The sequence below is a fragment of the Callospermophilus lateralis genome, unplaced genomic scaffold (genome assembly GCF_048772815.1).
Source record: "Callospermophilus lateralis isolate mCalLat2 unplaced genomic scaffold, mCalLat2.hap1 Scaffold_120, whole genome shotgun sequence".
NCBI classification, from domain to species: Eukaryota; Metazoa; Chordata; class Mammalia; order Rodentia; family Sciuridae; genus Callospermophilus; species Callospermophilus lateralis.
This window is the reverse complement of record NW_027512320.1, coordinates 772,635-1,060,992: the sequence shown is the minus strand read 5'-3', so window position 1 is coordinate 1,060,992 and position 288,358 is coordinate 772,635.

The window sequence follows — 288,358 nt, the reverse complement described above, 5'->3', positions numbered from 1 at the left end:
CAGGCCTCCTTTGCCAGGTCCCTGTCCCTGGATTTTCATCTGGGCCAGGGTGCCTTATGGGAAACTGAGTCCTGCTCCTCGCCTGGGCCCCTTTCTCTCTCTGAGCCTTTGGTCCTGCACCCAGAACCCTTACAACTGGCAGTAGCCCTGGACAAGGAGCTTGCCTGCCCTCTGTCGGGTCCCTTGCCATCCCTCCAAAGTCTTGTCCATTGTCCTGAGACCCCTGCCGAAGTCCTGGCCCTTGGCTCTCCATTCCCTGGCCTGCCTCCTCGCTTGAGCATCTGGGGGGCCCTTCTTGCTCCGTGCTTCCCTGGGGGAAGTGGGCCTCATTGGGGGCTGTACCCTGCTCCCCTTGGCTTCCCTGAACCTCAGAACCCTACTGCTGCCCACCTGCCCAACCCCACCCTTCCCTGCCCTCCCCTGGCCTGGGCCCTCCTGTAGGTCCCAAGCCTGGGCTCCTTTCTGGAGTCCTGGCTCCCACCCTATCAACACCCTTCCTCTGACCTTTCACGCTGTACCCTCCTTCATCCTTCCTGTTGTCCCTGTCCCTGCTGGGCGCCTTTTCAAGATCCCTTTCCCACGATGCTCAGAGGGCCAGGGAACTGGAACTGGGTGTTTGGCCTTTTGGGCTTCCTTTGGGAAAACATAGCTGTGGCCCTTGCCTGGGACTTTGGACTCTTTCAGCCTGGACCCTGTTCCTCAATCCTGACACCCAGCAGTAAACCTGAGCCTTGAGCCCTCCTCTCCCTGTGCCACCCACTACCCTTGCTCCCCTTTCTCCCCTCCCCAGCACTGTCTGTTTTCATAGGACTCAGGACCGGATCCTGGCATTTGGTTCCCCATTCTTGGGCCTGGCCCCTTGCTGGAGTCCCCGGTCACTCTTCTCGAGGAACCTGTCCTTGTTCCTTGATTTCATGCACCTTGCTTGGCCCCCCTCCTGTTCCTCCCTTCTGTTCCCCTTGTAATTGGTATTGGTATTGCCCTAACTCTCCAATTCCTCTGCTTTTTTCTAGCCTGGGCTCCTCCAATGGGTGCTGACTCCCCACAGACACTCCCCCAATCCTGGACCAAAGGTATCCCTCACATTGCCCTCCTTTGGTCCTGGTCTCTCTCTGAGAATCTACTCATCTGGGGCAGAGGAGTGGAATTGGCTGGCCTCTGGGCCCTAAAGGATCCCAATGGGAAACACAGCCCTGCCACTGGCCTGGGCCCTCTTTGATGCACAAATTTGACAACTGGAAGTGGACTTGGGCCTAGTGATGACCTTGTCCTGGCCAATCCCCTCCCTTCCCTCTCCTGCCCTCTAGCCTTGCAAGTTACCCCTAAGCCAACCCAGCCCTTCCTCACCCTGACCCTTTGCCCTATACTCCCATGGCCTGGCTGCTGGCCTGAGCTCCTTACTGCATTACTAGGGTTGTTTTGCTTTCTGTGGTGTTTCTTCCTGTCAAGTCTGACCTGGGCGCCCCTTGATTTGGCCCCCTAGCTCGCTCCCTGCTGTGCCTTTTGCACAGCCCTCTGTTTCCTCATCCTAGTGCTGATCCTGCCTCGTCTTCCCCTAGCACTTTTTCCTGGAGCAGGACCTCCTGCTCATTGGGTCCTTAATACATTTTGTTGGGATTGGCCCTCTACATGGGCTCCTTGATTGGGTCCTGGCTTTTGCCCCTGTCTGAACCCATCGCAACCCACAACTGTGCCCTCACATCACACTCCTCCTGACCCCTGTCCTTTCCCAGGTCCTTTGGCCTGGTCCCTGGCCCTTGATACTCATCTGGGCCAGGGCGCATTATGGGAAACAGAACCCTGACTCTCGCCTGGGCTACTTGCTCTCTCTAGGCCCTTGGGCAGCACCTGGAACCTTGACACCTGGCAGTGGCGCTGGGCCTCGAGCATGCCTCCCCCCTGCTGGATCCCCTGCCTTCCCTCCCCAGCCCTGTCAACAGTCCTGTGCCCCCTGCTCCAGCGCTGGCCCTTGGCTCTCCATCGCACATCCAGTCCCCTCCACCCTGGCTAACTTGGTATATAAGCTCCCTGCAACACCCATGTGGGAGGGGTCTCCTTCCTGGAGGGGTGAGTCCTCTCTACCCTGGCTGCAGTGGTATATGAGCACCCCCTGATACCCAGGTGAAAGCCGTCTCTGGTCTAGAGGGGCGAATCCCCTCTAGCCTGGCTGTGGGTGTATATGAGCTCCCCTGCACACTCTGGAGGGAGGGGTCTCCTGACTAGAGGGGCGAGTCTGCTCTACCCTGGCTTGGGCAGTATACTAGCTCCCCCGGCAATATCCAGATGAGAGGGGTCTCCCGCCTGAAGGGGCGAGTCCCCTCTATTCTGGCTGCAGTGGTATGCTAGCATTCCCTGACACCCAGGTGGAGGGGTCTCCACCTGGAAGGGCGAGTCCCCTCTACCCTGGCTAGGGCAGTATAGGAGCCCCCCGACAGGACACTTAGGTGGGAGGGGTTTTCCACCTGGAGGGGCTATTCCCCTCTACACTGGCTGCTGTGGTATAAGAGCTCCTCCTGGCACCCTGGTTGGGGGGATCTCCTGCCTGGAGGGGCGAGTCTTCTCTACTCTGGCTATGGTGGTATACTAGCCCCCTCCATCACCCAGGTGGGAGGCATCTCCAGCCTGGAGGGGCAAGTTTCCTGTACCCTGGCTGCAGCTGTATAAGAGCTCCCTTTAACACACAGGTAGGATGGATCTCCCACTTGGAGTGGCATACACCCTGTACCCTGGCTTCAACGGTATAGGAGTTCCCCCCGACACCCAGGTGTGAGGGGTCTGCCGCCTGGAGGGGCGAGTCCTCTCTACCCTGGCTAAAGTGGTATACAAGCTCCCCCTGCGACACCCAGGTGGGAGGGGAGGGGCGAGTCCTCACTACCTGGCTATAATTGTATAAGAGCTCCCCCACACACACACACAGGTGGGAGGGGTCTCCAGCCTGGAGGAGTGAGTCCCCTCTACCGTGGTGTGGCGGTATAAGAGCTCCCGCAACACCCAGGTTTGAGGGGCCTCCAGCCTGCTTGACCTGTTCCCCTCTCCCCTGGCTGCTGTGTTATACAAGCTCCCCTGGACAGCCAGGTGGGAGGGGTCTCCGGCCTGGAGTGGCAAGTCCCCTCTACCCTGGCTGCTGAGGTATAGGAGCTCCCCCTGACACCCTGGTGGGAGGTCTCTCCCGCTAGGTGGGGGAAGTACCCTGTACCCTGGCTGCTGTGGTATATGAGCTCCTCCCTATACCCAGGTGGGAGGGGTCTCCCACATGGAGATGCGAGTCCTCTCTACCCTGGCTGCTGAGGTATACAAACTCCCCTGGACACCAGGGAGTGAGGGGTGTCCCACCTGGAGGGGCGAGTCCTCTCTACACTAGCTAATGTGGTATACACTCTCCCTGAGATACCCGGGTGGGAGGGGTTTCCCTCCTGGATGGGCCAGTCCCCTCTACCCTGGCTACAGCGATATAAGTACTCCCCCTGACACCCAGGTGGGATGTGTCTCCTTCCTGGAGGGGCGAGTCCGCTCTACCCTGGCTGCAGCAATATAGGAGCTCCCCGCTGACACCCAGGTGGGAGGGGTCTCTGGCCTGGAGTAGCGAGTTCCCTCTTCCCTGCCTCTGGCGGTATATGAGCTCTTCTGATAACTAGGGTTTAGGGGTTTCCCGCCTAGTGGGATGAGTCCCTTCTCTACTGGCTGCAGTGATGTACAAGATCCCCCCGACCATCCTAGCAAGATGGGAGGAGTCTCCCGCCTGGAGGTGCAAGTCAACTTTGCTCTGGCTAAGGTGTTATACAAGCTCTTTGTGACACCCAGGTGGAACGAGTCTCCCGACTGAAGAGGTGAGTCCCCTTTTTCCTGGATGAAGTAGTTTTCCAACTTTCCCTGACACCCAGGTTGGAGGGGTCTCCTGCCTGGAGGCATGAGTTCCCTCTACACTGACTGTGGCAGTAAAGGAACTCCCCCCACACACACCAGGTGGGAGGGTCTCTGGCCTGGAGGGGCGAGTCCCCTCTACCCTGGCTGCAGTGGTGTAAGAGCTCCCCCTGAAAACCTGGTGGAATGTGTCTCCTGCCTGGAGAAAGAAGTCCCCTATACCCTGTCTGCAGTGGTATAAGAGCTCCCTCATACACCAAGGTGCGAGCTCTCTGGTGTTAAGGTCTGTAAACAAGTCAGGATGGCACCTGGTATTTTGCCAGAGAAATGTTAGAGTCTGTAAACAAGTCTGCATGGTGCCTGGCAAAATGGCAGAGGGAGTGGTTTGTGAAGTAACAAAAGTGAGCCATTAAGTGTGGAGATTCCTTATTGGTTGACTGATGTATCTATTTTATGCTAATTAGATAAGCTGTGTAAAATGTATAAATACCACTCCTGTCCTACAATAAATGGCTTCCACTCCTGCTGTATCAAGGTACACAAGTTGTTCGTCACCCCCCCCCCCCCGGTTATTTTGCTGCAGCCGGACTGTGGCACTCTGGCCTGGAGAGGCCAGTCCCATCTACAATGGCTGTAGCAGGATAGGAGCTCCCCAGACACCCAGGTGAAAGTGGTCTTCCGCCTTGGGGGACGAGTCCCTGTTACCCTGCCTGCAGCTGCAGAGGAGCTTCCACTTCTGCCCCAGGACACCCAGGTGGGAGGGGTCTCCCGCCTGAAGGGGTGAGTCCCTGGTACCCTGGCTGCTGCAGTATAGGAGCTTTCTCTGACACCCAGGTGGGAGGAGTTTCCCGCCTGGAGGGGCGAGTCCACTCTACTCTGGCTTCAGCTGTTGGAGTCTGTAAATAAGTCGGGATGGCGCCTGGTATTTTGCCAGGGGGAGTGGATTGTGTGGTGGCGCCAGGGAGCCATTGAGTGTGGAGATTCTTTATTGGTTGACTGCTCTATCTATTTTATGTTAATTAAGATAAGCTGTGTGGAATGTATAAATACCTCTGTTGTCCTACAATAAAGGGCTCCCACTCCTGCTGTTTGGGTCTACACAAGTTGTTCGTCACCACCCCCCCCCCCCGTTATTTTGCTGCAGCTGGGGGTAAGTGACGAAAAAAAAAAAAAAAAGCTGCCCTTCCCTAGATAGGACGGGAGCAAATCTGCTCGTCCCTAGACAGATAGGGTGAGAGGAAAAATGGCCATTTCGAGAAAATGGAGAAGATTGATACAGTATGTTTGTGACTTGTTTTGTCTGGAAATGTTGTATTGTCTTTGTGATGAGACTATGGAAGGGGTGAGAAGTAAATTACTAAGGGAAGGAGGCACCCCAGTGGAACCAAGAGGAGTTAGGGCATGTGTTGATAAAAGCCCAGGAACTCTTGTCAGAAAGAAAAAGAAAGTTCAGAAGAAGGATTATCAGGAAAAAAGTTGCAGCAAAAGGCTATTACTGAATATTTTTTGTTACCGGAGGGTGTGTGAATGGGTGCAGGAGCCGGTCATGGTGCAGCAAGGACTTTTCAAGTGTCGGTAGCTGGCTCTTCCCCGCCCCCTGCCGGGAAGTGGGACGCCACTGCAAGAGCCCAAATCTAGACCTGACCTGGAGGCACAGTCTCGCAGGCTCTTGCTTCCTGTGCCCAGTAGCAGTTTGAGTCCAGGACACTCTCTGGGGCCATCTGGGGCTGCCAGGGACACTACAGCCTGCAGAAGACGCTACCGGTGTCCCTGATGTTTGGTCATTTTCAATGCCAATAACTAAACTACAATGGTTTTCCCACACCTGGAAGCTAATGAGTAATGAGCACTATTAAGGCTTATTTCAAATGTAAAAAACCTTGAGATAATGTACTAAATTGTTCAGAAGGTTGTTTTCTTAGTGCTTGCAGGAATACTACAGGATTGTCTTTAGCCATCCGGAGTTCCTGCCTTCGTCCCAGTGCCAGTGAGGATGAGGGTGGAAGAATATCCAGTGTTGCTGAAAACCGGAGGAAACTTCAGATCAAGCTAGCTGCCTGCAGAACTTACCTGGACTGTGATTTACCTGGACTGTGAGTTAACCTATTGAGACATTGCTTTACCTGGACTAAGACAACAAACTGTAATCTACAACAAATTGTAACTCAGTATCTTTGCTAACGGTGTCATTGCTGGTATAATTTTTCCAAGGGCTTCTTGCATGGAGCCATCAATTGGCTTGGTATTGTGACATTTTGTATCCTCCCCTTCTGCTTGTAGCAGGTTATTTATGATGTTTGTGTGAAAACCACTATGGTCATTATTTAAATTAAACAAAAGGGGGAAATGTTGGAATCTGTAAACAATCAGGATGGCGCCTGGTATTTTGCCAGGGGGAGTGGTTTGTGAGGTGACGCCAGCAAGCCATTGAGTGTGGAGATTCCTTATTGGTTGACTGCTGCATCTATTTTATGTTAATTAAGATAAGCTGTGTAGAATGTATAAATACCTCTGTTGTCCTACAATAAATGGCTCCCACTCCTGCTGTATCAATCTACACAAGTTGTTCGTCACCCCCCTGGTTATTTTGCTGCAGCCGGACTGAGAGTTCACTCTACTCTGGCTTCAGCAGTGTAAAAGTTCTCCCCAGACACCGAGGTAGGAGGGGTCCCTCTGGCTGTTGTGGTATACTGGATTTCCCTGACACCCAGATGGGAGGGGTCTCCTTTCTGGAGGGGCGAGTCCCTGCTCTCCTGGCTGGGGCGGTATATGAGCTTTCCCTGACACCCAGGTGGTAGGGGTCTCCAGCTTGGAGCGGCAAATTCCCTCTACCCTGCCTGCAGCGGTATATGAACTCCCCTGACAACCAGGGTTGAGAGGTCTCCTGGCTAGATAGTCCCCTCTACCCACGCTGCAAGGATATAGGAGCTCCCCCACCATAGCCAGATGGGAGGGGTCTCCCGTCTGGAGGAGTGAGTACCCTCCACCCTGGCTAAGGCAGTATACAAGCTCCCCCCAGACACCTAGGTGGGAGGGATCCCCCACATGGATGGGTGAATCTTTTCTCTCCTGACTGGGGCAGTACATGAGGTCCCCCCCCCCAATCAGGTGGGAGGGGACTCTTGCCTGGAGGGGCGAGTCCCCTCTACCCTGGCTATAGCGGTATAGGAGCTCCCCCTGACACCCAGGTGGTAGGGGTTTTCCGCCTGGAGAGGCAAGTCCACTCTACCCTGGCTGTAGCTGTATAGGAGCTCCTGCCCAGCACCCAGGTGGGAGGGGCATCCTGCATAGAGGGGCGAGTCCCCTTTACCCTGGCTGCTGCCTTATATGAGTTCCCCCCATACCAAGATGAGAGGGGTCTTCTGCCTGAAGGGGTGAGTCACCTCTACCCTGGGTGCTGTGGTATACTAGCTTTCCCAGACACCCAGGTGGGAGGGCTCTCCTGCCTGCAGGGCGAGGCTCCTCTCTCCTGGCTGGGGTGGTATATGAGCACCCCCTGATACCCAGGAGGGAGGGATCTTCCTCTTGGAGTGATGAGTCTCCTTTACCCTGCCTGTGGTGGTACATGAGCTCCCCTGACAACAAGGTGTGAGGGGTCTCCCACCTACTGGGGTGAGTCCCCTCTATCCTGGTTGCAGCTGTATACGAGCTCCCCCCGCCATAGCCAAATTGGAGGGGTCTCCTGCCTGGAGGAGCAAGTACCCTCCACCCTGGCTAAGGCAGTATACAAGCTCCCCCACACAAACAGGAGGGAGGGGTCTCCCGCCTGGAGGTGCGAGTCCCATCTACCCTGACTAAGGAGGAATACAAGCTTGCCCTTACACCAATGTGGGAGGGGTCTCTCAACTGGAGGAGCAAGTCCTCTCTATCCTGGCTGCTGCGGTATATGAGCTCTCCCTGACACCCTGGTTGGAGGGGTCTCCGCCTGGTGGGGCAAGTACCCTCTACCCTGGTTTTAGTGATTAGAGCTCCCCACAACCAGGTGGGAGGCATCTCCCGCCTGGAGGGGTGATTCCCCTCTACCCTGGCTGTTTCATTATTGGAGTTTCCCCTGACACCCAGGTGGGAGGGATCTCCTGCCTGGAAGGGCAAGTCCCTTCTACTTTGGCTGGTGCCCTATAAGGGCTCCCTGGACAGCCAGGTGGGAGGGTTCTTCCTCCTGCAGGGGCGAACCCCTCTACCCTGGCTGTGGCAGTATAGGAGCTCCTCCAGATAGGAATGAGTTTCCTCTACCCTGGCTGTGGTGGTATTCGAGATCCCCCTGTCAACCAGGTGAGAGGGGTCTCCCGACTGGAGGGGCGAGTCCCCTGTACCCTGGCTGTGGAGGTACAGGAGCTCCCCTGACACCCAGGTGGGACAGGACTCTCCCCTGGAGGGGCGAGTCCCTGCTACCCTGGCTGCAGCAGTATATGAGCCCCCCCCCCGCCCACAAACCCAGGTTGGAGGGGTCTTCTGCCTAGAGAAAAGAATTGCTTCTACCATGGCTGCTGGGGTATATGAGCTCTCATGACACCCAGGTTGGAGGGGTCCCCCTACTGGAGGGGCGAGTCCACTCTATCTTAGCTGTGTTGGTATACATGCACCACCCAACACCCACGTAGGAGGGGTCTTCCGCCTGAGGGATGAGTCCACTCTACTCTAGCTGCAGCAGTATACAAGCTCCTCCAGACACCCAGGTGGGAGGGGTCTCTCGCCTGGAGGGTTGTACCCTCTACTTTGGTTAGTGCCCTATAAGAGCTTCAAGGACACCAAGGTGGGAGGGACCATTCGCCTGCAGGGGTGAAGCCCTCTTCCCTGGTTGTGGCAGTATAAGAGCTCCCCTGACACCCTGGTGGGAGGGGTCTCATTCCTGTAGGGGCGAGTCCCCTCTACCCTGGCTATTGCAGTATACAAGCTCCCCAGGATACCCAAGTGGGAGGGGTCTCCCAACTAGAGTTTGGAGTTTCCTCTACCCTGGCTGCTGCTGTATAGGAGCTCCCCTGACACCCAATTGGGAGGAGTCTCCTGCCAGGAGGCTAGAGTCCTCTCTACCCTGCTGCAGCAGTATAGGAGCACCCCAAGACACCCAGGTGGAAGGGGTCTCCCGTCCGTAGAGTTCCTTCTACTCCGCCTGCAGCGGTATAGGAGGTCCCCTGACACCCAGGTGGGAGGGGTCTCCTGCCTGGAGGGGCGAGTCTGCTCTATCCTGGCTTCAGCGGTGTACAAGCTCACCCCCACACCCAGATGGAAGCGGTCTGCCTCCTGGAAGGGCGAGAGTCCACTCTACTTTGGCTGGTGCCATATTAGAGGTCTCCCACCTGCAGGAGCCAGTCCCCTCTACCCTGGCTAAGGCGGAATACAAGTTCCCCCCAACACCCAGGTGTGAGAGGTATTCCTCTTGGAGGGGCGAATCCACTCTACCCTAACTGCCAAGGTATAAGAGCTCCCACCCCCATACCCAGGTGGGAGGGGTCTCCCACAGAGAGGGGCCAGTCCCCTCTACCCTGGCTGCTGCAGTATAAGAGCTCCCCCTGACACCCTGATGGGAGGGTCTCCTGCCTGAAGGGGAAAGTACCCTCTACCCTGGCTGCGGTGGTATATGAGCTCCCCTGAGTACTCAGGTGAAGGGAGTCTCCCGCCTGAAGGCGTGAGGCCCCTCTACACTGGCTAAGGTGGTATACAAGCTCCCCATGAAACCCAGGTGGGAGGAGTCTCCTGCCTTGAGGGTCAAGTCCTCAGTAACCTGATTGCAGCAGTATAGGAGCTCCACCTCCCACACCCAGATGGGAGGGATCTCACACCTGGAGTAGGAGTCCCCTCTACCCTGGCTGCAAGTGTAGAAGAGCTGCCTCTGACACTCAGCTGGGAGAGGTCTCTTGCCAGGAGGGGCTAATCCCCTCTATCCTGGCTGACAATACTAGCTCCCCCTGACACTCATATGGGAGGGGTCTCCCATCTGGAGGGGTGAGTCCCCTCTACCCTTGCTGTTGCAGTATAGGAGTTCTCATGACAACCAGGTTTGAGGAGTCTCCTGCCTGGTGGGTAGAGTCCCCTTTACACCGCCCCCTGACACCCAGGTGGGAGGGGTCACACACCTGGAGGGGCGATTCCCCTCTGCACTGGCCGCAGCAGTGTAAGAGCTTCCCCTGAAACACAGGTGGGAGGCGTCTCCCGCCTGGAGGGCCGAGTCCCCTCTACCCTGGCTGTAGCGGTATAGCATCTCCCACACTCACACCCAGGTGGGAGGGGGTCTCCTGCCTGGAGGGGCAAGTCCCCTCTATCCTGGTTGTGGCGGTAGACCAGATCCCCCTGACACACAGGTGAGAAGAGTCTCCCGACTGGAGCAGGGAGTCCCCTCTACCCTGGCTTCTGAGGTATACAAGCTCCCCACAGACACCCAGGTGGGAGGTACTCCTGCCTGGAGGGACGAGTCCCACTACCCTGGCTGCAGCGGTATAGGAGCTCCCCACCAACACATCCAGGTGTGAGTGTCTCCCGCCTGAAGAGGCCCGTCCCCTCAACCCTGGCTTCCAGGGAGTAGAACCCCCTCCTACCCCCAGGAGGGAGGGGTCTCTCGCCTGGAGGGGCGAGTCGGGGCTAGCCCAGCTGCAGTTGTATATGACAGCCCCTCGCTAGACACCCATGTAAAATGGTTCTTCCACCTGGAGGGGAGAATCCCCTCTACCCTGGCTAAGGTGGTATAGGAGTTACCCCCATTCTCAGGTGGGAGGTGTCTCTCGCCTGGAGGGGCAAGAACCCTCTACCTTGGCTGCTATGGTAAATGAGCTCCCCTGACACCCAGGAGGGAGGAGTCTCCGCCTGGAGGGGCGAATCCCCTCTACCCTGGCTGAGGAAGGTGTTATACAAGCTCCTCTGGAAACCCAGGTGGAAGGGGTTTCCTCCCAGGAAGGGCGAGACCCCACTATCCTGGATACAGAGGTATATGAGCTCCCTCAGCCCGGCTCAGGTGGGCGGGGTCTCCCTCCTGGAGGGGGGAGTCTCCTCTACCTAGGCTATGGCTGAATACAAGCTCGCCTCCACACCAAGGTGGGAGGGGTCTCTCACCTGGAATAATAAGTCCCCTCTACCCTGGCTGCAGTGGTATACAAGCTCTCCCTGACACCCTGGTGGGAGGGGTCTCCCGCATGGAGGGGCGTGTCCCCTCTACCCTGGCTGTGGTGGTATATGAGCTTCCCCCACCAACAGCCAGGTGGGAGGGGCCTGGAGGGCAAGTCCCCTCTCCCCTGGCTAAGGTAGTATACAAGCTCCCGAGGAATCCCAGGTGGGAGGGGTCTCCTGCCTGGAGGGGAAAGTCCCCACTACCCTGGCTGCAGGTGTCTAAAAGCCCCCTCCAACACCCAGGAGGGAGGGGTCTCCCGCCTGAAGGGGCGAGTCCCTGCTACTCTGCCTTAGCCTAGATAGGAGCTCTCCCTGACTCACAGGTGAAAGGGGTATCCCGCCTGGATGGGCGAGTCCCTGCCACCCTGGCTGCAGCTGTACAGGAGCCCCCCCACACACACACACACACACTGGACACCCAGTGGGAGGGATCTCATCCTGGAGGGGCGAGTCCCCTCTACACGGGCTGAGGCAGAATACAACCTAGCCTGGACACCAAGGTGGGAGGGGGTCTCTTGCCTAGAGGAGCCAGTCCACTCTACCCAGGTTGCAGAGGTATAAGAACTCCTCTCCCTGCTCCACCCGCTCCCCTTACTGCCCTCTCTCCTCATATACTGCCTCAGCCAGAGGACAGGGGACTCGCCCTTCCAGACAGGAGACCCATCCCACCTGGGTGTTGGGGGAGCTCCTGTACCCCAGCAGCCAGGATAGAGGGGACTCCTCCCACCACGTGGGAGACCGCTCCCACCTTAGTGTCCTAGGAAGCTCCTATACTGGTGCAGCCAGGATAGAGGTGACTCACCCCTCCAGGCGGGAGAACCCTCCACCTGGGTTTCAGGGGAAGCTTATATAATACCACAGCCAGGGTAGAGGGGACTCAAACCTGAAGTCCCCTCTACCCGGGGTAACTTGGTATACAAACTTTCTACAACACCCAGGTGGGAAAAGTCTCCTTCCTGGAGGGGCAAGTCCCCTCTAAGCTGGCTGTGGTGGTATAGGAGATCCCGCCTACACCCAGGGGAGTGGGATCTCCTGCTTTCCACCAGGCGACCAGCACGCTGGTTTCATTAAAGAGGTTTGTGGCATAGAAATTAACTAGTGAGATCAAAATAAACACACAGAGACTCAATTCCTTTTTCTATGACCAGGTCCCAGACGGCTCTCCCCTCTGGCTCTCACCTCGAACCACTCGGTGGGGCAGCAAAGCTTACTCAGGACTAGCAGGAGAGGGAGAGGGAGCACGCCAGGGAGTGGCCTTTTATTGGGGAACAAGAAATTCAGGGGAAAATTCCATCCATTGAATGGTCGAGGGGGGCAGCATTCCAAGGTCAGGGTCAGTGATTGGTCTCAGGGTCAGTGGTCAGTCACACCCCCACACGGACAGGCTCTGGCACCTGGAGAGGTTGGGGATAGCTCCGACACAGTTTGGCCAGAACACCTCACACCCAATCCGGGAGGTGCTCAATCACAGGCGAGAATGGCTTCCCACACCGCTTGGAGGGGCTAGTCCTCTCTACCCTTGCTGCAGTGGTATATGAGCACCCCCTGACACCCAGGTGAAAGGCGTCTCTGGCCTAGAGGGCGAGTCCCCTCTAGCCTGGCTGTGGCTGTATACGAGCTCCCTGGACACCCAGGAAGAAGGGGTCTCTCGACTAGAGGGGCGAGCCTGCTCTACCCTGGTTTGGGCAGTATAAATAGCTCCCCCTGACACTCAGGTGGGAGGAGTCTCCCGCCTCCAGGGGCGAGTCGCTCTACCAGGCTTCTGTGGAATAGGAGATCTCCCTCCCGTAACCTGATGAGAGGGGCCTACTGCCTAAAGGGACGACTCTCCTCTACCCTGGCTGCAGTGGTATACTAGCATTCCCTGACACCAAGGTGGAGGGGTCTCCCGCCTGGATGGTGGAGTCCCCGCTACACTGGCTGGGGCGGTACAGGAGCTCCTCTGGACCCCCAGGTGGGAGGGGTCTCCCGCCTGGAAGGGCAAATCCCCTCTACCCTGGCTAGTGCGGTATACAAGCCCCCCCTCCCCCACTACAGGACAGCTAGGAGGGAGGGGTCTTCCGCCTGGAGGGGTGAGTCCCCTCTACCCTGGCTAAGGTGGCATATAAGCCCCCACCCACCCAGGTGGGAGGAGTTTTCTTTCTGGAGGGGCGAGTCCCCACTACCCTGGCTGCAGCAGTATAAGAGCTCCCCCCACCGTCCCCATACCCAGGTGGGAGGCTTCTCCAGCCTGGAGTGGTGATTCCCCTCTACCCTGCCATGGTTGGTATATAAGCTCTCCTGACAACCAGGAGAAAGGGGCCTCCCACCTGGAGAGGCGAATCCCCTCTACCCTGGCTGCAGCGGTGTAGAAACCTCCCCCATACCCAAGTCGGAGGGCACTCACACATGGAGGGACTATTCTCCTCTAACCTGGCTGCTGCAGTATATGTATTCCACCTGACAACATGATGGAAGGGATCTCCCGGCTGAAGTGAAAAGTACCCTCTAAGCTGGTTGCCCAGGTAGGCGAGCTTTCCCTGACACCCAGGTGTGAGGGGTCTTCTGCCTGGAGAGGAGATTCCCTCTACCCTGGAAGCAGCAGTAAAGGAGCTTCCCCTTTGACACCCAGGTGGGAGTAGTCTCCTGCCTGGAGGGGCGAGTTTCCTGTACCCTGTCTGCTGCAGTGTAGGAGCTCCCCTGAAACCCAAGTGGGAGGAGTCTTCCACCAGGAGGCTAGAGTCCCCTCTACCCCACCTGCTGCAGCATAGGAGGTCCCCAGACACACAGGTGTGAGTGATCTCCCCCATAGAGGGGCAAGTCCCTTCTACCCTGGCTGCAGCAGTATATGAGCTCCCTCCGACACCAAGTTGGGAGGGGTCTCCTACCTGGAATGGGGAGTCCCCTCTACCCTGGCTAGGGTGTTATAGGTCCACCCCACTCGACAGCCAGGTGGGAGGGGTCTCCCGCCTGGAGGTGTGAGTCCCCTCTACCGTGACTGCTGAGGTATATGAGCTTCAGCTGACACCCAGGTGAAAGGGGTCTCCCGCCTGGAGGGGCGATTCCCCTCTACTGTGGCTGCTGTTTTATAAGAGTTCCCCCTGACACCCTGATGGGAAGGATCTCCCGCCTGAAGTGAAAAGTAGCCCTGAAGCTGGTTGTAGTGGAAGGAGAGCTCCCACTCTCAGGTGTGAGGGGTCTTTTTGTACTGCTGCAAGTCCCTTCTACCCTGGATGCAGCGGTACAAAAGCTCCCTCTGATACCCAGGTGGGAGGGGTCTCCCGCCTGGAGGCATGAGTCCCCTCTTCCTTGGCTTCCAGATTATAAGAGCTCTCCAGGAAACCCAGGTGAGAGGACTCTCCTGCCTGAAGGGGCGAGTCCCCTCTACCCTGGCTGCAGCTTTATAGGAGCTCCCCTGACACACAGGTGGTAGGAGTCTCCCACCAGGAGGCTGGAGTCCCCTGTGCCCTGCCTGCAGCAGTGTAGGAGTTCCCCAGGTCACACAGGTGGAAGGGGGTCACTATCTGGAGGGTAGAGTTCCCTCTACCCCGCCTACAGCGGTATATGGGGTTCCTTGACACCCAGGTGGGAGGAGTCCCCCGCATAGAGGGGCAAGTCCCTCTACCCCAGCTGCATCATGACACCCAGTTGGGAGGGGTCTCCCGTCAGGAATGGTGAGCCTCCTCTACTATGGCTAGGGCAGTATAGGATCCACCTCACAGTATAACCAGATGGGAGGGTTCTCCTGCCTGGAGGGGCAAGTATGCTCCACCCTGGCTGCAGAGGTATACCAGCTCCCTTCCCATACCCAGGTGGAAGGGGTCTCACACATTGAAGGAGCGAATCCCCTCTATCCTGGCTGCTGTGGTATGTGAGTTCTCCCTGACACCCTGATGGGAGGGATATCCTGCCTGAAGTGAAAAGTACCCTCTAAGCTGGTTGCAGTGGTAAGAGAGCTCTCCCAGACAGCCAGATGTGAGGGGCCTCCTGCCAGGAGGGGCGAGTCCCCTCTACCCTGGATGCAGCGGTATAGAAACTCCCCCACCACACCCAGGTGGGAGGAGTCTCCTGCCTGGAGGGGCGAGTCCCCTCTACCCTGGCTGCGGGGATATAAGAGCCCCCTCTGTCGCCCAGGAGAGAGGGTTCTTTCGCCTGGAGGGGCAAGTTCCCTCTACCCTGTTTGCAGCAGTACAGGCGCTCCCCTAACACCCAGGTGGGAGGAGTCTGCCGCTTGGAGGGTAATGTCCCCTCTACCCTGCCTGCGGTGGTATAGGAGCTTCCCTGGACACCCAGGTGGGAGGGGTCTCTCACCAGGAGGGGCATCTGTGGCTGTTTCAAGCTCCCACCAACACCCAGGTAGGAGAGGTCTCCATTCATGAGGGGGAAGTCCCCTCTCCCCTGGCTGTGGTTGTATAGGAGCTCCGCCCTACAACCAGGTGGAAGAGTTCTTTCGCCTGCAGGGGCGATTCCCCTCTACCCTGGCTGCAGAGGTATTCAAGCTCCCCAAGAAATCCAGGTGGGAGGGGTCTTCCACCCTGGAGGGGTGAGTCCCCTCCACCCCGGCTGTGGAGGTATAGGAGCCCCCCCCACCCCAAACACCCAGGTTAGACGGATCTCCCGATTGGAGGGTTGAGTCCCCTCTACACTGGCTGAACCCCTACACGCAGGTGGGAGGGGTCTCCCACATGGAATGGGAGTCTTCTCTGTTTGGTGGCAGATATGAGCACCCAGCACACCAGGTGCAAGGGGTATCCCCCTTGCAGGGTCGAGTCCCCTCTACCCTGGCTGTGGCAGCATGGGAGTTCCCCCTGACACCCAGGTGGGAGAGGTTCTCTGCCTGTAGGGGTGAGTCCCCTATACCGTGGTTGCAGAGGTAATGGAGCTCCCCTAGACACCAAGTGGGAGGGGTCTCCCGACTGAAGGGGCGAGTCCCTGCTACCCTGGCTGCGGTGGTATATGAGCTTCATCCCCCATAACCAGGAGGGAGGGGTCTCCTACCTGGAGGGACCAGTCCCCTCTAACCTGGCTGCTGCAGTATAGGAGCACCCTTGACAACCAAGTGTGAGGAGTTGGCCACCTGAAAGGTAGAGTCACCTCTACCCTGTCTGCAGCGTTATAAGAGCTCACCTGACACCCAGGTGGGAAGATTCTCTCGCCTGGAGCAAGGAGTCCCCGCTACCCTTGCTGCGGAGGTATACAAGCTCCCGCAGAAGCCCAGGTGGGAGGCTTCTCCAGCCTGGAGGAGCTAGTCTACTATACTGTAACTGTTTCCATATAAGAAATCCCAGGACACCCTGGTGGGTGGGGTCTCCTGCCTGCAGGGGCAAGTCCATGCTACCCTGGCTGTGGCAGTATATGAGTTCCCCTGAAACCCAGGTGGGAGGGGTCTGTCGCCTGTAGGGGCGGGTCCCCTCTACCCTGGCTGCGGTGGTATATGAGCCCCCCCACAACACTCAGGTGGGTGGAGTCTCCTGCCTGGAAGGGCGAGTCCCCTCTACCATGGCTGCAGGGGTATATGAGCTCCCCCAGACACCCAGGTGGGAGGGGTCTTCAGCCTGGAGAGGTGAGACTCCTCTAGCTTGTTGTAGCAGTATAGGAGCTCCTCCCCACACACACACCCCCAGTGGGAGGGGTCCCCACCACAGGGGCGAGTCCCGGCTACCCTGGTGGTGGGTTATAAGAGCCCCCTCTGACACGTAGGAGATAGGGGTCTCCCGCCTGGAGGATAGAGTCTCCTCTACCATGCATGCAGCCTTATAGGAGCTCCCCCTGAAACCCAGGTGGGAGGGGTCTCTTGCCTGGAGGGGCGACTCCCCACTACCTTGGCTGGGATGGTATAGAAGCTCCCCCGACACCCAGGTGGAAGGGCTCTTCTGCCTGAAGGGGCGAGTCCCCTCTGCTTTGGCTGGTGCCCCATAAGAGCTCGCTGGACAACCAGGTGGGAGGAGTTACCTCCTGAAGGGGCAAGTTCCCTCTACCCTGGTGCAGCAGTATAGGAGCTCCCCTGACACCCAGGTGGGAGGAATCTCCAGACTGGAGGGGAGAGTTCCCTCTACCCTGGTGTTAGGGTCTGTAAACAAGTCAAGATGACATCTGGCATTTTGCCAGAGGGAGTGGTTTGTGAAGTAATGCCAGTGAGCCATTAAGTGTGGAGATTCCTTATTGGTTGACTGCTGTATCTAGTTTATGTTAATTAAGATAAGCTGTGTGGAATGTATATATATACCCCTCCTGTCCTACAATAAACGCTCCCACTCCTGCTGTATCAATGTACACAAGTTGATTGTCACCCCCCCCCCCCGGTTATTTTGCTGCAGCCAGACTGTGGCAGATGGTGGCTCATTTGGGGAGCCCCAGGACACTCAGGGGTAAGTGACGAAAAAAAAAGCTGTCTGTCCATAGATAGGAGGGGAGCAAATCTGCTCCTCCCTAGACAGATAGGGCGAGAGGAAAAATGGCCATTTTGAGAAAATGGAGAAGACTGATACAGTATGTTTCTGTCTTTTTTTGTCTCAGTGTATTGTATTGTCTTTGTGAGGAAAATATGGAAGGGGTGAGAAGTAAATTACTAAGGGAAGAAGACACCCCAGTGGAACCTAGAATAGTTAGGGCATGTGTTGATGGAAGCCCAGGAACTCTAGTCAGAAAGAAGAAAGTTCAGAGGAGGAAGGATTATCAGGAAAAAAGTTGCAGCAAAAGGCTATTACTGAATGCTTTTCATTACCGGAGGGTGCGGGAATTGGCGCAGCGGCTGCCACGTGTGCCAGCTGGTCATGGCGCAGCAAGGACTTTCCAAGCGTTGGCAGCCAGCTCTTCCCTGCCCCCTGCCTGGGAGCTGGACACCACTGGGAGAGCCCACATCCAGACCTGACCCAGAGACACAATCTCGCAGGCTCTTGCTCCCTGTGCCCAGTGGCTGTTTGAGTCCGGAACACTCCCCGGACTCGTCCTGGGGCTGCCCAGGACGCTGGAGGTAGAAGACTGCCCGTGTCCCTGAAGTTTGATCATTTCAAGGCCAGTAACTACTATGGTTCTCCCACACCTGGAAACTAATGAGTAATGAGCACCATTAAGGCTTATTTTAAATGTAAAACAAATTGAGATAATGAACTAAATTGTTCAGAAGGTTGTTTTCTTAGTGGAATGCAATAGGATTTTCTTTAGCCAGCATTACCAGAGTTCCTGCCTTTGTCCCAGTGCCAGTGAAAACAAGGGTGAAAGAATTTCCAGTGTTGCTGAGAAGCAGACAAGACTTCAGAGCTGTTGCTGTTTCTGCTGCTACAGCTTAAGCTAGCTGCCTACAGAACTTACCTGGACTGTGAACTTACCTGGACTGTGATTTACCTGGACTTGAGTTAATCTATTGAGACACTGCTTTACCTGGACTGAGACAACAAACTCTAATCTACAACAAATTGTAACTCAGTATCTTTGCTAACGGTGTCATTGCTGGTATAATTTTTCCAAGGGCTTCTTGCATGGAGCCATCAATTTTCTTGGTATTGTGGCATTTTGTATCCTCCCCTTCTGCTTGTAGCAGATTATTTATGGTGTTTGTGTAAAAACCACTATGGTTGTTCTTTAAATTAAACAAAAGGGGGGAAATGTTAGGGTCTGTAACAAGTCAAGATGGTGTCTGGCATTTTGCCCGGGGGAGTGGTTTGTGAGGTGGCGCCAGTGAGCCATTAAGTGTGGAGATTCCTTATTGGTTGACTACTGTATCTAGTTTATGTTAATTAAGATAGGCTGTGTGGAATGTATATATACCCCTCCTGTCCTAGAGTAAATGGCTCCCACTCCTGCTGTATCAATGTACACAAGTTGCTCCTCACCCTCTGTTTATTTTGCTGAAGCCAGACAGCGGGACCCTGGCTATGGTGGTGTATGAGCTCCCTCAGACACCCACGAGGCAGGGGCCCCTTTCCTGGATGGGCGAGTTCCATCTGCTTCAGTCTGGCTGGGCACAAAATCAGGAGCCACTCAAGCAGGAACAAACTTTATTTCCAAAACTCCCGCCAATGCCACAAACACGGCCTTTTCCCAGGGACACCACCCCAACAGGAAATCCCTCCTCTGGAAATTCCTCCTACGTCACTTCCCCAACCAATGGGAAATCTCCAGGAGTCCCTTGAGAGCTCCAAAGTAGCAGGCTGAGGCGGACAGCTGGGGTCTAATCTCCAGTTGAATGCACATCTTAACATAATCATTATCATCTTAATGGCTTGCTGGCATCACCTTTCAACCAAAAATGCCATGCTTCATTCCTACATGGCTATGGCTCTCAGCATCTCCCCCCTTCTGTTTAATTAAACAACAAGCAATGTGGCTTAGGGACTGTGCCTCTTAGGTTATCCAATGCAACATATGGTCCTTACCCGTCATCAGATGACCTGACTTCTAGGCATCAGCCTCCTGTCTTAGGTTGGTACCACTGAAATTGGATCATACCCATCACTGACTACTGGTCCAGCATACAGCCATACTTGTGAATAGGCCTTTGCACCAGTGTGTGTGGGGGTGAGGTTCTTTACCTCACCTCTGTTGGCCCCCAAATTTGGCCTTGGTGCCAATGGGGGGGGTGAGGTTCTTTGCCTAACCTCTGTTGGCCCCCAAATTTTAGACCATCACTAGCAGAAGGGAGGAGGATACAGAAATGCCACGACACCAAGATAATTGACGGCTCCTTTGGAAAAATTGTATCACCAGTGACACCATCAGCAAAGATACACCAGCACTACCACAATTCACTGTACCAACAGATAGTTCACAATGTATACAAGTGATACATAGTCCAGGCAAGTTCTGAAAGCAGTTCAAAGCAGAGGAATCTATCAATATGTCAATTTCCTCCCAAAGTAAATTGACTCCTTGATTGAGCATTACTTGTTGAGTTATTATTCATTGATGTATCAGTTTATACAGTTTGTTGTGATAACTATCAAAGAAGCTGCAGTTTGGTTTTATCTTTGTCTTCACCAGCACTGGGATGAAGATAAGAATTCTGGCAATGATGCTAAAAAAATTATTTAACATTCCAAGAGGTACTAAGAAAACAATTTTCTGAACAATTTACATTATCCTGAACAGAATTATTAAATATAATGAAAAGGAAAGGTGAAAGTAAAAAAACAGATCTGTTAACCTCCTTATATGTTCACATATTAAAACAATCCTCAACAGCTGTTTACCCAATTTAAATTAAACCATTAAAATCATGTGAATAAAAAAAATTTGGATCCATTTTTTCCTCCTAATAAACTTTGAAAGTCGTTTAGTGATTTGAGTTGATCTACTCATATTTAAACTTTTGGTGGATGGATCATGGTTGAGGATAATACAACTCCTAAAAAATTAATTGGAAAATTTAATTGTACTTTATCTATTGCTATCTCTAGAGTATAATTTTTAATAAATTTTTAAGTGTGGCATATTATTCTAGCAATGTATTTTTATCTTTATGTGCTAATAACACATCATCCATATAGTGAAATATTTGTAGTTCAGGATGGCTTAACATCAATTTTACACATATTTCAGCTCTTAGCCATCCCTTGAGGGAGTAGTCTCCATTCATATCTCTGATCAGGACCGTCATGATTCAGTGCAAGGATAGTAAATGCAAAATGTGGACTATCCTCAGGATGAATTGGAATCGAAAAAAAAAACAACAACAATCTTTAATATCTACAACTAAATCGTACCAGGATTTTGGCAAAGCAGACAATTGAGGAATCCCTGATTGAACAGGTCCCATAATAACCAAATTGATTGCTTTAAATTTTATTTATTTTTATTTTTTAGTTGTAGTTGGACACAATACACTTATTTTATTTATTTATTTTTATGTGGTGCTGAGGATCGAACCCAGGGCCTCACATGTGCTAGGCAAGTGCTCCACCACTGAGAAAAAACTCCAGCCTTGCTTTAAAATTACACAAAAATAAGTAGTGCAAGTACTTTAGTGCTTTTTTGTCTGTGTTGTCTGTAGGATACATTGATGAGACAATTGAATTTCCTGTCCATGCCACAATGTTAAATGTATTATGTATGTGGGAAAGATAACAAGTTTCTAAATATGACTTCCTTTTCCAGAAAATGTCTGAGTTTAGACAGAGCTGAAGAAGCTGAGTGTGGCGTGCTCTGATCAGGAGGAGAGGTCCAGTCTTCAGGGAGATGGTCTAATTGGGCTTGTGTGGTGATTAAGGGGCAGACAGCTCTGGCTTTGGAGGACAGAATTTCCCTGGCCCTCGCCACAGCCCCTTCTATCTCCTTCAGCAATTGTGAATATTTGGTCCCTAACACAACCACACCTGTAGAATAACCATGTTGGAATGTTAGAACTGGCATCGGTGGGGCCAAGCCTCTCCTTTTTCCAGACAACAATGCTCTGGCTAAAGGGAGTCTCACCTTCCACATCACCACCTCTGACACCAACCAACCAAGTGCAAAAGCTGTGCCTAGAAGGACTGCTCCCATTCGGGTTGTATGGCACAGGAGTGCACATGCATACCTATGAGACTGAGCAATTTCTGGAGGCTGTGCCGTGCCCTTCCAAGTACCCAAACCTGGCAGCTTGGAACTCTGAGTGTAACACAGCTGGGCTGGTCATATTTGCCAAGTTTCCTTCAGAATTAAAACTCAGCACTTCAGTGATCATCTCTTGAGAAGGGGTTCCTAAAAGTTCTGAAAGTTTTAGACAATGACTTGGCATCTCTCCTTCCAGAAGACCAGTTCTGAAAATCAAGGCATCTCCTAGGTGCCATTTCTGCATAGCAGCAAGCTGACCCTGGCTGACTGCAACCTGTTGCCAAAACTGTTGAGATTAGGAGGACTCTTTAAGATGGACTGAGTGTATTCTTCACAATGAGATGGACATAACCTTTTTTATGGCGTAGCATGTGGTGGTTTGGAGATGAGGTGCGCCTGAAAAACTCATTGGAGTTAATGGAGGAATGTTCAGAGGTGAATGATGTGATTATGAGCATGGTGACCTAATCAATCAATAAATCCTTTGGGTGGATTAATAATTAGAAAGGACCACTGTACTGGGTTATAACTGTGGTTAGGTGGGGCATGGCTGGAAGATGGAGGCCACTAGTAGCATGCCCTTGGAGATAACATTTTGCCATTTGCTCCTTCTTACTCTCTGCTTTGTGGTTGCCATGAGGTAAGCAGCTGTCCTTCAAAATGTCCTTGTGCCCCAATTTTCTGCTCCACTCCTGGCCCAAGGCAATGGAGTTGGCTGCCCATGGACTGACACCTCTGAGACATGAAATGTGATGCAGAACATTAGCCCCAAAGCAATGCAGTCAGTCAAACATGGACTGAGATCTCTGGAAAATGCAATGGTAGGCAACAGGAAGAACACTGCACACCTTCAATGTGGTGGAGAGAAAAGGATGTGTTTATGCTTTGTTCAGGATAAGAGGGAACTGCTCCCAAACAAAATATACATATTTTACCTGAAGTAATATAGGAGTCAGGCACCATTACTGGCTCAAGGATCCTGTGGGACAGTTCCAGGGACAACTGTAATGGTTTTCCAAATTGATAGTATGGTGGGAACTATAGCTGTACTTTTCTGAAGGCAACTGATGGTGGTTTGACTCTGGATGGCTACAGTCATGTCCAGTAGAACCGTGGAGATATGTTTGGAGCCAAGTAGAATGACTGCCTAAGTAACCCCAAAGAAAGCAGCCTCCGAATGACCCTCTGGGGGGTGAGAATAACTGTGTGTGGTGGGTGTGGGAGTGAAGCAGCACAGAGTCAGGAGGAGCCTGAGCTCAGACCAAGTGGGGGTGGGGGTCTCTTCACCCTGGAGCCTTCCTTTGACCAACCATCTTGGCTCAATTCCTTTGTGCGTCATGCGTTGCAGCCACACATCACAAAGGCTAAACGCCAGTTCAGCCTTTGGTCGAAGGAGGAGCTGGCTTCTCAGCCAAGCTGCTCTGTGCTGATTAACGTTGGACTAGTGTGGGACTTCTGCCTAGTGACGAGCCCCAGGTGCCCTCCATGGGCAGTCTTCTGACCAAGTGCGGTCGCAGGCCGCTCCGCAGGCCCTTCTTGGACCGTCAGACTCCTCTCCGCCTCGCCCGGGAGACTCCCTCTCCTCACAGGGACCACCCCCCTGCACCTGCCTCTCCCCTCAGCCCTGCCAGCAGGCGTTTCCTCCAGGATCCCAGACCTCTGGGCCTCCTGTTTCAGGCAGGGACAGAGGCCTGCTCCCCTGTCGGGGGATCCTGCTGCAGGTGGCCTGGGGGCCGTTCCCCAAAAAGCCAGTGATATCGCAGTAGAACTCGCGCATGCTGGGACCCTTGACAGCAGTAAGGGTCCCTTCTCCTGGGCGCAGGCCACTCCTCCTGCCTTCAGTTCCTCAGCTCATCCACCAAGCTGTGGGGCCCATGACACCTGCTCGCTGCCCTGTTGGTGCGTCTAAGGAAGCTGAGCTCAGGGCCCAGGAACAGCAAGAAAAAAGAAAGATCCACCAGGAGGAGGAGCAGGAGAAGGAGAAGGAGGAGGAGGAGGAGGAGGAGGAGGAGGAGGAGGAGGAGGAGGAGGAGAAGGAGGAAGAGGACACTCGGGGAGACCTCAGTGCCCTGGAGGGAAAGAGTGTTCCAGAGAGGGCCCAGGTGTCTCTCAGGAAGCTGTCATATGGGAGCCCCGCCACCTGAAGCTCCCAGGGACCTGCTCAGGGAGTGCTCCTCCTGCTTCAAGCCCAGGGCCACTCAGTGCTCCACAAGTGGGGCCAGGAGCATGTAGGTGAACTGGATCTGCCTGTCTCTCCAGCCTCCCAAGTTGACATCCAGGGAGAGCAGGGCCCAAAGCCGACCTGTGTTCTATCCCAGAGTTGGCCCTCACTAACTGCTGCCTCCAGGAGGCCAAATAAAAGAAAAAGGCTCATGCCAGTGGCCCTGCCATCACTGATTTCCTGGCATCAGGATGGGCTGCCCCCACGTGCAAAGCGGCCACTTTTATGTACAAAAGGCACCCTGAGGATGGTTCAGAGTGCCAAAAGTAACAACCTGGAGCCTGAGGCAGAGGTCGCCCAGGGCAGAAGAGAGACTCTGGAGGACTGCACCACCACTGTCCATTCATCCTCCCCACCTGCAGGCCCTCCCTGGAATGCAGGCCGCCTCCCCCCACCCACTGACCCCTCCCCCATCCCAACCAACCTTGCCAGCAGACAGATGGAATTCCAGCCTGCTGGGCCCCTGAACCTATCCATACCTCCACCTCCCCCCTCATCTAATATTCCTCTGCCTCTTCCCAGGAAACCTCCTTCTCCCTTCAGCCCCAGTCCCCATGTTGGAGTTACCCCTAATGTGTTTCACCTTCCCACAACTCTTACCCAGGTCTCTTTCCCCTCCAATCCTACCTCCTCCAGAACGGAATCCCCAACCAGCATGTGTATTGATCCTCCTCCTCCTTTTGATCTTCCTCCTCCTCGAATTCCTCCTCCTCCACATCCCCCTCCTCCCACAACCACCTCCTCCCCTTTCTTCTTCTTTTCTTCCTCCTCTTCCTTCTCCTCTTCCTTCACTTTTTCCTTCTCCTCCTCCACCTCCTCCACCTCCTCCACCACAACCACCTCCTCCCCTTCCTTCTTCTTTTCCTCCTCCTCCTCATCTACCTCCTGCTTTTCCTCTACCTCCTTTTTCTCCTAATCCTCCTCCATTTCCTCTTCCTCCTCCATCTCCTCTTTTTCCTCTTCCTCTTCCTCCTCCTCCTCGTCATCCTCCTCCTCATCATCTTCATCCTCCTCCTCCTTCTCTTCCTCCTTCTCCTTTTTTTCCTCCTCCTTCTTTTCCTCTTCCTTCTCCTCCTCTTTTTCCTTCTTTTCCTCCTCCTTCTTCTCCATTTCCTCTTCCTCCTCCTCCCATTCCTCCTCCTCCTACTCCTTTTCCTGCTCCTCCTCCTCATGTTCCCTCTCCTTTGGCTGCTCCTCCTGCTGCTCCTCTTCCTCCTCCTCCTCATTCTTTCCCAAGACCCACTCCTGTCCCTTCCACCCGCAACCCCAATAAACAGGGCCACCACTCCGTCCCTCCAACCCTCACAGCCATGTCATCGGCTCACCTTTCCCAGCATCCTGCTGTGCTGCCTGAGGACATGGCCATGGACACTACCCCCCCGCTTCCATGGCAGTCATTTTGCCATCTTCTTCGTCCAGTGACAGCTCTGGCCCACACCGCAGTGTCCATGGCCGTAGGCAGCACAGGCAGCCAGCAAAGGGACCAGTCTTCCCCGGCCTCCCAACCCTTCAGTTCTCCCAACCCAACCCCAATCTGTCCCATTCCATTGTCCCACCACCCACCCCTCAGCCTGCATCAGGGAACCCTGCTGGACAGCAAAGAGCCTCTCTTCCCAATGCCCCCATGGTTACCATGCTGCCAGTGAAGGTCCACTCACCGGCCTCCACCCTGGCACAGAAGGCCTCTGAACCACCAACCTCCCAGGCTGCCAGTGAAGAGCCCATGGATACGACCCCTCCTTCGAAGGCTGTCATGTTCTAGTTACCTCCTGCCTGCCAAGTTCTTAGACTGACTCAATTTGGTAAGCATGGCAGACACCTCCACAGCTATTTCTATATTGTAGGCCTGGTGCCACATATTTGGGGTTTGATTTCTGCTTGCTATTTCTTCCCAATGTTACTTTGGAGGTAAAATGTGCTTTGCAAATGTTGGCTTTTGACATAATAGCTGAAGACTCAATCATCAATGAAGCAGCATATGTGTGTATATGCACACACACACACACCAGAAATGCCACAGTCTTTGTCTCTAAATTTTAGAAGTAGGCAAATTTGAAAATTTTTTGGAACTATAAAGGAGACTAAAGAGATGTGATAGGTGTATGAACTGTGGGAGCCTGGACTTAAATCCAGCATGGAGGATGACAACAGGACAACTAACAAATTGGACTGTAGACTGGAGGAATGTATTGTGTCATTTTTACTTTCCTGAATGTAGGAATTTTTCAGGGTTATGGGAGAGAATGTGCTATCCTGGACAATTCACAGCAGAGTAAAGGCATTAAGTGTCCAGGGGTGTGAGACACAAATACTCCTCTCAAACTGTTCAGAAAGGTTGAATTAGGGAAACAGGCAAGATAAAGTACATGTGGCAAAATGTGAAAAGTCTGTGACTCCTCCTAGACATTCCAAATAACTCTCATGGAGATGCAGGAAGTAAAGTTTGTCCAGGCAATTTCAGTCGTCTTCCCTCCCCGACTAGGAAGAAAAGTTTTGCATTCATTTGCAAATACACTGACTTCAATATTTCACATGTGTATATGAATATTTCAACTATTATAATATAGATCTCTCTCCCTCATTGATGGCATTTAAAATCTTTAAAAGCTGTTTGCTCAACAAGGTTGGTCAACAAGATTTGTTAGATCATTTAGAAAGGCCCTATCGGAATTCACTTAACAGTCTAATGACATTTCTAAAGTTTAAAAATCCTGCAGAATAAAATCATCTAAAATTAGTATAAAGAGTAAGTAACTGTGGATTCGAACTAATGTAAGAATGAATGAAAGTAGAATTGGGCTTTACAGGAGGAAATGTGACCGGTCCAGAAACAGGGCAGCAATGAAGTTATGTAAGTTGTCAAGAGTTTGATAGGACCATGACTTTGACCATGAAACTGTTCCATAATGCGTGCCCTAATGAGAAGCCTGAGGTGCCCGTTTCCATGACTCTGTACACTATGCTTTGCTTTGCTTCACGTTCTCTATATTGAAGATCCTGGAGCAGAGCAGCTTTCTATTTCTCAAAAACATTCCATTTAATTTCAACTGGAGGAAGACCTTTCTAACATTTGGGACATGAGTAGTCACATTGGGTTGGCCTTCTGATCCTCAGGTGGGGTGTTTGTTGTCAAATATAGCAGTTGTCCTTGGAGAGGATCAGTATTCAGCGTCAGGACCAAGCAGCAGAGAACTCAGCCCATCACAGGTTGAAAGTAGAGCACTGCAGCACCAAGGGAATAAGGACGCTGCTCTTTTACATCCACTCTCCAACAGTTTTCATTTTCAATCAGAGTACTTAAGTAGGATTGATTGTTCCCCCAATGGTAATGTCCAGTTCTTTGTTCTCTCAAGAGCAATGTGTACCAATTGTAGCATAAAATATTTTGCTTTGAAATATTTTTTCTATAACATTGAGCCTTTATAATGTCATACACTCTGTGCAAAAGATCACATCATTTCATGTCAATTTCACAATTCTCTGAACTAGATATTATGAGTTCCATTTAAAGGTTCATAAAATGAGCTTTACTGAGGGAAGCTTCGTTACTTTTCTTCCAAAGACACTCAGTGGTAAGAAAGAGCAGAGGTGATTTCAAATCTGATTCCAAATCCATAATGATTAACCTGTATACTCGACAAACTTAACAACATGGACTTGCTGAAAAGAGGTTTATAAACTGCTTTATGAAGAGTTTGTAATTAGGCATTCAAAATATGCTACCAACATTGGGTAACCATGTGTGCCAACTATCTTGTAGGACCGTGACAATGAAATAACTTGTTGAAATTAATCATGGAATAAATATAGAGCAAAAAATGCAAAGAAGAGATATTTTCAATGACTATTTAAAATTAGTATGAAAAGTACATTTTAAAAGGAACTAACAAATTGTAATAATATTCAAAATGCAGTAATCGAGTCCTATTTGAGCTTAGCAAAAAACTATATCAACACTTTGTTTCCAAATCCAATGACTTCTCTGAGGATACATTTAAATTTATTATTGTGAATGTTATTCAAACCATAGCTCCATTAGGCGTCAGATATTTCAAAACATCTGATTTCCTCTTAAACACTAACCCTGTGCCTTCCATTTCTGATTTCATCTTCAGCACTCACCCTGTCCCTTCATTTAAAGGAAGTTCAGTGAAGTTCAATTCCCCTCAAATTACTGAAAAATATCAAATTCAATTTTTTTAAAGGTCTGAAAGAAACAAGAGTTTAATAAGATGCCGACCTTGGTTTCTGTTCCTCTCATCATTTCCTTGAAGGATCTTAACTCAGCTAACCATTTTTAATTAGGGAAAGGTTTCTTGAATTTTGTTGATACTTGCCCTCAACTAGCTTTGAACAATGAATAAATATACCTGAGCAGCTAGCTATGTCAGAGGGCAAGATGGAAGCACCCAACAGAGAATAATATGAACCAATGTTCTTTTTCCTGGAAGAGTCTTACTCTGATTTTTCTACTCCTTCTCATTTGCAGGCCCCACCTCCTTTGCCATAGGAATGAACTCACCACCTGGACTGGCCCATCAGGGAACTCAAACTTCCCCAAAGTAACAAAGGATTCAAGGTGGAGACTTGTTCCATATGGAGACCACCCAAGCCCTGCAGTGGCTGACTGCTATGAAAGAGAAATGTCTCTCCATCTGACATCAAGAACTAAACAAGCCAGATATATATGCCAAATGTCTTCTTTGATAAAAGGAGGTCATCAAAGAACACAACAGGAAGGAAGGGCATAAGAATAAAATCACCATTAAATAGGGATGAGAGGCGGGAGGGAAAGGGAGAGAGAAGGGAAATTGCATGGAAATGGAAGGAGACCCTCATTGTTATACAAAATTACAATACAGGAGGAAGTGAGGGGAAAGGGAAAAAAACAAGAGAAATGAATTACATTAGATGGGTTAGAGAAGATGGGAGGGGAGGGAAGGGGGGATAGTAGAGGATAGGAAAGGCAACCCATATAATCCCTCAGTGCATGGATGGAAAGTGCTCATAAATGGAGTGAACATGGTTCAGGATGATGATACCTTCAGTACAGGCTGTCATCCTGCTTCATGAGCACCAAGTGAAAATGCCATTGCCTAGTCTCTGCACATTTGGGGAGGAAAGGGAATTTTGTATTGTCATTCTCTAAATGAATACATTACCTTGCCAAATTGTCTGACCACCTTGTTTACTTTTGATCAAGGATCTCAGGAAACTAATGATATAGAAAAGAATTGTTTGGTAGCTGCTACTATCCCTATATTCCTTGTGATGATACACCTCCTATGCTAGTATGTGGCTTTCACCTGCAGTGTCTTAGGCATATCTGTTCTTGGACAATATATCTGGTGCTGCAGAAAGGGAAACAAGGAGACTGTTAATGCCCTGGGGTGCAACTCAGTGGTAGCACCTGCCTGCCTTGCACAAGGCCCAGGTTTCAGTTCCCAGCCCTATAAAATAGAATGTAATGCTTATACTAGACTAAGAAATTAAAAATAGATTTTCAAAGAGTAGATTGAAGTATGATCAGGGTCAATCATTCACCCCTGCCCACCCCAACTTCATTCTTCAACTGTGCCCATTCTTCAACTGCGAAACGTGTAATATGTATATGCTTTTTTTTTTTTTCAGGGCAGGGGATAGAACCCAAGTCCTTGTGCAAGCTAGGCAAGCACTCTGTCACTGAGCTACATCCCCTGCCCTGTACGTACTTTTATTATCAAGCATTCTCCACATCTGTGCTACCTAATTTGAGGAAATATTTTTCATTTCTTTGCTTCACATGATCTCAGAGAGTCTATCAAGAGTAACCAAAACTTAAGTTTCAGTAGGTGAGGGCTTGGTAGACTTGGGCATATAATTCTTGAAGTCTCCATGGAAACATCAGTTCCCAACTCTTTGCAGACATGGGATCTTTCTGCAGTCCCACTTCTTGCCTGGGGAGACCATAAACAAGAACATGGTTCCTAAGGTATAGAACTCAATGTGGTTCTGTTACAAAACACAGAGACTTGAATGGCCTTTGTCTTGGCACAGTAGCTCCAAGCTTGAAAGAAATACACCACAAGGAGACATTAGATCTTGCAGCATTATTTCATCTCATTTGTACGTTTTCTCTGTGATTTTGCAATCTTAGAGCATCTGAATAAGAGGTGGTAACAGTCAGGGTTATAGATTTCCTGCTGGCATTGTTACAAATTATGAAAATGGAAAAACAATAGAGGCTAATACAATATAGCCTAGAATTGTAACATTTTAAAAAATACCATACTTTAAACATTTCGGTCAGGCCCCCCCAAAAAATTGTTTAACATGGTTTGGTTTCAATTTGAGATGTCACATTGACGGACTGATATGGGTGGGAGGTTTGGGACTGAGGATTATTCTGTTATTTCCTAATAAATGAGATTACTTCATCACAAAAAATAATATCAAAGCATTTCTCCTTAATATTTGGCTTAGAAAAAAATTGGTGCTCCCTAACAGATGACCGAGTCCAATTTCTCATGCTTTTGTAAAGATTGTTTTTATTTTTTTCAATTGTTTTCAGACAGAAAGGAGACTGTTCTGAGCTGCTCCCCACATAGAATCTGAGTTGCTTTTTGTCCCCATATGGAGTATTGTTTTCCTCTCGGTGACATATGCAATGATCAAGTGAATTGGCTACCGAGACATGAAGCGATTCATGAGGTCTCCTGAACCATTTGCTCTGAGGACACATCATGTTCTCCTTAAGATCCAGAAAGTGCACAGAATTCCACAAAAATGTGTTGAAACCAGGCACCTTCATTTAAACGGCGCTACCTATTCACCAAGCTGTGTCACCTCTTGCCATTTAAAATGAACAGATGGTATTTTTGCTCTGAACTGGAATGCAAAACATCTATTTTTTTTAGCTCTTCTTTGCCAGTTAAAATCACATGAACAACAATACCTGAGCTACTTTCCTGAGTGCCAGAAATATTTGTTTTCCAAATCAAGCATGCAAAGATCTCAGAAGGTGAAGGATTTAGTCTGGCAGCATTGAAAGAATGGACTGAATGGAGGGCCAGAGTTTCCAGGTGTTGGTCATTAAGAACCACCCTGTTGTGGCCACTCTGCTTTCTCAGGGTGGTCCTGCAGTTAGAGAAGACAGCTGTAAAAAGGTAATGGAGGTATCGTAGTTTTTCAGTGACAGATCAGTATATATATATATATATATATATATATATATATATATATACACATATATATATTTTTTAACCATGTAACTCCCTGCTCCTGAATTCTGCAATGCAACCAGACCTGACAGTGAGCCGAACATACAGTGGTTCCATCTGGCTACAGGACCCGCTGGACAAGGAACTCATGACACAGTTCTCCCTCTTCAACCATTTGTCGGACATCAAAGTCAAAGAGCAGAGCTCATTCATGGTTTGTCTGGTAGTGTCTGAGAGAGCCGAGTGCCACGGCAAGAATCATTCTTTGACATTTTTCCATGGAAACATTCGCAGCTTTACTACAATGCATCCCGTAAATAACACACCATACATCCAAAATCTGCATCATTCTCCACAAAGACAGAACTGAGGACAACTGGTGTCTTTGGCCATTTAGGAGGGCACTTAGTAATGCCAAATACAGGTGGGTGGTAAGTGTGTGCCTATATACTTTCCAGAGTTTGTTTAAATACTTCATATAATTATATCCTGTCAAAGTCATTTTATGATGTTTATCATCCCTTTCTCAGAAAGAAATGCCACCACTCTACGGGTCTATTTGATTTACACAGCACACCAGGACCAAGGCTAAGATTAGGCTTTGTGGTTGTTATCTCAGAAAGTTTTAAATGCCTGTTAGAGTTGGTAGCCATATTACCTGAAAGTGTCTAGGTAGTCCCCTGGGTTTAAGCCCTTTTGAAATATGTTACCTAGGGCATGATCTGGTAGCCCCCAAATCATTCTTTGGCATGACCACAACAAGTACCATGTTTATAGCTTTGAATGGCTTATATGCTCTTAGATAATTTAATGCAATGACAGTCTCATTTCATCAGTAAATGACCTAATAAACACACTCAGTGTTCATAGACCTTGCTAAGCATGTTACTTCATGATGAGCAATGATGAATAGTCATTGCAAAGCTGCTCCTTTGAATTACCACTTCAGTTACTGGGCTGTGTTTTATGCACAATTAAGTTCCAAGTATTTTATTTCTTTCTTTGGGTTGGAAAAAAAAGGAGATTTTCTTGATGTTTCACAGGACACATAAGGTGCCCAGCTTGGCTCACTTCTAAAATGACGTCCTAAATGATTAGAGCACTGACATGACCCAACTTCAAGATTTACCGTGAGGCTATATTAAAGAAGATATGGCATAGGAATGAAAAACAATAATAGAGTAGAATAGAAACTCCAGAAACAGTGAGGGGGGGGGAGGGAGAATCTAGACATAGACCTTAAACACTTTTAAATAACTCAAAGTGGATCATAAACCCAAATACAAAATAAAAAAAAAATTTTTAATCTCCTAGGTGATGACATAGGGAAAAAATCTCAGTGATCTTGAATTTGGAGATGATTATTTTATACATCACAGCACTTTACAGGGAAGACAAAATTAACGTTAGACTTTATTAAAATTAAAGTCTAAAAATTTATTAAAATTAAATATTTCTCTGAAAAATACAGCTCTTAAGAGGATTCAAAGACAAGCCATAGACTGAAAGATGATTTTACGAAATACCTATCTAAAAAGTACTCATTTCAAAATATATAAAAAAAAACTTAAAACTCAACAATAACAATAAACTAAAAATAGACAAAATATGGAAACAGACACCTCACTAAAGAAGGTATACAGATGGCACATGAACATATGAAAGTACACTGAACATTGCATATCACTAGGGAATTGCAAATTAAAACAGCAATGATATTATTAGGAAGGCTAAAATCCAGAACTTGGACAACACGAGACAGGGTGTGGAGCAAAGGGAACTCTGATTCATGACTGGTGAAATACAAAATGGTGCAGCCACATTTAAAGATACTGGCAGCTTCTTGCAAAGTTAAAGTCTTACCATATGTCCCAGCAATCACACCCGTTGGTATTTACTCAAATGAGTTGAAAACTCACAGTTACACAAAAAACTTGCTTCTGATGTTTAAAGCAGCTGTATTCAAAATTGCCCAAACTTGGAAGCCACCAAACACCTTTCAAAAAGCGAATAGATAAAAAAATCGTGGCACACACGGGACATAATATTTTCAGGAAAGAAAAGAAATAAACCATGCACACCATGAAATGACATGACATGGAGGAAATTCAAAAGCATACAGTCCTGGTAAAGAGTCCAGTATGAAAAGGCTACATACCACATGATTTCAACTGTATGACATTCTGCAAAAGGCAAAATTAGACAGTAAAAAGGTCAGTGGTTGCCAGGGGGTTTCACAGAGGGAAGAATAAATAGGTGGAGCACAGAGTATTTTGGGGGGCTGCGAAACTATTCTGGTTATTACTGTAATGATAGACATAGGTTGTATACTTTTTCAAATGTGTATAGCCAAATAAAACTAGACACAATCTCTAAAATTAACTATAAATTTTGGCTAATAATAGAGTATTGATATTGATTTGTCAGTTACTAATGAATGTACCACACAATTACATGATGTTAATTATCAAAAAAATTCTGTGTGGGTAAGAGTAAAATGTGTGCAAACTCTTTGTACTTTCTCTTCCATTGCTCAGTAATCCTAAGACTGCTCTAAAAATAAAGTCTCTGAATCTGAAGTAGAAACAAAAATGAAATAAAATAAAATGACGTCCTAACTGTGGATTCCTTTTTGGAGTTGCAGCCTGGGACTTAAGTGGGTGGCAGAATTTCACTTTGTCCCCTGAGTCCTAAGCAATGAGAATTGGTTAGTGTGCTGAGTCACAGGGTGTCTGGCTGAGAGGGATGGGGCCATTGGACCTGCAAGCATCGTCAGATTAGCACAGATTCAAGGCTGTGGCAGGTTTCTCTCTAAAGTAAAGCTAACCAAAATTTTATTTCATCAAATGAAATCTGTGATAGGACTAGTCCAATATTATTGTTCTAGCTAATTGAACCCTCTAACAGTTTACTCACTTGAAACTCAAATTTTCCTTAATTTGATGAATGTTGACTTGTTCATTCTCTCCCAAATTAATTACTTTCTTTAAACGTCATTTCAAAATCTGTTTTACTTCCTTTAAATAACCCTTTAATGCCACCCTAATGATTATATTTGGATAAAATTCCAATCCTCCGTACCTTTCTTGGTTTGCGTTTTAGGACATGAAAGGATCTTGGATGAAATATGTGTGAGCATCCGTGTATAAATGTTTGCATATGATGTCACTCTTCTTTTGATGACTCAATGTAGAGTGAATCAGTCAACCATATTTACAGTTTTCTTGTCAAACTGTGTAGGCCTCTGAGTACCACCTCATCTTGCTTTCTGATGCACAACTCATAAGAGGTTCACACAAATCTTAGCTCACCCATCATTCCAGATACATTTCTAGAAGTGAGTGGATACAAACAAGATAAATACATTTTAAAACTTGAGAGCAGATAATCTTATGTATCAATATTCTCAGATATGTTTTATATAATATATATAATTCCCAAATGTGTGTGTTTGTGTGGGTGTGTGTGTGTGTTTGTATGAATACAAGTGACAATAAATGTTGGCGAGGAAATGGGGGAAAGGGTACACTCATACATTGCTGATGGGACTGCAAATTGATGCAACTACACTGGACCAATTGAAGATTTCTTTAAAAACTAGGAATGGAAACACCATTTGACCCAGTTATCCCACTCCTTGGTATATATCCACAGGATAAAATCAATCTACTACAGTGACATAGCCACATCAATGTTCACAGAAGCCCAATTCACAATAGCTAATCTATGGAACCAACCTAGGTACCCGTCAACAGATGAATGGATAAAGAAAATGTGTTATATATACACAATGGAATATTACTCAGCACAAAGAAGAATGACTTTATAACATTTGCTGGTAAATGAATGGATATGGAGACTATCATATTAACTGAAATAAGCCAATCCCAAAAAACCAGAGATTGAATATTCTAACATGTGGATGCTAACATGCAATGGGTAGGTGGGGGTGGGCCATGAAAGTTCAGTGGATTAGACAAAGGAAAATAAAAGACAGGGAGAGGGGATAGGAATAGGAAAGACAGTGAAATAAATCTGACATAACTTTCCTTGTACATGTGTGAATATTCCACAGTGAATCTCAGCATCATGTACATCCACAAGACTGGGATTAAAATTCAATATAGTCTGTGTTTGTACAAATACATCAAATAGGTTCTACTGCCATGTATAGCTAAAAAAACAAATGATTTTTTTTAAGAAGAGAGAAAGAAAAAAGGAAAATGAAATTCCTTTTCCTAGCATGTTAATGGAGTTGTGGTTGGATGTGAAGATTTTCTCAGTCTGCCATATTTCACTTTTGGTTCGGCTCCAGGGACTATACCTTTATCAGAGATTTCCCCAACAGACTTTCCCTTGCATCTCAACCCTCAGAACTAAGTCATGCTCCCAATCTCAAACTGACTCAAACAAGGAGAACAGCACTGTCATGTTGACTTGGGGGTGGTGTGAATGTTTGAGACCCACCACAGCAGTCCCTTCTGAGGTTTGGATGTGGTTGTCCTCCTAGGTCCATATGTTGGGATCCTCAGGGGGGCAGTATTGAGAAGGGGTGGATCCTAGAAAAGGTGAGGCCAAGAGGGAGGCCTAAGGTTATTGAGAGAGTGACCACAGAAGGACACTCTGAGCACAGAAAAACCCTGGTTTTTGTCTGGCTTTCTGTCTGATGATGAGATTTCTTCTTCACTATGTCACATCAAGTCACAGGATGTTTAGGTGATAAGGGAAGAATGAGCTCTTCTCTTGGCAAAGGTCAACTTTCCATGTAAGGCTAGAAAATGTGGTTACAAACACAGCACACTCCAAGTCATGGCATCAGATCTCTTGACACAAGGCCATTAAGATATGAAAAATATAAAGATCCTTCCACTCAGAATCCATCCCCAGGTTCAAAAGCAGCAGTGTCCTCCAGCTGTTATACAGACCTTCTTCTATAGTGTCCTACCTTCAGTGTGACTGTCTAGAGGGTCATCCAATTCACTGCTGAAAACAAAGATGCTCTTTGGGATCCAACCATACAAAACAGAGACATAAACACAGGGTGGCTACAGAGTGGCTCTGACATTGCTCCTACCTCTGAGTCCATGCTGTGTGGACAGCATCTTCTTGCTCTGACTTGTGTTGCCAGGCTCTGACTGGGTTCTGTGCAATCGGAGGCCTTCCCACAAGACAGTGCAATCAGAACAAAGCCTCTTCCACTTGGAGTTTCAGGAATGTATGCCTCTAATTTGGAAGCTCTTCAGCGGAATCCACAGGATGTTCTAAAAGAACATAGAGTAAGTGTCAGTACATGGGTCTGGTTGAAGATTTTCTCAGGCAGCAGTGTATGGACACAGGGCTGGAGTGGTTGGAATTGGCTGAAAAACAGCCAGAGATAGAGTTGCTGCTAGGACATGATCTATGGTGGAAAAAGAAAGGTAAAGGCATAGATCAGTAGTGCACGAGAAGGAGAGCCTTGGCTTCTCTAGCTAAAGCCCTGCAACATGGGATGGTGAATTTACCAATGGGTTAAAACTTAATAAATGCACTGTACAATTTGATGGTAGCATGTTACCACTCCTCCTGTGGGGGCTGGGGTTTTGGCTCATTAGTAGAGCACTTGCCTAGCAGTGTGAGGCCCTGGGTTCTATCCTCAGCACCCAAAAATAAATAAAAAGAAAAATATTGTATCCAACTCTAAAGTAAATATTTAAAAAAAAGCCAACATATAAATGACTTAACATTTCATCTCAAAGCCCTAGAAAAAGATGAAGAAATCTACATCCAAAGCAGTAGGAGATAAGAAATAATTAAAATCAGAGCTGAAATCAATGAAATTGAAAGAAAAGGAACAATTGAAAAAATTGACAGAACAAAAAGTTGATTCTTTGAAAAAATAAATAAAATTGACAGATCCTTAGCCATGCTAACAAAGAGAAAGAGAGAATAAACTTAAATTACCAACAAACAGCATGAAAAAGAAATATTACAACAGATACTACAAAAATACAAAAAAAATCAGAAATTATTTTGAAAACTTGTACTCCAATAAAATAGAAAATATCAAAGGCATCGACAAATTTTTAAGTCATATGATTTGACCAAATTGAATCAGGATGATATACACAGTTTAAACAGATCAATTTCAAGTGACGAGATAGAAGCGGACATCAGAAGTCTACAATCCAAGAAAAAGCCCAGATTGGATGGATACCCTGCCGAATTCTACAAGACATTTAAAGAAGAACTATCACCAATATTCTTCAATTTATTTCAGAAAATAGAAGAAGAGGCAGCACTTCCAAACTCATTGTATGAGGCCAATATCACTCTGATTCCAAAACCTGGCAAACACACTTCAAAAAAAAAAAAAAGAAGAAGAAGAAAAAGAAAAGAAAACTACAGACCAATATCTCTAATGAACATAGATGCAAAAATTCTCAATAAAATTCTGGCAAATCGATTACAAAAACATAACAAAATGTCATGCACCACAATCTCATGGGGATTCATCCTAGGGATGCTAGGTTGGTTCACCATACAGAAATCAATAGATGTAATTCATCACATCAATAGACTTAAAGATTAGAATCATGTGATCACCTTGATAGGTGCAGAAAAAGCATTTGACAAAATGCAACACCCCTTCATGTTCAAAACACTAGAAAAATTAGGGATAACAGAAATATCTCAACATCATAAAGGCTATTTATGTTAAGCCCCAGGCCAACATCATTCTAAATGGAGAAAAATGGAAGGCATTCTCTCTAAAACCTGGAAAAAGACAGGGATGCCCTCTTTTACCACTTCCACTTAACATAGTTCTTGAAACACTGGCCAAAGCAATTAGATGGAAGAAATTAAAGGGATAAACATAGGAAAAGAAGAACTAAAATTAGCATTATTTGCTTATGATATGGTTCTATACCTAGAAGACCCAAAAAATTCCACTAGAAAATTCTAGAATCAGTAAATGAATTCAGCAATATAGCAGGATATAAAATCAACACCCATAAATCAAATGCTTTTCTGTATATCAGTGACAAATCCTCAGAAAGGGAAATGGGGAAAACTATCTCATTTACAATAGCCTTAAAAAATATTTCATCTCTTAACAAAAGAGATGAAAGATCTATATAAAGAATACTACAGAACCCTCAAGAAAGAAATCAAAGAAGACCTTAGAAGATGGAAAGCTCTACCTTGCTTTTGGACAGGCAGATTTAATATTATCAAAATGACCATACTACCAAAAGCACTATACAGGTTTAATACAATTCCAATCAAAATTCCAATGACGTTCTGCATAGAAATAGAAAAAGCAGTCATGAAATTCATCTGGAAATATAAAAGACTCAGAATAGCTAAAGCAATCCTTAGCAGGAAGAGTGAAGAAGGTGGCATCACTATACTAGACCTTAAAGTATATCACAGAGCAATAGTAACAAAAGCAGCATGGTATTGGCACCACAACAGACTGGTAGAACAATGGTACAGGAATAAAAGAACACAGAGACTATCCCATGAAATTCCAATTATCTTATATTAGACAAAGTTGCCAAAAACATACATTGGAGAAAAGATAGCCTCTTCAACAAATGGTGCTGGGAAAACAGGGAATCCATATGCAACTAAATGAAATTAAACTTCTATCTCTCACCATGCACAAAAGTCAACTTGAAATGGATTAAGGACCTAGGAAAAAAACCAGAGACACTGCATCTCATAGAAGAAAAAGTAAGCCTTAATCTCCATCATGTGACATGAGGCCCCAACTTCCTTAATTAGACTCCTATAATGTAAGAATTAAAATCAAGAATCAATAAATGGGATGAATTCAAACTAAAAAGTTTCTTCTCAGCAAAAGGAACAATTTGTGAGTTGAACAGAGAGCCTACATCCTGGGAGCAAATTTTTACCCCTCACACATCAGAGCACTAATCTCTAGGGTATGTGAAGAACTCAAAAAGCTACACTCCAGGGCTGAGGATGTACCTCAAGTTGTGGCATGCTCACCTAGCATTCGTGAGGCACTGGGTTCGATTCTCAGCACCACATAAAAAACAAAATAAAGATATTGTTTCCACTTAAAAAAAGCTGAAAAAATATTTTTAAAAAACCTAAACTCCAAAAAAACCCAAATAAGCCCATTAATAATGGGCCAAAGAACTGAACAGACACTTCTCAAAAGAGAATATATAATCAACAAATATATGAAAAAAATATTCATCATCTCTAGCAACTGGAGAAATGCAAATCAAAACTACTCTAAGATTACATCTCACTCCAGTCCGAATGTCAGCTATTATGAATACACAACAACAAGTGTGAGTGAGGATGTGGGGCAAAAGGGACACTCATACAGTACTGGTGAGACTGCAAATTGGTGCAGCCAAAATGGAAAGCGGTATGGAGATTCCTTGGAAAATTGGGAATGGAACTGTCATTTGACCCAGCTATCTCTCTCCTCGGTCTATACCCAAAGGACTTAAAAACAGCACACTACAGGGACACAAGAGCCCAATTCACAATAGCTAAATGGTGAAAACAACGTAGATGCCCTTCAGTAGATGAATGGATAAAAAACTGTGGCATATATACATAATGGAATATTACTCAGCAATAAAAGAGAATAAAATCATGGTATTTGCAGGTAAATGGATGGAGTTGGAGAATATAATGCTAAGTGAAGTCAGCCAATCCCCCAAAACAAATGCTGAATGTTTTCTCTGATATAAGGAGGAAAAAATCATAGGGTAGGGAAGGGGAGCATGGGAGGAATAGATGAACTCTAGATAGGGCAGAGGGATTGGAGGGGAAAGGTGGGGGCTTGGGTTTAGAAATGTTTGTGGCATGTGATGGATATCATTATCCAAAGTACGTGTATCAAGACATGAATTAGTGTGAATAAACTTTGTATACAACCAGAGATATGAAAAATTCGTGCTCGATATGTATAATATGAATTATAATGCATGCTGCTTTCATATATAAATAAAAAAGTTAATAGAAAGGGAAGATTACAGTAAGGAAGTAGCACTATGAAGTATATTACATTAATATTTCAAATCAATCCTACCACTTTCCTCATTGAGTTCACTATTATTTTAATCTATTCTGGTGTTAGCAATAAAACTATGACTAAATACTCATCTTTGTACTTTGAGGACTAGATCAAGAAGAATAATCTATTAAGTAGACAGACATGTGTAGTGATTATTCATTTGTTGTCATCTGTCTGTTAACGTGATAATTTTTCAGTGGCACTATTTCACTAGCAACCTATTTCTGGCAAGGGTAATTTATGTGCCTTTCACATAAGATCCTCCACTAAAAAGCCAATAATTTCACCTCCCTTTACTCTATTTCTCACATATGCAAAGTCAACTGTGGATATGGGAAAATCTACAGAAAACTATCTTTAAATATGGTGACCCATTGGTTTACTTTCAAACCAGCTTCTACATTCTTAATTGCTTGTTAACAAAGTCCCAGAAGCAGCACTAGAGAGTAACAATCCAACAATTAAATTCTATCACAGGGAAATTATTGTCCCAGTCAGTCAAATATCCATCGGTAAACTGAGTCTGTGATCAGCTAACTTCATAATAGAAATTATGCTCTTCTTATTTCCAGAAATTGGGGGTGAATCATGATATATATGTAGCAATGTCTACATAGGAAGTATATGGAATTCTTTCCTTTACAAGAATTTACATACTGTATTAGAATTAAATTAGGAATGGATGCTTAATCTAAAAATACGAAACAGAAAAAAAAGAAAGAAAAAAATTTCAAGAAGTGATAGACTATTTCTATAAGGATATAGAGATCCTGAAGAAAAACGAGTCAGAAATCTTCATAATGAAGGAATCAATCCAACAAGTTAAAAACTCAATGGAAAGCATCACCAATATACTAGACCACTTGACAGATGGAGATTCAGGCAATGAAGACCTTGTCCCTCTCTTGAAATGTATTCACTTCTGAGTCTCAGGACTTGGTTTCATGGTAATTGGGTCTCCCTATGTCTCCAGAGGCTTGGAGGGTAATGCTTCACCCTGGCTAGTTGCAACACTTTACTCTTCACCCAGCCCACCTGTCTTTCTGTGACCCTCCTCCTGCTTCTCAACCACCATGATTCCTCTGGATGCACCTGGACCCTCTCCTCTATTTTCTTTAGTCCAGGGAAAAGGAGGTAACTGGGTATCATACATTCGACAACTTGGAATACATGTTCGGGACTGGACCTCCATAAATGGGATCCTTGTGAATCTGGTATTTTTGAAGAAGCAGACTGGATGAGCCAATTTAGGTGCCAGTGCCAAGAGACAGATGGGTCATAACTGCAAAGGTAAAAAAGTGGGAGAAGAGGTTGAAAATTTACCCTCTCCCTACCAGCATGTGCATATGTCCATTAGAGATGACACTCTGCTTGGTAAAACTGAAGAGGATGTATAGGAAGAAAGCTAAGAAAATTACAATAGAATGGCTATTTTGGATTTGGGACACTGGTGCTGAAGATATACTCAGAGTAAAATGAGGAAGAGCACATTAGTCACAACCTACTCTACATTACAACAATGTACATATGTAGCTGAAAATGAGGAAAATGAGGACACGGTCATCTCTTTATTGTCCTGGCTGATAGCTTCCTGAAATTATGATTGGCACAATATGTTGACGTCACCCATGGCGCCCTGTGATGGAAGTCCATGGAAGAACTCCAAGACACTCTAAGGAAGTTAGGGTGTAGCAGGCCCTTGATGCAGCAATCTGCACTGGTCCTGATAATGAAGCATTCACAGAAGAACTGAAGGACCATTCTCCTTGCATCTATGAGGCAGTGTCATGGAAGTGTGTGGTAATTCCTGATCTGTTGATTGGCATTGGATGTTTCTCAAGCCACACAGGTTGTGGCTCTATGGGATAAACTCAAAAGATGAGAAAGTGAGGTTACAGAGAATATATCTTAGAAGCGAGGAGAACTAAAGGGAGAATGAAAATACCAGAGGTCCAATGAGGAAAAGCAAGAGTGATATGCCTTCGTGATGGAGGGCAATGAAGGTCTTTGTTCTTTCAAAGGATATTTGCGTAGTCTACTCTAGGTTATGGGATGATGTTGCCACTTCTGTGCTGGACATAACCTGAATAAGTACCAACGTTTTATTATTATATTGATGATGTGGCTTTAATATCTGTATCTTTACTATGCCTAGAGACTGCAGCTCACAGAGTTTTGGCACACCTCCAAGACAGATGACGGGGTCTAAATTCCTCCAAGTTGCAAAGACCTGGGTTTTCTCTCATGGGTTCAGGGGTTATTTGGTTGTATCCTGCTGTTGCAAATAAAAAGCAAATTTTCCCAATTCCCAGACACAGACCTTTCTGGATGTTGAGATGTTTTCATCTCTGTACTCCATATTTATGATTAATGTTAAAGACTTCGTATGTTTCAGTAAAAGCTTGGCCTGGTGGGACTGGGAAATGGAAAATCTCAAGTACTTTTATAAACAAAAAATCATTGTAGAGGAATTACAAGCCTTGGGTATATTAGCCCAAACACACCCCTATCAATATATTTTCCTGCCCTGATTGTTTGAATGGGTCATTAAAAAATATCAAGGCAATAAATGAGTTCAACTTTGGCCTTGGTGACATCCTTGGAAGAGGCAAAGATAATGAAAGACATTTGGGATCAACCACTACACACTGTGCTTTCCTGTGGGAAGAGCAACAATACACTTTGTATTCCACATGGCATTTACATAGCTTGATAACAGATAATCTACCACGCGGCCAGCGCAATGGTTTCATTAATGAGGTTCTTGGCATAAAAGTTAGCTAGTGAGATCGAAATAAACACACAGACTCAGTTACCTTTTTCTATGACCAGGTCCGAGATGGCTCCCCTCTTTGGGCTTCCCTCCTCTAACCGCCCGGCAGGGCAGCAAGGATTACTCTGGGCTAGCAGGAGAGAGAGAGCCAGCACGCCAGGGAGTAGCCTTTTATTGGGGAGCAAGAAATTCAGGGGAGAATTCCATCCAATGAAGGTTGAAGGGGGGGCCGCACTCCAAGGTCAGGGTCAGTGATTGGGCCTCCGGGGTCAGTGGTCAGTTACACCCCCACACGGACAGGTTCTCTCATCAGGAGAGGGCCGGGAAAGCTCCAACACAGCCAGAGCGCCTCAGACCCTAACCGGGAGTCACTCAGTCACATGTGAGAATGGCTCCCGACATATTCCCCCTTTCTTTTCGCAAAAATGAGGCGGCGGTTCACTCTCCGGAGTTTCTGCATTCTTGTTCTGAAGACTCGCCATCCTACAATTACAGCGCAATAGAGAATTAGCAGCAAAGAGAATAATCCAATAATGTACCAGGCTGAGTGTTTAAGAATATTTCCAGGGTTGAATCCATTTAGCTCCTTCAATATTTGGTTAGCCAAAGAAGAAGGATCTGAAAAATCAGCTCTATTATTTTGAATGTCTTGGATATGGTGGTGAAGTTCCAGAATATCCAAGCTATTATTACTATTTTGCCAAATACCTAACAAATGGTTTTTAACCTTCTCCCAATCCCAGAGAGAAGCATTGTACTTGGCAGCTGTAACACACACATACTTATAATTAGCATGGCATTTAAGCCTTTCTTTAAATTTTAAGGCTGAAAGTTCATTACCTATGTCAATAACAGTTGCCTCTAAGGCGTTTAATTTAGTTTCAATCTTTTCATCAATATTTACTTGATTACGCAGAGCCTTGGAAGTATTTTGAGCTAAATTATTAAGAAATTTCGCATGCTGAATATTTTGAGACAATGTCAGAGACGCAGAGACAGTTGATGCAATAAAAGAGACTAGCGCCAAAACACCAACAATTATAACTCCAATAGCACGTTTAGGTCTTGCCAGCTGGGCATGAATTTGCTGTAAGACTTGTAAACCAGCATCAGCATACCATGGCTCTGAAATATTAGCAGGTAATAAAACGAAAGAGGGCTGATAAAGTATCAGCACTCCTTTTCCTCCATTATACCTAGTAATACAATTGGTTAGGTTACATTTTTTACAAGTAACAATATATCTGTTATCTATCCATTTAACTTTTACATTTCCAATAATTAAAACATAAGGAGATTGGACACAAGCTCGTAAGCCATAGCAAGATCCCTCTTTACAGTTCTTGCCAATAAATCTTGGTAAGGGTTTGTCTGTAAAATGTAAGAATTCTGAGGCAGCAATTAAACGCCAAATATCCTTTTGAACACCACCTTTACTATAAGTCAAAATATTACTAACAAATCCTGCAGGTGTCATAGCAGAATTTCTTCGTAATTGTCTCTTATCAATTTTTGGAGACCAGTCTAAAATATACCCACTATCTTTAGACACCTTATGTTGTACAGGAAAGGGATTTATACAATCCATCCATTTAGGAAAGGTGCCAATCTCAATTATAGAACTATTTGGACAGTGGTATATCTGTGGAGGTTTTGCAGAAATGACTGGCTTATTATGGGAAAGTCCCATCTTAATTACTGATCTAGTATTAGGTTTTAAATCTCCATAAATAGAATTATTTGTCAGTCTAGGTCTACCAATCGCTGTCTTTTCTTCGAATGATACTTTTAGACAGCCAGCATGTTTATCGTGGGACCAACACAAGGGTAATTGGGCACTATAGCCAGAATAATTAAATCTAGTCACATGATTGGGAGTAATATGAGTATCTGTAAATCCTCCCATCATGAATGAGTCATTAGTAAATACTGGAATAGATTCTCCAGTCCACACAGCTGGGTGTACCAGGGGTGGATCTGGGAAATATGTCCAGTAAGTGTCTACTTGATCCCCCTTTACCTGACAGCCCAGTAGGGCAATTACTGTTGCTACCATCATCATTGGGGTCCTGTTTTCTCCTAGGTCTCGAAGTATTCAGGAAGCCTGGGTTGTTAGCTTCTTCACGTCTTCCCATGAAATCAGCTTTTTGGCTGGGTCAATCTGGTCTTTCTTCATCCTTTTCCGATATCTCCTCCTTCTGGATGGGGGCTCCTCTGGGTCGATCCTCAGTCGCTTGAATCTGGGTTCTATTTCTTCCATGTCTGATAGCACATTCAGGCACCCAAATAGGACGAGAAGAATTTTCTGGGAAAATACAAGCATGCCCTCTGCCCCATATAAGCACCGGGTCTGGGCCCTTCCACTGGCCGGTCTGTAAATCTTTCCACAAAACTCTGCCTAAAGGGCCTGTTACTGAGGGAGACATTTGTCTCTCAGCAGCAGTGTGACCTTCTGCGTCACAGTTTAAAAAATTTAAAACAAACAAGGCATGATTAAGGCTATTTTGGGGAGTCATAAGCCTATTCCCCCTTTTTAATTTTTGTAATTGAAGTTTAATAGATAAATGAGCTCATTCTACAATGGCTTGACCTTGGGGGTTATAAGGAATTTCTGTTTTATGATTAATTTTAAACTCTTGACAAAATTGTTGAAAAGAAGAGCTCACATAAGCTGGAGCATTATCTGTTTTAATCTGCATAGGGCATCCTAAAACAGAAAAAGCTGCTAGGCAATGCGAAATTACATTTTGAGAATTTTTCTTAGTACGTGCTGTGGCAAAAATAAATCTAGAATAAGTGTCCACTATGACATGCACATAACACTGCTTACCAAATTGAGGAATATGAGTTACATCCATTTGCCAGATTTGATTTGGTTTTAATCCACAGGGATTTACCCCTGATGGCAGAGATGGAGTGTGCATAACACACTTAGGGCATTGGCTTACAATCTGACGAGCTTGTTCTCTAGTAATATTAAATTTTTTACGTAAGCTAGAAGCATTTTGATGATGCAAGGAATGGGAAGCTAGTGCACAGTCATATGAAGACATCTGTTGACAAAAAGCTACGAGTCTGTCAATTTTGTTATTACTTGAAGCTAAAGGTCCTGGAAGATTAGTATGAGCTCGTATATGTCCTATGAAACATGGATATTTCCGCATTAGCACTGCCTTTTGTAAATTATGAAATAATTTAAATAACTCTTGTGATGAAGTATACCCAATAACTGAAGTTTCAATATTTTTAGTAACTCCGACTGCATATAAGCTGTCAGAATAAATATTAATAGGCTCATTTGCAAAGTAAGTTAAGGCACAAATCAGAGCTTGAAGCTCTGCTCTTTGGGCAGAAGTATAAGAAGTTTGTATTACCTCTGTGTGAACACGACTATAAAAACCTGCTTTACCTGAACTTGATCCATCAGTGAACACTGATAAGGCTTCATCTATAGGATGGGCACGAACAATCTTTGGAAAAATAAGTGACGTTAATGATGCAAATTGTATAATCTTATCACGAGGATAGTGACTATCTATCTGGCCAGGAAAATCAGCAAAAGTTATTTGCCATGAGCTACAAGTTTGAAAAAGCCAATTAATCTGTTGAACAGAAAATGGAATAATTATGATATTAGGTTCAGATCCAATTAATTGTAAAATCCTAGTTCTACCCTTAATTACTAATTGAGCTATAGAATCATGAAAAGGAATTAATGTTTTTTGAGGGGAGTGGGATAAATAAATCCACTCAATAACTCCTAATTTTTGCCATATGGCTCCTGTTGGTGTATGTTCAGTTGGAAATATTAATAAATACACCATTTCCTTAGGATCAACTCTAGTAAGCTGTGCATTTTTAATTGCATTTTCAACTTTCCTTAAAGCTGTTTTAGCCTCTAAAGTTAGCTGACGTGGAGAGGTTGGAGAGGGATTTTCTTGTAATATCTGAAATAAAGGACTTAACTCAGAAGTAGTTAGTTTTAAGGATGGCCTCAGCCAATTAATATCTCCTAATAGCTTTTGAAAATCATTAAGGGTATGTAACTCCTTAATTCTTATCTGAAGATTTTGAGGATAAATTGTAAGTCCTTGAATTATCTGACCTAGATATTGAAAAGGAGACACTTTTTGAATTTTTTGAGGAGCTATGCGTAAACCCATTGCTGTAAGCGAAGTCTCTGAGTAAAAATTTCTGAAAGCACCTCAGGATTAGCATGAGCCAATCCATAAAATGAATAATATATGTATCAGGAAAGCTACTTCTTATGGGATCTATCGCCTGGTCTACGTATTTTTGGCACAGAGTAGGACTATTACGCATTCCCTGTGGGAGTACTTTCCAGCAATATCTTTTAACAGGTTCCTTAAAATTAATTGTTGGGACAGTGAAAGCAAATCTCTCACAATCTCCAGGATGTAACCTTATAGAGAAAAAACAGTCTTTTAAATCTATTACCATCAAGCTATAATCTAAAGGAATGGCTGTGGGAGAGGGAAGTCCTGGCTGTAAGGATCCCATAGGCTGAATTGCATGACTTATTGCCCTTAAATCCTGCAGCAATCTCCAATTTCCTGACTTTTTCTTAATAACAAAAATAGGTGTGTTCCAAGGACTAAGCGTTGGCTCTATATGACCAGCCTGAAGTTGTTCCTCAACTAGCCTGTGAATTATTTTAAGCTTTTCCCCTGAGATGGGCCACTGAGAAATCCATATAGGCTCCTCTGTGAGCCACGTGATTTTTTCAGCTGTCTTAGGGATCGGGGAAGTACTCAGGGCCCCTAATAAAAATTTTGGCTTTGAGCATTTACTAATCTTTGTCGTGGAGACTGGTTTGTAAACAGATACTCTTCCTGAAGGGTCTCCTTAAAATCTCCAGGAAAATACCTCTGACTAACCTCCTCAACTGATCTCATAGAGTTAGGAGTAACTAATAACAATCTCATTTTGGTTAAAATATCTCTCCCCCATAGATTAGCTGGTAAAGGTTCTGTGCTGTCGCCATTTTGAAATTGGGCTTTTAAGTCACGTGGCTGAGAAGAACTCTGAGCCCCTCTAGGAATCTCTTCTACATTTTTGTCTCCAGGAAGATCATTTACCTCCTCTGGAAGACTCTCTAGGACCTCGGAGGTATCTTTATTTTGATATTGCTCTCCATAATCTCCCTGGGGAGTAGCCTGATTTTATAAGTTTAAACTTACATTTTTAACTTCGGGCTTGGCCCCTAGCCCCTTTGTTTTTATGGGGCTTAAAGGAAAAGGAATTAACTTAGCCTCAGGCGGATTTTCCATTTGAATAGACTTGATAGCCCGTTGAATGCCTTTTAGCAGGTCCTCAGGGGGCCACGAATTCTGGCCCATATATTCAAAAAGACAAACTTCCAAAGCTGTCCAGGTTCTCTGAATATTATCTATGCCTCCAGGTAATTCATTTGAAAGACAGACCTTTTGTAACTTTCTTCCTAATTTCTCCCAAGTAAGTAAATTTGGAGATTCTTGTTCACAAAACCAAGGACAATATTTACCTACAATCTCTAAGAATTGTAATGACTGAGCTTTCTTTATCTGTTTTCCTTTCTGATTAATTACACTATCTAAAATAGTTACATTTCCTTATAGGTAGAAGTTGAATTTTGCATTTTAATTAATTTAACATCTTTTTCCTTCAATATCTTAAGATACTTTTGTGACCCAAATTGTCACCACTTCCTTTTGTGACCCAAATTGTCACCACTTCCTTTATCTTTTACTTTTTTCTTTATCTTTATAGCGCACGCTCCCACTCAATCTAGCTAATCTAGAATGCCCCACTCGTGGGTGCCAATTCTACCACGCGGCCAGCGCAATGGTTTCATTAATGAGGTTCTTGGCATAAAAGTTAGCTAGCGAGATCGAAATAAACACACAGACTCAGTTACCTTTTTCTATGACCAGGTCCGAGACGGCTCCCCTCTCTGGGCTTCCCTCATCTAACCGCCTGGCAGGGCAGCAAGGATTACTCTGGGCTAGCAGGAGAGAGAGAGCCAGCACGCCAGGGAGTAGCCTTTTATTGGGGAGCAAGAAATTCAGGGGAGAATTCCATCCAATGAAGGTTGAAGGGGGGCCGCACTCCAAGGTCAGGGTCAGTGATTGGGCCTCCGGGGTCAGTGGTCAGTTACACCCCCACACGGACAGGTTCTCTCATCAGGAGAGGGCCGGGAAAGCTCCAACACAGCCAGAGCGCCTCAGACCCTAACCGGGAGTCACCCAGTCACGTGTGAGAATGGCTCCCGTCAACATTATAGGTTATGGGATGGTTGTGGCAGCTGTGATCTTGTGGACAAAAACACAGGAGCTTCCAGAGGGGACCAATTGAGTCTATTGGCCATGGGAATGGCAAAAAGGCCTCAATGATGTGGGTTGCTACTCCATGGGCAAAGGGACAAGACCAAGACATACAAATAGGGGGAAAAAAACCTACCAGTAAAGAATTTTTCATCTCTGCGTTAGTTTCTCATTTCATTATAGTCTGTAACAACTTCATTGTTGACATACTTTTCTTTGCACAAGGACAACTTGAACAAGAAATATGGTATTGTAAATGTGGTGATGGGACACAGGCTGGTACTATTCTCACATAGATTCATCAGGTTGCTTATGTGTTGCTGAATTATCCAATTTGTATGTATTCACTCCTGTGGCAGTTTACCCTTAGAGCTAAGGTATTTATGCAACAGACAAATATCATAATAGATGTGCAGAATAAAATGATTCCTGGCTGTACGTTGAGGTGCCACTGTCCTCCTCTTCTCCTCTCCCATGGCATCTTCAGTCAGCCACCTTGGTGTAGAGGGAGCAAATGTGAAAACTAGAGCCCCAGCTGCAGCTCATGGACACAGATGGACAACTGCCCTATGGAAGTGAACATAAATGTATCTTTCTTTAAGGAAACCAAATAGCATGACTTCCATTATATGTGGAAATAACTAACTATGACAAAGCTTTTTCTGGGGTCCACTATGTTTGACAGCTTGTGGTGGCTGGGTACAACACGGGTGGAAATGACAAGGAAATTTCCTCCCTGTATAGAAAGACACAATGACAATAATACCTCCCACACCTGGGAAGTTTGGGCTGGCTCCCTATCCATCAATATAATTTAACTACTGTCCCCACAGACCCTGACTGGTTGGTGACTGACAGTTGAGCATGTGGACCCCTGTAGCTGACATATGAACAGTTGGGAGTATATTGTGACAGAGATCAACAGACCCCTTTCACTTACTTCTGCATATTTCCAGACATACTGGGGCTTATTCCTGAATTGCCTGCACTGTGTCCCCAACTCTCATCCTTAGCCTGCTCCTTCCCTTTTAATATGTCAATGCAGTGCAGGGGCCAGCAGAGATCATAGCGGGGTGGTGGTGGCAGTGATGCAACAGGCAACAGTGGCACCAGACCAGCATGCACCGTGTGGCCAGTAGGAGGTCATGTTCCACAGTGGAAGTAGCCATTTTGAGAGTCAGGATCCGAATTGCTTCTTTTCCATTTTATCTTAGTTGGCAACACATGGAGACTAGACTCTGGGTTTGGACATGGAGTGACCAGGGAATACAGGAAGAAGGAAACACAAAACCGACAGTCACAAAATCAAACACAGTTTATGCAAACACTTTCCATTACTCTGAGCACTTATAGTTCCACTCCAGAGACCATTCTCATTGCTCTGTGCTGGGTTCCATGGAGTCTTTGCATCACAGGACATATCATATTTGAACAGGACCACTATAAGGTGTTACAGTTTTCAATATGAGGTGGCCACAGAATCTCATGCATGAGACAATGCAAGAAAGTTTTAAGAAGAAATGATGGGGTCATGACACCCTAAATAAAGCAGTTTTTTAATGCATTAGGATGATTAAATGGGAGATAAGTGTAGGCAGGTGGGTGTTGGCTTGAAGTGAGTCCATGGGAGCATGCCTTTGGGGTTTCTATTTTGTTCCTGGTGAGTTACTGTCTCTGTGCTTTTTAGGGGCCATGCCTGAGCTGCTTTCTTCCAAAACACTACACTGACATGATGTTTTGCCTCATCTTGGGCCCAGAGTTATGATCACAGCTGACTATGGATTACCTCTGAAGCCATGGGAAATATTTTTTTCCTCCTCTAATCATTCTTATCATCTCTTTGGTCATTAAGGAGACAGAAAAAAAAATTAAAGAACAGAAATAGGTACCAACAAGTGAGTTGCTTGCAGTGACTTGCTGACTATGGGGCTCAGGAACTTGTGGAGACTGGTATTTGGAATAGAAATTTTGAATAGTTTCGAGATGTAAGCTGAAAAGCTTTGAACATTGTAAGCGTAGTATATCGTGTGATTCTCGTGGAAGTTCTGAAGATCAAAATGCTGATAGGGAGAGCCACCCCCGCGCCTGCAATGTAGGCGCACCTGCCACCCACCAGCAGGTCAGGCCCAGCAACTCTTAGAGGGACACAGCTACTCCACACGCGTGAAAGGTAGGCAGAACCGTGACCACCAACAAAACAAGCCCAGTGGCCCGCCAGACAAATCGCCCCTGTTGGGGGAAGGGCAGAGCCGCCGGGTGCCTGCAAGGTAGGCGGACCCGCGACTCACCAGCAGAACAGGCACAGCAATCTGCAGAGCGGCAGAGCCACCCTTCCGGAGCCTGCAAGTTAGGCAGACTTGTGACCCACCGGCAGGTCAGGCCCAGCAACCTGCGGAGGGGCACAGCTGCCCCACGCACCTGCTAGGTAGGCGGAACCTTGACTACCGACGGAACAGGCCCAGTGGCCCACCAGACACATCGCCCCGGTTGGGGGAGGGGCAGAGCGGCCACCAGTGTCTGCTAGGTAGACAGACCTGCAACCGACAGACAGAACAGGCCTAGCGGCCAGCAGAGGGACAAAGCCGCTGCTCACGCCTGCAAGGTAGGCGGACCTGTGACCACCGAAAGAACAGGCCCACCGAAAGTACAGGCCCAGCGGCCTGCCGGCGTGGTAGGCACATTGCCCCAATTGGAGGAGGGGCAGAACCACTGCCAAAGCCTGCGAGGGAGACTTTGGAACCATACAAGAGCAATATAAATATATAGTGAAAAAAATCAATAACACAACGGTTTCACCAAGCAGAAAGAAACACGATCAGTGTGAAAAGACAAGGAAAGAAAGGACCACAAGCAATGCAGGTCAACTCAACTTTAGAAGAGGTAATATCTGCAGCAGATGGAATGTCAGATAAAGAATTCAGGATATACATGCTTCAGATGATCTGGAGTCTCAAGGAAGACATTAGACAGCAAAATCAGACAATGAAAGACCACTTCGACCACTTCGACAATGAATTACATAAACAAATCCAAGAAGCAAAAGATCAATTATACAGGGAGATAGAGGTTATAAAAAACAAACAAACAGAAATCCTGGAAATGCAGGAAGCAATAAACCAACTTAAAATCTCAATTGAGAATACTACCAGCAGAGTAGAACACTTAGAAGATAGAACAACAGACAATGAAGACAAAGTATTTCAACTGGAGAAGAACATAGACAGCTCAGCAAAGCTGTTAAGAAACCATGAGCAGAACATTCAAGAAATATGGGATAACATAAAGAGACCAAACTTAAGAGTCATTGGGATACAGGAAGGTATAGAGGACCAAACCAAAGGAATGAGCCATCTATTCAATGAAATAATACGAGAAAACTTCCCAGACTTGAAGAATGAGACAGAATCCCAAATCCTAGAAGCCTACAGGACACCGAATGTGCAAAATCATAAGAGATCCACACCTAGACACATTATAATGAAGATGCCCAACATACAGAATAAGGAGAGAATTTTAAAAGCTACAAGAGAAAGGAAGAAGATTACATTTAGTGGTAAACCAATCGGGATAACAGCTGATCTTTCAACACAGACTCTGAAAGCTAGAAGATCCTGGAATAACATATTTCAAACACTGAAAGAAAATGGTTTCCAACCAAGAATTGTGTATCCAGCGAAATTAAGCTTCAGGATGGAAGATGAAATTAAAACCTTCCATGATAAACAAAAGTCAAAAGAATTTGCAGCTAGAAAACCATCTCTTCAAAACATCCTCGGCAAAATATTACAGGAAGAGGAAATGGAAAATATCAATGAAAACCAACAGCGGGAGGTAGTACAGTAAAGGTTGGGGGGATAATCAAAGAGGAAAACAAACCATGTTTAGTAACATAAATAAACAAATATCGCTGGAAGAACAATCCATATCTCAATAATAACCCTAAAGGTTATTGGCTTAAACTCACCAATTAAGAGACAGAGGCTAGTAGAATGGATCACAAAACAAGACCCAACAATATGCTGCCTTCAGGAGACGCATTTGATAGGAAAAGACATACATAAACTGAAGGTGAAAGGTTGGGAAACATCATATCACTCATATGGACTTCGGAAACAAGCAGGAGTGTCCATACTCATTTCAAATAAAATAGATTTCAAGCCAAAGTTAATCAAAAGGGATAAAGAGGGACACTACATACTGCGCAAGGGAACCATACACCAACAAGACATAACAATCATAAATATATATGCCCCAAACAATGGTGCAGCTATATTCATCAAACAAACTCTTCTCAAGTTCAAGAGTCTAATAGACCACCATACAATAATCATGGGAGACTTCAACACACCTCTCTCGCCACTGGACAGATCTTCCAAACAAAAGTTGAATAAGGAAACTATAGAACTCAAAAACATAATTAATAACCTAGACTTAATTGACATATATCGAATATACCACCCAAGATCAAGCAGTTACACTTTTTTCTCAGCAGCACATGGATCCTTCTCAAAGATAGATCATATATTATGTCACAGGGCAACTCTTAGACAATATAAAGGAGTAGAGATAATACCATGAATCTTATCTGATCATAATGGAATGAAATTGAAAATCAACGATAAAAGAAGTAAGGAAAAATCATGCATCACTTGGAGAATGAACAATAGGTTACTGAATGATCAATGGGTTATAGAAGACATCAAGGAGGAAATTAAAAAATTCTTAGAGATAAATGAAAACACAGACACAACATATCGGAAGCTATGGGACACATTGAAAGCAGTTCTAAGAGGAAAATTTATTGCTTGGAGTTCATTCCTTAAAAAAAGAAAAAAACCAACAAATAAATGATCTAATACTTCAACTCCAAATCCTAGAAAAAGAAGAGCAAAACAACAGCAAAAGAAGTAGAAGACAAGAAATAATTAAAATCAGAGCTGAAATTAATGAAATTGAAACAAAATAAAAAATTGAAAAAATTGATAAAACTAAAAGTTGGTTCTTTGAAAAAATAAATAAAATCGACAGACCGTTAGCCACGCTAACGAAGAGAAGAAGACAGAGAACTCAAATTACTTGCATACGGGATGAAAAAGGCAATATCACAACAGACACTTCAGAAATACAGAAGATTATCAGAAATTATTTTGAATCCTTATACTCCAATAAAATAGAAGATAGTGAAGGCATCGATAAATTTCTTAAGTCATATGATCTGCCCAGATTGTGTCAGGAGGATATTGACAACCTAAACAGACAAATATCAATTGAGGAAATAGAAGAAACCATCAAAAGACTACCAACTAAGAAAAGCCCAGGACCGGATGGGTATACAGCAGAGTTTTACAAAACCTTTAAAGAGGAACTAATACCAATACTTTTCAAGCTATTTCAGGAAATAGAAAAAGAGGGAGAACTTCCAAATTCATTCTATGAGGCCAACATCACCCTGATTCCTAAACCAGACAAAGACACTTCAAAGAAAGAAAACTACAGACCAATATCTCTAATGAACCTAGATACAAAAATCCTCAATAAACTTCTGGCGAACTGGATACAAAAACATATCAAAAAAAATTGTGCACCATGATCAGGTAGGATTTATCCCTTAGATGCAAGGTTGGTTCAATATACAGAAATCAATAAATGTTATTCACCACATCAATAGTCTTAAAAATAAGAACCATATGGTCATCTCGATAGATGCGGAAAAAGCATTCGACAAAGTACAGCATCTCTTTATGTTCAAAACTCTAGAAAAACTAGGGATAACAGGAACATACCTCAATATTGTAAAAGCAATCTATGCTAAGCCTCAGGCTAGCATCATTCTGAATGGAGAAAAACTGAAGCCATTTCCTCTAAAATCTGGAAGAAGACAGGGATGCCCTCTCTCACCACTTCTGTTCAACATAGTTCTCAAATCACTGGCCAGAGCAATTAGACAGACGAAAGAAATTAAAGGCATAAAAATAGGAAATGAAGAACTCAAATTATCACTATTTGCAGATGACATGATTCTATACCTAGCAGACCCAAAAGGATCTACAAAGAAACTATTAGAGCTAATAAATGAATTCAGCAAAGTGGCAGAATATAAAATCAACACGCATAAATCAAAGGCATTCCTGTATATCAGCGACAAATCCTCTGAAATGAAAATGAGGACAACCACCCCATTCACATTTTCCTCAAAAAAAATAAATAAATAAAATAAAATACTTGGGAATCAAGCTAACAAAAGAGGTGAAAGACTTATACAATGAAAACTACAGAACCCTAAAGAGAGAAATAGAAGATCTTAGAAGATGGAAAAATATACCCTGTTCATGGATAGGTAGAACTAACATCATCAAAATGGCGATATTACCAAAAGTTCTCTATAGGTTTAATGCAATGCCAATCAAATCCCAACGGCATTTCTTGTAGAAATAGAGAAAGCAATCATGAAATTCATATGGAAAAATAAAAGACCCAGAATGAAAAAAACAATGCTAAGCCGGAACTGTGAATCAGGCGGTATAGCTATACCAGACTTCAAACTATACTACAGAGCAATAGTAACAAAAACAGCATGGTACTGGTACCAAAACAGGCGGGTGGACCAATGGTACAGAATAGAGGACACAGAAACCAATCCACAAAATTACAACTATCTTATATTTGATAAAGGAGATAAAAGCATGCAATGGAGGAAGGATGGCATCTTCAAAAACGGTGTTGGGAAAACTGGAAATCCATATGCAACAAAATGAAACTGAATCCCTTTCTCTCGCCATGCACAAAAGTTAACTCAAAGTGGATGCAGGAACTTGATATCAAATCAGAGACATGGCGTCTGATAGAAGAAAAAGTTGACTATGATCTACATACTGTGGGGTCGGGCTCCAAATTCCTCAATAGGACACCCATAGCACAAGTGTTAATAACTAGAATCAACAAATGGGACTTACTCAAACTAAAAAGTTTTTTCTCATCAAAAGAAACAATAAGAGAGGTAAATAGGGAGCCTACGTCCTGGGAACAAATCTTCACTCCTCACACTTCAGACAGAGCCCTAATATCCAGAATATACAAAGAGCTAAAAAAAAAATAGACAATAAGATAACAAATAACCCAATCAACAAATGGGCCAAGGACCTGAACAGACATTTCTCAGAGGAGGACATACAATCAATCAACAAGTACATGAAAAAATGCTCACCATCTCTAGCAGTCAGAGAAATGCAAATTAAAAACCACCCTAAGATACCATCTCACTCCAGTAAGATTGGCAGCCATTAGGAAGTCAAACAACAACAAGTGCTGGCGAGGATGTGGGGAAAAGGGTACTCTTGTACATTGCTGGTGAGACTGCAAATTGGTGCGGCCAATTTGGAAAGCAGTATGGAGATTTATTGGAAAGCTCGGAATGGAACCACCATTGGATCCAGCTATTCCCCTACTCGGTCTATTCCCTAAAGACCTAAAAAGAGCACACTATAGGGACAAGACTGTGGAACCAACCTAGATGCCCTTCAATAGAAGAATGGATAAAAAAATGTGGCATTTATACACAATGGAGTAATACTCTGCATTAAAAAAATGACAAAATCATAGAATTTGGAGGGAAATGGATGGCATTAGAGCAGATTATGCTAAGTGAAGCTAGCCAATCCCTTAAAAACAAATGCCAAATGTCTTCTTTGATATTAGGAGAGTAACTAAGAACAGAGTAGGGACGAAGAGCATGAGAAGAAGATTAACATTAAACAGGGATGAGAGGTGGGAGGGAAAGGGAGAGAGAAGGGAAATTGTATGTAAATGGAAGGAGACCCTCAGGGGTATACAAAATTACATACAAGAGGAAGTGAGGGGAAAGGGGGAAAAATATAAGGGGGAGAAATGATTTACAGTAGAGGCGGTAGAGAGAGAAGAGGGGAGGGGAGGGGGGAGGGGGGAATAGTAGAGGATAGGAAAGGCAGTAGAATACAACAGACACCAGAATGGCAATATGTAAATCAATGGTTGTGCAACTGATGTGATTCTGCAATCTGTATATGGGGTAAAAATGGGAGTTAATATCCCACTTGAATCAAAGTGTGAAATATGATATATCAAGAACTATGTAGTGTTTTGAACAACCAACAATAAAAATTAATTTAAAGTTTCCCACATTTGAAAAAAAAAAAACAGCTCATAGGACTGTTGATAGGAAAGACTGTGTTCTTGAAGTTGCAAAAAAGGAATATTCTATTGGAAGAGGACTAGAAGACAGTTATGTTACATTTAGGCATAGATATTGCCTACATTGTGCACATTGTGTCACTCTTTTAGGGGCTGAATTTAGACATGATGAACTACTTACTCTGGTGGAGGAAATTACAAGGCATAAAGCATTCAGGCAGTAGTATGATATTTCTAGCAGGTTTATCCAGGTTTACTGTGATAATGTGGAGCTGAAGGAAGGGTGCAAACTTGAATTTTAGTAGAAATGTTGAAGTAAAACTGGATTTCCAGAAGTTGTGTTTGTTAATGCATTACTGTGATGCTAAACAAATTACACAGTGGCAATAGGGGAAAATGCTTAAGGGAATTTCAGGAATTGGCAAGATTCTATGTCCAATTCATATTCATATGATATAAAATTAAAATTCCCTGAGAAGAGGAACCACCATGCTCAGTCAATCAGACCCTCAAAGGCTGCCACAGCCATGGTTTCAAAAGACTTAGCTACTGCTTCAGATGGAGATATACCCTGGCTTCAACCACTTGGTGCTGGCTCTGCAGGAATGCAGGATGCTGTCCTGAGGTGGTCATGAAGGCTTCCAACAAGATTTCAAAGGAAGGCCTAGCAGGTCAAAGTATAATGAAGCTAGAATCCCTGTAGGCAGTCCCTGAGAAGGTAATTCGTGCAGCTGTGAGAAGAAAGCTGAAGCTTCAGAAGAGAATCCTTGGATTAAAAGATGCTGGTCATGTGAAATATATGTCAGGCAATGTTACTAGCTGAGCACAGAACTAGCCTATGTGAGAGGCCAAGGGTCAAGGCTGCCCAAGTCCTTTGGAGCCCACTGTGACAACATGTGCCCCAGATGCTGAGCATGGGGATAGAGGACTTGTTGGCCCAGCTGGGTTTTTGTCTTGACTTCTATCCTTTTCTTCTTTCTATGTGCCCATTTCTCCCTTTTGTAATTGAAATATTTATTCTGTGCTACTATACATGGATATACATAAGATGATTTTGAATCCTACACAAGACACAACCAAGAGTTTGACTTGAGTCCCAAAGGAGACTTTGGACTTGCGCTTCAAGTTTTGGGCAAGGCCAAAACAGTTGAGAATTGGGAATCTCCTGGAGAGTCACTGAATGTATTTTCCATGATAAAATGTTTGCAGTGTTTTGGAGACCAGGGGTCCTGTTACTTATTGAGATTAGGTGTATTTCAAAAGCTCAAGTGAGGCCTTCAAAATGCTAAGAGGTAAAATTGTTAGATGATGACATAGCTACCATAATGTATAAGTAAATCCACTGGGTGATTAAATAATTTAAAACAGCTACTGTAGTTGGTCGTAAATGGGGAAGATGGGGCATGGCTGGAAGAAGTAGGTCACTTGGGGCATGTCCTTGGAGATTATATTTTGTTACTTGGTCCTCTATTCTTTCTACTTCATAGTTGTCATTAATTGAGAAACTTCCTGCAAAATGCCCTTCTTCCAGGATGTTCTGCCTTACCACAGACCCAGAGAAATGGTTGCTCATGGCATGGGACCTTTGAAATGTGAGGAGTTCTGCATCACTTTGGACCCAGAGCAATGCACTCAGCCAAATATGAACACAGTACTTTGAGAAATGTGGTGCTAGGCAACAGAAAGAATATTGGATCCTGGGCTGGGGATACAGCTTAGTTGGTAGAGTGCTTGCGTTACATGCACAAGGCCCTGGGTCCAATACCCAGCACCACAAAAAAAAAAAAAAAAAAAAAAAACAATATTGATATGGTTCAGAAAGAAAACTATGTACATACACTGGTTACAATAAAAGAGAATTCACCCTAATAAAAAAGTACATATTTTGCCTGAAGTTAGAATCAAAGAGTCAGGCACCATTACTGACCCCATAATCCTGCTGGACAGTTCCAGGAATTAAATTTCTAGTATGCTGGAAAATCGTGGAAGAAAAACTATCAGAGCTATTCTGGGGCAATTTAGGGCCATTTGGAGTAGGTAATTGATGACTCTACATGAGTACTTCAAGCACAATCCATACAGATATATGGAGTCATGTAGTATAAATGTTTAAATAACCAATAGAAAAACAGCCCCAGAATAACCCAGAAGAGGTAAACATAATTTTGTGGTACATGTGGGGAAAAAAAGCACAGCAGTGTCCCACAGAACTCTAAGCTCAGACCAGCAGTGGACATTTGGCCTGGTTCCTTACCCTGGGGACCTTTTCTTTTTTTTTTTTTTTTGACAAAACTGGCGTAGCCCCAAACCCTTTCTTCATCATGCATTCCAGTCACACATCATCAGAGATGAACTCAACAGTGGGCCTTTGTCCTCCTCAGGAGCTGGTGACCCATCTCAACTCCTTTGGTCATTTTGGTGGTATCCTGTCAGACTGCAGCAGGTGATCTGAATAGGCGGTTTTCTCGGCATGGTCAACGGTTATGCTGCCTGGCCCTTCTGGCCAAAGGCACCCATTCATCTGACCTGCAGTGCTCCCGCTCCTTGGCAGGATCACCCTGCTGCTCCAGCAATACCATCAGCCCTGCCTGCAGGGACGCCCAACAAGATACCTATCCTCGAGTGCCAGGCTCTGCAGACTGCCACAGAGGCCGTCTCCTACAGGTGATGCCCTGCCATCTGGGGATCCTGCCACCAGGATCTTGGAGGTCCCCCCTCTGAAAAAGCTGGTGCTTTCATCCACCAAAACACATGGGATTGTACCATCCCAATTGTAAGTCCTTCCTCCTCTTTAGAGATTAGTCTTCCCGCCTTTAAACCTTGAAGTCCATTGAGTAATGAAGCCCATGATACCCGGTAAACTCCCTGTTGCTCAGAGGAAGAAGAGCTGATAGTCCAAGAGCAGCTTGAAAAATCAGTTGTCCTTCAGGAGGCAGAGGAGGGTCCCCAAAGGAGGATACGGAAATGGCTGCCTTGACAAAAGGGTTAGAAACACCAGCAGAGTCTCCCCCTGGAGACTACTCAGGGAGACCTCAGTGTCCTGGGGCCCAGTCTTGAGCTCTGGGAAGGAAACACCTTTCAAAGAGGACACAAGTGCCTCTCAAGAATTTCTCTGTGGTACCTACCATCTGCAGCTCCCACAGACTTGCAGCAGGAGTGCTGACCATGGCTCAGGCTGTTGCAGAAGCTGCACTGCTCCAGGAGAAGACCTGGGCAGCTTCTCACATTGAGAGAGTAGACCAATGAAAGACTGGACAAACACCATCTCCCTATTTCTCCAGTCTCCCAGGGCTCAACCAAGGAGTTGCAGGGCCAAAAACATTCCTGTGGTCCATCAGAAAGCTGTCCTCTACCCAGAGCTCATGCCTGGAGACTCAAGAAGAGAAAGAAGCCCTTGCCAATGGCCCTGCTGTTGTTCCTACCCTGGCATGGAGTTTGGCTGCCCTCAGCTGCCTAGAAGACTCTTCTGTGTCTAGAGTAAGATGTAGGCATACTGCTGAGGGAGCTTCCAGAAAGAATAGTGATCACATACGATCACAGATGAAGAAGAAATATTGCACAAAGGAAAAAGAACATAAAGATGGACTGATGAAAACAAACATTATTTCTCTTGATTCCTGAGGGTTTTTTAGTGCTTTCTTAAATTTTGTGCCCAAGGCATGTTCACTTTACCATAACTTGAGGAAGTATCTCACCATTCAATGTGAATAATTGCACATTACCCTATATTCAATAGGGTCCCCCCACCTCCTATCTCCATCCTTAGCTATCCAGAGTTTGGCTCAATATTTTGAGATAATTAACTTCTAAACTTTTTCTTGGTGGAAGACAGAAGATCTGAGACTAGCAATTGTTGTTATGCAGACACCCAGAAAATTTCCTGCTTTTATCCTTACATGGGATGCTTTTTATAATTACTCAAGTATTTTCAATTCCTGCATTTTTCAATCCCCAGTACCTAAAAAATAAACAAACAAAATAGGATAAAATAAAGACATTTTAATGACAAAACAACTCAGGAGTTAACTAAGAGACCCTCACTATGATAATTAAAAACAAAAAAAACTTCAGAAGAATAGTGATCACATAAGGAAGTTCACAGATAAATAAAGAAATATTGTGCAAAGGAAAAAATTATTGTACAATGTCAATTGACTTCATTTAGGACTTTCTCTACTGCTTCTTAGGTTTCAGTTTTGTGAGGGTTCATGAAGTCAGTTATCAACTATCTCTCCTGGCATCCAAAATTCTGTTCTTCTCTTCTATCATCAAAGCCCTCATGAATTTCTAATTCTTCAAATTTCTTTTCCTAATGCAAATAAAAACTGCACTGAGGTTTCACCTCACTCCAGTCAGAATGGCAATTATCAAGAATATAGGGGCTGGGGTTGGGGCTCAGTGTTAGAGTGTTTGCCTAGCATGTCCGATGCCCTGGCTTCAGTCCTCAGCACCACATAAAACAATAAATAAATAAAATAAAGGTTTTTTTCAAAGACTATGAAAAGACAAATTGCATTAAAAAAAGAATAAAGTGACAATAATTGTTGGTAAGGAAATGGGAAAAAGGGTACACTCATACATTGCTTATGGGACTGCAAATTGGTGCAACTACACTGGACCAATTGAAGATTCCTTAAAAAACTAGGAATGGAAACACCTTTTGACCCAGTTATCCCACTCCTTACTATATATCCACAAGATAAAATCAGTATACTACAGTGACACAGCCACATCACAATAGAAGACACAGAAGCTCAATTCACAATAGCTAAGCTATGGAACCAACCTAGGTACCCATTAACAGATGAATGGATAAAGAAAATGTGGTATCTATACACAATGGAATATTACTCAGCCACAAAGAAGAATGACTTTATGACATAGGCAGGTAAATGAGTGGATCTGGAGACTATCATTCTAAGTGAAATAAGCCAATCCCCAAAAAACACAGGTTGAAGGTTCTCCCTAATGTGTGGATGCTAACACAATGGGTAGGTGGAGCTGGTTGGTAAAAGTTCAATGGATTAGACAAATGAGAATGAAAGGCAGGGAGAGGGGATAGGAATTGGAAAGACAGTGGAATGAATCTGACATAACTTTCCTTTGTACATGTGTGAATACATCTCAGTGAGACTCAACATCATGTACATCCACAAGAATGGGATTAAAATACGATATATTCCATATTTATATAAATATATCAAAATTCTACTGCCATGTATGGCTAAAAAGAACAAATTAAAAAAATTTTAAACAGAGAAAGAAAAAAATTTCTTTTCCTAGCATGTTAAAGGTGTTTTGGTTGCATGTGGAGATTTTCCCAGTCTGCCATATTTCACTTTTAGTCCATCTCCTGTGACTGTATCTTTACCAGAGATTTCCCCAGCAGACTTTCCCTTTCATCTCAACCCTCCGAACTAAGTCACACTCCCAATCTCAAACTGACTCAAACAAGGAGAACACACTGTCGTGCTGCTTTGAGGTGGTGTGAATGTTTGAGACCCAACACAGCAGTCCCTTCTGAGGTTTGGATGTGGTTGTCCTCCTAGGTCCATGTGTTGGGATCCTCAAGGGGGGAGGATTGAGAAGGGGTGGATCCTGTAAGAGGTGAGGCCAAGTGGGAGGCCTAAGGTCATTTGGAGAGTGACCTCAGAAGGACACTCTGAGCACAGAAAAACCCTGGTTTCTGTCTGATGATGTGATTTTTTCTTCACCATCTCACATCAAATCACAGGATGTGGCAGAGCCAAGAGGGCCCTGACAAAAGCCATGCCTTTGAACTTCCAAAACTATGAACTAAATAAAACTCTTTTTTTAAAAGAACTTAGACTGCCTCGGGTATTCCATTATAGCCATGCAAAAGTGACTATGTAGTCACCTTCAAAAACCTTAATCAGGGCTTAGAGAGTCAAACTCCAAACCACTACTCAAATGAGGAAGTCACCTCTTAAAGACAATGGTCATGTCTCTTAAAGGTTTCTATCTTTAGCAATGGCTGTGGTTGTTTGACTGAGGGATAATCTATTTCACAAATACAAGATATGGAGAACATACTTATGCATAAATGGTGAAGTGATAAAGGCAAAATGAAACTGAGATTAGAACAGGAGTAGGGGGGAAAGGAAAGTTAAAGTCTGTGTTTATACTGTCTGATTTGCAATGGGCTAACCAGGAAGAGTGACCCTTTCCTTTTGTGTGAAGAGGCATATTAAATGTCAAGAAGCTAAAAGACAGCATGAAGGTAGCTCTCAAGCTAAAGACTAAATCAAATTACTTCAAGGCCTGTTCTCTTAAGGTCATGTTGATATAACAATGGCCAAATTGCTCTAGGATAAAAGTTTGGCCTGTTTGGTTTACTGTGCTCTTGTATTTACACCTGAGACACTCATTTGGAAATCCTAGTTTTATTCTGCAAGACGGTAAAACAGCTTCTGAAAACTTTAATCAAGTGATGTTTGAGTCTGAAATTAAAATTGGACACGGTCATAATTTGGCTTAATCTGTGATATTAAAGAGAATATCAATTCACTAAATAGAATAAAGGTCATGAACACTGTGTTTGAGGAGGAAAGAATTAGAGACAATGAGCCCCCTGCCATGCCAACCAACCCCCTTGTAGTACTGGGTGTTAAATCCAGGGGCTTTTGCATGCTAGGCAAGCACTCTACTACTGAGCTGCATCCCCAGCTAGAAAACTCATTTTTTCAACTTTGCTTTACAGGGTTTGTTGAGAGTACTGAAAGTACTTTTACAATTTTATCCCTTTATTTTCTTTTTTTGTGGAAACATTTAAAAGTCGACACAGAAAATTTCTACATATTATTACATATACTGAGATGTTTGAATATATGTATCAGTTTATCAACTTTTGAGTTGTGAACATTCATTAAATGTACTCTTTAAAAAATACTTATGTTTTAGTTGTAGTTGGACACAATACTATTATTTCATTTATTTTTATGTGGTGCTGAGGATCAAACCCAAGACCTTGCACTTGCTAGGTGCGTGCTCTAAGGCTAAGCCACAACCCCAGCCACATTAAATGTACTCTTTTTTTTAAAGGGAGAGTGACAGAGGGAGAGAGATAGAGAGAGAGAATTTTTTTTTAATATTTAATTATTCGTTATTGGCGGACACAACTTGTTTGTTTGTAAGTGGTGCGGAGAATCAAATCCAGGCCGCAGGCATGCCAGGTGAGCGTGCTACCACTTGAGCCACATCACAGCCCCTAAATGTACTCTTAAATGAATATGTTGGCATAGATTTGGAGTGTAAGTATCTGAATTTATCTAAAACTATTATTTGAATTTGGCATTCATGCAGAATGCCAGAAAGTCACTAGCCACTTGAAACATCCAAAGATACTGAGCCACAAACTTTTGAAAAATTAAGATATATAAAGTCATGGACTACTTTCATAGAAAATTGAACAATTGATTGCTTTAAATTTTATGTGTTTATTTTTTAGTTGTAGTTGGACACAATACCTTTATTTTATTCATTTATTTTTCTGTGATGCTGAGGATCGAACCCAGGGCCTCACAGGTGCTAGGCAAGTGCTCCACTACTGAGCCAAAACTCCAGGCTTACCTTGAAAGTACACAAAAATAAATAGTGCACGTACTTTAGTGCTTTTTGTCTGTGTTGTCCTGTCCGATACATTGATGAGACAATTGACTTTCCTGTCCATGCCACAATTTTAAATGTATTACCTATGTGGGAAGATAACAAGTATCTAAATATGACTTCCTTTTCCAGAAAATGTCTTGAGTTTAGACAGAGCTGAAGAAGCTGAGTGTGGCGTGCTCTGATCAGGAGGAGAGGTCCAGTCTTCAGGGAGATGGTCTAATTGGGCTTGTGTGGTGATTAAGGGGCATACAGCTCTGGCTTTGGAGGACAGAATTTCCCTGGCCCTCGCCACAGCCCCTTCTATCTCCTTCAGCAATTGTCAATATTTGGTCCCTAACACAACCACACCTAAAATAACCATGTTGGAATGTTAAAACTGGCATCAGTGGGGCCAAGCCTCTCCTTTTTCCAGACAACAATGCTCTGGCTAAAGGGAGTCTCACCTTCCACATCACCACCTCTGACACCAACCAACCAAGTGCAAAAGCTGTGCCTAGAAGGACTGCTCCCATTCGGGTTGTATGGCACAGGAGTGCACATGCATACCTATGAGACTGAGCAATTTCTGGAGGCTGTGCCGTGCCCTTCCAAGTACCCAAAACTGGCAGCTTGGAACTCTGAGTGTAACACAGCTGGGCTGGTCATATTTGCCAACTTTTCCTTCAGAATTAAAACTCAGCACTTCAGTGATCATCTCTTGAGAAGGGGTTCCTAAAAGTTCTGAAAGTTTTAGACAATGACTTCGCATCTCTCCTTCCAGAAGACCAGTTCTGAAGATCAAGGCATCTCCTAGGTGCCATTTCTGCATAGCAGCAAGCTGACCCTGGCTGACTGCAACCTGTTGCCAAAACTGTTGAGATTAGGAGGACTCTTTAAGATGCACTGAGTGTATTCCTCACAATGAGATGGACCATAACCTTTTTTATGGCGTAGCATGTGGTGGTTTGGAGATGAGGTGCGCCTGAAAAACTCATTGGAGTTAATGGAGGAATGTTCAGAGGTGAATGATGTGATTATGAGCATGGTGACCTAATCAATCAATAAATCCTTTCGGTGGATTAATAATTAGAAAGGACCACTGTACTGGGTTATAACTGTGGTTAGGTGGGGCATGGCTGGAGGATGGAGGCCACTAGTAGCATGCCCTTGGAGATAAGATTTTGCCATTTGCTCCTCCTTACTCTCTGCTTTATGGTTGCCAATGGGTAAGCAGCTGTCCTTCAAAATGTCATTGTGCCCCAATGTTCTGCTCCACCTCTGGCCCAAGGCAATGGAGCTGGCTGCCCATGGACTGACACCTCTGAGACATGAAACGTTCTGCGTCACCTTAGCCCCAAAGCAATGCAGTTAGCCAAACATGGACTGAGATCTCTGGAAAATGCAATGGTAGGCAACAGGAAGAACACTGCACACCCTCAATGTGGTGGAGAGAAAAGGATGTGTTTATGCTTTGGTCAGGATGACGGGAACTGCTCCCAAACAAAATATACATATTTTACCTGAAGTAATATAGGAGTCAGGCACCATTACTGGTTCAAGGATCCTGTGGGACAGTTCCAGGGACAACTGTAATGGTTTTCCAAATTGATATTATGGTGGGAACTATAGCTGTAGTTTTCTGAAGGCAACTGATGGTGTTTTGACTCTGGATGGCTACAGCCATGTCCAGTAGAACCGTGGAGATATTTTTGGAGCCAAGTAGAATGACTGCCTAAGTAACCCAAAGGAAAGCAGCCTCCGAATGACCCTCTGGAGGGTGAGAATAACTGTGTGGTGGGTGTGGGAGAAGAAGCAGCGCAGAGTCAGGAGGAGCCTGAGCTCAGACCAAGTGGGGGTGGGGGTCTCTTCACCCTGGAGCCTTCCTTTGACCAACCATCTTGGCTCAAGTCCTTTGTGCATCATGCATTCCAGCCACACATCACAAAGGCTAAACTCCAGTTCAGCCTTGGGTCGAAGGAGGAGCTGGCTTCTCAGCCAAGCTGCTCTGTGCTGACTAGCGTTGGACTAGTGTGGGACTTCTGCCTAGTGACGAGCCCCAGGTGCCCTCCATGGGCAGTCTTCTGACCAAGTGCGGTCGCAGGCCGCTCCGCAGGGCCCTCTTGGACCGTCAGACTCCTCTCCGCCTCGCCTGGGAGACTCCCTCTCCTCACAGGGACCACCCCGCTGCACCTGCCTCTTTCCTCAGCCCTGCCAGCAGGCATTTCCTCCAGGATCCCAGACCTCGCGGGCCTCCTGCTGCTGGCAGGGACAGAGGCCCGCTCCTCTGTCGGGGGATCCTGCTGCCGGTGTCCTGGGGGCCGTTCCCCAAAAAGCCAGTGCTATGGAGGAAGAACTTGCGCATGTGGGACCCTTGACAGCAGTAAGTGTCCCCCCTCCTGGCCGCAGGCCACTCCTCCTGCCTTCAGTTCCTCAGCTCATCCACCAAGCTGAGGGGCCCATGACACCTGCTCGCTGCCCTCTTGGTGTGTCTAAGGGAGCTGAGCTCAGGGCCCAGGAACAGGAGAAAAAAGAAAGATCCACCAGGAGGAGGAGCAGGAGAAGGAGAAGGAGGAGGAGGAGGAGAAGGAGGAGGAGGAGGAGGAGGGGGAGTTGGAGAAGCTGAAGGAGAAGAAGGACGAGAAGGAGGATGAGAAAAAGGAGGAGGAGCAGGAGGAGGAGGAGGAGAAGGAGAAGGAGGAGAACGAGGAGGAGGAGAAGAAGGAGGAGGAGAAGAAGGAGGAGGAGGACACTCGGGGAGACCTCAGTGCCCTGGAGGGAGAGAGTGTTCCAGAGAGGGCCCAGATGTCTCTCAGGAAGCTGTCATATGGGAGCCCCGCCACCTGTAGCTCCCAGGACCCTGCTCAGGGAGTGCTCCTCCTGCTTCAAGCCCAGGGCCACTCAATGCTCCACACGTGGGCCCAGGAGCATGTAGGTGAACTGGATCTGCCTGTCTCTCCAGCCTCCCAAGATGCCATCCAGGGAGAGCAGGGCCTAAAGCCGACCTGTGTTCTATCCCAGAGTTGGCCCTCACTAACTGCTGCCTCCAGGAGGCCAAGTAAAAGAAAACGGCTCATGCCAGTGGCCCTGCCATCACTGATTTCCTGACATCAGGATGGGCTGCCCCCACGTGCAAAGCGGCCACTTTTATGTACAAAAGGCACCCTGAGGAGGGTTCAGAGTGCCAGAAGTAACAACGTGGAGCCTGAGGCAGAGGTCGCCCAGGGCGGAAGAGAGGCTCTGGAGGACTGGACCACCACTGTCCATTCATCCTGCCCACCTGCAGGCCCTCCCTGGAATGCAGGCCCCCTCCCCCCACCCATGACCCCTCCCCCATCCCTACCAACCTTGCCAGCAGGCAGATGGAATTCCAGCCTGCTGGGCCCCTGAACCAATCCATCCCTCCACCTCCTCCCTCATCTAATATTCCTCTGCCTCTTCCGAGGAAACCTCCTTCTCCCTTCAGCCCCAGTTCCCATGTTGGAGTTACCCCTAATGTGTTTCACCTTCCCACACCTCTTACCCAGGTCCCTTTCCCATCCAATCCTACCTCTTCCAGAACGGAATCCCCAACCCCCATGTGTATTGATCCTCCTCCTCCTTTTGATCCTCCTCTTCCTCCAATTCCTCCTCCTCCACCTACCCCTCCTCCACCACAACCACCTCCTCCCCTTCCTTCTTCTTTTCCTCCTCCTCACCCTCCTCCTCCTCATCATCTACCTCCTGCTTTTCCTCTGCCTCCTTTTTCTCCTAATCCTTCTCCATTTCCTCTTCCTCCTCCATCTCCTCTTCCTCCTCTTCCTCTTCCTTCTCCTCCTCATCTTCCTCCTCCTCCTTGTCTTCCGCCTCCTCCTTCTGTTCCTCCTTCTCCTCCTTTTCTTCCTCCTCCTCCTATTCGTCTTCCTTCTCCTCTCTTCCTCCTAATTTTCCTCCTCCTCCTTCTCCATTTCCTCTTCCTCCTCCTCCCATTTCTCCTCCTCCTACTCCTTTTCCTGCTCCTCCTCCTCTTCCTCCTCCTAATGTTCCCTCTCCTTTGACGGCTCCTCCTGCTGCTCCTCTTCCTCCTCCTCCTCATTCTTTCCCAAGACCCACTCCTGTCCCTTCCACCCACAACCCCAATACCCAGGTTCAGCACTCCGTCCCTCCAACCCTCACAGCCATGTTATCGGCTCACCTTTCCCAGCATCCTGCTGTGCTGCCTGAGGACATGGCCATGGACACTACCCCCCCTTCCATGGCGGTCATTTTCCCATCTTCTTCGTCCAGTGACAGCTCTGGCCCACACCGCAGTGTCCATGGCCGTAGGCAGAATAGGCAGCCAGCAAAGGGACCAGTCTTCCCCGGCCTCCCAACCCTTCAGTTCTCCCATCCCAACCCCAATCTGTCCCATTCCATTGTCCCACCACCCACCCCTCAGCCTGCATCAGGGAACCCTGCTGTACAGCAAAGAGCCTCTCTTCCCAATGCCCCCATGGTTACCATGCTGCCAGTGAAGGTCCACTCACCGGCCTCCACCCTGGCACAGAAGGCCTCTGCACCACCAACCTCCCAGGCTGCCAGTGAAGAGCCCATGGATACGACCCCTCCTTCGAAGGCTGTCATGTTCTAGTCACCTCCTGCCTGCCAAGTTCTTAGTCTGACTCAATTTGGTAAGCATGGCACACACCTCCACAGCTATTTCTATATTGTAGGCCTGGTGCCACATATTTGGGGTTTGATTTCTGCTTGCTATTTCTTCCCAATATTACTTTGGAGGTAAAATGTGCTTTGCAAATGTTGGCTTTTGACATAATAGCTGAAGACTCAATCACCAATGAAGCAGTATATGTGTGTATATGCACACACACACACACACACACACACACACACACACACACCAGAAATGCCACAGTCTTTGTCTCTAAATTTTAGAAGTAGGCAAATTTGAAAATTTTCTAGAAATATAAAGGAGACTAAAGAGATGTGATAAGTGTATGAACTGTGGGAGCCTGGACTTAAATCCAGCATGGAGGATGACAACAGGACAACTAACAAATTGGGCTGTAGACTGGAGGAATGTATTGTGTCAATGTTAGTTTCCTGAATGTAGGAATTTTTCAGGGTTATGGGAGAGAATGTGCTATCCTGGACAATTCACAGCAGAGTAAAGGCATTAAGTGTCCAGGGGTGTGAGACACAAATACTCCTCTCAAACTGTTCAGAAAGGTTGAATTAGGGAAAGAGGCAAGATAAAGGACATGTGGCAAAATGTGAAAAGTCTGTGACTCCTCCTAGACATTCCAAATAACTCTCATGGAGAGGCAGGAAATAAAGTTTGTCCAGGCAATTTCAGTCGTCTTGTCTCCCCCACCAGGAAGAAAAGTTTTGCATTCATTTGCAAATACACTGACTTCAATATTTCACATGTGTACATGAATATTTCAACTATTATAATATAGATCTCTCTCCCTCATTGATGGCATGTTAAAATCTTTAAAAGCTGTTTGCTCAACAAGATTGGTCAACAAGATTTGTTAGATCATTTAGAAAGGCCGTATCGGGATTCTCTTAACAGTCTTATGACATTTCTAAAGTTTAAAAATCCTGCAGAATAAAAAACATCTAAAATTAGAATAAAGAGTAAGTAACTGTGGATTCGAACTAATGTAAGAATGAATGAAAGTAGAATTGGGCTTTACAGGAGGAAATGTGACCGGTCCAGAAACAGGGCAGCAATGAAGTTATGTAAGGTGTCAAGAGTTTGATAGCACCATGACTTTGACCATGAGACTATTCCATGATGCGTGCCCTAATGAGAAGCCTGAGGTGCCCGTTTCCATGACTCTGTACACTATGCTTTGCTTTGCTTCACATTCTCTATATTGAAGAACCTGGAGTAGAGCAGCTTTCTATTTCTCAAAAACATTCCATTTAATTTCAACTGGAGGAAGACCTTTCTAACATGTGGGACATGAGTAGTCACATTGGGTTGGCCTTCTGATCCTCAGGTGGGGTGTTTGTTGTCAAATATAGCAGTTGTCCTTGGAGAGGATCAGTATTCAGGGTCAGGACCAAGCAGCAGAGAACTCAGCCCATCACAGATTGAAAGTAGAGCACTGCAGCACCAAGGGAATAAGGACGCTGCTCTTTTACATCCACTCTCCAACAGTTTTCATTTTCAATCAGAATACTTAAGTAGGATTGATTGTTCTTGCAATGGTAATGTCCATTTCTTTGTTCTCTCAAGAGCCATGGGTACCAATTGTAGCATAAAATATTTTGCTTAGAAATACTATTCTATTACATTGAGCCTTTATAGTGTCATACACTCTGTGCAAAACATCACAATTTCACAATTCTCTGAACTAGATATTATGAGTTGCAGTTTACAGGTTCATAAAATGAGCTTTAAGGAGGGAAGCTTCATTACTTTTCTTTCAAAGACACTCAGTGGTAAGAAAGAGCAGAGGTGATTTCAAATCTGATTCCAAATCCATAATGATTAACCTGTATACTCGACAAACTTGACAACATGGACTTGCTGAAAACAGGTTTATAAACTGCTTTATGAAGAGTTTGTAATTAGGCATTCAATATATGCTACCAATATTTGGTAACCATGTGTGCCAACTATCCTGTAGGACCGTGACAATGTAATAACTTGTTGAAATTAATCATGGAATAAATATCGAGCAAACAATGCAAAGAAGAGATATTTTCACCGACTATTTAAGATTAGTATGAAAAGTACATTTTAAAAGGAACTAACAAATTGTAATAATATTCAAAATGCAATAATCCAGTCCTATTTGAGCTTTGCAAAAAACTATATCAACACTTTGTTTCCAATCCTATGACTTCTCTGAGGATACATTTAAATTTATTATTGTGAATGTTTTTCAAACCATAGCTCCATTAGGCGTCAGATATTTCACAATATCTGATTTCCTCTTAAACACTAACCCTGTGCCTTCCATTTCTGATTTCATCTTCAGCACTCACCCTGACCCTTCATTTAAAGGAAGTTCAGTGAAGTTCAATTCCCCCCAAATTACTAAAAAATATTAAATTCAATTTTTTTAAAGGTCTGAAAGAAACAAGAGTTTAATAAGATGCCGACCTTGGTTTCTGTTCCTCTCATCATTTCCGTGAAGGATCTTAACTCAGCTAACAATTTTTAATTAGGCAAAGGTTTCTAGAATTTTGTTGATACTTGCCCTCAATTAGCTTTGAACTATGAATAAATATACCTGAGCAGCTAGCTATGACAGAGGGCAAGATGGAAGCACCCAACAGAGAATAATATGAACCAATGTTCTTTTTCCTGGAAGTGTCTTACTCTGATTTTTCTACTCCTTCTCATTTGCAGGCCCCACCTCCTTTGCCATAGGAATGAACTCACCACCTGGACTGGCCCATCAGGGAACTCAAACTTCCCCAAATTAACAAAGGATTCAAGGTGGAGACTTGTTCCATATGGAGACCACCCAAGCCCTGCAGTGGCTGACTGCTATGAAAGAGAAATGTCTCTCCATCTGACATCAAGAACTAAACAAGCCAGATATATATGCCAAATGTCTTCTTTGATAAAAGGAGGTCATCAAAGAACACAACAGGAAGGAAGGGCATAAGAATAAAATCACCATTAAATAGGGATGAGAGGCGGGAGGGAAAGGGAGAGAGAAGGGAAATTGCATGGAAATGGAAGGAGACCCTCATTGTTATACAAAACTACAGTATAGGAGGAAGTGAGGGGAAAGGGGAAAAAACAAGAGAAATGAATTACATTAGATGGGTTAGAGAAGATGGGAGGGGAGGGAAGGGGGGATAGTAGAGGATAGGAAAGGCAACCCATATAATCCCTCGGTGCATGGATGGCAAGTGCTCATAAATGGAGTGAACATGGTTCAGGAAGATGATACCTTCAGTACAGGCTGTCATCCTGCTTCATGAGCACCAAGTGAAAATGCCATTGGCTAGTCTCTGCACATTTGGGGAGGAAAGGGAACTTTGTATTGTCATTCTCTAAATGAATACATTACCTTGCCAAATTGTCTGACCACCTTGTTTACTTTTGATCAAGGATCTCAGGAAACTAATGATATAGAAAAGAATTGTTTAATAGCTGCTACTATCCCTATATTCCTTGTGATGATACACCTCCTATGCTAGTATGTGGCTTTCACCTGCAGTGTCTTAGGCATATCTGTTCTTGAACAATATATCTGGTGCTGCAGAAAGGGAAACAAGGAGACTCTTAATGCCCTGGGGTGCAACTCAGTGGTAGCACCTGCCTGCCTTGCACAAGGCCCAGGTTTCAGTTCCCGGCCCTATAAAATAGAATGTTATGCTTATAGTAGACTAAGAACTTGAAAATAGATTTTCAAAGAGTAGATTGAAGTTTGATCAGAGTCAATCACTCACCCCTGCCCACCCCAACTTCATTCTTCAACTGTGCCCATTCTTCAACTGCGAAATGTGTAATATGTATATGCTTTTTTTTTTCAGGGCTGGGCATAGAACCCAAGTCCTCTTGCAAGCTAGGCAAGCACTCTGTCACTGAGCTACATCCCCTGCCCTGTACGTACTTTTATTATCAAGCATTCTCCACATCTGTGCTACCTAATTCTAGGAAATATTTTCCATTTCTTTGCTTCACATGATCTCAGAGAGTCTATCAAGAGTAACCAAAACTTAAGTTTCAGTAGATGAGGGCTTGGTAGACTTGGCCATATAATTCTTGAAGTCTCCATGGAAACCTCAGTTCCCAACTCTTTGCAGACATGGGATCATTCTGCAGTCCCACTTCTTGCCTGGGGAGACCATAAACAAGAACATGGTTCCTAAGCTATAGAACTCAATGTGGTTCTGTTACAAACACAGAGACTTGATTGGCCTTTGTCTTGGCACAGTAGCTCCAAGCTTGAAAGAAATACACCACAAGGAGACATTAGATCTTGCAGCATTATTTCATCTCATTTTTATGATTTCTCTGTGATTTTGCAATCTTAGAGCATCTGAAGAAGAGGTGGTAACAGTCAGGGTTATAGATTTCCTGCTGGCATTGTTACCAATTATGAAAATGGAAAAAAAATAGAGGCTAATACAATATAGCCTAGAATTGTAACATTTTTAAAAATACCATACTGTAAACATTTCGGTCAGGCCCCAAAGGAAAATTGTTTAATATGGTTTGGGTTTCAATTTGAGATGTCACATTGATGGACTGATGGGTGGGAGGTTTGGGACTGAGGGTTATTTTGTTATTTACTAATAAATGAGATTACTTCATCACAAAAAAAATATTACAGCATTTCTTTTTAATATTTGGCTTAGAAAAAAATTGGTGCTCCCCAACAGATAACCAAGTCCAGTTTCTCATGCTTTTGTAAAGATTGTTTTTATTTTTTCATTTGTTTTCAGACAGAAAGGAGACTGTTCTGAGCTGCTGCCCACATAGAATCTGAGTGCTTTTTGTCCCCATATGGAGTATGGTTTTCCTCTCGGTGACATATGCAATGATCATTGAATTGGCTACTAATACATGAAGCGATTCATGATGTCTCCTGAACCATTTGCCCTGAGGACACATCATGTTTTCTTGCAGATTCAGAAGGTGCCCAGAATTCCACAAAAAAAATGTGTTGAAACCAGGCACCTTCATTTAAGCAGCACTACCTTGTCACCAAGCTGTGTCACCTCTTGCCATTTAAAATGAACAGATGTTATTTTTGCTCCGAACTTGATTGCAAAACATCTATTTTTTTAGCTCTTCGTTGCCAATTAAAATCACATGAACAGCAATACCTGAGCTACGTTCCTGAGTGCCAGAAATATTTTCTTTCCAATTCAAGCATGTAAAGATCTCAGAAGGTGAAGGATTTAGTCTGGCAGCATTGAAAGAATGTACTGAAAGGAGGGCCAGAATTTCTAGGTGTTGGTCACTAAGAGCCACCTTGTTGGGGCCACTCTGCTTTCTCAGGGTGGTCCTGCAGTTAGAGAAGGCAGCTGTAAAAGGGTAATGGAAGTATCGTAGTTTCTGAGTGACAGATCAGTATATATAAAAATTTTAACCAGGTAACTCCCTGCTCCTGAATTCTGCCATGCAACCAGACCTGACAGTGAGCCGAACATACAGTGGTTCCATCTGGCTACAGGACCCGCTGGACAAGGAACTCATGACAGAGTCCTCCCTCTTCAACCCTTTGTCGGACATCAAAGTCAAAGTGCAGAGCTCATTCATGGTTTCTCTGGGAGTGTCTGAGAGAGTCGAGTGCCATGGCAAGAATCACTCTGGGACATTTCCCCATGGAAACAATCGCAGCTTTAGTACAATGCATCCCCTAAATAACACAACATACATCCAAAATCTGGCATCATTCCCCACAAGGACAGAACTGAGGACAACTGGTGTCTTTGGCCTTTTAGGAGGACACTTAGTAATGCCAAATACAGGTGGGTGGTAAGTGTGTGTCTATATACTTTCCGGAGTTTGTTTAAATACTTCATATAATTATATCCTGTCAAAGTCATTTTATGATGTTTATCATCCCTTTGTGAGAAAGAAATGCCACCACTCTACGGGTGTATTTGATTTACACAGCACACCAGGACCAAGGCTAAGATTAGGCTTTGTGGTTGTTATCTCAGAAAGTTTTAAATGCCTGTTAGAGTTGGTAGCCATATTACCTGAAAGTGTCTAGGTAGTCCCCTGGGTTTAAGCCCTTTTGAAATATGTTACCTAGGGCATGATCTGGTAGCCCCCAAAATCATTCTTTGGCATGACCACAACAAGTACCATGTTTATAGCTTTGAATGGCTTATATGCTCTTAGATAATTTAATACAATGACAGTCTCATTTCATCTGTAAATGACCTAATAAACACACTCAGTGTTCATAGACCTTGCTAAGCATGTTACTTCATGATGAGCAATGATGAATAGTCATTGCAAAGCTGCTCCTTTGAATTACCACTTCACTTACTGGGCTGTGTTGTATGCACAATTAAGTTCCAAGTATTTTCTTTCTTTCTTTGGGTTGGAAGAGAGGAAATTTTCTTGATGTTTCACAGGACACATAAGGTGCCCAGCTTGGTTCACTTCTAAAATGACGTCCTAAATGATTAGAGCACCGACATGACCCAACTTCAAGATTTACCGTGAGGCTATATTAAAGAAAATATGGCAATAGGAATGAAAAACAATAATAGAATAGAATAGAATGTCCAGAAACAGTGAGGGGGGAGGGAGAATCTAGACATAGACCTTAAACATTTTTAAATAACTCAAAGTGGATCATAAACCTAAATACAAAACAAAAAAAATTTTTCTAATCTCCTAGATGATGACATAGGGAAAAAATCTCAGTGATCTTGAATTTGGAGATGATTTTTTTATACATCACAGCACTTACAGGGAAGACAAAATTTACGTTAGACTTTATTAACATTAAAGTCCAAAAATTTATTAAAACTAAATTTTTCTCTGAAAAACACAACTCTTAAGAGGATGCAAAGACAAGCCATAGACTGAAAGATGATTTTACGAAATACCTATCTAAAAGGTATTCATTTCAAAATCTACAAAAAAATTTAAAACTCAACAATAACAAAAAACTAAAAATAGACAAAATATGGAAATAGACACCTCACCAAAGAAGGTATACAGATGACACATGAACATATGAAAGTACACTGAACATTGCATATCACTAGGGAATTGCAAATTAAAACAGCAATGATACTATTAGGAAGGCTAAAATCCAGAACTTGGACAACACCAGACAGGGTGTGGAGCAAAGGGAACTCTGATTCATGACTGGTGAAATACAACATGGTGCAGCCACATTTAAAGATACTGGCAGCTTCTTGCAAAGTTAAAGTCTTACCATATGTCCCAGCAATCACACCCCTTGGTATTTACACAATGAGTTGAAAACTCACAGTTACACAAAAAAACTTGCTTCTGATGTTTAAAGCACCTATATTCAAAATTGCCCAAACTTGGAAGCCACCAAACACCCTTCAAAAAGTGAATGGTTAAACAAATCGTGGCACACACGGGACATAATATATTCAGGAAAGAAAAGAAATAAACATGCACACCATGAAATGACATGACATGGAGGAACATCAAATGCGTACTGCTGTGTTAAAGAGTTCAGTATAAAAAGGCTACATACCACATGATTTCAAATGTATGATATTCTGCAAAAGGCAAAATCAGACAGTAAAAAGGTCCGTGGTTGCCAGGGGCTTTCACAGAGGGAAGCATAAATAGGTGGAGCACAGAGGATTTTGTGGGCTGTGAAACTATTCTGTTTATTACTGTAATGATAGACATAGGTTGTATACTTTTTCAAATGTGTATAGCCATATAAAACTAGACACAAACTCTAAAATTAACTATACATTTTAGTTAATAATAGAGTATTGATATTGATTTGTCAGTTACTAATGAATGTACCACACAATTACATGATGTTAATTATCAGAAAAATTCTGTGTGGGTAAGAGTAAAATGTGTGCAAACTCTTTGTACTTTCTCTTCCATTGCTCAGTAATCCTAAGACTGCTCTAAAAATAAAGTCTCTGCATCTGAAGTAGGAAAAAAAATGAAATAAAATAAAATGACGTCCTAACTGTGGATTCGTTTTTGGAGTTGCACCCTGGGATTTAAGTGGGTGGCAGAATTTCACTTTGTTCCCTGAGTCCTAGGCAATGAGAATTGCGTAGTGTGCTGAGTCACAGGGTGTCTGGCTGGGAGGGATGGGGCCATTGGATCTGCAAGCATCGTCAGATTAGCACAGATTCAAGGCTGTGGCAGGTTTCTCTCTAAAGTAAAGCTAACCAAAATTTTATCTCATCAAATGAAATCTGTGATAGGACTAGTCCAATATTATTGTTCTAGCTAACTGAACTCTCTAACAGTTTACTCAAGTGAAACTCAACTTTTCCTTAATTTGATGAATGTTGACTTGTTCATTCTCTCCCAAATTAATTACTTTCTTTAAACGTCATTTCAAAATCTGTTTTACTTCCTTTAAATAACCCTCTAATGCCACCCTAATGATTATATTTGGATAAAATTCTAATCATCTGTACCTTTCTTGGTTAGCGATTTAGGACATGAAAGGATCTTGGTTGAAATATGTGTGAGCATCAGTGTATAAATGTTTGCATAAGATGTCACTCTTCTTTTGATGACTCAATGTAGAGTGAATCAGTCAACCATATTTACAGTTTTCTTGGCACACTGTGTAGGCCTCTGAGTACCACCTCATCTTGCTTTCTGATGCACAATTCATAACAGGTTTACACAAATCTTAGGTCCCCATCATCCCAGGTACATTTCTAGAAGTGAGTGGATACAAACAAGATAAATACATTTTAAAATTTGGGAGCAGATAAACTTATGTATCAATATTCTCAGAAATGTTTTAATATATATATAATTCCCAGATGTGTGTGTGTGTGTGTGTGTGTGTGTGTGTGTTTGTATGAATACAAGTGACAATAAATGTTGGCGAGGAAATGGGGGAAAGGGTACACTCATACATTGCTGATGGGACTGCAAATTGATGCAACTACACTGGACCAATTGAAGATTTCTTTAAAAACTAGGAATGGAAACACCATTTGACCCAGTTATCCCATTCCTTGGTATATATCCACAGGATAAAGTCAGTCTGCTACAGTGACATAGCCACATCAATGTTCACAGAAGCCCAATTCACAATAGCTAAGCTATGGAACCAACCTAGGTACCCGTCACCAGATGAATGGATACAAAAATGTGTTACATATACACAATGGAATATTACTCAGCACAAAGAAGAATGACTTTATAACATTTGCTGGTAAAGGAATGGATCTGGAGACTGTCATACTAACTGAAATAAGCCAATCCCAAAAAACCAGAGGTTGAATATTCTAACATGTGGATGCTAACACACAATGGGTAGGTGGGGGTGGGCCATGAAAGTTCAGTGGATTAGACAAAGGAAAATAAAAGCAGGGAGAGGGGATAGGAATAGAAAAGACAGTGAAATGAATCTGACATAGCTTTCCTTGTACATGTGTGAATATACCACAGTGAATCTCGGCATCATGTACATCCACAAGACTGGGATTAAAATGCAATATAGTCTGTGTTTGTACAAATACATCAAATAGGTTCTACTGGCATGTATAGCTAAAAAAAGAAATGATTTTTTTTAAGAGAGTGAAAGAAAAATGGAAAAAGAAATTCCTTTTCCTACCATGTTAATGGAGTTGTGGTTGGATGTGAAGATTTTCTCAATCTGCCAGACTTCACTTTTGGTTCAGCTCCAGTGACTATACCTTTATCAGAGATTTCCCCAACAGACCTTCCCTTTCATCTCAACCCTCAGAACTAAGTCACACTCCCAATCTCAAACTGAATCAAACAAGGAGAACAGTACTGTCATGATGATTTGGGGGTGGTGTGAATGTTTGAGACCCACCACAGCAGTCCCTTCTGAGGTTTGGATGTGGTTGTCCTCCTAGGTCGATATGTTGGGATCCTCAGGGGGGCAGTATTGAGAAGAGGTGGATCCTAGAAAAGGTGAGGCCAAGAGGGAGGCCTAAGGTCATTGGGAGAGTGACCTCAGAAGGACACTCTGAGCACAGAAAAACCCTGGTTTTTGTCTGGCTTTCTGTCTGATGATGAGATTTCTTCTTCACTATGACACATCAAGTCACAGGATGTTTAGGTGATAAGGGAAGAATGAGCACTTCTCCTGGCAAAGGTCAACTTTCCATGTAAGGCTAGAAAATGTGGTTACAAACACAGCACACTCCAAGTCATGACATCAGATCTCTTGACACACGGTCATTAAGATATGAAAAATATAAAGATCCTTCCACTCAGACTCCATCCCCAGGTTTAAAAGCAGCAGTGTCCCCCAGCTGTTATACAGACCTGCTTCTATACTGTCCTACCTTCAGTGTGACTGTCTAGTGGGTCATCCAATTCACTGCTGAAAACAAAGATGCTCTATGGGATCCAACCATACAAAACAGAGACATAAACACAGGGTGGCTAAAGAGTGGCTCTGACATTGCTCCTACCTCTGAGTCCATGCTGTGTGGACAGCATCTTCTTGCTCTGACTTGTGTTGCCAGGCTCTGACTGGGTTCTGTGCAATCGGAGGCCTTCCCACAAGACAGTGCAATCAGAACAAAGCCTCTTCCACTTGGAGTTTCAGGAATGTATGCCTCTAATTTGGAAGCTCTTCAGCAGAATCCACAGGATGTTCTAAAAGAACATAGAGTAAATGTCAGTACATGGGTCTGGTTGAAGGTTTTCTCAGGCAGCAGTGTATGGACACAGGGCTGGAGTGGTTGGAGGTGGCTGAAAAACAGCCACAGATAGAGTTGCTGCTAGGACATGATCTATGGTGGACAAAGAAAGGTAAAGGCATGGATCAGTAGTGCACGAGAAGGAGAGCCTTGTCTTCTCTAGCTAAAGCCCTGCCACGTGGGATGGTGAATTTACCAATGGGTTAAAACTCAATAAATGCACTTTACAATTTGATGGCAGCATGTTACCACTCCTCCTGTGGGGGCTGGGGTTTTGGCTCAGTAGTCGAGCACTTGCCTAGCAGTGTGAGGCCCTGGGTTCTATCCTCAGCACCCAAAAATAAAAAAAAGAAAAATATTGTATTCAACTCAAAAGAAAATATTAAAAAAAAGAAAAAGCCAACATATGAATGACTTAACATTACATCTCAAAGCCCTAGAAAAAGAAGAAGAAATCTACACCCAAAGCAGTAGAAGATAGGAAATAATTAAAATCAGAGCTGATATCAATGAAATTGAAAGAAAAGGAACAATTGAAAAAATTGACAGAACAAAAAGTCGATTCTTTGAAAAAATAAATAAAATTGACAGATCCTTAGCCATGCTAACAAAGAGAAGGAGAGAATAAACTTAAATTACCAACAAACAGCATGAAAAAGAAATATTACAACAGACACTACAGAAATACAAAAGAAAATTAGAAATTATTTTGAAAACTTGTACTCCAAGAAAATAGAAAATATCAAAGGCATCGACAAATTTTTGAGTCGTATGATTTGCCCAATTTGAATCAGGATGATATATACAATTTAAACAGATCAATTTCAAGTGACGAGATAGAAGCGAACATCAGAAGTCTACAATCAAAGAAAAACCCCGGACTGGATGGATACACTGCCGAATTCTACAAGACATTTAAAGAAGAACTATCACCAATATTCTTCAATTTATTTCAGAAAATAGAAGAAGAGGCAGCACTTCCAAACTCATTCTATGAGGCCAATATCACTCTGATTCCAAAACCTGGCAAAGACACATCAAAAAAAAAAAAAAGAAGAAGAAGAAGAAGAAGAAAAAAAAAAAAGAAAAGAAAACTTCAGACCAGTATCTCTAATGAACATAGATGCAAAAATTCTCAATAAAATTCTGGAAAATCGATTACAAAAACATAACAAAATGTCATGCACCACAATCTCATGGGGATTCATCCTAGGGATGCTAGGTTGGTTCACCATACAGAAATCAATAGATGTAATTCATCACATCAATAGACTTAAAGATAAGAATCATGTGATCACCTTGATAGATGCAGAAAAAGCATTTGACAAAATGCAACACCCCTTCATGTTCAAAACACTAGAAAAATTAGGGATAACAGAAATATCTCAACATCATAAAGGCTATTTATGTTAAGCCCCAGGCCAACATCATTCTAAATGGAGAAAAATTGAAGGCATTCTCTCTAAAACCTGGAAAAAGACAGGGATGCCCTCTTTCACCACTTCCACTTAACATAGTTCTTGAAACACTGGCCAAAGCAATTAGATGAAAGAAATTAAAGGGATAAACATAGGAATAGAAGAACTAAAATTAGCATTATTTGCTTATGATATGGTTCTATACCTAGAAGACCCAAAAAATTCCACTAGAAAATTCTAGAATCAGTAAATGAATTCAGCAATATAGCAGGATATAAAATCAACACCCATAAATCAAATGCTTTTCTGTATATCAGTGACAAATCCTCAGAAAGGGAAATGGGGAAAACTATCTCATTTACAATAGCCTTAAAAAATATTCCATCTCTTAACAAAAGAGATGAAAGATCTATATAATGAAAACTACAGAACCCTCAAGAAAGAAATCAAAGAAGACCTTAGAAGATGGAAAGCTCTACCTTGCTTTTGGACAGGCAGAATTAATATTATCAAAATGACCATACTACCAAAAGCACTATACAGATTTAATACAATTCCAATCAAAATCCCAATGACATTCTGCATAGAAATAGAAAAAGCAGTCATGAAATTCATCTGGAAATATAAAAGACTCAGAATAGCTAAAGCAATCCTTAGCAGGAAGAGTGAAGAAGGTGGCATCACTATACTAGACCTTAAAGTATATCACAGAGCAATAGTAACAAAAACAGCATGGTATTGCCACCACAACAGACTGGTAAAACAATGGTACAGGAATAAAAGAACACAGAGACTATCCCATGAAATTCCAATTATCTTATATTAGACAAAGTTGCCAAAAACATACATTGGAGAAAAGACAGCCTCTTCAACAAATGGTGCTGGGAAAACAGGGAATCCATATGCAACTAAATGAAATTAAACTTCTATCTCTCACCATGCACAAAAGTCAACTTGAAATGGATTAAGGACCTAGGAAAAAACCAGAGACACTGCATCTCATAGAAGAAAAAGTCAGCCTTAATCTCCATCATGTGAGATGAGGCCCCAACTTGCTTAATAAGACTCCTATAATGTAAGAATTAAAATCAAGAATCAATAAATGGGATGAATTCAAACTAAAAAGTTTCTTCTCAGCAAAAGAACAATTTGTGAGTTGAACAGAGAGCCTACATCCTGGGAGCAAATTTTTACCCCTCACACATCAGAGTACTAATCTCTAGGGTATGGGAAGAACTCAAAAATCTACACTCCAGGGCTGAGGATGTACCTCAAGTTGTGGCATGCTCACCTAGCATTCGTGAGGCACTGGGTTCGATTCTCAGCACCACATAAAAAACAAAATAAAGATATTGTTCCCACTTAAATAAAAGCTGAAAAAATATTTTTAAAAAAACTAAACTCCAAAAAATCCCAAATAAGCCAATCAAAAAATGGGCCAAAGACCTGAACAGACACTTCTCAGAAGAGGATATATAATCAATCAACAAATATATGAAAAAAATATTCATCATCTCTAGCAACTGGAGAAATGCAAATCAAAACTACTCTAAGATTACATCTCACTCCAGTCAGAATGTCAGCTACTATGAATACAAACAACAACAAGTGTGAGTGAGGATGTGGGGGAAAAGGTACACTCATACAGTACTGGTGAGACTGCAAATTGGTGCAGCCAATATGGAAAGCGGTATGGAGATTCCTTGGAAAATTGGGAATGGAACTATCATTTGACCCAGCTATCTCTCTCCTCGGTCTATACCCAAAGGACTTAAAAACAGCACACTACAGGGACACAAGAGCCCAATTCACAATAGCTAAATGGTGAAAACAACGTAGATGCCCTTCAGTAGATGAATGGATAAAAAACTGTGGCATATATACACAATGGAATATTACTCAGCAATAAAAGAGAATAAAATCATGGTATTTGCAGGTAAATGATGGAATTGGAGAATATAATGCTAAGTGAAGTCAGCCAATCCCAAAAAACAAATGCTGAATGTTTTCTCTGATATAAGGAGGAAAAATCATAGGGTAGGGAAGGGGAGCATGGGAGGAATAGATGAACTCTAGATAGGGCAGAGGGATTGGAGGGGAAAGGTGGGGGCTTGGGTTTAGAAATGCTTGTGGCATGTGATGGATATCATTATCCAAAGTACGTGTATCAAGACATGAATTGGTGTGAATAAACTTTGTATACAACCAGAGATATGAAAAATTTGTGCTCTATATGTATAATATGAATTATGATGCATGCTGCTTTCATATATAAATAAAAAGTTAATAAAAAGGGAAGATTACAGTAAGGAAGTAGCACTATGAAGTATATTACATTAATATTTCAAATCAATCCTACCACTTTCCTCATTGAGTTCACTATTATTTTAATCTATTCTGGTGTTAGCAGTAAAACTATGTCTAAATACTCATCTTTGTACTTTGAGGACTAGATCAAGAAGAATAATCTATTAAGTAGACAGACATGTGTAGTGATTATTCATTTGTTGTCATCTGTCTGTTAACGTGATAATTTTTCAGTGGCACTATTTCACTAGCAACTTATTTCTGGCAAGGGTAATTTATGTGCCTTTCACATAGGATCCTCCACTTATAAACCAATAATTTCACCTCCCTTTACTCTCTTTCTCACATATGCAAAGTCAACTGTGGATACGGGAAAATCTACAGAAAACTATCTTTAAATATGTTGACCCATTGGTTTACTTTCAAACCAGCTTCTACATTCTTAATTGCTTGTTAACAAAGTCCAAGAAGCAGCACTAGAGAGTAACAATCCAAATTAAATTCTATCACAGGGAAATTATTGTCCCAGTCAGTCAAATATCCATCAGTAAACTGAGTCAGTGATCAGCTAACTTCAATAATAGAAATTATGCTCTTCTTATTTCCAGAAATAGGGCGTGAATCATGATATATATGTAGCAATGTCTACATAGGAAGGATATGGAATTCTTTCCTTTACAAGAATTTACATACTGTATTAGAATTGAATTAGGAATGGATGCTTAATCTAAAAATATGAAACAGAAAAAAAAGAAAGAAAAAAATTTCAAGAAGTGATAGACTCTTTCCATAAGGAGATAGAGATCCTGAAGAAAAACGAGTCAGAAATCTTCATAATGAAGGAATCAATCCAACAACTTAAAAACTCAATGGAAAGCATCACCAACATACTAGACCACTTGACAGATGGAGATTCAGGCTATGAAGACCTTGTCCCTCTCTTGAAATGTATTCACTTCTGAGTCTCAGGACTTGGTTTCATGGTAATTGGGTCTCCCTGTGTCTCCAGAGGCTTGGAGGGTAATGCTTCACCCTGGCTAGGGGCAACGCTTTACTCTTCACCCAGGCCACCTGTCTCTCTGTGACCCTCGTCCTGCTCCTCACCCACCATGATTCCTCTGGATGCACCTGGACCCTCTCCTCTCTTGTCTTTAGTCCAGGGAAAGGGAGGTAACTGGGTATCATACATTCGACAGCTTGGAATACCTGTTCGGGACTGGACCTCCATAAATGGGATCCTTGTGAATCTGGTATTTTTGAAGAAACAGAGTGGATGAGCCAATTTAGGTGCCAGTGCCAAGAGACAGGTGGGTCAAAACTCAAAAGGTAAAAAAGTGGGAGAAGAGGTTGAAAATTTACCCTCTCCCTACCAGCATGTGCATATGTCCATGAGAGATGACACTCTGCTTGGTAAAACTGGAGAGTATGTATAGGAAGAAAGCTAAGGAAATTACAATAGAATGGCTATTTTGGATTTGGGACACTGGTGCTGAAGATATACTCATATTAGAGTTAAATGAGGAAGAGCACATTAGTCACAACCTACTCTACATTACAACAATGTACATATGTAGCTGTAAATGAGGAAAATGAGGACACTGCCATCTATTTATTGTCCTGGCTGATACCTTCCTGAAATTATGATTGGCACAACATGTTGAGGTCACCCACGGCACCCTGTGATGGAAGTCCATGGAAGAACTCCAAGACACTCTGAGGAAGTTAGGGTGTAGCAGGCCCTTGATGCAGCAATCTGCACTGGTCCTGATAATGAAGCATTCACAGAAGAACTGAAGGACCATTCTCCTAGCATCTATGAGGCAGTGTCATGGAAGCCTGGGGTCATTCCTGATCTGTTGATTGGCATTTGATTTTTCTCAAGCCACACAGGTTCTGGCTGCATGGGATAAACTCAAAAGATGAGGAAGTGAGGTTACAGAGAATATATCTTAGAAGCGAGGAGATCTAAAGGGTGAATGAAAATACCAGAGGTCCAATGAGGAAAAGCAAGAATGATATGCCTTCGTGTTGGAGGGCAATGAAGGTCTTTGTTCTTTCAAAGGATATTTGCGTAGTCTACTCTAGGTTATGGGATGATGTTGCCACCTCTGTGCTGGACATAACCTGAATAAGTACCAACGTTTTATTATTATATTGATGATGTGGCTTTAATATCTGTATCCTTACTCCACCTAGAGACTGCAGCTCACAGAGTTTGGCACACCTCCAAGACAGATGATGGGGTGTAAATTCCTCCAAGTTGCAAAGACCTGGGGATTCTCTCATGTGTTCAGGGGTTATTTGGTTGTATCCTGCTGTTGCAAATAAAAAGCAAATTTTCCCAATTCCCAGACACAGACCTTTCTGGATGTTGAGATGTTTTCATCTCTGTACTCCATAATTTAGGATTAATGTTAAAGACTTTGTATGTTTCAGTAAAAGCTTGGCCTGGTGGGACTGGGAAATGGAACATCTCAAGTACTTTTCTAAACAAAAAATCATTGTAGAGGAATTACAAGCCTTGGGTATATTAGCCCAAGTACACCCTTATCAATATATTTCCTGCCCTGATTGTTTGAATGGGTCATTAGGAAATATCAAGGCAATAAATGAGTTCAACTTTGGCCTTGGTGACATCCTTGGAAGAGGCAAAGATAATGAAAGACATTGGGGATCAAACACTACACACTGTGCTTTCCTGTGGGAAGAGCAACAATAGACTTTGTATTCCACATGGCATTTACATAGCTTGATAATAGGTTATGGGATGGTTGTGGCAGCTCTGATCTTGTGGACAAAAACACAGGAGCTGCCAGAGGGGACCAATTGAGTCTATTGGCCATGGGAATGGCAAAAGGGCCTCAATGATGTGGGTTGCTAGTCCATGGATAAAGGGACTAGACCAAGACATACAAATAGGGGGAAAAAAACCTACCAGTAGAGAATTTTTCATCTCTGCGTTAGTTTCTTATTTCATTATGGTCTGTAACAACTTCATTGTTGACATACTTTTCTTTGCACAAGGACAACTTGAACAAGAAATATGGTATTGTAAATGTGGTGATGGGACACAGGCTGGTACTATTCTCACATAGATTCATCAGGTTGCTTATGTGTTGCTGAATAATCCAATTTGTATATATTCACTCCTGTGGCAGTTTCCCCTTAGAGTTAAGGTATTTATGTAACAGACAAATATCATAATAGATGTGCAGAATAAAATGATTCCTGGCTGTACATTGAGGTGCCACTGTCCTCCTCTTCTCCTCTCCCGTGGCATCTTCAGGCAGCCACCTTGGTGTAGAGGGAGCAAATGTGAAAACGAGAGCCACAGCTGCAGCTCATGGACACAGCTGGACAACTGCCCTATGGAACTGAACATAAATGTATCTTTCTTTAAGGAAACCAAATTGCATGACTTCCATTATATGTGGAAATAACGAACTATGACAAAGCTTATTCTGGGGTCCACTGTGTTTGACAGCTTGTGGTGGCTGGGTACAACACGGGTGGAAATGACAAGGAAATTTCCTCCCTGTATAGAAAGACACAATGAAAATAATACATCCCTCACCTGGGAAGTTTGGGCTGGCTCCCTTTCCATCAATGTAATTTAACTACTGTCCCCACAGACCATGACTGGTTGGTGACTGACAGTTGAGCATGTGGACCCCTGTAGCTGACATATGAACAGTTGGCAGTATATTGTGACAGAGATCAACAGACCCCTTTCACTTACTTCTGCATATTTCCAGACATACTGGGGCTTATTCCTGTATTGCCAGCACTGTGTCCCCAACTCTCATCCTTAGCCTGCTCCCTCCCTTTTAATATGTCAATGCAATGCAGGGGCCAGCAGAGATCATAGCGGGGTGGTGTTGGCAGTGATGCAACAGGCAACAGTGGCACCAGACCAGCATACACCGTGTGGCCAGTAGGAGGTCATGTTCCACAGCGGAAGTAGCCATTTTGAGAGTCAGGATCTGAATTGCTTCTTTTCCAGTTTATCTTAGTTGGCAACACATGGAGACTGGGCTCTGGGTTTGGACATGGAGTGACCAGGGAATACAGCAAGAAGCAAACACAAAACCAACTGTTATAAAATCAAACACAGTTTATGCAAACACTTTCCATTACTCTGAGCACTTATAGTTTCACTCCAGAGACCATTCTCGTTGCTTTCTGCTGGGTTCCATGGAGTCTTTGCATCACAGGACAAATCATATTTGAACAGGACCACTAAAGGTGTTACAGTTTTCAATATGAGGTGGCCACATAATCTCATGCATGAGACAATGCAAGAAAGTTTTAAGAAGAAATGATGGGGTCATGACACCCTAAATAAAGCAGATTTTTAATGCATTAGGATGATTAAATGGGAGATAAGTGTAGGCAGGTGGGTGTTGGCTAGAAGTGAGTCCATGGGAGCATGCCTTTGGGGTTTCTATATTGTTCCTGGTGAGTTGCTGTCTCTGTGCTGTTTAGGGGCCATGCCTGAGCTGCTTTCTTCCAAAACACTACACTGACATGATGTTTTGCCTCATCTTGGGCCCAGAGTTATGAACACAGCTGACTATGGATTACCTCTGAAGCCATGGGAAATATTATTTTCCTCCTCTAATCATTCTTATCATCTCTTTGGTCATTATCGAGACAAAAAAAAAAAAAAGATTAAAGAACAGAAATAGGTACCAACAAGTGAGTTGCTTGCAGTGACATGCTGACTATGGGGCTCAGGAACTTGTGGAGACTGGTATTTGGAATAGAAATTTTGAATAGTTTCGAGATGTAAGCTGAAAAGCTTTGAACATTGTAAGCGTAGTATATCATGTGATTCTCGTGGAAGTTCTGAACATCAAAATGCTGATAGGACTGTTGATAGGAAAGACTGTGTTCCTGAGGTTGCAAAAAAGGAATATTCTATTGGAAGAGGAACTAGATGGCAGTTACGTTACATTTAGGCAAAGATATTGCCTACGTTGTGCACATTGTGTCACTCTTTTAGGGGCTGAATTTAGAGATGATGAACTACTTACTCTGGTGGAGGAAATTACAAGGCATAAGGCATTCAGAGAGTGGTATGATATTTCTAGCAGGTTGATCCAGGTTTACTGTGATAATGTGGAGCTGAAAGAAGGGTGCAAACTTGAATTTTAGTGGAAATGTTGAAGTAAAACTGGATTTCCAGAAGTTGTGTTTGTTAATGCATTACTGTGATGCTAAACAAATTACACAGTGGCAATAGGGGAAAATGCTTAAGGGAATTTCAGGAATTGGCAAGATTCTATGTCCAATTCATATTCATATGATATAAAATTAAAATTCCCTTGAGAAGAGGAACCACTAGGAATGGGTTTCACCATGCTCAGTCAATCAGACCCTCAAAGGCTGCCACAGCCATGGTTTCAAAAGACTTAGCTACTGCTTCAGATGGAGATATACCCTGGCTTCAACCACTTGGTGCTGGCTCTGCAGGAGTGCAGGATGCTGTCCTGAGGTGGTCATGAAGGCTTCCAACAAGATTTCAAAGGAAGGCCTAGCAGGTCAAAGTATAATGGAGCTAGAATCCCTGTAGATAGTCCCTGAGAAGGTAATTCGTGCAGCTGTGAGAAGAAAGCTGAAGCTTCAGAAGAGAATCCTTGGATTAAAAGATGCTGGTCATGTGCAATATATGTCAGGTAATGTTACTAGCTGAGCACAGAGCTAGCCTATGTGAGAGGCCAAGGGTCAAGGCTGCCCAAGTCCTTTGGAGCCCACTGTGACAACATGTGCTCCAGATGCTGAGCATGGGGATAGAGGACTTGTTGGCCCAGCTGGGTTTTTGTCTTGACTTCTATCCTTTTCTTCTTTCTATGTGCCCATCTCTCCCTTTTGTAATTGCAATATTTATTCTGTTCTACTATACATGGATATACATAAGTTGATTTTGACTCCTACACAACACACAACTAAGAGTTTGACTTCAGTCCCAAAGGAGACTTTGGACTTGGGCTTCAAGTTTTGGGCAAGGCCAAAACAGTTGAGAATTGGGAATCTCCTGAGAGTCACTGAATGTATTTTCCATGATAAAATGTTTGTAGTGTTTTGGAGACCAGGGGTCCTGTTAGTTATTGAGATTAAGTGTATTTCAAAAGCTCAAGTGAGGCCTTCAAAATGCTAAGAGGTAAAATTGTTATATGATGACATTGCTGCCATAATGTATAAGTAAATCCACTGGGTGAATTAATAATTTAAAACAACTACTGTAGTTGGTCGTAAATGAGGAAGATGGGGCATGGCTGGAAGAAGTAGGTCATTTGGGGCATGTCCTTGGAGATTATATTTTGTTACTTGTTCCTCTATTCTTTCTACTTCATAGTTGTCATAAATTGAGAAACTTCCTGCAAAATGCCCTTCTTTTAGGATGTTCTGCCTTACCACAGACCCAGAGAAATGGTTGCTCATGGCATGAGACCTCTGAAATGTGAGGAGTTCTGCATCACTTTGGGCCCAGAGCAATGCACTCAGCCAAATATGAACACAGTACTTTGAGAAATGTGGTGCTAGGCAACAGCAAGAATATTGGATCCTGAGCTGGGGATACAGCTTAGTAGGTCGAGGGCTTGCGTTACATGCACAAGGCCCTGGGTTCAATACCCAGAACCACACACACAAAAAAATATATTGATATGGTTCAGAAAGAAAACTATGTACATACACTGGTTAGAATAAAAGGGAATTCATTCTAATAAAAAAGTACATATTTTGCCTGAAGTTAGTATCAAAGAGTCAGGCACCATTACTGACTCCATAATCCTGCTGGACAGTTCCAGGAACTAAATTTCTAGTATGCTGGGAAATCATGGAAGAAAAACTACCAGAGCTATTCTGGGGCAATTTATGGCCATTTGGAGTAGGTAATTGATGACCCTACATGACTACTTCAAGCACAATCCATACAGATATATAAAGTCATGTAGTATGAGTGTTTAAATAACCAATAGAAAAACAGCCCCAGAATAACCCGGAAGAGGTAAACATAATTTTGTGGTACATGTGGCGAAAAAAAGCACAGCAGTGTCCCACAGAACTCTAAGCTCAGACCAGCAGTGGACATTTGGCTTTGTTCCTTACCCTGGGGACCTTTTCTTTTCTTTTTTTTTTTTTTTTTTTTGTTGACAAAACTGGCGTAGCCCCAAACTCTTTCTTCATCATGCATTCCAGTCACACATCATCAGAGATGAACTCAACAGTGGGTCTTTGTCCTCCTCAGGAGCTGGTGACCCATCTCAACTCCTTTGGTCATTTTGGTGGTATCCTGTCAGACTGCACCTGGTGATCTGAATGGGCGGTTTTCTCGGCATGGTCACCGGTCATGATGCCTGGCCCTTTTGGCCATCAGGCACCCATCCATCTGACCTGCAGTGCTCCCGCTCCTTGGCAGGATCACCCTGCTGCTCCAGCAATACCATCAGCCCTGCCTGCAGGGACGCCCAACAAGATACCTATCCTCGAGTGCCAGGCTCTGCAGACTGCCACAGAGGCCCTCTCCTACAGGTGATGCCTTCCCCTCTGGGGATCCTGCCACCAGGATCATGGAGGTCCCCACTCTGAAAAAGCTGGTGCTTTCATCCACCAACTCACATGGGATTGTACCATCCCAATTGTAAGTCCTTCCTCCTCTTTAGAGATTAGTCTTCCCACCTTTAAACCTTGAAGTCCATTGAGTAATGAAGCCCATGATACCCGATCAACTGCCTGTTCCTCAGAGGAAGAAGAGCTGATAGTCCAAGTGCAGCATGAAAAATCAGTTGTCCTCCAGGAGGCAGAGGAGGGTCCCCAAAGGAGGATACGGAAATGGCTGCCTTGACAAAAGGGTTAGAAACACCAGCAGAGTCTCCCCCTGGAGACTACTCAGGGAGACCTCAGTGTCCTGGGGCCCAGTCTTGAGCTCTGGAAGGGAAACACCTTTCAAAGAGGACACAATACCTCTCAAGAATTTCTCTGTGGTAACTACCATCTGCAGCTCCCACAGACTTGCAGCAGGAGTGCTGACCATGGCTCAGGCTGTTGCAGAAGCTGCACTGCTCCAGGAGAAGACCTGGGCAGCTTCTCACATTGAGAGAATAGGCCAATGAAAGGCTGGACAAACACCATCTGCCTGTTTCTCCAGTCTCCCAGGGCTCAACCAAGGAGTTGCAGGGCCAAAAACATTCCTGTGGTCCATCAGAAAGCTGTCCTCTACCCAGAGCTCATGCCTGGAGACTCAAGAAGAGAAAGTAGCCAATGCCAATGGCCCTGCTGTTGTTCCTACCCTGGCATGGAGTTTGGCTTCCCTCAGCTGCCTAGAAGACTGTTCTGTGTCTAGAGTAAGACGTAGGCACACGGCTGAGGGAGGTTCCAGAAAGAATAGTGATCACATACGATCACAGATGAAGAAGAAATATTGTACAAAGGAAAAAGGACATAAAGATGGACTGATGAAAACAAACATTATTTCTCTTGATTCCTGAGGGTTTTTTAGTGCTTTCTTAAATTTTGTGCCCAAGGCATGTTCACTTTACCATAACTTGAGGAAGTGTCTCACCATTCAATGTGAATAATTGCACATTACCCTATATTCAATAGGGTCCCCCACCTCCTATCTCCATCCTTAGCTATCCAGAGTTTGGCTCAATATTTTGAGATAATTAACTTCTAAACTTTCTCTTGGTGGAAGACAGGAGATCTGAGACTAGCAATTGTTGTTATGCAGACACCCAGAAAATTTCCTGCTTTTATCCTTACATGGGATGCTTTTTATTAATACTCAAGTATTTTCAATTCCTGCATTTTTCAATCCCCAGTTCCAAAAAAATAAACAAACCAAATAGGATAAAATAAAGACATTTTAATGACAAAACAACTCAGGAGTTAACTAAGAGACCCTCACTATGATAATTAAAAAACAAAAAAACTTCAGAAGAATAGTGATCACATAAGGAAGTTCACAGATAAATAAAGAAATATTTTGCAAAGGAAAAAAATATTGTACAATGTCAATTGACTTCATTTAGGACTTTCTCTACTGCTTCTTAGGTTTCAGTTTTGTGAGGGTTCATGAAGTCAGTTATCAACTATCTCTCCTGGCATCCAAAATTGTGTTCTTCTCTTCTATCATCAAAGCCCTCATGAATTTCTAATTCTTCAAATTTCTTTTCCTAATGCAAATTAAAACTGCACTGAGATTTCACCTCACTCCAGTTAGAATGGCAATTATCAAGAATATAGGGGCTGGGGTTGGGGCTCAGTGTTAGAGTGTTTGCCTAGCATGTCCGATGCCCTGGCTTCAGTCCTCAGCACCACATAAAACAATAAATAAATAAAATAAAGGTTTTTTTCAAAGACTATGAAAAGACAAATTGCATTAAAAAAAGAATAAAGTGACAGTAATTGTTGGTAAGGAAATGGGAAAAAGGGTACACTCATACATTGCTTATGGGACTGCAAATTATTGCAACTACACTGGACCAATTGAAGATTCCTTAAAAAACTAGGAATGGAAACACCTTTTGACCCAGTTATCCCACTCCTTACTATATATCCACAAGATAAAATCAGTATACTACAGTGACACAGCCACATCACAATAGAAGACACAGAAGCTCAATTCACAATAGCTGAGCTATGGAACCAACCTAGGTACCCATTAACAGATGAATGGATAAAGAAAATGTGGTATCTATACACAATGGAATATTACTCAGCCACAAATAAGAATGACTTTATGACATATGCAGGTAAATGAGTGGATCTGGAGACTATCATTCTAAGTGAAATAAGCCAATCCCCAAAAAACACAGGTTGAAGGTTCTCCCTAATATGTGGATGCTAACACAATGGGTAGGTTGAGCTGGTTGGTAAAAGTTCAATGGATTAGACAAATGAGAATGAAAGGCAGGGAGAGGGGATAGGAATTGGAAAGACAGTGGAATGAATCTGACATAACTTTCTTTTGTACATGTGTGAATACATCACAGTGAGACTCAACATCATGTACATCCACAAGAATGGGATTAAAATACGATATATTCCGTGTTTATATAAATATATCAAAATTCTACTGCCATGTATGGCTAAAAAGAACAAATTAAAAAAAAAATTAAACAGAGAAAGAAAAAAATTTCTTTTCCTAGCATGTTAAATGAGTTTTGGTTGCATGTGGAGATTTTCCCAGTCTGCCATATTTCACTTTTAGTCCATCTCCTGTGACTGTATCTTTACCAGAGATTTCCCCAGCAGACTTTCCCTTTCATCTCAACCCTCAGAACTAAGTCACACTCCCAATCTCAAACTGACTCAAACAAGGAGAACACACTGTCGTGCTGCTTTGGGGTGGTGTGAATGTTTGAGACCCAACATAGCAGTCCCTTCTGAGGTTTGGATGTGGTTGTTCGCCTAGGTCCATGTGTTGGGATCCTCAAGGGGGGAGGATAGAGAAGGGGTGGATCCTGTAAGAGGTGAGGCCAAGTGGGAGGCCTAAGGTCATTGGGAGAGTGACCTCAGGAGGACACTCTGAGCACAGAAAAACCCTGGTTTCTGTCTGCTGATGTGATTTTTTTCTTCACCATCTCACATCAAATCACAGGATGTGGCAGAGCCAAGAGGGCCCTGACTAAAGCCATGCCTTTGAACGTCCAAAACTATGAACTAAATAAAACTCTTTTTTTAAAAGAACTTAGACTGCCTCGGGTATTCCATTATAGCCATGCAAAAGTGACTATGTAGTCACCTTCAAAAACCTTAATCAGGGCTTAGAGAGTCAAACTCCAAACCACTACTCAAATGAGGAAGTCACCTCTTATAGACAATGGTCATGTCTCTTAAAGGTTTCTATCTTTAGCAATGGCTGTGGTTGTTTGACTGAGGGATAATCTATTTCACAAATACAAGATATGGAGAACATACTTATGCATAAATGGTGAAGTGATAAAGGCAAAATGAAACTGAGATTAGAACAGGAGTAGGGGGGAAAGGAAAGTTAAAGTCTTTGTTTTTACTGTCTGATTTGCAATGGGCTAACCAGGAAGAGTGACCCTTTCCTTTTGTGTGAAGAGGCATATTAAATGTCAAGAAGCTAAAAGACAGCATGAAGGTAGCTCTCAAGCTAAAGACTAAATCAAATTACTTCAAGGCCTGTTCTCTTAAGGTCATGTTGATATAACAATGGCCAAATTGCTCTAGGATAAAAGTTTGGCCTGTTTGGTTTACTGTGCTCTTGTATTTACACCTGAGACACTCATTTGGAAATCCTAGTTCTATTCTGCAAGACGGTAAAACAGCTTCTGAAAACTTTAATCAAGTGATGTTTGAGTCTGAAATTAAAATTGGACACGGTCATAATTTGACTTAATCTGTGATATTAAAGAGAATATCAATTGACTAAATAGAATAAAGGTCATGAACACTGTGTTTGAGGAGGAAAGAATTAGAGACAATGAGCCCCCTGCCATGCCAACCAACCCCCTTGTAGTACTGGGTGTTAAATCCAGGGGCTTTTGCATGCTAGGCAAGCACTCTACTACTGAGCTGCATCCCCAGCTAGAAAACTCATTTTTTCCACTTTGCTTTACAGGGTTTGTTGAGAGTACTGAAAGTACTTTTACAATTTTATCCCTTTATTTTCTTTTTTTGGGGGAAACATTTAAAAGTCGACACAGAAAAATTCTACATATTATTACATATACTGAGATGTTTGAATATATGTACTCAGTTTATCAATTTTTGAGTTCTGAACATTCATTAAATGTACTCTTTAAAAAATACTTATCTTTTAGTTGTAGTTGGACACAATACTATTATTTCATTTATTTTTATGTGGTGCTGACGATCAAACCCAAGACCTTGCACTTGCTAGGTGCGTGCTCTAAGGCTAAGCCACAACCCCAGCCACATTAAATGTACTCTTTTTTTTAAAGGGAGAGTGACAGAGGGAGAGAGAGAGAGAGAGAGAATTTTTTTTAATATTTAATTATTCGTTATTGGCGAACACAACTTGTTTGTTTGTAAGTGGTGCTGAGAATCGAATCCAGGCCGCAGGCATGCCAGACGAGCGCGCTACCACTTGAGCCACATCACAGCCCCTAAATGTACTCTTAAATGAATATGTTGGCATAGATTTGGAGTGTAAGTATCTGAATTTATCTAAAACTATTATTTGAATTTGGCATTCATGCAGAATGCCAGAAAGTCACTAGCCACTTGGAACATCCAAAGATACTGAGCCACAAACTTTTGAAAAATTAAGATATATAAAGTCATGGACTACTTTTATAGAAAATTGAACAATTGATTGCTTTAAATTTTATGTGTTTATTTTTTAGTTGTAGATGGACACAATACCTTTATTTTATTCATTTATTTTTCTGTGGTGCTGAGGATCGAACCCAGGGCCTCACAGGTGCTAGGCAAGTGCTCCACTACTGAGCCAAAACTCCAGCCTTACCTTGAAAGTACACAAAAATAAATAGTGCAAGTACTTTAGTGCTTTTTGTCTGTGTTCTCCTGTCCGATACATTGATGAGACAATTGACTTTCCTGTCCATGCCACAATTTTAAATGTATTACGTATGTGGGAAAGATAACAAGTATCTAAATACGACTTCTTTTTCCAGAAAATGTCTTGAGTTTAGACAGAGCTGAAGAAGCTGAGTGTGGCGTGCTCTGATCAGGAGGAGAGGTCCAGTCTTCAGGGAGATGGTCTAATTGGGCTTGTGTGGTGATTAAGGGGCAGACAGCTCTGGCTTTGGAGGACAGAATTTCCCTGGCCCTTGCCACAGCCCCATCTATCTCCTTCAGCAATTGTCAATATTTGGTCCCTAACACAACCACACCTAGAATAACCATGTTGGAATGTTAAAACTGGCATCGGTGGGGCCAAGCCTCTCCTTTTTCCAGACAACAATGCTCTGGCTAAAAGGAGTCTCACCTTCCACATCACCACCTCTGACACCAACCAACCAAGTGCAAAAGCTGTGCCTAGAAGGACTGCTCCCATTAGGGTTGTATGGCACAGGAGTGCACATGCATACCTATGAGACTGAGCAATTTCTGGAGGCTGTGCCGTGCCCTTCCAAGTACCCAAAACTGGCAGCTTGGAACTCTGAGTGTAACACAGCTGGGCTGGTCATATTTGCCAAGTTTTCCTTCAGAATTAAAACTCAGCACTTCAGTGATCATCTCTTGAGAAGGGGTTCTTAAAAGTTCTGAAAGTTTTAGACAATGACTTGGCATCTCTCCTTCCAGAGGACCAGTTCTGAAGATCAAGGCATCTCCTAGGTGCCATTTCTGCATAACAGCAAGCTGACCCTGGCTGACTGCAACCTGTTGCCAAAACTGTTGAGATTAGGAGGACTCTTTAAGATGCACTGAGTGTATTCCTCACAATGAGATGGACCATAACCTTTTTTATGGCGTAGCATGTGGTGGTTTGGAGATGAGGTGTGCCTGAAAAACTCAATGGAGTTAATGGAGGAATGTTCAGAGGTGAATGATGTGATTATGAGCATGGTGACCTAATCAATCAATAAATCCTTTGGGTGGATTAATAATTAGAAAGGACCGCTGTACTGGGTTATAACTGTGGTTAGGTGGGGCATGGCTGGAAGATGGAGGCCACTAGTAGCATGCCCTTGGAGATAACATTTTGCCATTTGCTCCTTCTTACTCTCTGCTTTATGGTTGCCAATGGGTAAGCAGCTGTCCTTCAAAATGTCCTTGTGCCCCAATGTTCTGCTTCACCTCTGGCCCAAGGCAATGGAGCTGGCTGCCGATGGACTGACACCTCTGAGACATGAAATGTTCTGCGTCACCTTAGCCCCAAAGCAATGCAGTCAGCCAAACACGGACTGAGATCTCTGGAAAATGCAATGGTAGGCAACAGGAAGAACACTGCACACCCTCAATGTGGTGGATAGAAAAGGATGTGTTTATGCTTTGGTCAGGATGAGAGGGAACTGCTCCCAAACAAAATATACATATTTTACCTGAAGTAATATAGGAGTCAGGCACCATTACTGGCTCAAGGATCCTGTGGGACAGTTCCAGGGACAACTGTAATGGTTTTCCAAATTGATAGTATGGTGGGAACTATAGCTGTAGTTTTCTGAAGGCAACTGATGGTGGTTTGACTCTGGATGGCTACAGTCATGTCCAGTAGAACCGTGGAGATATTTTTGGAGCCAAGTAGAATGACTGCCTAAGTAACCCAAAGGAAAACAGCCTCCGAATGACCCTCTGGAGGGTGAGAATAACTGTGTGGTGGGTGTGGGAGAAGAAGCAGTGCAGAGTCAGGAGGAGCCTGAGCTCAGACCAAGTGGGGGTGGGGGTCTCTTCACCCTGGAACCTTCCTTTGACCAACCATCTTGGCTCAAGTCCTTTGTGTGTCATGCATTCCAGCCACACGTCACAAAGGCTAAACTCCGCTTCAGCCTTTGGTCATAGGAGGAGCTGGCTTCTCAGCCAAGCTGCTCTGTGCTGACTAGCGTTGGACTAGTGTGTGACTTCTGCCTAGTGAGGAGCCCCAGGTGCCCTCCATGGGCAGTCTTCTGACCAAGTGCGGTCGCAGGCCGCTCCGCAGGGCCCTCTTGGACCGTCAGACTCCTCTCCGCCTCGCCCGGGAGACTCCCTCTCCTCACAGGGACCACCCCGCTGTACCTGCCTCTCCCCTCAGCCCTGCCAGCACGCGTTTCCTTCAGGATGCCAGACCTCGGGGGCCTCCTGCTGCTGGCAGGGACACAGGCCAGCTCCTCTGTTGGGGGATCCTGCTGCCGGTGGCCTGGGGGCCGTTCCCCAAAAAAACAGTGCTATCGTGGAAGAACTCGCGCATGTTGGGACCCTTGACAACAGTAAGGGTTCCCCCTCCTGGCCGCAGCCCACTTCTCCTGCCTTCAGTTCCCCAGTTCATCCACCAAGCAGAGGGGCCCATGACACCTGCTTGCTGCTCTCTTGGTGCGTCTAAGGGAGCTGAGCTCAGGGCCCAGGAACAGCGAGAAAAAAGAGAGATCCACCAGGAGGAGGAGCAGAAGAAGGAGAAGGAGGAGGAGGAGAAGAAGGAGGAGGAGGGGGAGGAGGTGGAGTTGGAGAAGCTGAAGAAGAAGGACGAGAAGGAGGATGAGAAGGAGGAGGAAGAGGAGGAGGAGGAGGAGGAGAAGGAGAAGGAGAAGAAGGAGGAGGAGGAGAAGAAGGAGGAGGAGAAGAAGGAGGAGGAGGAGGACACTCGGGGAGACTTCAGTGCCCTGGAGGGAGAGAGTGTTCCAGAGAGGGCCCAGGTGTCTCTCAGGAAGCTGTCATATGGGAGCCCCGCCACCTGTAGCTCCCAGGACCCTGCTCAGGGAGTGCTCCTCCTGCTTCAAGCCCAGGGCCACTCAATGCTCCACACGTGGGCCCAGGAGCATGTGGGTAAACTGTATCTGCCTGTCTCTCCAGCCTCCCAAGATGCCATCCAGGGAGAGCAGGGCCTAAAGCCGACCTGTGTTCTATCCCAGAGTTGGCCCTCACTAACTGCTGCCTCCAGGAGGCCAAGTAAAAGAAGACGGCTCATGCCAGTGGCCCTGCCATCACTGATTTCCTGGCATCAGGATGGGCTGCCCCCACCTGCAAAGCGGCCACTTTTATGTACAAAAGGCACCCTGAGGAGGGTTCAGAGTGCCAGAAGTAACAATGTGGAGCCTGAGGCAGAGGTCACCCAGGGCGGAAGAGAGGCTCTGGAGGACTGCACCACCACTGTCCATTCATCCTCCCCACCTGCAGGCCCTCCCTGGAATGCAGGCCCCCACCCCCCACCCACTGACCCCTCCCCCATTCCAACCAACCTTGCCAGCAGGCAGATGGAATTCCAGCCTGCTGGGCCCCTGAACCTATCCATCCCTCCACCTCCTCCCTCATCAAATATTCCTCTGCCTCTTCCCAGGAAACCTCCTTCTCCCTTCAGCCCCAGTCGCCATGTTGCAGGTACCCCTAATGTGTTTCACTTTCCCACACCTCTTACCCTGGTCCCTTTCCCATCCAATCCTACCTCTTCCAGAACGGAATCCCCAACCCCCATGTGTATTGATCCTCCTCCTCCTTTTGATCCTCCTCCTCCTCCAATTCCTCCTCCTCCATGCCTGTGGATTCGAACTAATGTAAGAATGAATGAAAGTAGAATTGGGCTTTACAGGAGGAAATGTGACCGGTCCAGAAACAGGGCAGCAATGAAGTTATGTAAGTTGTCAAGAGTTTGATAGCACCATGACTTTGACCATGAGACTGTTCCATGATGCGTGCCCTAATGAGAAGCCTGAGGTGCCCGATTCCATGACTCTGTACACTATGCTTTGCTTTGCTTCACATTCTCTATATTGAAGAACCTGGAGTAGAGCAGCTTTCTATTTCTCAAAAACATTCCGTTTAATTTCAACTGGAGGAAGACCTTTCTAACATGTGGGACATGAGTAGTCACATTTGGTTGGCCTTCTGATCCTCAGGTGGGGTGTTTTTTGTCAAATACAGCAGTTGTCCTTGGAGAGGATCAGTATTCAGGGTCAGAACCAAGCAGCAGAGAACTCAGCCCATCACAGATTGAAAGTAGAGCACTGCAGCACCAAGGGAATAAGGACGCTGCTCTTTTACATCCACTCTCCAACAGTTTTCATTTTCAATCAGAGTACTTAAGTAGGATTGATTGTTCTTCCAATGGTAATGTCCAGTTCTTTGTTCTCTCAAGAGCCATGCGTACCAATTGTAGCATAAAATATTTTGCTTAGAAATATTTTTCTATTACATTGAGCCTTTATAGTGTCATACACTCTGTGCAAAACATCACATCATTTCATGTCAATTTCACAATTCTCTGAACTAGATATTATGAGTTCCAGTTTACAGGTTCATAAAATGAGCTTTACGGAGGGAAGCTTCGTTACTTTTCTTCCAAAGACACTCAGTGGTAAGAAAGAGCAGAGGTGATTTCAAATCTGATTCCAAATCCATAATGATTAACCTGTATACTCGACAAACTTTACAACATGGACTTGCTGAAAAGAGGTTTATAAACTGCTTTATGAAGAGTTTGTAATTAGGCATTCAAAATATGCTACCAATATTGGGTAACCATGTGTGCCAACTAGCTTGTAGGACCGTGACAATGAAATAACTTGTTGAAATTAATCATGGAATAAATATAGAGCAAAAAATGCAAAGAAGAGATATTTTCCCCGACTATTTAAAATTAGTATAAAAAGTACATTTTAAAAGGAACTAACAAATTGTAATAATATTCAAAATGAAATAATCCAGTCCTATTTGAGCTTAGCAAAAAACTATATCAACACTTTGTTTCCAAATCCTATGACTTCTCTGAGGATACATTTAAATTTATTATTGTGAATGTTTTTCAAACCATAGCTCCATTAGGCGTCAGATATTTCACAATATCTGATTTCCTCTTAAACACTAACCCTGTGCCTTCCATTTCTGATTTCATCTTCAGCACTCACCCTGTCCCTTCATTTAAAGGAAGTTCAGTGAAGTTCAATTCCCCCCAAATTACTAAAAAATATCAAATTCAATTTTTTTAAAAGTCTGAAAGAAACAAGAGTTTAATAAGATGCCGACCTTGGTTTCTATTCCTCTCATCATTTCCTTGAAGTATCTTAACTCAGCTAACCATTTTTAATTAGGCAAAGGTTTCTAGAATTTTGTTGATACTTGCCCTCAATTAGCTTTGAACTATGAATAAATATACCTGAGCAGCTAGCTATGACAGAGGGCAAGATGGAAGCACCCAACAGAGAATAATATGAACCAATGTTCTTTTTCCTGGAAGTGTCTTACTCTGATTTTTCTACTCCTTCTCATTTGCAGGCCCCACCTCCTTTGCCATAGGAACGAACTCACCACCTGGACTGGCCCATCAGGGAACTCAAACTTCCCCAAAGTAACAAAGGATTCAAGGTGGAGACTTGTTCTATATGGAGACCACCCAAGCCCTGCAGTGGCTGACTGCTATGAAAGAGAAATGTCTCTCCATCTGACATCAAGAACTAAACAAGCCAGATATATATGCCAAATGTCTTCTTTGATAAAAGGAGGTCATCAAAGAACACAAAAGGAAGGAAGGGCATAAGAATAAAATCACCATTAAATAGGGATGAGAGGCGGGAGGGAAAGGGAGAGAGAAGGGAAATTGCATGGAAATGAAAGGAGACCCTCATTGTTATACAAAATTACAATATAGGACGAAGTAAGGGGAAAGGGAAAAAAACAAGAGAAATGAATTACATTAGATGGGTTAGAGAAGATGGGAGGGGAGGGAAGGGGGGATAGTAGAGGATAGGAGAGGCAACCCATATAATCCCTCGGTGCATGGATGGCAAGTGCTCATAAATGGAGTGAACATGTTTCAGGAAGTTGATACATTCAGTACAGGCTGGCATCCTGCTTGATGAGCACAAAGTGAAAATGCCATTGCCTAGTCTCTGCATATTTGGGGAGGAAAGGGAATTTTGTATTGTCATTCTCTAAATGAATACATTACCTTGCCAAATTGTCTGACCACCTTGTTTACTTTTGATCAAGGATCGCAGAAAACTAATGATATAGAAAAGAATTGTTTGGTAGCTGCTACTATCCCTATATTCCTTGTGATGATACACCTCCTATGCTAGAATGTGGCTTTCACCTGCAGTGTCTTAGGCATATCTGTTCTTGAACAATATATCTGGTGCTGCAGAAAGGGAAACAAGGAGACTCTTAATGCCCTGGGGTGTAACTCAGTGGTAGCACCTGCCTGCCTTGCACAAAGCCCAGGTTTCAGTTCCCAGCCCTATAAAATAAAATGCTTTGCTTATGGTAGACTAAGAACTTGAAAATAGATTTTCAAAGAGTAGATTGAAGTATGATCAGGGTCAATCACTCATCCCTGCCCACCCCAACTTCATTCTTCAACTGTGCCCATTCTTCAACTGCGAAATGTGTAATATGTATATGCTTTTTTTTTTTTCGGGGCTGGGGATAGAACCCAAGTCCTCCTGCAAGCTAGACAAGCACTCTGTCTCTGAGCTACATCCCCTGCCCTGTACGTACTTTTATTATCAAGCATTCTCCACATCTGTGCTACCTAATTCTAGGAAATATTTTCCATTTCTTTGCTTCACATGATCTCAGAGAGTCTATCAAGAGTAACCAAAACTTAAGTTTCAGTAGGTGAGGGCTTGGTAGACTTGGCCATATAATTCTTGAAGTCTCCATGGAAACATCAGTTCCCAACTCTTTGCAGACATGGAATCATTCTGCAGTCCCACTTCTTGCCTGGGGAGACCATAAACAAGAACATGGTTCCTAAGCTATAGAACTCAATGTGGTTCTGTTACAAACACAGAGACTTGATTGGCCTTTGTCTTGGCACAGTAGCTCCAAGCTTGAAAGAAATACACCACAAGGAGACATTAGATGTTGCAGCATTATTTTATCTCATTTTTATTTCTCTGTGATTTTGCAATCTTAGAGCATCTGAATAAGAGTTGGTAACAGTCAGGGTTATAGATTTCCTGCTGGCATTGTTACCAATTATGAAAATGGAAAAAAAATAGAGGCTAATACAATATAGCCTAGAATTGTAACATTTTTAAAAATACCATACTGTAAACATTTCGGTCAGGCCCCCCAAAAAAAGTGTTTAATATGGTTTGGGTTTCAATTTGAGATGTCACATTGATGGACTGATGGGTGGGAGGTTTGGGACTGAGGGTTATTTTGTTATTTACTAATAAATGAGATTACTTCATCACAAAAAAAATATTACAGCATTTCTTTTTAATATTTGGCTTAGAAAAAAATTGGTGCTCCCCAACAGATAACCAAGTCCAATTTCTCATGCTTTTGTAAAGATTGTTTTTATTTTTTCATTTGTTTTCAGACAGAAAGGAGACTGTTCTGAGCTGCTGCCCACATAGAATCTGAGTGCTTTCTGTCCCCATATGGAGTATTGTTTTCCTCTCGGTGACATATGCAATGATCAATTGAATTGGCTACTAATACATGAAGCGATTCATGATGTCTCCTGAACCATTTGCTCTGAGGACACATCATGTTTTCTTGAAGATTCAGAAAGTGCCCAGAATTCCACAAAAAATGTGTTGAAACCAGGCACCTTCATTTAAGCGGCACTACCTAGTCACCAAGCTGTGTCACCTCTTGCCATTTAAAATGAACAGATGTTATTTTTGCTCCGAACTTGATTGCAAAACATCTATTTTTTTTAGCTCTTCTTTGCCAGTTAAAATCACGTGAACAACAATACCTGAGCTACGTTCCTGAGTTCCAGAAATATTTGTTTTCCAATTCAAGCATGTAAAGATCTCAGAAGGTGAAGGATTTAGTCTGGCAGCATTGAAAGAATGTACTGAAAGGAGGGCCAGAGTTTCTAGGTGTTGGTCACTAAGAGCCACCTTGTTGGGGCCACTCTGCTTTCTCAGGGTGGTCCTGCAGTTAGAGAAGGCAGCTGTAAAAGGGTAATGGAAGTATCGTAGTTTCTGAGTGACAGATCAGTATATATAAAAATTTTAACCAGGTAACTCCCTGCTCCTGAATTCTGCCATGCAACCAGACCTGACAGTGAGCCGAACATACAGTGGTTCCATCTGGCTACAGGACCCGCTGGACAAGGAACTCATGACAGAGTCCTCCCTCTTCAACCCTTTGTCGGACATCAAAGTCAAAGTGCAGAGCTCATTCATGGTTTCTCTGGGAGTGTCTGAGAGAGCCGAGTGCCATGGAAAGAATCACTCTGGGACATTTCCCCATGGAAACAATCGCAGCTTTAGTACAATGCATCCAGTAAAAACACACCATACATCCAAAATCTGGCATCATTCCCCACAAGGACAGAACTGAGGACAACTGGTGTCTTTGGCCATTTAGGAGGGCACTTAGTAATGCTAAATACAGGTGGGTGGTAAGTGTGTGTCTATATACTTTCCGGAGTTTGTTTAAATACTTCATATAATTATATCCTGTCAAAGTCATTTTATGATGTTTATCATCCCTTTGTGAGAAAGAAATGTCACCACTCTACGAGTCTATTTGATTTACACAGCACACCAGGACCAAGGCTAAGATTAGGCTTTGTGGTTGTTATCTCAGAAAGTTTTAAATGCCTGTTAGAGTTGGTAGCCATATTACCTGAAAGTGTCTAGGTAGTCCCCTGGGTTTAAGCCCTTTTGAAATATGTTACCTAGGGCATGATCTGGTAGCCTCCAAATCATTCTTTGGCATGACCACAACAAGTACCATGTTTATAGCTTTGAATGGCTTATATGCTAGTAGATAATTTAATACAATGACAGTCTCAATTCATCTGTAAATGACCTAATAAACACACTCAGTGTTCCCAGACCTTGCTAGGCATGTTACTTCATGATGAGCCATGATGAATAGTCATTGCAAAGCTGCTCCTTTGAATTACCACTTCAGTTACTGGGCTGTGTTGTATGCACAATTAAATTCCAAGTATTTTCTTTCTTTCTTTGGGTTGGAAGAGAGGAAATTTTCTTGATGTTTCACAGGACACATAAGGTGCCCTGCTTGGTTCACTTCTAAAATGATGTCCTAAATGATTAGAGCACCGACATGACCCAACTTCAAGATTTACTGTGAGGCTATATTAAAGAAGATATGGGGCAGGAAGAGAGGAAGATGGCCGCAAAGGGAGTGCAGTAACTCCGAGTACTGCGTCACTGTGAGGGAAAATGATGAGTTAGAACGGCTAAAAGCTATCTGGTTAGGAATTTCCAGCAAAATTGGGGTGCTCCAAAACCTAGTGGAAGGATTTTCATCGCACGAGGATCAGCTTCAGGGGCTCAAAAGCGAGCGATTTGTCCGTACGGAGCGCTTATTGTTCGGCAGATCGCCCTGCGGCTGGAGTCTGCGGAGCGCACTGGGAAACGACGGGCTGGTGGAGCAGAGATACAGCAATGCTGATTCTGCGGGCTCCTGCCAGCTTGGCATTTGCTGAGCTCGGAGCTGAATTCTGGGTTGGAGACGGGGAAGGAAACGGTCCAGTTAGGTTCTCCACACCGGTCAGACCACGGAGGAAGACAGCGGCCACCATCTTGGAGAGCTGACGTCACCATCCTTGTTTTTGACTGATTGCAGCTCTTTCAGCTATAGAACAGGTAATTTCAGGCTGACAATTGTCTGCGTCTCGCAGACAAATTGCTCAGACTTAGTGCTAAATAACACGCGGAAACTGCTTCTTGGAGCCTGCTCCTATCAGAACACGCACTGAGCCCAGAGCGGCGGAGCTCCGGCTACCGGAGCTGCTCTGGCCCAGGGCTATAGAACCCGCGGAAACTGCTTCTTGGAGCCTGCTCCTGTCGGAGCATGCACCAAATCCGGAGAGGCCGAATTCTGGCTCCCGGAACTGCTCTGGCACAGGGATAAAGAACCCGCGGAAACTGTCTCTCGGTCCGGGTCCTGCTGAATACTGTGAAGGCCAGAGGGGCGGAGCAGAGCCGCCGCCAGAGCCCGGAACAGGCCCAGCGACCTGCCGGCGTGGTGTCGCGTCGCCCCGGCTAGAGCAGGGGCCGAACAGAGCCGCCGCCAGAGCCCGGAACAGGCACAGCGACCCGCCGGCGTGGTGTCGCGTCGCTCCGGCTAGAGCAGGGGCCGAACAGAGCCGCCGCCAGAGCCCGGAACAGGCACAGTGACCCGCCGGCGTGGTGTCGCGTCGCTCTGGCTAGAGCAGGGGCCGAACAGAGCCGCCGCCGGGGCCCGGAGCAGGCCCAGCGACCCGCCGGCGTGGTGTCACGTCCCTCCGGCTGGAGCGGGGGCCGATCAGAGCTGCCGCCTGCGCCCGGAACAGGTCCAGGGACCCGCCGGCGTGGTGTTGCGTCGCTCCGGCTAGAGCGGGGGCCGAACAGAGCCGCCGCCTGCGCCCGGAGCAGGTCCAGAGACCCGCCGGCGTGGTGTTGCGTCGCTCCGGCTCGAGCAGGGGCCGAACAGAGCCGCTGCCAGAGCCCGGAATAGGCCCAGCGACCCGCCGGCGTGGTTGTCAAGAATCCCCAATTGGAGTAGGGGGAAAGCAGATCCTCCACCCGCGTCCGCAAGGTAGGCAGGCCTGTGACAGTCTGGCAGAACAGCCCCAGCGGCCTGCCGGCGTGGTAGACACGTCACACCACTTGGGGGAGGGGCAGAGCAGAGCCGCTCCCCGAGCCTGGATCAGGTCCAGCGGCCCGCCAGCGTGGCAGTCACATCACTCCATTTGGAGTAGGGGCAGAGCAGAGCCGCAGCCCGCGCCCAGAACAGGCACAGCGACCTGCCGGGGTGGTAGTCACGACAACCCAATTGGAGAAGGGGCAGAGCAGAGCCGCCGCCCACGCCTGCAAGGTAGTCAGATCCGCGACTAACTGGTGGAACAGGCCCAGGGGTTCACGGACGTGGTGACGTGGTAGACACGTCACACCAATAGGAGGAAGGGCAGAGCAGAGCCGCTGCCCGCGCCTCCAAGGTAGGCAGACCTGCGACCGACCGGCAGAACAGTCCCAGTGGCCCACCAGCGTGGTAGACAGATCACCCCAATTGGGGGAGGAGCAGAGCTGCCGCCCGCCCCTGCAAGGGAGACTTTTCAACTATACAAGAGCAATATAAATATATAGGGGGGAAAATTTCAAAAACACAATAGTTTCACTAAGCAGAAAGAAACACGAGCAATATGAAAAGACAAGGAAAGAAAGGACCACAAGCAATGCAGGTCAACTCAACTTTAGAAGAGGTTATAGCTGCAGCAGATGGAATGTCAGATAAAGAATTCAGGATATACATGCTGCAAATGATCTGGAGTCTCAAGGAAGACATTAGACAGCAAAATCAGACAATGAAAGATCATTTCGACCACTTCGACAATGTATTACATAAACAAATCCAAGAAGCAAAAGATCAACTATACAGGGAGATAGAGGTAATAAAAAACAAACAATCAGAAATCCTAGAAATGCAGGAAGCAATAAACCAACTTAAAAACTCAATTGAGAATACTACCAGCAGAGTAGAACACTTAGAAGATAGAACATCAGACAATGAAGACAAAGTATTTCAACTTGAAAAGAACATAGATAGCTCAGCAAAACTGTTAAGAAACCATGAGCAGAACATCCAAGAAATATGGGATAATATAAAGAGACCAAACTTAAGAGTCATTGGGATACAGGAAGGTATAGAGGTCCAAACCAAAGGAATGAACCACCTATTCAATGAAATAATACGAGAAAACTTCCCAGACTTGAAGAATGAGACAGAATCCCAAATCCTAGAAGCATACAGGACGCCGAATGTGCAAAATCATAAGAGATCCACACGAAGACACATTATAATGAAGATGCCCAACATACAGAATAAGGAGAGAATTTTAAAAGCTACAAGAGAAAGGAAGCAGATTACATTTAGGGGTAAACCAATCAGGATAACAGCTGATCTTTCAACACAGACTCTGAAAGCTAGAAGATCCTGGAATCACATATTTCAAAAACTGAAAGAAAATGGGTTCCAACCAAGAATCATGTATCCAGCGAAATTAAGCTTCAGGATGGAAGATGAAATTAAAACCTCCCACGATAAACAAAAGTTAAAAGAATTTGCACCTAGAAAACCATGTCTTCAAAACATCCTCGGCAAAACATTACAGGAAGAGGAAATGGAAAATAACAATGAATACCAACAGTGGGAGGTAGGACAGTAAAGGGGGGGAAAATAATCAAAAAAGGAAAACAAACCATGTTTAGTAACATAAATAAACAATTAAGGCTGGAAGAACAACCCATATCTCAATAATAACCCTAAATGTTAATGGCTTAAACTCACCAATCAAGAGACACAGACTAGTAGAATGGATCACAAAACAAGACCCAACAATATGCTGCCTACAGGAGACGCATTTGATAGGAAAAGACATACATAGACTGAAGGTGAAAGGTTGGGAAAAATCATATCACTCATATGGACTTAGGAAACAAGCAGGAGTGTCCATACTCATATCAAATAAAATAGATTTCAAGCCAAAGTTAATCAAAAGGGATAAAGAGGGACACTACATACTGCTCAAGGGAACCATACACCAACAAGACATAACTATCATAAATATATATGCCCCAAACAATGGTGCAGCTATGTTCATCAAACAAACTCTTCTTAAGTTTAAGAGTCTAACAGACCAACATACAATAATCATGGGAGACTTCAACACACCTCTCTCACCACTAGACAGATCTTCCAAACAAAAGTTGAATAAGGAAACTATAGAACACAATAACACAATTAATAACCTAGACTTAATTGATATATATAGAATATACCACCCAACATCAAGCAGTTACACTTTTTTCTCAGCAGCACATGGATCCTTCTCAAAAATAGATCATATATTATGTCACAGGGCAACTCTTAGACAATATAAAGGAGTGGAGATAATACCATGCATCTTATCTGATCATAATGGAATGAAACTGAAAATCAACGATAAAAGAAGGAAGGAAAAAACATGCATCACTTGGAGAATGAACAATTGGTTACTAAATGATCAATGGGTTATAGAAGACATCAAGGAGGAAATTAAAAAATTCTTAGAGATAAATGAAAGCACAGACACAACATATCGGAATCTATGGGACACATTAAAAGCAGTTCTAAGAGGAAAATTCATTGCTTGGAGTTCATTCCTTAAAAAAAGAAAAAACCAACAAATAAATGATCTCATACTCCATCTCAAAATCCTAGAAAAAGAAGAGCAAAACAACAGCAAAAGAAGTAGAAGGCAAGAAATTATTAAAATCAGAGCTGAAATTAATGAAATCGAAACAAAAGAAACAATTGAAAAGATTGACAAAACTAAAAGTTGGTTCTTTGAAAAAATAAATAAAATCGACAGACCCTTAGCCATGCTAACGAAGAGAAGAAGAGAGAGAAATCAAATTACTAGCATATGGGATGAAAAAGGCAATATCACAACAGACACTTCAGAAATACAGAAGATAATCAGAAACTATTTTGAATCCTTATACTCCAATAAAATAGAAGATAGTGAAGGCATCGATAAATTTCTTAAGTCATATGATCTGCCCAGATTAAGGCAGGAGGATATAGACAACCTAAACAGACCAATATCAATTGAGGAAATAGAAGAAACCATCAAAAGACTACCAACTAAGAAAAGCCCAGGACCGGATGGGTATACAGCAGAGTTTTACAAAACCTTTAAAGAGGAACTAACACCAATACTTTTCAAGCTATTTCAGGAAATAGAAAAAGAGGGAGAACTTCCAAATTCTTTCTACGAGGCCAACATCACCCTGATTCCTAAACCAGACAAAGACACTTCAAAGAAAGAAAACTACAGACCAATATCTCTAATGAACCTAGATGCAAAAATCCTCAATAAAATTTTGGCAAATCGGATTCAAAAACATATCAAAAAAATTGTGCACCATGATCAAGTAGGATTCATCCCTGGGATGCAAGGCTGGTTCAATATACGGAAATCAATTAATGTTATTCACCACATCAATAGACTTAAAAATAAGAACCATATGATCATCTCGATAGATGCAGAAAAAGCATTCGACAAAGTACAGCATCCCTTTATGTTCAAAACGCTAGAAAAACTAGGGATAACAGGAACTTACCTCAACATTGTAAAAGCAATCTATGCTAAACCTCAGGCTAGCATCATTCTGAATGGAGAAAAATTGAAGGCATTCCCTCTAAAATCTGGAACAAGACAGGGATGCCCTCTCTCACCACTTCTGTTCAACATAGTTCTCGAATCACTGGCCAGAGCAATTAGACAGATGAAAGAAATTAAAGGCATAAAAATAGGAAAAGAAGAACTTAAATTATCACTATTTGCAGATGACATGATTCTATACCTAGCAGACCCAAAAGGGTCTACAAAGAAACTATTAGAGCTAATAAATGAATTCAGTAAAGTGGCAGGATATAAAATCAACACGTATAAATCAAAGGCATTCCTGTATATCAGCGACAAATCCTCTGAAATGGAAATGAGGACAACCACTCCATTCACAATATCCCCCCAAAAAATAAAATACTTAGGAATCAACCTAACAAAAGAGGTGAAAGACTTATACAATGAAAACTACAGAACCCTAAAGAGAGAAATAGAAGAGGATCTTAGAAGATGGAAAAATATACCCTGTTCATGGATAGGCAGAACTAACATCATCAAAATGACAATATTACCAAAAGTTCTCTATAGGTTTAATGCAATACCAATCAAAATCCCAATGGCATTTCTTATAGAAATAGAGAAAGTAATCATGAAATTCATATGGAAAAATAAAAGACCCAGAATAGCAAAAACAATGCTAAGCAGGAAGGGTGAATCAGGCGGTATAGCGATACCAGACTTCAAACTATACTACAGAGCAATAGTAACAAAAACAGCATGGTACTGGTACCAAAACAGGCAGGTGGACCAATGGTACAGAATAGAGGACACAGAAACCAACCCACAAAACTACAACTATCTTATATTTGATAAAGGGGCTAAAAGCATGCAATGGAGGAAGGATAGCATCTTCAACAAATGGTGCTGGGAAAACTGGAAATCCATATGCAACAAAATGAAACTGAATCCCTTTCTCTCGCCATGCACTAAAGTTAACTCAAAATGGATCAAGGAGCTTGATATCAAATCAGAGACACGGCGTCTGATAGAAGAAAAAGTCGGCTACGATCTACATACTGTGGGGTCGGGCTCCAAATTCCTCAATAGGACACCCATAGCACAACAGTTAATAACTAGAATCAACAAATGGGACTTACTCAAACTAAAAAGTTTTTTCTCAGCAAAATAAACAACAAGAGAGGTAAATAGGGAGCCTACATCCTGGGAACAAATCTTTACTCCTCACACTTCAGATAGAGCCCTAATATCCAGAGTATACAAAGAACTCAAAAAATTAGACAACAAGATAACAAATAACCCAATCAACAAATGGGCCAAAGACATGAACAGACACTTCTCAGAGGAGGACATACAATCAATCAACAAGTACATGAAAAAATGCTCACCATCCCTAGCAGTCAGAGAAATGCAAATCAAAACCACACTAAGATACCATCTCACTCCAGTAAGATTGGCAGCCATTAGGAAGTCAAACAACAACAAGTGCTGGCGAGGATGTGGGGAAAAGGGTACACTTGTTCATTGTTGGTGGGACTGCAAATTGGTGCAGCCAATCTGGAAAGCAGTATGGAGATTTCTTGGAAAGTTGGGAATGGAACCACCATTTGACCCAGCTATTCCCCTTCTCGGTCTATTCCCTAAAGACCTAAATAGAGCATGCTACAGGGACACTGCTACATCGATGTTCATAGCAGCACAATTCACAATAGCAAGACTGTGGAACCAACCTAGATGCCCTTCAATAGACGAATGGATAAAAAAATGTGGCATTTATACACAATGGAATATTACTCTGCATTAAGAAATGACAAAATCATAGAATTTGGAGGGAAATGGATGGCATTAGAGCAGATTATGCTAAGTGAAGCCAGCCAATCCCTAAAAAACAAATGCCAAATGTCTTCTTTGATATAAGGAGAGTAACTAACAACAGAGTAGGGACGAAGAGCATGAGAAGAAGATTAACATTAAACAGGGATGAGAGGTGGGAGGGAAAGGGAGGGAGAAGGGAAATTGCATGGAAATGGAAGGAGACCCTCAGGGTTATACAAAATTACATACAAGAGGTAACGAGGGGAAAGGGAAAAATAATACAAGGGGGAGATATGAACTGCAGTAGAGTGGGTAGAGAGAGAAGAGGGGAGGGGAGGGGAGGGGAGGGGGGTAGTAACAGATAGGAAAGGCAGCAGAATACAACAGACCCTAGTATGGCAATATATAAATCAATGGAAGTGTAACTGATGTGATTCTGCAATTTGTAAACGGAGTAAAAATGGGAGTTCATAACCCACTTGAATCAAAGTGTGAAATATGATATATCAAGAACTATGTAATGTTTTGAACAACCAACAATAAAAAAAAATATATAAAAAAAAGGGAAAAAAAAAGAAGATATGGCAATAAGAATGAAAAACAATAATAGAATAGAATAGAAAGTCCAGAAACAATGAGGGGGGGGAGGGAGAATCTAGACATAGACCTTAAACATTTTTAAATAACTCAAAGTGGATCATAAACCTAAATACAAAACAAAAAAAATTTTTCTAATCTCCTAGATGATGACATAGGGAAAAAATCTCAGTGATCTTGAATTTGGAGATGATTTTTTTATACATCACAGCACTTACAGGGAAGACAAAATTTACGTTAGACTTTATTAACATTAAAGTCCAAAAATTTATTAAAACTAAATTTTTCTCTGAAAAACACAACTCTTAAAGGATGCAAAGAGAAGCCATAGACTGAAAGATGATTTTACAAAATACCTATCTAAAAGGTACTCATTTCAAAATATACAAAAAAATTTAAAACTCAACAATAACAAAAAACTAAAAATAGACAAAATATGGAAACAGACACCTCACCAAAGAAGGTATACAGATGACACATGAACATATGAAAGTACACTGAATATTGCATATCACTAGGGAATTGCAAATTAAAACAGCAATGATACTGTTAGGAAGGCTAAAATCCAGAACTTGGACAACACCAGACAGGTTGTGGAGCAAAGGGAACTCTGATTCATGACTGGTGAAATACAAAATGGTGCAGCCACATTTAAAGATACTGGCAGCTTCTTGCAAAGTTAAAGTCTTACCATATGTCCCAGCAATCACACCCCTTGGTATTTACACAAATGAGTTGAAAACTCACAGTTACAAAAAAAAATTGCTTCTGATGTTTAAAGCACCTATATTCAAAATTGCCCAAACTTTGAAGCCACCAAACACCCTCAAAAAGTGAATGGTTAAACAAATCGTGGCACACACGGGACATAATATATTCAGGAAAGAAAAGAAATAAACATGCACACCATGAAATGACATGACATGGAGGAACATCGAATGCGTACTGCTGTGTTAAAGAGTTCAGTATGAAAAGGCTACATACCACATGATTTCAACTGTATGATATTCTGCAAAAGGCAAAATTAGACAGTAAAAAGGTCCGCGGTTGCCAGGGGCTTTCACAGAGGGAAGAATAAATAGGTGTAGCACGGAGGATTTTGGGGGCTGTGAAACTATTCTGTTTATTACTGTAATGATAGACATAGGTTGTATACTTTTTCAAATGTGTATAGCCATATAAAACTAGACACAAACTCTAAAATTAACTATACATTTTAGTTAATAATAGAGTATTGATATTGATTTGTCAGTTACTAATGAATGTACCACACAATTACATGATGTTATTTATCAGAAAAATTCTGTGTGGGTAAGAGTAAAATGTGTGCAAACTCTTTGTACTTTCTCTTCCATTGCTCAGTAATCCTAAGACTGCTCTAAAAATAAAGTCTCTGAATCTGAAGTAGAAAAAAAAAATGAAATAAAATAAAATGACGTCCTAACTGTGGATTCGTTTTTGGAGTTGCACCCTGGGACTTAAGTGGGTGGCAGAATTTCACTTTGTTCCCTGAGTCCTAAGCAATGAGAATTGGGTAGTGTGCTGAGTCACAGGGTGTCTGGCAGGGAGGGATGGGGCCATTGGATCTGCAAGCATCGTCAGATTAGCACAGATTCAAGGCTGTGGCAGGTTTCTCTCTAAAGTAAAGCTAACCAAAATTTTATCTCATCAAATGAAATCTGTGATAGGACAAGTCCAATATTATTGTTCTAGCTAACTGAACTCTCTAACAGTTTACTCACTTGAAAATCAACTTTTCCTTATTTTGATGAATGTTGACTTGTTCATTCTCTCCCAAATTAATTACTTTCTTTAAACGACATTTCAAAATCTGTTTTACTTCCTTTAAATAACCCTGTAATGCCACCCTAATGATTATATTTGGATAAAATTCTAATCATCTGTACCTTTCTTGGTTAGCGATTTAGGACATGAAAGGATCTTGGTTGAAATATGTGTGAGCATCAGTGTATAAATGTTTGCATATGATGTCACTCTTCTTTTGATGACTCAATGTAGAGTGAATCAGTCAACCATATTTACCGTTTTCTTGGCACACTGTGTAGGCCTCTGAGTACCACCTCATCTTGCTTTCTGATGCACAATTCATAACAGGTTTACACAAATCTTAGGTCCCCATCATCCCAGGTACATTTCTAGAAGTGAGTGGATACAAACAAGATAAATACATTTTAAAATTTGGGAGCAGATAAACTTATGTATCAATATTCTCAGATATGTTTTATAATATATATATAATTCCCAGATGTGTGTGTGTGTGTGTGTGTGTGTGTGTGTGTTTGTATGAATACAAGTGACAATAAATGTTAGCGAGGAAATGGGGGAAAGGGTACACTCATAAATTCCTGATGGGACTGCAAATTGATGCAACTACACTGGACCAATTGAAGATTTCTTTAAAAACTAGGAATGGAAACACCATTTGACCCAGTTATCCCATTCCTTGGTATTTATCCACAGTATAAAATCAGTCTACTACAGTGACATAGCCACATCAATGTTCACAGAAGCCCAATTCACAATAGCTAAGCTATGGAACCAACCTAGGTACCCGGCAACAGATGAATGGATACAAAAAATGTGTTACATATACACAATGGAATATTACTCAGCACAAAGAAGAATGACTTTATAACATTTGCTGGTAAATGAATGGATCTGGAGACTGTCATACTAACTGAAATAAGCCAATCCCAAAAAACCAGAGGTTGAATATTCTAACATGTGGATGCTAACACACAATGGGTAGGTGGGGGTGGGCCATGAAAGTTCAGTGGATTAGACAAAGGAAAATAAAAGGCAGGGAGAGGGGACAGGAGTAGGAAAGACAGTGAAATGAATCTGACATAGCTTTCCTTGTACATGTGTGAATATACCACAGTGAATCTCGGCATCATGTACAACCACAAGACTGGGATTAAAATGCAATATAGTCTGTGTTTGTACAAATACATCAAATAGGTTCTTCTGCCATGTATAGCTAAAAAAAGAAATGATTTTTTTAAGAAGAGAGAAAGAAAAAAGGAAAAAGAAATTCCTTTTCCTACCATGTTAATGGAGTTGTGGTTGGATGTGAAGATTTTCTCAATCTGCCATACTTCACTTTTGGTTCAGCTCCAGTGACTATACCTTTATCAGAGATTTCCCCAACAGACCTTCCCTTTCATCTCAACCCTCAGAACTCAGTCACACTCCCAATCTCAACAGACTCAAACAAGGAGAACAGCACTGTCATGATGATTTGGGGGTGGTGTGAATGTTTGAGACCCACCACAGCAGTCCCTTCTGAGGTTTGGATGTGGTTGTCCTCCTAGGTCGATATGTTGGGATCCTCAGGGGGGCAGTATTGAGAAGAGGTGGATCCTAGAAAAGGTGAGGCCAAGAGGGAGGCCTAAGGTCATTGGGAGAGTGACCTCAGAAGGACACTCTGAGCACAGAAAAACCCTGGTTTTTGTCTGGCTTTCTGTCTGATGATGAGATTTCTTTTTCACTATGTCTCATCAAGTCACAGGATGTTTAGGTGATAAGGGAAGAATGAGCTCTTCTCCTGGCAAAGGTCAACTTTCCATGTAAGGCTAGAAAATGTGGTTACAACACAGTACAGTCCAAGTCATGGCATCAGATCTCTTGACACAAGGTCATTAAGATATGAAAAAAATAAAGATCCTTCCACTCAGACTCCATCCCCAGGTTGAAAAGCAGCAGTGTCCCCCAGCTGTTATACAGACCTGCTTCTATACTGTTCTACCTTCAGTGTGACTGTCTAGTGGGTCATCCAATTCACTGCTGAAAACAAAGATGCTCTATGGGATCCAACCATACAAAACAAAGACATAAACACAGGGTGGCTACAGAGTAGCTCTGACATTGCTCCTACCTCTGAGTCCATGCTGTGTGGACAGCATCTTCTTGCTCTGACTTGTGATGCCAGGCTCTGACTGGGTTCTGTGCAATCGGAGGCCTTCCCACAAGACAGTGCAATCAGAACAAAGCCTCTTCCACTTGGAGTTTCAGGAATGTATGCCTCTAATTTGGAAGCTCTTCAGCGGAATCCACAGGATGTTGTAAAAGAACAGAGTAAATGTCAGTACATGGGTCTGGTTGAAGGTTTTCTCAGGCAGCAGTGTATGAACACAGGGCTGGAGTGGTTGGAGGTGGCTGAAAAACAGCCAGAGATAGAGTTGCTGCTAGGACATGATCTATGGTGGACAAAGAAAGGTAAAGGCATGGATCAGTAGTGCACGAGAAAGAGAGCCTTGGCTTCTCTAGCTAAAGCCCTGCCACGTGGGATGGTGAATTTACCAATGGGTTAAAACTCAATAAATGCACTGTACAATTTGATGGCAGCATGTTACCACTCCTCCTGTGGGGGCTGGGGTTTTGACTCAGTAGTCGAGCACTTGCCTAGCAGTGTGAGGCCCTGGGTTCTATCCTCAGCACCCAAAAATAAATAAAAAGAAAAATATTGTATCCAACTCAAAAGTAAATATTAAAAAAAAAGAAAAAGCCAACATATAAATCACTTAACATTACATCTCAAAGCCCTAGAAAAAGAAGAAGAAATCTACACCCAAAGCAGTAGAAGATAGGAAATAATAAAAATCAGAGCTGAAATCAATGAAATTGAAAGAAAAGGAACAATTGAAAAAATTGACAGAACAAAAAGTTGATTCTTTGAAAAAATAAATAAAATTGACAGATCCTTAACCATGCTAACAAAGAGAAGGAGAGAATAAACTTAAATTACCAACAAACAGCATGAAAAAGAAATATTACACCAGACACTACAGAAATACAAAAGAAAATTAGAAATTATTTTGAAAATTTGTACTCCAAGAAAATAGAAAATATCAAAGGCATCGACAAATTTTTGAGTCGTATGATTTGCCCAAATTGAATCAGGATGATATATACAATTTAAACAGATCAATTTCAAGTGACAAGATAGAAGCGAACATCAGAAGTCTACAATCCAAGAAAAACCCCAGACTGGATGGATACACTGCCGAATTCTACAAGACATTTAAAGAAGAACTATCACCAATATTCTTCAATTTATTTCAGAAAATAGAAGAAGAGGCAGCACTTCCAAACTCATTCTATGAGGCCAATATCACTCTGATTCCAAAACCTGGCAAAGACACATCAAGAAGAAGAAGAAGAAGAAGAAGAAGAAGAAGAAGAAGAAGAAGAAGAAGAAGAAGAAGAAGAAGAAGAAGAAGAAGAAGAGAAAAAGAAAAGAAAACTTCAGACCAGTATCTCTAATGAACATAGATGCAAAAATTCTCAATAAAATTCTGGCAAATCGATTACAAAAATAAACAAAAGTCATGCACCACAATCTCATGGGGATTCATCCTAGGGTTGCTAGGTTGGTTCACCATACAGAAATCAATACATGTAATTCATCACATCAATAGACTTAAAGATAAGAATCATGTGATCACCTTGATAGATGCAGAAAAAGCATTTGGCAAAATGCATCACTCCTTCATCTTCAAAACACTAGAAAAATTAGGGATAACAGAAATATCTCAACATCATAAAGGCTATTTATGTTAAGCCCCAGGCCAACATCATTCTAAATGGAGAAAAATTGAAGGCATTCTCTCTAAAACCTGGAAAGACAGGGATGCCCTCTTTCACCACTTCCACTTAACATAGTTCTTGAAACACTGGCCAAAGCAATTAGATGAAAGAAATTAAAGGGATAAACATAGGAAAAGAAGAACTAAAATTAGCATTATTTGCTTATGATATGGTTCTATACCTAGAAGACCCAAAAAATTCCACTAGAAAATTCCAGAATCAGTAAATGAATTCAGCAATATAGCAGGATATAAAATCAACACCCATAAATCAAATGCTTTTCTGTATATCAGTGACAAATCCTCAGAAAGGGAAATGGAGAAAACTATCTCATTTACAATAGCCTTAAAAAATATTCCATCTCTTAAAAAAAGAGATGAAAGATCTATGTAATGAAAACTACAGAACCCTCAAGAAAGAAATCAAAGAAGATCTTAGAAGATGGAAAGCTCTACCTTGCTTTTGGACAGGCAGAATTAATATTATCAAAATGACCATACTACCAAAAGCACTATACAGATTTAATACAATTCCAATCAAAATGCCAATGACATTCTGCATAGAAATAGAAAAAGCAGTCATGAAATTCATCTGGAAATATAAAAGACTCAGAATAGCTAAAGCAATCCTTAGCAGGAAGAGTGAAGAAGGTGGCATCACTATACTAGACCTTAAAGTATATCACAGAGCAATAGTAACAAAAACAGCATGGTATTGGCACCACAACAGACTGGTAGAACAATGGTACAGTAATAAAAGAACACAGAGACTTTCCCATGAAATTCCAATTATCTTATATTAGACAAAATTGCCAAAAACATACATTGGAGAAAAGATAGCCTCTTCAACAAATGGTGCTGGGAAAACAGGGAATCCATATGCAACTAAATGAAATTAAACTTCTATCTCTCACCATGCACAAAAGTCAACTTGAAGTGGATTAAGGACCTAGGAAAAAAACCAGAGACACTGCATCTCATAGAAGAAAAAGTAAGCCTTAATCTCCATCATGTGAGATGAGGCCCCAACTTGCTTAATTAGACTCCTATAATGTAAGAATTAAAATCAAGAATCAATAAATGGGATGAATTCAAACTAAAAAGTTTCTTCTCATCAAAAGAACAATTTGTGAGTTGAACAGAGAGCCTACATCCTGGGAGCAAATTTTTACCCCTCACACATCAGAGTACTAATCTCTAGGGTATGGGAAGAACTCAAAAATCTACACTCCAGGGCTGAGGATGTACCTCAAGTTGTGGCATGCTCACCTAGCATTCGTGAGGCACTGGGTTCGATTCTCAGCACCACATAAAAACAAAATAAAGATATTGTTTCCACTTAAAAAAAAGCTGAAAAAATATTTTTAAAAAAGCTAAACTCCAAAAAATCCCAAATAAGCCAATCAAAAAATGGGCCAAAGACCTGAACAGACACTTCTCAGAAGAGGATATATAATCAATCAACAAATATATGAAAAAAATATTCATCATCTCTAGCAACTGGAGAAATGCAAATCAAAACTACTCTAAGATTACATCTCACTCCAGTCAGAATGTCAGCTACTATAAATACAAACAACAACAAGTGTGAGTGAGGATGTGGGGGACAAGGTACACTCATACAGTACTGGTGAGACTGCAAATTGGTGCAGCCAATATGGAAAGCGGTATGGAGATTCCTTGGAAAATTGGGAATGGAACTATCATTTGACCCAGCTATCTCTCTCCTCGGTCTATACCCAAAGGACTTAAAAACAGCACACTACAGGGACACAAGAGCCCAATTCACAATAGCTAAATGGTGAAAACAACGTAGATGCCCTTCAGTAGATGAATGGATAAAAAACTGTGGCATATATACACAATGGAATATTACTCAGCAATAAAAGAGAATAAAATCATGGTATTTGCAGGTAAATGGATGGAGTTGGAGAATATAATGCTAAGTGAAGTCAGCCAATCCCAAAAAACAAATGCTGAATGTTTTCTCTGATATAAGGAGGAAAAATCATAGGGTAGGGAAGGGGAGCATGAGAGGAATAGATGAAGTCTAGATAGGGCAGAGGGATTGGAGGGGAAAGGTGGGGGCTTGGGTTTAGAAATGCTTGTGGCATGTGATGGATATCATTATCCAAAGTACGTGTATCAAGACATGAATTGGTGTGAATAAACTTTGTATACAACGAGAGATATGAAAAATTTGTGCTCTATATGTATAATATGAATTATGATGCATGCTGCTTTCATATATAAATAAAACGTTAATAAAAAGGGAAGATTACAGTAAGGAAGTAGCACTATGAAGTATATTACATTAATATTTCAAATCAATCCTACCACTTTCCTCATTGAGTTCACTATTATTTTAATCGATTCTGGTGTTAGCAGTAAAACTCTGACTAAATACTCATCTTTGTACTTTGAGGACTAGATCAAGAAGAATAATCTATTAAGTAGACAGACATGTGTAGTGATTATTCATTTGTTGTCATCTGTCTGTTAACGTGATAATTTTTCAGTGGCACTATTTCACTAGCAACTTATTTCTGGCAAGGGTAATTTATGTGCCTTTCACATAGGATCCTCCACTTGTAAACCAATAATTTCACCTCCCTTTACTCTCTTTCTCACATATGCAAAGTCAACTGTGGATACAGGAAAATCTACAGAAAACTATCTTTAAATATGGTGACCCATTGGTTTACTTTCAAACCAGCTTCTACATTCTTAATTGCTTGTTAACAAAGTCCAAGAAGCAGCACTAGAGAGTAACAATCCAAAATTAAATTGTATCACAGGGAAATTATTGTCCCAGTCAGTCAAATATCCATCAGTAAACTGAGTCAGTGATCAGCTAACTTCAAAAATAGAAATTATGCTCTTCTTATTTCCAGAAATAGGGCGTGAATCATGATATACATGTAGCAATGTCTACATAGGAAGTATATGGAATTCTTTCCTTTACAAGAATTTACATACTGTATTAGAATTGAATTAGGAATGGATGCTTAATCTAAAAATATGAAACAGAAAAAAAAGAAAGAAAAAAATTTCAAGAAGTGATAGACTCTTTCCATAAGGAGATAGAGATCCTAAAGAAAAATGAGTCAGAAATCTTCATAATGAAGGAATCAATCCAACAACTTAAAAACTCAATGGAAAGCATGACCAACATACTAGACCACTTGACAGATGGAGATTCAGGCAATGAAGACCTTGTCCCTCTCTTGAAATGTATTCACTTCTGAGTCTCAGGACTTGGTTTCATGGTAATTGGGTCTCCCTGTGTCTCCAGAGGCTTGGAGGGTAATGCTTCACCCTGGCTAGGGGCAACACTTTACTCTTCACCTAGCCCACCTGTCTCTCTGTGACCCTCCTCCTACTCCTCACCCACCATGATTCCTCTGGATGCACCTGGACCCTCTCCTCTCTTGTCTTTAGTCCAGGGAAAGGGAGGTAACTGGGTATCATACATTCGACAGCTTGGAATACCTGTTCGGGACTGGACCTCCATAAATGGGATCCTTGTGAATCTCGTATTTTTGAAGAAGCAGACTGGATGAGCCAATTTAGGTGCCAGTGCCAAGAGACAGATGGTTCAAAACTCAAAAGGTAAAAAAGTGGGAGAAGAGGTTGAAAATTTACCCTCTCCCTACCAGCATGTGCATATGTCCATGAGGGATGACACTCTGCTTGGTAAAACTGGAGAGTATGTATAGGAAGAAAGCTAAGGAAATTACAATAGAATGGCTATTTTGGATTTGGGACACTGGTGCTGAAGATATACTCATATTAGAGTTAAATGAGGAAGAGCACATTAGTCACAAACTACTCTACATTACAACAATGTACATATGTAGCAGTAAATGAGGAAAATGAGGACACTGCCATCTCTTTATTGTCCTGGCTGATAGCTTCCTGAAATTATGATTGGCACAACATGTTGAGGTCACCCACGGCACCCTGTGATGGAAGTCCATGGAAGAACTCCAAGACACTCTGAGGAAGTTAGGGTGTAGCAGGCCCTTGATGCAGCAATCTGCACTGGTCCTGATAATGAAGCATTCACAGAAGAACTGAAGGACCATTCTCCTAGCATCTATGAGGCAGTGTCATGGAAGCGTGGGGTCATTCCTGATCTGTTGATTGGCATTTGATTTTTCTCAAGCCACACAGGTTCTGGCTGCATGGGATAAACTCAAAAGATGAGGAAGTGAGGTTACAGAGAATATATCTTAGAAGCGAGGAGATCTAAAGGGCGAATGAAAATACCAGAGGTCCAATGAGGAAAAGCAAGAATGATATGCCTTCGTGTTGGAGGGCAATGAAGGTCTTTGTTCTTTCAAAGGATATTTGCGTAGTCTACTCTAGGTTATGGGATGATGTTGCCACCTCTGTGCTGGACATAACCTGAATAAGTACCAACGTTTTATTATTATATTGATGATGTGGCTTTAATATCTGTATCTTTACTCCACCTAGAGACTGCAGCTCACAGAGTTTTGGCACACCTCCCAGACAGATGATGCGGTGTAAATTCCTCCAAGTTGCAAAGACCTGGGGATTCTCTCATGTGTTCAGGGGTTATTTGGTTGTATCCTGCTGTTGCAAATAAAAAGCAAATTTTCCCAATTCCCAGACACAGACCTTTCTGGATGTTGAGATGTTTTCATCTCTGTACTCCATAATTTAGGATTAATGTTAAAGACTTTGTATGTTTCAGTAAAAGCATGGCCTGGTGGGACTGGGAAATGGAACATCTCAAGTACTTTTCTAAACAAAAAATCATTGTAGAGGAATTACAAGCCTTGGGTATATTAGCCCAAGCACACCCCTATCAATATATTTCCTGCCCTGATTGTTTGAATGGGTCATTAGGAAATATCAAGGCAATAAATGAGTTCAACTTTGGCCTTGGTGACATCCTTGGAAGAGGCAAAGATAATGAAAGACATTGGGGATCAACCACTACACACTGTGCTTTCCTGTGGGAAGAGCAACAATAGACATTGTATTCCACATAACATTTACATAGCCTGATAAAAGGTTATGGGATGGTTGTGGCAGCTCTGATCTTTTGGACAAAAACACAGGAGCTGCCAGAGGGGACCAATTGAGTCTATTGGCCATGGGAATGGCAAAAGGGCCTCAATGATGTGGGTTGCTAGTCCATGGGTAAAGGGACTAGACCAAGACATACAAATAGGGGGGAAAAACCTACCAGTAGAGAAATTTTCATCTCTGCGTTAGTTTCTCATTTCATTATGGTCTGTAACAACTTCATTGTTGACATACTTTTCTTTGCACAAGGACAACTTGAACAAGAAATATGGTATTGTAAATGTGGTGATGGGACACAGGCTGGTACTATTCTCACATAGATTCATCAGGTTTCTTATGTGTTGCTGAATAATCCAATTTGTATGTATTCACTCCTGTGGCAGTTTCCCCTTAGAGCTAAGGTATTTTTGTAACAGACAAATATCATAATAGATGTGCAGAATAAAATGATTCCTGGCTGTACATTGAGGTGCCAATGTCCTCCTCTTCTCCTCTCCCGCGGCATCTTCAGGCAGCCACCTTGGTGTAGAGGGAGCAAATGTGAAAACTAGAGCCACAGCTGCAGCTCATGGACACAGCTGGACAACTGCCCTATGGAGCTGAACATAAATGTATCTTTCTTTAAGGAAACCAAATAGCATGACTTCCATTATATGTGGAAATAACTAACTATGACAAAGCTTTTTCTGGGGTCCACTATGTTTGACAGCTTTTGGTGGCTGGGTACATCACGGGTGGAAATGACAAGGAAATTTTCTCCCTGTCTAGAAAGACACAATGACAATAATACCTCCCTCACCTGGGAAGTTTGGGCTGGCTCCCTTTCCATCAATGTAATTTAACTACTGTCTCCACAGACCCTGACTGGTTGGTGACTGACAGTTGAGCATGTGGACCCCTGTAGCTGACATATGAACAGTTTTCAGTATATTGTGACAGAGATCAACAGACCCCTTTCACTTACTTCTGCATATTTCCAGACATACTGGGGCTTATTCCTGTATTGCCAGCACTGTGTCCCCAACTCTCATCCTTAGCCTGCTCCCTCCCTTTTAATATGTCAATGCAGTGCAGGGGCCAGCAGAGATCATAGCGGGGTGGTGTTGGCAGTGATTCAACAGGCAACAGTGGCACCAGACCAGCATACACCGTGTGGCCAGTAGGAGGTCATGTTCCACAGCGGAAGTAGCCATTTTGAGAGTCAGGATCCGAATTGCTTCTTTTCCAGTTTATCTTAGTTGGCAACACATGGAGACTGGGCTCTGGGTTTGGACATGGAGTGACCAGGGAATACAGCAAGAAGCAAACACAAAACCAACAGTCACAAAATCAAACACAGTTTATGCAAACACTTTCCATTACTCTGAGCACTTATAGTTTCACTCCAGAGACCATTCTCATTGCTCTCTGCTGGGTTCTATGGAGTCTTTGCATCACAGGACAAATCATATTTGAACAGGACCACTAAAGGTGTTACAGTTTTCAATATGAGGTGGCCACAGAATCTCATGCATGAGACAATGCAAGAAAGTTTTAAGAAGAAATGATGGGGTCATGACACCCTAAATAAAGCATATTTTTAATGCATTAGGATGATGAAATGGGAGATAAGTGTAGGCAGGTCGGTGTTGGCTAGAAGTGAGTCCATGGGAGCATGCCTTTGGGGTTTCTATTTTGTTCCTGGTGAGTTGCTGTCTCTGTGCGGTTTAGGGGCCATGCCTGAGCTGCTTTCTTCCAAAACACTACACTGACATGATGTTTTCCTCATCTTGGGCCCAGAGTTATGAACACAGCTGACTATGGATTACCTCTGAAGCCATGGGAAATATTATTTTCCTCCTCTAATCATTCTTATCATCTCTTTGGTCATTATCGAGACAAAAAAAAAAAGATTAAAGAACAGAAATAGGTACCAACAAGTGAGTTGCTTGCAGTGACATGCTGACTATGGGGCTCAGGAACTTGTGGAGACTGGTATTTGGAATAGAAATTTTAAATAGTTTCGAGATGTAAGCTGAAAAGCTTTGAACAATGTAAGCGTAGTATATCATGTGATTCTCGTAGAAGTTCTGAAGATCAAAATGCTGATAGGACTGTTGATAGGAAAGACTGTGTTCCTGAGGTTGCAAAAAAGGAATATTCTATTGGAAGAGGAACTAGATGGCAGTTATGTTACATTTAGGCAAAGATATTGCCTACGTTGTGCACATTGTGTCACTCTTTTAGGGGCTGAATTTAGAGATGATGAACTACTTACTCTGGTGGAGGAAATTACAAGGCATAAGGCATTCAGACAGTGGTATGATATTTCTAGCAGGTTGATCCAGGTTTACTGTGATAATGTGGAGCTGAAAGAAGGGTGCAAACTTGAATTTTAGTGGAAATGTTGAAGTAAAACTGGATTTCCAGAAGTTGTGTTTGTTAATGCATTACTGTGATGCTAAACAAATTACACAGTGGCAATAGGGGAAAATGCTTAAGGGAATTTCAGGAATTGGCAAGATTCTATGTCCAATTCATATTCATATGATATAAAATTAAAATTCCCTTGAGAAGAGGAACCACTAGGAATGGGTTTCACCATGCTCAGTCAATCAGACCCTCAAAGGCTGCCACAGCCATCGTTTCAAAAGACTTAGCTACTGCTTCAGATGGAGATATACCCTGGCTTCAACCACTTGGTGCTGGCTCTGCAGGAATGCAGGATGCTGTCCTGAGGTGGTCATGAAGGCTTCCAACAAGATTTCAAAGGAAGGCCTAGCAGGTCAAAGTATAATGGAGCTAGAATCCCTGTAGATAGTCCCTGAGGAAGTAATTCGTGCAGCTGTGAGAAGAAAGCTGAAGCTTCAGAAGAGAATCCTTGGATTAAAAGATGCTGGTCATGTGCAATATATGTCAGGTAATGTTACTAGCTGAGCACAGAGCTAGCCTATGTGAGAGGCCAAGGGTCAAGGCTGCCCAAGTCCTTTGGAGCCCACTGTGACAACATGTGCTCCTATGCTGAGCATTGGGATAGAGGACTTGTTGGCCCAGCTGGGTTTTTGTCTTGACTTCTATCCTTTTCTTCATTCTATGTGCCCATCTCTCCCTTTTGTAATTGAAATATTTATTCTGTTCTACTATACATGGATATACATAACTTGATTTTGACTCCTACATAAGACACAACTAAGAGTTTGACTTCACTTCCAAAGGAGACTTTGGACTTGGGCTTCAAGTTTTGGGCAAAGCCAAAACAGTTGAGAAATGGGAATCTCCTGGAGAGTCACTGAATGTGATTTCCATGATAAAATGTTTGTAGTGTTTTGGAGACCTGGGGTCCTGTTAGTTATTGAGATTAGGTGTATTTCAAAAGCTCAAGTGAGGCCTTCAAAATGCTAAGAGGTAAAATTGTTAGATGATGACATTGCTGCCATAATGTATAAGTAAATCCACAGGGTGAATTAATAATTTAAAACAACTACTGTATTTGGTCGTAAATGAGGAAGATGGGGCATGGCTGGAAGAAGTAGGTCACATGGGGCATGTCCTTGGAGATTATATTTTGTTACTTGTTCCTCTATTCTTTCTACTTCATAGTTGTCATAAATTGAGAAACTTCCTGCAAAATGCCCTTCTTCTAGGATGTTCTGCCTTACCACAGACCCAGAGAAATGGTTGCTCATGGCATGAGACCTCTGAAATGTGAGGAGTTCTGCATCACTTTGGGCCCAGAGCAATGCACTCAGCCAAATATGAACACAGTACTTTGAGAAATGTGGTGCTAGGCAACAGCAAGAATATTGGATCCTGAGCTGGGGATACAGCTTAGTTGGTAGAGGGCTTGCGTTACATGCACAAGGCCCTGGGTTCAATACCCAGAACCACAAAAAAAAAAAAATATATTGATATGGTTCAGAAAGAAAACTATGTACATACACTGGTTAGAATAAAAGGGAATTCACCCTAATAAAAAAGTACATATTTTGCCTGAAGTTAGTATCAAAGAGTCAGGCACCATTACTGACTCCATAGTCCTGCTGGACAGTTCCAGGAACTAAATTTCTAGTATGCTGGGAAATCATGGAAGAAAAACTACCAGAGCTATTCTGGGGCAATTTATGGCCATTTGGAGTAGGTAATTGATGACCCTACATGACTACTTCAAGCACAATCCATACAGATATATAAAGTCATGTAGTATGAATGTTTAAATAACCAATAGAAAAACAGCCCCAGAATAACCCGGAAGAGGTACCCATAATTTTGTGGTACATGTGGCGAAAAAAGCACAGCAGTGTCCCACAGAACTCTAAGCTCAGACCAGCAGTGGACATTTGGCCTTGTTCCTTACCCTGGGGACTTTTTTTTTTTTTTTTTTTTTTTTTTTTGTTGACAAAACAGGCGTAGCCCCAAACTCTTTCTTCATCATGCATTCCAGTCACACATCATGAGAGATGATCTCAAAAGTGGGCCTTTGTCCTCCTCAGGAGCTGGTGACCCATCTCAACTCCTTTGGTCATTTTGGTGGTATCCTGTCAGACTGCACCTGGTGATCTGAATGGGCGGTTTTCTCGGCATGGTCACCGGTCATGATGCCTGGCCCTTTTGGCCATCAGGCACCCATCCATCTGACCTGCAGTGCTCCCGCTCCTTGGCAGGATCACCCTGCTGCTCCAGCAATACCATCAGCCCTGCCTGCAGGGACGCCCAACAAGATACCTATCCTCGAGTGCCAGGCTCTGCAGACTGCCACAGAGGCCCTCTCCTACAGGTGATGCCTTCCCCTCTGGGGATCCTGCCACCAGGATCATGGAGGTTCCCACTCTGAAAAAGCTGGTGCTTTCATCCACCAACTCACATGGGATTGTACCATCCCAATTGTAAGTCCTTCCTCCTCTTTAGAGATTAGTCTTCCCACCTTTAAACCTTGAAGTCCATTGAGTAATGAAGCCCATGATACCCAATCAGCTGCCTGTTCCTCAGAGGAAGAAGAGCTGATAGTCCAAGTGCAGCATGAAAAATCAGTTGTCCTCCAGGAGGCAGAGGAGGGTCCCCAAAGGAGGATACGGAAATGGCTGGCTTGACAAAAGGGTTAGAAACACCAGCAGAGTCTCCCCCTGGAGACTACTCAGGGAGACCTCAGTGTCCTGGGGCCCAGTCTTGAGCTCTGGGAGGGAAGCACCTTTCAAAGAGGACACAAGTACCTCTCAAGAATTTCTCTGTGGTACCTACCATCTGCAGCTCCCACAGACTTGCAGCAGGAGTGCTGACCATGGCTCAGGCTGTTGCAGAAGCTGCACTGCTCCAGGAGAAGACCTGGGCAGCTTCTCACATTGAGAGAATAGGTCAATGAAAGGATGGACAAACACCATCTGCCTGTTTCTCCAGTCTCCCAGGGCTCAACCAAGGAGTTGCAGGGCCAAAAACATTCCTGTGGTCCATCAGAAAGCTGTCCTCTACCCAGAGCTCATGCCTGAAGACTCATGAAGAGAAAGAAGCCCATGCCAAAAGCCCTGCTGTTGGTCCTACCCTGGCATGGAGTTTGGCTGCCCTCAGCTGCCTAGAGGACTCTTCTGTGTCTAGAGTAAGACTTAGGCACACTGCTGAGGGAGGTTCCAGAAAGAATAGTGATCACATACGATCACAGATGAAGAAGAAATATTGTACAAAGGAAAAAGGACATAAAGATGGACTGATGAACACAAACATTATTTCTCTTGATTCCTGAGGGTTTTTTAGTGCTTTCTTAAATTTTGTGCCCAAGGCATGTTCACTTTACCATAACTTGAGGAAGTGTCTCACCATTCAGTGTGAATAACTGCACATTAACCTATATTCAATAGGGTCCCCCCACCTCCTATCTCCATCCTTAGCTATCCAGAGTTTGGCTCAATATTTTGAGATAATTAACTTCTAAACTTTTTCTTGGAGGAAGACAGGATATCTGAGACTAGCAATTGTTGTTATGCAGACACCCAGAAAATTTCCTGCTTTTATCCTTACATGGGATGCTTTTTATTAATACTCAAGTATTTTCAGTTTCTGCATTTTTCAATCCCCAGTTCCAAAAAAATAAACAAACAAAATAGGATAAAATAAAGACATTTTAATGACAAAACAACTCAGGAGTTAACTAAGAGACCCTCACTATGATAATTAAAAAACAAAAAAACTTCAGAAGAATAGTGATCACATAAGGAAGTTCACAGATAAATAAAGAAATATTGTGCAAAGGAAAAATATATTGTACAATGTCAATTGACTTCATTTAGGGCTTTCATACTGCTTCTTAGGTTTCAGTTTTGTGAGGGTTCATGAAGTCAGTTATCAACTATCTCTCCTGGCATCCAAAATTGTGTTCTTCTCTTCTATCATCAAAGCCCTCATGAATTTCTAATTCTTCAAATTTCTTTTCCTAATGCAAATTAAAACTGCACTGAGATTTCACCTCACTCCAGTCAGAATGGCAATTATCAAGAATATAAGGGCTGGGGTTGGGGCTCAGTGTTAGAGTGTTTGCCTAGCATGTCCAATGCCCTGGCTTCAGTCCTCAGCACCACATAAAAAAAAAATAAATAAAGTTTTTTTTTCAAAGACTATGAAAAGACAAATTGCATTAAAAAAAGAATAAAGTGACAATAATTGTTGGTAAGGAAATGGGAAAAAGGGTACACTCATACATTGCTTATGGGACTGCAAATTGGTGCAACTACACTGGACCAATTGAAGATTCCTTAAAAAACTAGGAATGGAAACACCTTTTGACCCAGTTATCCCACTCCTTACTATATATCCACAAGATAAAATCAGTATACTACAGTGACACAGCCACATCACAATAGAAGACACAGAAGCTCAATTCACAATAGCTAAGCTACGGAACCAACCTAGGTACCCATTAACAGATGAATGGATAAAGAAAATGTGGTATCTATACACAATGGAATATTACTCAGCCACAAATTAGAATGACTTTATGACATATACAGGTAAATGAGTGGATCTGGAGACTATCATTCTAAGTGAAATAAGCCAATCCCCAAAAAACACAGGTTGAAGGTTCTCCCTAATGTGTGGATGCTAACACAATGGGTAGGTTGAGCTGGTTGGTAAAAGTTCAATGGATTAGACAAATGAGAATGAAACGCAGGGAGAGGGGATAGGAATTGGAAAGACAGTGGAATGAATCTGACATAACTTTCTTTTGTACATGTGTGAATACATCACAGTGAGACTCAACATCATGTACATCCACAAGAATGGGATTAAAATACGATAATTCCGTGTTTATATAAATATATCAAAATTCTACTGCCATGTATGGCTAAAAAGAACAAATTAAAAAAATTTTAAACAGAGAAAGAAAAAAATTTCTTTTCCTAGCATGTTAAAGGAGTTTTGTTTGCATGTGGAGATTTTCCCAGTCTGCCATATTTCCCTTTTAGTCCATCTCCTGTGACTGTATCTTTACCAGAGATTTCCCCAGCAGACTTTCCCTTTCATCTCAACCCTCAGAACTAAGTCACACTCCCAATCTCAAACTGACTCAAACAAGGAGAACACACTGTCGTGCTGCATTGGGGTGGTGTGAATGTTTGAGACCCAACACAGAAGTCCCTTCTGAGGTTTGGATGTGGTTGTCCTCCTAGGTCCATGTGTTGGGATCCTCAAGGGGGGAGGATTGAGAAGGGGTGGATCCTGTAAGAGGTGAGGCCAAGTGGGAGGCCTAAGGTCATTGGGAGAGTGACCTCAGAAGGACACTCTGAGCACAGAAAAACCCTGGTTTCTGTCTGCTGATGTGATTTTTTTCTTCACCATCTCACATCAAATCACAGGATGTGGCAGAGCCAAGAGGGCCCTGACTAAAGCCATGCCTTTGAACTTCCAAAACTATGAACTAAATAAAACTCTTTTTTTAAAAGAACTTAGACTGCCTCGGGTATTCCATTATAGCCATGCAAAAGTGACTATGTAGTCACCTTCAAAAACCTTAACCAGGGCTTAGAGAGTCAAACTCCAAACCACTACTCAAATGAGGAAGTCACCTCTTAAAGACAATGGTCATGTCTCTTAAAGGTTTCTATCTTTAGCAATGGCTGTGGTTGTTTGACTGAGGGATAATCTATTTCACAAATACAAGATATGGAGAACATACTTATGCATAAATGGTGAAGTGATAAAGGCAAAATGAAACTGAGATAAGAACAGGAGTAGGGGGGAAAGGAAAGTTAAAGTCTGTGTTTATACTGTCTGATTTGCAATGGGCTAACCAGGAAGAGTGACCCTTTCCTTTTGTGTGAAGAGGCATATTAAATGTCAAGAAGCTAAAAGACAGCATGAAGGTAGCTCTCAAGCTAAAGACTAAATCAAATTACTTCAAGGCCAGTTCTCTTAAGGTCATGTTGATATAACAATGGCCAAATTGCTCTAGGATAAAAGTTTGGCCTGTTTGGTTTACTGTGGTCTTGTATTTACACCTGAGACACTCATTTGGAAATCCTAGTTCTATCCTGCAAGACGGTAAAACAGCTTCTGAAAACTTTAATCAAGTGATGTTTGAGTCTGAAATTAAAATTGGACACGGTCATAATTTGGCTTAATCTGTGATATTAAAGAGAATATCAATTGACTAAATAGAATAAAGGTCATGAACACTGTGTTTGAGGAGGAAAGAATTAGAGACAATGAGCCCCCTGCCATGCCAACCAACCCCCTTGTAGTACTGGGTGTTAAATCCAGGGGCTTTTGCATGCTAGGCAAGCACTCTACTACTGAGCTGCATCCCCAGCTAGAAAACTCATTTTTTCCACTTTGCTTTACAGGGTTTGTTGAGAGTACTGAAAGTACTTTTACAATTTTATCCCTTTATTTTCCTTTTTTGGGGGAAACATTTAAAAGTCGACACAGAAAAATTCTACATATTATTACATATTCTGAGATGTTTGAATATATGTATCAGTTTATCAGTTTTTGAGTTGTGAACATTCATTAAATGTACTCTTTAAAAAATACTTATCTTTTAGTTTTAGTTGGACACAATACTATTATTTCATTTATTTTTATGTGGTGCTGAGGATCAAACCCAAGACTTTGCACTTGCTAGGTTCGTGCTCTAAGGCTAAGCCACAACCCCAGCCACATTAAATGTACTCTTTTTTTTAAAGGGAGAGTGACAGAGGGAGAGAGAGAGAGAGAGAGAATTTTTTTTAATATTTAATTATTCATTATTGGCAAACACAACTTGTTTGTTTGTAAGTGGTGCTGAGAATCGAATCCAGGCCTCAGGCATGCCAGGCGAGCGCGCTACCACTTGAGCCACATCACAGCCCCTAAATGTACTCTTAAATGAATATGTTGGCATAGATTTGGAGTGTAAGTATCTGAATTTATCTAAAACTATTATTTGAATTTGGCATTCATGCAGAATGCCAGAAAGTCACTAGCCACTTGGAACATCCAAAGATACTGAGCCACAAACTTTTGAAAAATTAAGATATATAAAGTCATGGACTACTTTTATAGAAAATTGAACAATTCATTGCTTTAAATTTTATGTGTTTATATTTTAGTTGTAGTTGGACACAATACCTTTATTTTTTTCATTTATTGTTCTGTGGTGCTGAGGATCGAACCCAGGGCCTCACAGGTGCTAGGCAAGTGCTCCACTACTGAGCCAAAACTGCAGCCTTACCTTGAAAGTACACAAAAATAAATAGTGCAAGTACTTTAGTGCTTTTTGTCTGTGTTGTCCTGTCCGATACATTGATGAGACAATTGACTTTCCTGTCCATGCCACAATTTTAAATGTATTACGTATGTGGGAAAGATAACAAGTATCTAAATACGACTTCCTTTTCCAGAAAATGTCTTGAGTTTAGACAGAGCTGAAGAAGCTGAGTGTGGCGTGCTCTGATCAGGAGGAGAGGTCCAGTCTTCAGGGAGATGGTCTAATTGGGCTTGTGTGGTGATTAAGGGGCAGACAGCTCTGGCTTTGGAGGACAGAATTTCCCTGGCCCTCGCCACAGCCCCTTCTATCTCCTTCAGCAATTGTCAATATTTGGTCCCTAACACAACCACACCTAGAATAACCATGTTGGAATGTTAAAACTGGCATCGGTGGGGCCAAGCCTCTCCTTTTTCCAGACAACAATGCTCTGGCTAAAGGGAGTCTCACCTTCCACATCACCACCTCTGACACCAACCAACCAAGTGCAAAACTGTGCCTAGAAGGACTGCTCCCATTCGGGTTGTATGGCACAGGAGTGCACATGCATACCTATGAGACTGAGCAATTTCTGGAGGCTGTGCCGTGCCCTTCCAAGTACCCAAAACTGGCAGCTTGGAACTCTGAGTGTAACACAGCTGGGCTGGTCATATTTGCCAACTTTTCCTTCAGAATTAAAACTCAGCACTTCAGTGATCATCTCTTGAGAAGGGGTTCCTAAAAGTTCTGAAAGTTTTAGACAATGACTTGGCATCTCTCCTTCCAGAAGACCAGTTCTGAAGATCAAGGCATCTCCTAGGTGCCATTTCTGCATAGCAGCAAGCTGACCCTGGCTGACTGCAACCTGTTGCCAAAACTGTTGAGATTAGGAGGACTCTTTAAGATGCACTGAGTGTATTCCTCACAATGAGATGGACCATAACCTTTTTTATGGCGTAGCATGTGGTGGTTTGGAGATGAGGTGCGCCTGAAAAACTCATTGGAGTTAATGGAGGAATGTTCAGAGGTGAATGATGTGATTATGAGCATGGTGACCTAATCAATCAATAAATCCTTTGGGTGGATTAATAATTAGAAAGGACCACTGTACTGGGTTATAACTGTGGTTAGGTGGGGCATGGCTGGAAGATGGAGGCCACTAGTAGCATGCCCTTGGAGATAACATTTTGCCATTTGCTCCTTCTTACTCTCTGCTTTGTGGTTGCCATGAGGTAAGCACCTGTCCTTCAAAATGTCCTTGTGCCCCAATGTTCTGCTCCACCTCTGGCCCAAGGCAATGGAGCTGGCTGCCCATGGACTGACACCTCTGAGACATGAAACGTTCTGCGTCACCTTAGCCCCAAAGCAATGCAGTCAGCCAAACACGGACTGAGATCTCTGGAAAATGCAATGGTAGGCAACAGGAAGAACACTGCACACCCTCAATGTGGTGGAGAGAAAAGGATGTGTTTATGCTTTGGTCAGGATGAGAGGGAACTGCTCCCAAACAAAATATACATATTTTACCTGAAGTAATATAGGAGTCAGGCACCATTACTGGCTCAAGGATCCTGTGGGACAGTTCCAGGGACAACTGTAATGGTTTTCCAAATTGATAGTATGGTGGGAACTATAGCTGTAGTTTTCTGAAGGCAGCTGATGGTGGTTTGACTCTGGATGGCTACAGTCATGTCCAGTAGAACCGTGGAGATATTTTTGGAGCCAAGTAGAATGACTGCCTAAGTAACCCAAAGGAAAGCAGCCTCCGAATGACCCTCTGGAGTGTGAGAATAACTGTGTGGTGAGTGTGGGAGAAGAAGCAGCGCAGAGTCAGGAGGAGCCTGAGCTCAGACCAAGTGGGGGTGGGGGTCTCTTCACCCTGGAGCCTTCCTTTGACCAACCGTCTTGGCTCAAGTCCTTTGTGCGCCATGCATTCCAGCCACACATCACAAAGGCTGAACTCCAGTTCAGCCTTTGGTCGAAGGAGGAGCTGGCTTCTCAGCCAAGCTGCTCTGTGCTGACTAGCGTTGGACTAGTGTGGGACTTCTGCCTAGTGACTAGCCTCAGGTGCCCTCCATGGGCAGTCTTCTGACCAAGTGCGGTCGCAGGCCGCTCCGCAGGGCACTCTTGGACCGTCAGACTCCTCTCCGCCTCGCCAGGGAGACTCCCTCTCCTCACAGGGACCACCCCGCTGCACCTGCCTCTCCACTCAGCCCTGCCAGCAGGCGTTTCCTCCAGGATCCCAGACCTCGGGGGCCGCCTGCTGCTGGCAGGGACACAGGCCCGCTCCTCTGTCGGGGGATCCTGCTGCCGGTGGCCTGGGGGCCGTTCCCCAAAAAGCCAGTGCTATCGCGGAAGAACTCGCGCATGTTGGGACCCTTGACAGCAGTAAGGGTCTCCCCTCCTGGCCGCAGGCCACTCCTCCTGCCTTCAGTTCCTCAGCTCATCCACCAAGCGGAGGGGCCCAAGTCACCTGCTCGCTGCCCTCTTGGTGCGTCTAAGGGAGCTGAGCTCAGGATCCAGGAACAGCGAGAAAAAAGAAAGATCCACCAGGAGGAGGAGCAGGAGAAGGAGAAGGAGGAGGAGGAGGAGAAGGAAAAGGAGGAGGAGGAGGGGGAGTTGGAGAAGCTGAAGGAGAAGAAGGATGAGAAGGAGGATGAGAAGGAGGAGGAGGAGGAGGAGGAGGAGAAGGAGGAGGAGAAGGAGAAGGAGAACAAGGAGGAGGAGGACACTCGGGGAGACCTCAATGCCCTGGACGGAGAGAGTGTTACAGAGATGGCCCAGATGTCTCTCAGGAAGGTGTCATATGGGAGCCCCGCCACCTGTAGCGCCCAGGACCCTGCTCAGGGAGTGCTCCTCCTGCTTCAAGCCCAGGGCCACTCAATGCTCCACACGTGGGCCCAGGAGCATGTAGGTGAACTGGATCTGCCTGTCTCTCCAGCCTCCCAAGATGCCATCCAGGGAGAGCAGGGCCTAAAGCCGACCTGTGTTCTATCCCAGAGTTGGCCCTCACTAACTGCTGCCTCCAGGAGGCCAAGGAAAAGAAAATGGCTCATGCCAGTGGCCCTGCCATCACTGATTTCCTGGCATCAGGATGGGCTGCCCCCACCTGCAAAGCGGCCACTTTTATGTACAAAAGGCACCCTGAGGAGGTTTCAGAGTGCCAGAAGTAACAACCTGGAGCCTGAGGCAGAGGTCGCCCAGGGCGGAAGAGAGGCTCTGGAGGACTGCACCACCACTGTCCATTCATCCTCCCCACCTGCAGGCCCTCCCTGGAATGCAGGCCCCCTCCCCCCACCCACTGACCCCTCCCCCATCCCAACCAACCTTGCCAGCAGGCAGATGGAATTCCAGCCTGCTGGGCCCCTGAACCTATCCATCCCTCCACTTCCTCCCTCATCTAATATTCCTCTGCCTCTTCCCAGGAAACCTCCTTCTCCCTTCGGCCCCAGTCCCATGTTGGAGTTACCCCTAATGTGTTTCACCTTCCCACACCTCTTACCCAGGTCCCTTTCCCATCCATTCCTACCTCTTCCAGAACGGAATCCCCAACCCCCATGTGTATTGATCCTCCTCCTCCTTTTGATCCTCCTCCTCCTCCAATTCCTCCTCCTCCACCTCCCCCTAAACCACCACAACCACCACCTCCCCTTCCTTCTTCTTTTCCTTCCCCTTCCCCTCCTCCTCCTCCTCTTCTACCTCCTACTTTTCCTCTGCCACCTTTTTCTCCTAATCCTTCTCCATTTCCTCTTCCTCCTCCATCTCCTCATCTTCCTCTTCCTCTTCCTCCTCCTCCTCATCTTCCTCCTCCTCCTCCTCTTCCTCCTCCTCCTTCTGTTCCTCCTTCTCCTCCTTTTCTTCCTCCTCCTCCTTTTCCTCTTCCTTCTTCTCCTCTTCCTCCTCCTTTTCCTCCTCCTCCTTCTCCATTTCCTCTTCCTCCTCCTCCCATTCCTCCTCCTCCTACTCCTTTTCCTGCTCCTCCTCCTCTTCCTCCTCCTAATGTTCCCTCTCCTTTGACTGCTCCTCCTGCTGCTCCTCTTCCTCCTCCTCCTCATTCTTTCCCAAGACCCACTCCTGTCCCTTCCACCCGCAACCCCAATACCCAGGGCCAGCACTCTGTCCCTCCACCCCTCACAGCCATGTCATCAGCTCACCTTTCCCAGCATCCTGCTGTGCTTCCTGAGGACATGGCCATGGACACTACCCCCCCTTCCATGGCGGTCATTTTCCCATCTTCTTAGTCCAGTGACAGCTCTGGCCAAGGGGTGTCCATGGCCGTAGGCAGCACAGGCAGCCAGCAAAGCGACCAGTCTTCCCCGGCCTCCCAACCCTTCAGTTCTCCCAACCCAACCCCAATCTGTCCCATTCCATTGTCCCACCACCCACCCCTCAGCCTGCATCAGGGAACCCTGCTGGACAGCAAAGAGCCTCTCTTCCCAATGCCCCCATGGTTACCATGCTGCCAGTGAAGGTCCACTCACTGGCCTCCACCCTGGCACAGAAGGCCTCTGCACCACCAACCTCCCAGGTTGCCAGTGAAGAGCCCATGGATACGACCCCTCCTTCGAAGGCTGTCATGTTCTAGTCACCTCCTGCCTGCCAAGTTCTTAGTCTGACTCAATTTGGTAAGCATGGCAGACACCTCCACAGCTATTTCTATATTGTAGGCCTGTTCCACATATTTGGGGTTTGATTTCTGCTTGCTATTTATTCCTAATGTTACTTTGGAGGTAAAATGTGCTTTGCAAATGTTGGCTTTTGACAGAATAGCTGAAGACTCAATCACCAATGAAGCAGTATATGTGTGTATATGCACACACACACACACACACACACACACACACATACACACCAGAAATGCCACAGTCTTTGTCTCTAAATTTTAGAAGTAGGGAAATTTGAAATTTTTCTAGAAATATAAAGGAGACTAAAGAGATGTGATAAGTGTATGAACTGTGGGAGCCTGGACTTAAATCCAGCATGGAGGATGACAACAGGACAACTAACAAATTGGGCTGTAGACTGGAGGAATGTATTGTGTCAATGTTAGTTTCCTGAATGTAGGAATTTTTCAGGGTTATGGGAGAGAATGTGCTATCCTGGACAATTCACAGCAGAGTAAAGGCATTAAGTGTCCAGGGGTGTGAGACACAAATACTCCTCTCAAACTGTTCAGAAAGGTTGAATTAGGGAAAGAGGCAAGATAAAGGACATGTGGCAAAATGTGAACAGTCTGTGACTCCTCCTAGACATTCCAAATAACTCTCATGGAGAGGCAGGAAATAAAGTTTGTCCAGGCAATTTCAGTCGTCTTGTCTCCCCCACTAGGAAGAAAAGTTTTGCATTCATTTGCAAATACACTGACTTCAATATTTCACATGTGTATATGAATATTTCAACTATTATAATATAGATCTCTCTCCCTCATTGATGGCATGTTAAAATCTTTAAAAGCTGTTTGCTCAACAAGATTGGTCAACAAGATTTGTTAGATCATTTAGAAAGGCCATATCGGGATTTTCTTAACAGTCTTATGACATTTCTAAAGTTTAAAAATCCTGCAGAATAAAAAACATCTAAAATTAGAATAAAGAGTAAGTAACTGTGGATTCGAACTAATGTAAGAATGAGTGAAAGTAGAATTGGGCTTTACAGGAGGAAATGTGACCGGTCCAGAAACAGGGCAGCAATGAAGTTATGTAAGTTGTCAAGAGTTTGATAGCACCATGACTTTGACCATGAGACTGTTCCATGATGCGTGCCCTAATGAGAAGCCTGAGGTGCCCGTTTCCATGACTCTGTACACTATGCTTTGCTTTGCTTCACATTCTCTATATTGAAGAACCTGGAGTAGAGCAGCTTTCTATTTCTCAAAAACATTCCATTTAATTTCAACTGGAGGAAGACCTTTCTAACATGTGGGACATGAGTAGTCACATTGGGTTGGCCTTCTGATCCTCAGGTGGGGTGTTTGTTGTCAAATATAGCAGTTGTCCTTGGAGAGGATCAGTATTCAGGGTCAGGACCAAGCAGCAGAGAACTCAGCCCATCACAGATTGAAAGTAGAGCACTGCAGCACCAAGGGAATAAGGACGCTGCTCTTTTACATCCACTCTCCAACAGTTTTCATTTTCAATCAGAATACTTAAGTAGGATTGATTGTTCTTCCAATGGTAATGTCCAGTTCATTGTTCTCTCAAGAGCCATGCGTACCAATTGTAGCATAAAATATTTTGCTTAGAAATACTATTCTATTACATTGAGCCTTTATACTGTCGTACACTCTGTGCAAAACATCACATCATTTCATGTCAATTTCACAATTCTCTGAACTAGATATTATGAGTTCCAGTTTACAGGTTCATAAAATGAGCTTTACGGAGGGAAGCTTCGTTACTTTTCTTTCAAAGACACTCAGTGGTAAGAAAGAGCAGAGGTGATTTCAAATCTGATTCCAAATCCATAATGACTAACCTGTATACTCGACAAACTTTACAACATGGACTTGCTGAAAAGAGGTTTATAAACTGCTTTATGAAGACTTTGTAATTAGGCATTCAAAACATGCTACCAATATTGGGTAACCATGTGTGCCAACTATCTTGTAGGACCGTGACAATGAAATAACTTGTTGAAATTAATCATGGAATAAATATAGAGCAAAAAATGCAAAGAAGAGATATTTTCACCGACTATTTAAAATTAGTATGAAAAGTACATTTTAAAAGGAACTAACAAATTGTAATAATATTCAAAATGCAATAATCGAGTCCTATTTGAGCTTAGCAAAAAACTATATCAACACTTTCTTTCCAAATCCTATGACTTCTCTGAGGATACATTTAAATTTATTATTGTGAATGTTTTTCAAACCATAGATCCATTAGGCGTCAGATATTTCACAATATCTGATTTCCTCTTAAACACTAACCCTGTGCCTTCCATTTCTGATTTCATCTTCAGCACTCACCCTGTCCCTTCATTTAAAGAAAGTTCAGTGAAGTTCAATTCCCCCCAAATTACTGAAAAATATCAAATTCAATTTTTTTAAAGGTCTGAAAGAAACAAGAGTTTAATAAGATGCCGACCTTGGTTTCTGTTCCTCTCATCATTTCCTTGAAGTATCTTAACTCAGCTAACCATTTTTAATTAGGCAAAGGTTTCTAGAATTTGGTTGATACTTGCCCTCAATTAGCTTTGAACTATGAATAAATATACCTGAGCAGCTAGCTATGACAGAGGGCAAGATGGAAGCACCCAACAGAGAATAATATGAACCAATGTTCTTTTTCCTGGAAGTGTCTTACTCTGATTTTTCTACTCCTTCTCATTTGCAGGCCCCACCTCCTTTGCCATAGGAATGAACTCACCACCTGGACTGGCCCTTCAGGGAACTCAAACTTCCCCAAAGTAACAAAGGATTCAAGGTGGAGACTTGTTCCATATGGAGACCACCCAAGCCCTGCAGTGGCTGACTGCTATGAAAGAGAAAAATCTCTCCATCTGACATCAAGAACTAAACAAGTCGTATCCAACATGGCGGCCGGCGAGGAAGCAGCACTTTCAATATCTCCACATTAACGGGATCAGAAACACCCATTAAAACAGCTACATTCTACCTACTGAGGATCTTCTAGCAAAATTCCATTGAAAGGAGACCTGCTGAGAATTAGTAAGTTTATTAGACTGACAGTTTGCCCCAGACAAGTGAAACTTGACCGGCAGCGCGGGCTCAGAGTCCAATCCCGCGGCCACCGGCTGCTTCTGCAAGCGGCAGGCGGCCCAGAGCAGCGCCGCAGAAGGGTCCCCGCCCGGCCAGCAGACAGCTCCCGCCATCCCGGCTACCCTGGCGGCCCTGCTCTCGCTCGGCGAACAGCCACCCCGCCTGCCTGGTTCTTAGCCACGCGGCTACAGTCACCCGGCTTTACAAGCGGCCCCCGGCGGCCCTGCTCGGCGAGAAGGGTCCCCGCCCGGCCGGCAGACAGCTCCCGCCATTCCGATCTTGCTCTGCAAACAGCCACCCCGCCCGCCTGGTTCTTAGCCACGAGGCTGCAGCCGCCCGGCTTTACAAGCGCCCCCGGCGGCCCTGCTGGGCGAGAAGGGTCCCTGCCCGGCCGACAGACAGCTTCCGCCAGCCCGGCTACCCTGGCGGCCCCGCTCTTGCCCTGCAAGCAGCCACCCCGCCTGCCTGGTTCTTAGCCACGCGGCTGCAGCCACGCGGCTTTACAAGCACCCCCGGAGGCACTGCTCGGCGAGAAGGGTCCCCACCCTGCCGGCAGACAGCTCCCGCCATTCCGCTCTTGTTCTGCAAACAGCCACCCCGCCCGCCTGGTTCTTAGCCACGAGGCTACAGCCGCCCGGCTTTACAAGCACCCCCGGCGGCCCTGCTCGGCGAGAAGGGTCCCTGCCCGGCCGACAGACAGCTTCCGCCATCCCAGCTACCCTGGCGGCCCCGCTCTTGCCCTGCAAACAGCCACCCCGCCCGCCTGGGTCTTAGCCACGCGGCTGCAGCCACCCGGCTTTACAAGCGCCCCCGGCGGCCCTGCTCGTCGAGAAGGGTCCCTGCCTGGCCGACAGACAGCTTCCGCCAGCCCGGCTACCCTGGCGGCCCCGCTCTTGCCCTGCAAACAGCCACCCCGCCCGCCTGGGTCTTAGCCACGTGGCTGCAGCCACCCGGCTTTACAAGCGCCCCGGCGGCCCTGCTCGGCGAGAAGGGTCCCCGCAAGGCCGGCAGACAGCTTCAGCCATCCCGCTCTTGCTCTGCAAACAGCCACCCCGCCCGCCTGGTTCTTAGCCACGAGGCTGCAGCCGCCCGGCTTTACAAGCGCCCCCGGCGGCCCTGCTCGTCGAGAAGGGTCCCTGCCCGGCTGGCAGACAGCTCCCACCATCCCGGCACTCCTAGCGGCCCGCCCGCTCTTCGAAGGGTCACCCCGCCCGGCTCTTAGCCACGCGGGCGCTGTCTGCCTGGCTCTGTGGGCGCCCCCGGCGGCCCAGCGCAGCCAGAAGGGTCCCCGCCTGGCCCGACAGAAGGCCCGTGCCCTTCCGGCTCTGCTAACGGCCCTGCCCTCCCGGGAAAGGGCTCCCCCCCTTGAGAGGACGGGAAGGAAATCTAACCAAGCCTCTATGAATTAGCGAACTGGGACCTAAAACCAGAGATTGTGTCAGACCAGAGACAAGCCAGTTCCAGCTCTCCCTTTGGTCACTCCTGCAAGGAACCAGGGGCCCGCCATAGCAGAGAGGGGAAGTCACCAAAGATCGGCCAAAGAGATTCCTTCCCAGCGGATTCTAAATTAGCAGGAGCGGCGCGGGAGCCAGCCGGAGCTGGCGGGAGTCGCGCGGCGCGGGTCTCCCAGCTACCGCTCCCACCAGTGCTGACAACTGAGGTCTCTTGCACCAGATACGGGGGAGTGGCTACCAGAAGGTAAGCAAATTTGCTGGAGGTTCTCAGCCCCAAGCTCTACAAACTTAGGGCCTGAGGGAGGCAAACAAGGAGAGTGTGCCCAGGCACTAATGAAACAGCTGCTCCACGCGTGTGCAAGGTAGGCGGAACTGTGACCACCCACCGACAAAACAGGCCCAGTGGACTGCCAGACACATCGCTCCAGTTGGGGGAGGGGCAGAGCCGCCGGGCGCCTGCAAGGTAGGCAGACCCACTACCCACCAGCAGAACAGGCACAGCAATACACAGAGCCGCAGAGCCACCCCCGAGCCTACAAGGTAGGCAGACCTGCGACCCACCGGCAGGTCAGGCCCAAAAACCTGCGGAGGGGCACAGCTGCCCCACGTGCCTGCTAGGTAGGCTGAACTGTGACCACCAACAGAACAGGCCCAGCGGCCGGCCAGACACATCGCCCCGCCCCGGTTGGGGGAGGGGCAGAGCCACCAGGTGCCTGCAAGGTAGGCAGACCTGCGACTCACCAGCAGATCAGGCCCAGTGACCCGCGGAACGGCAGAGCCACCCCCGCGCCTGCAAGGTAGGCGCACTTGCCACCCACCGGCAGGTCAAACCCAGCAACTCTCGGAGGGACACAGCTGCTCCACGCGTGTGCAAGGTAGGCGGAATCGTGACCACTGACAAAACAGGCCCAGTGGCCCGCCAGATACATCGCCCCGGTCGGGGGAGGGGCAGAGCCGCCACCAGCGCCTTTTAGGTAGACAGACCTGCAAACGACAGACAGAACAGGCCTAGTGGCCAGCGGAGGGGCAAAGCCGCTGCTCACGCCTGCAAGGTAGGCGGACCTGTGACCACCGAAAGAACAGGCCCATCGAAAGTACAGGTACAGCGGCCTCCTGGCGTGGTAGGCACATTGCCTCAATTGGAGGAGGGGCAGAGCCACCGCCAAAGCCTGCGAGGGAGACTTTGCAGCTATACAAGAGCAATATAAATATATAGGGGGAAAAATCAATAACACAACAGTTTCACCAAGCAGAAAGAAACGCGATCAGTATGAAAAGACAAGGAAAGAAAGGACCACAAGCAATGCAGGTCAACTCAACTTTAGAAGAGGTAATATCTGCAGCAGATGGAATGTCAGATAAAGAATTCAGGATATACATGCTTCAGATGATCTGGAGTCTCAAGGAAGACATTAGACAGCAAAATCAGACAATGAAAGACCACTTCGACCACTTTGACAATGAATTACATAAACAAATCCAAGAAGCAAAAGATCAACTATACAGGGAGATAGAGGTTATAAAAAACAAACAAACAGAAATCCTGGAAATGCAGGAAACAATAAACCAACTTAAAAACTCAATTGAGAATACTACCAGCAGAGTAGAACACTTAGAAGATAGAACATCAGACAATGAAGACAAAGTATTTCAAATGGAGAAGAACATAGACAGCTCAGCAAACCTGTTAAGAAACCATGAGCAGAACATTCAAGAAATATGGGATAACATAAAGAGACCCAACTTAAGAGTCATGGGGATACAGGAAGGTATTGAGGTCCAAACCAAAGGAATGAGCAATCTATTCAACGAAATAATACGAGAAAACTTCCCAGACTTGAAGAATGAGACAGAATCCCAAATCCTAGAAGCCTACAGGATGCCGAATGTGCAAAATCATAAGAGATCCACACCTAGACACATTATAATGAAGATGCCCAACATACAGAATAAGGAGAGAATTTTAAAAGCTACAAGAGAAAGGAAGCAGATTACATTTAGGGGTAAACCAATCAGGATAACAGCTGATCTTTCAACACAGACTCTGAAAGCTAGAAGATCCTGGAATAACATATTTCAAACACTGAAAGAAAATGGGTTCCAACCAAGAATTGTGTATCCTGCGAAATTAAGCTTCAGGATGGAAGATGAAATTAAAACCTTCCATGATAAACAAAAGTTAAAAGAATTTGCAGCTAGAAAACCATCTCTTCAAAACATCCTCGGCAAAATATTACAGGAAGAGGAAATGGAAAATATCAATGAAAACCAACAGCGGGAGGTAGTACAGTAAAGGTGGGGGGGAATAATCAAAGAGGAAAACAAACCATGTTTAGTAACATAAATAAACAAATATGGCTGGAAGAACAACCCATATCTCAATAATAACTCTGAATGTTAATGGCTTAAACTCACCAATTAAGAGGCACAGGCTAGCAGAATGGATCACTAAACAAGACCCAACAATATGCTGCCTTCAGGAGACGCATTTGATAGGAAAAGACATACATAGACTGAAGGTGAAAGGTTGGGAAAAATCATATCACTCATATGGACTTCGGAAACAAGCAGGAGTGTCCATACTCATATCAAATAAAATAGATTTCAAGCCAAAGTTAATCAAAAGGGATGAAGAGGGACACTACATACTTCTCAAGGGAACCATACACCAACAAGACATAACAATAATAAATATATATGCCCCAAACAATGGTGCAGCTATGTTCATCAAACAAACTCTTCTCAATTTCAAGAGTCTAATAGACCACCATACAATAATCATGGGAGACTTCAACACACCTCTCTCACCACTGGACAGATCTTCCAAACAAAAGTTGAATAAGGAAACTATAGAGCTCAATAACACAATTAATAACCTAGACTTAATTGACAAATATAGAATATACCACCCAACATCAAGCAGTTACACTTTTTTCTCAGCAGCACATGGATCCTTCTCAAAAATAGATCATATATTATGTCACAGGGCAACTCTTAGACAATATAAAGGAGTAGAGATAATACCATGCAACTTATCTGATCATAATGAAATGAAATTGAAAATTAATGATAAAAGAAGTAAGGAAAAATCATGCATCACTTGGAGAATGAACAATAGGTTACTGAATGATCAATGGGTTATAGAAGACATCAAGGAGGAAATTAAAAAATTCTTAGAGATAAATGAAAACACAGACACAACATATCGGAATCTATGGGACACATTGAAAGCAGTTCTAAGAGGAAAATTTATTGCTTGGAGTTCATTCCTTAAAAAAGAAAAAACCAACAAATAAATGATCTAATACTTCAACTCAAAATCCTAGAAAAAGAAGAGCAAAACAACAGCAAAAGAAGTAGAAGACAAGAAATAATTAAAATCAGAGCTGAAATTAATGAAATCGAAACGAAAGAAACAATTGAAAAAATTGACAAAACTAAAAGTTGGTTCTTTGAAAAAATAAATAAAATCGACAGACCCTTAGCCACGCTTACAAAGAGAAGAAGAGAGAGAACTCAAATTACCAGCATACGGGATGAAAAAGGCAATATCACAACAGACACTTCAGAAATACAGAAGATTATCAGAAATTATTTTGAATCCTTATACTCCAATAAAATAGAAGATAGCGAAGGCATCGATAAATTTTTTAAGTCATATGATTTGCCCAGATTGAGTCAGGAGGATATTGACAACCTAAACAGACCAATATCAATTGAGGAAATAGAAGATACCATCAAAAGACTACCAACTAAGAAAAGCCCAGGACCGGATGGGTATACAGCAGAGTTTTTCAAAACCTTTAAAGAGGAACTAATACCAATACTTTTCAAGCTATTTCAGGAAATAGAAAAACAGGGAGAACTTCCAAATTCATTCTATGAGGCCAACATCACCCTGATTCCTAAACCAGACAAAGACACTTCAAAGAAAGAAAACTACAGACCAATATCTCTAATGAACCTAGATGCAAAAATCCTCAATAAACTTCTGGCGAACTGGATACAAAAACATATCAAAAAAATTGTGCACCATGATCAGGTAGGATTTATCCCTGGGATGCAAGGTTGGTTCAATATACGGAAATCAATAAATGTTATTCACCACATCAACAGGCTTAAAAATAAGAACCATATGGTCATCTCGATAGATGCGGAAAAAGCATTCGACAAAGTACAGCATCCCTTTATGTTCAAAACTCTAGAAAAACTAGGGATAAAGGAACATACCTCAACATTGTAAAAGCAATCTATGCTAAGCCTCAGGCTAGCATCATTCTGAATGGAGAAAAACTGAAGGCATTCCCTCTAAAATCTGGAACAAGACAGGGATGCCCTCTCTCACCACTTCTGTTCAACATAGTTCTCGAATCACTGGCCAGAGCAATTAGACAGACGAAAGAAATTAAAGGCATAAAAATAGGAAAAGAAGAACTCAAATTATCACTATTTGCAGATGACATGATTCTATACCTAGCAGTCCCAAAAGGGTCTACAAAGAAACTATTAGACCTAATAAATGAATTCAGCAAAGTGGCAGGCTATAACATCAACACGCATAAATCAAAGGCATTCCTGTATATCAGCGACAAATCCTCTGAAATGGAAATGAGGACAACCACCCCATTCACAATATCCTCAAAGAAAATAAAATACTTGGGAATCAACCTAACAAAAGAGGTGAAAGACTTATACAATGAAAACTACAGAACCCTAAAGAGAGAAATAGAAGAAGATCTTAGAAGGTGGAAAAATATACCCTGTTCATGGATAGGTAGAAGTAACATCATCAAAATGGCGATATTACCAAAAGTTCTCTATAGGTTTAATGCAATGCCAATCAAAATCCCAACGGCATTTCTTGTAGAAATAGAGAAAGCAATCATGAAATTCATATGGAAAAATAAAAGACCCAGAATAGCAAAAACAATTCTAAGCAGGAAATGTGAATCAGGCGGTATAGCTATACCAGACTTCAAACTATACTACAGAGCAATAGTAACAAAAACAGCATGGTACTGGTACCAAAACAGGCAGGTGGACCAATGGTACAGAATAGAGGACACAGAAACCAATCCACAAAACTACAACTATCTTATATTTGATAAAGGGGCTAAAAGCATGCAATGGAAGAAGGATAGCATCTTCAACAAATGGTGTTGGGAAAACTGGAAATCCATATGCAACAAAATGAAACTGAATCCCTTTCTCTCGCCATGCACAAAAGTTAACTCAAAGTGGATCAAGGAACTTGATATCAAATCAGAGACATGGCGTCTGATAGAAGAAAAAGTTGGCTATGATCTACATACTGTGGGGTCGGGCTCCAAATTCCTCAATAGGACACCCATAGCACAACAGTTAATAACTAGAATCAACAAATGAGACTTATTCAAACTAAAAAGTTTTTTCTCAGCAAAAGAAACAATAAGAGAGGTAAATAGGGAGCCTACGTCCTGGGAACAAATCTTTACTCCTCACACTTCAGACAGAGCCTTAATATCCAGAATATACAAAGAACTAAAAAAATTAGACAATGAGATAACGAATAACCCAATCAACAAATGGGCCAAGGACCTGAACAGAAATTTCTCAGAGGAGGACATACAATCAATCAACAAGTATATGAAAAAATGCTCACCATCTCTAGCAGTCAGAGAAATGCAAATCAAAACCACCCTAAGAAACCATCTCACTCCAGTAAGATTGGCAGCCATTAGGAAGTCAAACAGCAACAAGTGCTGGCGAGGATGTGGGGAAAAGGGTACTCTTGTACATTGCTGGTGGGACTGCAAATTGGTGTGGCCAATTTTGAAAGCAGTATGGAGATTTGTTGGAAAGCTCGGAATGGAACCACCATTTGATCCAGCTATTCCACTACTCGGTCAATTCCCTAAAGACCTAAAAAGAGCACACTATAGGGACACTGCTACATCCATGTTCATAGCAGCACAATTCACAATAGCAAGACTGTGGAACCAACCTAGATGCCCTTCAATAGACAAATGGATAAAAAAAATGTGGCATTTATACACAATGGAGTATTACTCTGCATTAAGAAATGACAAAATCATAGAATTTGGAGGGAAATGGATGGCATTAGAGCAGATTATGCTAAGTGAAGCTAGTCAATCCCTTAAAAACAAATGCCAAATGTCTTCTTTGATATAAGGAGAGTAACTAAGAACAGAGTAGGGACAAAGAGCATGAGAAGAAGATTAACATTAAACAGGGATGAGAGGTGGGAGGGAAAGGGAGAGAGAAGGGAAATTGCATGTAAATGGAAGGAGACCCTCAGGGGTATACAAAATTACATACAAGAGGAAGTGAGGGGAAAGGAAAGAAAATATAAGAGGGAGAAATGAATTACAGTAGAGGGGGTAGAGAGAGAAGAGGGGAGGGGAGGGGGGAGGGAGGATAGTAGAGGATAGGAAAGGCAGCAGAATACAACAGACTCCAGAATGGCAATATGTAAATCAATGGTTGTGCAACTGAAGTGATTCTGCAATCTGTATATGGGGTAAAAAGGGGAGCTCATATCCCACTTGAATCAAAGTGTGAAATACGATATATCAAGAACTATGTAATGTTTTGAACAACCTACAATAAAAATTAATTTAAAAAAAAGAACTAAACAAGCCAGATATATATGCCAAATGTCTTCTTTGATAAAAGGAGGTCATCAAAGAACACAACAGGAAGGAAGGGCATAAGAAGAAAATCACCATTAAATAGGGATGAGAGGCGGGAGGGAAAGGGAGAGAGAAGGGAAATTGCATGGAAATGGAAGGAGACCCTCATTGTTATACAAAACTACAATATAGGAGGAAGTGAGGGGAAAGGGAAAAAACAAGAGAAATGAATTACATTAGATGGGTTAGAGAAGATGGGAGGGGAGGGAAGGGGGGATAGTAGAGGATAGGAAAGGCAACCCATATAATCCCTCGGTGCATGGATGGCAAGTGCTCATAAATGGAGTGAACATGGTTCAGGAAGATGATACCTTCAGTACAGGCTGTCATCCTGCTCCATGAGCACCAAGTGAAAATGCCATTGCCTAGTCTCTGCACATTTGGGGAGGAAAGGGAATTTTGTATTGTCATTCTCTAAATGAATACATTACCTTGCCAAATTGTCTGACCAACTTGTTTACTTTTGATCAAGGATCTCAGGAAATTAATGATATAGAAAAGAATTGTTTAATAGCTGCTACTATCCCTATATTCCTTGTGATGATACACCTCCTATGCTAGTATGTGGCTTTCACCTGCAGTGTCTTAGGCATATCTGTTCTTGAACAATATATCTGGTGCTGCAGAAAGGGAAACAAGGAGACTGTTAATGCCCTGGGGTGCAACTCAGTGGTAGCACCTGCCTGCCTTGCACAAGGCCCAGGTTTCAGTTCCCAGCCCTATAAAATAGAATGTTATGCTTATAGTAGACTAAGAACTTGAAAATAGATTTTCAAAGAGTAGATTGAAGTATGATCAGAGTCAATCACTCACCCCTGCCCACCCCAACTTCATTCTTCAACTGTGCCCATTCTTCAACTGCGAAATGTGTAATATGTATATGCTTTTTTTTCCAGGGCTGGGGATAGAACCCAAGTCCTCGTGCAAGCTAGGCAAGCACTCTGTCACTGAGCTACATCCCCTGCCCTGTACGTACTTTTATTATCAAGCATTCTCCACATCTGTGCTACCTAATTCTAGGAAATATTTTCCATTTCTTTGCTTCACATGATCTCAGAGAGTCTATCAAGAGTAACCAAAACTTAAGTTTCAGTAGGTGAGGGCTTGGTAGACTTGGGCATATAATTCTTGAAGTCTCCATGGAAACATCAGTTCCCAACTCTTTGCAGACATGGGATCATTCTGCAGTCCCACTTCTTGCCTGGGGAGACCATAAACAAGAACATGGTTCCTAAGCTATAGAACTCAATGTGGTTCTGTTACAAACACAGAGACTTGATTGGCCTTTGTCTTGGCACAGTAGCTCCAAGCTTGAAAGAAATACACCACAAGGAGACATTAGATCTTGCAGCATTATTTCATCTCATTTTTATTTCTCTGTGATTTTGCAATCTTAGAGCATCTCAATAAGAGGTGGTAACAGTCAGGGTTATAGATTTCCTGCTGGAATTGTTACCAATTATGAAAATGGAAAAAAATAGAGGCTAATACAATATAGCCTAGAATTGTAACATTTTTAAAAATACCATACTGTAAACATTTCGGTCAGGCCCTATAGGAAAATTGTTTAAAATGGTTTGGGTTTCAATTTGAGATGTCACATTGATGGACTGATGGGTGGGAGGTTTGGGACTGAGGGTTATTTTGTTATTTACTAATAAATGAGATTACTTCATCACAAAAAAAAAATATTACAGCATTTCTTTTTAATATTTGGCTTAGAAAAAAATTGGGGCTCCCCAACAGATAACCAAGTCCAATTTCTCATGCTTTTGTAAAGATTGTTTTTATTTTTTCATTTGTTTTCAGACAGAAAGGAGACTGTTCTGAGCTGCTGCCCACATAGAATCTGAGTGCTTTTTGTCCCCATATGGAGTATTGTTTTCCTCTCGGTGACATATGCAATGATCAATTGAATTGGCTACTAATACATGAAGCGATTCATGATGTCTCCTGAACCATTTGCTCTGAGGACACATCATGTTTTCTTGCAGATTCAGAAAGTGCCCAGAATTCCACAAAAAATGTGTTGAAACCAGGCACCTTCATTTAAGCAGCACTACCTAGTCACCAAGCTGTGTCACCTCTTGCCATTTAAAATGAACAGATGTTATTTTTGCTCCGAACTTGATTGCAAAACATCTATTTTTTTTAGCTCTTCTTTGCCAGTTAAAATCACGTGAACAACAATACCTGAGCTACGTTCCTGAGTGCCAGAAATATTTGTTTTCCAATTCAAGCATGTAAAGATCTCAGAAGGTGAAGGATTTAGTCTGGTAGCATTGAAAGAATGTACTGAAAGGAGGGCCAGAGTTTCTAGGTGTTGGTCACTAAGAGCCACCTTGTTGGGGCCACTCTGCTTTCTCAGGGTGGTCCTGCAGTTAGAGAAGGCAGCAGTAAAAGGGTAATGGAAGTATCGTAGTTTCTGAGTGACAGATCAGTATATATAAAAATTTTAACCAGGTAACTCCCTGCTCCTGAATTCTGCCATGCAACCAGACCTGACAGTGAGCCGAACATACAGTGGTTCCATCTGGCTACAGGACCCGCTGGACAAGGAACTCATGACAGAGTCCTCCCTCTTCAACCCTTTGTCGGACATCAAAGTCAAAGTGCAGAGCTCATTCATGGTTTCTCTGGGAGTGTCTGAGAGAGCCGAGTGCCATGGCAAGAATCACTCTGGGACATTTCCCCATGGAAACAATCGCAGCTTTAGTACAATGCATCCCCTAATTAACACACCATACATCCAAAATCTGGCATCATTCCCCACAAGGACAGAACTGAGGACAACTGGTGTCTTTGGCCATTTAAGAGGGCACTTAGTAATGCCAAATACAGGTGGGTGGTAAGTGTGTGTCTATATACTTTCCGGAGTTTGTTTAAATACTTCATATAATTATATCCTGTCAAAGTCATTTTATGCTGTTTATCATCCCTTTGTGAGAAAGAAATGCCACCACTCTACGGGTCTATTTGATTTACACAGCACACCAGGACCAAGGCTAAGATTAGGCTTTGTGGTTGTTATCTCAGAAAGTTTTAAATGCCTGTTAGAGTTGGTAGCCATATTACCTGAAAGTGTCTAGGTAGTCCCCTGGGTTTTAGCCCTTTTGAAATATGTTACCTAGGGCATGATCTGGTAGCCCCCAAATCATTCTTTGGCATGACCACAACAAGTACCATGTTAATAGCTTTGAATGGCTTATATGCTAGTAGATAATTTAATACAATGACAGCCTCATTTCATCTGTAAATGACCTAATAAACACACTCAGTGTTCATAGACCTTGCTAAGCATGTTACTTCATGATGAGCAATGATGAATAGTCATTGCAAAGCTGCTCCTTTGAATTACCACTTCAGTTACTGGGCTGTGTTGTATGCACAATTAAGTTCCAAGTATTTTCTTTCTTTCTTTGGGTTGGAAGAGAGGAAATTTTCTTGATGTTTCACAGGACACATAAGGTGCCCAGCTTGGTTCACTTCTAAAATGACGTCCTAAATGATTAGAGCACCGACATGACCCAACTTCAAGATTTACCGTGAGGCTATATTAAAGAAGATATGGCAATAGGAATGAAAAACAATAATAGAATAGAATAGAAAGTGAAGAAACAGTGAGGGGGGGGGAGGGAGAATCTAGACATAGACCTTAAACATTTTTAAATAATTCAAAGTGGATCATAAACCTAAATACAAAATAAAAAAATTTTTCTAATCTCCTAGATGATGACATAGGGAAAAAATCTCAGTGATCTTGAATTTGGAGATGATTTTTTTATACATCACAGCACTTACAGGGAAGACAAAATTAACGTTAGACTTTATTAACATTAAAGTCCAAAAATTTATTAAAACTAAATTTTTCTCTGAAAAACACAACTCTTAAGAGGATGCAAAGACAAGCCATAGACTGAAAGATGATTTTACGAAATACCTATCTAAAAGGTACTCATTTCAAAATCTACAAAAAAATTTAAAACTCAACAATAACAAAAAACTAAAAATAGACAAAATATGGAAACAGACACCTCACCAAAGAAGGTATACAGATGACACATGAACATATGAAAGTACACTGAACATTGCATATAACTAGGGAATTGCAAATTAAAGCAGCAATGATACTATTAGGAAGGCTAAAATCCAGAACTTGGACAACACCAGACAGGGTGTGGAGCAAAGGGAACTCTGATTCATGACTGGTGAAATACAAAATGGTGCAGCCACATTTAAAGATACTGGCAGCTTCTTGCAAAGTTAAAGTCTTACCATATGTCCCAGCAATCACACCACTTGGTATTTACACAAATGAGTTGAAAACTCACAGTTACACAAAAAAACTTGCTTCTGATGTTTAAAGCAGCTATATTCAAAATTGCCCAAAATTGGAAGCCACCAAACACCCTTCAAAAAGTGAATGGTTAAACAAATCGTGGCACACACGAGACATAATGTATTCAGGAAAAAAAAGAAATAAACATGCACACCATGAAATGACATGACATGGAGGAACATCAAATGCGTACTGCTGTGTTAAAGAGTCCAGTATGAAAAGGCTACATACCACATGATTTCAACTGTATGATATTCTGCAAAAGGCAAAATTAGACAGTAAAAGGGTCCGTGGTTGCCAGGGGCTTTCTCAGAGGGAAGAATAAATAGGTGGAGCACAGAGGATTTTGGGGGCTGTGAAACTATTCTGTTTATTACTGTAATGATAGACATAGGTTGTATACTTTTTCAAATGTGTATAGCCATATAAAACTAGACACAAACTCTAAAATTAACTATACATTTTAGTTAATAATAGAGTATTGATATTCATTTGTCAGTTACTAATGAATGTACCACACAATTACATGATGTTAATTATCAGAAAAATTCTGTGTGGGTAAGAGTAAAATGTGTGCAAACTCTTTGTACTTTCTCTTCCATTGCTCAGTAATCCTAAGACTGCTAAAAAATAAAGTCTCTGAATCTGAAGTAGAAAAAAAATGAAATAAAATAAAATGACGTCCTAACTGTGGATTCGTTTTTGGAGTTGCACCCTGGGACTTAAGTGGGTGTCAGAATTTCACTTTGTTCCCTGAGTCCTAAGCAATGAGAATTGGGTAGTGTGCTGAGTCACAGGGTGTCTGGCTGGGAGGGATGGGGCCATTGGATCTGCAAGCATCGTCAGATTAGCACAGATTCAAGGCTGTGGCAGGTTTCTCTCTAAAGTAAAGCCTACCAAAATTTTATCTCATCAAATGAAATCTGTGATAGGACTAGTCCAATATTATTGTTCTAGCTAACTGAACTCTCTAAGAGTTTACTCACTTGAAACTCAGATTTTCCTTAATTTGATGAATGTTGACTTGTTCATTCTCTCCCAAATTAATTACTTTCTTTAAACGTCATTTCAAAATCTGTTTCACTTCCTTTAAATAACCCTCTAATGCCACCCTAATGATTATATTTGGATAAAATTCTAATCATCTGTACCTTTCTTGGTTAGCAATTTAGGACATGAAAGGATCTTGGTTGAAATATGTGTGAGCATCAGTGTATAAATGTTTGCATATGATGTCACTCTTCTTTTGATGACTCAATGTAGAGTGAATCAGTCAACCATATTTACAGTTTTCTTGGCACACTGTGTAGGCCTCTGAGTACCACCTCATCTTGCTTTCTGATGCACAATTCATAACAGGTTTACACAAATCTTAGCACCCCATCATCCCAGGTACATTTCTAGAAGTGAATGGATACAAACAAGATAAATACATTTAAAAACTTGGGAGCAGATAAACTTATGCATCAATATTCTCAGATATGTTTTATAATATATATATATATATAATTCCCAGATGTGTGTGTGTGTGTGTGTGTGTGTGTGTCTGTATGAATACAAGTGACAATAAATGTTGGCGAGGAAATGGGCGAAAGGGTACACTCATACATTGCTGATGGGACTGCAAATTGATGCAACTACACTGGACCAATTGAAGATTTCATTAAAAACTAGGAATGGAAACACCATTTGACCCAGTTATCCCATTCCTTGGTATATATCCACAGGATAAAGTCAGTCTACTACAGTGACATAGCCACATCAATGTTCACAGAAGCCCAATTCACAATAGCTAAGCTATGGAACCAACCTAGGTACCCGTCAACAGATGAATGGATAAAAAAAAATGTGTTACATATACACAATGGAATATTACTCAGCACAAAGAAGAATGACTTTATAACATTTGCTGGTAAATGAATGGATTGGAGACTGTCATGCTAACTGAAATAAGCCAATCCCAAAAAAACAGAGGTTGAATATTCTAACATGTGGATGCTAACACACAATGGGTAGGTGGGGGTGGGCCATGAAAGTTCAGTGGATTAGACAAAGGAAAATAAAAGGCAGGGAGAGGGGATAGGAATAGGAAAGACAGTGAAATGAATCTGACATAGCTTTCCTTGTACATGTGTGAATATACCACAGTGAATCTCGGCATCATGAACATCCACAAGACTAGGATTAAAATGCAATATAGTCTGTGTTCGTACAAATACATCAAATAGGTTCTACTGCCATGTATAGCTAAAAAAAGAAATGATTTTTTTTTAAGAAGAGTGAAAGAAAAAAGGAAAAAGAAATTCCTTTTCCTACCATGTTAATGGAGTTGTGGTTGGATGTGAAGATTTTCTCAATCTGCCACACTTCACTTTTGGTTCAGCTCCAGTGACTATACCTTTATCAGAGATTTCCCCAACAGACCTTCCCTTTCATCTCAACCCTCAGAACTAAGTCACACTCCCAATCTCAAACTGACTCAAACAAGAAGAACAGCACTGTCATGATGATTTGGGGGTGGTGTGAATGTTTGAGACCCACCACTGAAGTCCCTTCTGAGGATTGGATGTGGTTGTCCTCCTAGGTCGATATGTTGGGATCCTCAGGGGGGCAGTATTGAGAAGAGGTGGATCCTAGAAAAGGTGAGGCCAAGAGGGAGGCCTAAGGTCATTGGGAGAGTGACCTCAGAAGGACACTCTGAGCACAGAAAAACCCTGGTTTTTGTCTGGCTTTCTGTCTGATGATGAGATTTCTTCTTCACTATGTCACATCAAGTCACAGGATGTTTAGGTGATAAGGGAAGAATGAGCTCTTCTCCTGGCAAAGGTCAACTTTCCATGTAAGGCTAGAAAATGTGGTTACAAACACAGCACACTCCAAGTCATGGCATCAGATCTCTTGACACAAGGTCATTAAGATATGAAAAATATTAAGATCCTTCCACTCAGAATCCATCCCCAGGTTGAAAAACAGCAGTGTCCCCCAGCTGTTATACAGACCTACTTCGCTACTGTCCTACCTTCAGTGTGACTGTCTAGTGGGTCATCCAATTCACTGCTGAAAACAAAGATGCTCTATGGGATCCAACCATACAAAACAGAAACATAAACACAGGGTGGCTACAGAGTGGCTCTGACATTGCTCCTACCTCTGAGTCCACGCTGTGTGGACAGCATCTTCTTGCTCTGACTTGTGTTGCCAGGCTCTGACGGGGTTCTATGCAATCGGAGGCCTTCCCACAAGACAGTGCAATCAGAACAAAGCCTCTTCCACTTGGAGTTTCAGGAATGTATGCCTCTAATTTGGAAGCTCTTCAGCGGAATCCACAGGATGTTCTAAAAGAACATAGAGTAAATGTCAGTACATGGGTCTGGTTGAAGGTTTTCTCAGGCAGCAGTGTATGGACACAGGGCTGGAGTGGTTGGAGGTGGCTGAAAAACAGCCAGAGATAGAGTTGCTGCTAGGACATGATCTATGGTGGACAAAGAAAGGTAAAGGCATGGATCAGTAGTGCACGAGAAGGAGAGCCTTGTCTTCTCTAGCTAAAGCCCTGCCACATGGGACGGTGAATTTACCAATGGGTTAAAACTCAATAAATGCACTGTACAATTTGATGGCAGCATGTTACCACTCCTCCTGCGGGGGCTGGGGTTTTGGCTCAGTAGTCGAGCACTTGCCTAGCAGTGTGAGGTCCTGGGTTCTATCCTCAGCACCCAAAAATAAATAAAAAGAAAAATATTGTATCCAACTCAAAAGAAAATATTAAAAAAAAAAGAAAAAGCCAACATATGAATGACTTAACATTACATCTCAAAGCCCTAGAAAAAGAAGAAGAAATCTACACCCAAAGCAGTAGAAGATAGGAAATAATTAAAATCAGAGCTGAAATCAATGAAATTGAAAGAAAAGGAACAATTGAAAAAATTGACAGAACAAAAAGTTGATTCTTTGAAAAAATAAATAAAATTGACAGATCCTTAGCCATGCTAACAAAGAGAAGGAGAGAATAAACTTAAATTACCAACAAACAGCATGAAAAAGAAATATTACAACAGACACTACAGAAATACAAAAGAAAATTAGAAATTATTTTGAAAACTTGTACTCCAAGAAAATAGAAAATATCAAAGGCATCGACAAATTTTTGAGTCGTATGATTTGCCCAAATTGAATCAGGATGATATATACAATTTAAACAGATCAATTTCAAGTGACGAGATAGAAGCGAACATCAGAAGTCTACAATCCAAGAAAAAACCCAGACTGGATGGATACACTGCCGAATTCTACAAGACATTTAAAGAAGAACTATCACCAATATTTTTCAATTTATTTCAGAAAATAGAAGAAGAGGCAGCACTTCCAAACTCATTCTATGAGGCCAATATCACTCTGATTCCAAAACCTGGCAAAGACACATCAAAAAAAAAAGAAGAAGAAGAAGAAGAAGAAAAAAAAAAAGAAAACAAAACTTCAGACCAGTATCTCTAATGAACATAGATGCAAAAATTCTCAATAAAATTCTGGCAAATCGATTAAAAAATAAACAAAAAGTCATGCACCACAATCTCAAGGGGATTCATCCTAGGGATGCTAGGTTGGTTCACCATACAGAAATCAATAGATGTAATTCATCACATCAATAGACTTAAAGATAAGAATCATGTGATCACCTTGATAGATGCAGAAAAAGCATTTGACAAAATGCAACACCCCTTCATGTTCAAAACACTAGAAAAATTAGGGATAACAGAAATATCTCAACATCATAAAGGCTATTTATGTTAAGCCCCAGGCCAACATCATTCTAAATGGAGAAAAATTGAAGGCATTCTCTCTAAAACCTGGAAAAAGACAGGGATGCCCTCTTTCACCACTTCCACTTAACATAGTTCTTGAAACACTGGCCAAAGCAATTAGATGAAAGAAACTAAAGGGATAAACATAGGAAAAGAAGAACTAAAATTAGCATTATTTGCTTATGATATGGTTCTATACCTAGAAGACCCAAAAAATTCCACGAGAAAATTCTAGAATCAGTAAATGAATTCAGCAATAAAGCAGGATATAAAATCAACACCATAAATCAAATGCTTTTCTGTATATCAGTGACAAATCCTCAGAAAGGGAAAAGGGGGAAAACTATCTCATTTACAATAGCCTTAAAAAATATTCCATCTCTTAACAAAAGAGATGAAAGATCTATATAATGAAAACTACAGAACCCTCAAGAAAGAAATCAAAGAAGACCTTAGAAGATGGAAAGCTCTACCTTGCCTTTGGACAGGCAGAATTAATATTATCAAAATGACCATACTACCAAAAGCACTATACAGATTTAATACAATTCCAATCAAAATACCAATGACATTCTGCATAGAAATAGAAAAAGCAGTCATGAAATTCATCTGGAAATATAAGACTCAGAATAGCTAAAGCAATCCTTAGCAGGAAGAGTGAAGAAGGTGGCATCACTATACTAGACCTTAAAGTATATCACAGAGCAATAGTAACAAAAACAGCATGGTATTGCCACCACAACAGACTGGTAGAACAATGGTACAGGAATAAAAGAACACAGAGATTATCCCATGAAATTCCAATTATCTTATATTAGACAAAGTTGCCAAAAACATACTTTGGAGAAAAGATAGCCTCTTCAACAAATGGTGCTGGGAAAACAGGGAATCCATATGCAACTAAATGAAATTAAACTTGATCTCTCACCATGCACAAAAGTCAACATGAAATGGATTAAGGACCTAGGAAAAAAACCAGAGACACTGCATCTCATAGAAGAAAAAGTAAGCCTTAATCTCCATCATGTGAGATGAGGCCCCAACTTGCTTAATTAGACTCCTATACTGTAAAAATTAAAATCAAGAATCAATAAATGGGATGAATTCAAACTAAAAAGTTTCTTCTCAGCAAAAGAAAAATTTGTGAGTTGAACAGAGAGCCTACATCCTGGGAGCAAATTTTTACCCCTCACACATCTGAGTACTAATCTCTAGGGTATGGGAAGAACTCAAAAATCTACACTCAGGGTTGAAGATGTACCTCAAGTTGTGGCATGCTCACCTAGCATTCGTGAGGCACTGGGTTCGATTCTCAGCACCACATAAAAAAAAAAAAAAATAAAGATATTGTTTCCACTTAAAAAAAAAGCTGAAAAAATATTTTCAAAAAAGCTAAACTCCAAAAAATCCCAAATAAGCCAATCAAAAAAAGGGCCAAAGACCTGAACAGACACTTCTCAGAACAGTATATATAATCAATCAACAAATATATGAAAAAAAAATTCATCATCTCTAGCAACTGGAGAAATGCAAATCAAAACTACTCTAAGATTACATCTGACTCCAGTCAGAATGTCAGCTACTATGAATACAAACAACAACAAGTGTGAGTGAGGATGTGGGGGAAAAGGTACACTCATACAGTACTGGTGAGACTGCAAATTGGTGCAGCCAATATGGAAAGCGGTATGGAGATTCCTTGGAAAATTGGGAATGGAACTATCATTTGACCCAGCTATCTCTCTCCTCGGTCTATACCCAAAGGACTTAAAAACAGCACACTACAGGGACACAAGAGCCCAATTCAAAATAGCTAAATGGTGAAAACAACGTAGATGCCCTTCAGTAGATGAATGGATAAAAAACTGTGGCATATATACACAATGGAATATTACTCAGCAATAAAAGAGAATAAAATCATGTATTTGCAGGTAAATGGATGGAGGAGAATATAATGCTAAGTGAAGTCAGCCAATCCCAAAAAACAAATGCTGAATGTTTTCTCTGATATAAGGAGGAAAAATCATAGGGTAGGGAAGGGGAGCATGGGAGGAATAGATGAACTCTAGATAGGGCAAAGGGATTGGAGGGGAAAGGTGGGGGCTTGTGTTTAGAAATGCTTGTGGCATGTGATGGATATCATTATCCAAAGTACATGTATCAAGACATGAATTGGTGTGAATAAACTTTGTATACAACCAGAGATATGAAAAATTTGTGCTCTATATGTATAATATGAATTATGATGCATGCTGCTTTCATATATAAATAAAAACTTAATAAAAAGGGAAGATTACAGTAAGGAAGTAGCACTATGAAGTATATTACATTAATATTTCAAATCAATCCTACCACTTTCCTCATTGAGTTCACTATTATTTTAATCGATTCTGGTGTTAGCAGTAAAACTCTGACTAAATACTCATCTTTGTACTTTGAGGACTAGATCAAGAAGAATAATCTATTAAGTAGACAGACATGTGTAGTGATTATTCATTTGTTGTCATCTGTCTGTTAACGTGATAATTTTTCAGTGGCACTATTTCACTAGCAACTTATTTCTGGCAAGGGTAATTTATGTGCCTTTCACATAGGATCCTCCACTTGTAAACCAATAATTTCACCTGCCTTTACTCTCTTTCTCACATATGCAAAGTCAACTGTGGATACGGGAAAATCTACAGAAAACTATCTTTAAATATGGTGACCCATTGGTTTACTTTCAAACCAGCTTCTACATTCTTAATTGCTTGTTAACAAAGTCCAAGAAGCAGCACTAGAGAGTAACAATCCAAAATTAAATTCTATCACAGGGAAATTATTGTCCCAGTCAGTCAAATATCCATCAGTAAACTGAGTCAGTGATCAGCTAACTTCAATAATAGAAATTATGCTCTTCTTATTTCCAGAAATAGGTCGTGAATCATGATATATATGTAGCAATGTCTACATAGGAAGTATATGGAATTCTTTCCTTTAAAGAATTTACATACTGTATTAGAATTGAATTAGGAATGGATGCTTAATCTAAAAATATGAAACAGAAAAAAAAGAAAGAAAAAAATTTCAAGAAGTGATAGACTCTTTCCATAAGGAGATAGAGATCCTAAAGAAAAACGAGTCAGAAATCTTCATAATGAAGGAATCAATCCAACAACTTAAAAACTCAATGGAAAGCATCACCAACATACTAGACCACTTGACAGATGGAGATTCAGGCAATGAAGACCTTGTCCCTCTCTTGAAATGTATTCACTTCTGAGTCTAAGGACTTGGTTTCATGGTAATTGGGTCTCCCTGTGTCTCCAGAGGCTTGGAGGGTAATGCTTCACCCTGGCTAGGGGCAACACTTTACTCTTCACCCAGCCCACCTGTCTCTCTGTGACCCTCCTCCTGCTCCTCACCCACCATGATTCCTCTGGATGCACCTGGACCCTCTCCTCTCTTGTCTTTAGTCCAGGGAAAGGGAGGTAACTGGGTATCATACATTCGAAAGCTTGGAATACCTGTTCGGGACTGGACCTCCATAAATGGGATCCTTGTGAATCTGGTATTTTTGAAGAAGCAGACTGGATGAGCCAATTTAGGTGCCAGTGCCAAGAGACAGATGGGTCAAAACTCAAAAGGTAAAAAAGTGGGAGAAGAGGTTGAAAATTTACCCTCTCCCTACCAGCATGTGCATATGTCCATGAGAGATGACACTCTGCTTGGGAAAACCGGAGAGTATGAATAGGAAGAAAGCTAAGGAAATTACAATAGAATGGCTATTTTGGATTTGGGACACTGGTGCTGAAGATATACTCATATTAGAGTTAAATGAGGAAGAGCACATTAGTCACAACCTACTCTACATTTCAACAATGTACATATGTAGCTGTAAATGAGGAAAATGAGGACACTGCCATCTCTTTATTGTCCTGGCTGATAGCTTCCTGAAATTATGATTGGCACAACATGTTGAGGTCACTCACGGCACCCTGTGATGGAAGTCCATGGAAGAACTCCAAGACACTCTGAGGAAGTTAGGGTGTAGCAGGCCCTTGATGCAGCAATCTGCACTGGTCCTGATAATGAAGCATTCACAGAAGAACTGAAGGACCATTCTCCTAGCATCTATGAGGCAGTGCCATGGAAGTGTGGGGTCATTCCTGATCTGTTGATTGGCATTTGATTTTTCTCAAGCCACACAGGTTCTGGCTGCATGGGATAAACTCAAAAGATGAGGAAGAGGTTACAGAGAATATATCTTAGAAGCGAGGAGATCTAAAGGGTGAATGAAAATACCAGAGGTCCAATGAGGAAAAGCACGAATAATATAACTTCGTGTTGGAGGGCAATGAAGGTCTTTGTTCTTTCAAAGGATATTTGCCTAGTCTATTCTAGGTTATGGGATGATGTTGCCACCTCTGTGCTGCACATAATCTGAATAAGTACCAACGTTTTATTATTATATTGATGATGTGGCTTTAATATCTGTATCTTTACTCCACCTAGAGACTGCAGCTCACAGAGTTTTGGCACACCTCCCAGACAGATGATGCGGTGTAAATTCCTCCAAGTTGCAAAGACCTGGGGATTCTCTCATGTGCTCAGGGGTTATTTGGTTGTATCCTGCTGTTGCAAATAAAAAGCAAATTTACCCAATTCCCAGACACAGACCTTTCTGGATGTTGAGATGTTTTCATCTCTGTACTCCATAATTTAGGATTAAAGTTAAAGACTTCATATGTTTCAGTAAAAGCTTGGCCTGGTGGGACTGGGAAATGGAACATCTCAAGTACTTTTCTAAACAGAAAATCATTGTAGAGGAATTACAAGCCTTGGGTATATTAGCCCAAGCACACCCCTATCAATATATATTCCTGCCCTGATTATTTGAATGGGTCATTAGGAAATATCAAGGCAATAAGTTCAACTTTGGCCTTGGTGACATCCTTGGAAGAGGCAAAGATAATAAAAGACATTGGGGATCAACCACTACACACTGTGCTTTCCTGTGGGAAGAGCAACAATAGACTTTGTATTCCACATGGCATTTACATAGCTTGATAATAGGTTATGGGATGGTTGTGGCAGCTCTGATCTTGTGGACAAAAACACAGGAGCTGCCAGAGGGGACCAATTGAGTCTATTGGCCCTGGGAATGGCAAAAGGGCCTCAATGATGTGGGTTGCTAGTCCATGGGTAAAGGGACTAGACCAAGACATACAAATAGGGGGAAAAAAACCTACCAGTAGAGAATTTTTCATCTCTGCGTTAGTTTCTCATTTCATTATGGTCTGTAACAACTTCATTGTTGACATACTTTTCTTTGCACAAGGACAACTTGAACAAGAAATATGGTATTGTAAATGTGGTGATGGGACACAGGCTGGTACTATTCTCACATAGATTCATCAGGTTGCTTATGTGTTGCTGAATAATCCAATTTGTATGTATTCACTCCTGTGGCAGTTTCCCCTTAGAGCTAAGGTATTTATGTAACAGACAAATATCATAATAGATGTGCAGAATAAAATGATTCCTGGCTGTACATTGAGGTGCCACTGTCCTCCTCTTCTCCTCTCCCGTGGCATCTTCAGTCAGCCACCTTGGTGTAGAGGGAGCAAATGTGAAAACTAAAGCCACAACTGCAGCTCATGGACACAGCTGGACAACTGCCCTATGGAACTGAACATAAATGTATCTTTCTTTAAGGAAACCAAATAGCATGACTTCCATTATATGTGGAAATAACTAACTATGACAAAGCTTTTTCTGGGGTCCACTATGTTTGACAGCTTGTGGTGGCTGGGTACAACACGGGTGGAAATGACAAGGAAATTTCCTCCCTGTATAGAAAGACACAATGACAATAATACCTCCCTCACCTGGGAAGTTTGGGCTGGCTCCCTTTCCATCAATGTAATTTAACTACTGTCCCCACAGACCCTGACTGGTTGGTGACTGACAGTTGAGCATGTGGACCCCTGTAGCTGACATATGAACAGTTGGCAGTATATTGTGACAGAGATCAACAGACCCCTTTCACTTACTTCTGCTTATTTACAGACATACTGGGGCTTATTCCTCTATTGCCAGCACTGTGTCCCCAACTCTCATCCTTAGCCTGCTCCCTCCCTTTTAATATGTCAATGCAGTGCAGGGGCCAGCAGAGATCATAGCGGTTTGGTGTTGGCAGTGATTCAACAGGCAACAGTGGCACCAGACCGCATACACCGTGTGGCCAGTAGGAGGTCATGTTCCACAGCGGAAGTAGCCATTTTGAGAGTCAGGATCCGAATTGCTTCTTTTCCAGTTTATCTTAGTTGGCAACACATGGAGACTGGGCTCTGGGTTTGGACATGGAGTGACCAGGGAATACAGCAAGAAGCAAACACAAAACCAACAGTCACAAAATCAAACACAGTTTATGCAAACACTTTCCATTACTCTGAGCACTTATAGTTTCACTCCAGAGACCATTCGCGTTGCTCTCTGCTGGGTTCTATGGAGTCTTTGCATCACAGGACAAATCATATTTGAACAGGACCACTAAAGGTGTTACAGGTTTCAATATGAGGTGGCCACAGAATCTCATGCATGAAACAATGCAAGAAAGTTTTAAGAAGAAATGATGGGGTCATGACACCCTAAATAAAGCAGATTTTTAATGCATTAGGATGATGAAATGGGAGATAAGTGTAGGCAGGTGGGTGTTGGCTAGAAGTGAGTCCATGGGAGCATGCCTTTGGGGTTTCTATTTTGTTCCTGGTGAGTTGCTGTCTCTGTGCTGTTTAGGGGCTATGCCTGAGCTGCTTTCTTCCAAAACACTACACTGACATGATGTTTTGCCTCATCTTGGGCCCAGAGTTATGAACACAGCTGACTATGGATTACCTCTGAAGCCATGGGAAATATTTTTTTCCTCCTCTAATCATTCTTATTATCTCTTTGGAGATTATCGAGACAAAAAAAAAAAAAAAAGATTAAAGAACAGAAATAGGTACCAACAAGTGAGGTGCTTGCAGTGACATGCAGACTATGGGGCTCAGGAACTTGTGGAGACTGGTATTTGGAATAGAAATTTTGAATAGTTTCGAGATGTAAGCTGAAAAGCTTTGAACATTGTAAGCGTAGTATATCATGTGATTCTCGTGGAAGTTCTGAAGATCAAAATGCTGATAGGACTGTTGATAGGAAAGACTGTGTTCCTGAGGTTGCAAAAAAGGAATATTCTATTGGAAGAGGAACTAGATGGCAGTTATGTTACATTTAGGCAAAGATACTGCCTACGTTGTGCACACTGTGTCACTCTTTTAGGGGCTGAATTTAGAGATGATGAACTACTTACTCTGGTGGAGGAAATTACAAGGCATAAGGCATTCAGACAGTGGTATGATATTTCTTGCAGGTTGATCCAGGTTTACTGTGATAATGTGGAGCTGAAAGAAGGGTGCAAACTTGAATTTTAGTGGAAATGTTGAAGTAAAACTGGATTTCCAGAAGTTGTGTTTGTTAATGCATTACTGTGATGCTAAACAAATTACACAGTGGCAATAGGGGAAAATGCTTAAGGGAATTTCAGGAATTGGCAAGATTCTATGTCCAATTCATATTCATATGATATAAAATTAAAATTCCCTTGAGAAGAGGAACCACTAGGAATGGGTTTCACCATGCTCAGTCAATCAGACCCTCAAAGGCTGCCACAGCCATGGTTTTAAAAGACTTAGCTACTGCTTCAGATGGAGATATACCCTGGCTTCAACCACTTGGTGCTGGCTCTGCAGGAATGCAGGATGCTGTCCTGAGGTGGTCATGAGGGCTTCCAACAAGATTTCAAAGGAAGGCCTAGCAGGTCAAAGTATAATGGAGCTAGAATCCCTGTAGATAGTCCCTGAGAAGGTAATTCATGCAGCTGTGAGAAGAAAGCTGAAGCTTCAGAAGAGAATCCTTGGCTTAAAAGATGCTGGTCATGTGCAATATATGTCAGGTAATGTTACTAGCTGAGCACAGAGCTAGCCTATGTGAGAGGCCAAGGGTCAAGGCTGCCCAAGTCCTTTGGAGCCCACTGTGACAACATGTGCTCCAGATGCTGAGCATGGGGATAGAGGACTTGTTGGCCCAGCTGGGTTTTTGTCTTGACTTCTATCCTTTTCTTCTTTCTATGTGCCCATCTCTCCCTTTTGTAATTGAAATATTTATTCTGTTCTACTATACATGGATATACATAAGTTGATTTTGACTCCTACACAAGACACAACTAAGAGTTTGACTTCAGTCCCAAAGGAGACTTTGGACTTGGGCTTCAAGTTTTGGGCAAGGCCAAAAGAGTTGAGAATTGGGAATCTCCTGGAGAGTCACTGAATGTATTTTCCATGATAAAATGTTTGTAGTGTTTTGGAGACCAGGGGTCCTGTTAGTTATTGAAATTAGGTGTATTTCAAAAGCTCAAGTGAGGCCTTCAAAATGCTAAGAGGTAAAATTGTTAGATGATGACATTGCTGCCATAATGCATAAGTAAATCCACTGGGTGAATTAATCATTTAAAACAACTACTGTAGTTGGTCGTAAATGAGGAAGATGGGGCATGGCTGGAAGAAGTAGGTCACTTGGGGCATGTCCTTGGAGATTATATTCTGTAACTTGTTCCTCTATTCTTTCTACTTCATAGTTGTCATAAATTGAGAAACTTCCTGCAAAATGCCCTTCTTCCAGGATGTTCTGCCTTACCACAGACCCAGAGAAATGGTTGCTCATGGCATGAGACCTCTGAAATGTGAGGAGTTCTGCATCAATTTGGGCCCAGAGCAATGCACTCAGCCAAATATGAACACAGTACTTTGATAAATGTGGTGCTAGGCAACAGCAAGAATATTGGATCCTGAGCTGGGGATACAGCTTAGTTGGTAGAGGGCTTGCGTTACATGCACAAGGCCCTGGGTTCAATACCCAGAACCACAAAAAAAAAAAAATATTGATATGGTTCAGAAAGAAAACTATGCACATACACTGGTTAGAATAAAAGGGAATTCACCCTAAAAAAAAAGTACATATTTTGCCTGAAGTTAGTATCAAACAGCCCCAGAATAACCCGGAAGAGGTAAACATAATTTTGTGGTACATGCGGGGAAAAAATGCACAGCAGTGTCCCAAAGAACTCTAAGCTCAGACCAGCAGTGGACATTTGGCCTTGTTCCTTACCCTGGGGACCTTTTCTTTTTTTTTTTTTTTTTTTTGTTGACAAAACTGGCGTAGCCCCAAACTCTTTCTTCATCATGCATTCCAGTCACACATCATGAGAGATGAACTCAACAGTGGGCCTTTGTCCTCCTCAGGAGCTGTTGACCCATCTCAACTCCTTTGGTCATTTTGGTGGTATCCTGTCAGACTGCACCAGGTGATCTGAATGGGCGGTTTTCTCGGCATGGTCACCGGTCATGATGCCTGGCCCTTTTGGCCATCAGGCACCCATCCATCTGACCTGCAGTGCTCCCGCTCCTTGGCAGGATCACCCTGCTGCTCCAGCAATACCATCAACCCTGCCTGCAGGGACGCCCAACAAGATACCTATCCTCGAGTGCCAGGCTCTGCAGACTGCCACAGAGGCCCTCTCCTACAGGTGACGCCTTCCCCTCTGGGGATCCTGCCACCAGGATCATGGAGGTCCCCACTCTGAAAAAGCTGGCGCTTTCATCCACCAACTCACATGGGATTGTACCATCCCAATTGTAAGTCCTTCCTCCTCTTTAGAGATTAGTCTTCCCACCTTTAAACCTTGAAGTCCATTGAGTAATGAAGCCCATGATACCCGATCAACTGCCTGTTCCTCAGAGGAAGAAGAGCTGATAGTCCAAGTGCAGCATGAAAAATCAGTTGTCCTCCAGGAGGCAGAGGAGGGTCCCCAAAGGAGTATATGGAAATGGCTGCCTTGACAAAAGGGTTAGAAACACCAGCAGAGTCTCCCCCTGGAGACTACTCAGGGAGACCTCAGTGTCCTGGAACAAAGTCTTGAGCTCTGGGAGGGAAACACCTTTCAAAGAGGACACAAGTACCTCTCAAGAATTTCTCTGTGGTACCTACCATCTGCAGCTCCCACAGACTTGCAGCAGGAGTGCTGACCATGGCTCAGGCTGTTGCAGAAGCTGCACTGCTCCAGGAGAAGACCTGGGCAGCTTCTCACATTGAGAGAATAGGCCAATGAAAGGCTGGACAAACACCATCTGCCTGTTTCTCCAGGCTCCCAGGGCTCAACCAAGGAGTTGCAGGGCCAAAAACATTCCTGTGGTCCATCAGAAAGCTGTCCTCTACCCAGAGCTCATGCCTGGAGACTCAAGAAGAGAAAGAAGCCCATGCCAATGGCCCTGCTGTTGGTCCTACCCTGGCATGGAGTTTGGCTGCCCTCAGCTGCCTAGAAGACTCTTCTGTGTCTAGAGTAAGACGAAGTCACACGGCTGAGGGAGGTTCCAGAAAGAATAGTGATCACATACGATCACAGATGAAGAAGAAATATTGTACAAAGGAAAAAGGACATAAAGATGGACTGATGAAAACAAACATTATTTCTCTTGATTCCTGAGGGTTTTTTAGTGCTTTCTTAAATTTTGTGCCCAAGGCATGTTCACTTTACCATAACTTGAGGAAGTGTCTCACCATTCAATGTGAATAATTGCACATTACCCTATATTCAATAGGGTCCCCCCACCTCCTATCTCCATCCTTAGCTATCCAGAGTTTGGCTCAATATTTTGAGATAATTAACTTCTAAACTTTTTCTTGGTGGAAGACAGGAGATCTGAGACTAGCAATTGTTGTTATGCAGACACCCAGAAAATTTCCTGCTTTTATCCTTACATGGGATGCTTTTTATAATTACTCAAGTATTTTCAATTCCTGCATTTTTCAATCCCCAGTACCAAAAAAATAAACAAACAAAATAGGAGAAAATAAAGACATTTTAATGACCAAACAACTCAGGAGTTAACTAAGAGACCCTCACTATGATAATTAAAAAACAAAAAAACTTCAGAAGAATAGTGATCACATAAGGAAGTTCACAGATAAATAAAGAAATATTTTGCAAAGGAAAAAAATATTGTACAATGTCAATTGACTTCATTTAGGACTTTCTCTACTGCTTCTTAGGTTTCAGTTTTGTGAGGGTTCATGAAGTCAGTTATCAACTATCTCTCCTGGCATCCAAAATTGTGTTCTTCTCTTCTATCATCAAAGCCCTCATGAATTTCTAATTCTTCAAATTTCTTTTCCTAATGCAAATTAAAACTGCACTGAGATTTCACCTCACTCCAGTCAGAATGGCAATTATCAAGAATATAGGGGCTGGGGTTGGGGCTCAGTGTTAGAGTGTTTGCCTAGCATGTCCGATGCCCTGGCTTCAGTCCTCAGCACCACATAAAACAATAAATAAATAAAATAAAGTTTTTTTTCAAAGACTATGAAAAGACAAATTGCATTAAAAAAAGAATAAAGTGATAATAATTGTTGGTAAGGAAATGGGAAAAAGGGTACACTCATACATTGCTTATGGGACTGCAAATTGGTGCAACTACACTGGACCAATTGAAGATTCCTTAAAAAACTAGGAATGGAAACACCTTTTGACCCAGTTATCCCACTCCTTACTATATATCCACAAGATAAAATCAGTATACTACAGTGACACAGCCACATCACAATAGAAGACACAGAAGCTCAATTCACAATAGCTAAGCTATGGAACCAACCTAGGTACCCATTAACAGATGAATGGATAAAGAAAATGTGGTATCTATACACAATGGAATATTACTCAGCCACAAATAAGAATGACTTTATGACATATACAGGTAAATGAGTGGATCTGGAGACTATCATTCTAAGTGAAATAAGCCAATCCCCAAAAAACACAGGTTGAAGGTTCTCCCTAATGTGTGCATGCTAACACAATGGGTAGGTTGAGCTGGTTGGTAAAAGTTCAATGGATTAGACAAATGAGAATGAAAGGCAGGGAGAGGGGATAGGAATTGGAAAGACAGTGGAATGAATCTGACATAACTTTCTTTTGTACATGTGTGAATACATCACAGTGAGACTCAACATCATGTACATCCACAAGAATGGGATTACAATACGATATATTCGGTGTTTATATAAATATATCAAAATTCTACTGCCATGTATGGCTAAAAAGAACAAATTAAAAAAATTTTAAACAGAGAAAGAAAAAAATTTCTTTTCCTAGCATGTTAAAGGAGTTTTGGTTGCATGTGGAGATTTTCCCAGTCTGCCATATTTTTCTTTTAGACCATCTCCTGTGACTGTATCTTTACCAGAGATTTCCCCAGCAGACTTTCCCTTTCATCTCAACCCTCAGAACAAAGTCACACTCCCAATCTCAAACTGACTCAAACAAGGAGAACACACTGTCGTGCTGCTTTGGGGTGGTGTGAATGTTTGAGACCCAACACAGGAGTCCCTTCTGAGGTTTGGATGTGGTTGTCCTCCTAGGTCCATGTGTTGGGATCCTCAAGGGGGGAGGATTGAGAAGGGGTGGATCCTGTAAGAGGTGAGGCCAAGTGGGAGGCCTAAGGTCATTGGGAGAGTGACCTCAGAAGGACACTCTGAGCACAGAAAAACCCTGGTTTCTGTCTGCTGATGTGATTTTTTTCTTCACCATCTCACATCAAATCACAGGATGTGGCAGAGCCAAGAGGGCCCTGACAAAAGCCATGCCTTTGAACTTCCAAAACTATGAACTAAATAAAACTCTTTTTTTAAAAGAACTTAGACTGCCTCGGGTATTCCATTATAGCCATGCAAAAGTGACTATGTAGTCACCTTCAAAAACCTTAATCAGGGCTTAGAGAGTCAAACTCCAAACCACTACTCAAATGAGGAAGTCACCTCTTAAAGACAATGGTCATGTCTCTTAAAGGTTTCTATCTTTAGCAATGGCTGTGGTTGTTTGACTGAGGGATAATCTATTTCACAAATGCAATATATGGAGAACATCCTTATGCATAAATGGTGAAGTGATAAAGGCAAAATGAAACTGAGATAAGAACAGGAGTAGGGGGGAAAGGAAAGTTAAAGTCTGTGTTTATACTGTCTGATTTGCAATGGGCTAACCAGGAAGAGTGACCCTTTCCTTTTGTGTGAAGAGGCATATTAAATGTCAAGAAGCTAAAAGACAGCATGAAGGTAGCTCTCAAGCTAAAGACTAAATCAAATTACTTCAAGGCCTGTTCTCTTAAGGTCATGTTGATATAACAATGGCCAAATTGCTCTAGGATAAAAGTTTGGCCTGTTTGGTTTACTGTGGTCTTGTATTTACACCTGAGACACTCATTTGGAAATCCTAGTTCTATTCTGCAAGACGGTAAAACAGCTTCTGAAAACTTTAATCAAGTGATGTTTGAGTCTGAAATTAAAATTGGACACGGTCATAATTTGGCTTAATCTGTGATATTAAAGAGAATATCAATTGACTAAATAGAATAAAGGTCATGAACACTGTGTTTGAGGAGGAAAGAATTAGAGACAATGAGCCCCCTGCCATGCCAACCAACCCCCTTGTAGTACTGGGTGTTAAATCCAGGGGCTTTTGCATGCTAGGCAAGCACTCTACTACTGAGCTGCATCCCCAGCTAGAAAACTCATTTTTTCCACTTTGCTTTACAGGGTTTGTTGAGAGTACTGAAAGTACTTTTACAATTTTATCCCTTTATTTTCTTTTTTTGGGAAAACATTTAAAAGTCGACACAGAAAAATTCTACATATTATTATATATACTGAGATGTTTGAATATATGTACTCAGTTTATCAATTTTTGAGTTGTGAACATTCATTAAATGTACTCTTTAAAAAATACTTATCTTTTAGTTGTAGTTGGACACAATACTATTATTTCATTTATTTTTATGTGGTGCTGAGGATCAAACCCAAGACTTTGCACTTGCTAGGTGCGTGCTCTAAGGCTAAGCCACAACCCCAGCCACATTAAATGTACTCTTTTTTTTTAAAGGGAGAGTGACAGAGGGAGAGAGAGAGAGAGAGAGAATTTTTTTTTAATATTTAATTATTCGTTATTGGCGAACACAACTTGTTTGTTTGTAAGTGGTGCTGAGAATCGAATCCAGGCCACAGGCATGCCAGGCGAGCGCGCTACCACTTGAGCCACATCACAGCCCCTAAATGTACTCTTAAATGAATATGTTGGCATCGATTTGGAGTGTAAGTATCTGAATTTATCTAAAACTATTATTTGAATTTGGCATTCATGCAGAATGCCAGAAAGTCACTAGCCACTTGGAACATCCAAAGATACTGAGCCACAAACTTTTGAAAAATTAAGATATATAAAGTCATGGACTACTTTTATAGAAAATTGAACAATTGATTGCTTTAAATTTTATGTGTTTATTTTTTAGTCGTAGTTGGACACAATACCTTTATTTTATTCATTTATTTTTCTGTGGTGCTGAGGATCGAACCCAGGGCCTCACAGGTGCTAGGCAAGTGCTCCACTACTGAGCCAAAACTGCAGCCTTACCTTGAAAGTACACAAAAATAAATAGTGCAAGTACTTTAGTGCTTTTTGTCTGTGTTGTCCTGTCCGATACATTGATGAGACAATTGACTTTCCTGTCCATGCCACAATTTTAAATGTATTACATATGTGGGAAAGATAACAAGTATCTAAATACGACTTCCTTTTCCAGAAAATGTCTTGAGTTTAGACAGAGCTGAAGAAGCTGAGTGTGGCGTGCTCTGATCAGGAGGAGAGGTCCAGTCTTCAGGGAGATGGTCTAATTGGGCTTGTGTGGTGATTAAGGGGCAGACAGCTCTGGCTTTGGAGGACAGAATTTCCCTGGCCCTCGCCACAGCCCCTTCTATCTCCTTCAGCAATTGTCAATATTTGGTCCCTAACACAACCACACCTAGAATAACCATGTTGGAATGTTAAAACTGGCATCGGTGGGGCCAAGCCTCTCCTTTTTCCAGACAACAATGCTCTGGCTAAAGGGAGTCTCACCTTCCACATCACCACCTCTGACACCAACCAACCAAGTGCAAAACTGTGCCTAGAAGGACTGCTCCCATTCGGGTTGTATGGCACAGGAGTGCACATGCATACCTATGAGACTGAGCAATTTCTGGAGGCTGTGCCGTGCCCTTCCAAGTACCCAAAACTGGCAGCTTGGAACTCTGAGTGTAACACAGCTGGGCTGGTCATATTTGCCAACTTTTCCTTCAGAATTAAAACTCAGCACTTCAGTGATCATCTCTTGAGAAGGGGTTCCTAAAAGTTCTGAAAGTTTTAGACAATGACTTGGCATCTCTCCTTCCAGAAGACCAGTTCTGAAGATCAAGGCATCTCCTAGGTGCCATTTCTGCATAGCAGCAAGCTGACCCTGGCTGACTGCAACCTGTTGCCAAAACTGTTGAGATTAGGAGGACTCTTTAAGATGCACTGAGTGTATTCCTCACAATGAGATGGACCATAACCTTTTTTATGGCGTAGCATGTGGTGGTTTGGAGATGAGGTGCGCCTGAAAAACTCATTGGAGTTAATGGAGGAATGTTCAGAGGTGAATGATGTGATTATGAGCATGGTGACCTAATCAATCAATAAATCCTTTGGGTGGATTAATAATTAGAAAGGACCACTGTACTGGGTTATAACTGTGGTTAGGTGGGGCATGGCTGGAAGATGGAGGCCACTAGTAGCATGCCCTTGGAGATAACATTTTGCCATTTGCTCCTTCTTACTCTCTGCTTTGTGGTTGCCATGAGGTAAGCACCTGTCCTTCAAAATGTCCTTGTGCCCCAATGTTCTGCTCCACCTCTGGCCCAAGGCAATGGAGCTGGCTGCCCATGGACTGACACCTCTGAGACATGAAACGTTCTGCGTCACCTTAGCCCCAAAGCAATGCAGTCAGCCAAACACGGACTGAGATCTCTGGAAAATGCAATGGTAGGCAACAGGAAGAACACTGCACACCCTCAATGTGGTGGAGAGAAAAGGATGTGTTTATGCTTTGGTCAGGATGAGAGGGAACTGCTCCCAAACAAAATATACATATTTTACCTGAAGTAATATAGGAGTCAGGCACCATTACTGGCTCAAGGATCCTGTGGGACAGTTCCAGGGACAACTGTAATGGTTTTCCAAATTGATAGTATGGTGGGAACTATAGCTGTAGTTTTCTGAAGGCAACTGATGGTGGTTTGACTCTGGATGGCTACAGTCATGTCCAGTAGAACCGTGGAGATATTTTTGGAGCCCAGTAGAATGACTGCCTAAGTAAACCAAAGGAAAGCAGCCTCCGAATGACCCTCTGGAGGGTCAGAATAACTGTGTGGTGGGTGTGGGAGAAGAAGCAGCGCAGAGTCAGGAGGAGCCAGAGCTCAGACCAAGTGGGGGTGGGGATCTCTTCACCATGGAGCCTTCCTTTGACCAACCATCTTGGCTCAAGTCCTTTGTGCGTCATGCATTCCAGCCACACGTCACAAAGGCTAAACTCCAGTTCAGCCTTTGGTCGAAGGAGGAGCTGGCTTCTCAGCCAAGCTGCTCTGTGCTGACTAGCATTGGACTAGTGTGGGACTTCTGCCTAGTGACGAGCCCCAGGCGCCCTCCATGGGCAGTCTTCTGATCAAGTGCGGTCGCAGGCCCCTCCGCAGGGCCCTCTTGGACCATCAGACTCCTCTCCGCATCGCCCGGGAGACTCCTTCTCCTCACAGGGACCACCCCGCTGCACCTGCCTCTCCCCTCAGCCCTGCCAGCAGGCATTTCCTCCAGGATCCCAGACCTCGGGGGCCTCCTGCTGCTGCACGACAGAGGCCCGCTCCTCTGTCGGGGGATCCTGCTGCCGGTGGCCTGGGGGCCGTTCCCCAAAAAGCCAGTGCTATCGCGGAAGAACTCGTGCATGTTGGGACCCTTGACAGCAGTAAGGGTCCCCCCTCCTGGCCGCAGGCCACTCCTCCTGCCTTCAGTTCCTCAGCTCATCCACCAAGCTGAGGGGCCCATGACACCTGCTTGTTGCCCTCTTGGTGCGTCTAAGGGAGCTGAGCTCAGGGCCCAGGAACAGCGAGAAAAAAGAAAGATCCACCAGGAGGAGGAGCAGGAGAAGGAGAAGAAGGAGGAGGAGGAGAAGGAGGAGGAGGAGGAGGAGGGGGAGTTGGAGAAGCTGAAGGAGAAGAAGGACGAGAAGGAGCATGAGAAGGAGGAGGAGGAGGAGGAGGAGGAGGAGGAGGAGGAGGAGGAGGAGAAGGAGAAGAAGAAGAAGGAGGAGGAGGAGAAATAAGAGGAAGAGAAGAAGGAGGAGGAGGACACTTGGGGAGACCTCAGTGCCCTGGAGGGAGAGAGTGTTCCAGAGAGGGTCCAGATGTCTCTCAGGAAGCTGTCATATGGGAGCCCCGGCACCTGTAGCTCCCAGGACCCTGCTCAGGAGTGCTCCTCCTGCTTCAAGCCCAGGGCCACTCAATGCTCCACACGTGGGCCCAGGAGCATGTAGGTGAACTGGATCTGCCTGTCTCTCCAGCCTCCCAAGATGCCATCCAGGGAGAGCAGGGCCTAAAGCCGACCTGTGTTCTATCCCAGAGTTGGCCCTCACTAACTGCTGCCTCCAGGAGGCCAAGGAAAAGAAAACGGCTCATGCCAGTTGCCCTGCCATCACTGATTTCCTGGCATCAGGATGGGCTGCCCCCACCTGCAAAGCGGCCACTTTTATGTACAAAAGGCACCCTGAGGAGGGTTCAGAGTGCCAGAAGTAACAACATGGAGCCTGAGGCAGAGGTTGCCCAGGGCGGAAGAGAGGCTCTGGAGTACTGCACCACCACTGTCCATTCATCCTCCCCACCTGCAGACCCTCCCTGGAATGCAGGCCCCTCCCACCACCTACAGACCCCTCCCCCATCCCAACCAAACTTGCCAGCAGGCAGATGGAATTCCAGCCTGCTGGGCCCCTGAACCTATCCATCCCTCCACCTCCTCCCTCATCTAATATTCCTCTGCCTCTTCCCAGGAAACCTCCTTCTCCCTTCAGCCCCAGTCCCCATGTTGGAGTTACCCCTAATGTGTTTCACCTTCCCACACCTCTTACCCAGGTCCCTTTCCCATCCAATCCTACCTCTTCCAGAACGGAATCCCCAACCCCCATGTGTATTGATCCTCCTACTCCTTTTGATCCTCCTCCTCCTCCAATTCCTCCTCCTCCACCTCCCCCTCCTCCACCACAACCACCTCCTCCCCTTTCTTCTTCTTTTCCTCCTCCTCCCCCTCCTCCTCCTCCTCATCTACCTCCTGCTTTTCCTCTGCCTCCTTTTTCTCCTAATCCTTCTCCATTTCCTCTTCCTCCTCCATCTCCTCTTCCTCCTCTTCCTCTTCCTCCTCCTCCTCATCTCCCTCCTCCTCGTCTTCCTCCTCCTCCTTCTCTTCCTCCTTCTCCTCCTTTTCTTCCTCCTCCTCCTATTCCTCTTCCTTCTCCTCCTCTTCCTCCTCCTTTTCCTCCTCCTCCTTCTCCATTTTCTCTTCCTCCTCCTCCCATTCCTCCTCCTCCTACCTCTTTTCCTGCTCCTCCTCCTCTTCCTCCTCCTAATGTTCCCTCTCCTTTGACTGCTCCTCCTGCTGCTCCTCTTCCTCCTCCTCCTCATTCTTTCCCAAGACCCACTCCTGTCCCTTCCACCCGCAACCCCAATACCCAGGGCCAGCACTCCGTCCCTCCAACTCTCACAGCCATGTCATCGGCTCACCTTTCCCACATCCTGCTGTGCTGCCTGAGGACATGGCCATGGACACTACCCCCCCTTCCATGGTGGTCATTTTCCCATCTTCTTCGTCCAGTGACAGCTCTGGCCCACACCGCAGTGTCCATGGCCGTAGGCAGCACAGGCAGCCAGAAAAGGGACCAGTCTTCCCCGGCCTCCCAAACCTTCAGTTCTCCCAACCCAACCCCAATCTGTCCCATTCCATTGTCCCACCACCCACCCCTCAGCCTGCATCAGGGAACCCTGCTGGACAGCAAACAGCCTCTCTTCCCAATGCCCCCATGGTTACCATGCTGCCAGTGAAGGTCCACTCACAGGCCTCCACCCTGGCACAGAAGGCCTCTGCACCACCAACCTCCCAGGCTGCCAGTGAAGAGCCCATGGATACGACCCCTCCTTCGAAGGCTGTCATGTTCTAGTCACTTCCTGCCTGCCAAGTTCTTAGTCTGACTCAATTTGGTAAGCATGGCACACACCTCCACAGCTATTTCTATATTGTAGGCCTGGTGCCACATATTTGGGGTTTGATTTCTGCTTGCTATTTATTCCTAATGTTACTTTGGAGGTAAAATGTGCTTTGCAAATGTTGGCTTTTGACATAATAGCTGAAGACTCAATCACCAATGAAGCAGTATATGTGTGTATATGCACACACACACACACACACACACACACACACACACACCAGAAATGCCACAGTCTTTGTCTCTAAATTTTAGAAGTAGGCAAATTTGAAATTTTTCTAGAAATATAAAGGAGACTAAAGAGATGTGATAAGTGTATGAACTGTGGGAGCCTGGACTTAAATCCAGCATGGAGGATGACAACAGGACAACTAACAAATTGGGCTGTAGACTGGAGGAATGTATTGTGTCAATGTTAGTTTCCTGAATGTAGGAATTTTTCAGGGTTATGGGAGAGAATGTGCTATCCTGGACAATTCACAGCAGAGTAAAGGCATTAAGTGTCCAGGGGTGTGAGACACAAATACTCCGCTCAAACTGTTCAGAAAGGTTGAATTAGGGAAAGAGGCAAGATAAAGGACATGTGGCAAAATGTGAAAAGTCTGTGACTCCTCCTAGACATTCCAAATAACTCTCATTGAGGCAGGAAATAAAGTTTGTCCAGGCAATTTCAGTCGTCTTCCCTCCCCCACTAGGAAGAAAAGTTTTGCATTCATTTGCAAATACACTGACTTCAATATTTCACATGTGTATATGAATATTTCAACTATTATAATATAGATCTCTCTCCCTCATTGATGGCATGTTAAAATCTTTAAAAGCTGTTTGCTCAACAAGATTGGTCAACAAGATTTGTTAGATCATTTAGAAAGGCCATATCGGGATTCTCTTAACAGTCTTATGACATTTCTAAAGCTTAAAAATCCTGCAGAATAAAACACATCTAAAATTAGAATAAAGAGTAAGTAACTGTGGATTCGAGCTAATGTAAGAATGAATGAAAGTAGAATTGGGCTTTACAGGAGGAAATGTGACCGGTCCAGAAACAGGGCAGCAATGAAGTTATGTAAGTTGTCAAGAGTTTGATAGCACCATGACTTTGACCATGAGACTGTTCCATGATGCGTGCCCTAATGAGAAGCCTGAGGTGCCCGTTTCCATGACTCTGTACACTATGCTTTGCTTTGCTTCACATTCTCTATATTGAAGAACCTGGAGTAGAGCAGCTTTCTATTTCTCAAAAACATTCCATTTAATTTCAACTGGAGGAAGACCTTTCTAACATGTGGGACATGAGTAGTCACATTGGGTTGGCCTTCTGATCCTCAGGTGGGGTGTTTGTTGTCAAATATAGCAGTTGTCCTTGGAGAGGATCAGTATTCAGGGTCAGGACCAAGCAGCAGAGAACTCAGCCCATCACAGATTGAAAGTAGAGCACTGCAGCACCAAGGGAATAAGGACGCTGCTCTTTTACATCCACTCTCCAACAGTTTTCATTTTCAATCAGAATACTTAAGTAGGATTGATTGTTCTTCCAATGGTAATGTCCAGTTCTTTGTTCTCTCAAGAGCCATGCGTACCAATTGTAGCATAAAATATTTTGCTTAGAAATACTATTCTATTACATTGAGCCTTTATAGTGTCGTACACTCTGTGCAAAACATCACATCATTTCATGTCAATTTCACAATTCTCTGAACTAGATATTATGAGTTCCAGTTTACAGGTTCATAAAATGAGCTTTACGGAGGGAAGCTTCGTTACTTTTCTTTCAAAGACACTCAGTGGTAAGAAAGAGCAGAGGTGATTTCAAATCTGATTCCAAATCCATAATGATTAACCTGTATACTCGACAAACTTTACAACATGGACTTGCTGAAAAGAGGTTTATAAACTGCTTTATGAAGAGTTTGTAATTAGGCATTCAAAATATGCTACCAATATTGGGTAACCATGTGTGCCAACTAGCTTGTAGGACCGTGACAATGAAATAACTTGTTGAAATTAATCATGGAATAAATATAGAACAAAAAATGCAAAGAAGAGATATTTTCACCGACTATTTAAAATTAGTATGAAAAGTACATTTTAAAAGGAACTAACAAATTGTAATAATATTCAAAATGCAATAATCCAGTCCTATTTGAGCTTAGCAAAAAACTATATCAACACTTTGTTTCCAAATCCTATGACTTCTCTGAGGATACAATTAAATTTATTATTGTGAATGTTTTTCAAACCATAGCTCCATTAGGCATCAGATATTTCACAATATCTGATTTCCTCCTAAAAACTAACCCTGTGCCTTCCATTTCTGATTTCATCTTCAGCACTCACCCTGTCCCTTCATTTAAAGGAAGTTCAGTGAAGTTCAATTCCCCCCAAATTACTGAAAAATATCAAATTCAATTTTTTTAAAGGTCTGAAGGAAACAAGAGTTTAATAAGATGCCGACCTTGGTTTCTGTTCCTCTCATCATTTCCTTGAAGTATCTTAACTCAGCTAACCATTTTTAATTAGGCAAAGGTTTCTAGAATTTGGTTGATACTTGCCCTCAATTAGCTTTGAACTATGAATAAATATACCTGAGCAGCTAGCTATGACAGAGGGCAAGATGGAAGCACCCAACAGAGAATAATATGAACCAATGTTCTTTTTCCTGGAAGTGTCTTACTCTGATTTTTCTACTCCTTCTCATTTGCAGGCCCCACCTCCTTTGCCATAGGAATGAACTCACCACCTGGACTGGCCCATCAGGGAACTCAAACTTCCCCAAAGTAACAAAGGATTCAAGGTGGAGACTTGTTCCATATGGAGACCACCCAAGCCCTGCAGTGGCTGACTGCTATGAAAGAGAAATGTCTCTCCATCTGACATCAAGAACTAAACAAGCCAGATATATATGCCAAATGTCTTCTTTGATAAAAGGAGGTCATCAAAGAACACAACAGGAAGGAAGGGCATAAGAAGAAAATCACCATTAAATAGGGATGAGAGGCGGGAGGGAAAGGGAGAGAGAAGGGAAATTGCATGGAAATGGAAGGAGACCCTCATTGTTATACAAAACTACAATATAGGAGGGAGTGAGGGGAAAGGGAAAAAAACAAGAGAAATGAATTACATTAGATGGGTTAGAGAAGATGGGAGGGGAGGGAAGGGGGGATAGTAGAGGATAGGAAAGGCAACCCATATAATCCCTCGGTGCATGGATGGCAAGTGCTCATAAATGGAGTGAACATGGTTCAGGAAGATGATACCTTCAGTACAGGCTGTCATCCTGCTTCATGAGCACCAAGTGAAAATGCCATTGCCTAATCTCTGCACATTTGGGGAGGAAAGGGAATTTTGTATTGTCATTCTCTAAATGAATACATTACCTTGCCAAATTGTCTGACCACCTTGTTTACTTTTGATCAAGGATCTCAGGAAACTAATGATATAGAAAAGAATTGTTTAATAGCTGCTACTATTCCTATATTCCTTGTGATGATACACCTCCTATGCTAGTATGTGGCTTTCACCTGCAGTGTCTTAGGCATATCTGTTCTTGAACAATATATCTGGTGCTGCAGAAAGGGAAACAAGGAGACTGTTAATGCCCTGGGGTGCAACTCAGTGGTAGCACCTACCTGCCTTGCACAAGGCCCAGGTTTCAGTTCCCAGCCCTATAAAATAGAATGTTATGCTTATAGTAGACTAAGAACTTGAAAATAGATTTTCAAAGAGTAGATTGAAGTATGATCAGAGTCAATCACTCACCCCTGCCCACCCCAACTTCATTCTTCAACTGTGCCCATTCTTCAACTGCGAAATGTGTAATATGTATATGCTTTTTTTTTTTCAGGGCTGGGGATAGAACCCAAGTCCTGGTGCAAGCTAGGCAAGCACTCTGTCACTGAGCTACATCCCCTGCCCTCCACGTACTTTTATTATCAAGCATTCTCCACATCTGTGCTAAATAATTCTAGGAAATATTTTCCATTTCTTTGCTTCACATGATCTCAGAGAGTCTATCAAGAGTAACCAAAACTTAAGTTTCAGTAGGTGAGGGCTTGGTAGACTTGGGCATATAATTCTTGAAGTCTCCATGGAAACATCAGTTCCCAACTCTTTGCAGACATGGGATCATTCTGCAGTTCCACTTCTTGCCTGGGGAGACCATAAACAAGAAAATGGTTCCTAAGCTATAGAACTCAATGTGGTTCTGTTACAAACACAGAGACTTGATTGGCCTTTGTCTTGGCACAGTAGCTCCAAGCTTGAAAGAAATACACCACAAGGAGACATTAGATCTTGCAGCATTATTTCATCTCATTTTTCTGATTTCTCTGTGATTTTGCAATCTTAGAGCATCTCAATAAGAGGTGGTAACAGTCAGGGTTATAGATTTCCTGCTGGCATTGTTACCAATTATGAAAATGGAAAAAAAAAATAGAGGCTAATACAATATAGCCTAGAATTGTAACATTTTTAAAAATACCATACTGTAAACATTTCGGTCAGGCCCCAAAGGAAAATTGTTTAATATGGTTTGGGTTTCAATTTGAGATGTCACATTGATGGACTGATGGGTGGGAGGTTTGGGACTGAGGGTTATTTTGTTATTTACTAATAAATGAGATTACTTCATCACAAAAAAAATATTACAGCATTTCTTTTTAATATTTGGCTTAGAAAAAAATTGGTGCTCCCCAACAGATAACCAAGTCCAATTTCTCATGCTTTTGTAAAGATTGTTTTTATTTTTTCATTTGTTTTCAGACAGAAAGGAGACTGTTCTGAGCTGCTGCCCACATAGAATCTGAGTGCTTTCTGTCCCCATATGGAGTATTGTTTTCCTCTCGGTGACATATGCAATGATCAATTGAATTGGCTACTAATACATGAAGCGATTCATGATGTCTCCTGAACCATTTGCTCTGAGGACACATCATGTTTTCTTGCAGATTCAGAAAGTGCCCAGAATTCCACAAAAAATGTGTTGAAACCAGGCACCTTCATTTAAGCAGCACTACCTAGTCACCAAGCTGTGTCACCTCTTGCCATTTAAAATGAACAGATGTTATTTTTGCTCCGAACTTGATTGCGAAACATCTATTTTTTTTAGCTCTTCTTTGCCAGTTAAAATCACGTGAACAACAATACCTGAGCTACGTTCCTGAGTGCCAGAAATATTTGTTTTCCAATTCAAGCATGTAAAGATCTCAGAAGGTGAAGGATTTAGTCTGGCAGCATTGAAAGAATGTACTGAAAGGAGGGCCAGAGTTTCTAGGTGTTGGTCACTAAGAGCCACCTTGTTGGGGCCACTCTGCTTTCTCAGGGTGGTCCTGCAGTTAGAGAAGGCAGCTGTAAAAGGGTAATGGAAGTATCATAGTTTCTGAGTGACAGATCAGTATATATAAAAATTTTAACCAGGTAACTCCCTGCTCCTGAATTCTGCCATGCAACCAGGCCTGACAGTGAGCCGAACATACAGTGGTTCCATCTGGCTACAGGACCCGCTGGACAAGGAACTCATGACAGGGTCCTCCCTCTTCAACCCTTTGTCGGACATCAAAGTCAAAGTGCAGAGCTCATTCATGGTTTCTCTGGGAGTGTCTGAGAGAGCCGAGTGCCATGGCAAGAATCACTCTGGGACATTTCCCCATGGAAACAATCGCAGCTTTAGTACAATGCATCCCCTAATTAACACACCATACATCCAAAATCTGGCATCATTCCCCACAAGGACAGAACTGAGGACAACTGGTGTCTTTGGCCATTTAGGAGGGCACTTAGTAATGCCAAATACAGGTGGGTGGTAAGTGTGTGTCTATATACTTTCCGGAGTTTGTTTAAATACTTCATATAATTATATCCTGTCAAAGTCATTTTATGATGTTTATCATCCCTTTGTGAGAAAGAAATGCCACCACTCTACGGGTCTATTTGATTTACACAGCACACCAGGACCAAGGCTAAGATTAGGCTTTGTGGTTGTTATCTCAGAAAGTTTTAAATGCCTGTTAGAGTTGGTAGCCATATTACCTGAAAGTGTCTAGGTAGTCCCCTGGCTTTAAGCCCTTTTGAAATATGTTACCTAGGGCATGATCTGGTAGCCCCCAAATCATTCTTTGGCATGACCACAACAAGTACCATGTTTATAGCTTTGAATGGCTTATATGCTAGTAGATAATTTAATACAATGACAGTCTCATTTCATCTGTAAATGACCTAATAAACACACTCAGTGTTCATAGACCTTGCTAAGCATGTTACTTCATGATGAGCAATGATGAATAGTCATTCCAAAGCTGCTCCTTTGAATTACCACTTCAGTTACTGGGCTGTGTTGTATGCACAATTAAGTTCCAAGTATTTTCTTTCTTTCTTTGGGTTGGAAGAGAGGAAATTTTCTTGATGTTTCACAGGACACATAAGGTGCCCAGCTTGGTTCACTTCTAAAATGACGTCCTAAATGATTAGAGCACCGACATGACCCAACTTCAAGATTTACCGTGAGGCTATATTAAAGAAGATATGGCAATAGGAATGAAAAACAATAATAGAATAGAATAGAAAGTCCAGAAACAGTGAGGGGGGGAGGGAGAATCTAGACATAGACCTTAAACACTTTTAAATAACACAAAGTGGATCATAAACCTAAATACAAAACAAAAAAATTTTTTCTAATCTCCTAGATGATGACATAGGGAAGAAATCTCAGTGATCTTGAATTTGGAGATGATTTTTTTATACATCACAGCACTTACAGGGAAGACAAAATTAACGTTAGACTTTATTAACATTAAAGTCCAAAAATTTATTAAAACTAAATTTTTCTCTGAAAAACACAACTCTTAAGAGGATGCAAAGACAAGCCATAGACTGAAAGATGATTTTACGAAATACCTATCTAAAAGGTACTCATTTCAAAATCTACAAAAAAATTTAAAACTCAACAATAACAAAAAACTAAAAATAGACAAAATATGGAAACAGACACCTCACCAAAGAAGGTATACAGATGACACATGAACATATGAAAGTACACTGAACATTGCATATCACTAGGGAATTGCAAATTAAAACAGCAATGATACTATTAGGAAGGCTAAAATCCAGAACTTGGACAACACGAGACAGGGTGTGGAGCAAAGGGAACTCTGATTCATGACTGGTGAAATACAAAATGGTGCAGCCACATTTAAAGATACTGGCAGCTTCTTGCAAAGTTAAAGTCTTACCATATGTCCCAGCAATCACACCCCTTGGTATTTACACAAATGAGTTGAAAACTCACAGTTACACAAAAAACTTGCTTCTGATGTTTAAAGCACCTATATTCAAAATTGCCCAAACTTGGAAGCCACCAAACACCATTCAAAAAGTGAATGGTTAAACAAATCGTGGCACACACGGGACATTATATATTCAGGAAAGAAAAGAAATAAACATGCACACCATGAAATGTCATGACATGGAGGAACATCAAATGCGTACTGCTGTGTTAAAGAGTCCAGTATGAAAAGGCTACATACCACATGATTTCAACTGTATGATATTCTGCAAAAGGCAAAATTAGACAGTAAAAAGGTCCGTGGTTGCCAGGGGCTTTCTCAGAGGGAAGAATAAATAGGTGGAGCACAGAGGATTTTGGGGGCTGTGAAACTATTCTGTTTATTACTGTAATGATAGACATAGGTTGTATACTTTTTCAAATGTGTATAGCCATATAAAACTAGACACAAACTCTAAAATTAACTATACATTTTAGTTAATAATAGAGTATTGATATTCATTTGTCAGTTACTAATGAATGTACCACACAATTACATGATGTTAATTATCAGAAAAATTCTGTGTGGGTAAGAGTAAAATGTGTGCAAACTCTTTGTACTTTCTCTTCCATTGCTCAGTAATCCTAAGACTGCTCTAAAAATAAAGTCTCTGAATCTGAAGTAGAAAAAAAAATGAAATAAAATAAAATGACGTCCTAACTGTGGATTCGTTTTTGGAGTTGCACCCTGGGACTTAAGTGCGTGGCAGAATTTCACTTTGTTCCCTGAGTCCTAAGCAATGAGAATTGGGTAGTGTGCTGAGTCACAGGGTGTCTGGCTGGGAGGGATGGGGCCATTGGATCTGCAAGCATCGTCAGATTAGCACAGATTCAAGGCTGTGGCAGGTTTCTCTCTAAAGTAAAGCTAATCAAAACTTTATCTCATCAAATGAAATCTGTGATAGGACTAGTCCAATATTATTGTTCTAGCTAACTGAACTCTCTAAGAGTTTACTCACTTGAAACTCAACTTTTCCTTAATTTGAGGAATGTTGACTTGTTCAATCTCTCCCAAATTAATTACTTTCTTTAAACGTCATTTCAAAATCTGTTTTACTTCCTTTAAATAACCCTCTAATGCCACCCTAATGATTATATTTGGATAAAATTCTAATCATCTGTACTTTTCTTGGTTAGCGATTTAGGACATGAAAGGATCTTGGTTGAAATATGTGTGAGCATCAGTGTATAAATGTTTGCATATGATGTCACTCTTCTTTTGATGACTCAATGTAGAGTGAATCAGTCAACTATATTTACAGTTTTCTTGGCACCTTGTGTAGGCCTCTGAGTACCACCTCATCTTGCTTTCTGATGCACAATTCATAACAGGTTTACACAAATCTTAGCTCCCCATCATCCCAGGTACATTTCTAGAAGTGAGTGGATACAAACAAGATAAATACATTTTAAAATTTGAGAGCAGATAAACTTATGTATCAATATTCTCAGATATGTTTTATAATATATATATAATTCCCAGATGTGTGAGTGTGTGTGTGTGTGTGTGTGTGTGTGTGTGTGTGTTTGTATGAATACAAGTGACAATAAATGTTGGCGAGGAAATGGGGGAAAGGGTACACTCATACATTGCTGATGGGACTGCAAATTGATGCAACTACACTGGACCAATTGAAGATTTCTTTAAAAACTAGGAATGGAAACACCATTTGACCCAGTTATCCCATTCCTTGGTATATATCCACAGGATAAAATCAGTCTACTACAGTGACATAGCCACATCAATGTTCACAGAAGCCCAATTCACAATAACTAAGCTATGGAACCAACCTAGGTACCCATCAACAGATGAATGGATAAAAAAAATGTGTTACATATACACAATGGAATATTACTCAGCACAAAGAAGAATGACTTTATAACATTTGCTGGTAAATGAATGGATTGGAGACTGTCATACTAACTGAAATAAGCCAATCCCAAAAAACCAGAGGTTGAATATTCTAACATGTGGATGCTAACACGCAATGGGTAGGTGGGGGTGGGCCATGAAAGTTCAGTGGATTAGACAAAGGAAAATAAAAGGCAGGGAGAGGGGATAGGAATAGGAAAGACAGTGAAATGAATCTGACATAGCTTTCCTTGTACATGTGTGAATATACCACAGTGAATCTCGGCATCATGTACATCCAAAGACTGGGATTAAAATGCAATATAGTCTGTGTTCGTACAAATACATCAAATAGGTTCTACTGCCATGTATAGCTAAAAAAAGAAATGATTTTTTTTAAGAAGAGTGAAAGAAAAAAGGAAAAAGAAATTCCTTTTCCTACCATGTTAATGGAGTTGTGGTTGGATGTGAAGATTTTCTCAATCTGCCATACTTCACTTTTGGTTCAGCTCCAGTGACTATACCTTTATCAGAGATTTCCCCAACAGACCTTCCCTTTCATCTCAACCCTCAGAACTAAGTCACACTCCCAATCTCAAACTGACTCAAACAAGGAGAACAGCACTGTCATGATGATTTGGGGGTGGTGTGAATGTTTGAGACCCACCACAGCAGTCCCTTCTGAGGTTTGGATGTGGTTGTCCTCCTAGGTCGATATGTTGGGATCCTCAGGGGGGCAGTATTGAGAAGAGGTGGATCCTAGAAAAGGTGAGGCCAAGAGGGAGGCCTAAGGTCATTGGGAGAGTGACCTCAGAAGGACACTCTGAGCACAGAAAAACCCTGGTTTTTGTCTGGCTTTCTGTCTGATGATGAGATTTCTTCTTCACTATGTCACATCAAGTCACAGGATGTTTAGGTGATAAGGGAAGAATGAGCTCTTCTCCTGGCAAAGGTCAACTTTCCATGTAAGGCTAGAAAATGTGGTTACAAACACAGCACACTCCAAGTCATGGCATCAGATCTCTTGACACAAGGTCATTAAGATATGAAAAATATAAAGATCCTTCCACTCAGACTCCATCCCCAGGTTTAAAAACAGCAGTGTCCCCCAGCTGTTATACAGACCTGCTTCTCTACTGTCCTACCTTCAGTGTGACTGTCTAGTGGGTCATCCAATTCACTGCTGAAAACAAAGATGCTCTATGGGATCCAACCATACAAAACAGAAACATAAACACAGGGTGGCTACAGAGTGGCTCTGACATTGCTCCTACCTCTGAGTCCACGCTGTGTGGACAGCATCTTCTTGCTCTGACTTGTGTTGCCAGGCTCTGACTGGGTTCTGTGCAATCGGAGGCCTTCCCACAAGACAGTGCAATCAGAACAAAGCCTCTTCCACTTGGAGTTTCAGGAATGTATGCCTCTAATTTGGAAGCTCTTCAGCGGAATTCACAGGATGTTCTAAAAGAACATAGAGTAAATGTCAGTACATGGGTCTGGTTGAAGGTTTTCTCAGGCAGCAGTGTATGGACACAGGGCTGGAGTGGTTGGAGGTGGCTGAAAAACAGCCAGAGATAGAGTTGCTGCTAGGACATGATCTATGGTGGACAAAGAAAGGTAAAGGCATGGATCAATAGTGCAGGAGAAGGAGAGCCTTGTCTTCTCTAGCTAAAGCCCTGCCACGTGGGACGGTGAATTTACCAATGGGTTAAAACTCAATAAATGCACTGTACAATTTGATGGCAGCATGTTACCACTCCTCCTGCGGGGGCTGGGGTTTTGGCTCAGTAGTCGAGCACTTGCCTAGCAGTGTGAGGCCCTGGGTTCTATCCTCAGCACCCAAAAATAAATAAAAAGAAAAATATTGTATCCAACTCAAAAGAAAATATTAAAAAAAAAGAAAAAGCCAACATATGAATGACTTAACATTACATCTCAAAGCCCTAGAAAAAGAAGAAGAAATCTACACCCAAAGCAGTAGAAGATAGGAAATAATTAAAATCAGAGCTGAAATCAATGAAATTGAAAGAAAAGGAACAATTGAAAAAATTGACAGAACAAAAAGTTGATTCTTTGAAAAAATAAATAAAATTGACAGATCCTTAGCCATGCTAACAAAGAGAAGGAGAGAATAAACTTAAATTACCAACAAACAGCATGAAAAAGAAATATTACAACAGACACTACAGAAATACAAAAGAAAATTAAAAATTATTTTGAAAACTTGTACTCCAAGAAAATAGAAAATATGAAAGGCATCGACAAATTTTTGAGTCGTATGATTTGCCCAAATTGAATCAGGATGATATATACAATTTAAACAGATCAATTTCAAGTGACGAGATAGAAGCGAACATCAGAAGTCTACAATCCAAGAAAAAACCCAGACTGGATGGATACACTGCCGAATTCTACAAGACATTTAAAGAAGAACTATCACCAATATTCTTCAATTTATTTCAGAAAATAGAAGAAGAGGCAGCACTTCCAAACTCATTCTATGAGGCCAATATCACTCTGATTCCAAAACCTGGCAAAGACACATCAAAAAAAAAAAAAAAAAAGAAGAAGAAGAAGAAGAAGAAGAAGAAGAAGAAGAAAAAAAGAAAAGAAAACTTCAGACCAGTATCTCTAATGAACATAGATGCAAAAATTCTCAATAAAATTCTGGCAAATCGATTACAAAAACATAACAAAATGTCATGCACCACAATCTCATGGGGATTCATCCTAGGGATGCTAGGGTGGTCCACCATACAGAAATCTATAGATGTAATTCATCACATCAATAGACTTAAAGATAAGAATCATGTGATCACCTTGATAGATGCAGAAAAAGCATTTGACAAAATGCAACACCCCTTCATGTTCAAAACACTAGACAAATTAGGGATAACAGAAATATCTCAACATCATAAAGGCTATTTATTTTAAGCCCCAGGCCAACATCATTCTAAATGGAGAAAAATTGAAGGCATTCTCTCTAAAACCTGGAAAAAGACAGGGATGCCCTCTTTCACTACTTCCACTTAACATAGTTCTTGAAACACTGGCCAAAGCAATTAGATGAAAGAAACTAAAGGGATAAACATAGGAAAAGAAGAACTAAAATTAGCATTATTTGCTTATGATATGGTTCTATACATAGAAGACCCAAAAAATTCCACTAGAAAATTCTAGAATCAGTAAATGAATTCAGCAATATAGCAGGATATAAAATCAACACCCATAAATCAAATGCTTTTCTGTATATCAGTGACAAATCCTCAGAAAGGGAAATGGGGAAAACTATCTCATTTACAATAGCCTTAAAAAATATTCCATCTCTTAACAAAAGAGATGAAAGATCTATATAATGAAAACTACAGAACCCTCAAGAAAGAAATCAAAGAAGACCTTAGAAGATGGAAAGCTCTACCTTGCTTTTGGACAGGCAGAATTAATATTATCAAAATGACCATACTACCAAAAGCACTATACAGATTTAATACAATTCCAATCAAAATCCCAATGACATTCTGCATAGAAATAGAAAAAGCAGTCATGAAATTCATCTGGAAATATAAAAGACTCAGAATAGCTAAAGCAATCCTTAGCAGGAAGAGTGAAGAAGGTGGCATCACTATACTAGACCTTAAAGTATATCACAGAGCAATAGTAACAAAAACAGCATGGTATTGCCACCACAACAGACTGGTAGAACAATGGTACAGGAATAAAAGAACACAGAGACTATCCCATGAAATTCCAATTATCTTATATTAGACAAAGTTGCCAAAAACATACATTGGAGAAAAGATAGCCTCTTCAACAAATGGTGCTTGGAAAACAGGGAATCCATATGCAACTAAATGAAATTAAACTTCTATCTCTCACCATGCACAAAAGTCAACTTGAAGTGGATTAAGGACCTAGGAAAAAAACCAGAGACACTGCATCTCATAGAAGAAAAAGTAAGCCTTAATCTCCATCATGTGAGATGAGGCCCCAACTTGCTTAATTAGACTCCTATAATGTAAGAATTAAAATCAAGAATCAATAAATGGGATGAATTCAAACCAAAAAGTTTCTTCTCAGCAAAAGAACAATTTGTGAGTTGAACAGAGAGCCTACATCCTGGGAGCAAATTTTTACCCCTCACACATCAGAGTACTAATCTCTAGGGTATGGGAAGAACTCAAAAATCTACACTCCAGGGCTGAGGATGTACCTCAAGTTGTGGCATGCTCACCTAGCATTCGTGAGGCACTGGGTTCGATTCTCAGCACCACATAAAAAACAAAATAAAGATATTGTTTCCACTTAAAAAAAAGCTAAAAAAATATTTTTTAAAAAGCTAAACTCCAAAAAATCCCAAATAAGCCAATCAAAAAATGGGCCAAAGACCTGAACAGACACTTCTCAGAAGAGGATATATAATCAATCAACAAATATATGAAAAAAATATTCATCATCTCTAGCAACTGGAGAAATGCAAATCAAAACTACTCTAAGATTACATCTCATTCCAGTCAGAATGTCAGCTACGATGAATACAAACAACAACAAGTGTGAGTTAGGATGTGGGGGAAAAGGTACACTCATACAGTACTGGTGAGACTGCAAATTGGTGCAGCCAATATGGAAAGCGGTATGGAGATTCCTTGGAAAATTGGGAATGGAACTATCATTTGACCCAGCTATCTCTCTCCTCGGTCTATACCCAAAGGACTTAAAAACAGCACACTACAGGGACACAAGAGCCCAATTCACAATAGCTAAATGGTGAAAACAACGTAGATGCCCTTCAGTAGATGAATGGATAAAAAACTGTGGCATATATACACAATGGAATATTACTCAGCAATAAAAGAGAATAAAATCATGTATTTGCAGGTAAATGGATGGAGTTGGAGAATATAATGCTAAGTGAAGTCAGCCAATCCCAAAAAACAAATGCTGAATGTTTTCTCTGATATAAGGAGGAAAAATCATAGGGTAGGGAAGGGGAGCATGGGAGGAATAGATGAACTCTAGACAGGGCAAAGGGATTGGAGGGGAAAGGTGGGGGCTTGTGTTTAGAAATGCTTGTGGCATGTGATGGATATCATTATCCAAAGTACGTGTATCAAGACATGAATTGGTGTGAATAAACTTTGTATACAACCAGAGATATGAAAAATTTGTGCTCTATATGTATAATATGAATTATGATGCATGCTGCTTTCATATATAAATAAAAACTTAATAAAAAGGGAAGATTACAGTAAGGAAGTAGCACTATGAAGTATATTACATTAATATTTCAAATCAATCCTACCACTTTCCTCATTGAGTTCACTATTATTTTAATCGATTCTGGTGTTAGCAGTAAAACTCTGACTAAATACTCATCTTTGTACTTTGAGGACTAGATCAAGAAGAATAATCTATTAAGTAGACAGACATGTGTAGTGATTATTCATTTGTTGTCATCTGTCTGTTAACGTGATAATTTTTCAGTGGCACTATTTCACTAGCAACTTATTTCTGGCAAGGGTAATTTATGTGCCTTTCACATAGGATCCTCCACTTGTAAACCAATAATTTCACCTGCCTTTACTCTCTTTCTCACATATGCAAAGTCAACTGTGGATACGGGAAAATCTACAGAAAACTATCTTTAAATATGGTGACCCATTGGTTTACTTTCAAACCAGCTTCTACATTCTTAATTGCTTGTTAACAAAGTCCAAGAAGCAGCACTAGAGAGTAACAATCCAAAATTAAATTCTATCACAGGGAAATTATTGTCCCAGTCAGTCAAATATCCATCAGTAAACTGAGTCAGTGATCAGCTAACTTCAATAATAGAAATTATGCTCTTCTTATTTCCAGAAATAGGGCGTGAATCATGATATATATGTAGCAATGTCTACATAGGAAGTATATGGAATTCTTTCCTTTACAAGAATTTACATACTGTATTAGAATTGAATTAGGAATGGATGATTAATCTAAAAATATGAAACAGAAAAAAAAGAAAGAAAAAAATTTCAAGAAGTGATAGACTCTTTCCATAAGGAGATAGAGATCCTAAAGAAAAACGAGTCAGAAATCTTCATAATGAAGGAATCAATCCAACAACTTAAAAACTCAATGGAAAGCATCACCAACATACTAGACCACTTGACAGATGGAGATTCAGGCAATGAAGACCTTGTCCCTCTCTTGAAATGTATTCACTTCTGAGTCTCAGGACTTGGTTTCATGGTAATTGGGTCTCCCTGTGTCTCCAGAGGCTTCGAGGGTAATGCTTCACCCTGGCTAGGGGCAACACTTTACTCTTCACCCAGCCCACCTGTCTCTCCGTGATCCTCCTCCTGCTCCTCACCCACCATGATTCCTCTGGATGCACCTGGACCCTCTCCTCTCTTGTCTTTAGTCCAGGGAAAGGGAGGTAACTGGGTATCATACATTCGACAGCTTGGAATACCTGTTCGGGACTGGACCTCCATAAATGGGATCCTTGTGAATCTGGTATTTTTGAAGATGCAGACTGGATGAGCCAATTTAGGTGCCAGTGCCAAGAGACAGATGGGTCAAAACTCAAAAGGTAAAAAAGTGGGAGAAGAGGTTGAAAATTTACCCTCTCCCTACCAGCATGTGCATATGTCCATGAGAGATGACACTCTGCTTGGTAAAACTGGAGAGTATGTATAGGAAGAAAGCTAAGGAAATTACAATAGAATGGCTATTTTGGATTTGGGACACTGGTGCTGAAGATATACTCATATTAGAGTTAAATGAGGGAGAGCACATTAGTCACAACCTACTCTACATTACAACAATGTACATATGTAGCTGTAAATGAGGAAAATGAGGACACTGCCATCTCTTTATTGTCCTGGCTGATAGCTTCCTGAAATTATGATTGGCACAACATGTTGAGGTCACCCACGGCACCCTGTGATGGAAGTCCATGGAAGAACTCCAAGACACTCTGAGGAAGTTAGGGTGTAGCAGGCCCTTGATGCAGCAATCTGCACTGGTCCTGATAATGAAGCATTCACAGAAGAACTGAAGGACCATTCTCCTAGCATCTATGAGGCAGTGTCATGGAAGCGTGGGGTCATTCCTGATCTGTTGATTGGCATTTGATTTTTCTCAAGCCACACAGGTTCTGGCTGCATGGGATAAACTCAAAAGATGAGGAAGTGAGGTTACAGAGAATATATCTTAGAAGCGAGGAGATCTAAAGGGCGAATGAAAATACCAGAGGTCCAATGAGGAAAAGCAAGAATGATATGCCTTCGTGTTGGAGGGCAATGAAGGTCTTTGTTCTTTCAAAGGATATTTGCGTAGTCTACTCTAGGTTATGGGATGATGGTGCCACCTCTGTGCTGGACATAACCTGAATAAGTACCAACGTTTTATTATTATATTGATGATGTGGCTTTAATATCTGTATCTTTACTCCACCTAGAGAATGCAGCTCACAGAGTTTTGGCACACCTCCAAGACAGATGATGCGGTGTAAATTCCTCCAAATTGCAAAGACCTGGGGATTCTCTCATGTGTTCAGGGGTTATTTGGTTGTATCCTGCTGTTGCAAATAAAAAGCAAATTTTCCCAATTCCCAGACACAGACCTTTCTGGATGTTGAGATGTTTTCATCTCTGTACTCCATAATTTAGGATTAATGTTAAAGACTTTGTATGTTTCAGTAAAAGCTTGGCCTGGTGGGACTGGGAAATGGAATATCTCAAGTACTTTTCTAAACAAAAAATCATTGTAGAGGAATTACAAGCCTTGGGTATATTAACCCAAGCACACCCCTATCAATATATTTCCGGCCCTGATTGTTTGAATGGGTCATTAGGAAATATCAAGGCAATAAATGAGTTCAACTTTGGCCTTGGTGACATCCTTGGAAGAGGCAAAGATAATGAAACACATTGGGGATCAACCACTACACACTGTGCTTTCCTGTGGGAAGAGCAACAATAGACTTTGTATTCCACATGGCATTTACATAGCTTGATAATAGGTTATGGGATGGTTGTGGCAGGTCTGATCTTGTGGACAAAAACACAGGAGCTGCCAGAGGGGACCAATTGAGTCTATTGGCCATGGGAATGGCAAAAGGGCCTCAATGATGTGGGTTGCTAGTCCATGGGTATAGGGACTAGACCAAGACATACAAATAGGGGGAAAAAAACCTACCAGTAGAGAATTTTTCATCTCTGCGTTAGTTTCTCATTTCATTATGGTCTGTAACAACTTCATTGTTGACATACTTTTCTTTGCACAAGGACAACTTGAACAAGAAATATGGTATTGTAAATGTGGTGATGGGACACAGGCTGGTACTATTCTCACATAGATTCATCAGGTTGCTTATGTGTTGCTGAATAATCCAATTTGTATGTATTCACTCCTGTGGCAGTTTCCCCTTAGAGCTAAGGTATTTATGTAACAGACAAATATCATAATAGATGTGCAGAATAAAATGATTCCTGGCTGTACATTGAGGTGCCACTGTCCTCCTCTTCTCCTCTCCCGTGGCATCTTCAGTCAGCCACCTTGGTGTAGAGGGAGCAAATGTGAAAACTAAAGCCACAACTGCAGCTCATGGACACAGCTGGACAACTGCCCTATGGAACTGAACATAAATGTATCTTTCTTTAAGGAAACCAAATAGCATGACTTCCATTATATGTGGAAATAACTAACTATGAAAAAGCTTTTTCTGGGGTCCACTATGTTTGACAGCTTGTGGTGGCTGGGTACAACATGGGTGGAAATGACAAGGAAATTTCCTCCCTGTATAGAAAGACACAATGACAATAATACCTCCCTCACCTGGGAAGTTTGGGCTGGCTCCCTTTCCATCAATGTAATTTAACTACTGTCTCCACAGACCCTGACTGGTGGGTGACTGACAGTTCAGCATGTGGAGCCCTGTAGCTGACATATGAACAGTTGGCAGTATATTGTGACAGAGATCAACAGACCCCTTTCACTTACTTCTGCATATTTACAGACATACTGGGGCTTATTCCTGTATTGCCAGCACTGTGTCCCCAACTCTCATCCTTAGCCTGCTCCCTCCCTTTTAATATGTCAATGCAGTGCAGGGGCCAGCAGAGATCATAGCGGGGTGGTGTTGGCAGTGATTCAATGGGCAACAGTGGCACCAGACCAGCATACACCGTGTGGCCAGTAGGAGGTCATGTTCCACAGCGGAAGTAGCCATTTTGAGAGTCAGGATCCAAATTGCTTCTTTTCCAGTTTATCTTAGTTGGCAACACATGGAGACTGGGCTCTGGGTTTGGACATGGAGTGACCAGGGAATACAGCAAGAAGGAAACACAAAACCAACAGTCACAAAATCAAACACAGTTTATGCAAACACTTTCCATTACTCTGAGCACTTATAGTTTCACTCCAGAGACCATTCGCGTTGCTCTCTGCTGGGTTCTATGGAGTCTTTGCATCACAGGACAAATCATATTTGAACAGGACCACTAAAGGTGTTACAGTTTTCAATATGAGGTGGCCACAGAATCTCATGCATGAGACAATGCAAGAAAGTTTTAAGAAGAAATGATGGGGTCATGACACCCTAAATAAAGCAGATTTTTAATGCATTAGGATGATGAAATGGGAGATAAGTGTAGGCAGGTGGGTGTTGGCTAGAAGTGAGTCCAAGGGAGCATGCCTTTGGGGTTTCTATTTTGTTCCTGGTGAGTTGCTGTCTCTGTGCTGTTTAGGGGCTATGCCTGAGCTGCTTTCTTCCAAAACACTACACTGACATGATGTTTTGCCTCATCTTGGGCCCAGAGTTATGAACACAGCTGACTATGGATTACCTCTGAAGCCATGGGAAATATTTTTTTCCTCCTCTAATCATTCTTATCATCTTTTTGGTCATTATCGAGACAAAAAAAAAGATTAAGGAACAGAAATAGGTACCAATAAGTGAGTTGCTTGCAGTGACATGCTGACTATGGGGCTCAGGAACTTGTGGAGACTGGTATTTGGAATAGAAATTTTGAATAGTTTCGAGATGTAAGCTGAAAAGCTTTGAACATTGTAAGCGTAGTATATCATGTTATTCTCGTGGAAGTTCTGAAGATCAAAATGCTGATAGGACTGTTGATAGGAAAGACTGTGTTCCTGAGGTTGCAAAAAAGGAATATTCTATTGGAAGAGGAACTAGATGGCAGTTATGTTACATTTAGGCAAAGATATTGCCTACGTTGTGCACATTGTGTCACTCTTTTAGGGGCTGAATTTAGAGATGATGAACTACTTACTCTGGTGGAGGAAATTACAAGGCATAAGGCATTCAGACAGTGGTATGATATTTCTAGCAGGTTGATCCAGGTTTACTGTGATAATATGGAGCTGAAAGAAGGGTGCAAACTTGAATTTTAGTGGAAATGTTGAAGTAAAACTGGATTTCCAGAAGTTGTGTTTGTTAATGCATTACTGTGATGCTAAACAAATTACACAGTGGCAATAGGGGAAAATGCTTAAGGGAATTTCAGGAATTGGCAAGATTCTATGTCCAATTCATATTCATATGATATAAAATTAAAATTCCCTTGAGAAGAGGAACCACTAGGAATGGGTTTCACCATGCTCAGTCAATCAGACCCTCAAAGGCTGCCACAGCCATGGTTTCAAAAGACTTAGCTACTGCTTCAGATGGAGATATACCCTGGTTTCAACCACTTGGTGCTGGCTCTGCAGGAATGCAGGATGCTGTCCTGAGGTGGTCATGAAGGCTTCCAACAAGATTTCAAAGGAAGGCCTAGCAGGTCAAAGTATAATGGAGCTAGAATCCCTGTAGATAGTCCCTGAGAAGGTAATTCGTGCAGCTGTGAGAAGAAAGCTGAAGCTTCAGAAGAGAATCCTTGGATTAAAAGATGCTGGTCATGTGCAATATATGTCAGGTAATGTTACTGGCTGAGCACAGAGCTAGCCTATGTGAGAGACCAAGGGTCAAGGCTGCCCAAGTCCTTTGGAGCCCACTGTGACAACATGGGGATAGAGGACTTGTTGGCCCAGCTGGGTTTTTGTCTTGACTTCTATCCTTTTCTTCTTTCTATGTGCCCATCTCTCCCTTTTGTAATTGAAATATTTATTCTGTTCTACTATACATGGATATACATAAGTTGATTTTGACTCCTACACAACACACAACTAAGAGTTTGACTTCAGTCCCAAAGGAGACTTTGGACTTGGGCTTCAAGTTTTGGGCAAGGCCAAAACAGTTGAGAATTGGGAATCTCCTGGAGAGTCACTGAATGTATTTTAAATGATAAAATGTTTGTAGTGTTTTGGAGACCAGGGGTCCTGTTACTTATTGAGATTAGGTGTATTTCAAAAGCTCAAGTGAGGCCTTCAAAATGCTAAGAGCTAAAATCGTTAGATGATGACATTGCTGCCATAATGCATAAGTAAATCCACTGGGTGAATTAATAATTTAAAACAACTACTGTAGTTGGTCGTAAATGAGGAAGATGGGGCATGGCTGGAAGAAGTAGGTCACTTGGGGCATGTCCTTGGAGATTATATTTTGTTACTTGTTCCTCTATTCTTTCTACTTCATAGTTGTCATAAATTGAGAAACTTCCTGCAAAATGCCCTTCTTCCAGGATGTTCTGCCTTACCACAGACCCAGAGAAATGGTTGCTCATGGCATGAGACCTCTGAAATGTGAGGAGTTCTGCATCACTTTGGGCCCAGAGCAGTGCACTCAGCCAAATATGAACACAGTACTTTGATAAATGTGGTGCTAGGCAACAGCAAGAATATTGGATCCTGAGCTGGGGATACAGCTTAGTTGGTAGAGGGCTTGCGTTACACGCACAAGGCCCTGGGTTCAATACCCAGAACCACAAAAAAAAAAAAAAAATATTGATATGGTTCAGAAAGAAAACTATGCACATACACTGGTTAGAATAAAAGGGAAATCACCCTAATAAAAAAGTACATATTTTGCCTGAAGTTAGTATCAAAAAGCCCCAGAATAACCCGGAAGAGGTAAACATAATTTTGTGGTACATGTGGGGAAAAAAGCACAGCAGTGTCCCACAGAACTCTAAGCTCAGACCAGCAGTGGACATTTGGCCTTGTTCCTTACCCTGGGGACCTTTTCCTTTTTTTTTTTTTTTTTTTTTTGTTGACAAAACTGGCGTAGCCCCAAACTCTTTCTTCATCATGCATTCCAGTCACACATCATGAGAGATGAACTCAACAGTGGGCCTTTGTCCTCCTCAGGAGCTGGTGACCCATCTCAACTCCTTTGGTCATTTTGGTGGTATCCTGTCAGACTGCACCTGGTGATCTGAATGGGCGGTTTTCTCGGCATGGACACCGGTCATGATGCCTGGCCCTTTTGGCCATCAGGCACCCATCCATCTGAATTGCAGTGCTCCCGCTCCTTGGCAGGATCACCCTGCTGCTCCAGCAATACCATCAGCCCTGCCTGCAGGGACGCCCAACAAGATACCTATCCTCGAGTGCCAGGCTCTGCAGACTGCCACAGAGGCCCTCTCCTACAGGTGATGCCTTCCCCTCTGGGGATCCTGCCACCAGGATCATGGAGGTCCCCACTCTGAAAAAGCTGGTGCTTTCATCCACCAACTCACATGGGATTGTACCATCCCAATTGTAAGTCCTTCCTCCTCTTTAGAGATTAGTCTTCCCACCTTTAAACCTTGAAGTCCATTGAGTAATGAAGCCCATGATACCCGATCAACTGCCTGTTCCTCAGAGGAAGAAGAGCTGATAGTCCAAGTGCAGCATGAAAAATCAGTTGTCCTCCAGGAGGCAGAGGAGGGTCCCCAAAGGAGGATACGGAAATGGCTGCCTTGACAAAAGGGTTAGAAACACCAGCAGAGTCTCCCCCTGGAGACTACTCAGGGAGACCTCAGTGTCCTGGGGCCCAGTCTTGAGCTCTGGGAGGGAAGCACCTTTCAAAGAGGACACAAGTACCTCTCAAGAATTTCTCTGTGGTACCTACCATCTGCAGCTCCCACAGACTTGTAGCAGGAGTGCTGACCATGGCTCAGGCTGTTGCAGAAGCTGCACTGCTCCAGGAGAAGACCTGGGCAGCTTCTCACATTGAGAGAATAGGCCAATGAAAGGCTGGACAAACACCATCTGCCTGTTTCTCCAGTCTCCCAGGGCTCAACCAAGGAGTTGCAGGGCCAAAAACATTCCTGTGGTCCATCAGAAAGCTGTCCTCTACCCAGAGCTCATGCCTGGAGACTCATGAAGAGAAAGAAGCCCATGCCAAAGGCCCTGCTGTTGGTCCTACCCTGGCATGGAGTTTGGCTGCCCTCAGCTGCCTAGAAGACTCTTCTGTGTCTAGAGTAAGACGTAGGCACACTGCTGAGGGAGGTTCCAGAAAGAATAGTGATCACATACGATCACAGATGAAGAAGAAATATTGTACAAAGGAAAAAGGACATAATGTTTCTTTATTTCTCTTGATTCCTGGGGTTTTTTAGTGCTTTCTTAAATTTTGTGCCCAAGGCATGTTCACTTTACCATAACTTGAGGAAGTGTTTCACCATTCAATGTGAATAACTGCACATTAACCTATATTCAATAGGGTCCCCCCACCTCCTATCTCCATCCTTAGCTATCCAGAGTTTGGCTCAATATTTTGAGATAATTAACTTCTAAACTGTTTCTTGGAGGAAGACAGGATATCTGAGACTAGCAATTGTTGTTATGCAGACACCCAGAAAATTTCCTGCTTTTATCCTTACATGGGATGCTTTTTATTAATACTCAAGTATTTTCAATTCCTGCATTTTTCAATCCCCAGTTCCAAAAAAATAAACAAACAAAATAGGAGAAAATAAAGACATTTTAATGACAAAACAACTCAGGAGTTAACTAAGAGACCCTCACTATGATAATTAAAAAACAAAAAAACTTCAGAAGAATAGTGATCACATAAGGAAGATCACAGAAAAATAAAGAAATATTGTGCAAAGGAAAAAAATATTGTACAATGTCAATTGACTTCATTTAGGGCTTTCTCTACTGCTTCTTAGGTTTCAGTTTTGTGAGGGTTCATGAAGTCAGTTATCAACTATCTCTCCTGGCATCCAAAATTGTGTTCTTCTCTTCTATCATCAAAGCCCTCATGAATTTCTAATTCTTCAAATTTCTTCCTAATGCAAATTAAAACTGCACTGAGATTTCACCTCACTCCAGTCAGAATGGCAATTATCAAGAATATAGGGGCTGGGGTTGGGGCTCAGTGTTAGAGTGTTGGCCTAGCATGTCCGATGCCCTGGCTTCAGTCCTCAGCACCACATAAAACAATAAATAAATAAAATAAAGTTTTTTTTCAAAGACTATGAAAAGACAAATTGCATTAAAAAAAGAATAAAGTGACAATAATTGTTGGTAAGGAAATGGGAAAAAGGGTACACTCATACATTGCTTATGGGACTGCAAAATGGTGCAACTACACTGGACCAATTGAAGATTCCTTTAAAAACTAGGAATGGAAACACCTTTTGACCCAGTTATCCCACTCCTTACTATATATCCACAAGATAAAATCAGTATACTACAGTGACACAGCCACATCACAATAGAAGACACAGAAGCTCAATTCACAATAGCTAAGCTATGGAACTAACCTAGGTACCCATTAACAGATGAATGGATAAAGAAAATGTGGCATCTATACACAATGGAATATTACTCAGCCTCAAATAAGAATGACTTTATGACATATGCTGGTAAATGAGTGGATCTGGAGACTATCATTCTAAGTGAAATAAGCCAATCCCCAAAAAACAGAGGTTGAAGGTTCTCCCTAATATGTGGATGCTAACACAATGGGTGGGTGGAGCTGGTTGGTAAAAGTTCAATGGATTAGACAAATGAGAATGAAAGGCATGGAGAGGGGATAGGAATTGGAAAGACAGTGGAATGAATCTGACATAACTTTCCTTTGTACATGTGTGAATACATCACAGTGAGACTCAACATCATGTACATCCACAAGAATGGGATTAAAATATGATATATTCCGTGTTTATATAAATATATCAAAATAGATTCTAATGCCATGTATGGCTAAAAAGAACAAATTTAAAAATTTTAAGCAGAGAAAGAAAAAAAAAATTTCTTTTCCTAGCATGTTAAAGGAGTTTTGGTTGCATGTGGAGATTTTTCCAGTCTGCCATATTTCACTTTTAGTCCATCTCCTGTGAATGTATCTTTACCAGAGATTTCCCCAGCAGACCTTCCCTTTCATCTCAACCCTCAGAGCTAAGTCACACTCCCAATCTCAACCAATCTCAAACTGACTCAAACAAAAAGAACAGACGGTCGTGCTGCTTTGGGGTGGTGTGAATGTTTGAGACCCAACACAGCAGTCCCTTCTGAGGTTTGGATGTGGTTGTCCTCCTAGGTCCATGTGTTGGGATCCACAAGGGGGGAGGATAGAGAAGGGGTGGATCCTGTAAGAGGTGAGGCCAAGTGGGAGGCCTAAGGTCATTGGGAGAGTGACCTCAGAGGGACACTCTGAGCACAGAAAAACCCTGGTTTCTGTCTGATGATGTGATTTTTTTCTTCACCATCTCACATCAAATCACAGGATGTGGCAAAGCCAAGAGGGCCCTGACAAAAGCCATGCCTTTGAACTTCCAAAACTATGAACTAAATAAAACTCTTTTTTAAAAATAAGTTAGACTGCCTCAGGTATTCCATTATAGCCATGCAAAAGTGACTATGTAGTCACCTTCAAAAACCTTAATCAGGGCTTAGAGAGTCAAACTCCAAACCACTACTCAAATGAGGAAGTCACCTCTTAAAGACAATGGTCATGTCTCTTAATGGTTTCCATCTTTAGCAATGGCTGTGGTTGTTTGACTGAGGGATAATCTATTTCATTAATACAAGATATGGAGAACATACTTATGCATAAATGGTGAAGTGATAAAGGCAAAATGAAACTGAGATAAGAACAGGAATAGTGGGGAAAGGAAAGTTAAAGTCTGTGTTTATACGGTCTGATTTGCAATGGGCTAACCAGGAAGAGTGACTTTTTGTGTGAAGAGGCATATTAAATGTCAAGAAGCTAAAAGACAGCATGAAGGTAGCTCTCAAGCTAAAGACTAAATCAAATTACTTCAAGGCCTGTTCTCTTAAGATCATGTTTATATAACAATGGCCAAATGCTCTAGGATAAAAGTTTGGCCTGTTTGGTTTACTGTGGTCTTGTATTTACACCTGAGACATTCATTTGGAAATCCTAGTTCTATTTTGCAAGACGGTAAAACAGCTTCTGAAAACTTTAATCAAGTGATGTTTGAGTCTGAAATTAAAATTGGACACGATCATAATTTGGCTTAATATGTGATATTAAAGAGAATATCAATTGACTAAATAGAATAAAGGTCATGAACTCTGTGTTTGAGGAGGAAAGAATTAGAGACAATAAGCCCAATGCCATGCCAACCAACCCCCTTGTAGTACTGGGGGTTAAATCCAGGGGCTTTCGCATGCTAGGCAAGCACTCTACTACTGAGCTGCATCCCCAGCAAGAAAACTCATTTTTTCCACTTTGCTTTACAGGGTTTGTTGAGAGTACTGAAAGTACTTTTATAATTTTATCCCTTTATTTTCTTTTTTTTGGGAAACATTTAAAAGTCGACACAGAGTAATTCTACATATTATTACATATAGTGAGATGTTTGAATATATGTACTCAGTTTATCAATTTTTGTGTTGTGAACATTCATTAAATGTACTCTTTAAAAAATATTTATCTTTTAGTTGTAGTTGGACACAATTCTATTATTTCATTTATTTTTATGTGGTGCTGAGGATCAAACCCAAGACCTTGCACTTGTTAGGTGCGTGCTCTAAGGCTCAGCCACAACCCCAGCCACATTAAATGTACTCTTTTTTTTTTTTAAAGGGAGAGAGAGAGAGAGAGATAATTTTTTTATATATATTTATTTTTTCGTTATTGGCGAACACAACTTGTTTGTTTGTAAGGGGTGCTGAGAATCGAATCCGGGCCACAGGCATGCCAGGCAAGCACGCTAGCAATTGAGCCACATCAAAGCCCCTAAATGTACTCTTAAATGCGTATGTTGGCATAGATTTGGAGTGTAAGTATCTGAATTTATCTAAAACTATTATTTAAATTTGGCATTCATGCAGAATGCCAGAAAGTCACTAGCCACTTGGAACATCCAAAGAACTGAGCCACAAATTTTTGAAAAATTAAGATATATAAAGTCATGGACTACTTTTATAGAAAATTGAACAATTGATTTCTTTAAATTTTATGTGTTTATTTTTTAGTTGTAGTTGGACACAATACCTTTATTTTATTCATTTATTTTAATGTGGTGCTGAGGATCAAACCCAGGGATCACAGGTGCTAGGCAAGTGCTCCACCACTGAGCCAAAACTCCTGCCTTACCTTGAAAGTACACAAAAATAAATAGTGCAAGTACTTTAGTGCTTTTTGTCTCTGTTGTCTTGTCGGATACATTGATGAGACAATTGACTTTCCTGTCCATGCCACAATTTTAAATGTATTATGTATGTGGGAAAGATAACAAGTTTCTAAATATGACTTCCTTTTCCAGAAAATGTCTGAGTTTAGACAGAGCTGAAGAAGCTGAGTGTGGTGTGCTCTGATCCGGAGGAGAGGTCCAGTCTTCAGGGAGATGGTCTAATTGGGCTTGTTTGGTGATTAAGGGGCAGACAGCTCTGGCTTTGGAGGACAAAATTTCCCTGGCCCTCGCCACAGCCCCTTCTATCTCCTTCAGCAATTGTCAATATTTGGTCCCTAACACAACCACACCTGTAGAATAACCATGTTGGAATGTTAAAACTGGCATCGATGGGGCAAAGCCTCTCCTTTTTCCAGACAACAATGCTCTGGCTAAAGGGAGTCTCACCTTCCACATCACCACCTCTGACACCAACCAACCAAGTGCAAAAGCTGTGCCTAGAAGGACTGCTCCCATTCGGGTTGTATGGCACAGGAGTGCACATGCATACCTATGAGACTGAGCAATTTCTGGAGGCTGTGCCGTGCCCTTCCAAGTACCCAAACCTGGCAGCTTGGAACTCTGAGTGTAACACAGCTGGGCTGGTCATATTTGCCAAGTTTCCTTCAGAATTAAAACTCAGCACTTCAGTGATCATCTCTTGAGAAGGGGTTCCTAAAAGTTCTGAAAGTTTTAGACAATGACTTGGCATCTCTCCTTCCAGAAGACCAGTTCTGAAGATCAAGGCATCTCCTAGGTGCCATTTCTGCATAGCAGCAAGCTGACCCTGGCTGACAACAACCTGTTGCCAAAACTGTTGAGATTAGGAGGACTCTTTAAGATGCACTGAGTGTATTCCTCACAATGAGATGGACATACCCTTTTTTATGGCGTAGCATGTGGTGGTTTGGAGATGAGGTGCACCTGAAAAACTCATTGGAGTTAATGAAGGAATGTTCAGAGGTGAATGATGTGATTATGAGCATGGTGACCTAATCAATCAATAAATCCTTTGGGTGGATTAATAATTAGAAAGGATCACTGTACTGGGTTATAACTGTGGTTAGGTGGGGCATGGCTGGAAGATGGAGGCCACTAGTAGCATGCCCTTGGAGATAACATTTTGCCATTTGCTCCTTCTTACTCTCTGCTTTGTGGTTGCCATGAGGTAAGCAGCTGTCCTTCAAAATGTCCTTGTGCCCCAATGTTTTGCTCCACCTCTGGCCCAAGGCAATGGAGCTGGCTGCCCATGGACTGACACCTCTGAGACATGAAACGTTCTGCGTCACCTTAGCCCCAAAGCAATGCAGTCAGCCAAACACGGACTGAGATCTCTGGAAAATGCAATGGTAGGCAACAGGAAGAACACTGCACACCCTCAATGTGGTGGAGAGAAAAGGATGTGTTTATGCTTTGGTCAGGATGAGAGGGAACTGCTCCCAAACAAAATATACATATTTTACCTGAAGTAATATAGGAGTCAGGCACCATTACTGGCTCAAGGATCCTGTGGGACAGTTCCAGGGACAACTGTAATGGTTTTCCAAATTGATAGTATGGTGGGAACTATAGCTGTAGTTTTCTGAAGGCAACTGATGGTGGTTTGACTCTGGATGGCTACAGTCATGTCCAGTAGAACCGTGGAGATATTTTTGGAGCCCAGTAGAATGACTGCCTAAGTAACCCAAAGGAAAGCAGCCTCCGAATGACCCTCTGGAGGGTGAGAATAACTGTGTGGTGGGTGTGGGAGAAGAAGCAGCGCAGAGTCAGGAGGAGCCTGAGCTCAGACCAAGTGGGGGTGGGGGTCTCTTCACCCTGGAGCCTTCCTTTGACCAACCGTCTTGGCTCAAGTCCTTTGTGCGTCATGCATTCCAGCCACACGTCACAAAGGCTAAACTCCAGTTCAGCCTTTGGTCGAAGGAGGAGCTGGCTTCTCAGCCAAGCTGGTCTGTGCTGACTAGCCTTGGACTAGTGTGGGACTTCTGCCTAGTGACGAGCCCCAGGTGCCCTCCATGGGCAGTCTTCTGACCAAGTGCGGTCGCAGGCCCCTCCGCAGAGCCCTCTTGGACCGTCAGACTCCTCTCCGCCTCGCCCGGGAGACTCCCTCTCCTCACAGGGACCACCCCGCTGCACCTGCCTCTCCCCTCAGCCCTGCCAGCAGGCGTTTCCTCCAGGATCCCAGACCTCGGGGGCCTCCTGCTGCTGGCAGGGATAGAGGCCCGCTCCTCTGTCGGGGGATCCTGCTGCCGGTGGCCTGGGGGCCGTTCCCCAAAAAGCCAGTGCTATGGCGGAAGAACTCGCGCATGTTGGGACCCTTGACAGCAGTAAGGGTCCCCCCTCCTGGCCGCAGGCCACTCCTCCTGCCTTCAGTTCCTCAGCTCATCCACCAAGCTGAGGGGCCCATGACACCTGCTCGCTGCCCTCTTGGTGCGTCTAAGGGAGCTGAGCTCAGGGCCCAGGAACAGCGAGAAAAAAGAAAGATCCACCAGGAGGAGGAGCAGGAGAAGGAGAAGGAGGAGGAGGAGGAGAAGGAGGAGGAGGAGGAGGAGGGGGAGTTGGTGAAGCTGAAGGAGAAGAAGGACGAGAAGGAGGATGAGAAGGAGGAGGAGGAGGAGGAGGAGGAGGAGGAGGAGGAGAAGGAGAAGGAGAAGAAGGAGGAGGAGGAGAAGAAAGAGGAGGAGAAGAAGAAGGAGGAGGACACTCGGGGAGACCTCAGTGCCCTGGAGGGAGAGAGTGTTCCAGAGAGGGTCCAGATGTCTCTCAGGAAGCTGTCATATGGGAGCCCCGCCACCTGTAGCTCCCAGGACCCTGCTCAGGGAGTGCTCCTCCTGCTTCAGGCCCAGGGCCACTCATTGCTCCACACGTGGGCCCAGGAGCATGTAGGTGAACTGGATCTGCCTGTCTCTCCAGCCTCCCAAGATGCCATCCAGGGAGAGCAGGGCCTAAAGCCGACCTGTGTTCTATCCCAGAGTTGGCCCTCACTAACTGCTGCCTCCAGGAGGCCAAGTAAAAGAAAACGGCTCATGCCAGTGGCCCTGCCATCACTGATTTCCTGGCATCAGGATGGGCTGCCCCCACCTGCAAAGCGGCCACTTTTATGTACAAAAGGCACCCTGAGGAGGGTTCAGAGTGCCAGAAGTAACAACGTGGAGCCTGAGGCAGAGGTCGCCCAGGGCGGAAGAGAGGCTCTGGAGGACTGCACCACCACTGTCCATTCATCCTCCCCACCTGCAGGCCCTCCCTGGAATGCAGGCCCCCTCCCCCCACCCACTGACCCCTCCCCCATCCCAACCAACCTTGCCAGCAGGCAGATGGAATTCCAGCCTGCTGGGCCCCTGAACCTATCCATCCCTCCACCTCCTCCCTCATCTAATATTCCTCTGCCTCTTCCCAGGAAACCTCCTTCTCCCTTCAGCCCCAGTACCCATGTTGGAGTTACCCCTAATGTGTTTCACCTTCCCACACCTCTTACCCAGGTCCCTTTCCCATCCAATCCTACCTCTTCCAGAACGGAATCCACAACCCCCATGTGTATTGATCCTCCTCCTCCTTTTGATCCTCCTCCTCCTCCAATTCCTCCTCCTCCACCTCCCCCTCCTCCACCACAACCACCTCCTCCCCTTCCTTCTTCTTTTCCTCCCCCTCCCCCTCCTCCTCCTCCTCATCTACCTCCTGCTTTTCCTCCACCTCCTTTTTCTCCTAATCCTTCTCCATTTCCTCTTCCTCCTCCATCTCCTCTTCCTCCTCTTCCTCTTCCTCCTCCTCCTCATCTCCCTCCTCCTCGTCTTCCTCCTCCTCCTTCTCTTCCTCCTTCTCCTCCTTTTCTTCCTCCTCCTCCTATTCCTCTTCCTTCTCCTCCTCTTCCTCCTCCTTTTCCTCCTCCTCCTTCTCCATTTTCTCTTCCTCCTCCTCCCATTCCTCCTCCTCCTACCTCTTTTCCTGCTCCTCCTCCTCTTCCTCCTCCTAATGTTCCCTCTCCTTTGACTGCTCCTCCTGCTGCTCCTCTTCCTCCTCCTCCTCATTCTTTCCCAAGACCCACTCCTGTCCCTTCCACCCGCAACCCCAATACCCAGGGCCAGCACTCCGTCCCTCCAACTCTCACAGCCATGTCATCGGCTCACCTTTCCCACATCCTGCTGTGCTGCCTGAGGACATGGCCATGGACACTACCCCCCCTTCCATGGTGGTCATTTTCCCATCTTCTTCGTCCAGTGACAGCTCTGGCCCACACCGCAGTGTCCATGGCCGTAGGCAGCACAGGCAGCCAGAAAAGGGACCAGTCTTCCCCGGCCTCCCAAACCTTCAGTTCTCCCAACCCAACCCCAATCTGTCCCATTCCATTGTCCCACCACCCACCCCTCAGCCTGCATCAGGGAACCCTGCTGGACAGCAAACAGCCTCTCTTCCCAATGCCCCCATGGTTACCATGCTGCCAGTGAAGGTCCACTCACCGGCCTCCACCCTGGCACAGAAGGCCTCTGCACCACCAACCTCCCAGGCTGCCAGTGAAGAGCCCATGGATACGACCCCTCCTTCGAAGGCTGTCATGTTCTAGTCACCTCCTGCCTGCCAAGTTCTTAGTCTGACTCAATTTGGTAAGCATGGCACACACCTCCACAGCTATTTCTATATTGTAGGCCTGGTGCCACATATTTGGGGTTTGATTTCTGCTTGCTATTTATTCCTAATGTTACTTTGGAGGTAAAATGTGCTTTGCAAATGTTGGCTTTTGACATAATAGCTGAAGACTCAATCACCAATGAAGCAGTATATGTGTGTATATGCACACACACACACACACACACACACACACACACACACCAGAAATGCCACAGTCTTTGTCTCTAAATTTTAGAAGTAGGCAAATTTGAAATTTTTCTAGAAATATAAAGGAGACTAAAGAGATGTGATAAGTGTATGAACTGTGGGAGCCTGGACTTAAATCCAGCATGGAGGATGACAACAGGACAACTAACAAATTGGGCTGTAGACTGGAGGAATGTATTGTGTCAATGTTAGTTTCCTGAATGTAGGAATTTTTCAGGGTTATGGGAGAGAATGTGCTATCCTGGACAATTCACAGCAGAGTAAAGGCATTAAGTGTCCAGGGGTGTGAGACACAAATACTCCTCTCAAACTGTTCAGAAAGGTTGAATTAGGGAAAGAGGCAAGATAAAGGACATGTGGCAAAATGTGAAAAGTCTGTGACTCCTCCTAGACATTCCAAATAACTCTCATTGAGGCAGGAAATAAAGTTTGTCCAGGCAATTTCAGTCGTCTTCCCTCCCCCACTAGGAAGAAAAGTTTTGCATTCATTTGCAAATACACTGACTTCAATATTTCACATGTGTATATGAATATTTCAACTATTATAATATAGATCTCTCTCCCTCATTGATGGCATGTTAAAATCTTTAAAAGCTGTTTGCTCAACAAGATTGGTCAACAAGATTTGTTAGATCATTTAGAAAGGCCATATCGGGATTCTCTTAACAGTCTTATGACATTTCTAAAGTTTAAAAATCCTGCAGAATAAAACACATCTAAAATTAGAATAAAGAGTAAGTAACTGTGGATTCGAGCTAATGTAAGAATGAATGAAAGTAGAATTGGGCTTCACAGGAGGAAATGTGACCGGTCCAGAAACAGGGCAGCAATGAAGTTATGTAAGTTGTCAAGAGTTTGATAGCACCATGACTTTGACCATGAGACTGTTCCATGATGCGTGCCCTAATGAGAAGCCTGAGGTGCCCGTTTCCATGACTCTGTACACTATGCTTTGCTTTGCTTCACATTCTCTATATTGAAGAACCTGGAGTAGAGCAGCTTTCTATTTCTCAAAAACATTCCATTTAATTTCAACTGGAGGAAGACCTTTCTAACATGTGGGACATGAGTAGTCACATTGGGTTGGCCTTCTGATCCTCAGGTGGGGTGTTTGTTGTCAAATATAGCAGTTGTCCTTGGAGAGGATCAGTATTCAGGGTCAGGACCAAGCAGCAGAGAACTCAGCCCATCACAGATTGAAAGTAGAGCACTGCAGCACCAAGGGAATAAGGACGCTGCTCTTTTACATCCACTCTCCAACAGTTTTCATTTTCAATCAGAATACTTAAGTAGGATTGATTGTTCTTCCAATGGTAATGTCCAGTTCTTTGTTCTCTCAAGAGCCATGCGTACCAATTGTAGCATAAAATATTTTGCTTAGAAATACTATTCTATTACATTGAGCCTTTATAGTGTCGTACACTCTGTGCAAAACATCACATCATTTCATGTCAATTTCACAATTCTCTGAACTAGATATTATGAGTTCCAGTTTACAGGTTCATAAAATGAGCTTTACGGAGGGAAGCTTCGTTACTTTTCTTTCAAAGACACTCAGTGGTAAGAAAGAGCAGAGGTGATTTCAAATCTGATTCCAAATCCATAATGATTAACCTGTATACTCGACAAACTTTACAACATGGACTTGCTGAAAAGAGGTTTATAAACTGCTTTATGAAGAGTTTGTAATTAGGCATTCAAAATATGCTACCAATATTGGGTAACCATGTGTGCCACCTAGCTTGTAGGACCGTGACAATGAAATAACTTGTTGAAATTAATCATGGAATAAATATAGAACAAAAAATGCAAAGAAGAGATATTTTCACCGACTATTTAAAATTAGTATGAAAAGTACATTTTAAAAGGAACTAACAAATTGTAATAATATTCAAAATGCAATAATCCAGTCCTATTTGAGCTTAGCAAAAAACTATATCAACACTTTGTTTCCAAATCCTATGACTTCTCTGAGGATACAATTAAATTTATTATTGTGAATGTTTTTCAAACCATAGCTCCATTAGGCATCAGATATTTCACAATATCTGATTTCCTCCTAAAAACTAACCCTGTGCCTTCCATTTCTGATTTCATCTTCAGCACTCACCCTGTCCCTTCATTTAAAGGAAGTTCAGTGAAGTTCAATTCCCCCCAAATTACTGAAAAATATCAAATTCAATTTTTTTAAAGGTCTGAAGGAAACAAGAGTTTAATAAGATGCCGACCTTGGTTTCTGTTCCTCTCATCATTTCCTTGAAGTATCTTAACTCAGCTAACCATTTTTAATTAGGCAAAGGTTTCTAGAATTTGGTTGATACTTGCCCTCAATTAGCTTTGAACTATGAATAAATATACCTGAGCAGCTAGCTATGACAGAGGGCAAGATGGAAGCACCCAACAGAGAATAATATGAACCAATGTTCTTTTTCCTGGAAGTGTCTTACTCTGATTTTTCTACTCCTTCTCATTTGCAGGCCCCACCTCCTTTGCCATAGGAATGAACTCACCACCTGGACTGGCCCATCAGGGAACTCAAACTTCCCCAAAGTAACAAAGGATTCAAGGTGGAGACTTGTTCCATATGGAGACCACCCAAGCCCTGCAGTGGCTGACTGCTATGAAAGAGAAATGTCTCTCCATCTGACATCAAGAACTAAACAAGCCAGATATATATGCCAAATGTCTTCTTTGATAAAAGGAGGTCATCAAAGAACACAACAGGAAGGAAGGGCATAAGAAGAAAATCACCATTAAATAGGGATGAGAGGCGGGAGGGAAAGGGAGAGAGAAGGGAAATTGCATGGAAATGGAAGGAGACCCTCATTGTTATACAAAACTACAATATAGGAGGAAGTGAGGGGAAAGGGCAAAAAACAAGAGAAATGAATTACATTAGATGGGTTAGAGAAGATGGGAGGGGAGGGAAGGGGGGATAGTAGAGGATAGGAAAGGCAACCCATATAATCCCTCGGTGCATGGATGGCAAGTGCTCATAAATGGAGTGAACATGGTTCAGGAAGATGATACCTTCAGTACAGGCTGTCATCCTGCTTCATGAGCACCAAGTGAAAATGCCATTGCCTAGTCTCTGCACATTTGGGGAGGAAAGGGAATTTTGTATTGTCATTCTCTAAATGAATACATTACCTAGCCAAATTGTCTGACCACCTTGTTTACTTTTGATCAAGGATCTCAGGAAACTAGTGATATAGAAAAGAATTGTTTAATACCTGCTACTATCCCTATATTCCTTGTGATGATACACCTCCTATGCTAGTATGTGGCTTTCACCTGCAGTGTCTTAGGCATATCTGTTCTTGAACAATATATCTGGTGCTGCAGAAAGGGAAACAAGGAGACTGTTAATGCCCTGGGGTGCAACTCAGTGGTAGCACCTGACTGCCTTGCACAAGGCCCAGGTTTCAGTTCCCAGCCCTATAAAATAGAATGTTATGCTTATAGTAGACTAAGAACTTGAAAATAGATTTTCAAACCCTGCCCACCCCAACTTCATTCTTCAACTGTGCCCATTCTTCAACCGCGAAATGTGTAATATGTATATGCTTTTTTTTTTCAGGGCTGGGGATAGAACCCAAGTCCTCGTGCAAGCTAGGCAAGCACTCTGTCACTGAGCTACATCCCCTGCCCTGTACGTACTTTTATTATCAAGCATTCTCCACATCTGTCCTACCTAATTCTAGGAAATATTTTGCATTTCTTTGCTTCACATGATCTCAGAGAGTCTATCAAGAGTAACCAAAACTTAAGTTTCAGCAGGTGAGGGCTTGGTAGACTTGGGCATATAATTCTTGAAGTCTCCATGGAAACATCAGTTCCCAACACTTTGCAGACATGGGATCATTCTGCAGTCCCACTTCTTGCCTGGGGAGACCATAAACAAGAACATGGTTCCTAAGCTATAGAACTCAATGTGGTTCTGTTACAAACACAGAGACTTGATTGGCCTTTGTCTTGGCACAGTAGCTCCAAGCTTGAAAGAAATACACCACAAGGAGACATTAGATCTTGCAGCATTATTTCATCTCATTTTTATTTCTCTGTGATTTTGCAATCTTAGAGCATCTGAATAAGAGGTGGTAACAGTCAGGGTTATCGATTTCCTGCTGGCATTGTTACCAATTATGAAAATGGAAAAAAAAATAGAGGCTAATACAATATAGCCTAGAATTGTAACATTTTTAAAAATACCATACTGTAAACATTTCGGTCAGGCCCCAAAGGAAAATTGTTTAATATGGTTTGGGTTTCAATTTGAGATGTCACATTGATGGACTGATGGGTGGGAGGTTTGGGACTGAGGGTTATTTTGTTATTTACTAATAAATGAGATTACTTCATCACCAAAAAAATATTACAGCATTTCTTTTTAATATTTGGCTTAGAAAAAAATTGGGGCTCCCCAACAGATAACCAAGTCCAATTTCTCATGCTTTTGTAAAGATTGTTTTTATTTTTTCATTTGTTTTCAGACAGAAAGGAGACTGTTCTGAGCTGCTGCCCACATAGAATCTGAGTGCTTTTTGTCCCCATATGGAGTATTGTTTTCCTCTCGGTGACATATGCAATGATCAATTGAATTGGCTACTAATACATGAAGCGATTCATGATGTCTCCTGAACCATTTGCTCTGAGGACACATCATGTTTTCTTGAAGATTCAGAAAGTGCCCAGAATTCCACAAAAAATGTGTTGAAACCAGGCACCTTCATTTAAGCAGCACTACCTAGTCACCAAGCTGTGTCACCTCTTGCCATTTAAAATGAACAGATGTTATTTTTGCTCCGAACTTGATTGCAAAACATCTATTTTTTTTAGCTCTTCTTTGCCAGTTAAAATCACGTGAACAACAATACCTGAGCTACGTTCCTGAGTGCCAGAAATATTTGTTTTCCAATTCAAGCATGTAAAGATCTCAGAAGGTGAAGGATTTAGTCTGGCAGCATTGAAAGAATGTACTAAAAGGAGGGCCAGAGTTTCTAGGTGTTGGTCACTAAGAGCCACCTTGTTGGGGCCACTCTGCTTTCTCAGGGTGGTCCTGCAGTTAGAGAAGGCAGCAGTAAAAGGGTAATGGAAGTATCGTAGTTTCTGAGTGACAGATCAGTATATATAAAAATTTTAACCAGGTAACTCCCTGCTCCTGAATTCTGCCATGCAACCAGACCTGACAGCCGAACATACAGTGGTTCCATCTGGCTACAGGACCCGCTGGACAAGGAACTCATGACAGAGTCCTCCCTCTTCAACCCTTTGTCGGACATCAAAGTCAAAGTGCAGAGCTCATTCATGGTTTCTCTGGGAGTGTCTGAGAGAGCTGAGTGCCATGGCAAGAATCACTCTGGGACATTCCCCATGGAAACAATCGCAGCTTTAGTACAATGCATCCCCTAAATAACACACCATACATCCAAAATCTGGCATCATTCCCCACAAGGACAGAACTGAGGACAACTGGTGTCTTTGGCCATTTAGGAGGGCACTTAGTAATGCCAAATACAGGTGGGTGGTAAGTGTGTGTCTATATACTTTCCAGAGTTTGTTTAAATACTTCATATAATTATATCCTGTCAAAGTCATTTTATGATGTTTATCATCCCTTTGTGAGAAAGAAATGCCACCACTCTACGAGTCTATTTGATTTACACAGCACACCAGGACCAAGGCTAAGATTAGGCTTTGTGGTTGTTATCTCAGAAAGTTTTAAATGCCTGTTAGAGTTGGTAGCCATATTACCTGAAAGTGTCTAGGTAGTCCCCTGGGTTTAAGCCCTTTTGAAATATGTTACCTAGGGCATGATCTGGTAGACCCCAAATCATTCTTTGGCATGACCACAACAAGTACCATGTTTATAGCTTTGAATGGCTTATATGCTAGTAGATAATTTAATACAATGACAGTCTCATTTCATCTGTAAATGACCTAATAAACACACTCAGTGTTCACAGACCTTGCTAAGCATGTTACTTCATGATGAGCGTTGATGAATAGTCATTGCAAAGCTGCTCCTTTGAATTACCACTTCACTTACTGGGCTGTGTTGTATGCACAATTAAGTTCCAAGTATTTTTTTCTTTCTTTGGGTTGGAAGAGAGGAAATTTTCTTGATGTTTCACAGGACACATAAGGTGCCCAGCTTGGTTCACTTCTAAAATGACGTCCTAAATGATTAGAGCACCGACATGACCCAACTTCAAGATTTACCGTGAGGCTATATTAAAGAAGATATGGCAATAGGAATGAAAAACAATAATAGAATAGAATAGAAAGTCCAGAAACAGTGAGGGGGGAGGGAGAATCTAGACATAGACCTTAAACATTTTTAAATAACTCAAAGTGGATCATAAACCTAAATAAAAAACAAAAAAAAATTTTCTAATCTCCTAGATGATGACATAGGGAAAAAATCTCAGTGATCTTAAATTTGGAGATGATTTTTCTATACATCACAGCACTTACAGGGAAGACAAAATTAACGTTAGACTTTATTAAAATTAAAGTCAAAAAATTTATTAAAACTAAATTTTTCTCTGAAAAACACAACTCTTAAGAGGATGCAAAGACAAGCCATAGACTGAAAGATGATTTTACGAAATACCTATCTAAAAGGTACTCATTTCAAAATATACAAAAAAATTTAAAACTCAACAATAACAAAAAACTAAAAATAGACAAAATATGGAAACAGACACCTCACCAAAGAAGGTATACAGATGACACATGAACATATGAAAGTACACTGTACATTGCATGTCACTAGGGAATTGCAAATTAAAACAGCAATGATACTATTAGGAAGGCTAAAATCCAGAACTTGGACAACACCAGACAGGGTGTGGAGCAAAGGGAACTCTGATTCACGACTGGTGAAATACAAAATGGTGCAGCCACATTTAAAGATACTGGCAGCTTCTTGCAAAGTTAAAGTCTTACCATATGTCCCAGCAATCACACCCCTTGGTATTTACACAAATGAGTTGAAAACTCACAGTTACACAAAAAACTTGCTTCTGATGTTTAAAACACCTATATTCAAAATTGCCCAAACTTGGAAGCCACCAAACACCCTTCAAAAAGTGAATGGTTAAACAAATCGTGGCACACACGGGACATAATATATTCAGGAAAGAAAAGAAATAAACATGCACACCATGAAATGACATGACATGGAGGAACATCAAATGCGTACTGCTGTGTTAAAGAGTCCAGTATGAAAAGGCTACATACCACATGATTTCAACTGTATGATATTCTGCAAAAGGCAAAATTAGACAGTAAAAAGGTCCGTGGTTGCCAGGGGCTTTCACAGAGGGAAGAATAAATAGGTGGAGCACAGAGGATTTTTGGGGCTGTGAAACTATTCTGTTTATTACTGTAATGATAGACATAGGTTGTATACTTTTTCAAATGTGTATAGCCATATAAAACTAGACACAAACTCTAAAATTAACTATACATTTTAGTTAATAATAGAGTTTTGATATTGATTTGTCAGTTACTAATGAATGTACCACACAATTACATGATGTTAATTATCAGAAAAATTCTGTGTGGGTAAGAGTAAAATGTGTGCAAACTCTTTGTACTTTCTCTTCCATTGCTCAGTAATCCTAAGACTGCTCTAAAAATAAAGTCTCTGAATCTGAAGTAGAAAAAAAAATGAAATAAAATAAAATGACGTCCTAACTGTGGATTCGTTTTTGGAGTTGCACCCTGGGACTTAAGTGCGTGGCAGAATTTCACTTTGTTCCCTGAGTCCTAAGCAATGAGAATTGGGTAGTGTGCTGAGTCACAGGGTGTCTGGCTGGGAGGGATGGGGCCATTGGATCTGCAAGCATCGTCAGATTAGCACAGATTCAAGGCTGTGGCAGGTTTGTCTCTAAAGTAAAGCTAACCAAAATTTTGTCTCATCAAATGAAATCTGTGATAGGACTAGTCCAATATTATTGTTCTAGCTAACTGAACTCTCTAACAGTTCACTCACTTGAAACTCAACTTTTCCTTAATTTGATGAATGTTGACTTGTTCATTCTCTCCCAAATTAACTACTTTCTTTAAACGTCATTTCAAAATCTGTTTTACTTCCTTTAAATAACCCTCTAATGCCACCCTAATGATTATATTTGGATAAAATTCTAATCATCTGTACCTTTCTTGGTTAGCGATTTAGGACATGAAAGGATCTTGGTTGAAATATGTGTGAGCATCAGTGTATAAATGTTTGCATATGATGTCACTCTTCTTTGGATGGCTCAATGTAGAGTGAATCAGTCAACCATATTTACAGTTTTCTTGGCACACTGTGTAGGCCTCTGAGTACCACCTCATCTTGCTTTCTGATGCACAATTCATAACAGGTTTACACAAATCTTAGCTCCCCATCATCCCAGGTACATTTCTAGAAGTGAGTGGATACAAACAAGATAAATACATTTTAAAATTTGGGAGCAGATAAAATTATGTATCAATATTCTCAGATATGTTTTATAATATATATATAATTCCCAGATGTGTGTGTGTGTGTTTGTGTGTGTGTGTTTGTATGAATACAAGTGACAATAAATGTTGGCGAGGAAATGGGGGAAAGGGTACACTCATACATTGCTGATGGGACTGCAAATTGATGCAACTACACTGGACCAATTGAAGATTTCTTTAAAAACTAGGAATGGAAACACCATTTGACCCAGTTATCCCATTCCTTGGTATATATCCACAGGATAAAATCAGTCTACTACAGTGACATAGCCACATCAATGTTCACAGAAGCCCAATTCACAATAACTAAGCTATGGAACCAACCTAGGTACCCGTCAACAGATGAATGGATAAAGAAAATGTGTTATATATACACAATGGAATATTACTCAGCACAAAGAAGAATGACTTTATAACATTTGCTGGTAAATGAATGGATCTGGAGACTGTCATACTAACTGAAATATGCCAATCCCAAGAAACCACAGGTTGAAATTTTTAACATGTGGATGCTAACACACAATGGGTAGGTGGGGGTGGGCCATGAAAGTTCAGTGGATTAGACAAAGGAAAATAAAAGGCAGGGAGAGGGGATAGGAATAGGAAAGACAGTGAAAGGAATCTGACATAACTTTCCTTGTACATGTGTGAATATACCACAGTGAATCTCGGCATCATGTACGTCCACAAGACTGGGATTAAAATGCAATATAGTCTGTGTTTGTACAAATACATCAAATAGGTTCTACTGCCATGTATAGCTAAAAAAAAACAAATGATTTTTTTTAAGAAGAGAGAAAGAAAAAAGGAAAAAGAAATTCCTTTTCCTACCATGTTAATGGAGTTGTGGTTGGATGTGAAGATTTTCTCAATCTGCCATACTTCACTTTTGGTTCAGCTCCAGTGACTATACCTTTATCAGAGATTTCCCCAACAGACCTTCCCTTTCATCTCAACCCTCAGAACTAAGTCACACTCCCAATCTCAAACTGACTCAAACAAGGAGAACAGCACTGTCATGATGATTTGGGGGTGGTGTGAATGATTGAGACCCACCACAGCAGTCCCTTCTGAGGTTTGGATGTGGTTGTCCTCCTAGGTCGATATGTTGGGATTCTCAGGGGGGCAGTATTGAGAAGAGGTGGATCCTAGAAAAGGTGAGGCCAAGAGGGAGGCCTAAGGTCATTGGGAGAGTGACCTCAGAAGGACACTCTGAGCACAGAAAAACCCTGGTTTTTGTCTGGCTTTCTGTCTGATGATGAGATTTCTTCTTCACTATGTCACATCAAGTCACAGGATGTTTAGGTGATAAGGGAAGAATGAGCTCTTCTCCTGGCAAAGGTCAACTTTCCATGTAAGGCTAGAAAATGTGGTTACAAACACAGTACAGTCCAAGTCATGGCACCAGATCTCTTGACACAAGGTCATTAAGATATGAAAAAAATAAAGATCCTTCCACTCAGAATCCATCCCCAGGTTTAAAAGCAGCAGTGTCCCCCAGCTGTTATACAGACCTGCTTCTATAGTGTCCAACCTTCAGTGTGACTGTCTAGTGGGTCATCCAATTCACTGCTGAAAACAAAGATGCTCTTTGGGATCCAACCATACAAAACAGAGACATAAACACAGGGTGGCTACAGAGTGGCTCTGACATTGCTCCTACCTCTGAGTCCATGCTGTGTGGACAGCATCTTCTTGCTCTGACTTGTGTTGCCAGGCTCTGACTGGGTTCTGTGCAATCGGAGGCCTTCCCACAAGACAGTGCAATCAGAACAAAGCCTCTTCCACTTGGAGTTTCAGGAATGTATGCCTCTAATTTGGAAGCTCTTCAGCGGAATCCACAGGATGTTCTAAAAGAACATAGAGTAAATGTCAGTACATGGGTCTGGTTGAAGGTTTTCTCAGGCAGCAGTGTATGGACACAGGGCTGGAGTGGTTGGAGGTGGCTGAAAAACAGCCAGAGATAGAGTTGCTGCTAGGACATGATCTATGGTGGACAAAGAAAGGTAAAGGCATGGATCAGTAGTGCACGAGAAGGAGAGCCTTGTCTTCTCTAGCTAAAGCCCTGCCACGTGGGACGGTGAATTTACCAATGGGTTAAAACTCAATAAATGCACTGTACAATTTGATGGCAGCATGTTACCACTCCTCCTGCGGGGGCTGGGGTTTTGGCTCAGTAGTCGAGCACTTGCCTAGCAGTGTGAGGCCCTGGGTTCTATCCTCAGCACCCAAAAATAAATAAAAAGAAAAATATTGTATCCAACTCAAAAGAAAATATTAAAAAAAAAGAAAAAGCCAACATATGAATGACTTAACATTACATCTCAAAGCCCTAGAAAAAGAAGAAGAAATCTACACCCAAAGCAGTAGAAGATAGGAAATAATTAAAATCAGAGCTGAAATCAATGAAATTGAAAGAAAAGGAACAATTGAAAAAATTGACAGAACAAAAAGTTGATTCTTTGAAAAAATAAATAAAATTGACAGATCCTTAGCCATGCTAACAAAGAGAAGGAGAGAATAAACTTAAATTACCAACAAACAGCATGAAAAAGAAATATTACAACAGACACTACAGAAATACAAAAGAAAATTAGAAATTATTTTGAAAACTTGTACTCCAAGAAAATAGAAAATATCAAAGGCATCGACAAATTTTTGAGTCGTATGATTTGCCCAAATTGAATCAGGATGATATATACAATTTAAACAGATCAATTTCAAGTGACGAGATAGAAGCGAACATCAGAAGTCTACAATCCAAGAAAAACCCCAGACTGGATGGATACACTGCCGAATTCTACAAGACATTTAAAGAAGAACTATCACCAATATTCTTCAATTTATTTCAGAAAATAGAAGAAGAGGCAGCACTTCCAAACTCATTCTATGAGGCCAATATCACTCTGATTCCAAAACCTGGCAAAGACACATCAAAAAAAAAAAGAAGAAGAAGAAGAAGAAGAAGAAGAAGAAGAAGAAGAAGAAGAAGAAGAAGAAGAAGAAGAAGAAGAAGAAAAGAAAAGAAAACTTCAGACCAGTATCTCTAATGAACATAGATGCAAAAATTCTCAATAAAATTCTGGCAAATCGATTACAAAAACATAACAAAATGTCATGCACCACAATCTCATGGGGATTCATCCTAGGGATGCTAGGGTGGTCCACCATACAGAAATCTATAGATGTAATTCATCACATCAATAGACTTAAAGATAAGAATCATGTGATCACCTTGATAGATGCAGAAAAAGCATTTGACAAAATGCAACACCCCTTCATGTTCAAAACACTAGACAAATTAGGGATAACAGAAATATCTCAACATCATAAAGGCTATTTATGTTAAGCCCCAGGCCAACATCATTCTAAATGGAGAAAAATTGAAGGCATTCTCTCTAAAACCTGGAAAAAGACAGGGATGCCCTCTTTCACCACTTCCACTTAACTTAGTTCTTGAAACACTGGCCAAAGCAATTAGATGAAAGAAACTAAAGGGATAAACATAGGAAAAGAAGAACTAAAATTAGCATTATTTGCTTATGATATGGTTCTATACATAGAAGACCCAAAAAATTCCACTAGAAAATTCTAGAATCAGTAAATGAATTCAGCAATATAGCAGGATATAAAATCAACACCCATAAATCAAATGCTTTTCTGTATATCAGTGACAAATCCTCAGAAAGGGAAATGGGGAAAACTATCTCATTTACAATAGCCTTAAAAAATATTCCATCTCTTAACAAAAGAGATGAAAGATCTATATAATGAAAACTACAGAACCCTCAAGAAAGAAATCAAAGAAGACCTTAGAAGATGGAAAGCTCTACCTTGCTTTTGGACAGGCAGAATTAATATTATCAAAATGACCATACTACCAAAAGCACTATACAGATTTAATACAATTCCAATCAAAATCCCAATGACATTCTGCATAGAAATAGAAAAAGCAGTCATGAAATTCATCTGGAAATATAAAAGACTCAGAATAGCTAAAGCAATCCTTAGCAGGAAGAGTGAAGAAGGTGGCATCACTATACTAGACCTTAAAGTATATCACAGAGCAATAGTAACAAAAACAGCATGGTATTGCCACCACAACAGACTGGTAGAACAATGGTACAGGAATAAAAGAACACAGAGACTATCCCATGAAATTCCAATTATCTTATATTAGACAAAGTTGCCAAAAACATACATTGGAGAAAAGATAGCCTCTTCAACAAATGGTGCTTGGAAAACAGGGAATCCATATGCAACTAAATGAAATTAAACTTCTATCTCTCACCATGCACAAAAGTCAACTTGAAGTGGATTAAGGACCTAGGAAAAAAACCAGAGACACTGCATCTCATAGAAGAAAAAGTAAGCCTTAATCTCCATCATGTGAGATGAGGCCCCAACTTGCTTAATTAGACTCCTATAATGTAAGAATTAAAATCAAGAATCAATAAATGGGATGAATTCAAACCAAAAAGTTTCTTCTCAGCAAAAGAACAATTTGTGAGTTGAACAGAGAGCCTACATCCTGGGAGCAAATTTTTACCCCTCACACATCAGAGTACTAATCTCTAGGGTATGGGAAGAACTCAAAAATCTACACTCCAGGGCTGAGGATGTACCTCAAGTTGTGGCATGCTCACCTAGCATTCGTGAGGCACTGGGTTCGATTCTCAGCACCACATAAAAAACAAAATAAAGATATTGTTTCCACTTAAAAAAAAGCTAAAAAAATATTTTTTAAAAAGCTAAACTCCAAAAAATCCCAAATAAGCCAATCAAAAAATGGGCCAAAGACCTGAACAGACACTTCTCAGAAGAGGATATATAATCAATCAACAAATATATGAAAAAAATATTCATCATCTCTAGCAACTGGAGAAATGCAAATCAAAACTACTCTAAGATTACATCTCATTCCAGTCAGAATGTCAGCTACGATGAATACAAACAACAACAAGTGTGAGTTAGGATGTGGGGGAAAAGGTACACTCATACAGTACTGGTGAGACTGCAAATTGGTGCAGCCAATATGGAAAGCGGTATGGAGATTCCTTGGAAAATTGGGAATGGAACTATCATTTGACCCAGCTATCTCTCTCCTCGGTCTATACCCAAAGGACTTAAAAACAGCACACTACAGGGACACAAGAGCCCAATTCACAATAGCTAAATGGTGAAAACAACGTAGATGCCCTTCAGTAGATGAATGGATAAAAAACTGTGGCATATATACACAATGGAATATTACTCAGCAATAAAAGAGAATAAAATCATGTATTTGCAGGTAAATGGATGGAGTTGGAGAATATAATGCTAAGTGAAGTCAGCCAATCCCAAAAAACAAATGCTGAATGTTTTCTCTGATATAAGGAGGAAAAATCATAGGGTAGGGAAGGGGAGCATGGGAGGAATAGATGAACTCTAGACAGGGCAGAGGGATTGGAGGGGAAAGGTGGGGGCTTGGGTTTAGAAATGCTTGTGGCATGTGATGGATATCATTATCCAAAGTACGTGTATCAAGACATGAATTGGTGTGAATAAACTTTGTATACAACCAGAGATATGAAAAATTTGTGCTCTATATGTATAATATGAATTATGATGCATGCTGCTTTCATATATAAATAAAAACTTAATAAAAAGGGAAGATTACAGTAAGGAAGTAGCACTATGAAGTATATTACATTAATATTTCAAATCAATCCTACCACTTTCCTCATTGAGTTCACTATTATTTTAATCGATTCTGGTGTTAGCAGTAAAACTCTGACTAAATACTCATCTTTGTACTTTGAGGACTAGATCAAGAAGAATAATCTATTAAGTAGACAGACATGTGTAGTGATTATTCATTTGTTGTCATCTGTCTGTTAACGTGATAATTTTTCAGTGGCACTATTTCACTAGCAACTTATTTCTGGCAAGGGTAATTTATGTGCCTTTCACATAGGATCCTCCACTTGTAAACCAATAATTTCACCTGCCTTTACTCTCTTTCTCACATATGCAAAGTCAACTGTGGATACGGGAAAATCTACAGAAAACTATCTTTAAATATGGTGACCCATTGGTTTACTTTCAAACCAGCTTCTACATTCTTAATTGCTTGTTAACAAAGTCCAAGAAGCAGCACTAGAGAGTAACAATCCAAAATTAAATTCTATCACAGGGAAATTATTGTCCCAGTCAGTCAAATATCCATCAGTAAACTGAGTCAGTGATCAGCTAACTTCAATAATAGAAATTATGCTCTTCTTATTTCCAGAAATAGGGCGTGAATCATGATATATATGTAGCAATGTCTACATAGGAAGTATATGGAATTCTTTCCTTTACAAGAATTTACATACTGTATTAGAATTGAATTAGGAATGGATGATTAATCTAAAAATATGAAACAGAAAAAAAAGAAAGAAAAAAATTTCAAGAAGTGATAGACTCTTTCCATAAGGAGATAGAGATCCTAAAGAAAAACGAGTCAGAAATCTTCATAATGAAGGAATCAATCCAACAACATAAAAACTCAATGGAAAGCATCACCAACATACTAGACCACTTGACAGATGGAGATTCAGGCAATGAAGACCTTGTCCGTCTCTTGAAATGTATTCACTTCTGAGTCTCAGGACTTGGTTTCATGGTAATTGGGTCTCCCTGTGTCTCCAGAGGCTTCGAGGGTAATGCTTCACCCTGGCTAGGGGCAACACTTTACTCTTCACCCAGCCCACCTGTCTCTCCGTGACCCTCCTCCTGCTCCTCACCCACCATGATTCCTCTGGATGCACCTGGACCCTCTCCTCTCTTGTCTTTAGTCCAGGGAAAGGGAGGTAACTGGGTATCATACATTCGACAGCTTGGAATACCTGTTCGGGACTGGACCTCCATAAATGGGATCCTTGTGAATCCGGTATTTTTGAAGAAGCAGACTGGATGAGCCAATTTAGGTGCCAGTGCCAAGAGACAGATGGGTCAAAACTCAAAAGGTAAAAAAGTGGGAGAAGAGGTTGAAAATTTACCCTCTCCCTACCAGCATGTGCATATGTCCATGAGAGATGACACTCTGCTTGGTAAAACTGGAGAGTATGTATAGGAAGAAAGCTAAGGAAATTACAATAGAATGGCTATTTTGGATTTGGGACACTGGTGCTGAAGATATACTCATATTAGAGTTAAATGAGGGAGAGCACATTAGTCACAACCTACTCTACATTACAACAATGTACATATGTAGCTGTAAATGAGGAAAATGAGGACACTGCCATCTCTTTATTGTCCTGGCTGATAGCTTCCTGAAATTATGATTGGCACAACATGTTGAGGTCACCCACGGCACCCTGTGATGGAAGTCCATGGAAGAACTCCAAGACACTCTGAGGAAGTTAGGGTGTAGCAGGCCCTTGATGCAGCAATCTGCACTGGTCCTGATAATGAAGCATTCACAGAAGAACTGAAGGACCATTCTCCTAGCATCTATGAGGCAGTGTCATGGAAGCGTGGGGTCATTCCTGATCTGTTGATTGGCATTTGATTTTTCTCAAGCCACACAGGTTCTGGCTGCATGGGATAAACTCAAAAGATGAGGAAGTGAGGTTACAGAGAATATATCTTAGAAGCGAGGAGATCTAAAGGGCGAATGAAAATACCAGAGGTCCAATGAGGAAAAGCAAGAATGATATGCCTTCGTGTTGGAGGGCAATGAAGGTCTTTGTTCTTTCAAAGGATATTTGCGTAGTCTACTCTAGGTTATGGGATGATGGTGCCACCTCTGTGCTGGACATAACCTGAATAAGTACCAACGTTTTATTATTATATTGATGATGTGGCTTTAATATCTGTATCTTTACTCCACCTAGAGAATGCAGCTCACAGAGTTTTGGCACACCTCCAAGACAGATGATGCGGTGTAAATTCCTCCAAGTTGCAAAGACCTGGGGATTCTCTCATGTGTTCAGGGGTTATTTGGTTGTATCCTGCTGTTGCAAATAAAAAGCAAATTTTCCCAATTCCCAGACACAGACCTTTCTGGATGTTGAGATGTTTTCATCTCTGTACTCCATAATTTAGGATTAATGTTAAAGACTTTGTATGTTTCAGTAAAAGCTTGGCCTGGTGGGACTGGGAAATGGAACATCTCAAGTACTTTTCTAAACAAAAAATCATTGTAGAGGAATTACAAGCCTTGGGTATATTAACCCAAGCACACCCCTATCAATATATTTCCGGCCCTGATTGTTTGAATGGGTCATTAGGAAATATCAAGGCAATAAATGAGTTCAACTTTGGCCTTGGTGACATCCTTGGAAGAGGCAAAGATAATGAAACACATTGGGGATCAACCACTACACACTGTGCTTTCCTGTGGGAAGAGCAACAATAGACTTTGTATTCCACATGGCATTTACATAGCTTGATAATAGGTTATGGGATGGTTGTGGCAGGTCTGATCTTGTGGACAAAAACACAGGAGCTGCCAGAGGGGACCAATTGAGTCTATTGGCCATGGGAATGGCAAAAGGGCCTCAATGATGTGGGTTGCTAGTCCATGGGTATAGGGACTAGACCAAGACATACAAATAGGGGGAAAAAAACCTACCAGTAGAGAATTTTTCATCTCTGCGTTAGTTTCTCATTTCATTATGGTCTGTAACAACTTCATTGTTGACATACTTTTCTTTGCACAAGGACAACTTGAACAAGAAATATGGTATTGTAAATGTGGTGATGGGACACAGGCTGGTACTATTCTCACATAGATTCATCAGGTTGCTTATGTGTTGCTGAATAATCCAATTTGTATGTATTCACTCCTGTGGCAGTTTCCCCTTAGAGCTAAGGTATTTATGTAACAGACAAATATCATAATAGATGTGCAGAATAAAATGATTCCTGGCTGTACATTGAGGTGCCACTGTCCTCCTCTTCTCCTCTCCCGTGGCATCTTCAGTCAGCCACCTTGGTGTAGAGGGAGCAAATGTGAAAACTAAAGCCACAACTGCAGCTCATGGACACAGCTGGACAACTGCCCTATGGAACTGAACATAAATGTATCTTTCTTTAAGGAAACCAAATAGCATGACTTCCATTATATGTGGAAATAACTAACTATGACAAAGCTTTTTCTGGGGTCCACTATGTTTGACAGCTTGTGGTGGCTGGGTACAACACGGGTGGAAATGACAAGGAAATTTCCTCCCTGTATAGAAAGACACAATGACAATAATACCTCCCTCACCTGGGAAGTTTGGGCTGGCTCCCTTTCCATCAATGTAATTTAACTACTGTCTCCACAGACCCTGACTGGTGGGTGACTGACAGTTCAGCATGTGGACCCCTGTAGCTGACATATGAACAGTTGGCAGTATATTGTGACAGAGATCAACAGACCCCTTTCACTTACTTCTGCATATTTCCAGACATACTGGGGCTTATTCCTCTATTGCCAGCACTGTGTCTCCAACTCTCATCCTTAGCCTGCTCCCTCCCTTTTAATATGTCAATGCAGTGCAGGGGCCAGCAGAGATCATAGCGGGGTGGTGTTGGCAGTGATTCAATGGGCAACAGTGGCACCAGACCAGCATACACCGTGTGGCCAGTAGGAGGTCATGTTCCACAGCGGAAGTAGCCATTTTGAGAGTCAGGATCCAAATTGCTTCTTTTCCAGTTTATCTTAGTTGGCAACACATGGAGACTGGGCTCTGGGTTTGGACATGGAGTGACCAGGGAATACAGCAAGAAGCAAACACAAAACCAACAGTCACAAAATCAAACACAGTTTATGCAAACACTTTCCATTACTCTGAGCACTTATAGTTTCACTCCAGAGACCATTCGCGTTGCTCTCTGCTGGGTTCTATGGAGTCTTTGCATCACAGGACAAATCATATTTGAACATTACCACTAAAGGTGTTACAGTTTTCAATATGAGGTGGCCACAGAATCTCATGCATGAGACAATGCAAGAAAGATTTAAGAAGAAATGATGGGGTCATGACACCCTAAATAAAGCAGATTTTTAATGCATTAGGATGATGAAATGGGAGATAAGTGTAGGCAGGTGGGTGTTGGCTAGAAGTGAGTCCATGGGAGCATGCCTTTGGGGTTTCTATTTTGTTCCTCGTGAGTTGCTGTCTCTGTTCTGTTTAGGGGCCATGCCTGAGCTGCTTTCTTCCAAAACACTACACTGACATGATGTTTTGCCTCATCTTGGGCCCAGAGTTATGAACACAGCTGACTATGGATTACCTCTGAAGCCATGGGAAATATTTTTTTTCCTCCTCTAATCATTCTTATCATCTCTTTGGTCATTATCGAGACAAAAAAAAAAGATTAAAGAACAGAAATAGGTACCAACAAGTGAGTTGCTTGCAGTGACATGCTGACTATGGGGCTCAGGAACTTGTGGAGACTGGTATTTGGAATACAAATTTTGAATAGTTTCGAGATGTAAGCTGAAAAGCTTTGAACATTGTAAGCGTAGTATATCATGTTATTCTCGTGGAAGTTCTGAAGATCAAAATGCTGATAGGACTGTTGATAGGAAAGACTGTGTTCCTGAGGTTGCAAAAAAGGAATATTCTATTGGAAGAGGAACTAGATGGCAGTTATGTTACATTTAGGCAAAGATATTGCCTACGTTGTGCACATTGTGTCACTCTTTTAGGGGCTGAATTTAGAGATGATGAACTACTTACTCTGGTGGAGGAAATTACAAGGCATAAGGCATTCAGACAGTGGTATGATATTTCTAGCAGGTTGATCCAGGTTTACTGTGATAATATGGAGCTGAAAGAAGGGTGCAAACTTGAATTTTAGTGGAAATGTTGAAGTAAAACTGGATTTCCAGAAGTTGTGTTTGTTAATGCATTACTGTGATGCTAAACAAATTACACAGTGGCAATAGGGGAAAATGCTTAAGGGAATTTCAGGAATTGGCAAGATTCTATGTCCAATTCATATTCATATGATATAAAATTAAAATTCCCTTGAGAAGAGGAACCACTAGGAATGGGTTTCACCATGCTCAGTCAATCAGACCCTCAAAGGCTGCCACAGCCATGGTTTCAAAAGACTTAGCTACTGCTTCAGATGGAGATATACCCTGGTTTCAACCACTTGGTGCTGGCTCTGCAGGAATGCAGGATGCTGTCCTGAGGTGGTCATGAAGGCTTCCAACAAGATTTCAAAGGAAGGCCTAGCAGGTCAAAGTATAATGGAGCTAGAATCCCTGTAGATAGTCCCTGAGAAGGTAATTCGTGCAGCTGTGAGAAGAAAGCTGAAGCTTCAGAAGAGAATCCTTGGATTAAAAGATGCTGGTCATGTGCAATATATGTCAGGTAATGTTACTGGCTGAGCACAGAGCTAGCCTATGTGAGAGACCAAGGGTCAAGGCTGCCCAAGTCCTTTGGAGCCCACTGTGACAACATGGGGATAGAGGACTTGTTGGCCCAGCTGGGTTTTTGTCTTGACTTCTATCCTTTTCTTCTTTCTATGTGCCCATCTCTCCCTTTTGTAATTGAAATATTTATTCTGTTCTACTATACATGGATATACATAAGTTGATTTTGACTCCTACACAACACACAACTAAGAGTTTGACTTCAGTCCCAAAGGAGACTTTGGACTTGGGCTTCAAGTTTTGGGCAAGGCCAAAACAGTTGAGAATTGGGAATCTCCTGGAGAGTCACTGAATGTATTTTAAATGATAAAATGTTTGTAGTGTTTTGGAGACCAGGGGTCCTGTTAGTTATTGAGATTAGGTGTATTTCAAAAGCTCAAGTGAGGCCTTCAAAATGCTAAGAGGTAAAATTGTTAGATGATGACATTGCTGCCATAATGCATAAGTAAATCCACTGGGTGAATTAATAATTTAAAACAACTACTGTAGTTTGTCGTAAATGAGGAAGATGGGGCATGGCTGGAAGAAGTAGGTCACTTGGGGCATGTCCTTGGAGATTATATTTTGTTACTTGTTCCTCTATTCTTTCTACTTCATAGTTGTCATAAATTGAGAAACTTCCTGCAAAATGCCCTTCTTCTAGGATGTTCTGCCTTACCACAGACCCAGAGAAATGGTTGCTCATGGCATGAGACCTCTGAAATGTGAGGAGTTCTGCATCACTTTGGGCCCAGAGCAATGCACTCAGCCAAATATGAACACAGTACTTTGAGAAATGTGGTGCTAGGCAACAGCAAGAATATTGGATCCTGAGCTGGGGATACAGCTTAGTTGGTAGAGGGCTTGCGTTACATGCACAAGGCCCTGGGTTCAATACACAGAACCACAGAAAGAAAAAAATATTGATATGGTTCAGAAAGAAAACTATGTACATACACTGGTTAGAATAAAAGGGAATTCACCCTAATAAAAAAGTACATATTTTGCCTGAAGTTAGTATCAAAGAGTCAGGCACCATTACTGACTCCATAATCCTGCTGGACAGTTCCAGGAACTAAATTTCTAGTATGCTGGGAAATCATGGAAGAAAAACTACCAGAGCTATTCTGGGGCAATTTAGGGCCATTTGGAGTAGGTAATTGATGACTCTACATGACTACTTCAAGCACAATCCATACAGATATATGGAGTCATGTAGTATGAATGTTTAAATAACCAATAGCAAAACAGCTCCAGAATAACCCAGAAGAGGTAAACATAATTTTGTGGTACATGTGGGGAAAAAGAGCACAGCAGTGTCCCACAGAACTCTAAGCTCAGACCAGCAGTGGACATTTGGCCTTGTTCCTTAGCCTGGGGACCTATTCTTTTCTTTCTTTTTTTTTTTTTTTTTGACAAAACTGGCGTACCCCAAATTCTTTCTTCATCATGCATTCCAGTCACACATCATGAGAGATGAACTCAACAGTGGACCTTTGTCCTCCTCAGGAGCTGGTGACCCATCTCAACTCCTTTGGTCATTTTGGTGGTATCCTGTCAGACTGCACCTGGTGATCTGAATGGGCGGTTTACTCGGCATGGTCACCGGTCATGATGCCTGGCCCTTTTGGCCATCAGGCACTCATCCATCTGACCTGCAGTGCTCCCGCTCCTTGGCAGGATCACCCTGCTGCTCCAGCAATACCATCAGCCCTGCCTGCAGGGACGCCCAACAAGATACCTATCCTCGAGTGCCAGGCTCAGCAGACTGCCACAGAGGCCCTCTCCTACAGGTGATGCCTTCCCCTCTGGGGATCCTGCCACCAGGATCATGGAGGTCCCCACTCTGAAAAAGCTGGTGCTTTCATCCACCAACTCACATGGGATTGTACCATCCCAATTGTAAGTCCTTCCTCCTCTTTAGAGATTAATCTTCCCACCTTTAAACCTTGAAGTCCATTGAGTAATGAAGCCCATGATACCCGATCAACTGCCTGTTCCTCAGAGGAAGAAGAGCTGATAGTCCAAGTGCAGCATGAAAAATCAGTTGTCCTCCAGGAGGCAGAGGAGGGTCCCCAAAGGAGGATACGGAAATGGCTGCCTTGACAAAAGGGTTAGAAACACCAGCAGAGTCTCCCCCTGGAGACTACTCAGGGAGACCTCAGTGTCCTGGGGCCCAGTCTTGAGCTCTGGGAGGGAAGCACCTTTCAAAGAGGACACAAGTACCTCTCAAGAATTTCTCTGTGGTACCTACCATCTGCAGCTCCCACAGACTTGCAGCAGGAGTGCTGACCATGGCTCAGGCTGTTGCAGAAGCTGCACTGCTCCAGGAGAAGACCTGGGCAGCTTCTCACATTGAGAGAATAGGCCAATGAAAGGCTGGACAAACACCATCTGCCTGTTTCTCCAGGCTCCCAGGGCTCAACCAAGGAGTCGCAGGGCCAAAAACATTCCTGTGGTCCATCAGAAAGCTGTCCTCTACCCAGAGCTCATGCCTGGAGACTCATGAAGAGAAAGAAGCCCATGCCAAAGGCCCTGCTGTTGGTCCTACCCTGGCATGGAGTTTGGCTGCCCTCAGCTGCCTAGAAGACTCTTCTGTGTCTAGAGTAAGACGAAGGCACACTGCTGAGGGAGGTTCCAGAAAGAATAGTGATCACATACGATCACAGATGAAGAAGAAATATTGTACAAAGGAAAAAGGACATAAAGATGGACTGATGAAAACAAACATTATTTCTCTTGATTCCTGGGGGTTTTTTAGTGCTTTCTTAAATTTTGTGCCCAAGGCATGTTCACTTTACCATAACTTGAGGAAGTGTCTCACCATTCAATGTGAATAACTGCACATTAACCTATATTCAATAGGGTCCCCCCACCTCCTATCTCCATCCTTAGCTATCCAGAGTTTGGCTCAATATTTTGAGATAATTAACTTCTAAACTTTCTCTTGGAGGAAGACAGGATATCTGAGACTAGCAATTGTTGTTATGCAGACACCCAGAAAATTTCCTGCTTTTATCCTTACATGGGATGCTTTTTATTAATACTCAAGTATTTTCAATTCCTGCATTTTTCAATCCCCAGTTCCAAAAAAATAAACAAACAAAATAGGAGAAAATAAAGACATTTTAATGACAAAACAACTCAGGAGTTAACTAAGAGACCCTCACTATGATAATTAAAAAACAAAAAAACTTCAGAAGAATAGTGATCACATAAGGAAGATCACAGATAAATAAAGAAATATTGTGCAAAGGAAAAAAATATTGTACAATGTCAATTGACTTCATTTAGGGCTTTCTCTACTGCTTCTTAGGTTTCAGTTTTGTGAGGGTTCATGAAGTCAGTTATCAACTATCTCTCCTGGCATCCAAAATTGTGTTCTTCTCTTCTATCATCAAAGCCCTCATGAATTTCTAATTCTTCAAATTTCTTTTCCTAATGCAAATTAAAACTGCACTGAGATTTCACCTCACTCCAGTCAGAATGGCAATTATCAAGAATATAGGGGCTTTGGTTGGGGCTCAGTGTAAGAGTGTTGGCCTAGCATGTCCGATGCCCTGGCTTCAGTCCTCAGCACCACATAAAACAATAAATAAATAAAATAAAGTTTTTTTTTCAAAGACTATGAAAAGACAAATTGCATTAAAAAAAGAATAAAGTGACAATAATTGTTGGTAAGGAAATGGGAAAAAGGGTACACTCATACATTGCTTATGGGACTGCAAATTGGTGCAACTACACTGGACCAATTGAAGATTCCTTTAAAAACTAGGAATGGAAACACCTTTTGACCCAGTTATCCCACTCCTTACTATATATCCACAAGATAAAATCAGTATACTACAGTGACACAGCCACATCACAATAGAAGACACAGAAGCTCAATTCACAATAGCTAAGCTATGGAACTAACCTAGGTACCCATTAAAAGATGAATGGATAAAGAAAATGTGGCATCTATACACAATGGAATATTTCTCAGCCACAAATAAGAATGACTTTATGACATATGCTGGTAAATGAGTGGATCTGGAGACTATCATTCTAAGTGAAATAAGCCAATCCCCAAAAAACAGAGGTTGAAGGTTCTCCCTAATATGTGGATGCTAACACAATGGGTGGGTGGAGCTGGTTGGTAAAAGTTCAATGGATTAGACAAATGAGAATGAAAGGCAGGGAGAGGGGATAGGAATTGGAAAGACAGTGGAATGAATCTGACATAACTTTCCTTTGTACATGTGTGAATACATCACAGTGAGACTCAACATCATGTACATCCACAAGAATGGGATTAAAATATGATATATTCCGTGTTTATATAAATATATCAAAATAGATTCTAATGTCATGTATGGCTAAAAAGAACAAATTTAAAAATTTTAAGCAGAGAAAGAAAAAAAAATTTCTTTTCCTAGCATGTTAAAGGAGTTTTGGTTGCATGTGGAGATTTTTCCAGTCTGCCATATTTCACTTTTAGTCCATCTCCTGTGAATGTATCTTTACCAGAGATTTCCCCAGCAGACCTTCCCTTTCATCTCAACCCTCAGAGCTAAGTCACACTCCCAATCTCAACCAATCTCAAACTGACTCAAACAAAAAGAACAGACGGTCGTGCTGCTTTGGGGTGGTGTGAATGTTTGAGACCCAACACAGCGGTCCCTTCTGAGGTTTGGATGTGGTTGTCCTCCTAGGTCCATGTGTTGGGATCCACAAGGGGGGAGGATAGAGAAGGGGTGGATCCTGTAAGAGGTGAGGCCAAGTGGGAGGCCTAAGGTCATTGGGAGAGTGACCTCAGAGGGACACTCTGAGCACAGAAAAACCCTGGTTTCTGTCTGATGATGTGATTTTTTTCTTCACCATCTCACATCAAATCACAGGATGTGGCAGAGCCAAGAGGGCCCTGACAAAAGCCATGCCTTTGAACTTCCAAAACTATGAACTAAATAAAACTCTTTTTTTAAAAGAACTTAGACTGCCTCGGGTATTCCATTATAGCCATGCAAAAGTGACTATGTAGTCACCTTCAAAAACCTTAATCAGGGCTTAGAGAGTCAAACTCCAAACCACTACTCAAATGAGGAAGTCACCTCTTAAAGACAATGGTCATGTCTCTTAAAGGTTTCCATCTTTAGCAATGGCTGTGGTTGTTTGACTGAGGGATAATCTATTTCACAAATACAAGATATGGAGAACATACTTATGCATAAATGGTGAAGTGATAAAGGCAAAATGAAACTGAGATTAGAACAGGAGTAGGGGGGAAAGGAAAGTTAAAGTCTGTGTTTATACTGTCTGATTTGCAATGGGCTAACCAGGAAGAGTGACCCTTTCCTTTTGTGTGAAGAGGCATATTAAATGTCAAGAAGCTAAAAGACAGCATGAAGGTAGCTCTCAAGCTAAAGACTAAATCAAATTACTTCAAGGCCTGTTCTCTTAAGATCATGTTTATATAACAATGGCCAAATGCTCTAGGATAAAAGTTTGGCCTGTTTGGTTTACTGTGGTCTTGTATTTACACCTGAGACATTCATTTGGAAATCCTAGTTCTATTTTGCAAGACGGTAAAACAGCTTCTGAAAACTTTAATCAAGTGATGTTTGAGTCTGAAATTAAAATTGGACACGATCATAATTTGGCTTAATATGTGATATTAAAGAGAATATCAATTGACTAAATAGAATAAAGGTCATGAACTCTGTGTTTGAGGAGGAAAGAATTAGAGACAATAAGCCCAATGCCATGCCAACCAACCCCCTTGTAGTACTGGGGGTTAAATCCAGGGGCTTTCGCATGCTAGGCAAGCACTCTACTACTGAGCTGCATCCCCAGCAAGAAAACTCATTTTTTCCACTTTGCTTTACAGGGTTTGTTGAGAGTACTGAAAGTACTTTTATAATTTTATCCCTTTATTTTCTTTTTTTTGGGAAACATTTAAAAGTCGACACAGAGTAATTCTACATATTATTACATATAGTGAGATGTTTGAATATATGTACTCAGTTTATCAATTTTTGTGTTGTGAACATTCATTAAATGTACTCTTTAAAAAATATTTATCTTTTAGTTGTAGTTGGACACAATTCTATTATTTCATTTATTTTTATGTGGTGCTGAGGATCAAACCCAAGACCTTGCACTTGTTAGGTGCGTGCTCTAAGGCTCAGCCACAACCCCAGCCACATTAAATGTACTCTTTTTTTTTAAAGGGAGAGAGAGAGAGAGAGATAATTTTTTTATATATATTTATTTTTTCGTTATTGGCGAACACAACTTGTTTGTTTGTAAGGGGTGCTGAGAATCGAATCCGGGCCACAGGCATGCCAGGCAAGCACGCTAGCAATTGAGCCACATCAAAGCCCCTAAATGTACTCTTAAATGCGTATGTTGGCATAGATTTGGAGTGTAAGTATCTGAATTTATCTAAAACTATTATTTAAATTTGGCATTCATGCAGAATGCCAGAAAGTCACTAGCCACTTGGAACATCCAAAGAACTGAGCCACAAATTTTTGAAAAATTAAGATATATAAAGTCATGGACTACTTTTATAGAAAATTGAACAATTGATTGCTTTAAATTTTATGTGTTTATTTTTTAGTTGTAGTTGGACACAATACCTTTATTTTATTCATTTATTTTAATGTGGTGCTGAGGATCAAACCCAGGGCCTCACAGGTGCTAGGCAAGTGCTCCACCACTGAGCCAAAACTCCTGCCTTACCTTGAAAGTACACAAAAATAAATAGTGCAAGTACTTTAGTGCTTTTTGTCTCTGTTGTCCTGTCGGATACATTGATGAGACAATTGACTTTCCTGTCCATGCCACAATTTTAAATGTATTATGCATGTGGGAAAGATAACAAGTTTCTAAATATGACTTCCTTTTCCAGAAAATGTCTGAGTTTAGACAGAGCTGAAGAAGCTGAGTGTGGTGTGCTCTGATCAGGAGGAGAGGTCCAGTCTTCAGGGAGATGGTCTAATTGGGCTTGTTTGGTGATTAAGGGGCAGACAGCTCTGGCTTTGGAGGACAAAATTTCCCTGGCCCTCGCCACAGCCCCTTCTATCTCCTTCAGCAATTGTCAATATTTGGTCCCTAACACAACCACACCTGTAGAATAACCATGTTGGAATGTTAAAACTGGCATCGATGGGGCAAAGCCTCTCCTTTTTCCAGACAACAATGCTCTGGCTAAAGGGAGTCTCACCTTCCACATCACCACCTCTGACACCAACCAACCAAGTGCAAAAGCTGTGCCTAGAAGGACTGCTCCCATTCGGGTTGTATGGCACAGGAGTGCAGATGCATACCTATGAGACTGAGCAATTTCTGGAGGCTGTGCCGTGCCCTTCCAAGTACCCAAAACTGGCAGCTTGGAACTCTGAGTGTAACACAGCTGGGCTGGTCATATTTGCCAAGTTTCCTTCAGAATTAAAACTCAGCACTTCAGTGATCATCTCTTGAGAAGGGGTTCCTAAAAGTTCTGAAAGTTTTAGACAATGACTTGGCATCTCTCCTTCCAGAAGACCAGTTCTGAAGATCAAGGCATCTCCTAGGTGCCATTTCTGCATAGCAGCAAGCTGACCCTGGCTGACAACAACCTGTTGCCAAAACTGTTGAGATTAGGAGGACTCTTTAAGATGCACTGAGTGTATTCCTCACAATGAGATGGACATACCCTTTTTTATGGCGTAGCATGTGGTGGTTTGGAGATGAGGTGCGCCTGAAAAACTCATTGGAGTTAATGAAGGAATGTTCAGAGGTGAATGATGTGATTATGAGCATGGTGACCTAATCAATCAATAAATCCTTTGGGTGGATTAATAATTAGAAAGGATCACTGTACTGGGTTATAACTGTGGTTAGGTGGGGCATGGCTGGAAGATGGAGGCCACTAGTAGCATGCCCTTGGAGATAACATTTTGCCATTTGCTCCTTCTTACTCTCTGCTTTGTGGTTGCCATGAGGTAAGCAGCTGTCCTTCAAAATGTCCTTGTGCCCCAATGTTTTGCTCCACCTCTGGCCCAAGGCAATGGAGCTGGCTGCCCATGGACTGACACCTCTGAGACATGAAACGTTCTGCGTCACCTTAGCCCCAAAGCAATGCAGTCAGCCAAACACGGACTGAGATCTCTGGAAAATGCAATGGTAGGCAACAGGAAGAACACTGCACACCCTCAATGTGGTGGAGAGAAAAGGATGTGTTTATGCTTTGGTCAGGATGAGAGGGAACTGCTCCCAAACAAAATATACATATTTTACCTGAAGTAATATAGGAGTCAGGCACCATTACTGGCTCAAGGATCCTGTGGGACAGTTCCAGGGACAACTGTAATGGTTTTCCAAATTGATAGTATGGTGGGAACTATAGCTGTAGTTTTCTGAAGGCAACTGATGGTGGTTTGACTCTGGATGGCTACAGTCATGTCCAGTAGAACCGTGGAGATATTTTTGGAGCCCAGTAGAATGACTGCCTAAGTAACCCAAAGGAAAGCAGCCTCCGAATGACCCTCTGGAGGGTGAGAATAACTGTGTGGTGGGTGTGGGAGAAGAAGCAGCGCAGAGTCAGGAGGAGCCTGAGCTCAGACCAAGTGGGGGTGGGGGTCTCTTCACCCTGGAGCCTTCCTTTGACCAACCGTCTTGGCTCAAGTCCTTTGTGCGTCATGCATTCCAGCCACACGTCACAAAGGCTAAACTCCAGTTCAGCCTTTGGTCGAAGGAGGAGCTGGCTTCTCAGCCAAGCTGGTCTGTGCTGACTAGCCTTGGACTAGTGTGGGACTTCTGCCTAGTGACGAGCCCCAGGTGCCCTCCATGGGCAGTCTTCTGACCAAGTGCGGTCGCAGGCCCCTCCGCAGGGCCCTCTTGGACCGTCAGACTCCTCTCCGCCTCGCCCGGGAGACTCCCTCTCCTCACAGGGACCACCCCGCTGCACCTGCCTCTCCCCTCAGCCCTGCCAGCAGGCGTTTCCTCCAGGATCCCAGACCTCGGGGGCCTCCTGCTGCTGGCAGGGATAGAGGCCCGCTCCTCTGTCGGGGGATCCTGCTGCCGGTGGCCTGGGGGCCGTTCCCCAAAAAGCCAGTGCTATGGCGGAAGAACTCGCGCATGTTGGGACCCTTGACAGCAGTAAGGGTCCCCCCTCCTGGCCGCAGGCCACTCCTCCTGCCTTCAGTTCCTCAGCTCATCCACCAAGCTGAGGGGCCCATGACACCTGCTCGCTGCCCTCTTGGTGCGTCTAAGGGAGCTGAGCTCAGGGCCCAGGAACAGCGAGAAAAAAGAAAGATCCACCAGGAGGAGGAGCAGGAGAAGGAGAAGGAGGAGGAGGAGGAAAAGGAGGAGGAGGAGGAGGAGGGGGAGTTGGTGAAGCTGAAGGAGAAGAAGGACGAGAAGGAGGATGAGAAGGAGGAGGAGGAGGAGGAGGAGGAGGAGGAGGAGAAGGAGAAGGAGAAGAAGGAGGAGGAGGAGAAGAAAGAGGAGGAGAAGAAGAAGGAGGAGGACACTCGGGGAGACCTCAGTGCCCTGGAGGGAGAGAGTGTTCCAGAGAGGGTCCAGATGTCTCTCAGGAAGCTGTCATATGGGAGCCCCGCCACCTGTAGCTCCCAGGACCCTGCTCAGGGAGTGCTCCTCCTGCTTCAGGCCCAGGGCCACTCATTGCTCCACACGTGGGCCCAGGAGCATGTAGGTGAACTGGATCTGCCTGTCTCTCCAGCCTCCCAAGATGCCATCCAGGGAGAGCAGGGCCTAAAGCCGACCTGTGTTCTATCCCAGAGTTGGCCCTCACTAACTGCTGCCTCCAGGAGGCCAAGTAAAAGAAAACGGCTCATGCCAGTGGCCCTGCCATCACTGATTTCCTGGCATCAGGATGGGCTGCCCCCACCTGCAAAGGGGCCACTTTTATGTACAAAAGGCACCCTGAGGAGGGTTCAGAGTGCCAGAAGTAACAACGTGGAGCCTGAGGCAGAGGTCGCCCAGGGCGGAAGAGAGGCTCTGGAGGACTGCACCACCACTGTCCATTCATCCTCCCCACCTGCAGGCCCTCCCTGGAATGCAGGCCCCCTCCCCCCACCCACTGACCCCTCCCCCATCCCAACCAACCTTGCCAGCAGGCAGATGGAATTCCAGCCTGCTGGGCCCCTGAACCTATCCATCCCTCCACCTCCTCCCTCATCTAATATTCCTCTGCCTCTTCCCAGGAAACCTCCTTCTCCCTTCAGCCCCAGTACCCATGTTGGAGTTACCCCTAATGTGTTTCACCTTCCCACACCTCTTACCCAGGTCCCTTTCCCATCCAATCCTACCTCTTCCAGAACGGAATCCCCAACCCCCATGTGTATTGATCCTCCTCCTCCTTTTGATCCTCCTCCTCCTCCAATTCCTCCTCCTCCACCTCCCCCTCCTCCACCACAACCACCTCCTCCCCTTCCTTCTTCTTTTCCTCCCCCTCCCCCTCCTCCTCCTCCTCATCTACCTCCTGCTTTTCCTCCGCCTCCTTTTTCTCCTAATCCTTCTCCATTTCCTCTTCCTCCTCCATCTCCTCTTCCTCCTCTTCCTCTTCCTCCTCCTCCTCATCTTCCTCCTCCTCCTCATCTTCCTCCTCCTCCTTCTGTTCCTCCTTCTCCTCCTTTTCCTCCTCCTCCTTCTCCATTTCCTCTTCCTTCTCCTCCTCTTCCTCCTCCTTTTCCTCCTCCTCCTTCTCCAATTCCTCTTCCTCCTCCTCCCATTCCTCCTCCTCCTACTCCTTTTCCTGCTCCTCCTCCTCTTCCTCCTCCTAATGTTCCCTCTCCTTTGACTACTCCTCCTGCTGCTCCTCTTCCTCCTCCTCCTCATTCTTTCCCAATACCCACTCCTGTCCCTTCCACCCACAACCCCAATACCCAGGGCCAGCACTCCGTCCCTCCAACACTCACAGCCATGTCATCGGCTCACCTTTCCCAGCATCCTGCTGTGCTGCCTGAGGACATGGCCATGGACACTACCCCCCCTTCCATGGCGGTCATTTTCCCATCTTCTTCGTCCAGTGACAGCTCTGGCCCACACCGCAGTGTCCATGGCCGTAGGCAGCACAGGCAGCCAGCAAAGGGACCAGTCTTCCCTGGCCTCCCAACCCTTCAGTTCTCCCAACCCAACCCCAATCTGTCCCATTCCATTGTCCCACCACCCACCCCTCAGCCTGCATCAGGGAACCCTGCTGGACAGCAAACAGCCTCTCTTCCCAATGCCCCCATGGTTACCATGCTGCCAGTGAAGGTCCACTCACCGGCCTCCACCCTGGCACAGAAGGCCTCTGCACCACCAACCTCCCAGGCTGCCAGTGAAGAGCCCATGGATACGACCCCTCCTTCGAAGGCTGTCATGTTCTAGTCACCTCCTGCCTGCCAAGTTCTTAGTCTGACTCAATTTGGTAAGCATGGCACACACCTCCACAGCTATTTCTATATTGTAGACCTGGTGCCACATATTTGGGGTTTGATTTCTGCTTGCTATTTCTTCCCAATATTACTTTGGAGGTAAAATGTGCTTTGCAAATGTTGGCTTTTGACATAATAGCTGAAGACTCAATCACCAATGAAGCAGTATATGTGTGTATATGCACACACACACACACACACACACACACACCAGAAATGCCACAGTCTTTGTCTCTAAATTTTAGAAGTAGGCAAATTTGAAAATTTTCTAGAAATATAAAGGAGACTAAAGAGATGTGATAAGTGTATGAACTGTGGGAGCCTGGACTTAAATCCAGCATGGAGGATGACAACAGGACAACTAACAAATTGGGCTGTAGACTGGAGGAATGTATTGTGTCAATGTTAGTTTCCTGAATGTAGGAATTTTTCAGGGTTATGGGAGAGAATGTGCTATCCTGGACAATTCACAGCAGAGTAAAGGCATTAAGTGTCCAGGGGTGTGAGACACAAATACTCCTCTCAAACTGTTCAGAAAGGTTGAATTAGGGAAAGAGGCAAGATAAAGGACATGTGGCAAAATGTGAAAAGTCTGTGACTCCTCCTAGACATTCCAAATAACTCTCATGGAGAGGCAGGAAATAAAGTTTGTCCAGGCAATTTCAGTCGTCTTGTCTCCCCCACTAGGAAGAAAAGTTTTGCATTCATTTGCAAATACACTGACTTCAATATTTCACATGTGTATATGAATATTTCAACTATTATAATATAGATCTCTCTCCCTCATTGATGGCATGTTAAAATCTTTAAAAGCTGTTTGCTCAACAAGATTGGTCAACAAGATTTGTTAGATCATTTAGAAAGGCCATATCGGGATTCTCTTAACAGTCTTATGACATTTCTAAAGTTTAAAAATCCTGCAGAATAAAAAACATCTAAAATTAGAATAAAGAGTAAGTAACTGTGGATTCGAACTAATGTAAGAATGAGTGAAAGTAGAATTGGGCTTTACAGGAGGAAATGTGACCGGTCCAGAAACAGGGCAGCAATGAAGTTATGTAAGTTGTCAAGAGTTTGATAGCACCATGACTTTGACCATGAGACTGTTCCATGATGCGTGCCCTAATGAGAAGCCTGAGGTGCCCGTTTCCATGACTCTGTACACTATGCTTTGCTTTGCTTCACATTCTCTATATTGAAGAACCTGGAGTAGAGCAGCTTTCTATTTCTCAAAAACATTCCATTTAATTTCAACTGGAGGAAGACCTTTCTAACATGTGGGACATGAGTAATCACATTGGGTTGGCCTTCTGATCCTCAGGTGGGGTGTTTGTTGTCAAATATAGCAGTTGTCCTTGGAGAGGATCAGTATTCAGGGTCAGGACCAAGCAGCAGAGAACTCAGCCCATCACAGATTGAAAGTAGAGCACTGCAGCACCAAGGGAATAAGGACGCTGCTCTTTTACATCCACTCTCCAACAGTTTTCATTTTCAATCAGAATACTTAAGTAGGATTGATTGTTCTTCCAATGGTAATGTCCAGTTCTTTGTTCTCTCAAGAGCCATGCGTACCAATTGTAGCATAAAATATTTTGCTTAGAAATACTATTCTATTACATTGAGCCTTTATAGTGTCGTACACTCTGTGCAAAACATCACATCATTTCATGTCAATTTCACAATTCTCTGAACTAGATATTATGAGTTCCAGTTTACAGGTTCATAAAATGAGCTTTACGGAGGGAAGCTTTGTTACTTTTCTTTCAAAGACACTCAGTGGTAAGAAAGAGCAGAGGTGATTTCAAATCTGATTCCAAATCCATAATGATTAACCTGTATACTCGACAAACTTTACAACATGGACTTGCTGAAAAGAGGTTTATAAACTGCTTTATGAAGAGTTTGTAATTAGGCATTCAAAATATGCTACCAATATTGGGTAACCATGTGTGCCAACTAGCTTGTAGGACCGTGACAATGAAATAACTTGTTGAAATTAATCATGGAATAAATATAGACCAAAAAATGCAAAGAAGAGATATTTTCACCGACTATTTAAAATTAGTATGAAAAGTACATTTTAAAAGGAACTAACAAATTGTAATAATATTCAAAATGCAATAATCCAGTCCTATTTGAGCTTAGCAAAAAACTATATCAACACTTTGTTTCCAAATCCTATGACTGCTCTGAGGATATAATTAAATTTATTATTGTGAATGTTTTTCAAACCATAGCTCCATTAGGCGTCAGATATTTCACAATATCTGATTTCCTCCTAAAAACTAACCCTGTGCCTTCCATTTCTGATTTCATCTTCAGCACTCACCCTGTCCCTTCATTTAAAGGAAGTTCAGTGAAGTTCAATTCCCCCCAAATTACTGAAAAATATCAAATTCAATTTTTTTAAAGGTCTGAAAGAAACAAGAGTTTAATAAGATGCCGACCTTGGTTTCTGTTCCTCTCATCATTTCCTTGAAGTATCTTAACTCAGCTAACCATTTTTAATTAGGCAAAGGTTTCTAGAATTTGGTTGATACTTGCCCTCAATTAGCTTTGAACTATGAATAAATATACCTGAGCAGCTAGCTATGACAGAGGGCAAGATGGAAGCACCCAACAGAGAATAATATGAACCAATGTTCTTTTTCCTGGAAGTGTCTTACTCTGATTTTTCTACTCCTTCTCATTTGCAGGCCCCACCTCCTTTGCCATAGGAATGAACTCACCACCTGGACTGGCCCATCAGGGAACTCAAACTTCCCCAAAGTAACAAAGGATTCAAGGTGGAGACTTGTTCCATATGGAGACCACCCAAGCCCTGCAGTGGCTGACTGCTATGAAAGAGAAATGTCTCTCCATCTGACATCAAGAACTAAACAAGCCAGATATATATGCCAAATGTCTTCTTTGATAAAAGGAGGTCATCAAAGAACACAACAGGAAGGAAGGGCATAAGAATAAAATCACCATTAAATAGGGATGAGAGGCGGGAGGGAAAGGGAGAGAGAAGGGAAATTGCATGGAAATGGAAGGAGACCCTCATTGTTATACAAAACTACAATATAGGAGGAAGTGAGGGGAAAGGGCAAAAAACAAGAGAAATGAATTACATTAGATGGGTTAGAGAAGATGGGAGGGGAGGGAAGGGGGGATAGTAGAGGATAGGAAAGGCAACCCATATAATCCCTCGGTGCATGGATGGCAAGTGCTCATAAATGGAGTGAACATGGTTCAGGAAGATGATACCTTCAGTACAGGCTGTCATCCTGCTTCATGAGCACAAAGTGAAAATGCCGTTGCCTAGTCTCTGCACATTTGGGGAGGAAAGGGAATTTTGTATTGTCATTCTCTAAATGAATACATTACTAGCCAAATTGTCTGACCACCTTGTTTACTTTTGATCAAGGATCTCAGGAAACTAGTGATATAGAAAAGAATTGTTTAATAGCTGCTACTATCCCTATATTCCTTGTGATGATACACCTCCTATGCTAGTATGTGGCTTTCACCTGCAGTGTCTTAGGCATATCTGTTCTTGAACAATATATCTGGTGCTGCAGAAAGGGAAACAAGGAGACTGTTAATGCCCTGGGGTGCAACTCAGTGGTAGCACCTGCCTGCCTTGCACAAGGCCCAGGTTTCAGTTCCCAGCCCTATAAAATAGAATGTTATTCTTATAGTAGACTAAGAACTTGAAAATAAATTTTCAAAGAGTAGATTGAAGTATGATCAGAGTCAATCACTCACCCCTGCCCACCCCAACTTCATTCTTCAACTGTGCCCATTCTTCAACTGCGAAATGTGTAATATGTATATGCTTTTTTTTTCAGGGCTGGGGATAGAACCCAAGTCCTCGTGCAAGCTAGGCAAGCACTCTGTCACTGTGCTACATCCCCTGCCCTGTACGTACTTTTATTATCAAGCATTCTGCACATCTGTGCTACCTAATTCTAGGAAATATTTTCCATTTCTTTGCTTCACATGATCTCAGAGAGTCTATCAAGAGTAACCAAAACTTAAGTTTCAGTAGGTGAGGGCTTGGCAGACTTGGGCATATAATTCTTGAAGTCTCCATGGAAACATCAGTTCCCAACTCTTTGCAGACATGGGATCATTCTGCAGTCCCACTTCTTGCCTGGGGAGACCATAAACAAGAACATGGTTCCTAAGCTATAGAACTCAATGTGGTTCTGTTACAAACACAGAGACTTGATTGGCCTTTGTCTTGGCACAGTAGCTCCAAGCTTGAAAGAAATACACTACAAGGACACATTAGATCTTGCAGCATTATTTCATCTCATTTTTATTTCTCTGTGATTTTGCAATCTTAGAGCATCTGAATAAGAGGTGGTAACAGTCAGGGTTATAGATTTCCTGCTGGCATTGTTACCAATTATGAAAATGGAAAAAAAAATAGAGGCTAATACAATATAGCCTAGAATTGTAACATTTTTAAAAATACCATACTGTAAACATTTCGGTCAGGCCCCAAAGGAAAATTGTTTAATATGGTTTGGGTTTCAATTTGAGATGTCACATTGATGGAATGATGGGTGGGAGGTTTGGGACTGAGGGTTATTTTGTTATTTACTAATAAATGAGATTACTTCATCACCAAAAAAATATTACAGCATTTCTTTTTAATATTTGGCTTAGAAAAAAATTGGGGCTCCCCAACAGATAACCAAGTCCAATTTCTCATGCTTTTGTAAAGATTGTTTTTATTTTTTCATTTGTTTTAAGACAGAAAGGAGACTGTTCTGAGCTGCTGCCCACATAGAATCTGAGTGCTTTTTGTCCCCATATGGAGTATTGTTTTCCTCTCGGTGACATATGCAATGATCAATTGAATTGGCTACTAATACATGAAGCGATTCATGATGTCTCCTGAACCATTTGCTCTGAGGACACATCATGTTTTCTTGAAGATTCAGAAAGTGCCCAGAATTCCACAAAAAATGTGTTGAAACCAGGCACCTTCATTTAAGCAGCACTACCTAGTCACCAAGCTGTGTCACCTCTTGCCATTTAAAATGAACAGATGTTATTTTTGCTCCGAACTTGATTGCAAAACATCTATTTTTTTTAGCTCTTCTTTGCCAGTTAAAATCACGTGAACAACAATACCTGAGCTACGTTCCTGAGTGCCAGAAATATTTGTTTTCCAATTCAAGCATGTAAAGATCTCAGAAGGTGAAGGATTTAGTCTGGCAGCATTGAAAGAATGTACTGAAAGGAGGGCCAGAGTTTCTAGGTGTTGGTCACTAAGAGCCACCTTGTTGGGGCCACTCTGCTTTCTCAGGGTGGTCCTGCAGTTAGAGAAGGCAGCAGTAAAAGGGTAATGGAAGTATCGTAGTTTCTGAGTGACAGATCAGTATATATAAAAATTTTAACCAGGTAACTCCCTGCTCCTGAATTCTGCCATGCAACCAGACCTGACAGTGAGCCGAACATACAGTGGTTCCATCTGGCTACAGGACCCACTGGACAAGGAACTCATGACAGAGTCCTCCCTCTTCAACCCTTTGTCAGACATCAAAGTCAAAGTGCAGAGCTCATTCATGGTTTCTCTGGGAGTGTCTGAGAGAGCTGAGTGCCATGGCAAGAATCACTCTGGGACATTTCCCCATGGAAACAATCGCAGCTTTAGTACAATGCATCCCCTAAATAACACAACATACATCCAAAATATGGCATCATTCCCCACAAGGACAGAACTGAGGACAACTGGTGTCTTTGGCCATTTAGGGGGGCACTTAGTAATGCCAAATACAGGTGGGTGGTAAGTGTGTGTCTATATACTTTCCGGAGTTTGTTTAAATACTTCATATAATTATATCCTGTCAAAGTCATTTTATGATGTTTATCATCCCTTTGTGAGAAAGAAATGCCACCACTCTACGGGTCTATTTGATTTACACAGCACACCAGGACCAAGGCTAAGATTAGGCTTTGTGGTTGTTATCTCAGGAAGTTTTAAATGCCTGTTAGAGTTGGTAGCCATATTACCTGAAAGTGTCTAGGTAGTCCCCTGGGTTTAAGCCCTTTTGAAATATGTTACCTAGGGCATGATCTGGTAGCCCCCAAATCATTCTTTGGCATGACCACAACAAGTACCATGTTTATAGCTTTGAATGGCTTATATGCTAGTAGATAATTTAATACAATGACAGTCTCATTTCATCTGTAAATGACCTAATAAACACACTCAGTGTTCATAGACCTTGCTAAGCATGTTACTTCATGATGAGCAATGATGAATAGTCATTGCAAAGCTGATCCTTTGAATTACCACTTCAGTTACTGGGCTGTGTTGTATGCACAATTAAGTTCCAAGTATTTTCTTTCTTTCTTTGGGTTGGAAGAGAGGAAATTTTCTTGATGTTTCACAGGACACATAAGGTGCCCAGCTTGGTTCACTTCTAAAATGACGTCCTAAATGATTAGAGCACCGACATGACCCAACTTCAAGATTTACCATGAGGCTATATTAAAGAAGATATGGCAATAGGAATAAAAAACAATAATAGAATAGAATAGAAAGTCCAGAAACAGTGAGGGGGGGAGGGAGAATCTAGACATAGACCTTAAACATTTTTAAATAACTCAAAGTGGATCATAAACCTAAACACAAAACAAAAAAAAATTTTCTAATCTCCTAGATGATGACATAGGGAAAAAATCTCAGTGATCTTGAATTTGGAGATGATTTTTTTATACATCACAGCACTTACAGGGAAGACAAAATTTACGTTAGACTTTATTAACATTAAAGTCCAAAAATTTATTAAAACTAAATTTTTCTCTGAAAAACACAACTCTTAAGAGGATGCAAAGACAAGCCATAGACTGAAAGATGATTTTACGAAATACCTATCTAAAAGGTACTCATTTCAAAATCTACAAAAAAATTTAAAACTCAACAATAACAAAAAACTAAAAATAGACAAAATATGGAAACAGACACCTCACCAAAGAAGGTATACAGATGACACATGAACATATGAAAGTACACTGAACATTGCATATCACTAGGGAATTGCAAATTAAAACAGCAATGATACTATTAGGAAGGCTAAAATCCAGAACTTGGACAACACGAGACAGGGTGTGGAGCAAAGGGAACTCTGATTCATGACTGGTGAAATACAAAATGGTGCAGCCACATTTAAAGATACTGGCAGCTTCTTGCAAAGTTAAAGTCTTACCATATGTCCCAGCAATCACACCCCTTGGTATTTACACAAATGAGTTGAAAACTCACAGTTACACAAAAAACTTGCTTCTGATGTTTAAAGCACCTATATTCAAAATTGCCCAAACTTGGAAGCCACCAAACACCATTCAAAAAGTGAATGGTTAAACAAATCGTGGCACACACGGGACATAATATATTCAGGAAAGAAAAGAAATAAACATGCACACCATGAAATGACATGACATGGAGGAACATCAAATGCGTACTGCTGTGTTAAAGAGTCCAGTATGAAAAGGCTACATACCACATGATTTCAACTGTATGATATTCTGCAAAAGGCAAAATTAGACAGTAAAAAGGTCCGTGGTTGCCAGGGGCTATCACAGAGGGAAGAATAAATAGGTGGAGCACAGAGGATTTTTGGGGCTGTGAAACTATTCTGTTTATTACTGTAATGATAGACATAGGTTGTATACTTTTTCAAATGTGTATAGCCATATAAAACTAGACACAAACTCTAAAATTAACTATACATTTTAGTTAATAATAGAGTATTGATATTCATTTGTCAGTTACTAATGAATGTACCACACAATTACATGATGTTAATTATCAGAAAAATTCTGTGTGGGTAAGAGTAAAATGTGTGCAAACTCTTTGTACTTTCTCTTCCATTGCTCAGTAATCCTAAGACTGCTCTAAAAATAAAGTCTCTGAATCTGAAGTAGAAAAAAAATGAAATAAAATAAAATGACGTCCTAACTATGGATTAGTTTTTGGAGTTGCACCCTGGGACTTAAGTGGGTGGCAGAATTTCACTTTGTTCCCTGAGTCCTAAGCAATGAGAATTGGGTAGTGTGCTGAGTCACAGGGTGTCTGGCTGGGAGGGATGGGGCCATTGGATCTGCAAGCATCGTCAGATTAGCACAGATTCAAGGCTGTGGCAGGTTTCTCTCTAAAGTAAAGCTAACCAAAATTTTATCTCATCAAATGAAATCTGTGATAGGACTAGTCCAATATTATTGTTCTAGCTAACTGAACTCTCTAACAGTTTACTCACTTGAAACTCAACTTTTCCTTAATTTGATGAATGTTGACTTGTTCATACTCTCCCAAATTAATTACTTTCTTTAAACGTCATTTCAAAATCTGTTTTACTTCCTTTAAATAACCCTCTAATGCCACCCTAATGATTATATTTGGATAAAATTCTAATCATCTGTACCTTTCTTGGTTAGCGATTTAGGACATGAAAGGATCTTGGTTGAAATATGTGTGAGCATCAGTGTATAAATGTTTGCATATGATGTCACTCTTCTTTGGATGACTCAATGTAGAGTGAATCAGTCAGCCATATTTACAGTTTTCTTGGCACACTGTGTAGGCCTCTGAGTACCACCTCATCTTGCTTTCTGATGCACAATTCATAACAGGTTTACACAAAAATTAGCTCCCCATCATCCCAGGTACATTTCTAGAAGTGAGTGGATACAAACAAGATAAATACATTTTAAAATTTGGGAGCAGATAAACTTATGTATCAATATTCTCAGATATGTTTTATAATATATATATAATTCCCAGATGTGTGTGTGTGTGTGTGTGTGTGTGTGTGTGTGTGTTTGTATGAATACAAGTGACAATAAAGGTTGGCGAGGAAATGGGGAAAGGGTACACTCATACATTGCTGATGGGACTGCAAATTGATGCAACTACACTGGACCAATTGAAGATTTCTTTAAAAACTAGGAATGGAAACACCATTTGACCCAGTTATCCCATTCCTTGGTATATATCCACAGGATAAAATCAGTCTACTACAGTGACATAGCCACATCAATGTTCACAGAAGCCCAATTCACAATAGCTAAGCTATGGAACCAACCTAGGTACCCGTCATCAGATGAATGGATAAAGAAAATGTGTTATATATACACAATGGAATATTACTCAGCACAAAGAAGAATGACTTTATAACATTTGCTGGTAAATGAATGGATCTGGAGACTGTCATACTAACTGAAATAAGCCAATCCCAAGAAATCACAGGTTGAAATTTTTAACATGTGGATGCTAACACACAATGGGTAGGTGGGGGTGGCCATGAAAGTTCAGTGGATTAGACAAAGGAAAATAAAAGGCAGGGATAGGGGATAGGAATAGAAAAGACAGTGAAAGGAATCTGACATAACTTTCCTTGTACATGTGTGAATATACCACAGTGAATCTCGGCATCATGTACGTCCACAAGACTGGGATTAAAATGCAATATAGTCTGTGTTTGTACAAATACATCAAATAGGTTCTACTGCCATGTATAGCTAAAAAAAACAAATGATTTTTTTTAAGAAGAGAGAAAGAAAAAAGGAAAAAGAAATTCCTTTTCCTACCATGTTAATGGAGTTGTGGTTGGATGTGAAGATTTTCTCAATCTGCCATACTTCACTTTTGGTTCAGCTCCAGTGACTATACCTTTATCAGAGATTTCCCCAACAGACCTTCCCTTTCATCTCAACCCTCAGAACTAAATCACACTCCCAATCTCAAACTGACTCAAACAAGGAGAACAGCACTGTCATGATGATTTGGGGGTGGTGTGAATGATTGAGACCCACCACAGCAGTCCCTTCTGAGGTTTGGATGTGGTTGTCCTCCTAGGTCGATATGTTGGGATCCTCAGGGGGGCAGTATTGAGAAGAGGTGGATCCTAGAAAAGGTGAGGCCAAGAGGGAGGCCTAAGGTCATTGGGAGAGTGACCTCAGAAGGACACTCTGAGCACAGAAAAACCCTGGTTTTTGTCTGGCTTTCTGTCTGATGATGAGATTTCTTCTTCACTATGTCACATCAAGTCACAGGATGTTTAGGTGATAAGGGAAGAATGAGCTCTTCTCCTGGCAAAGGTCAACTTTCCATGTAAGGCTAGAAAATGTGGTTACAAACACAGCACACTCCAAGTCATGGCACCAGATCTCTTGACACAAGGTCATTAAGATATGAAAAAAATAAAGATCCTTCCACTCAGAATCCATCCCCAGGTTTAAAAGCAGCAGTGTCCCCCAGCTGTTATACAGACCTGCTTCTATAGTGTCCAACCTTCAGTGTGACTGTCTAGTGGGTCATCCAATTCACTGCTGAAAACAAAGATGCTCTTTGGGATCCAACCATACAAAACAGAGACATAAACACAGGGTGGCTACAGAGTGGCTCTGACATTGCTCCTACCTCTGAGTCCATGCTGTGTGGACAGCATCTTCTTGCTCTGACTTGTGTTGCCAGGCTCTGACTGGGTTCTGTGCAATCGGAGGCCTTCCCACAAGACAGTGCAATCAGAACAAAGCCTCTTCCACTTGGAGTTTCAGGAATGTATGCCTCTAATTTGGAAGCTCTTCAGCGGAATCCACAGGATGTTCTAAAAGAACATAGAGTAAATGTCAGTACATGGGTCTGGTTGAAGGTTTTCTCAGGCAGCAGTGTATGGACACAGGGCTGGAGTGGTTGGAGGTGGCTGAAAAACAGCCAGAGATAGAGTTGCTGCTAGGACATGATCTATGGTGGACAAAGAAAGGTAAAGGCATGGATCAGTAGTGCACGAGAAGGAGAGCCTTGTCTTCTCTAGCTAAAGCCCTGCCACGTGGGACGGTGAATTTACCAATGGGTTAAAACTCAATAAATGCACTGTACAATTTGATGGCAGCATGTTACCACTCCTCCTGCGGGGGCTGGGGTTTTGGCTCAGTAGTCGAGCACTTGCCTAGCAGTGTGAGGCCCTGGGTTCTATCCTCAGCACCCAAAAATAAATAAAAAGAAAAATATTGTATCCAACTCAAAAGAAAATATTAAAAAAAAAGAAAAAGCCAACATATGAATGACTTAACATTACATCTCAAAGCCCTAGAAAAAGAAGAAGAAATCTACACCCAAAGCAGTAGAAGATAGGAAATAATTAAAATCAGAGCTGAAATCAATGAAATTGAAAGAAAAGGAACAATTGAAAAAATTGACAGAACAAAAAGTTGATTCTTTGAAAAAATAAATAAAATTGACAGATCCTTAGCCATGCTAACAAAGAGAAGGAGAGAATAAACTTAAATTACCAACAAACAGCATGAAAAAGAAATATTACAACAGACACTACAGAAATACAAAAGAAAATTAGAAATTATTTTGAAAACTTGTACTCCAAGAAAATAGAAAATATCAAAGGCATCGACAAATTTTTGAGTCGTATGATTTGCCCAAATTGAATCAGGATGATATATACAATTTAAACAGATCAATTTCAAGTGACGAGATAGAAGCGAACATCAGAAGTCTACAATCCAAGAAAAACCCCAGACTGGATGGATACACTGCCGAATTCTACAAGACATTTAAAGAAGAACTATCACCAATATTCTTCAATTTATTTCAGAAAATAGAAGAAGAGGCAGCACTTCCAAACTCATTCTATGAGGCCAATATCACTCTGATTCCAAAACCTGGAAAAGACACATCAAAAAAAAAAGAAGAAGAAGAAGAAAAAAAAAAGAAGAAAACATCAGACCAGTATCTCTAATGAACATAGATGCAAAAATTCTCAATAAAATTCTGGCAAATCGATTACAAAAATAAACAAAAGTCATGCACCACAATCTCATGGGGATTCATCCTAGGAATGCTACGTTGGTTCACCATACAGAAATCAATAGATGTAATTCATCACATCAATAGACTTAAAGATAAGAATCATGTGATCACCTTGATAGATGCAGAAAAAGCATTTGACAAAATGCAAAACCCCTTCATGTTCAAAACACTAGACAAATTAGGGATAACAGAAATATCTCAACATCATAAAGGCTATTTATGTTAAGCCCCAGGCCAACATCATTCTAAATGGAGAAAAATTGAAGGCATTCTCTCTAAAACCTGGAAAAAGACAGGGATGCCCTCTTTCACCACTTCCACTTAACATAGTTCTTGAAACACTGGCCAAAGCAATTAGATGAAAGAAACTAAAGGGATAAACATAGGAAAAGAAGAACTAAAATTAGCATTATTTGCTTATGATATGGTTCTATACATAGAAGACCCAAAAAATTCCACTAGAAAATTCTAGAATCAGTAAATGAATTCAGCAATATAGCAGGATATAAAATCAACACCCATAAATCAAATGCTTTTCTGTATATCAGTGACAAATCCTCAGAAAGGGAAATGGGGAAAACTATCTCATTTACAATAGCCTTAAAAAATATTCCATCTCTTAACAAAAGAGATGAAAGATCTATATAATGAAAACTACAGAACCCTCAAGAAAGAAATCAAAGAAGACCTTAGAAGATGGAAAGCTCTACCTTGCTTTTGGACAGGCAGAATTAATATTATCAAAATGACCATACTACCAAAAGCACTATACAGATTTAATACAATTCCAATCAAAATCCCAATGACATTCTGCATAGAAATAGAAAAAGCAGTCATGAAATTCATCTGGAAAAATAAAAGACTCAGAATAGCTAAAGCAATCCTTAGCAGGAAGAGTGAAGAAGGTGGCATCACTATACTAGACCTTAAAGTATATCACAGAGCAATAGTAACAAAAACAGCATGGTATTGCCACCACAACAGACTGGTAGAACAATGGTACAGGAATAAAAGAACACAGAGACTATCCCATGAAATTCCAATTATCTTATATTAGACAAAGTTGCCAAAAACATACATTGGAGAAAAGATAGCCTCTTCAACAAATGGTGCTGGGAAAACAGGGAATCCATATGCAAATAAATGAAATTAAACTTCTATCTCTCACCATGCACAAAAGTCAACATGAAATGGATTAAGGACCTAAGAAAAAAACCAGAGACACTGCATCTCATAGAAGAAAAAGTAAGCCTTAATCTCCATCATGTGAGATGAGGCCCCAACTTGCTTAATTAGACTCCTATAATGTAAGAATTAAAATCAAGAATCAATAAATGGGATGAATTCAAACTAAAAAGTTTCTTCTCAGCAAAAGAACAATTTGTGAGTTGAACAGAGAGCCTACATCCTGGGAGCAAATTTTTACCCCTCACACATCAGAGTACTAATCTCTAGGGTATGGGAAGAACTCAAAAACTACACTCAGGGCTGAGGATGTACCTCAAGTTGTGGCATGCTCACCTAGCATTTGTGAGGCACTGGGTTCGATTCTCAGCACCACATAAAAAACAAAATAAAGATATTGTTTCCACTTAAAAAAAAGCTGAAAAAATATTTTTAAAAAAGCTAAACTCCAAAAAATCCCAAATAAGCCAATCAAAAAATGGGCCGAAGACCTGAACAGACACTTGTCAGAAGAGGATATATAATCAATCAACAAATATATGAAAAAAAATATTCATCATCTCTAGCAACTGGAGAAATGCAAATCAAAACTACTCTAAGATTACATCTCACTCCAGTCAGAATGTCAGCTACTATGAATACAAACAACAACAAGTGTGAGTGAGGATGTGGGGGAAAAGGTACACTCATACAGTACTGGTGAGACTGCAAATTGGTGCAGCCAATATGGAAAGCGGTATGGAGATTCCTTGGAAAATTGGGAATGGAACTATCATTTGACCCAGCTATCTCTCTCCTTGGTCTATACCCAAAGGACTTAAAAACAGCACACTACAGGGACACAAGAGCCCAATTCACATTAGCTAAATGGTGAAAACAACGTAGATGCCCTTCAGTAGATGAATGGATAAAAAAATGTGGCATATATACACAATGGAATATTACTCAGCAATAAAAGAGAATAAAATCATGGTATTTGCAGGTAAATGGATGGAGTTGGAGAATATAATGCTAAGTGAAGTCAGCCAATCCCAAAAAACAAATGCTGAATGTTTTCTCTGATATAAGGAGGAAAAATCATAGGGTAGGGAAGGGGAGCATGGGAGGAATAGATGAACTCTAGATAGGGCAGAGGGATTGGAGGGGAAAGTGGGGGCTTGGGTTTAGAAATGCTTGTGGCATGTGATGGATATCATTATCCAAAGTACGTGTATCAAGACATGAATTGGTGTGAATAAACTTTGTATACAATCAGAGATATGAAAAATTTGTGCTCTATATGTATAATATGAATTATGATGCATGCTGCTTTCATATATAAATAAAAAGTTAATAAAAAGGGAAGATAACAGTAAGGAAGTAGCACTATGAAGTATATTACATTAATATTTCAAATCAATCCTACCACTTTCCTCATTGAGTTCACTATTATTTTAATCGATTCTGGTGTTAGCAGTAAAACTCTGACTAAATACTCATCTTTGTACTTTGAGGACTAGATCAAGAAGAATAATCTATTAAGTAGACAGACATGTGTAGTGATTATTCATTTGTTGTCATCTGTCTGTTAACGTGATAATTTTTCAGTGGCACTATTTCACTAGCAACTTATTTCTGGCAAGGGTAATTTATGTGCCTTTCACATAGGATCCTCCACTTGTAAACCAATAATTTCACCTGCCTTTACTCTCTTTCTCACATATGCAAAGTCAACTGTGGATACGGGAAAATCTACAGAAAACTATCTTTAAATATGGTGACCCATTGGTTTACTTTCAAACCAGCTTCTACATTCTTAATTGCTTGTTAACAAAGTCCAAGAAGCAGCACTAGAGAGTAACAATCCAAAATTAAATTTTATCACAGGGAAATTATTGTCCCAGTCAGTCAAATATCCATCAGTAAACTGAGTCAGTGATCAGCTAACTTCAATAATAGAAATTATGCTCTTCTTATTTCCAGAAATAGGGCGTGAATCATGATATATATGTAGCAATGTCTACATAGGAAGTATATGGAATTCTTTCCTTTACAAGAATTTACATACTGTATTAGAATAGAATTAGGAATGGATGCTTAATCTAAAAATATGAAACAGAAAAAAAAGAAAGAAAAAAATTTCAAGAAGTGATAGACTCTTTCCATAAGGAGATAGAGATCCTAAAGAAAAATGAGTCAGAAATCTTCATAATGAAGGAATCAATCCAACAACTTAAAAACTCAATGGAAAGCATCACCAACATACTAGACCACTTGACAGATGGAGATTCAGGCAATGAAGACCTTGTCCCTCTCTTGAAATGTATTCACTTCTGAGTCTCAGGACTTGGTTTCATGGTAATTGGGTCTCCCTGTGTCTCCAGAGGCTTCAAGGGTAATGCTTCACCCTGGCTAGGGGCAACGCTTTACTCTTCACCCAGCCCACCTGTCTCTCCGTGACCCTCCTCCTGCTCCTCACCCACCATGATTCCTCTGGATGCACCTGGACCCTCTCCTCTCTTGTCTTTAGTCCAGGGAAAGGGAGGTAACTGGGTATCATACATTCGACAGCTTGGAATACCTGTTCGGGACTGGACCTCCATAAATGGGATCCTTGTGAATCTGGTATTTTTGAAGAAGCAGACTGGATGAGCCAATTTAGGTGCCAGTGCCAAGAGACAGATGGGTCAAAACTCAAAAGGTAAAAAAGTGGGAGAAGAGGTTGAAAATTTACCCTCTCCCTACCAGCATGTGCATATGTCCATGAGAGATGACACTCTGCTTGGTAAAACTGGAGAGTATGTATAGGAAGAAAGCTAAGGAAATTACAATAGAATGGCTATTTTGGATTTGGGACACTGGTGCTGAAGATATACTCATATTAGAGTTAAATGAGGGAGAGCACATTAGTCACAACCTACTCTACATTACAACAATGTACATATGTAGCTGTAAATGAGGAAAATGAGGACACTGCCATCTCTTTATTGTCCTGGCTGATAGCTTCCTGAAATTATGATTGGCACAACATGTTGAGGTCACCCACGGCACCCTGTGATGGAAGTCCATGGAAGAACTCCAAGACACTCTGAGGAAGTTAGGGTGTAGCAGGCCCTTGATGCAGCAATCTGCACTGGTCCTGATAATGAAGCATTCACAGAAGAACTGAAGGACCATTCTCCTAGCATCTATGAGGCAGTGTCATGGAAGCATGGGGTCATTCCTGATCTGTTGATTGGCATTTGATTTTTCTCAAGCCACACAGGTTCTGGCTGCATGGGATAAACTCAAAAGATGAGGAAGTGAGGTTACAGAGAATATATCTTAGAAGCGAGGAGATCTAAAGGGCGAATGAAAATACCAGAGGTCCAATGAGGAAAAGCAAGAATGATATGCCTTCGTGTTGGAGGGCAATGAAGGTCTTTGTTCTTTCAAAGGATATTTGCGTAGTCTACTCTAGGTTATGGGATGATGTTGCCACCTCTGTGCTGGACATAACCTGAATAAGTACCAACGTTTTATTATTATATTGATGATGTGGCTTTAATATCTGTATCTTTACTCCACCTAGAGACTGCAGCTCACAGAGTTTTGGCACACCTCCAAGACAGATGATGCGGTGTAAATTCCTCCAAGTTGCAAAGACCTGGGGATTCTCTCATGTGTTCAGGGGTTATTTGGTTGTATCCTGCTGTTGCAAATAAAAAGCAAATTTTCCCAATTCCCAGACACAGACCTTTCTGGATGTTGAGATGTTTTCATCTCTGTACTCCATAATTTAGGATTAATGTTAAAGACTTTGTATTTTTCAGTAAAAGCTTGGCCTGGTGGGACTGGGAAATGGAACATCTCAAGCACTTTTCTAAACAAAAAATCATTGTAGAGGAATTACAAGCCTTGGGTATATTAGCCCAAGCACACCCCTATCAATATATTTCCTGCCCTGATTGTTTGAATGGGTCATTAGGAAATATCAAGGCAATAAATGAGTTCAACTTTGGCCTTGGTGACATCCTTGGAAGAGGCAAAGATAATGAAACACATTGGGGATCAACCACTACACACTGTGCTTTCCTGTGGGAAGAGCAACAATAGACTTTGTATTCCACATGGCATTTACATAGCTTGATAATAGGTTATGGGATGGTTGTGGCAGCTCTGATCTTGTGGACAAAAACACAGGAGCTGCCAGAGGGGACCAATTGAGTCTATTGGCCATGGGAATGGCAAAAGGGCCTCAATGATGTGGGTTGTTAGTCCATGGGTATAGGGACTAGACCAAGACATACAAATAGGGGGGAAAAAACCTACCAGTAGAGAATTTTTCATCTCTGCGTTAGTTTCTCATTTCATTATGGTCTGTAACAACTTCATTGTTGACATACTTTTCTTTGCACAAGGACAACTTGAACAAGAAATATGGTATTGTAAATGTGGTGATGGGACACAGGCTGGTACTATTCTCACATAGATTCATCAGGTTGCTTATGTGTTGCTGAATAATCCAATTTGTATGTATTCACTCCTGTGGCAGTTTCCCCTTAGAGCTAAGGTATTTATGTAACAGACAAATATCATAATAGATGTGCAGAATAAAATGATTCCTGGCTGTACATTGAGGTGCCACTGTCCTCCTCTTCTCCTCTCCCGTGGCATCTTTAGGCAGCCACCTTGGTGTAGAGGGAGCAAATGTGAAAACTAGAGCCACAGCTGCAGCTCATGGACACAGCTGGACAACTGCCCTATGGAACTGAACATAAATGTATCTTTCTTTAAGGAAACCAAATAGCATGACTTCCATTATATGTGGAAATAACTAACTATGACAAAGCTTTTTCTGGGGTCCACTATGTTTGACAGCTTGTGGTGGCTGGGTACAACACGGGTGGAAATGACAAGGAAATTTCCTCCCTGTATAGAAAGACACAATGACAATAATACCTCCCTCACCTGGGAAGTTTGGGCTGGCTCCCTTTCCATCAATGTAACTTAACTACTGTCTCCACAGACCCTGACTGGTGGGTGACTGACAGTTGAGCATGTGGACCCCTGTAGCTGACATATGAACAGTTGGCAGTATATTGTGACAGAGATCAACAGACCCCTTTCACTTACTTCTGCATCTTTACAGACATACTGGGGCTTATTCCTGTATTGCCAGCACTGTGTCCCCAACTCTCATCCTTAGCCTGCTTCCTCCCTTTTAATATGTCAATGCAGTGCAGGGGCAGCAGAGATCATAGCGGGGTGGTGTTGGCAGTGATTCAACAGGCAACAGTGGCACCAGACCAGCATACACCGTGTGGCCAGTAGGAGGTCATGTTCCAGGGCGGAAGTAGCCATTTTGAGAGTCAGGATCCGAATTGCTTCTTTTCCAGTTTATCTTAGTTGACAACACTTGGAGACTGGACTCTGGGTTTAGACATGGAGTGACCAGGGAATACAGCAAGAAGCAAACACAAAACCAACAGTCACAAAATCAAACACAGTTTATGCAAACACTTTCCATTACTCTGAGCACTTAGAGTTTCACTCCAGAGACCATTCTCGTTGCTCTCTGCTGGGTTCTATGGAGTCTTTGCATCACAGGACAAATCATATTTGAACAGGACCACTAAAGGTGTTACAGTTTTCAATATGAGGTGGCCACAGAATCTCATGCATGAGACAATGCAAGAAAGTTTTAAGAAGAAATGATGGGGTCATGACACCCTAAATAAAGCAGATTTTTAATGCATTAGGATGATGAAATGGGAGATAAGTGTAGGCAGGTGGGTGTTGGCTAGAAGTGAGTCCATGGGAGCATGCCTTTGGGGTTTCTATTTTGTTCCTGGTGAGTTGCTGTCTCTGTGCTGTTTAGGGGCTATGCCTGAGCTGCTTTCTTCCAAAACACTACACTGACATGATGTTTTGCCTCATCTTGGGCCCAGAGTTATGAACACAGCTGACTATGGATTACCTCTGAAGCCATGGGAAATATTTTTTTCCTCCTCTAATCATTCTTATCATCTTTTTGGTCATTATCGAGACAAAAAAAAAGATTAAAGAACAGAAATAGGTACCAACAAGTGAGTTGCTTGCAGTGACATGCTGACTATGGGGCTCAGGAACTTGTGGAGACTGGTATTTGGAATAGAAATTTTGAATAGTTTCGAGATGTAAGCTGAAAAGCTTTGAACATTGTAAGCGTAGTATATCATGTGATTCTCGTGGAAGTTCTGAAGATCAAAATGCTGATAGGACTGTTGATAGGAAAGACTGTGTTCCTGAGGTTGCAAAAAAGGAATATTCTATTGGAAGAGGAACTAGATGGCAGTTATGTTACATTTACTCAAAGATATTGCCTACGTTGTGCACATTGTGTCACTCTTTTAGAGGCTTGAATTTAGAGATGATGAACTACTTACTCTGGTGGAGGAAATTACAAGGCATAAGGCATTCAGACAGTGGTATGATATTTCTAGCAGGTTGATCCAGGTTTACTGTGATAATGTGGAGCTGAAAGAAGGGTGCAAACTTGAATTTTAGTGGAAATGTTGAAGTAAAACTGGATTTCCAGAAGTTGTGTTTGTTAATGCATTACTGTGATGCTAAACAAATTACACAGTGGCAATAGGGGAAAATGCTTAAGGGAATTTCAGGAATTGGCAAGATTCTATGTCCAATTCATATTCATATCATATAAAATTAAAATTCCCTTGAGAATTACAAGAATCACTAGGAATGGGTTTCACCATGCTCAGTCAATCAGACCCTCAAAGGCTTCCACAGCCATGGTTTCAAAAGACTTAGCTACTGCTTCAGATGGAGATATTCCCTGGATTCAACCACTTGGTGCTGGCTCTGCAGGAATGCAGGATGCTGTCCTGAGGTGGTCATGAAGGCTTCCAACAAGATTTCAAAGGAAGGCCTAGCAGGTCAAAGTATAATGGAGCTAGAATCCCTGTAGATAGTCCCTGAGAAGGTAATTCGTGCAGCTGTGAGAAGAAAGCTGAAGCTTCAGAAGAGAATCCTTGGCTTAAAAGATGCTGGTCATGTGCAATATATGTCAGGTAATGTTACTAGCTGAGCACAGAGCTAGCCTATGTGAGAGGCCAAGGGTCAAGGCTGCCCAAGTCCTTTGGAGCCCACTGTGACAACATGTGCTCCAGATGCTGAGCATGGGGATAGAGGACTTGTTGGCCCAGCTGGGTTTTTGTCTTGACTTCTATCCTTTTCTTCTTTCTATGTGCCAATCTCTCCCTTTTGTAATTGAAATATTTATTCTGTGCTACTATACATGGATATACATAAGTTGATTTTGACTCCTACACAACACACAACTAAGAGTTTGACTTCAGTCCCTAAGGAGACTTTGGACTTGGGCTTCAAGTTTTGGGCAAGGCCAAAACAGTTGAGAATTGGGAATCTCCTGGAGAGTCACTGAATGTATTTTCCATGATAAAATGTTTGTAGTGTTTTGGAGACCAGGGGTCCTGTTAGTTATTGAGATTAGGTGTATTTCAAAAGCTCAAGTGAGGCCTTCAAAATGCTAAGAGGTAAAATTGTTAGATGATGACATTGCTGCCATAATGTATAAGTAAATCCACTGGGTGAATTAATAATTTAAAACAACTACTGTAGTTGGTCGTAAATGAGGAAGATGGGGCATGGCTGGAAGAAGTAGGTCACTTGGGGCATGTCCTTGGTGATTATATTTTGGTACTTGTTCCTCTATTCTTTCTCCTTCATAGTTGTCATAAATTGAGAAACTTCCTGCAAAATGCCCTTCTTCTAGGATGTTCTGCCTTACCACAGACCCAGAGAAATGGTTGCTCATGGCATGAGACCTCTGAAATGTGAGGAGTTCTGCATCACTTTGGGCCCAGAGCAATGCACTCAGCCAAATATGAACACAGTACTTTGAGAAATGTGGTGCTAGGCAACAGCAAGAATATTGGATCCTGAGCTGGGGATACAGCTTAGTTGGTAGAGGGCTTGCGTTACATGCACAAGGCCCTGGGTTCAATACCCAGAACCACAAAAAAAAAAAAAATATATTGATATGGTTCAGAAAGAAAACTATGTACATACACTGGTTAGAATAAAAGGGAATTCACCCTAATAAAAAAGTACATATTTTGCCTGAAGTTAGTATCAAAGAGTCAGGCACCATTACTGACTCCATAATCCTGCTGGACAGTTCCAGGAACTAAATTTCTAGTATGCTGGGAAATCATGGAAGAAAAACTACCAGAGCTTTTCTGGGGCAATTTATGGCCATTTGGAGTAGGTAATTGATGACCCTACATGACTACTTCAAGCACAATCCATACAGATATATAAAGTCATGTAGTATGAATGTTTAAATAACCAATAGAAAAACAGCCCCAGAATAACCCGGAAGAGGTAAACATAATTTTGTGGTACATGTGGGGAAAAAAAGCACAGCAGTGTCCCACAGAACTCTAAGCTCAGACCAGCAGTGGACATTTGGCCTTGTTCCTTACCCTGGGGACCTTTTCTTTTTTTTTTTTTTTTTTTTTTTTTTTTTTTTTTTTTTGTTGACAAAACTGGCGTAGCCCCAAACTCTTTCTTCATCATGCATTCCAGTCACACATCATGAGAGATGAACTCAACAGTGGGCCTTTGTCCTCCTCAGGAGCTGGTGACCCATCTCAACTCCTTTGGTCATTTTGGTGGTATCCTGTCAGACTGCACCTGGTGATCTGAATGGGCGGTTTTCTCGGCATGGACACCGGTCATGATGCCTGGCCCTTTTGGCCATCAGGCACCCATCCATCTGACCTGCAGTGCTCCCGCTCCTTGGCAGGATCACCCTGCTGCTCCAGCAATACCATCAGCCCTGCCTGCAGGGACGCCCAACAAGATACATATCCTCGAGTGCCAGGCTCTGCAGACTGCCACAGAGGCCCTCTCCTACAGGTGATGCCTTCCCCTCTGGGGATCCTGCCACCAGGATCATGGAGGTCCCCACTCTGAAAAAGCTGGTGCTTTCATCCACCAACTCACATGGGATTGTACCATCCCAATTGTATGTCCTTCCTCCTCTTTAGAGATTAGTCTTCCCACCTTTAAACCTTGAAGTCCATTGAGTAATGAAGCCCATGATACCCGATCAACTGCCTGTTCCTCAGAGGAAGAAGAGCTGATAGTCCAAGTGCAGCATGAAAAATCAGTTGTCCTCCAGGAGGCAGAGGAGGGTCCCCAAAGGAGGATACGGAAATGGCTGCCTTGACAAAAGGGTTAGAAACACCAGCAGAGTCTCCCCCTGGAGACTACTCAGGGAGACCTCAGTGTCCTGGGGCCCAGTCTTGAGCTCTGGGAGGGAAGCACCTTTCAAAGAGGACACAAGTACCTCTCAAGAATTTCTCTGTGGTACCTACCATCTGCAGCTCCCACAGACTTGCAGCAGGAGTGCTGACCATGGCTCAGGCTGTTGCAGAAGCTGCACTGCTCCAGGAGAAGACCTGGGCAGCTTCTCACATTGAGAGAATAGGCCAATGAAAGGCTGGACAAACACCATCTGCCTGTTTCTCCAGGCTCCCAGGGCTCAACCAAGGAGTCGCAGGGCCAAAAACATTCCTCTGGTCCATCAGAAAGCTGTCCTCTACCCAGAGCTCATGCCTGGAGACTCATGAAGAGAAAGAAGCCCATGCCAAAGGCCCTGCTGTTGGTCCTACCCTGGCATGGAGTTTGGCTGCCCTCAGCTGCCTAGAAGACTCTTCTGTGTCTAGAGTAAGACGAAGGCACACTGCTGAGGGAGGTTCCAGAAAGAATAGTGATCACATACGATCACAGATGAAGAAGAAATATTGTACAAAGGAAAAAGGACATAAAGATGGACTGATGAAAACAAACATTATTTCTCTTGATTCCTGGGGGTTTTTTAGTGCTTTCTTAAATTTTGTGCCCAAGGCATGTTCACTTTACCATAACTTGAGGAAGTGTCTCACCATTCAATGTGAATAACTGCACATTAACCTATATTCAATAGGGTCCCCCCACCTCCTATCTCCATCCTTAGCTATCCAGAGTTTGGCTCAATATTTTGAGATAATTAACTTCTAAACTTTCTCTTGGAGGAAGACAGGATATCTGAGACTAGCAATTGTTGTTATGCAGACACCCAGAAAATTTCCTGCTTTTATCCTTACATGGGATGCTTTTTATTAATACTCAAGTATTTTCAATTCCTGCATTTTTCAATCCCCAGTTCCAAAAAAATAAACAAACAAAATAGGAGAAAATAAAGACATTTTAATGACAAAACAACTCAGGAGTTAACTAAGAGACCCTCACTATGATAATTAAAAAACAAAAAAACTTCAGAAGAATAGTGATCACATAAGGAAGATCACAGATAAATAAAGAAATATTGTGCAAAGGAAAAAAATATTGTACAATGTCAATTGACTTCATTTAGGGCTTTCTCTACTGCTTCTTAGGTTTCAGTTTTGTGAGGGTTCATGAAGTCAGTTATCAACTATCTCTCCTGGCATCCAAAATTGTGTTCTTCTCTTCTATCATCAAAGCCCTCATGAATTTCTAATTCTTCAAATTTCTTTTCCTAATGCAAATTAAAACTGCACTGAGATTTCACCTCACTCCAGTCAGAATGGCAATTATCAAGAATATAGGGGCTTTGGTTGGGGCTCAGTGTAAGAGTGTTGGCCTAGCATGTCCGATGCCCTGGCTTCAGTCCTCAGCACCACATAAAACAATAAATAAATAAAATAAAGTTTTTTTTTCAAAGACTATGAAAAGAAAAATTGCATTAAAAAAAGAATAAAGTGACAATAATTGTTGGTAAGGAAATGGGAAAAAGGGTACACTCATACATTGCTTATGGGACTGCAAATTGGTGCAACTACACTGGACCAATTGAAGATTCCTTTAAAAACTAGGAATGGAAACACCTTTTGACCCAGTTATCCCACTCCTTACTATATATCCACAAGATAAAATCAGTATACTACAGTGACACAGCCACATCACAATAGAAGACACAGAAGCTCAATTCACAATAGCTAAGCTATGGAACTAACCTAGGTACCCATTAACAGATGAATGGATAAAGAAAATGTGGCATCTATACACAATGGAATATTTCTCAGCCACAAATAAGAATGACTTTATGACATATGCTGGTAAATGAGTGGATCTGGAGACTATCATTCTAAGTGAAATAAGCCAATCCCCAAAAAACAGAGGTTGAAGGTTCTCCCTAATATGTGGATGCTAACACAATGGGTGGGTGGAGCTGGTTGGTAAAAGTTCAATGGATTAGACAAATGAGAATGAAAGGCAGGGAGAGGGGATAGGAATTGGAAAGACAGTGGAATGAATCTGACATAACTTTCCTTTGTACATGTGTGAATACATCACAGTGAGACTCAACATCATGTACATCCACAAGAATGGGATTAAAATATGATATATTCCGTGTTTATATAAATATATCAAAATAGATTCTAATGCCATGTATGGCTAAAAAGAACAAATTTAAAAATTTTAAGCAGAGAAAGAAAAAAAAATTTCTTTTCCTAGCATGTTAAAGGAGTTTTGGTTGCATGTGGAGATTTTTCCAGTCTGCCATATTTCACTTTTAGTCCATCTCCTGTGAATGTATCTTTACCAGAGATTTCCCCAGCAGACCTTCCCTTTCATCTCAACCCTCAGAGCTAAGTCACACTCCCAATCTCAACCAATCTCAAACTGACTCAAACAAAAAGAACAGACGGTCGTGCTGCTTTGGGGTGGTGTGAATGTTTGAGACCCAACACAGCGGTCCCTTCTGAGGTTTGGATGTGGTTGTCCTCCTAGGTCCATGTGTTGGGATCCACAAGGGGGGAGGATAGAGAAGGGGTGGATCCTGTAAGAGGTGAGGCCAAGTGGGAGGCCTAAGGTCATTGGGAGAGTGACCTCAGAGGGACACTCTGAGCACAGAAAAACCCTGGTTTCTGTCTGATGATGTGATTTTTTTCTTCACCATCTCACATCAAATCACAGGATGTGGCAGAGCCAAGAGGGCCCTGACAAAAGCCATGCCTTTGAACTTCCAAAACTATGAACTAAATAAAACTCTTTTTTTAAAAGAACTTAGACTGCCTCGGGTATTCCATTATAGCCATGCAAAAGTGACTATGTAGTCACCTTCAAAAACCTTAATCAGGGCTTAGAGAGTCAAACTCCAAACCACTACTCAAATGAGGAAGTCACCTCTTAAAGACAATGGTCATGTCTCTTAAAGGTTTCTATCTTTAGCAATGGCTGTGGTTGTTTGACTGAGGGATAATCTATTTCACAAATACAAGATATGGAGAACATACTTATGCATAAATGGTGAAGTGATAAAGGCAAAATGAAACTGAGATTAGAACAGGAGTAGGGGGGAAAGGAAAGTTAAAGTCTGTGTTTATACTGTCTGATTTGCAATGGGCTAACCAGGAAGAGTGACCCTTTCCTTTTGTGTGAAGAGGCATATTAAATGTCAAGAAGCTAAAAGACAGCATGAAGGTAGCTCTCAAGCTAAAGACTAAATCAAATTACTTCAAGGCCTGTTCTCTTAAGATCATGTTTATATAACAATGGCCAAATGCTCTAGGATAAAAGTTTGGCCTGTTTGGTTTACTGTGGTCTTGTATTTACACCTGAGACATTCATTTGGAAATCCTAGTTCTATTTTGCAAGACGGTAAAACAGCTTCTGAAAACTTTAATCAAGTGATGTTTGAGTCTGAAATTAAAATTGGACACGATCATAATTTGGCTTAATATGTGATATTAAAGAGAATATCAATTGACTAAATAGAATAAAGGTCATGAACTCTGTGTTTGAGGAGGAAAGAATTAGAGACAATAAGCCCAATGCCATGCCAACCAACCCCCTTGTAGTACTGGGGGTTAAATCCAGGGGCTTTCGCATGCTAGGCAAGCACTCTACTACTGAGCTGCATCCCCAGCAAGAAAACTCATTTTTTCCACTTTGCTTTACAGGGTTTGTTGAGAGTACTGAAAGTACTTTTATAATTTTATCCCTTTATTTTCTTTTTTTTGGGAAACATTTAAAAGTCGACACAGAGTAATTCTACATATTATTACATATAGTGAGATGTTTGAATATATGTACTCAGTTTATCAATTTTTGTGTTGTGAACATTCATTAAATGTACTCTTTAAAAAATATTTATCTTTTAGTTGTAGTTGGACACAATTCTATTATTTCATTTATTTTTATGTGGTGCTGAGGATCAAACCCAAGACCTTGCACTTGTTAGGTGCGTGCTCTAAGGCTCAGCCACAACCCCAGCCACATTAAATGTACTCTTTTTTTTTTAAAGGGAGAGAGAGAGAGAGAGATAATTTTTTTATATATATTTATTTTTTCGTTATTGGCGAACACAACTTGTTTGTTTGTAAGGGGTGCTGAGAATCGAATCCGGGCCACAGGCATGCCAGGCAAGCACGCTAGCAATTGAGCCACATCAAAGCCCCTAAATGTACTCTTAAATGCGTATGTTGGCATAGATTTGGAGTGTAAGTATCTGAATTTATCTAAAACTATTATTTAAATTTGGCATTCATGCAGAATGCCAGAAAGTCACTAGCCACTTGGAACATCCAAAGAACTGAGCCACAAATTTTTGAAAAATTAAGATATATAAAGTCATGGACTACTTTTATAGAAAATTGAACAATTGATTGCTTTAAATTTTATGTGTTTATTTTTTAGTTGTAGTTGGACACAATACCTTTATTTTATTCATTTATTTTAATGTGGTGCTGAGGATCAAACCCAGGGCCTCACAGGTGCTAGGCAAGTGCTCCACCACTGAGCCAAAACTCCTGCCTTACCTTGAAAGTACACAAAAATAAATAGTGCAAGTACTTTAGTGCTTTTTGTCTCTGTTGTCCTGTCGGATACATTGATGAGACAATTGACTTTCCTGTCCATGCCACAATTTTAAATGTATTATGCATGTGGGAAAGATAACAAGTTTCTAAATATGACTTCCTTTTCCAGAAAATGTCTGAGTTTAGACAGAGCTGAAGAAGCTGAGTGTGGTGTGCTCTGATCAGGAGGAGAGGTCCAGTCTTCAGGGAGATGGTCTAATTGGGCTTGTTTGGTGATTAAGGGGCAGACAGCTCTGGCTTTGGAGGACAAAATTTCCCTGGCCCTCGCCACAGCCCCTTCTATCTCCTTCAGCAATTGTCAATATTTGGTCCCTAACACAACCACACCTGTAGAATAACCATGTTGGAATGTTAAAACTGGCATCGATGGGGCAAAGCCTCTCCTTTTTCCAGACAACAATGCTCTGGCTAAAGGGAGTCTCACCTTCCACATCACCACCTCTGACACCAACCAACCAAGTGCAAAAGCTGTGCCTAGAAGGACTGCTCCCATTCGGGTTGTATGCACAGGAGTGCAGATGCATACCTATGAGACTGAGCAATTTCTGGAGGCTGTGCCGTGCCCTTCCAAGTACCCAAAACTGGCAGCTTGGAACTCTGAGTGTAACACAGCTGGGCTGGTCATATTTGCCAAGTTTCCTTCAGAATTAAAACTCAGCACTTCAGTGATCATCTCTTGAGAAGGGGTTCCTAAAAGTTCTGAAAGTTTTAGACAATGACTTGGCATCTCTCCTTCCAGAAGACCAGTTCTGAAGATCAAGGCATCTCCTAGGTGCCATTTCTGCATAGCAGCAAGCTGACCCTGGCTGACAACAACCTGTTGCCAAAACTGTTGAGATTAGGAGGACTCTTTAAGATGCACTGAGTGTATTCCTCACAATGAGAGGGACATACCCTTTTTTATGGCGTAGCATGTGGTGGTTTGGAGATGAGGTGCGCCTGAAAAACTCATTGGAGTTAATGAAGGAATGTTCAGAGGTGAATGATGTGATTATGAGCATGGTGACCTGATCAATCAATAAATCCTTTGGGTGGATTAATAATTAGAAAGGATCACTGTACTGGGTTATAACTGTGGTTAGGTGGGGCATGGCTGGAAGATGGAGGCCACTAGTAGCATGCCCTTGGAGATAACATTTTGCCATTTGCTCCTTCTTACTCTCTGCTTTGTGGTTGCCATGAGGTAAGCAGCTGTCCTTCAAAATGTCCTTGTGCCCCAATGTTTTGCTCCACCTCTGGCCCAAGGCAATGGAGCTGGCTGCCCATGGACTGACACCTCTGAGACATGAAACGTTCTGCGTCACCTTAGCCCCAAAGCAATGCAGTCAGCCAAACACGGACTGAGATCTCTGGAAAATGCAATGGTAGGCAACAGGAAGAACACTGCACACCCTCAATGTGGTGGAGAGAAAAGGATGTGTTTATGCTTTGGTCAGGATGAGAGGGAACTGCTCCCAAACAAAATATACATATTTTACCTGAAGTAATATAGGAGTCAGGCACCATTACTGGCTCAAGGATCCTGTGGGACAGTTCCAGGGACAACTGTAATGGTTTTCCAAATTGATAGTATGGTGGGAACTATAGCTGTAGTTTTCTGAAGGCAACTGATGGTGGTTTGACTCTGGATGGCTACAGTCATGTCCAGTAGAACCGTGGAGATATTTTTGGAGCCCAGTAGAATGACTGCCTAAGTAACCCAAAGGAAAGCAGCCTCCGAATGACCCTCTGGAGGGTGAGAATAACTGTGTGGTGGGTGTGGGAGAAGAAGCAGCGCAGAGTCAGGAGGAGCCTGAGCTCAGACCAAGTGGGGGTGGGGGTCTCTTCACCCTGGAGCCTTCCTTTGACCAACCGTCTTGGCTCAAGTCCTTTGTGCGTCATGCATTCCAGCCACACGTCACAAAGGCTAAACTCCAGTTCAGCCTTTGGTCGAAGGAGGAGCTGGCTTCTCAGCCAAGCTGGTCTGTGCTGACTAGCCTTGGACTAGTGTGGGACTTCTGCCTAGTGACGAGCCCCAGGTGCCCTCCATGGGCAGTCTTCTGACCAAGTGCGGTCGCAGGCCCCTCCGCAGGGCCCTCTTGGACCGTCAGACTCCTCTCCGCCTCGCCCGGGAGACTCCCTCTCCTCACAGGGACCACCCCGCTGCACCTGCCTCTCCCCTCAGCCCTGCCAGCAGGCGTTTCCTCCAGGATCCCAGACCTCGGGGGCCTCCTGCTGCTGGCAGGGATAGAGGCCCGCTCCTCTGTCGGGGGATCCTGCTGCCGGTGGCCTGGGGGCCGTTCCCCAAAAAGCCAGTGCTATGGCGGAAGAACTCGCGCATGTTGGGACCCTTGACAGCAGTAAGGGTCCCCCCTCCTGGCCGCAGGCCACTCCTCCTGCCTTCAGTTCCTCAGCTCATCCACCAAGCTGAGGGGCCCATGACACCTGCTCGCTGCCCTCTTGGTGCGTCTAAGGGAGCTGAGCTCAGGGCCCAGGAACAGCGAGAAAAAAGAAAGATCCACCAGGAGGAGGAGCAGGAGAAGGAGAAGGAGGAGGAGGAGAGGAAGGAGGAGGAGGAGGAGGGGGGGGAGTTGGTGAAGCTGAAGGAGAAGAAGGACGAGAAGGAGGATGAGAAGGAGGAGGAGGAGGAGGAGGAGGAGGAGGAGGAGGAGGAGGAGGAGGAGAAGGAGAAGGAGAAGAAGGAGGAGGAGGAGAAGAAAGAGGAGGAGAAGAAGAAGGAGGAGGACACTCGGGGAGACCTCAGTGCCCTGGAGGGAGAGAGTGTTCCAGAGAGGGTCCAGATGTCTCTCAGGAAGCTGTCATATGGGAGCCCCGCCACCTGTAGCTCCCAGGACCCTGCTCAGGGAGTGCTCCTCCTGCTTCAGGCCCAGGGCCACTCATTGCTCCACACGTGGGCCCAGGAGCATGTAGGTGAACTGGATCTGCCTGTCTCTCCAGCCTCCCAAGATGCCATCCAGGGAGAGCAGGGCCTAAAGCCGACCTGTGTTCTATCCCAGAGTTGGCCCTCACTAACTGCTGCCTCCAGGAGGCCAAGTAAAAGAAAACGGCTCATGCCAGTGGCCCTGCCATCACTGATTTCCTGGCATCAGGATGGGCTGCCCCCACCTGCAAAGCGGCCACTTTTATGTACAAAAGGCACCCTGAGGAGGGTTCAGAGTGCCAGAAGTAACAACGTGGAGCCTGAGGCAGAGGTCGCCCAGGGCGGAAGAGAGGCTCTGGAGGACTGCACCACCACTGTCCATTCATCCTCCCCACCTGCAGGCCCTCCCTGGAATGCAGGCCCCCTCCCCCCACCCACTGACCCCTCCCCCATCCCAACCAACCTTGCCAGCAGGCAGATGGAATTCCAGCCTGCTGGGCCCCTGAACCTATCCATCCCTCCACCTCCTCCCTCATCTAATATTCCTCTGCCTCTTCCCAGGAAACCTCCTTCTCCCTTCAGCCCCAGTACCCATGTTGGAGTTACCCCTAATGTGTTTCACCTTCCCACACCTCTTACCCAGGTCCCTTTCCCATCCAATCCTACCTCTTCCAGAACGGAATCCCCAACCCCCATGTGTATTGATCCTCCTCCTCCTTTTGATCCTCCTCCTCCTCCAATTCCTCCTCCTCCACCTCCCCCTCCTCCACCACAACCACCTCCTCCCCTTCCTTCTTCTTTTCCTCCCCCTCCCCCTCCTCCTCCTCCTCATCTACCTCCTGCTTTTCCTCCGCCTCCTTTTTCTCCTAATCCTTCTCCATTTCCTCTTCCTCCTCCATCTCCTCTTCCTCCTCTTCCTCTTCCTCCTCCTCCTCATCTTCCTCCTCCTCCTCATCTTCCTCCTCCTCCTTCTGTTCCTCCTTCTCCTCCTTTTCCTCCTCCTCCTTCTCCATTTCCTCTTCCTTCTCCTCCTCTTCCTCCTCCTTTTCCTCCTCCTCCTTCTCCAATTCCTCTTCCTCCTCCTCCCATTCCTCCTCCTCCTACTCCTTTTCCTGCTCCTCCTCCTCTTCCTCCTCCTAATGTTCCCTCTCCTTTGACTACTCCTCCTGCTGCTCCTCTTCCTCCTCCTCCTCATTCTTTCCCAATACCCACTCCTGTCCCTTCCACCCACAACCCCAATACCCAGGGCCAGCACTCCGTCCCTCCAACACTCACAGCCATGTCATCGGCTCACCTTTCCCAGCATCCTGCTGTGCTGCCTGAGGACATGGCCATGGACACTACCCCCCCTTCCATGGCGGTCATTTTCCCATCTTCTTCGTCCAGTGACAGCTCTGGCCCACACCGCAGTGTCCATGGCCGTAGGCAGCACAGGCAGCCAGCAAAGGGACCAGTCTTCCCTGGCCTCCCAACCCTTCAGTTCTCCCAACCCAACCCCAATCTGTCCCATTCCATTGTCCCACCACCCACCCCTCAGCCTGCATCAGGGAACCCTGCTGGACAGCAAACAGCCTCTCTTCCCAATGCCCCCATGGTTACCATGCTGCCAGTGAAGGTCCACTCACCGGCCTCCACCCTGGCACAGAAGGCCTCTGCACCACCAACCTCCCAGGCTGCCAGTGAAGAGCCCATGGATACGACCCCTCCTTCGAAGGCTGTCATGTTCTAGTCACCTCCTGCCTGCCAAGTTCTTAGTCTGACTCAATTTGGTAAGCATGGCACACACCTCCACAGCTATTTCTATATTGTAGACCTGGTGCCACATATTTGGGGTTTGATTTCTGCTTGCTATTTCTTCCCAATATTACTTTGGAGGTAAAATGTGCTTTGCAAATGTTGGCTTTTGACATAATAGCTGAAGACTCAATCACCAATGAAGCAGTATATGTGTGTATATGCACACACACACACACACACACACACACACACACACACCAGAAATGCCACAGTCTTTGTCTCTAAATTTTAGAAGTAGGCAAATTTGAAAATTTTCTAGAAATATAAAGGAGACTAAAGAGATGTGATAAGTGTATGAACTGTGGGAGCCTGGACTTAAATCCAGCATGGAGGATGACAACAGGACAACTAACAAATTGGGCTGTAGACTGGAGGAATGTATTGTGTCAATGTTAGTTTCCTGAATGTAGGAATTTTTCAGGGTTATGGGAGAGAATGTGCTATCCTGGACAATTCACAGCAGAGTAAAGGCATTAAGTGTCCAGGGGTGTGAGACACAAATACTCCTCTCAAACTGTTCAGAAAGGTTGAATTAGGGAAAGAGGCAAGATAAAGGACATGTGGCAAAATGTGAAAAGTCTGTGACTCCTCCTAGACATTCCAAATAACTCTCATGGAGAGGCAGGAAATAAAGTTTGTCCAGGCAATTTCAGTCGTCTTGTCTCCCCCACTAGGAAGAAAAGTTTTGCATTCATTTGCAAATACACTGACTTCAATATTTCACATGTGTATATGAATATTTCAACTATTATAATATAGATCTCTCTCCCTCATTGATGGCATGTTAAAATCTTTAAAAGCTGTTTGCTCAACAAGATTGGTCAACAAGATTTGTTAGATCATTTAGAAAGGCCATATCGGGATTCTCTTAACAGTCTTATGACATTTCTAAAGTTTAAAAATCCTGCAGAATAAAAAACATCTAAAATTAGAATAAAGAGTAAGTAACTGTGGATTCGAACTAATGTAAGAATGAGTGAAAGTAGAATTGGGCTTTACAGGAGGAAATGTGACCGGTCCAGAAACAGGGCAGCAATGAAGTTATGTAAGTTGTCAAGAGTTTGATAGCACCATGACTTTGACCATGAGACTGTTCCATGATGCGTGCCCTAATGAGAAGCCTGAGGTGCCCGTTTCCATGACTCTGTACACTATGCTTTGCTTTGCTTCACATTCTCTATATTGAAGAACCTGGAGTAGAGCAGCTTTCTATTTCTCAAAAACATTCCATTTAATTTCAACTGGAGGAAGAACTTTCTAACATGTGGGACATGAGTAGTCACATTGGGTTGGCCTTCTGATCCTCAGGTGGGGTGTTTGTTGTCATATATAGCAGTTGTCCTTGGAGAGGATCAGTATTCAGGGTCAGGACCAAGCAGCAGAGAACTCAGCCCATCACAGGTTGAAAGTAGAGCACTGCAGAAACAAGGGAATAAGGACGCTGCTCTTTTACATCCACTCTCCAACAGTTTTCATTTTCAATCAGAGTACTTAAGTAGGATTGATTGTTCTTCCAATGGTAATGTCCAGTTCTTTGTTCTCTCAAGAGCCATGCGTACCAATTGTAGCATAAAATATTTTGCTTAGAAATATTTTTCTATTACATTGAGCCTTTATAGTGTCATACACTCTGTGCAAAACATCACATCATTTCATGTCAATTTCACAATTCTCTGAACTAGATATTATGAGTTCCAGTTTACAGGTTCATAAAATGAGCTTTACGGAGGGAAGCTTCGTTACTTTTCTTTCAAAGACACTCAGTGGTAAGAAAGAGCAGAGGTGATTTCAAATCTGATTCCAAATCCATAATGATTAACCTGTATACTCGACAAACTTTACAACATGGACTTGCTGAAAAGAGGTTTATAAACTGCTTTATGAAGAGTTTGTAATTAGGCATTCAAAATATGCTACCAATATTGGGTAACCATGTGTGCCAACTAGCTTGTAGGACCGTGACAATGAAATAACTTGTTGAAATTAATCATGGAATAAATATAGAACAAAAAATGCAAAGAAGAGATATTTTCACCGACTATTTAAAATTAGTATGAAAAGTACATTTTAAAAGGAACTAACAAATTGTAATAATATTCAAAATGCAATAATCCAGTCCTATTTGAGCTTAGCAAAAAACTATATCAACACTTTGTTTCCAAATCCTATGACTTCTCTGAGGATACATTTAAATTTATTATTGTGAATGTTTTTCAAACCATAGCTCCATTAGGCGTCAGATATTTCACAATATCTGATTTCCTCTTAAACACTAACCCTGTGCCTTCCATTTCTGATATCATCTTCAGCACTCACCCTGTCTCTTCATTTAAAGGAAGTTCAGTGAAGTTCAATTTCCCCCAAATTACTAAAAAATATCAAATTCAATTTTTTTAAAGGTCTGAAAGAAACAAGAGTTTAATAAGATGCCGACCTTGGTTTCTGTTCCTCTCATCATTTCCTTGAAGTATCTTAACTCAGCTAACCATTTTGTTTTTTTTGGTTTTTTTTTTCTTTCTTACTTTTTTTTTAATTAATTTTTATTGTAGGTTGTTCAAAACATTACATAGTTCTTGATATATCATATTTCACACTTTGATTCAAGTGGGATATGAGCTCCCATTTTTACCCCATATACAGATTGCAGAATCACTTCAGTTGCACAACCATTGATTTACATATTGCCATTCTGTTGTCTGTTGTATTCTGTTGCCTTTCCTATCCTCTACTATCCCCCCTCCCCCCTCCCCTCCCCTCTTCTCTCTCTACCCCCTCTACTGTAATTCATTTCTCCCCCTTATATTTTTCCTCCTTTCCCCTCACTCCTCTTGTATGTAATTTTGTATACCCCTGAGGGTCTCCTTCCATTTACATGCAATTTCCCTTCTCTCTCTCTTTCCCTCCCACCTCTCATCCCTGTTTAATATTAATCTTCTTCTCATGCTCTTTGTCCCTACTCTGTTCTTAGTTACTCTCCTTATATCAAAGAAGACATTTGGCATTTGTTTTTAAGGGATTGGCTAGCTTCACTTAGCATAATCTGCTCTAATGCCATCCATTTCCCTCCAAATTCTATGATTTTGTCATTTCTTAATGCAGAGTAATACTCCATTGTGTATAAATGCCACATTTTTTTTATCCATTCGTCTATTGAAGGGCATCTAGGTTGGTTCCACAGTCTTGCTATTGTGAATTGTGCTGCTATGAACATGGATGTAGCAGTGTCCCTATAGTGTGCTCTTTTTAGGTCTTTAGGGAATAGACCGAGTAGTGGAATAGCTGGATCAAATGGTGGTTCCATTCCGAGCTTTCCAAGAAATCTCCATACTGCTTTCCAAATTGGCCGCACCAATTTGCAGTCCCACCAGCAATGTACAAGAGTACCCTTTTCCCCACATCCTTGCCAGCACTTGTTGTTGTTTGACTTCCTAATGGCTGCCAATCTTACTGGAGTGAGATGGTATCTTAGGGTGGTTTTGATTTGCATTTCTCTGACTGCTAGAGATGGTGAGCATTTTTTCATATACTTGTTGATTGATTGTATGTCCTCCTCTGAGAAATTTCTGTTCAGGTCCTTGGCCCATTTGTTGATTGGGTTATTCGTTATCTCATTGTCTAATTTTTTTAGTTCTTTGTATATTCTGGATATTAGGTCTCTGTCTGAAGTGTGAGGAGTAAAGATTTGTTCCCAGGACGTAGGCTCCCTATTTACCTCTCTTATTGTTTCTTTTGCTGAGAAAAAACTTTTTAGTTTGAGTAAGTCCCATTTGTTGATTCTAGTTATTAACTGTTGTGCTATGGGTGTCCTATTGAGGAATTTGGAGCCCGACCCCACAGTATGTAGATCATAGCCAACTTTTTCTTCTATCAGACGCCATGTCTCTGATTTGATATCAAGTTCCTTGATCCACTTTGAGTTAACTTTTGTGCATGGTGAGAGAAAGGGATTCAGTTTCATTTTGTTGCATATGGATTTCCAGTTTTCCCAACACCATTTGTTGAAGATGCTATCCTTCTTCCATTGCATGCTTTTAGCCCCTTTATCGAATATAAGATAGTTGTAGTTTTGTGGATTGGTTTCTGTGTCCTCTATTCTGTACCATTGGTCCACCCGCCTGTTTTGGTACCAGTGCCATGCTGTTTTTGTTACTATTGCTCTGTAGTATAGTTTGAAGTCTGGTATAGCTATACCGCCTGATTCACACTTCCTGCTTAGCATTGTTTTTGCTATTCTGGGTCTTTTATTTTTCCATATGAATTTCATGATTGCTTTCTCTATTTCTACAAGAAATGCCGTTGGGATTTTGATTGGCATTGCATTAAACCTATAGAGAACTTTTGGTAATATCGCCATTTTGATGATGTTACTTCTACCTATCCATGAACAGGGTATATTTTTCCATCTTCTAAGATCTTCTTCTATTTCTCTCTTTAGGGTTCTGTAGTTTTCATTGTATAAGTCTTTCACCTCTTTTGTTAGGTTGATTCCCAAGTATTTTATTTTCTTTGAGGATATTGTGAATGGGGTGGTTGTCCTCATTTCCATTTCAGAGGATTTGTCGCTGATATACAGGAATGCCTTTGATTTATGTGTGTTGATTTTATAGCCTGCCACTTTGCTGAATTCATTTATTAGCTCTAATAGTTTCTTTGTAGACCCTTTTGGGTCTGCTAGGTATAGAATCATGTCATCTGCAAATAGTGATAATTTGAGTTCTTCTTTTCCTATTTTTATGCCTTTAATTTCTTTCGTCTGTCTAATTGCTCTGGCCAGTGATTCGAGAACTATGTTGAACAGAAGTGGTGAGAGAGGGCATCCCTGTCTTGTTCCAGATTTTAGAGGGAATGCCTTCAGTTTTTCTCCATTCAGAATGATGCTAGCCTGAGGCTTAGCATAGATTGCTTTTACAATATTGAGGTATGTCCCTGTTATCCCTAGTTTTTTAGAGTTTTGAACATAAAGGGATGCTGTACTTTGTCGAATGCTTTTTCCGCATCTATCGAGATGATCATATGGTTCTTATTTTTAAGCCTATTGATGTGGTGAATAATATTTATTGATTTCCGTATATTGAACCAACCTTGCATCCCAGGGATAAATCCTACCTGATCATGGTGCACAATTTTTTTGATATGTTTTTGTATCCGGTTCGCCAGCAGTTTATTGAGGATTTTTGCATCTAGGTTCATTAAAGATATTGGTCTGTAGTTTTCCTTCTTTGAAGTGTCTTTGTCTGGTTTAGCAATCAGGGTGATGTTGGCCTCATAGAATGAATTTGGAAGTTCTCCCTCTTTTTCTATTTCCTGAAATAGCTTGAAAAGTATTGGTATCAGTTCCTCTTTAAAGGTATTGTAAAACTCTGCTGTATACCCATCCGGTCCTGGGCTTTTCTTAGTTGGTAGTTTTTTGATGGTATCTTCTATTTCCTCAATTGAGATTGGTCTGTTTAGGTTGTCAATATCCTCCTGACTCAATCTGGGCAAATCATATGACTTAAGAAATTTATCGATGCCTTCACTATCTTCTATTTTATAGGAGTATAAGGATTCAAAATAATTTCTGATAATCTTCTGTATTTCTGAAGTGTCTGTTGTGATATTGCCTTTTTCATCCCGTATGCTGGTAATTTGAGTTCTCTCTCTTCTTCTCTTCGTTAGCGTGGCTAAGGGTCTGTCGATTTTATTTATTTTTTCAAAGAACCAACTTTTAGTTTTATCAATTTTTTCAATTGTTTATTTTGTTTCAATTTCATTAATTTCAGCTCTGATTTTAATTATTTCTTGTCTTCTACTTCTTTTGCTGTTGTTTTGCTCTTCTTTTTCTAGGATTTGGAGTTGAAGTATTAGATCATTTATTTGTTGGTTTTTTTCTTTTTTTAAGGAATGAACTCCAAGCAATAAATTTTCCTCTTAGAACCGCTTTCAATGTGTCCCATAGATTCCGATATGTTGTGTCTGTGTTTTCATTTATCTCTAAGAATTTTTTAATTTCCTCCTTGATGTCTTCTATAACCCATTGATCATTCAGTAACCTATTGTTCATTCTCCAAGTGATGCATGATTTTTCCTTACTTCTTTTATCGTTAATTTTCAATTTCATTCCATTATGATCCGATAAGATGCATGGTATTATCTCTACTCCTTTATATTGTCTAAGAGTTGCCCTGTGACATAATATATGATCTATTTTTGAGAAGGATCCATGTGCTGCTGAGAAAAAAGTGTAACTGCTTGATGTCGGGTGGTATATTCTATATATGTCAATTAAGTCTAGGTTATTAATTGTGTTATTGAGCTCTATAGTTTCCTTATTCAACTTTTGTTTGGAAGATCTGTCCAGTGGTGAGAGAGGTGTGTTGAAGTCTCCCATGATTATTGTATGGTGGTCTATTAGACTCTTGAACTTGAGAAGAGTTTGTTTGATGAACATAGCTGCACCATTGTTTGGGGCATATATATTTATGATTGTTATGTCTTGTTGGTGTATGGTTCCCTTGAGAAGTATGTAGTGTCCCTCTTCATCCCTTTTGATTAACTTTGGCTTGAAATCTATTTTATTTGATATGAGTATGGACACTCCTGCTTGCTTCCGAAGTCCATATGAGTGATACGATTTTTCCCAACCTTTCACCTTCAGTCTATGTATGTCTTTTCCTATCAAATGCGTCTCCTGAAGGCAGCATATTGTTGGGTCTTGTTTTGTGATCCATTCTACTAGCCTGTGTCTCTTAATTGGTGAGATTAAGCCATTAACATTTAGGGTTATTATTGAGATTTGGGTTGTTCTTCCAGCCATATTTGTTTATTTATGTTACTAAACATGGTTTGTTTTCCTCTTTGATTATTCCCCCCCCCTTTACTGTACTACCTCCCGCTGCTGGTTTTCATTGATATTTTCCATTTCCTCTTCCTGTAATATTTTGCTGAGGATGTTTTGAAGAGATGGTTTTCTAGCTGCAAATTCTTTTAACTTTTGTTTATCATGGAAGGTTTTAATTTCATCTTCCATCCTGAAGCTTAATTTCGCGGGATACACAATTCTTGGTTGGAACCCATTTTCTTTCAGTGTTTGAAATATGTTATTCCAGGATCTTCTAGCTTTCAGAGTCTGTGTTGAAAGATCAGCTGTTATCCTGATTGGTTTACCCCTAAATGTAATCTGCTTCCTTTCTCTTGTAGCTTTTAAAATTCTCTCCTTATTCTGTATGTTGGGCATCTTCAGTATAATGTGTCTAGGTGTGGATCTCTTATGATTTTGCACATTCGGCGTCCTGTAGGCTTCTAGGATTTGGGATTCTGTCTCATTCTTCAAGTCTGGGAAGTTTTCTCATATTATTTCATTGAATAGATTGCTCATTCCTTTGGTTTGGACCTCAATACCTTCCTGTATCCCCATGACTCTTAAGTTGGGTCTCTTTATGTTATCCCATATTTCTTGAATGTTCTGCTCATGGTTTCTTAACAGCTTTGCTGAGCTGTCTATGTTCTTCTCCAGTTGAAATACTTTGTCTTCATTGTTTGATGTTCTATCTTCTAAGTGTTCTACTCTGCTGGTAGTATTCTCAATTGAGTTTTTAAGTTGGTTTATTGTTTCCTGCATTTCCAGGATTTCTGTTTGTTTGTTTTTTATAACCTCTATCTCCCTGTATAATTGATCTTTTGCTTCTTGGATTTGTTTATGTAATTCATTGTCGAAGTGGTCGAAGTGGTCTTTCATTGTCTGATTTTGCTGTCTAATGTCTTCCTTGAGACTCCAGATCATCTGAAGCATGTATATCCTGAATTCTTTATCTGACATTCCATCTGCTGCAGATATTACCTCTTCTAAAGTTGAGTTGACCTGCATTGCTTGTGGTCCTTTCTTTCCTTGTCTTTTCATACTGATCGCGTTTCTTTCTGCTTGGTGAAACTGTTGTGTTATTGATTTTTCCCCCTATATATTTATATTGCTCTTGTATAGCTGCAAAGTCTCCCTCGCAGGCTTTGGCGGTGGCTCTGCCCCTCCTCCAATTGAGGCAATGTGCCTACCACGCCAGGAGGCCGCTGTACCTGTACTTTCGATGGGCCTGTTCTTTCGGTAGTCACAGGTCCGCCTACCTTGCAGGCGTGAGCAGTGGCTTTGCCCCTCCGCTGGCCACTAGGCCTGTTCTGTCTGTCGGTTGCAGGTCTGTCTACCTAAAAGGCGCTGGTGGCGGCTCTGCCCCTCCCCCGACCGGGGCAATGTATCTGGCGGGCCACTGGTCCTGTTTTGTCGGTGGTCACGGTTCCGCCTACGTTGCACATGCGTGGAGCAGCTGTGTCCCTCCGAGAGTTGCTGGGCCTGACCTGCCGGTGGGTGGCAAGTGCGCCTACCTTGCAGGCGCGGGGGTGGCTCTGCCATTCCGCAGGTCACTGGGCCTGATCTGCTGGTGAGTCGCAGGTCTGCCTACCTTGCAGGCGCCCGGCGGCTCTGCCCCTCCCCCAACCGGGGCGGGGCGATGTGTCTGGCTGGCCTCTAAGCCTCTTCTGTTGGTGGTCAGGGTTCTGCGTACCTAGCAGGCTCGTGGGGTAGCTGTGCCCCTCCGCAGTTTGTTGGGCCTGACCTGCCGGTGGGTGGCAAGTGCACCTACCTTGCAGGCCCGGGGATGGCTCTGCCGCTCCGCAGTTGCTGGGCCTGATCTGCTGGTGAGTCGCAGGTCTGCCTAACTTGCAGGCCCCCGGTGGCTCTGCCCCTCCCCCAACCGGGGCGGGGTGATGTGTCTGGCCGGCTGCTGGGCCTATAATGTTGGTGGTCACATTTCAGCCTACCTAGCAGGCACGTGGGGCAGCTGTACCCCTCCTCAGGTTTTTGGGCCTGACCTGCCAGTGGGTCGCACGTCTGCCTACCTTGTAGGCTCGGGGGGTGGCTCTGCTGCTCTGTGGATTGCTGTGCCTGTTCTGCTGGTGGGTAGTGGGTCCGCCTACCTTGCAGGCGCCCGGCGGCTCTGCCCCTCCCCCAACTGGAGCGATGTGTCTGGCGGTCCACTGGGCCTGTTTTGTCGGTGGTCACGGTTCCGCCTACCTTGCACACGCGTGGCGCAGCTGTTTCATTAGTGCCTGGGCACACTCTCCTTGTTTGCCTCCCTCAGGCCCTAAGTTTGTAGAACTTGGGGCTGAGAACCCCCAGCAAATTTGCTTACCTTCTGGTAGCCACGCCCCGTATCTGGTGCAAGAGACCTCAGTTGTCAGCACTGGTGGGAGCGGTAGCTGGGAGTCCCGCGCCACGTGGCTCCCGCCGGCTCCTGCGTCAGCGCCGCCTCGGCTCCCGCCGGTTCCCGCGCCGCTGCCACGGTTCCCGCCAGCTCCGGCCGGCTCCCGCGCCGCTCCTGTAATTCTCGGCAGGTCTCCTTTCAACAGAATTTTGCTAGAAGATCCTCAGTAGGTAGAATGTAGCTGTTTTAATGGGTGTTTCTGATCCCGTTAATGTAAAGATATTGAAAGTGCTGCTTCCTCGTCGGCCGCCATGTTGGATCCCCTCAGCTAACCATTTTGAATTAGGCAAAGGTTTCTAGAATTTTGTTGATACTTGCCCTCAATTAGCTTTGAACTATGAATAAATATACCTGAGCAGCTAGCTATGACAGAGGGCAAGATGGAAGCACCCAACAGAGAATAATATGAACCAATGTTCTTTTTCCTGGAAGTGTCTTACTCTGATTTTTCTACTCCTTCTCATTTGCAGGCCCCACCTCCATTGCCATAGGAATGAACTCACCACCTGGACTGGCCCATCAGGGAACTCAAACTTCCCCAAAGTAACAAAGGATTCAAGGTGGAGACTTGTTCCATATGGAGACCACCCAAGCCCTGCAGTGGCTGACTGCTATGAAAGAGAAATGTCTCTCCATCTGACATCAAGAACTAAACAAGCCAGATATATATGCCAAATGTCTTCTTTGATAAAAGGAGGTCAACAAAGAACACAACAGGAAGGAAGGGCATAAGAAGAAAATCACCATTAAATAGGGATGAGAGGCGGGAGGGAAAGGGAGAGAGAAGGGAAATTGCATGAAAATGGAAGGAGACCCTCATTGTTATACAAAATTACAATATAGGAGGAAGTGAGGGGAGAGGGAAAAAACAAGAGAAATGAATTACATTAGATGGGTTAGAGAAGATGGGAGGGGAGGGAAGGGGGGATAGTAGAGGATAGGAAAGGCAACCCATATAATCCCTCGGTGCATGGATGGCAAGTGCTCATAAATGGAGTGAACATGGTTCAGGAAGATGATACCTTCAGTACAGGCTGTCATCCTGCTTCATGAGCACCAAGTGAAAATGCCATTGCCTAGTCTCTGCACATTTGGGGAGGAAACGGAATTTTGTATTGTCATTTCCTAAATGAATACATTGCCTTGCCAAATTGTCTGACCACCTTGTTTACTTTTGATCAAGGATCTCAGGAATCTAATGATATAGAAAAGAATTGTTTAATAGCTGCTACTATCCCTATATTTCTTGTGATGATACACTTCTTATGCTAGTATGTGGCTTTCACCTGCAGTGTCTTAGGCATATCTGTTCTTGAACAATATATCTGGTGCTGCAGAAAGGGAAACAAGGAGACTGTTAATGCCCAGGGGTGCAACTCAGTGGTAGCACCTGCCTGCCTTGCACAAGGCCCAGGTTTCAGTTCCCAGCCCTATAAAATAGAATGTTATTCTTATAGTAGACTAAGAACTTGAAAATAGATTTTCAAAGAGTAGATTGAAGTATGATCAGAGTCAATCACTCACCCCTGCCCACCCCAACTTCATTCTTCAACTGTGCCAATTCTTCAACTGCGAAATGTGTAATATGTATATGCTTTTTTTTTTTTCAGGGCTGGGGATAGAACCCAAGTCCTCGTGCAAGCTAGGCAAGCACTCTGTCACTGAGCTACATCCCCTGCCCTTTACGTACTTTTATTATCAAGCATTCTGCACATCTGTGCTACCTAATTCTAGGAAATATTTTCCATTTCTTTGCTTCACATGATCTCAGAGAGTCTATCAAGAGTAACCAAAACTTAAGTTTCAGTAGGTGAGGGCTTGGTAGACTTGGGCATATAATTCTTGAAGTCTCCATGGAAACATCAGTTCCCAACTCTTTGCAGACATGGGATCATTCTGCAGTCCCACTTCTTGCCTGGGGAGACCATAAACAAGAACATGGTTCCTAAGCTATAGAACTCAATGTGGTTCTGTTACAAACACAGAGACTTGATTGGCCTTTGTCTTGGCACAGTAGCTCCAAGCTTGAAAGAAATACACCACAAGGAGACATTAGATCTTGCAGCATTATTTCATCTCATTTTTATTTCTCTGTGATTTTGCAATCTTAGAGCATCTGAATAAGAGGTGGTAACAGTCAGGGTTATAGATTTACTGCTAGCATTGTTACCAATTATGAAAATGGAAAAAAAATAGAGGCTAATACAATATAGCCTAGAATTGTAACATTTTTAAAAATACCATACTGTAAACATTTCGGTCAGGCCCCAAAGGAAAATTGTTTAATATGGTTTGGGTTTCAATTTGAGATGTCACATTGATGGACTGATGGGTGGGAGGTTTGGGACTGAGGGTTATTTTGTTATTTACTAATAAATGAGATTACTTCATCACAAAAAAAATATTACAGCATTTCTTTTTAATATTTGGCTTAGAAAAAATTGGTGCTCCCCAACAGATAACCAAGTCCAATTTCTCATGCTTTTGTAAAGATTGTTTTTATTTTTTCATTTGTTTTCAGACAGAAAGGAGACTGTTCTGAGCTGCTGCCCACATAGAATCTGAGTGCTTTCTGTCCCCATATGGAGTATTGTTTTCCTCTCGGTGACATATGCAATGATCAATTGAATTGGCTACTAATACATGAAGCAATTCATGATGTCTCCTGAACCATTTGCTCTGAGGACACATCATGTTTTCTTGCAGATTCAGAAAGTGCCCAGAATTCCACAAAAAATGTGTTGAAACCAGGCACCTTCATTTAAGCGGCACTACCTAGTCACCAAGCTGTGTCACCTCTTGCCATTTAAAATGAACAGATGTTATTTTTGCTCCGAACTTGATTGCAAAACATCTATTTTTTTTAGCTCTTCTTTGCCAGTTAAATTCACGTGAACAACAATACCTGAGCTACGTTCCTGAGTGCCAGAAATATTTGTTTTCCAATTCAAGCATGTAAAGATCTCAGAAGGTGAAGGATTTAGTCTGGCAGCATTGAAAGAATGTACTGAAAGGAGGGTCAGAGTTTCTAGGTGTTGGTCACTAAGAGCCACCTTGTTGGGGCCACTCTGCTTTCTCAGGGTGGTCCTGCACTTAGAGAAGGCACCTGTAAAAGGGTAATGGAAGTATCGTAGTTTCTGAGTGACAGATCAGTATATATAAAAATTTTAACCAGGTAACTCCCTGCTCCTGAATTCTGCCATGCAACCAGACCTGACAGTGAGCCGAACATACAGTGGTTCCATCTGGCTACAGGACCCGCTGGACAAGGAACTCATGACAGAGTCCTCCCTCTTCAACCCTTTGTCGGACATCAAAGTCAAAGTGCAGAGCTCATTCATGGTTTCTCTGGGAGTGTCTGAGAGAGCTGAGTGCCATGGCAAGAATCACTCTGGGACATTTCCCCATGGAAACAATCGCAGCTTTAGTACAATGCATCCCCTAAATAACACACCATACATCCAAAATCTGGCATCATTCCCCACAAGGACAGAACTGAGGACAACTGGTGTCTTTGGCCATTTAGGAGGGCACTTAGTAATGCCAAATACAGGTGGGTGGTAAGTGTGTGTCTATATACTTTCCAGAGTTTGTTTAAATACTTCATATAATTATATCCTGTCAAAGTCATTTTATGATGTTTATCATCCCTTTGTGAGAAAGAAATGCCACCACTCTACGAGTCTATTTGATTTACACAGCACACCAGGACCAAGGCTAAGATTAGGCTTTGTGGTTGTTATCTCAGAAAGTTTTAAATGCCTGTTAGAGTTGGTAGCCATATTACCTGAAAGTGTCTAGGTAGTCCCCTGGGTTTAAGCCCTTTTGAAATATGTTACCTAGGGCATGATCTGGTAGCCCCCAAATCATTCTTTGGCATGACCACAACAAGTACCATGTTTATAGCTTTGAATGGCTTATATGCTAGTAGATAATTTAATACAATGACAGTCTCATTTCATCTGTAAATGACCTAATAAACACACTCAGTGTTCATAGACCTTGCTAAGCATGTTACTTCATGATGAGCGTTGATGAATAGTCATTGCAAAGCTGCTCCTTTGAATTACCACTTCAGTTACTGGGCTGTGTTGTATGCACAATTAAGTTCCAAATATTTTCTTTCTTTCTTTGGGTTGGAAGAGAGGAAATTTTCTTGATGTTTCACAGGACACATAAGGTGCCCAGCTTGGTTCACTTCTAAAATGACGTCCTAAATGATTAGAGCACCGACATGACCCAACTTCAAGATTTACCGTGAGGCTATATTAAAGAAGATATGGCAATAGGAATGAAAAACAATAATAGAATAGAATAGAAAGTCCAGAAACAGTGAGGGGGGAGGGAGAATCTAGACATAGACCTTAAACATTTTTAAATAACTCAAAGTGGATCATAAAACTAAATAAAAAACAAAAAAAAATTTTCTAATCTCCTAGATGATGACATAGGGAAAAAATCTCAGTGATCTTGAATTTGGAGATGATTTTTCTATACATCACAGCACTTACAGGGAAGACAAAATTAACGTTAGACTTTATTAACATTAAAGTCCAAAAATTTATTAAAACTAAATTTTTCTCTGAAAAACACAACTCTTAAGAGGATGCAAAGACAAGCCATAGACTGAAAGATGATTTTACGAAATACCTATCTAAAAGGTACTCATTTCAAAATCTACAAAAAAATTTAAAACTCAACAATAACAAAAAACTAAAAATAGACAAAATATGGAAACAGACACCTCACCAAAGAAGGTATACAGATGACACATGAACATATGAAAGTACACTGTACATTGCATATCACTAGGGAATTGCAAATTAAAACAGCAATGATACTATTAGGAAGGCTAAAATCCAGAACTTGGACAACACCAGACAGGGTGTGGAGCAAAGGGAACTCTGATTCACGACTGGTGAAATACAAAATGGTGCAGCCACATTTAAAGATACTGGCAGCTTCTTGCAAAGTTAAAGTCTTACCATATGTCCCAGCAATCACACCCCTTGGTATTTACACAAATGAGTTGAAAACTCACAGTTACACAAAAAACTTGCTTCTGATGTTTAAAACACCTATATTCAAAATTGCCCAAACTTGGAAGCCACCAAACACCCTTCAAAAAGTGAATGGTTAAACAAATCGTGGCACACACGGGACATAATATATTCAGGAAAGAAAAGAAATAAACATGCACACCATGAAATGACATGACATGGAGGAACATCAAATGCGTACTGCTGTGTTAAAGAGTCCAGTATGAAAAGGCTACATACCACATGATTTCAACTGTATGATATTCTGCAAAAGGCAAAATTAGACAGTAAAAAGGTCCGTGGTTGCCAGGGGCTTTCACAGAGGGAAGAATAAATAGGTGGAGCACAGAGGATTTTGGGGGCTGTGAAACTATTCTGTTTATTACTGTAATGATAGACATAGGTTGTATATTTTTCAAATGTGTATAGCCATATAAAACTAGACACAAACTCTAAAATTAACTATACATTTTAGTTAATAATAGAGTTTTGATATTGATTTGTCAGTTACTATTGAATGTACCACACAATTACATGATGTTAATTATCAGAAAAATTCTGTGTGGGTAAGAGTAAAATGTGTGCAAACTCTTTGTACTTTCTCTTCCATTGCTCAGTAATCCTAAGACTGCTCCAAAAATAAAGTCTCTGAATCTGAAGTAGAAAAAAAAATGAAATAAAATAAAATGACGTCCTAACTGTGGATTCGTTTTTGGAGTTGCACCCTGGGACTTAAGTGCGTGGCAGAATTTCACTTTGTTCCCTGAGTCCTAAGCAATGAGAATTGGGTAGTGTGCTGAGTCACAGGGTGTCTGGCTGGGAGGGATGGGGCCATTGGATCTGCAAGCATCGTCAGATTAGCACAGATTCAAGGCTGTGGCAGGTTTGTCTCTAAAGTAAAGCTAACCAAAATTTTATCTCATCAAATGAAATCTGTGATAGGACTAGTCCAATATTATTGTTCTAGCTAACTGAACTCTCTAACAGTTTACTCACTTGAAACTCAACTTTTCCTTAATTTGATGAATGTTGACTTGTTCATTCTCTCCCAAATTAACTATTTCTTTAAACGTCATTTCAAAATCTGTTTTACTTCCTTTAAATAACCCTCTAATGCCACCCTAATGATTATATTTGGATAAAATTCTAATCATCTGTACTTTTCTTGGTTAGCGATTTAGGACATGAAAGGATCTTGGTTGAAATATGTGTGAACATCAGTGTATAAATGTTTGCATATGATGTCACTCTTCTTTGGATGACTCAATGTAGAGTGAATCAGTCAACCATATTTACAGTTTTCTTGGCACACTGTGTAGGCCTCTGAGTACCACCTCATCTTGCTTTCTGATGCACAATTCATAACAGGTTTACACAAATCTTAGCTCCCCATCATCCCAGGTACATTTCTAGAAGTGAGTGGATACAAACAAGATAAATACATTTTAAAATTTGGGAGCAGATAAAATTATGTATAAATATTCTCAGATATGTTTTATAATATATATATAATTCCCAGATGTGTGTGTGTGTGTTTGTGTGTGTGTGTTTGTATGAATACAAGTGACAATAAATGTTGGCGAGGAAATGGGGGAAAGGGTACACTCATACATTGCTGATGGGACTGCAAATTGATGCAACTACACTGGACCAATTGAAGATTTCTTTAAAAACTAGGAATGGAAACACCATTTGACCCAGTTATCCCATTCCTTGGTATATATCCACAGGATAAAATCAGTCTACTACAGTGACATAGCCACATCAATGTTCACAGAAGCCCAATTCACAATAGCTAAGCTATGGAACCAACCTAGGTACCCGTCAACAGATGAATGGATAAAAAAAATGTGTTACATATACACAATGGAATATTACTCAGCACAAAGAAGAATGACTTTATAACATTTGCTGGTAAATGAATGGATCTGGAGACTGTCATACTAACTGAAATAAGCCAATCCCAAAAAACCAGAGGTTGAATATTCTAACATGTGGATGCTAACACACAATGGGTAGGTGGGGGTGGGCCATGAAAGTTCAGTGGATAAGACAAAGGAAAATAAAAGGCAGGGAGAGGGGATAGGAATAGTAAAGACAGTGAAATGAATCTGAAATAACTTTCCTTGTACATGTGTGAATATACCACAGTGAATCTCGGCATCATGTACATCCACAAGACTGGGATTAAAATGCAATATAGTCTGTGTTTGTACAAATACATC